General features: G+C 42.1%; 11 protein-coding genes across 32 annotated transcripts; 2 read left to right on the forward strand and 9 right to left on the reverse strand.

Annotated features, from left to right (window-relative positions):
- Nucleotides 1-835: 835 nt before the first annotated feature.
- On the reverse strand, nt 836-15342 carry taf1 (TAF1 RNA polymerase II, TATA box binding protein (TBP)-associated factor). Of its 7 annotated transcripts, none has more exons than XM_070982620.1 (41): nt 15008-15339; nt 14522-14636; nt 14246-14369; nt 14042-14158; nt 13292-13414; nt 12919-13160; nt 12395-12610; nt 12042-12284; nt 11725-11959; nt 11436-11543; nt 10796-10963; nt 10412-10539; nt 9992-10099; nt 9641-9814; nt 9359-9532; nt 8988-9092; nt 8684-8884; nt 8460-8601; nt 7900-8030; nt 7729-7809; nt 7472-7621; nt 7259-7378; nt 6896-7071; nt 6576-6808; nt 6279-6486; nt 5600-5771; nt 5227-5438; nt 5034-5142; nt 4843-4941; nt 4552-4729; nt 4364-4431; nt 4143-4265; nt 3934-4026; nt 3726-3810; nt 3533-3600; nt 3130-3246; nt 2691-2798; nt 2428-2523; nt 1855-2074; nt 1596-1767; nt 836-1442 (listed from the first exon to the last, which is right to left on the reverse strand). In XM_070982620.1, exons 2-41 carry the CDS (start codon nt 14633-14635, stop codon nt 1220-1222), a joined length of 5964 nt encoding a protein of 1987 aa, XP_070838721.1. In that variant the 5' UTR covers nt 14636; nt 15008-15339; the 3' UTR covers nt 836-1219. The 7 variants fall into 7 exon arrangements, with proteins under 7 accessions (XP_070838721.1, XP_070838723.1, XP_070838722.1 ...); XM_070982622.1 differs by having other exon boundaries at nt 837-1442; nt 5606-5771; XM_070982621.1 differs by having other exon boundaries at nt 847-1442; nt 3720-3810; nt 5606-5771.
- Nucleotides 15343-16124: 782 nt separating this feature from the next.
- On the reverse strand, nt 16125-21660 carry fam76b (family with sequence similarity 76 member B). The gene is made up of 10 exons (XM_070983549.1): nt 21121-21660; nt 19909-19973; nt 19740-19794; nt 18943-19098; nt 18670-18854; nt 18466-18516; nt 18296-18373; nt 18075-18210; nt 17864-17965; nt 16125-17267 (listed from the first exon to the last, which is right to left on the reverse strand). Exons 1-10 carry the CDS (start codon nt 21205-21207, stop codon nt 17178-17180), a joined length of 1005 nt encoding a protein of 334 aa, XP_070839650.1. The 5' UTR covers nt 21208-21660; the 3' UTR covers nt 16125-17177.
- A 1476-nt stretch (nt 21661-23136) lies between these two features.
- Nucleotides 23137-29970, reverse strand: mtmr2 (myotubularin related protein 2). Of its 4 annotated transcripts, none has more exons than XM_070983290.1 (16): nt 29693-29970; nt 28573-28678; nt 28458-28481; nt 28277-28340; nt 28055-28149; nt 27873-27977; nt 27626-27730; nt 27450-27533; nt 27080-27229; nt 26799-26987; nt 26520-26705; nt 26232-26438; nt 26043-26135; nt 25849-25962; nt 25105-25281; nt 23137-24996 (listed from the first exon to the last, which is right to left on the reverse strand). In XM_070983290.1, exons 1-16 carry the CDS (start codon nt 29770-29772, stop codon nt 24832-24834), a joined length of 1944 nt encoding a protein of 647 aa, XP_070839391.1. In that variant the 5' UTR covers nt 29773-29970; the 3' UTR covers nt 23137-24831. The 4 variants fall into 4 exon arrangements, with proteins under 4 accessions (XP_070839391.1, XP_070839390.1, XP_070839394.1 ...); XM_070983289.1 differs by having other exon boundaries at nt 28277-28343; nt 29693-29944; XM_070983293.1 differs by having other exon boundaries at nt 28573-28675; nt 29693-29898.
- Nucleotides 29971-30455: 485 nt separating this feature from the next.
- On the reverse strand, nt 30456-41842 carry cwc15 (CWC15 spliceosome associated protein homolog). Of its 5 annotated transcripts, XM_070983209.1 has the most exons (10): nt 41786-41842; nt 41469-41625; nt 36311-36348; nt 36111-36205; nt 32231-32375; nt 31984-32096; nt 31746-31846; nt 31551-31661; nt 31253-31401; nt 30456-31143 (listed from the first exon to the last, which is right to left on the reverse strand). In XM_070983209.1, the coding sequence occupies exons 5-10, from the start codon at nt 32359-32361 to the stop codon at nt 31014-31016; spliced, it is 735 nt and encodes a 244-aa protein (XP_070839310.1). In that variant the 5' UTR covers nt 32362-32375; nt 36111-36205; nt 36311-36348; nt 41469-41625; nt 41786-41842; the 3' UTR covers nt 30456-31013. The 5 variants fall into 5 exon arrangements, with proteins under 5 accessions (XP_070839310.1, XP_070839308.1, XP_070839309.1 ...); XM_070983207.1 differs by lacking the exons at nt 36111-36205; nt 36311-36348; nt 41469-41625; nt 41786-41842 and adding an exon at nt 32870-32925; XM_070983208.1 differs by lacking the exons at nt 36111-36205; nt 36311-36348; nt 41469-41625; nt 41786-41842 and adding an exon at nt 32755-32908.
- A 4651-nt stretch (nt 41843-46493) lies between these two features.
- Nucleotides 46494-51443, reverse strand: plp1b (proteolipid protein 1b). 3 transcript variants are annotated; one of them, XM_070982791.1, is made up of 7 exons: nt 51304-51443; nt 49184-49370; nt 48926-49082; nt 48524-48701; nt 48203-48276; nt 47908-47973; nt 46494-47502 (listed from the first exon to the last, which is right to left on the reverse strand). In XM_070982791.1, the coding sequence occupies exons 1-7, from the start codon at nt 51305-51307 to the stop codon at nt 47431-47433; spliced, it is 738 nt and encodes a 245-aa protein (XP_070838892.1). In that variant the 5' UTR covers nt 51308-51443; the 3' UTR covers nt 46494-47430. The 3 variants fall into 3 exon arrangements, with proteins under 3 accessions (XP_070838892.1, XP_070838891.1, XP_070838893.1); XM_070982790.1 differs by lacking the exon at nt 51304-51443 and adding an exon at nt 49750-50202; XM_070982792.1 differs by lacking the exon at nt 51304-51443 and adding an exon at nt 49781-50031.
- Nucleotides 51444-54514: 3071 nt separating this feature from the next.
- Nucleotides 54515-70837, reverse strand: LOC139344509 (neuroligin-3-like). Of its 2 annotated transcripts, XM_070982757.1 has the most exons (7): nt 70429-70691; nt 65219-65889; nt 63416-63475; nt 62424-62573; nt 61359-61544; nt 58484-59273; nt 54515-56614 (listed from the first exon to the last, which is right to left on the reverse strand). In XM_070982757.1, exons 2-7 carry the CDS (start codon nt 65697-65699, stop codon nt 55816-55818), a joined length of 2466 nt encoding a protein of 821 aa, XP_070838858.1. In that variant the 5' UTR covers nt 65700-65889; nt 70429-70691; the 3' UTR covers nt 54515-55815. The 2 variants fall into 2 exon arrangements, with proteins under 2 accessions (XP_070838858.1, XP_070838859.1); XM_070982758.1 differs by lacking the exon at nt 63416-63475 and having other exon boundaries at nt 70429-70837.
- A 4222-nt stretch (nt 70838-75059) lies between these two features.
- cchcr1 (coiled-coil alpha-helical rod protein 1) lies at nt 75060-84087 on the forward strand. Its single transcript, XM_070983077.1, has 19 exons — nt 75060-75430; nt 75767-76061; nt 76151-76318; nt 76458-76575; nt 76746-76940; nt 77248-77411; nt 77509-77623; nt 77829-77939; nt 78686-78829; nt 78914-79024; nt 79251-79357; nt 79479-79591; nt 79691-79763; nt 80721-80839; nt 80955-81143; nt 82713-82814; nt 82979-83103; nt 83184-83331; nt 83435-84087. The coding sequence occupies exons 1-19, from the start codon at nt 75361-75363 to the stop codon at nt 83563-83565; spliced, it is 2598 nt and encodes an 865-aa protein (XP_070839178.1). The 5' UTR covers nt 75060-75360; the 3' UTR covers nt 83566-84087.
- A 13075-nt stretch (nt 84088-97162) lies between these two features.
- Nucleotides 97163-178413, forward strand: gria3a (glutamate receptor, ionotropic, AMPA 3a). 5 transcript variants are annotated; one of them, XR_011603167.1, is made up of 17 exons: nt 97190-97604; nt 98015-98173; nt 111602-111841; nt 128272-128459; nt 138283-138336; nt 138629-138790; nt 139168-139335; nt 139555-139659; nt 141931-142038; nt 143995-144201; nt 145573-145946; nt 148459-148657; nt 166757-167004; nt 167727-167841; nt 174641-174755; nt 175937-176185; nt 176932-178413. XR_011603167.1 is itself a non-coding variant. In XM_070982569.1 (16 exons), exons 1-15 carry the CDS (start codon nt 97517-97519, stop codon nt 176180-176182), a joined length of 2661 nt encoding a protein of 886 aa, XP_070838670.1. In that variant the 5' UTR covers nt 97190-97516; the 3' UTR covers nt 176183-176185; nt 176932-178413. The 5 variants fall into 5 exon arrangements, 3 of the variants coding, with proteins under 3 accessions (XP_070838670.1, XP_070838669.1, XP_070838671.1); XM_070982569.1 differs by lacking the exon at nt 174641-174755; XM_070982568.1 differs by lacking the exon at nt 167727-167841.
- A 1165-nt stretch (nt 178414-179578) lies between these two features.
- On the reverse strand, nt 179579-202241 carry thoc2 (THO complex 2). The gene is made up of 39 exons (XM_070982352.1): nt 202087-202241; nt 199434-199489; nt 198338-198429; nt 197848-197899; nt 197653-197723; nt 197217-197338; nt 196968-197101; nt 196424-196584; nt 196151-196243; nt 195732-195887; nt 195029-195201; nt 194617-194812; nt 194490-194528; nt 194206-194336; nt 193049-193150; nt 191976-192060; nt 191278-191371; nt 191053-191133; nt 190837-190933; nt 190527-190644; nt 190220-190399; nt 189935-190099; nt 189429-189704; nt 189057-189198; nt 188523-188680; nt 187995-188123; nt 187753-187884; nt 187444-187628; nt 186806-186981; nt 186311-186413; nt 185756-186141; nt 185400-185458; nt 183832-183867; nt 181979-182110; nt 181656-181722; nt 181424-181569; nt 181156-181232; nt 180528-180574; nt 179579-180437 (listed from the first exon to the last, which is right to left on the reverse strand). The coding sequence occupies exons 1-38, from the start codon at nt 202149-202151 to the stop codon at nt 180547-180549; spliced, it is 4695 nt and encodes a 1564-aa protein (XP_070838453.1). The 5' UTR covers nt 202152-202241; the 3' UTR covers nt 179579-180437; nt 180528-180546.
- Nucleotides 202242-202710: 469 nt separating this feature from the next.
- stag2a (STAG2 cohesin complex component a) lies at nt 202711-217443 on the reverse strand. Of its 2 annotated transcripts, none has more exons than XM_070982567.1 (34): nt 217228-217443; nt 214642-214769; nt 214469-214547; nt 213785-213943; nt 213600-213696; nt 213426-213502; nt 213105-213309; nt 212821-212972; nt 212392-212465; nt 212006-212129; nt 211772-211870; nt 211474-211553; nt 210963-211070; nt 210657-210765; nt 210390-210507; nt 210179-210282; nt 209991-210083; nt 209798-209887; nt 209505-209708; nt 209346-209416; nt 209022-209109; nt 208792-208872; nt 208496-208588; nt 208220-208391; nt 207976-208115; nt 207793-207894; nt 207394-207542; nt 207173-207301; nt 206853-207061; nt 206152-206389; nt 205903-206013; nt 205661-205787; nt 205284-205361; nt 202711-204804 (listed from the first exon to the last, which is right to left on the reverse strand). In XM_070982567.1, exons 2-34 carry the CDS (start codon nt 214683-214685, stop codon nt 204781-204783), a joined length of 3828 nt encoding a protein of 1275 aa, XP_070838668.1. In that variant the 5' UTR covers nt 214686-214769; nt 217228-217443; the 3' UTR covers nt 202711-204780. The 2 variants fall into 2 exon arrangements, with proteins under 2 accessions (XP_070838668.1, XP_070838667.1); XM_070982566.1 differs by having other exon boundaries at nt 206152-206392; nt 217228-217419.
- Nucleotides 217444-219823: 2380 nt separating this feature from the next.
- Nucleotides 219824-221432, reverse strand: epd (ependymin). Its single transcript, XM_070982863.1, has 6 exons — nt 221292-221432; nt 221113-221144; nt 220846-220983; nt 220569-220755; nt 220407-220488; nt 219824-220278 (listed from the first exon to the last, which is right to left on the reverse strand). Exons 1-6 carry the CDS (start codon nt 221365-221367, stop codon nt 220152-220154), a joined length of 642 nt encoding a protein of 213 aa, XP_070838964.1. The 5' UTR covers nt 221368-221432; the 3' UTR covers nt 219824-220151.
- Nucleotides 221433-221915: the final 483 nt, after the last annotated feature.

Genomic DNA, 221915 nt, shown 5'->3' on the forward strand with positions numbered 1-221915 from the left:
ATGCTAATAAATTGGGGGAAACGCTTGTAGTTTTTATCTACTCGATGGTCGAGTAGATGTAACTTCTCTCACGAAGGAGCATTTCTCTTGTTCAGCCTGTCACCTGACATCCACTGTGTACACTGCTGTGGTTTTCAGCCTTTCTCTGATTCATAACACATCTATCAACAGTCAGTTTCTGTTCAGCTCTCTTTGATCTCTGATTTTTGAGCCTGAATGGGATCCTTTAATGCGCTCTACGTGCAGCACAAATGCAGCGTTTAAGGATGTCATTGAGCAAATGTTTATCATGGTGCACTGGTGAGTCATACTAGTTCAGATAATACATTTAGCATTTGGATATTGGCTAGTTACCTTTCACTTGACAAAAATACTACGTAGTCTCCCACTGTTTTGGTAACATATGTTTGGGTTTTGGACTGTTGATCAGACAGAAAAGTGCAACTTTAAGAGTTCACCTTAGGAAAAAATACAATTAATCAGTTGGCATAATACCAGGGCTTTAAAATAGGATCACCTAAATGAAATGGAGCCTTTAAAGAGATGACTTACACCTGTATTTTCCTGTGGTGACACAAGAAAATGGCCGGCATGATTTCCAACCACTGACCACAATGAAGAAAATCATATAACCCAGCCCAGTCATGTTGGACCTTGTAATCTTTTGTTTGCTGAGGCACTGTGAACCTTGTGGTTTGTGACCTCGCCTCAACACAAAGCATCTGTAATTATTCTATGTAGATAAACTCGGCTTGTCCTGAGTGATATCTTTTTCGTTTCAATGTAAGGACGTGTCTGAAGCAGACAGGAAGGAGAGATATCATGGTCTATTTTTAAAGAAAGAGTTGATTGTTAATCTTCACTATGTTTATTTTGGTGTCAATCCGTTGGGTGTAAACAACTGAGTTGCTTAACTACTTGTGAGCGCACAATATGAATGAGTGAAAAAGGACAAAACAGCTGAACACACATCTCCATGTCAAGAAACATCATAATATTCACTCAACATGTAAAAGGCAAACTTAAATTTACAATCTGCTGTGTTGTATCCTTCACTGCAGGTACAGGCAGAAGCCAGAAACATTAACCATCATTTACAGAATAAGAACAATGTACAAAACATAATCCTGAGAAATCTCTTCTTTCTCAGGTTCAAAACTGGGATTATAAACAATGTTTTCTTGATGCTGCTTATTAAAAAAAGAAAAAGAAAACTGGGCTAATTGTCAGAGTCCATGTCGCTGTCTCCTCCTATAGATCTGAACTCTTCACTCTCCTCGTCTTCACTGAGCTGGACCTGGGAGAGCACAGCTGGGCCTCTCCTCCGCGCTTCATCTTCTTCATCTTCCTCCTCCTCCTCGCTGATGCCGTAGTCTTCTCCGTTTCCCATGCTGGAGGGCTGCAGCTGACTCCGGCTCTCTGTCTCCTCGTAACTGCCGTAACTGCAACAGATGCATAAGTTACTGCTAATACGACATTTCCTGCTGCTGCTACTTCACATGAAAACTGTTCCACCGGTGCAACATGGTGAAAGTACTTCCTGAGTACTGTTGTATAATAATACTGAGTATTATTGGCTCCTCGGCCAGTTGTACCTGACGTTGCTGTCTTCCATGTGGTGCTCATCGGGCACATCCCCTTCATATGACATCATGCTCTCGTCCTGCTCCATACCCATGCGAGCCGTCTCCTGAGCTCTCCGTGGAGGTGCAGGTCGCACATCCAGCTCTCTGTCAGAGTCGCTCCCACTCTCTGACAGGTGTATGGCTGGAGGGGACAAGCAATGGCAACGTGTGAACATTTGCAGCACAACATATTCTAAATGACTGTGCTCGGTGCTGCGGGTGGACTTACAGGAGAAAGGGTTGTCGCCCTCCTCTTCGCTGGCATCATCCTCTCCGTCAGACATGAGCAGGTCCTGGTACAGCACGCTGGCTTGGGCTGGCCGGTTAGACGTCCCGTCCTCTTCTTCCTCCTCCTCCTCTTCCTCCTGGTCATGCACCCGCCTGCGAATTGGCAGCAACATCTCCTCTTCATCATCTTCGTCCTCTAGATCTCCATCTGCATCCTCTGCCTAAAAGGATAGGGTTAACAAATTACTCGCAGGTAAACAAAATTATGAAAATTACTGAAAAAAAAAACACATCTCAACTGAATCAGGCCACCCAACTACAATGTTAAATGATCATTTTAGGCCACAGTAATGGCCTGATGTGAACATTTAATCGACTGATAGGTGTGTGTGTTTTTGTCTTGTTTGTTTTTGTTGTTGTTTGTTTGTATTATTTTTATATGGACCTACTTTTGAGTCTGAAATAAAGATTGATTGATTGATATACACTAGTTACTTGCATAAATCTCTAAATTTACAGCAGTGGTGACCTCACATAAGCCTGCATAACCTTTCAGTAAATCTGGCTTTCTTACAGGAGCGGGAGTCTTGGGTTTGCCGTCATCTTCCTCCTCAAAGCCCTCAATGTCCACATCTGACTCCTCCTCTCCAGGTCTTCTAAGGTGGCGACCCTGAGGGGAAAGAGGATAAAAGTCTGAGAACAACAGAAGCAAAGAACTACTCTCAGTTTACACTGTAAAGTTATCTGTAATGTTCTAGTGTGAGAAAGGTGGCTCTGAGGATAGTTTGAGGAGGGGTGGCATGTGGTTGCAAGCCTTATTTCTGTCTCTCTCCATACCTGCCCCCCTCTCTTCTCTGGAGCAACCACTAGAGGTCCCTCAGAGAACAGGCTGCTGGTCTCTCTGGGCAGACTCCCTGAAGCCCCGCTGTCAAACAGATCAGCAGGCTGGCCAACACCACACAGAGCGGCACACACACATACGGAGAAACAGGACAGGACGGCAGGAGCGAAGGAGAAAGGTTGGATGGGAGAAATGAGACGCTAAAGTGAGGAAACTAGATTGCGGAGATGAAACGTGAAAGTCTGGAAAAGAGTTAGTGCAGAGAACGAGCAAAGAAATACAAGGGCTGGGAGCACTACAAGGTGTGGCGAGGAGACTACTGCAAGGAGGAAAGCTGAGACTACCCGGTGTGGCACGTTCCAAACAGCTGGAGGCCTAAAGCCAATTGTCAGCCTCACAAGATACCCAGGAAAGCACCTCTGGCTGCACTCCTACCTGCGGTGTGTACGGTCCAGGCGTCATTGGGTCTAGACACTCCAAGTCTGCGGCATCGAGAGCTGCTTCTTTAGCAGTAGAGATGTCCTTCTCCAACTGCGTCAAGTGCTCGTCATACTATGAGGCACAAAAACAGGCCATTACAACACTGGCTGGTGTTTTTCCCGCTCATAAAAATAGATAAAAGATGTGTCACTATATTTCAAGTTAACCCCTCTGTGTTGTCTAAGTTTACCTGCCAGTATATGCTTTTTAAACTATTCTCTGCACCAACCAGGAGGGATAGCTGCTCATTAGATGAAGGCTTGTTATAAAGTTGCGTTTTTAAAAATGCCTTCACATTGTTCCCAGCATTGTTTTGCATCTGCTCTAATAATATGCAACAGCCTCAGACTCAAAATACCTCTGCCAGCGTTTGCTTGCACACATTGACGATCTCCAGGGCTGTTTTGGTGTAAGGACTGTCTGGGCCTGTGAAAGACACACAAAGAGTATTTTTGCTTCAGACAACAGCTTTACTATAGAACTGTAGTTCTGGCAGTTTTCAAAAAGGCCATCCTCAGAGGGAATGATAACAGTGATGATAACACCTTTACCGTTGTACTTTATACTGTTGGTGTGGATGTGGCTGACGTCTGAAAGGAACGCGTCTCGGTTCTGGTATTTGTGTTTGGAGATGTTCTGTTGAACCATGAGATACAAATACACAAAGAGGCATATTTTCAGTTTAGCTTCTTTGTATTGCTGATATCTGAAATCTAAATGATTACGCCTGGTTCAAGGTTGACACCTTGTATGACTCACCTTGCGGATGCTCTCCAGATCCATGGGGTTAACAATCACCTTATAGTAATCAGGCACAAACTTCTTGTTGACAGGATGGTGAAACGGCCATGACTGCAGTGAAGGAATCAAAGAAACAGAAGCAGATCATTAACTTATTCTGCACGTGATCTTATCACTGCTCTCTAACTGACTGAGTTAAGAAAACAGAAGAAGAAAGGATGACTCACATCAGGAACCAGCATCATTTTCTGGGTCACGATGTTGTCCAGGATGAAGGAGAAGGCCACCTGATCGTCATCGTCCAGCAAGGGGTTGATGGCTTTCTCCAGCCTCACCAGCCTGTCCTCCTTCTGCACGCACACACAGACACACACAGGTTTAATGGTTTATGTGGAAATCAGCGAGAGGCATGAATATGTGAAACAAGACAAAACACATGAACTCTCACCTCCTTCAGTTTTGTATCGCACAGGTCCAGCATGGACTGTGCGACCTGTGTTATTGGATGTTTCGCACCTGTCGGCAGAAAAACAGACGTCTTAACACTTTGATGTGGGTTTAAACTGAAAGTCTAACTGATACGAGAGCAACACCTGAGTCTGTTTTCAAGAGATACACATGCTCTCATGACTTTACCATTGTAGGTGGCGCTGTTTTTGACGATAACTTCCACCGCTTCACGGAACTCCTCCCTTGACGGGTACATCCGCTTCCGTACATTCTCCCTCAGCGTCTGCAGGTCCATGGGCCGCGTGATGATCTTATAGTAGTCCTTCACGACCTTGGCATTGACGGGTGTGTGGAAGGGATATGTCTACACGGAGGAGACAGAGGGAGTAATGATAAGATAGCAGAGCAGTGAAAGAGGTGAGCGGGAACGCTGAAGCACTGTGGTGGATGAGGGAGTGTGTGCCTGACGGATCTTACGTTGGGGTGATCCCGCATGTCATTGATGATGCTCTCAAGCACAGAAGACAAGGTCACCATGGGGTCAGTGCGTCTGCGGTGGATGGCCTTGTGTGGTTTCTATGGATATTTAAAGAGAGAAAGTGTAAAAGATCGTCGAAAAGGTCTCTCAGTTCAAACTGTGCTGGAACACGCTGTACAATACTGCTTACATTGAGGTAGTCACAGTGCACAGCGCTGCCTACACGTCTCTTCTTCTTTGGTGGGAGCTGTTGCTTGGGGAACTTGAGCACTAAAGACTTTCGGCGCACCTCATCAGCACTGTAGGAAGATTAACATTGTGAGGGTGCAGCTCAGAGTATCTTTGATAATGTTAAGGGAGGAGGAACGAGGACAGTCAGCTACCTCTCGATGAGCTGTTTGCCCAGCACGATCTTGGTGCCCTCGACCTTGATCAGCTCCTCGTTGTCGTTGTGGATGACGGTCTTTTCCAGCTCCTCTTCCTGCTCCTCTGTCATGGCGACTGGGTTAGAAGGCGGGGCGTTGGTCTGATAGTACAGTGGGCAGAACTTGTTGGTCCTCATGTGTCCGATGGCTCCACACGCTCCGCACTTTAGCTAGCGAAAAGAGGCAAACATTAAGGAACATGACAAATAATTTGCCTGTGCTATATGATGATATCAATGGAAAGTATATTGGCCATAGGTTTGCATTTAACTGGGCACCAAAGAGCTGGTGAGGAAAAAGAAAGAGTATAGTATGAAATCAGCAGGCTTACTTTTACCTTGAGGTCTGGTCTCTCTTTGACCTTCTTGGCCTTCTTCTCTGGAGGACCCTTGATCTTGTCTTTCTCCTGGTTTCTCTTCAGTCTCCTCAGCTGCTCCTGAATACGCCGGCGCTCCTTCCTCATCTCCTCTCGGTGCTGCTCATCAAAGAGGGCAAACTTTCGTCTGCAGCCACAAAGATGCACATTATTGGCTGTTTAGCATTCACCGGTTCAGTTGTGATCATGACATGAATCTAATGAAGTGGCATCTCTACAAAGTAAGCTCTCTGGCTTTCTCTTTAATGAGCTCCATTCATCTCCACCACAGAGAATCCAGTGACATTAGACTGACCTGCTGCTTCGCATTAGATGCTTCACTATTAACAAGCCTGACTTTTTAGAAAGCATATTTATATAGAGAAGCACGAATTTAACATTTAACTGGATGTTTTAAAAAGTACTTTGTGTGCAGCCACATCAAAACTTATTTGCATACTAATCATAAAAGTACTGAAAGTATGATAAAAGTAGCAGAGCAGACTTTTCAAAATCATTTTTTGAACTATAACATTATCATCAAGCAACAATCACCAACAAGCTGTACAGATGCCATGGTTATAAAACAGACCGATGGGATCAAACACCCAATGTTAGACAAGACGGCTCGCTGTTTGATCAGTGACAGACTCACATGAATTCATCGTCCTTGGTGGTTCTGATCCTGGTGTAGGCGTCGATGACTGAAGCCTTGCGTACTGTCTCGCAGCGGACATATTCCTTGCCGTCCTCATCCCTGAAGGTGCGGTAGATTTTGAGTCGCCGCCCTGTGGCCGAGGAGTTTAGGCTGGTGACGGAGGACGTGTCATCGTCCTTGTGGGAGCTGGTGGATAAGGAGCTGGCTATAGAGTGAAGGGAAGCAAAGCTTACAGTTAGAGACACGCTAATGTGGATATATCCCCAGCGCACTCTGTCAGAAACACAGACTCACACAAGCCCTTCCGCCGCTCCTTGCGTCCCTTGTTGTCCCGATCGCTCTCCTCGCCCATCAGCATCCTCTGCAGTTCCTTTCTCTCCTGCTCCTCCCTCTCACGGGAAAGCTGGGAGCTGGTCTTCTTGTTCTGCAGCATGTTCTCAATGTTCTTCCCCATCTCCTCAAAGTCACTGTCCTCTGCCGAGCTGCTGTCTGTGTCTGTGGAGAGCACCTCTGTTGACTCTAACACTCTGTGGTGGAGGTGCAACAAGGAAAAGGACTCAAGGGATGTTCAGACAGAATCCTGAATAATGTATAAACCTAAGTAAGAGCCTCACTTGTTCTGCAGGTCAAAGATCCTCTGGCACTCCTCCTTGTAGCGCTCCTGGTGCTCAGCTACAGAGAAGCGAGAGCCTCTGGCAAACTTGCTCATGGGTCCCTCGCCTGAACGCGCCTGCTCTGTGGACATGGTTCTCACCACATCAATCACCTCCCAGCGTGAGAGCTTCTTGATCTAACGCACACAAACACACAAGCAATTGAACAAGCCTGAGAGATAAGGTGAAAAAACCCCACCCTCAAAGCAAATCCACGTGCCTTTCTCGCGTATGTCCCCACTAACAACGACAAAGTTCTTGCAGATGTCCCATGTCGAGTGAATAAAAGACGTGTCCTACAGGAGCACATCACTGTGGCCTTACCTCCTCCTCTGGAACACCGAACTTGCGCAGCAGCTGCTTGGCATTCTTTAGCGAGAGCCTCCTCAGGTCAGCGTCTGTCCCCGTCACTGTCTTCTTGGCAGGCTGTGGCTCTTTGTCATCCTGAAAAAGCGCACAGGACAACAAAGATTTCACTCTCTATACTTACACAAAGCAGAGCATGGGGTGGCAGACATTTGCTTTGCGTGGTCAGACCTTCTGTTGCGTGGGCTTGTTGGGCACTTTGACGTAGGAGAAACCCTCTCCGCAGCCTGTGGGGTCAGCCACACCTGTGACCTCCAACAGACATTTCCCCTTCATGGCAGAAATGAAGGCTCTTGTTGTGTTCCAAGGAGCTGTCCGCACCTAAGGTGTGTGAGACAGGATCAGCACAGTTTATATCTGAAGGTTTTTTTAGTTATCTCAGGTCTGGAACACTCTGCTTCATTATGAGGGAGCACTCGGATCAATACCTCGTCATCAATCTTCATTTGAAAGTCCTCTTCGTTCTCCTCTTCTGGAGCGAAGAAGGACTTCTCACCGTATCCAGCGTCCTAAAGGCGTAAAATAACTTGCAATGAAGCTGTGCCACAGCCCTCACTTGTCTTAACCATCTCAAGTGATTTCGAGGAAAACCCTGTTACCTTGAGTCTCTGCTCTGCCACCAGCATGCTATAATAAGCGCAGCACTGCTCTGGAGACACCATGGCCCTGATCTCCTCCTCTGTAGGCAATCTGAAGTCAGGCTTCAGCACCCACCAGTTAGAGTCCATCCCTGGCACGAAGACACCGTTAGACATGTTCTCTTACCTGCAGCCTTATTCTAGATTAAAGAATGCAGTATTATAAGCAAAAACCACAATCTCGTCCTTATCAGTTTCCATTATAGATACATGTTAGTAGAAAACCATGATTCGATGAAGTAAATGCTAAACATTGTGCCGTGTGTGCTATCCTTAGACTACATCTTACCTCTGCAGTAAAATCCACAGTAGGCATAAAAAGCTCTTTCCCTGCTCAGATTCCTGCCTGTCAGTTCAAGGCACACACGGTTGAGCTCCTGCAGCTTCAAACTGACTCTTTATAACCTCAACATTGTCCTGCTATCACACACCTGGGCTATAGATTAGTCCAACAAATGATTATGATCGCTGAATGGTGCACATACAGGGGAGCGCAGAGTAAACCACTGAGCCTGCTCTACCTGTACGTTTGAAGTCAGCGCAGAGTTTTAGTCGTTTCCTGATGCTGCTCTCCGAGTGAGAGGGGAAAGCTTTCTTTATATCCTCCATGCGGATCCTCCGGGGCCGATCCTTGCTCTTCCAGAACAAGCGGTAAATGAACACCTGCAGAATACGGACGTGACAGTTGAGCATTTGCAACAACAGCGGCACAGGTTTGTGGGAGAGCTCAGGCAGATGAACACACCTGTAGGAAGTCTCTGATGTGAGTGTTGGCTCGTTTGGAGTTTGGACCTGGAACTTCAAACAATGGGCACTCCTGACCAACTACAATAATGTCCACGATCTCTCTAATGTAGTACCCGTGTCGCGTTCGTAGAACCAAGAAATCAGTCTCTGGCATCTTGTGCAGGTAGATCGGAGCACGGAAAAGGTTGTTTTCAAACGCCTAAGAGAAAAAGACATACAATCTCAGGGTTTTCCACAACAACAGACCAGCGGTCATATTTATCTCATCTGCACACTGAATCTTTGACTGTGACATTGCTGACCTGGAGCAACTGTCCAGGATGCAAAGAACCCAGGAAAGGGGACGTGTGGCAGTACACAGTCTCTCCATATTTACAGTCAGGTGCTCCAGGATCCTTTCCAGGTTTCTGAGGAATACAGTAATAATGAGTAATACAATGTAATAATGTGTTTTAACAACTCCATCCAACAAACAAGTGACGAGCACAACATTTGGGATTTGTAAGTTTCATTAAGTTGAATCTGATGATCTTAAATTTACACCAGAATGAAAAACATTCTTCAAATTGAAATAAATGTGACAATTAAAATGACTTTAAAAAGCCTCCACTATTAGACAAACAAAAACAACAAAAGTTTAGATGATGAGTGCAAAGCAAAAGACGAGGCTCACCCTTTTGTAGTAGTTCTTGATCTTGGTGGCCATGCCGACCTGCATGATGAGAGGAGCGTATTCCTCACTGTACTCTGCCAGGATCAGATCTCCATCTTTGCCTGTCAAGTCCTGTGGGGTGCGCATGAAGAACATGTCCCCTCCTCCTGATGCCTGCCGCTCCTGCTCTCGCATCTACACACGCACGCACAAAACATCCACTCAGTACACCCCTGGTCAAAACACTACAGTGTTATGTGAATGTTAACAGAGTGATAATGCTTGTTTTGAGCAGCGCTCCACCTTGGCCTTCTTCTTTATGTGTTTGAGCAGCGGCTGGACAGCGTGGGGCCCCGGCTGAGCCAAAGCTCCAAATGAGTACTTCTTCAGAGTCGGTCGATGAAACTGGCGCAGCTTCATGGGCCCCATGTGAGTGGGGAAGAAGGGCTGCCTCAGTTCCAGAGCCGGGATGGAGTGCTGTTATGAGGACAGAAAATGTACACGATCAAATGACACGCCTTTCTAGACCTCAGCTGCATCTAATGATGGCAGGATTCTGTCACAATATTTTTTTCTGTAAATTACAATTCAAAGCATCTCCAGGACGATCATGTCCTGTCAGCTTTATCTTTACAGCATTTATTGAGTGCGTACCTGAATGATGTTGCCACCGAAGGTCCCCCTCAGGCCTTGTTGTTTAGGATAGTAGAACTCATCATTGGAGAGGTTCCAGGGGTCCTTCACTTCAGGCTGGGACATGTTCTGAGTTGAGACAAACCACATTTTTCCACTGTAAGTAATGCCAATGAAAGCTATCTATCTAGCTTTCTACATTTCAACTGGATTGTTATTGTTATTATGCTCCGCATAATCGTATTTTGGAGCCTCAGGCACATTATTTCATTTCACCACACCTGCTCCTTCATTATGCTGCCTTGATCTTCCTTATTAGAGACATATATTACCATTTTCTGTTTCAAATGGTCCACAACTCCATTGAAGATGCAGACCTTGGAATCTGTCATTTCATATAATGAAACGCACGTCTTCGCCTGCCCTGATGAGGCAGCGTACCTGCTGTGGCTCATCTTTTATCACCCCAGTCTTCCCCAGCAGGATGCGGCTCTTTTTGATTGCTGTTTCCTTCTTATTCTCCTTTGATGGGGAGTGGGAAGTCATCTCCTCCTTTTCGTTAGGAATTTCTGCAAGAAACATCGGTGTGTAGCTTGTTAGCAGACTAAAAATCAAAACATGTTTACCCTGTGCAAGTATGGCTTGCACCCGTAATATGCACCAAAATATGCAGATTCCCCACAGTCTTTGCAATGCTGGTCTACAGGCTCTGCCCTTTTTTTAGGAAGATACAGCTGTATAGTGTATTGTTTACATCACAAAATAAATGTATGCCACATAAATGACTGTGCTGCTTTTAAAAAAAGAAAAAGACATGCCCCTCACCTAGGATGATATTTTCATCATTAGGGTCCAATGTAAGAACTGGTGGTATGAGCAAGTGATCCATCTCCTGATCATCCCAGATAATGTTATCTTCCCAACGTCCGTACACTAACTCCTCATTGTCGATGGGGAAAATGGAGAACCAGGGGGAGTCTTCTTCCTGAGAGGCTGCAGTGGGACAAAACCAAATAAAGACAATACAGAAAATGAGAATTTAGCTTGAGGACATGACTCTATACCACAAGCCACATTCACGGGTACCAGTAATCGACACATGCAGTTGCTCAAACTTCATACAGATGGCAGGCTGTTATTGTTCAACGACAGTGGTTTTATGGGAGAACTGGTAGAATTGTAACAACGCTTTTTTCTCAACCTGAGGTGTGTTTATGCAAACGGAAATACACCAGTATCATGCAACTCATAACACTCACACCTAAATGTGAACAGTCTGCATTGAACTCCACTAGAGATATTAAGGAAAAATGTTCAAACTTTATGCTTAACAAGAACAATAAATAATATTGTTAAGCTTGTGCTCGCAGATTTGCATATGATAGAAGACTGGACTATTGGCCTTGGCGGAGGTCTGCGCTCAAGTGCCTTTCTAGTTTGTATTGTGACCTACAAATAAACTCACCCTGATTATCGTGGCTGTTTTTTTCCCTCTTAGAGCCAGAGATTGAAGATGCTTTGGGCATGGGTGGGGGTGTAGGTGGCACCAGCTGGGAATTACTTCTTGTCAGACCTGTAAGATTAAACAGATTATTTATTTTAGGCACATGAAATATTACAGCACGCTGCTCCACCATCATTTATCACTGTTCGCTCATACACTGCCTACGATGTCTTTCAGGTTGTGTAAACATCACCTGGGTACAGTATGCTATTTGCAAGATTTACTTCTGTATTTTTTCCTGCCGTCTCACCCTGCTGAGCATTATAAGCGTTGGCATTGCGGGTCATGCTCGAGGGCAGCCACCCCGCCAGGCTGGCTCGCTGAGTCTTGGTGCCCTTGTGTTTTACTTCCTCCCCGTTCCAGATAATATCGTCCTCCCATTGCAGCTGAGTGACCATCAGGAAGACTTCGTTCTCAAGGGCTTGTTTATCCTTATCTCCATCTTCATTAGCATCGTCTTCAGCGTCACTGTCTCGCCTCACAAACTAGAGATGTAATATGCAAGATATTAGCGACAAAATCAGTACAACTGTCATGTTATGGCTACAGATGTTAATGTCTGCATACCTCAGATGCGCTCTCAGTCATTTCTAACGGTGCGTCTTGCTTCTCAGCCTCACTGGAGTTCTTGTCTTTAAGCTTGAAGCCGTAGTTAAAGTTGCTTCCATCCTCAGAGACACCGAGCATGTCGTACCAGAGCTGGGCTGGACCATATCTCCATTCTGCTACTTTAGGTCGAGACTCTGCTTCCTTGTCTCCATCACCACAAGTTTGGGAGAACTTAGATTCTATTGGAGCCATCATGGTTATCTGGATGGTAGAGAGACACGTGTCAAGTGCCGGATGCAATGACATATGACAGATTACGACGAGCTTGCACTATGAGAGCCTACAGTAGCTCATAACACTGAAAGAGTTACCTCATCATCAGAGAGACACTGTTCCGGGGGTGGAGGGGCTGCGTGCTCAGAAATCCATCCGGACTTCTTCTCCTGGCTTTGCTCTGTGGGCTCTCCTTCTGGAGGAGGTGTCCCAGGCTGAGGGTCTCGGTGCTTCCGCTTCTTCTTCCTGCGGGCACTCCTCCAAACCGATGGCATGTTTTTTCCAGGACCAAACAGCCGCAAGAACCGAAGAACCTGGTGGACAGCGGGTGTCAGTGAACCCCTTCATTTTAAAATGATGACTAAAATAAACATTCAGCATGTGGAAGGACATGCTTCAGCTCAGGACAGTGCCTGTAAAGCCGTATGAAATCTGTTTTCATTGACAAATTCATTTAATAAACAAATTCTGTGTTTTCTACTTTTTCTGTCTTTAATTTTTCTGTTTTACTTTTAAGCACACTTTGTCATCCGAGGGGGCTTTTATTTTGAAATTCCATGATTCCATTTTTTTTCTGTGTTTTCTGCATCACAGAAATCACAGGGCCTTAATGATGCTTTACCTTTCCAGGCCTGAACTCTGGAAAGAGCTCTGTGACACCTGGCAGTGCTTTGGCAGCATCTTTCTGCATGATCCCAGCAAGAGGGAGGTTGAGCCTATCTGGGGGGCCTCCAGACCCCAAGCCCTGGCAGGGACGGTCAGTTTCTGACTCAGAGTCTGAGGAGCTGCTGAAGTCAACCTTATCACCCGTAGAGGATGGCGCAATGATGGAGGGAAGGATGATGCCATCACCCTCTTCCCCAACTGTGAGCAGAGAAAGCAACAGGAAAGACAATCACACATTATCTTCAGAAAATTTTGATCTAAAATACCTGAACCTATCCTGAATTACTATTGAGTTTAGGGACTAACTCTCTGAGTAAACACATCCTTACCGTTAGTGGTTTGAGGGGAGGGTTCCTCTTTCTTAGCTGATGTAGGAAGACTTGGTGGTGGTGGAGGAGGCATGAGCTTAGAATCAATATCCTCGCAATCTGCATCATAATCGTCCTCATCATCTAAGATTAAGGAGTTAGAAAAAATCTTTACATTAAAATAAATAACAACCTTAACCGAAATTCCAACAACAAAAGTTTAGATCAATTTTATGCATCTCTAGAAAAGAAGTACAGAGCAGAAAAAGGTAAATGCATAATTCTTAATTGAGTCTATGAGGCGAACAATATATCAAACACAAATGTGAGTCTAAAGGTCCGTTCAGAGCAAAGTTTCCCAATGAAACGGCGCAGGTCTGCAGTGTTTGAAAACCTGCCAGTTTACACTAAAGGGACTAGAGGAGACGGTGTATTGTTTCCACAGAAATGAGGTCTCTCTACTTCCAGTCTAGCTGTCTGCTTTTCAAGGCTTTTTTGTAACTGGATATAATTTTTAGCATCTTAAAATATGAATGAGGATAATGATTGTGAGTTACTTGCTACAGCTGCATTTCTAGTTTTGATGAAACGGGGAAAACATAAACGATGTGTACAAAAATTGTGTAGTTCAGTGACAAAGAGAAAAAGACTGGCAGAGTGATGATGGATATGAGTCGAGTAGAAATGGGACAGTTTGCACCGCTGCAACGTTTCATCATCGTGTCATCATGAATCTTTTGGTCTGAACTGAAGGAGCTGCAAGTTGATCACCTGTTTTCCTGCTGGGCTGCAAAGACCCCATGGCCTGACGGTACTTCTTTGTCTCATCCTCAGCGACCTCACTGATGTCAGAATAATCAACTGCATCTTCAGTGCTTTTCACCCAACCTGGATGAGGAGAGATACTGAAAATGTCACCCCATCCTGATCCTGGCTAAACTACTGCAAAGCTGCTTTATGTGTATTCATCCTAACCTTCAGCATCCACACCACCAGAGTCTCTGCTTTCCTGTTGATCATCCTCCTCATTGGCAGTGATCTCTGTAATGAGTGAGCCCAGACCCAGAGTACCCAAACCAGCCAAATGCTTTTTGGACTCCTGGGGTGAGGAAAAAGAGGTGGGAATATGACAGAAAGTTGAAATAAGCAGTGAAAACAGGAGGCTGACACAGTTCTAATAGTTAATCATAGAAAACACTGTTGTATATCATTTCCACCATAATGAATGAAAGCAATCTCTGAAACACCCACATTGTCCAGAACACTGTCATCCTCAAGCTGTCCATCTTCGTTGATATTTCCAAAGAGGAAGCCAGTTAGAGAGAAAGGGCGATCTTGGTCCTCGTCACTGTCGGAGTCCGACATCCTACATGGGTAACATTTTCAATTTAGACATTTGATTCACCTTCTTCTCCTGAGTGACCTATAACTTCAGTGGGAGACATCACTGTGACCCTTGAATGAGGTTGCATGAGCGATGCAACCATAATCAACTAACGTTACAGCCTCTTGAGATTTCGGTCAAGTTATTCATTCTCTTCTAATCGTTCAAAAAATGTGTAGGAAGAATACACTGCTGAAGTTAGCTGAAGATATGTGACAGTGAAACGCAATAAGGTTATCTGTACTGTAATAGAGCGCAGCGTTAGCTGGTTGCGTTCGCCAACATCAGCTAGCTGGCTAGCCATGTGGTGAAAACAAAGTATTAAACATGTTAGAGATGCATCTTACACTTACCTTTCGGGACCCAACTTCAGATTTTAGAAACTCGGATGTTAGCCAGTTTGCTGTATCTGCTGAAAGCTAATGTTAACTATAGCTCATTAGCAGCTAAGCCTAGCTAAGTTAGCTAGTTACCTAAACAAAATAACTTGTAACGTTAATACATTAACTGAAACATCTTTTCTACGTGTGACCGTATCAGCTGTGTGAGGTCAAAAGAAAATTCACAAATGGCATTTAATGCAGTCCTTACACACGCTGGTTCGGTAGAAACTTGTTTTTATTTACGAATATCGCGCACTACTGCACCATTACCTCAGCAAAGATAGCTGGCAGCTAGCGTAATCACCCGGATGGACACGGTGAGGCGTTCAAGCACTCCCTGTAACGTGGGAAACTCTCGAATTCGCCACAAGGAAGCGGAATATCAACACAGTAATATTTGGCAGTATATAAACATTCCTAACCGATAACATCTGCCTTTCCTCGTGAAAATTTGCAAAATTTCTGCCCATAATTATCTCAAAAAAGCCTTCCTTTCTTTCTTTCTTTCTTTCTTTCTTTCTTTCTTTCTTTCTTTCTTTCTTTCTTTCTTTCGTTTCATTGTGGCTAATATCCTCAACTGTCCTTCCTTAGTGATAAAATCAGGCAGTTCACAAGGTAGACAAAACCTTGAGATACAAAGATACAAAATATAATAAACTCTCCAGGCTATGTACATGATATACAGAGAGTATAAAATAATGAATGTGGTTATGCACTGAAAACCTCTTTCAGTCACTGCAGACTTGAGGACACAGCATGTCTGTGCTTGCTGTGACTTTTCTTATCTGTCTGAACCAAAGTATTTCAGTAAGGATGGCATTTTCTTCACACTGAACATAGAAACTCAGCAGAAACAAATTATTCCTAAGGACTGTGCTTTTATTCTTGTGAGATGCAGCTATCAATTTGTGAGCACCAGATGTGAAATATGTTTAGATTAGATTAGATTAGAACTCTAAAGTGTTTTATCCTACTTCTTTAATTAACCTCTCTAAAGAAAATACCATTCTATCATAACTGTAGAGGCAAAAACTAACAAGTTTAAAAGTGACAACAGCTAAATGCTCAATAAAAACAAACATACAGGAACAGTTTAGCCAGTTTTAATAGTTTTAAAACACTTGGTTTGGAAAAAAGTACAAAAGTGATCCTGGACTCCACAGTATGAAACCAGTCCAATAATGCAAGGTGACAGGTGTGTTCCTTTAAAAAGCATCTTCTACAGACATGTTAATTTCAACTGGCCTTACCATACACATACTTTACTCACTAAAACAGATACAAGCAATAGTTTAAATACAATGGCTGACCCCAGTAATACATTTACAAGTGATTCTTAAAAAACTAATTAAAAGGAAGGGGAGGGGGGGAGGGAGAAGTCTGACCACAATGCCAACCGGCGTATGGCAGTAACGTCATGCAGTATTGCAATCGTTCCACTAAAGAGAAACAGCAAAGCACTACAGCTGTCACACAGTGAGAAAGAGGGTGGCCGAGAGGTGTCTCTCAATCGGACAGCCTTTCAAAGCGTTCACTGGTCGATTGATGAATTGTTACTGAGAGATCTCTGCTGTCTGCTGAGCAGCAGCTCAGTGGTCACCCTTCCCATGTTTGCATACATTGTAAAGTTGCGCAGGGTCTCCACTAAGGAGAACTTGTCTTCCACAATCAATTTAGAAAAATATAACTAATTGCTATTGAAGAAAACCCCAAAACGTGGGATATTCTCTTAGTATGTCGTGAGGAAATAAAAAAAGCTAAGAAATACAGTCGAATAAATAAATTGCATGACATCCATAAAAATGAAGTGGATACACTGAGTCGACAGAATGCTATCCACATATGCACACCATGCTTTTTGTTTTGGCCCGGCAGTGTTAAAAATGAGGGCTCCATCCTCCATCCAAAGCCACGTCCTATGATCCAGTGGAAAAGTTGCCATAAAATATCTAAAATATGTTGACATTTAGAGAAAGGTTTCTTTGATTCAACAATTGACTTCCATGTACAACATGGTCTCTGGCTTTACCAATTAAGAAACGATCGATGTTGATGGCAATGAGGAAACACAGGAGGGAGACTTTCACAGTGTTACAGCAACGAAGCCGCTCTGTGTCGTAACCCGCTGGCCGGCCTATTGTTAGGGCAGCAGCAGTGAACTTCCTGTCCGGTCAAACTTTTTTCCTTTAGAGAGAGCAGCCACTTGTTTCATCAGCTCTCTGTTCTTGGCCTGTGGAAATAAACAATTCCAAATTAGATCTGAACTTTAGTGGAAGCATTTGTGCAATCACAATGCAGATTTACAATTTACCTGAAGCGACTGTGATTTTAAAGTGGCAGCAAACACACTAGCAATGATTATAATCACTTCCTGTACCATCATTCATCCGAGGCTGCGTTACATTTACAAAACAACAACCGCAATTAAAAAAAATAACGGCTGGGAGTTTGACAGGAAATGGCTCAACTCGCACATACATAGTATCCATAACAACAGGCTACAACCTTACGCAACCAGTGACTCATACATGTATCACACTGGCACATATCTGGAACACAAGGCAGATTATATGATCAGATACTGATAATATATGACTAATAACACAATATGGTTTAAGTTGTATCCCCATCAGTACATGATAACATTTGCACTCAAATCACCATTAAAATGTGATACAGTGAATACAGCGTGTGTGTCTTGAGATGTTTGAAACACCACCTGTTAGCTGTAGGATGTTTCATGGTTGTGGAAATAGAAAAAAAAAAGGAAAGAAAGACAAACAAACCACAAGAACCTTCTCACAAAAGCATCGTGTGTTTTCCTACCTGCTGCTGCTCCATGGCCTCTTTGTGCGATTTCTCCATTTGGTTCATCTTCACCCTCATGTTGGACTCCTGGTACTGAAAATCTGCTTTTAGCTCTGTGAGCTAGAGGGGAATTTAACGATCAATACATCAAACAAATGAAAGCAAACGACAGTGACTCATTAGCTTTGACTCATTGGCGCCGCAGGTCGGGCGATGCTGACAAACGTACCTTTCGGTCCTTCTCTAGAATGGTTTGATCCCTCTGCTGCAGAAGTCTCTTGAGTGACATCACTTCCTCTTTCAGCTGGCTGATGAGAATGAAATTGTCTGTTCCTCCAGAATCCATCGACTGGGTGATGGAACTACTGATGGCAGAGAGGGAAGAGCATGAGGCCGGTCCTGAGACGAATCAGTCCACATGTGGAGGAGAAAATTCAGAGCTGCACCTACCTGTCCCCGTTGGATGGCTTCATCTCCAGTTTTGGTTTCTTCTTTGGAGTCTCCTTCTGGATTGAAGACGATTTATGGCTGCAAAAAAATCAAAATGGCGATGTACAATTTGGACCTGAAACCTCAATCATCATCATATTAGTCTGTTCAAATGAGAAGGAGCAGTTTACCTCTGCTTCCACAGTCCCTGCTCCTGCTCGGGACTCAAGCTCCCACTCAGTCTGTGAAAGGTAAGTTAACCGTGAGTTGGCTGGATCCAATTTTCTACTTTTCATATCCGTAAACTGGCATAAAACACACACAGATCATTTTATTCTTCTGTCAGACATCAACAGTCTGGCTGAGTGGCACATCAGGGACAGAGGAGGACATACTTGTGATGAGAGCTGCTGTGTCTGTGTTGGTGGTGGTGGTGATGATGGTGAGGTCTGGAGTGGTGGTCTTTCTCGTTCAGGGATGAGGAGTTGGAGGAGCCGAAGCCCTTCCTCTGCTCCTTGGTCTTCTGCAGGACACGCCGGTAGGACAGGGTACAGAGCCAGCACAGCAGTTTCCCGTCCACCTGGAAGACAGGTGAGAGACAGGAGTTCACACAGCTCCCTTTAACACATTCACTGTCACATTACACTGGATGTGCGTAAAGTCCGTACCTTTCTCCTGCCCTCCTCCTTGCGGTCAAAGGCGCATTGCTGTTTGCACTGCTCACAGGTCTGTGGAGGTCCGTATTTCTTCTCTGAGTTAGTACAACGCTGGCACTTTGTCCCGATAAAAGCTGCAATGATGTTACAGTACTGGCAGGGTTTGGGCTGTAAAGACAGACAAAAGAGCCATGATGTGTGTGAAAAAGCTCCCTCTGCACCTTTTCACGTGCCCAGATTTCCTCATCATGTTCACACCTACTGCACACAAACTAGCTAATTTAAAAATTGTGTTGCCACCTAGACCAAGTGAGGCACAGGATGGAGTGTATTAACCAGGTTCATTTGCTTGTCTGAGCGGTGTGTGTTAACCTTTGTAATGTCTTCTAATTGGGATTTTCCCTCGCTCTGATGGTGTCTTTGTGGTCACTGGAAATCTGTGCTGAAGAGGAGGGGGAGAGCCCTGCAGTCTCTTCCTCTCTCTGTTGTGAGAGTTGTTGGTAGTTTTCCCCCCTTTTTTTGCTCCTTGATAATTTTTCCTGGGACTTTTGTTTTTCTCCTCATTTCGTCGTCATTTTTGGTTAATAAACTACCACCTTTTCTGCATGGATTTCTGCCTCCTGAGCCTTTCTTCAACACATTTTGGTTACTCCCCTCCAGTGTGAGACAGCCACACTCATCTGTGCAGAATTACCACCAGTCATTGCCGCACTGTGACTTTAAACAAAAGTACACTGACTATAACTTGAATCAGCTGAAGTTAAAGGTGCGTCAGGAAAAAAAAAAAACAGGAAAAACTTGTTACTCACTGTTCCAAACTGTTTGACGTTCTGGGCACATTTCTTGCAGATTGTATTGGTTTTGCTGCAAACAATAAACAGGGGTTCACATCCAAAACAAGTGACATTAAATGCAAAGAGATTCACTACAGCAGCGTGAATAAACGCTGAAATTCATCTCTGGGAGCGCGTATCTCACCTCTCCTGCTGAAACTCAGATCTGCAGTATGTGCACTTCACTATTGGATGTGCGATGCGACACTCCTGCGGTGACAAAGCAAAGGAATGCCAGTGCTCTCATGAGCGTCAGTCGGCAGACGCTGACAAATAAATTGCGCAATGGACACATTTGCAAAACAAGACTGCCTCGCATGTTGTTGTGTATATCAGCACAACCTGATGCTTACTGTGGAACACCACCTGGTCACAACATCTGTGGAAATACCAGCACATGACACCGTGCAGCACAAGTGCTTTTCTTAAATCACCCCAACACATTATCACAGTAGGGCTGTGCAGCGTGGGCTCAAACTAATGGCTGTTTTCATTGTTGATTAATCTGTTGAGCATCTTCTCTCTTTATTGATTAGTTGTGTGGTCAGTAAAATGTCAATCAGTGTTTCCCAAATGTCTTGTTTTGTCCACAACCCACAGATATTCTGTTTACGGTCATAAAAGGGGTGAAGCAACCAGATTTAAGAGGCCGGAACGAGTGATTTTCGACTTTAAAACAAAGTACTAAAAATCAACTAACCGACTATAAAAATAATTGCCACGTTATTGATTAATCTTTGCAGCTCTACATTCTATTATACTTTAAAATCCCCTCTGTAGCGTCGATCAGTTGATCCTGTCAGAGGGAAAACTCTCCTCAGCGCTGGAGGGACACTTACAGAGTGATAACACTGTCCCAAAAATATAAATACATAGAATACATGAATCAGCGCTGGCTGACAGTGAAGCGAAAAAAAGAGGTGGGAACAGAAGGCTTGTTAGAGGACCAAAGCGCCCAGACTGCCCCCCTCCCCTCCGTTAAAAGATGTCTGTTCCTCAGCTCAACACTGTTCAATTCTTCCTTTGAGGCTCTACAAGAGCAACAAGTTGGCAACTATGCACATTAACAGCATTTATTTCAGTGGCTCACTGGGGAGGCAAAGGCGTGCTATGAAGGTGTTACTGCTCTTTAATCTACAGCATGCTCGTGTGATCTGAGCTAAACGGGACTGCAGTTATTATTAGTTTATTAGCGTTTCCACGTTGGAAAGCTAAAAGCTCGTTACATAAGTCGAGCCTAACTTGCTGTAACACCGCCACATCCAGACGGCAACAACACACTTCCACACCGCTTCAGCTCGGGACTGTCTGTGTGCTGTTTGCAGCCATCCTCGATCACACACACACATTGAAATACCTTGCACAGCTGCTGGCCCTGCGACAGCTCCTCGAAGGGGTACCGCTGGTTACACTTCGTACAGGCGTACAGAGCCGACGTTGCCATTCTCGCCCAACTAATGTCACCGAGCTAGAGGAGGTTAGAGGACTCCAGCTGCAAACTGACCGGATTAACGGCGCGGTATCCTTTATAGCCGCTTGCTAATTGAGAACTAAAATACACACACACACTGTGTTGGCATCCAGCGTTAGCTAACGTAAGCTAGCTCGGCTAGGTAGGGCAACACAGAAATAGCTTAGCTGGAGGGAGAAGGCGAAGAACAATAAACTCCAAATATCGGTGATCTTTCGCTGCACGCACGTTATCCTGTCAGACTGACTTGAGGTTAATCGTTAGTCACGCGGCCATATAATCAACCCGTTCATATGGATCTGGCTATTTATATTAACTTTCCACTGTTCTCGCCAAGAAAGGTATTTTCCTGTTTTCCTTCTCTCTTTTCATATCGACGCCGTCGTCGTCATGTAACCGGAAGTGGCTGAGGGCTCCAGAAGAAGAAAGGAAACCTATCGCGACACAACGTCCATCCGCGGGATTCACATTTTGAATTGCGCGGAGCCAATCACGTGTCTGCGCCCATCCAACGCAGCTCCACATCATGAACTATTATGTTATTTACTTGCTTAGTTTTTAACTAGTTTGGTCACTAAAGTAATGAATAGAACAACTGAAAGTTTAGTCACACAAAGGCTGCGCACAAATGTTATTATTCCACCCGTTGGCTTTGTTTTGTGCCTTTTTATCTGTAATAATTGAGTAGTTAATGTCAGGTTACAGCCCTACTCTGCTAATTCTGCTAATTTTCTCCAAAAGTTTATTCCCTGTCATGATGGCACTCAATTCGCATAGGCAGCATAATAACCAATTACCAACTAATTCAGTGTTGTCAGCGGGGCTCTGGGACCTTTTCATGAGCTGTGAAAGTCACAAGTCAGTCACAAGATATAAAATATATTGTGGGCATGTATTTAAAAGGATCATTAATAAAAAGGACTGACAGGCCCTGAAACAAACAGTAAGTGAGACTCTTGGCTGTGCTGTTGAAATAACACCACATAGCTGTTAATTCTATACTTGCTGGACACTCGCACAATTGACTCATACTTTTCTTGGATGGCTTGTCTATTGTTTTTTGTAATGTATCCAGTGAGGGGGCTCCTGGTTGACATGGTTTCAGGCTTATGTAATTCTGTGCAGCACCTTCATGAAGTCTCACTGTGTTATTTAGAAACAAAAGACTTCAAAGATGAGTTTGAACCATTTGGTGTGATATCAGAAGCTCTAGTGGTAGAATGAGGGGTGCTTAAAATCCGCTTTACCACAGCTAACGGGATGGATAGAAAGATGGACCTTGTCAGTTTCTATCTCTGTGAGTACTGTGACGTCATCCATTGGTTTGTGGACTTTACAGTCTATTTGACTCTTACTGGGACCATAATGTACTGAACATCATGCTGTATTGAAGAAGTCTTGAAACTAGCAATTGAGACCACAAACTCATTAGGAAATTGTTTACGGAGTAATAATTCAAGCGAGAAGTAGGCCTTTTCTCGTAAGCTTCCATGCAATCGGACAACCAATGGAGTCGCCCCCTGCTGGCCACTAGAAAGAAGGTTAAAGGCACCTTTGCATTGGCTTTGACTTACATACATACTAACAATAATTGTGTCCATTGTCCATGTTCATTATGATGCTAGCTGTGTTTGAGACGTGGCGTAGTCAGATAAGGTCTCATGGACTCATCCTCCAGCAGTACTCAGGCAGTGATTGTTCATGTGTTTTGGGGAAGTTGCTTTGGACGCTGGCACAAATAAGCTGGTACATGCTGCATTTGCGTCTCCGATCTCACGTCTTTGTGTGACTGCTTGAAATCAGCCTCATGTCAATTATAAAAACACACCTGGGACCACAGACAGGGGTAACGTTTACACCTAAAACCCTCCTAACACAATAAAAAGAGCCCGATAGTTCAGCAAAAGTTGACTACATAGTGTCTGCACTTTTATTAATCAAACAGTTTCATAGATTTTGATAGCTGACAGTACAGTTTGACTCAGAAGATGAGCTTCTGAAAAACAACTTGTGAATCAATGAAGTGCATACAGCACTGCAGCGTCGCTTAAACCGCGTGGAAAGCCCGTCATACTTTAGTAGCTGTACATTTTAAAGTGATTCAATAAAAGCGGCAATAGAAATTAATTTTCATAAGCATGAACTAAACAAAAGTCGGGGGAACAGTAAGTCTATTAATGGGTAAAGGATATCTTAAATCCAATTCAAAGCTAGTCATCTAATATTGATGAGTTAAATGCTAACGTTTTCAGAGCCATTACAGTCTAATATTACTCTCCACCAGTCAGTCACTTCTAAATCACCTTCATGCTTGTTCATTTATGATAAAAGGCACTCTTTTTCCTCACATGCTACGGGCAAGACCACATTCATAATCAGAGTTAATTCATGTAACGTCCTTTGGGTTCTGCTACAGTTTGAAACCCTGATTGCTAAAACCAGGAAACAGAGTGGAGGGCGTCGTGTTCACACCGTGCCAGTGTGTCAAACCGTTCTGACTCCTCTAAGTTTACTGCAGAGGAAAGGATAACTAACACTGTATTTACCGTTTAACCTTGGCATTTAAAGACTGTGCACACTTTTCTTCAGTTATTCTCCCAATCAGTTACTCAGCAAGGCACGGATGTTCATTCAGACTCACTAAAAAAAAACCCATCTAAAGCAAATAATCAGTCGTTACACATTCTGCTGCTTTGAAAAGCATCTGTAAGAAAAGGTTCACACCGAAAATACTTTGAGTACGTGATTATTAACTGGGACAAATGTGCTGTTGCATATTCTGTGTGGCTTATTAATATTGCATGAGGACATCGTTAATCAATTCACGACGACACAAGAGTGTGTTTGTGAGCCATAAATACAAGTCCGGACTAGAAGCATAATAAATAACGAGAACTAGTTAGAAAAATGAAACTTACAAAACTTTACTCGCTCCGTGAGAGGAATGCTAGACACGACACGTTATGCATTCATCGAAAAGATATTTGGTCACGACAATCTAAGAGCACTGACTTGTGAGGATGTCCCACCAGCTTGTTTTTTTCTCACTACTTTTTTTTTAACTACTAGAAGAAGCTAACATTACAGCCCTTTAGCTACTCCTGAGCCATGAAGTCGGTTTAAGTACTACAGAGCTCGAAGTCTTTGTTGCATCTTATGCAGTATTGCTTTCAAATGAATATCTAACAAACAGTGTCGAGGAATGAAGCGAGTGTTCCTATAAAGTGTATAAGGCATACATATTTACCCGCGTAGTATCTTAGTGTACTTCAAAAACTATTAATGCTGACTGTAGGTGGGGCGATATGCTAACAGTACGCACTGCTCTGGTTACATGTCCTCTCAGCTGTGTATAATATGGCTGTCGTAAAGCAGTCTGTCTCAGACTGCTGCATGCAGACTCTACATGACCTGTGAGGGATGCAAATACAGTGATCTGCTTAATCAGACTTTTGGTGGTATTGTATGAACGCATCGTGCCACTCAAAGAGGCAGTTTGGTGCACAGGTCCCTCCTGACGCCAGCTGCAGCCCACTGATTACTACTGTGTGGCGCCATCTCGCAGGATTGTGCGACCGCCGTGAGGGTTGAGTAGTGTCAAACGAAGGTCTGCACCGGAGTGATGGAGCGCGTCGGAGAGCCCGCCCGTTCGGAGGAAGAGGAGGCCGAGCGATTGGTCACCTCTCGCTGTAGCTCGTCCACTCTCTTCTGGAGCTCAGCGCGCTTCGCCAGCAGCTCCTTGTAGCGTTGATGAACAGGTTCCTGGCAGAGAAAAAAAAAAAAAAACGGCGTGTAAAGCTCAACTTTAAGGCGTGAACTGAGGCATGACGGAGTGCAAACAGTTTCCTCTGACAAAACAGGTCCTCACACCTGAGGTCTCATGCGAGGATTCCAGCGGATGTAGTATCCAACCCAGAGCTCCAGGTGACGCAGGCTGACGGCAGGGAACAGCACGTGGTTGGAATAGTTCACATACAAAGGGTTGGTAAACTCCTCCAGCTGGCTGTTTATGTAAGACCACAGCGACACTGTCCTCTTAGGAATCTCCTGTCAAAAAAAGGTGTCTTGTCACGACACTGAATGTGCGACAAACCTTCGTACCAGCAGCGGTGAAGACGTACACAGATTTTCAGTAGAAATACTCTGTTACAAGTAAAAGTCCTGCATTCAAAATCTGATTGAACTAAAAGTACAAAAGTATCAGCATTAAACTCCACTTAAAGTCCCAAAAGTAGAAGTACACTTTATGCAGAATGGTCTGTTTCAGAACAATATGTATTTTATTATTAGATCAGAATTACTGATGCATTCATGTGTTCATCACTGAATGCTGGTAAAGGCGGAGCTCATTTTAATGACTTCCTATTCTGCTGGCTAGCTTGTGAATTTCCCACAGAGATCAATAAAGTGTTATCTTAAGTTTATAATAACACATCATTTATTTGTTTAAGTGTCGTGGAGTAAATGTACAAAGTCGCCAAAAATGGAAATACTCAAAGCGCCTCAAACTGTACTCCAGTACAGCGGATAGTTTCCTCACTGCATACTAGTCAGACACTTCCTGCTGAAATATTTGACTTTAAAATACCTAATTTTGCAACGGCAACTACTTACCTCCTTCAGCCTCTGCTGTTCGCTGTTGCACAAGAATGTCCCAAACAGGCAGCTGTACAGGTGGTCCAGGATGGTGACCAGGAAGTATTCGTTAAACTCAAATGCTGCAGGAAACTTGGATAAAAACAGCTCCATCAGTGTCCACGTTATTCTCAAGAGCTTTTCCACATTTTTTTTTGCCACTGATCGCTTACCTGCCGAGTCAACTGCCACACACAGTCAATGAACTGAATGAAAACAGGCGAGCGGTCTGCGTCTGTGTGGTTCTTATCGCCATGACCGATACGCTTAAAGACGTGACAGAAGAAGAGAGGACAATCAGTGGTGCGACTGGACGAGCCACCGCGCGGTTTCTGAAAACACGTGCAGGAGAATTTGTTTACCAGCTGGAAGCGGTGACCGAAGCTCAGCCACTCTTTCTCAAGCAGCACCTCGAAGCCGCGGACGGTGCGGTAGTAACCGTCCAGCATGAGCATGGCCAGGGAGGTGAGCTGGCCCGTGCGGTCCCAGCCGTCGCTGCAGTGCACCACCACAGAGGTTTTCCCAGACTCCACCTTGTCTGCGATCCGCAGGGCTCCTGCCAGGATCAGCTACAGACACACGGACAATGTCGTGTTTCTTAAGCCTCGTTCTCCAGGTTCACAATGACAGTAAAGCATCACTGTTCTCACCTTGATGTGTTCAAGCCAGTGAGTGGACTCCAAGTTGGAGAGCCAATGGGAGTCCTCGATGTTTGGGTAGACCACGTCCTTCAGCTTGCGGAGCGACTCTCTCATCACGTGGATGTTGTGGATGTCCAAGAACACCAGCTCAGCATTTTGATACGCATCCTCACTTTCATACCCGCCCCCTTTCATCTGAAGAAAATAAACCACAGCGTGGGTGGTATGACGGTTCATCCACTCACCCTGAACAAGATCATTCCCTTAAAATACGATATAAAGATAAACCTTGTTGGCAGCGGCGTTGACACTGGGCCTGGCATCGAAAATGAATAATTTGTGGGACTGAGCATTAGCATCCATGATGGCCTGGAGGTACTTCTCATCCTCTTTGCTGCGCTTCCCGTTCACTCCGACCATGGGCTGGCTGCAGCGCGTCACCGTCGCCTGGCTCTCCGGATGGATCCACGACAGCACCTGTGCAGAGAGCGACAGGACATGACTACAGGCAGCCCAAAGACAAACCAGCTGCACAGCAGAGGATGACTGGACTCAGGCTGAAGACTCACGGGTATCCTCCCCTTGGCGCGGAAGGCGGCCACTCTCTTCAGCTCTTCGTCCGGTATGTTGACCGGCACCGCCAGAGTTGATGGGTAGGTGTCGCAAACCTCGTAGTGATCGTTTACTTTTGTTATCCTCCAGCTTTCGTTGGGTATTCCCTGTAAAAACACACACGCGACAAGCATTAAGCAAGACAGCCGAACGGAGGCTCAAACGCTCTGCTCGGTGCCGGTCCTATTGAAGCCTATGGGAGATGCTTGACGAAGCGCACTCAAACCCAGCATGTCGACATCGTGTGACCTTTGATGAAGAAACGCCTCAATCGAATGAAAGAAGACACTTGAGAGAACAGCGACTGACTGTTTCAGTTTCAAATACCTGTCTCTTGTACTCCGAGAGGGCGTCGTACACCTTCCATCCGTTCTCAGGGAAGACTTGCCCATATTCAAAGGCAAAGATTTGCTGCAGAGAGCGGGAGAGACATTCATTCATTCATCAGTCAGCAGACAGAGCAGAGCGGAGCTACAGCCTCCATGTGGCAGAGAGTCACTCACCAGCCCGTTGGAAACAGGAAACGCAAATTTCATCAGCACTTCGAAAATGGACTTCCTGAGCGTGTCCTCCATTTGTTTGTGTGAAAACCGAAGATTCCGCATATCCTGCACAGAGGCGGAGCAGCAGGTCACGGTCGAGCTCAGGGGTCAACAGCAGTGAGCACAATACAAAAGTAAAGACGGCACGCTATTGTGCACTGCTTCACTGTCATCTACTGTGCATCTGCAACCTTTATATATTACTCACCTTGCAAACCAGCCCGTACGACACGTCACCGCGGCTCGACGCGCTGCCAATCTTTTCCACACGACTCACCACCCCAAGAGGCAAGTCCAGCACAAACGCTGGCTCCTAGAAATCAAATGGCACATTTACAAAAAAGAAAATGACTCCTTTGACAGATTTTTTTTTTAATTCGCTCAGCGTACCCTGTCCATGCATCTGAAGAACAGTCTGTAGTTCGTGACTGTCACTGTTCCCCTCAGAGCTCCAATGAAAGGACAGAAGTAGGTGACGTCTTGAGCTGTGGATTAAAAAAAAAAAGAAAAAAAAAAAAGACAGCAAATATTACAAACTATTTTGATGTGGAAGTAAGCCGCTCTGCTCTGCCTGCATGCTAACGCAGGCCAGCCGTTTTGATCTGAACCCACCCATGTCTTGCACCGTTTCGTTTGGAAGTAACTGTGGTTCCTCTTTGTCTGAATCTCTCAGCGCCTGCTGGAAACATGACACACATTTAAACCTGAATATGGGGCCTTTTTTGACCTGAACCATTGAAACTGGCTAAGGTGATCGTAAAGTCATAAAGATTCATGAGATGGTGTGCAGTACCTTGGCATGAGTTTTGGGTTTAACCTGAAAGGTGCAGAAAAATGCAGAGTCATGCATGAGTCATTATCATCAGTAATTAATGAAGCTGCAGGATCTCAGTGAACAGACTACTGACCCTGAGCTCAGGGGAGAGCTCCGCAGAGGTGGCCACAGAGTCAGAGGACATCGCTGAGGGCGGCTTGACCTGGGCAGACCGGTCAGAGCGAGAGGTGGAAGTACTGCTGAGAGACAACACGACAGCTGTTGAGAGGAAATACTGAGCTGGGGCAGCGTACAATATCTCTCTGTGTTAGTCGACTGAAAGCTAATCATTGACAGTTATCAAGCATGATCTGCTTCTCAAACAGGAGGATCTGCAGCTAAAGTCTAATAAGTCTAATAACTTTCTAAGTTGAATATTTGAGTTCCTGACTGTTGCTAAGGCAAAGCAAGTCACCTGAAGGCATCACCTTTGGCCCTAAGAAATTATGATGAGCACTTCTTTCATCATTTTCTGATGTGCTGTAACGAAGGTGTTTAATTTAGTGATTGAAAACATAATTAATACCTCCCTCAATAATGTTGCTGCTTTAGGGTTTTTAACTGTAGGGTGTTAGTGCCATAACAATCAATTAGTTGTCAACTGTGGAATTAACTGGCAACTATTTTGATAATTGATTAATCGGTGGGAGTAATTTTAGGATAAAAAAAGTTTACATTTTCTGATTTCAGCCTCTTAAATGTGAATGTTTCTACTTTTTTCACTCCTATATCACATTAAGATGAATATCAACAATAACATTTGAAGACGTCAACTCGGGCTTCCTCTGACATTTTATAGACCAAACAACCAATTGATTAATCGAGGAAATAACCGACAGATAATCAACACTTACTATAATCGTTCGGTTCAGCTCTGAAATACACATTACTCTGGACTCCGATAACTTATCGTGGACATTCGCTTATTTTCTTCGCATCTCAAAGTGTCAATATTTCTTCACAGCCGAAAATGACCACAGCTATTAAATTCAATGGTTCCCTCATTCACGGTCACCATCAGTGGTCGCTTCATGGCTGTTTGTTCACCGGATTACATCATCTGTGGTTTAACAATCACTTCTGAAGGGTTACGAAAGGGGCATTGGGATTAGACGTGTTATTTTAAATGGTAAAACCTAAATATTCAGCCTTCTGTTAGTTTGAAAACTTTTAGCTAGCTTAAAAAGGCGATGTGTTGTGGTGGGTTTGGCTACCTGGACAATGAATCGACACTCGGCTGTCGGGAAGAGGAGCGCTTCGAGCCCAGACTGTCGACGCTCCCGCTCTTCTCCATCTTCTCCTGCTCAAAGTGTTTGGATAAACCGCAGCGTGCGATGGAGACCCGAGTCTCCACTGAACAATGCCTTTAAATGCCCCGTCGGAGTCCTGTAAATCCCCGCACACAAAAGGAAGCTGCCATCTTTTCCCAGCAGCCTTACAATCCCCAATCCCTGTCGCAAGGAAGCGATTGTCGGTAAAGGCGCCCCCTGACGGACGCCGCTCACATCGACTCGTCGCATGATGCCTTCACTGCGTTTTGTACTTTTTGCCATTTACCATTTTGCTCTGAAACAACAGAAATGTTTCGCTGGGTAATGTTTGAGGGGGAAACTGCGGTTTGCTATGCGCCAAAAAAGTGGATCCTATCATATTTTGAATTATTCGTACACATACATTATCGTTTAAGTCTTTGCACGTTGTCTAAGTTCCATGTCCCATGATTTTAATGAATGCCACATCTCTGTAGCTCCACATTTTGCTTCTATTGCTCTACTTGCTGCTGGACTAATAAAAGAATATAATTTAAATTAATTGATAAAATCAGTTCAGTCTCTGCCAGCATAGATTTGCAACATGGAAATTTAGACTCCCGAAAACCTACCTGTGTTTTGTTTTGTCTGTCTCCATATGTTTAAAGAATCCTTGGGTCCCTTGAAATGCACTATAAATATAATTTTTGTAAGTAATCATATATTTATGTTGGAATATACAGGTATTTATTGTACTATTGCATTAGGTTATGCAGGGGGTTACATATGCACAATAGTTATTGGACAATAGGTTTACACTCTGTTTCAGTACAAAATGCCATTTAGATACTTGCCTCGCCAAATGCCCCAAATACCTTTAAATCATGTTCAGAGACGTAAAAGGATCTTTGTAATATGATCATGTAAATGCACTTCAGATGACAGCTTCCAAAACAACCCAGTCAACAGAATCCCTGTGAGCATATTTTAAAACCAAGTCTTTTTTATTGAAATTATTAATAAAAAAAAAAAACTACAGAAAAACTCAGATGTTGAATCACATTTCACAATTTCATTCAACTTTTTCCATAAGCTTTATTCAAAGGATGTCACTCATCAATGCATTTATATACAACAGTTTACGTGTTGACTGTCCAAACACTGATGCATTTGAACACAGAAAGTATTTGAATGCCATCTACCGTTCTGAGGACAGAGGGCGGAGACCAGAGAAATGAGATTTAAAACAAAAACAAAACAATAAAATGAAGACACACTCAGTCCTTCACTTTACATATTTCTCCATAAATTTCTTGTGGAACTCGGAGCGCAGCGTGTCATTGACAAAGCGTTTCTCCTTCCGTGCTTCGTCCACTCCTTTAGCGCAATTCTTGAACACAACATCATCGTCCCACCTGGAAACATATTAACAAAAGTGCTGAAGATTTGCGGAAAGTGAACAGAACTCTTTTCTTTAAATACAACACAATGTTGTGCATAAACATGTTTGTGTTTGTGAGTTACCTTCTCTTGACCCTGAATGTATTCTGACTCTGGTTCATCTGTTGTTGTTGCTGTTGTTGTTGTTGTTGTCCTGCCAAATTAATCAATGGATTGCCACTCAAAATATTCTCCATGCGAATCCTCTCCTCTTCTGCCTTTTGCTCCCGCTCCTAAGATGGGAAAAGCAACAAATTTCACTCAACACAGACACAACATTTGTGCTCTCTCAAAGGTAACTCATGTCTACATTTTCTCATTGTGCTGTCAGCCTGTTTCTTGTCAGCAGGCACAGCCACATCAGTGTGAAACGATACTTTACTTTGCGTTCTTGCTCTTCAGCCCGCTCCTTCTTGATCTTCTCCAGTTCAGCTAGAAGAGCTGCAGTGTCATCGTCATCACTGTCCTCCTCAGAGTCCTCATCCTCATCATCCTATAAACAACCAAGCGGCATTGATGAGGGAGCTCATTGAGTGCTGATCAAGTGTGAACTAAGTCTGGCAGTGCAAGCACTTACATCAGTGAGAGGGTCATCAGCATCCAGGTTGGCTGCTGGGATCTGATCCAGTCTGGGCCTCTTTGAAGATGATGATGAAGACGATGATGATGTGGTGTGCTCTGGAAAATTAGGGCTGATACATTATTTGAAGGAAATGTTTTCATGGGTATAAACTTGAGATAAAATAAGGGACGTGGTCAAAAATATAGACTAAAAGACATTTTTAATAAACATCACGTCCTGCAGAAAGACCAACCTCTTGGCCCCCTCTCTCTGGTCTTTTCACGTGCCGCCACACGCTCCCTCTCCTCCAGCTCCCTGCGGAAGTCACGGGCACGCACCTCCTCGGGGGCATCCTGGGTGGGTTGCCTGAGGATGGGAAGAAGATTTGGAGAGTAAGCACATAGTAGGAACAGTTCAGAAAGTACGATACTGGCTGGCTCAACAGCTAGCAGTGAACTCACTGACACACTGCTTTCAACCCAAAGCTCAAATCTGCTGACCTGTACTTGATCTTGGTGTGACCTGGAAGGTCTCGACTGGAGTACTGCTTGGAAAGGGCACTCAAATCACCTTCTCCTTTACCCCTCCCTCCTCTTGCCGGCTCAAACGTTGGTCTTGCAGCTGTAGTCATCTTTGATGGCTCCGCTGTGGCAAAATGGAAGGAGAACACACAACTGCTGAGACATCACCAAATTCCCAACTGAGGCATGAATTAAAATTCATCAGCGGTTCATTCGTAGAGCATTAAATGATAGAAGAACATTCAGCAACAAGCGACGGCAAGCAACAAATAAATGCGTAAATGTGGGTTTTGGCTGGTCAAATTAAAATATGTAACACGCAGGTTATTGTTATCATGCCTTTGTGAGACATACTATGTCTATTATTAGGTAAATAAGTTGTTTTCTAGTTAATGACAAAGTGCGAAACACAAGCTAGCCAGCTAGCCACAACAGCTAACAAGTTGCTAGCACGCTAACCTCGGCAAACAACGCTGTTGAGATAAAACGTTATACTGCCTCACCGGCCGACTGAGTGCCGTCAAACACGAATTAATCCGAAAGTTCTGGTTGTTGAGATGAAACTAAAACACAAATTATGGGCATTGAAGAAATTAATTATAGAGCAACAACACTTACGAGGCTGCTTCCCCACGACAAAAAAGACCAGATACAGAATGTGACCTCACTTCCTGAAACCTACGCGTCACAAAGATGCATTCAAAGACACGCGGACACGAGGGACAATTCTAAATTTATCCACGAATGGAATTTATTCATTCGTATTTGTCTAATTAATACTAAAAAATGCGTTCTCGCGATCAGGAAATAGAAGTCTTACTAAATAAATATTGTACACTTTGCATTTTTTTATGAGGTACTCTTCTTACTAGTGAGAACAAATTAAGTGTCTTCATAAGAATGTGCAGCATTGCAAGGAGGAAGATACAGATATCATCAGAAAACCTGTCTTTAATGTTATCACAACCAACTCAAAATAGATTACAATTTAAGGAGGTACTTAACTACCTATATGTCCTGTTGGTTCCCTTTCATCATAACACACAGTTAGTGTAAAGCTGGGTTTTTGATCATAGAAATATTTATTCATTTGGATGCACTGAAGTCAACAATCATGATTTGGCTTTTGTGTTGTTAGCCTAATTTTCAGGTGTTGAAGGTTATATTGTGTTTCATTTCTACATGTGCACGCTATGCAATCCAGATGCAGAAGTGGTACACAAGGGCACACAGCCAAACCAAATTGTCCACATGAATACACAGCTGTAAAGCTGTCAGCAACTCTCACCTTAAAGTTGTTGGCCCCAAGGGCAAATTTGTCTTGCAGCCAGGTGAAACACAGAACCCACCCACACACACACACACGCGCACACACACACACACACACACACACACACACACACACACACACACACACACACACACACACACACACACACACACACACTATGCTACATGCCATACTGAAGGAATATTACTAATTTTTACTGAAGACGTTTGCTGAGGTTCAAAGAGGAAAACCAATGCAGGAGGTTCTGCTGGATTCCTCACAGCATTCCAATTTTATGTGTTTGAAAGGAGTTGCTTTACGTTGTCAAGTACAAATGGTGCCTCAGGAGACAAAACCCCAGAGAAGTGATGACAATCTTCTGCTAATACACCAGCTACTGACAGAGTAACTGTGATCTTGATGTGATTTTGTAATACAGCAGAGGAGACTGGACTGTGATACTTATGGTATTAAAATGTAATTTAAAAATCAGTAATAAGTGTCCCACACACCAAACACTTGAGTTTAGTAAAATGCAAAATGAGTCGCTAAAATTACCAAACATAAAAGACTGAGGTTAAGTTTGTCGGTGTCTGTGCTTGAGTTTCACTGAAGGACATGAACACTCCACACACTTGGATGCATTTAGATGTAAACGATATTGAAATGTAGATTAAAGTCCAGCTAGTTTAAGATCAGGTCTCTCTTGATTCAAGTCATCTTCCTGACTGGAAAAGCATGTTTTTCTTCAGAGCTTAAAGTGAACCAACACTCATATGTTTCTTATGAAATACCATCAGCAAATGACCTGCAGGTTGTCACATTGTGTCCACACTTACCGTGTGGTTAGTATGTTGTACGAGGCCAAAATCAGCAGGGAAAAAGCACCACTAAGTGCTAAATTGTTGGTCTGTTGTAAATGGGGTAATTTTTAGATTAGAAAAGCAGGAAGAATTATGCATGAAAACACTATCTTGTTCATTTTGTCAGTGCTGTATGCATCACATCACTTTGACAGCCTCCATGTTGTTTTGATGCCATGCTGAAGGAATACAAAGAATTTTTACTGAAGAGGTTTGCTGAGGTTCAAAGAGGAAAACCAATGGAGGAGGTTCCGCTGGATTCCAGACAATGTCCAAATTTTATGTGTTTAAAAGGAGTTGTTTTACGTTGTCAAGTACACATGGTGCCTCAGGAGACAAAACCCCAGAGAAGCGATGACGACCTTCTGCTAATACACCAGCTACTGACAGAGTAACTGTGATCTTGATGTGATCTTGTGATACAGCAGAGGTGACTGGAATGTGGTGCTCAAGGTATTAAAATGTAATTTAAAAATCAGTAATAAGTGTCCCACTCTGCATAATCCACACACCAAACACTTGAGTTTAGTAAAATGCAAAATGACTCGCTAAAATTACCAAACATAAAAGACTGAGGTTAAGTTTGTTTGTTCTGTGCTTGAGTTTCACTGGAGGACATGAAAACTCCACTTGGATGCATTTAGATGTAAATGATATTGAAATGTAGAGTAGATTCCTCAGAGCTTAAAGTGAACCAACACTCATATGTTTCTTATAAAATACCATCAGCAAATGACCTGCAGGATGTCACACTGTGTCCACACTTACCCTGTGGTTAGTATGTTGTACAAGGCTAAGATCAGCAGGGGAAAAGCACCACTAAGTGCTAAATTGTCGGGTTGTTGAAAATGGGGTCATTTTTAGATTAGAAAAGCAGGAAAAATAAGGCATGAAAAAGCCAGATTTTTCATTTGGTTCTCAGCAAAGAGTGGTTGTGAAAATCTGGCTGGAAAACAACTCTGGAGTGTAACATGTCATACTTGTAGAAACACAAAATTACCAACTCAAACAGTGGCACCTGTCTGCCCACTCCGTGATTATCATGAAAAGCAACCCACTCACCCACCCACTCAATCGACCTGCATGGCAGCATCCAGTGGCGACACTCCAGGCGAACGGGGGGAGGACTTGGAAATGACACAGGGGTGGGGGCTCAGGCTGAAGTGCCTCTACCTGCCTGTCTGCTAGACACAGAGACTCAGACGAGGCTTGACACCACTCTGCTCTGACAGAGCTGACGCGGCTGACCAGAACAGGTGAGAACACAACATAGTGCGGGGATGCGCTTTATACTAGATCTGATTTCATGACCGCTGACTGTGCAGGGCCATTACAAAGTCAGAATTGCTTTCATTTTCTGTGCATAATGAATTTGACCTGGTTAATTGGTGCTGGCACATCTCTAGTGAGACTCATCATCGGAGATTAAAACACTGAGTGCAGGTCAAAATGTTAACAGGAGCTCAAAGAGAATACAGACAAGATGTGTGAAAGGACACTGTAAACACAATGTGGGTTACTGTTCTGAGCAGATCAGTGGATAGTGACTTTAGAGTCGATGTGGAACAACATTATCATACATTTCTGTCAGAATAACGTTTTAACATTAGATGTGGTGAGTATTGACATTGACACAAAAAAATGTCACCTCAACATTTAATTTCAATGTTGATCTACGCTCCAAAAGAACACAGCTGCCCAGAAGGAACAAATAATAAATACTTACATGTCACTTTTACATTCTGGTTGAGTTGATTCGGTGCAGAATGCAGTATTACAGGTTGTGAGGAGACGCTTGGCTATTAAACAGGTGTGAAGTCACTGGTGAGAGAGAGACAAACAGAAGACAGGCAGCAGATCGCAGCTCTATACACCAGATTATTGCTTTAATTATTGGAAGATAAAAAAAACAAAACAGGAATATACTTTAACTTTTTCATCTTGAATCTCATCAGGTTGAAGATCTGAAACAAAACCAGCATCATGTCAAAAGGTAAGTCACACTTGAATCCAATATTTCATCCTTTTAGCGGTATGCTTGGTACCCAGAAGTGACAAAAAGTTGTGTGTGTGTGTTGTAGATGTTGACAGAAACCAGGTGTTTCAAAGCATCAAGGTGAGGACATCACTGAAGAATGATCTCAGCTGGATGCAGAGAGCAAGTCAGGATGACAAAGACGACGCAAGGTATTCCCAGCAATTAAGATGCAGCCCGAAAAATGAAGTGTGACTTTAAAGCAGCTCAGTTCATCACATTCTAATGCTAATGATTCTAATGCCATCCTGCGCTCCTGCATTTCACTGATGAGCTGTGGTGTAGCACAGCATTGTTACTCTATTTTCAGGTTCTTCTTCCTGTTTCTAATTGGCCTTCATCAGAAGCACTGACTTGTTGAGAGATGTCGAAACAAACATGCTGAAATTTGCTGAAATGACTTCTTACGTCTCGCAGGACGGACCAGGATGTGGAGACGAGACCTGCCCCAGCCAGACAGAACTCATATGTCCTGTCCACAGTCAAGAAATTTGAGTGAGTTTCACACTATATTTATGGAAGATGAAAACATAAATGCCTATCTGAAATCGTTTTAAAAGCACTGTAGTAGAGGTGTTGCTACTGTAAAAACAGAACCGCAAACATATCATACAAGCTCTACTGAACACAATAATAATAGTGACAGGAAAAAAACGTCAGTCTTAGATTCATCCACTCAAATGCAGTGCCAAGGCTTTGGCCAGCAGATGTCGCCATTTTGCCTGACTCAGATGCTTCGAACCTGTGACTAATTCTCAACATAGCTGCTTCATAGTGATTGACATCTGATGAAGTCATATACGGTGAATGTGCTCTTAACAGCTGTGACTGAAGCGGATGATCTCCGAATTTGTCGCTTTTATGGATTTAATTAACATCGGACTGAAAAATGTAAAGAACAACCACATTTAAACCACATTATATCCACATTAGACCCAGTCAGTGTCCAGTGTTTACTGTGTTTTAATAGGAGGAACAATGTGGTGGCAGCTCTGCAAGTCAAACTAAAATTCTCCTTTGGCTCTGTTATGTGAATAATAATAAAAAAAGGCTTTAGGCACAAATCACCATGTGTGATATTAACATACATAAAGATGAAGCTAGCCCTGGGCAGCTCTGCTGCATCCACAAAGACCTGCAGCTCACTGCAGGCAGACCTGTGTTGTAGCTGGCTGATGAAGCGTTAATCTGAAAACAATGCTTGCTGGAGTGGTTTCCCCTCAGGGTACAACTCCTTTAACACCATTTGCCCTTAAATACCAAACGAATCCTTTCAGCTTTCTAATGAACATTAGAAAAATATGAATGCCCAATTTGAGCTGAACAAATATTTTATCAGCCTTCAGTGTTTAGTGATGTGTGTTGAACAGTAATCTCATTGTTTGGCCGAGCATAAAGTCACACTCATTTACTGTAAAATGGTATTCAGTAATTAGAAATAAAGCCTGATTCTGTTATGTACTTTATGTTTAAATAGACTCTAAAGATGTAAACTCATGAACTATTTACACAGTAATTATGATTAATACATGCAGTAGTGCTCCCTGCCTGTGTTCTGCTGCCAGTTGTACCTATTGCATTGACATTACATCACCTGACTTAGACACACACACGAGAGGCATGCACACACAAACGCACAAAACACACACACATACCTTTCAAATTATGAAGCTTATGGACACTTTTCTGCTCCAAAAAAACATTCAAAAATACATTTATTCTGTTTTTTCCCCCTGAGATCATCCTGTAGGGTTCACTCTTCAGTGTGAATGAGAAAAGACCAAATACATTCAGAATACTCAACAAAGGAATAACAGACTCAGAGCTGAATTAGCCGTCTCAAAGACATGTTATCATCTCCCTCTATCGATATAAAAGAAAAACGTTGTTTACCCCTCTGTTCTCTCTGGGTGTGTCACAGTAGGCTTGAACACCAAAAAGGAGAAATCACTTACTAACAACTTTGATGGGAAGATCTTCTTTTGAAAATCTTCGGCGTGGATACTGGACCGTATTAAATCTTGCCAGACCGCAACATCAAACTACATCTTCATAATGTAATAAACCTGGCTTTTTAGCTTTGTGAGCATGTTGAGAGCAATGAGGTAAATCTGTTCATATGTTAGCTGAATGAATACACGTTAAACTAGGAAACAGCTTGTTTGATGCATCCAGGACAGAATGAGAAAAAAAGCCTACTGCTTGCTGTCAAGGGTCAACTAAAATACAAACCAAGCACGACTTCGGCCATCAATCACACACGAGACAAATTGACAGAGATTAAGTTACAGCAGTAGTCCTCAATCTTTTTGGCTTGTGATACTCTGAAATGAAGAACTTCTACTTCTGACCACTCCTCACAGGCCACAGCCTTAATGTGGACATGATTTGTGAGCAGTTCAGCCAAAGAGTGTTTTTCCTGCCTGAGCCTGTTTCATTTGAAACATTTCTAGAGGCCTGAGGTGGTGAGCGTATCTGGTATTTCAAGTGGAAAATGCAATAAATAGAGAAATCTTAGAGAATACAGAAAATACAAACACTGCATACATTTTTCTTTTTCAAACCTCCCCAGATTGGGAACTGCTGTGCAGCATTCAAGCATTTTCACTCGACTAAATCACAATGTTGAAGTGTTAAACATCAACAGCTCCTTTCGTCAGGGGAGCTGACAAACAGAGGTCTCTGCTGGGGGGCTGGGGGAGGTGGTGCATCATACTCGAGTGGGAGTGTTCGTTCAGGTTTTGTCAAGCTATGCAGTCGACCTCTTTCCTCAAAGGTACCGATGGCTGACTGTGTTGCAATGAGTTAGGAGGAGGTTCCAGCGGCTGTGAGGTCTCCCACAGTCTGCACCTCTTGTGCTGATGTAGACAAAGAGGGTCCAGCTGCTGGGCCCATGCCGTGCGATGGCATTAAATGACCCTCGGTGATGGCAAAGTGGTTCAGGGGGTACATACCACATTTCCTAAAGCCTTCCTTCACAGTCCTGACACCCTCCTCCTCCTTCACTACCTGATACGTCCCTTTAAATACACCTGAGAACTCCTTCTTGCTGACTTCAAAGTGAGTATCAGTGGCACAACCGTCACCTAAAAGTGCCGTGAAACGCTGCTTCAGGAGGACAAAGAGCCCCGCGTCCAGTGGCTGCAGCACATGAGAGCTGTGAGGTGGAAGGCAGAGAAGGACGACGTCCTCCTTGCGAGCCGCTTCCACCACCTCAAGGTTCACAGGGGACTTGTGGCCATCGAAAATGAGCAGCAGTGGACGCTCCTTGGGTGCGTGCGGGAGGAAGTGTTTGAGGAACCATTTCTTGAAAAGGTCAGAGTTGATACAACCCGAGTCGGACCATCCGTAGAGGGCATTTGGAGGCCCTTGTGTCTTGTAACATACTCCCCCTGGATAGGCCTTTGAGTAGATAATAAACGGGGGAATGTCCTCTCCAGCTGCGCTAAAGCAAGCCAGGACGGAGATGTGGTCTCTCAGGCCTGGCGCTGGCTTATAGCCCAGACTGGCAGATTTGGGGAGGATCACCCGCTTCCTGCCCAGCTGAAAGCCCGTCTCATTGCAGTTAAAGATTTGGTGAGGCTTGTCTCTAAGCCCATGAGCATCCATGACAGTGCTGAGTAAATGAAAAAACTGATCCACTGCTTCCTTCCTCACACACACCGTCCTCCCACGGACAACATTGTCTGCTGGCTGAATGTTAATATTCTTTTCTTGACGTTTTCTAAAATTGAGCCACCAGGTCTGGCCTAGTTTAGAAAATGCCACCCTCCGATGCTGCCGCTTATAAATGGAAGAAGCAAAGGACACCAGCTGTTGCTTGGTCAGTGGGAATCCATGCTTGGAAATGTATAAAGAGAACTCCACCAACAGGTCCTCGTCGGCAGATGTTATAAGTTGAGCTGGCCCGCTTCGACTCCCTGGTGCCACACGGCCACTGACTCTGTCCCCCAGTGAAGATTTAGGGACTCCAAACTCCTTGGCAGCCTGTCTCACAGTACACCTCCCAGACTTCACCTCGATCAGTGCATGCTCCATGGCCTCCTCGGTCCATTTCTTCTTCTTCTTCCTCCCAATTTTGTCAAGATGATTTCTTGATGGCATGTTTTCTAGGATGGCACAGGAAATGCAGGCATGAATAATTAAACGGAGGCAAATATGATGAAACACAGACAGACTAAACACCCCCAGTGCTTTCCATCCTCCTTTGTCCACACTTTTGCCTCGCCAGCAATGAACCACATACAGCACATGGTGGTCTGGTCTTTTTCCTGAGTCGTAAGGGGCATTACATCACTTCCTTATTCCGAGCCAAGCCAAGGTGGCTGTCCTCTCTGTTGTTGCTTACAAGTGCAATGCTCAGAAACTGGAGCAACAGATCCAACACTCACATTCACAGCATAGATGGATGCACAAGGCTGAAGTCAGGCTCTGATTCACAAAATAAAGAGGAGTTAAAATGAAACTAGAGGGTCGATGTTTCTCAGATGAATCCATGCTGTGAAAACCAACATACAATTAACTACTGTTCATATAGCAGAAAATTATTATGATTATGATGACAGAAAAGGTGTCATTGAGCTATTATTTGTCCATCCAGAAACCAGAAACTGGCTGTGGAAAGAAAAATGGTCATATTTGGACAAATTAAACCAGATCTCTGTCACACTTGCATTTGTCTGGATGTAACACACCTGCAATGCAGACAAATCAAACCTGAATTTGATATCAACTTTAAAACAATTAGATTTCACCGTTTCTTTCCTCAAATCACATCTGACCTTTTTCACACTTTCTTCAAACTTCCCTCTTACTCTGGTCCAGGTTTACTCGTACGTTGTCTGTTTTCATAAATATAATAAGAGTTTCAAGTCTTGAACAAGATCGACATCTTTTTGCTCCTCAAATGGTATTTTCTGACTGTTGACAATTTTAAGCAGCGTAATAACAGACCATGAGCTTGAAGGTATGAGCTCCAATAGGAAGAAGTTTAGGTTACTGACAGCGGCGCCCATTCATTTACGTACTAAAATGACATTGTACTTGTACCTTCTGTCCCAGTCAAAGCTCTCCTTGTGCGCAGGGAAACCAGTTCAAACGCCCACGGACTCACTGGTCTTGGGGTGCCGTCGTACTGCTTTTTAGTGGGGGACAGACAACTCCTCCTGTGTTGGTTGTGACGCCTAGTCCCGTTACTGTTTGAAAACTAACGTTACAGTTAATGTCTTGTGCTTTTGAGGCAAAATTTGTCGCTTAAACACAAACCAAGCGTCAGTATTTACTCTACAGTCGCTGCTACATGTCTGTCGGTAGCAGTAAACTGATATTACGCGCTAGCATTTTGTCATTACCACATATTTCCTTACCTACTAGCATGACACTGCTACACCACAAGCTACTGAGAAAACAGCGGAACAAAGAGCGAGGTGACGGCGCCTTCAAAATAAAAGCCTTGATGTTCCCGTTACAAAAATAAGTGTCCAACTGTAAGGACATACTATATGTATAGAGGGGTTTAAAGGCCGAAACTAAATACATAAGTAGTTCAACAATTATGCTTAAATAAATGAATAAATAAGTAAGTATATACCCAAATGCTTAACTGTCACCATAAATAAATAAGAAAAAAAGGATAGACATTGGCTTTCGCCTCCATCATTTAACTACAGCCAACGTAACTACTATTTTCATTCTTTTCTTTTCTTTTTTTTGGGGGGGGGGGGGGGGGGGGGGGCACGTAACTACTAGGGAAGCTCAACATTTTATTAGTAACAGTATCACCGAGTGCCGCCATCTTCATCTAGGCAAAAGCAGTAGATTCAAGATGGTTGAAGTTGACAGATTTCTTAAATTACACATTGATGGAAAAATGAAGGTATAAATAAACAAATAAAATGATAAATGTGTCAATAAGTGAATCAGAAAAATATATATACAAATGAATAAGTAAATATATAAATTTGTAGATGTAAAAAATATATCCATCCATCCATTATCTATACTGCCTATCCCTTTCGGGGTTGCGGGGGGCTGGAGCCTATCCCAGCTACAATGGGCGAGAGGCGGGGTACACCCTGAACCGGTCGCCAGCCGATTGCAGGGCCACATTCAAGGACAAACAAACATTCACACTCACACTCACATCTACGGACAATTTAGAGTCATCAGTTAACCTAATGAGCATGTTTTTGGTCTGTGGGAGGAAGCCGGAGTACCCGGAGAGAACCCACGCATGCACGGGAAGAACATGCAAGCTTCACACAGAAAGGCCCCGCCTGACCCGGGGATCGAACTGGCAACCTTCTTGCTGTGAGGCACGCAAGAACATATATTTTATTTATTTGTGGCCACAATTACGCATAAATTACATAGTTATTTATTCATTAATTTGAGCATTTTATTATGTATTTATTCATTTATTTATTTAAGCATTCGAATATATAATTATTTATTTAGATATTTAGAGTTATACATCTAAAATAAATAAGTTGCATCATAATGCTCAAATGACTTGAAACTATAGCTATAAAATGTATAATAGGATTTTATATCACTCCAATATTGTTGTTGGTAAATGTTATGTTACAAGACCTGACCTAATTAGACATGGGTGTAGGGGATTTGATCTCAAAGCATTTTTCCTTTCCATAATCGATTAAAACGTTTTTTGTTTTTTTTTATCTATTGTCATACTTGATTACAACATGTGATATGAGTCACCTCTAGCTCTAGTTATTTAATTATGAATGAAAAGGTTCCCATGCTTTACTTTCAGCGTGTACAGGTGCACCAGGACCTTACAATCTATCTAAGTTAGATAGTAGATAGTAGATTAGTAAGTATCTATCAAAGTTACATCATTATCAAGGTGTTTTGCTACTATAGGCATAACTGACTTGCATCCAATTTTGTGAGCTCTCTCTTATCTATTACCAGTAATGGTAATAAGACTAAATCGACTCATGCATGCAACCGGATTACTTGTTCAAGAAAACAGCTCCATCCCCTCACTTTGATGCAATGTGTTTGGTGATATTTACATTGTTAATAAACATTATGTTGACATTTAAGGCTCTATTTGCCAGGTTTGCTTCATAAATCAATGTAGCTGGTCCTATTTTTTCACCACTCAGCTCATATGCTGGTATATGTGTAATTTATTGTGCTCATCCTCCAAAGCAGGTCAGAACATTTTTTGTGTAGGTTGTAGATGAGCCTCTTACTTTTATGAAAGAAGAAACTGAGTCATATTCTGTAACTCCCATAAGTCCTTACATCTCATCATCATCCCTTGCTGACAAGCTTTTACTCTTACATGATATTCAGCAAGAAAATATGTTTCACAAGTTACCTGTTTTAATACTGTGCATTTACATTATCCCTTGCAAGAAAAAAATGACTTTTTAGCATTGATGGAGATTTGGAGCTACAGTAGTTAAAGCTGACAAAATCTTTACCTATTTGAGAGCAAATCATTATTAATTATAAATGCAATATTTCACTGCTTTGTAGTCTGCTCTAAGGTTACACATGCCAAGGTTCTTTTCAAGGTGTGTTTTGTATTCTTACCCTGTAGATCAGCAGATTCTCCAATGAGCCCTTCTCTCCAAAACACTCAGTTAATTCCATCTGGGTATGTATGTGCTGAATTTTAATTAAAAATGAAAAGTGCAAACTATGAGCAACAACTCACTGCCCAGCTGCAAATCTACTTGTTCCAGTGTTTGCATTATTAATCTCAGTTAAGGTTCAACATTTAAACCAAATACTGAATGTTAGTGAGTGTGTGTGTGTGTGTGTGTGTGTGTGTGTGTGTGTGTACATACATACATACATACATACATACATGCATACATACATACATACACACACACATACACACACACACACATATATATATATATATATATATTCAGCTAGTTATTCCTCCTCAAAAAAAATGCTGAGCCTGAGGGGTCAACAGTAGAGACCACAGACGATACAAAATTAGTATATGAGAACATCTCTCTATTGACTGTAACTGCGAGAACTGTTTTTTTTGGTTTTTGTTTTTTTTTTTGCATAGTTGGCTCTTGGGAATAAGCAGCTTTCTTTGTTATAGGCCCCAGGCGCCCACAGAAGAACTTACTCAACTTGGAGAGGCACAACCTGAAAAATCTGTTGTCACCACAACTGCAGAAAACAAGGATGAATGTGCTGCTACAACACTTGACCAGTCAAGCATAGAACCCAGTGAGGGGGCAGCTGAGGTCTCTGCAAATGTTGATGTTGAAGAACCTATCCAAAATGGCGAGGCACAACCAGTTTCCTCACTGAAGGAAAACCCAGAGGCAGTGGCTCCTGTGGAGACATCTGAGCAGCCAGCTGCCAACACAGCAGCAGAAAACAAGGGAGAATATGCTGACACAGCAGCTGACCAGTCAAACGTAGAAAACAATGAGGTCAAGGTCTTTGCAGATGCCCATGTGGAAGGTCCAGTGGCAGACACCTCTGCTGCGGCTGGCACACAGGAGAGTAAAGACAGTGCTGAAGTCCCTGCTGCAGTTGAAGTCAAACTGAGACCTCAACACAGTGTGGAAGCATTACCTGACTTAGTGGCAGCATCTGTATGTAAATCGTCCACTCAACCTGCTGCTGACGCTGCTACACAGGGGATTTGTGAGAAAGATTCTCCAGAAGTCAAACTGAGACCTCAAGAGGAACCTTCAACCAAAACAGAGGCAGCAAATGCAGCAAATTTGGAAGATGCTGGAGTACAATCTACTGTCGAACCTGGAGAGAAGAGCTGTGAGAAATGTCCTCCAGCACAGGCTGCAGAAGACATTATTGAAGCTGTAGCTGAGGTTAATGTGGCGTCATCATCACCTGAGAGCCCTGCTGTGACTGATGCAGCAGCAGAAGAGGCTGCTCTTCAGCACAGTGTGGAAGCAGTTCCTGACTCAGTGGGAGGTAGTGTATCCGAATCGCCTACTCAGCCTGCTGCTGAAACTGCAGTCAAGTCTGGCGAGTGTAAAGTGGATTCTGCTGCTGTTGCCGAGCCAGTTTTACAGATCAGAGCTGCAGAGGAAGTTGAGTGTGAAGTCCAGCCTGCTGATAACACTGTTGTCGAGCAAAGTGTTGAGGCAACACCTGAGGACCCGGCAGGCCGCGTGGCGGAGTTGTGCATCGAGGATGCGCTTGAACCTGTAACAGCCTCAGATTGTGAAGTTGTTGCTGAGGAGACGAAACTGAACCAACAGTCTGTTCATATCAACATGTGAGTAGGCCCACCTCACATTTACTGTTTTTAATGATATTTACATATTTTCACTTGTGCAATAAAATTATTCTGTGCTGATGACAATTATTTTGTAGCCCTGAAAAGTTCCAAAAGCCCAGCGAGGAGGTAAAATCCACACAACCTCTCATTGAGACCAGGTAATGTCTCACCTATTAGACACCGTTTAGAATTTGAATGGTTCATACACAAAGCTGAACAAGTGTGATTATCTTTTCTCTCTGCTGCAGGTCTAGAGATGTTTGTTCAGTCTGTGACATAAAACTTGGAAGCGTCAAGATCAAATTGAGTGAACCTCTGATTAACTGCCACCCCGAATGTCTGAAGGTTTGTTGTGTTTTCTTCTTCACCTGTCAGAAAACACACTGTATTTCTGTAGATATATATTGAATGAGATGCTCCTGTCATTGTTTAATGGGAATATTGTGTGTGTGTTTGCAGTGCGGTGTGTGTACTAAGACCCTGGGAGATTTTCTGACCCCCATCTTTTTGCATGACCAAGAGATCCTATGCGGTTGCTGCTTTGCAAAAGCTCTGAAGACCTGAAGCCTAACTGGGACAAATATGTCATCAGAGAAGACCCAAAGCAGACTGTGATTAATGTGTTGTTTGGACTATATAAATAAGTGCCTCAACACTGGTGCCTTAAATCTATATTCTGTCTTTTGAACCAATTTCTGAAAGTTTCTACAGACACAGTATACCCTGTTGGGATTGCCAGGATTAAGAATTCTGTAATGAAAAGGTCTGGCGGCATATTATGTATTGTAGTGATTGCCCAAGATGTTTAAATGAAATACAGTCAACATGAAAGATTTTTATTGCAATGTATTATACATGGTTAAAATAAAATCACAAGTTCTTGCCTCAGATTCAAATGCTTTAATCAGCCTTAATTTCAAATGAGCACACACAACTCAACCCGGCTTAGTTAGAAGCACACTCCAGTCACCTGGAGGCGCGTTACTGAAGCATCAACACCTCAGTAAAATAAAAGCAGCTTATTTTAAGCAGTAGCCAAAGAAAAGCTCCAAAAAAAAAAAATGAATACAGGTCTTTGCCCCCCCTTACATGGTGGCATTTAAACAAAGCAAAAATGCATTATAAATGAATGCAAAGTGCATGCGTTGTAAGTGAAAGCACAAAGGGAGATGGGAGGATACACCTTACCATTGCAGAGAACTTTGGTACATTCAGCTTCACTTGCTTTAGTTTACACAATGTTGATACACAAGATGGTGATAATGACACAGCAGCAAAATCATATTCAGAACCAACGTATGCATCAGTAAACACTGAATGGAGGGCATGCAGTTATGATTTGCGAGGCGAGCTGTCATCGCTCTTAATTATTCATGGAACGTCATACGTCACAATCTGACAACAGCATCAGCACCGATGAAGCTTCACAGAAAGAACAAAATGAGAGATACAACTTGCGAGAGGAAAATGAACAACATAGTTAAGAGAATCATTGAAGGAGGAGGATTTGAGGAGGAGACCAGAGCTCGCTGCTGGGTGTGAGTGATCTTCATCTCTCTGTCTGTTGTTCATACAAAAAGGTGCTGAGAAACAGTTGTCTGTTATTGGACACGTCTAAAGAAATACTATAGCAGGTGATCCAGGTCTGGAAGTTGCTGTTTCTCAGGGGATGAACAGAAACCTAGTGTTGCACGTGTTGACTGTCCATCTCATAGCCAGAGGATGGGGTTGGCTGGGATGGACGTGTTGCTCTTAGCGGATCCCTTTCCTGCCCAGAAATCGCAAGACTGCATAGTTGTAGGTGGTGGCAATCATGTACAGAAACTGCAGAGGAAGACATTGGGATGAGGTGGGAAGAACAGAAGGGAAGATTATGAAAATACACCAAAAACACATTATCTTACGAACTTCTTTGGTAGAAAGGAGTTCCACTGAAAAATGTTCATTGTGAAGTCAGGAAAGAGATGCTGCTGCTGAATTTGTCCATGCTTTAAGCACCACAAACTAAATTCCATTCACTTGCATTGTACTGTGCTGGCAGCAATAATCTCAGAGGCAAATATCTCAAAATCTGCCTGACTGGATACAACCAAAACTACCTCTGCATGACTAAATACAGCTAAATAATTTTGCACTTTGGGAAAAGTGGTCCTTTAAATGTGTTTCAACTGGTAGTGTTCTGTGAGAAGCTTGGATGAAATCATGCAAACAGCCAAAGCAGTAGCTCACCAGTGCTAAGAGAGTGATCCCGGCACCAGCAAATGCAGCTATGTACAAGTCATAGGTGACGTAGAACTGTAAGACATATCGAACACAGGTTAATTTAATATACATTCAGGGGATTAAACCAATCCCTTGTTTGTATGTACGTGTCATTCCATTACATTGAAATGCTCACTTTCACACCCATTCATAAATAATTTAGAACAGATTTTACATTCCTTCTGCACACTGATTTTAATGTGAGGATGCTGACATGAAATACTAAACTGTGTAAGGTGGAATATTGGATTCATCTACTCACTTCGCTGGCTTTGCAAATAGATGCCAAGGTCATTCCACAAGCCTTGCCTGGCATCGCGTTCCAAGGCAGCAGACCTTAAATGAAGACATGACGTAAGTATCTCTGACCATTGCTGAATCATGATGAGTTATGACGCATTGAAGTTCCGGCTTGCATTCAGCATATCAGTAAAGAAATTAAGATAAAGGATTGTTATCTTCATCAATTCATAACTAATGCAAGAGCCTGGTTTGCATCCAGTCCCCAATGATTAATTCATTGCTGTCACACACACATTAACATTCTCATCAGGTGGACATGCGGTCAGTCATTATAACGCACCATACTGCCTGGCGTCCATGCAAATCCAGCCGTGCTGATTAATGCTGGGGGTTGTTTCAGCCAGGATGTTGATGTTGTGGCAGGTCTGCTCCATGTTGAACAGGAAGAAGACTGGGATAGCAGTGAAGGCAAACACTGCCAGCCAGATGAAGGCCAAGATGTACGTCACAATGATGAACTGTTGAAATGAAGGGTGCAGTACGTTAGGTCACAGAGATGCGGCGTAGGAGCTTAGGTGTGATAAATGTGTTGTCATTCAATCAGATATCAACCATAATTCATGATTCTGTGGAGAAATCACAGAAACAAAGAACATTTCATTGAGCCCAGGACCGACAGCAAACATTCAGCATCTTAACCTGACGTCATATTACCCCTCCCTCTATACCCCCATGCTCTCACCGTCAGGCTCAGGCAGCGCCCACATTGGGTGCTCCTGAATTCACCAAAGGTCTGCTTGACGGCGCTTGTGGTGTAGAAACCCTCAGCCAGCAGCAGGATACCATAGAGGAAGAAAAATGATGCCAGGCCATAGATCACGTACTGGAAGTATTTGATACTGGAATAGTCACAGGGGGAAGTCAGGTCAAACAGCAAAATCAGCGAATTCTTGAGAGGTCAAAAATAACAAGTCAGAGAATTTAATGAAACGTCACTCACAAGGAGGCCATGACCGCAAAGTCCTGAACGTTGCGGGCGAAGTAAGTCTCGACCAGGACTTCGGTCTGGGTCAACGCTTCGTGCCCGCAGCCACAAAATAATGCCATGCCAGCATAGCACAGCAAAGTGGCCACCAGGGATGGGTAGGGCACTGCCCCAATGCACCGGATACAGCAATCATAACAACCTGAGGGGGCATAATATATCAGCACACAGGCGGCACACACCGCACATATAACCACACAACACATCTATGCCACTGTGGGGAACTCTTTTACCCTGTTGGGGAGCTATGAAAAAGGCCTCGCTCTGTCTGCAAATCCATGTGCATACACCAAAACCCCACCAACAGGCAAGAAAGCAACAGAAAAAAAAAAAATTAGACAGCAGTGGCAAACAAGAGTTCAAGCAGCGGTTCCCAATAAAGCGTCCAAACAAAAGCAGTCGCCACTGACTTCACAACAATCTCATGCACTTCTTCCAGTGTAAGCTGCGCTGTTGAAGCAGGTAGCAAATATCCACAGTGTTAATAAATGCATTGGCAGAAATGGGATAGAGGAAAGCACCTAAGGCTTTGCAAAGCCAAGGCTGCCTGACCGGAAACATTTGCTGCTTCTGATCCTTTACTCCACAACAAGAAAGATCCCAGTGCCAACCGCTGATGCACAGTGCTGCCTACAAGGTATTGCTACAGGAAAATAAGCCTCTCTGCGCTGATTTCATCCGTATGTCAATGCTCCTCTGCTTCTACCAACATCTCACAGCTCAGCCTCTACTAACTCTGGTCCTGCCCTCTTTCCCCAGCGGTCACAGTCGTCACCAGGCGAGTGAGAGATGGTGGTGAAACCCTGGCTTCAGGGGCCTGAAGAAAGAGCTTCTCTTTGTGGCTGCAGATACAATATCCATTGTCTTTGCCGTGATCGGGGAGGAACAAAGGGCACCGATGTCAAACAAACAAAGACCATAGTGCCACAGCACACACACACAGTAGTATGTAGAGGCAGAGGGGTCACCAGGATGGTCTCAACACCACTGTGACTACTCAGACCATCCTCCATCCACAGCTGGCTGAGACTGGTACCATAGCACTGAGTGTCAATGCCAGCGGGGGCTGGGTTCAAGTGTTCAAAGAGTGGGCAGAAGCATAATGAACGAGAGAGGCAATTTGAATATCTTCACAACAACAACAACAGCCCCGCTCAAAATTTGAGTTTCGTCACTATACGTTGTGGAATCCTTTACTGCCTAAACGGTTTCTGTGTGATTAAACATTCAGATAATTTCACAAATTTGAGGATTGCAGTTGGAAGAAACAGAGGCAGTGAGTTAAACAAACTGCTACTAAAGTATAAATAGTAACAGCAGGAAGACTGCTAGAGTCCCATTAATGATAGTGTCTGCAGACACCCACGCTTCAGCTGTGCCCAGCTGCAGCAGTGGTTACAGCGATAGAGTGATACAGGCCATCATAGACTCCATTTCACTTAGGCACAAAAGGCATCAGTGCATTTACACTAGACGCCAGATAATCAATGAGGACTGGAAAGCTGTTGAAAAAAAGGTGTGAAAGTTAGCACCCATGCTGTTTGGAAGTGAGAAAAAATGGCTTGCACAAGTTGTTTTTGGGTCCACAGTTCACAATTCTCACATTCTCCCCGTGACACATGTGGGAGTATCTGACCTCTTTCACACGAGTGACCTGGCATGGCCTTGGCATGATAAGAGTCACTGCCCAACACCGCCAGCCACTTGGATTCCAGCCTGCTAATGAGGAGTTCTCTGTGTTCTGAAAAGTAAGTAATCCTGGCTGAGTCCATATGCTGCTTTCTGTCCCGTTGTCCGTAATCATCATTGCATGTTAAACTCTATCATATGGTAGCAACAAAGTGCAAAGGGTGAGTAATTGATGAATCAATAATCCACACGTGGATATCAAAATACTTTTGATAAATAAAAACACAGGATTAAAGCAGCAAATCCTGCTCACAGTGACGGCACAACATTATGTCTAAGGACAGAGAGGATATTTCTAAAGCAACATTAGTAAGTTATTGAAATCCACATTTTCAAATCACATCAATAATAGATGATAAGAGTTATTAAAAATTCTGTGCACTCACCCATGTCCAGAAAGAAGTGAGGGGGTTATTGAAGTTTTGCTGGATGGCTTTGTGACTGTGATATGAGGATATGAGAAGTTATTCCCCACCACTCCTATATGAATCTGACTCGCGCTTTTGTCTCATCAACAATAGATAGACCACATCTCCCCGAGTCACATCTTAAAGTCACAAAGTCCCATTTCAGCTGCCAGTCATTATTTATAGAGCCATGGGTTCAGGACTGGGCTGAGTGCGGCACACAAATTCTAATATGAGTTTGTTTCTTGGTATTTGATGATATTTACTGTGTTTTAGTGGTTCTGACAAATACTCATGCCTCTCTTTGATTACACTAAAATATGTGGGTAATGTAGAAGAATGAGAACGTTTGCATGCACACTTTATACAGTATATCATATGCAAAGACTAAAGATTATATCAGTTTATGCTCTTTGGCCAGTCCAAATGAATTCATATTACATTTTTTTGGGTAAATGTGCAGTTTGCAAATGAAGAAATACAATTATGCAGGGTTTTTTTTAATATGTTTTCACATCAGAGTTGTTATCTACTGTGCACATGCGTTTGGAGGGAGCATTTCATGAACTTTCAAACGTCAACATGCATGCGCTGCCTGTCTGCACACACACTTATGCTAGGTGTCAGCGAACAGATCTGAGGGTCCTCACAGCAGTACCTTCACAAACATACCGAGATAAGAGGTGCTCACAGACAAAAGAGTGAAATAAATCGGAACGCCAGTGACTGACATGGATGAAGTTGACTAACAAGGGTGACATTGACGGTCGGGTCCAGCTGCTGCCCTCCATCCCTCCCTCCCTCATGTTTGACCCAGTTGATGTCAAAGCTGTGTTCAGTACAAAGGAGCCAGTGTGGAGCAGTAGAAAACACCATGCTATCTTTTTTTTCTTGGAGAAGCCCCTCATCTTATTTTTGTTTGCCATTTTATGCCCATGACAAACTAGACATAACTGAATGTTATGCAAAGACATTAATAATCACTTCATTATATGACATTATATTGCATTAGACTTGCAACAGACTACACTTTGTGAGGTACCATCGCTTGCTAAAGGAGCTGCAGCTGCCATTTTACCAAATTGGCCAGAAAATTGTCCACATAACAATCAAAACTCAGGACATTAGAAGGACGGATTTCTGAATTAACAGCCTTGTAGCTTGATAAAATGTTTGGTTTGAGTTGTAGCCTTTTGTCTCATAAAAACGCAGAGCAAAAACGGATCAAGTCATTAATATGTAGACAGGATTAATGACATCAGTTTTGTTAAGCTGAAATGAAGAGCGGAGAGAAATGATGCCTTCGAAATCTCTGAGAAAACCATGCCAGAGAGGGAGAGAAAGAGAAAAGAGGCATTAATTAACCTCTGCACTGTCTGCGAGTGTGGAGAATGGTTGTCAGCTTAACTTGGGAGATGTGAATTAGCAACAATGTTGACAATCAAAGGACGGGATTAGGTAGGACGGCAAGTCTTAATGGCTTGTGAACTTGACATGAAGAGAGCAAATTTGTTCATTTATGAATAAACTATGTTCCACAAAAGCTGATGCAGATGGAGATCAGGGATGTGAGCAGCTCAGACGATGAATTATTGGGTAACACTTAATACGGCTGCCTAACGGCATTAGTTAATGCATGAACTGGCTTTGAACTAACACATTGCTTTCCGAGCTCTCAAGTCAGCTGCAAATGACAATAGGAAGCACGTATCATATATATTTTATATTTTACATAATCAGATGGAAAATGGGTCTTATTTCATGATCAGCACCGTGGACAGCAGTGACTACACGGTGAGTGCATTATGCTGTATATCAGTGCACTGTATGTGACTGTGCATGCAGTATAGTATATGTGCTCTATCTTTGAGTCCTTTTTATAATTGTTTGCTGTGTGATTGATACACCCGCCAATATTTACGCACCGAAAGCGGTAGTGTGCATGTGTTTATACAGGGGGCGAGGGGGCCCTGTAAAAATATTTGCACCACCTCCTATCCCTGCTATGGTAATGCGCATTATGTTATCTTGTGACAAAACGAACAAACAGGCATCAAACAAACAAACAAGCACTTGGAGGACAAAATCACGTCAGGCTCAGTCAGAAGTGAACTGAATGGCAATCACCTCCTGTGGTGAGTGCCTGAATTATTTGTTTTACTGCATGATGAAGTAAAGGGAGGACTGAGCCGCTCTCCAACAGAGTGTTTATTTGCTTGCGTGTTTGATTGTCTTTCATGATAATCTCAGCCTCTGCTGGGTTCATGTTTGAAGCCCAGGGAAACTGCCAGCAGACACCCTGTTCCAACATTTTTAAAGATTAACCGTGAAGCTGCATGAGTTAGAGGTGCAAGAAGAACATTATGGAGCGGTGGACAAAGAAGATTGTGGTGCTGCTGGATGTAGTTAAACGTAAAATTATGTGTGATGAGCAAGTACGGCAGAGACACTCAAAGAGGTTTACATGGTCAAGTCATTCTCAATACACCACGAACTACGGTTCTTTTTACTGCTTAGCAATGGCAGAAAGAGTTTTTTCAAAAGTCACATAATCTTTAACCCTTACCCTTACCTAAACCTGACCAAACTGCACTTTCTTCCCCCCAAAACCCCATTCCATCTACAAGAGTACTCCACTGCTTCATTATTGCACTCCTATAACATTGTCTGACTCATGATGGACAGTTAAATATCAAAATCAGTACAGCAGAGCCACAGACATCTTTTTTTTATTCCATGCATTCTTCTTCCTTCTCAAAACCCAGTGTCTTAATAAGCCACAAGGCCGCTTCACCAGCTACAGTCCAGTCACAAATCTGGGTGTGCTGTAGCGGACAATGTTGCCTCGAGCCTCTGGCCTCAAGTGGAGAACAGAGGAGGGCTACAGAGCTCCGGTAAGCTCACCTCTTTCTAACTCCACAACCCCAGATTTTCTTCATTTTAGGACTTGTATTCTTCAGATCAAGCTGATTTACCAGATTTTTTTTCATCCGCTCCCTTAGGAGCCATAAAATGCTTGACACAGCTTTTTTCACATATGCTGTAGTACTGCTTCAGAACTGCAAAGGGATGTGTAATTCTCATGTATTAGCGCACATGAGAGGTACACAATGGGCCTAATTTAACCCCAAAACTAGGTTAAGGTTTAGGTTTGCATTATCCATACAAAGTACGATCAATCCCAACTTTTGACAAGACTCATCTTTAGTTCCAAAAGTCTTTTAATAGTCATCTCATTTAGATTAAACAACATTATGATAGGTTCAAAGAAATCAAATCTCAAAGCTTGATGTCCATCGTGTCCATTCAGCAAAGAGCGACCCCTGGATATATCTTGGTATGCATGGGGTCCAAACCACATGGAGAAGGAGCAATAATCTGTAAGTTTCATGAAACTCCTTTTAAGATGTGAATAATTGAGTTGGTATACATACAATTACAATGTAATTACAGTTATCTTTCTGAAGACCTTACAGTATTCATAAACAAACGACAAATAATAATGCAGGTCTAAGTTTATTCTGTACAAAGAAGCCAAGCCAAAAGAACCATGAGTTGGTTTGAGTAGGAAAACACATTTTAAGCAATTCTATTTTTATAGTGAAGCAGAAGTTATATTCCTACAATGTTTTAAGCAAAATTATAGACACGTGAAATCAAAAAATAGCAAGGATACTCAAATAGACTACAATAGATTACACAATACTACATATGAAGAACTGAATGGTTAATTTCAAACAATGGCTAATTTACAGTTTTGTAGAGCACTTCTCAGTACACACACCCACGCACTCACAGCCGATCAGACCCACACACGCACACCCACACACACATGCGGGTGCTATATTTTGCACTACCAGATAGAAATATTTTGGATAAATTTTTACCACATGTGTGACAAGTAAGATTTCAATCCATTGCTGTTATGATTCCACAGTAACTTCTTATGTGAGCGAGTTAGAAGGCATTTTAAAGTAATTACAGTAAAAATACATTTTCATAATAAGCAATGTACCATGAGAAATATGTATAAAATAGCTTGATAATTATAATCATAATAATAATAATAATAGCAATAATACTGCTTTTCAGCTTTTCCCAGATCTCATCTCTGTCCACCACGAGTTGAATGTCACTTTGTTCCACGAGATCAAAATAGATATCACATAGTAAGAAAAAGCTTCCCATACAAATCCAACTGTATAAACATTATACTAAGTTCTTTCTAGGTAAAGTTCCAAAAAAGCCAAAGTGGAAAATGAAATGCACTTTTATCTTTTTGACTGCCTTTGAAAATGATTATTATAAAATGACTCTGCAGTTAGACTTCCTATCATGAGAGCAAAGGCAGGATGTTGGTGGTTGTACACCTTTGGAAAAGACAGAACGAACATATTCAATCCTATTTTACCTACACACCCTAAATACAGCTTTACATTTCCATGTTTTACGTACGTCACGGTCCCTCATCTCCTCTCGCCTCCTCCCAGGCTATACCCGTGTGGTGGAGTGGGTGCTGGGCAGGCCTGCGGAGCTGTAACCAGCAGGGAAGGTGCTGTATGGACTCATGTTGGAGAGGCCCATCAGGGAGTTGGGGATCATGGTGATGTTGTTGGGCGTCATCAGAGGGATGTCGTCAGGGGAGCGTCGCTGGCTGAGCGAGTAGTCCAAGCTGGGCGAGACGTGGAGAGGATTGTGAAGGGCCTCGCACTGGTTCCTCTGCTGGGATGACAGGGTCTCGTCGACAGTGGTGGTGTGGCTCACGTTGTTGCCCTTGCTGTCACACTGGGGACTGGGCTGCTGGGACGTGTCCTGCCGACTGCGCTTGTCCTTGCGGTAGTACAGAGCAGCGAAGGCCAGGACGTTGAGGAACAGCAGTGACGCTCCTACAGCAATGGTGACGCTGAGCTCTGTGGAGTAATCTCTCGGGTTCGGCATGATCAGAGGACCCATCTCCCTCCCCCCATCGCCATCATTGTGGGCAGTGGATAGAGGAGGCCGGCCGGTGCTGCCGGATCTCTTACCGTTGGATTGGGTGGGATCCAACGGGGTGACCTTGGTGGTGGTGGAGGAGTAATGGAACATATCATGGAGGTTGTAGAGATGGGGCACCAGGTGTTTCCAGAAGGCCACCTTGGTGGCGCGGTAGTGATCGCGGATACGAGGCTTCAGGCCAATGTGCAGGTAGAGCTGGTCATAGGGGTCGTACTTGGACCAGGCCACCTCCTCAAAGCGGTTAGCCTTGGTGTGGATGAACTTGGTGTCCTGTGGCACGGGCTTGTTAGGATCCCTACAGACACATCATAGACAGAAAACACGAGTCATCAGAAATAAATGTGATGGATGAAAGCTAAATTCGATATCACTGTTGCCCATTTGCAGCTGCTTACATTGTGCCAAATGACGATGCACACAGTTATTGATAAAATACCCTTATTCATATTGCAGCCTAATAATGATTTCAGCTACTTTGCTCAGCCCGGTAGTGTCAATGCAATGTTTCCATTTCCAATGCAATGCAACAACTTCATCAACAGTAGGTCAACACAATGCAATATCACCATCTCTCCTCAAGGGCTCAGCATTCCCTCATTCCTACACACTTAATGAGCAGCCTACAGTGACCTGTGCTGTGCTTCCTCCTACTGCTGGGGTCATCGTCCACAGAGACTCAATGCAGCTGTGCATTCAGAATCCAACTGTCACAGCTTCTAATGATAATCTAAAACACATCTATCACAGTTACCTAAAGGAAACCTACAGAGAGATGCATGGATAAATATGTTTTCTGTCTCTCTGTAGAAATTATGTAAATGCTAAACTGCCAGAAGGAAAGAGAGCTTCACAGTTCAAATGTCTAACAGCAACCTGAAGGCTTAATAGTCAGATCTATCCAGTACCTTCTATAAAGACACTGATAGCTGGTACCAGTGTATCAATACTGTACATTAGAAGCAATCATGGATTTACAGAATATACATTTCATCATTGCATCTGGTATGAAAAGGCTGGGTGGGCATCTCTAACAGTATGATGTGACAGGCATTGGTTTCTATTAATTTATAAAGCCCTTAATGGCAACTTGCCATCATATATCACTTCCTTATTACACTAGTCCACTAGTCATTACTTGCTTTTCGTGCTGCACACACTTGGAACATTTTACAGCACACATTAAAGCTTCGCACAGTTGTACCTAAAGGTCAATTTAAAACCATTAGTACAAATGACTCTGCTCTTTAATCTAACTGTTTTTAACTGTGTTCTGTTGTTGTCTGGTTTCTTGTTAATTATCTGACTGTTTATTTATTCTGTTGTAATTGCACTCTTGATACCATTGAAAATGAGGGCATGTCCTCAGTGATTCCTCGAGATTTAAATAAAGAATTAAATTTTCGGTACTGGTTATTTGTGCCACCCCTCGCAGTTAAGTTAGCAGAGGTTTATGGAGTACATCTTAACTGCTGCTTCAAATCTTCTCCTCAATACAACCTTTTTGTTAAACTGTGCTATAAACATTTATGTGAATTAAACCTTTAGGAAGTCTGCCCAAAGTGATGAAACTTTGCTATGTGCTTGAAGAGAGGTTATTCAGACGCCTAAACTAGCTCTAAAAAGACGCAGCTTTCATTAGGTGGCATGTGAGGTATATATTCTACAGTTTCATCATTTAATGTCACCATATAGTCAAGCATCCCTTTTATGAATGTGCAAAATTAAACTGTTCTTTACATGAATGGAGAGGTCACATCTATTCAAATAAAGGGGAGGCAGACCTAACTTACAGTAAGAAGTTTCTGTGCATTAATGATAAAGCTAATTTATAGACTTTTGATGTTAAGGAATTCATATTATTTGATAAAAACTGAAGCACCACTTTTGAAGTGCGAGGGAACTAACGAAGCAGATAAGGTAACTTAAGGCTGGATCCTGCAGTCCTTTAATCCGGGTGATAAAGGAAGGTTAAATATGGCACAAGTTAGAGGTTGAACATCTCAACACAAGTAAAGTTCTGCACAAGTGAGATCAGCTATGTTGTACCACAGGACAAGAAAATACTGTAAAATGGGATATTGGATGAGAGTCTAATGCAGCTACATACATGTACATAAGCCACATTCATGTTAGCCTGTACTTTGGATTGTTTGCTGTTACTCACCCGCTCTTGGCGAAGTTGGTCCAATAAGTCATAACCACAGCGCTGAGCATGATGTCATTCCTGGAGAAGTTGCAGGGGAACAGGTCAGTTGGGCCCACCATGGGGATGCCAAACACGTAAGGCACCTCATCTCCATGTGCTGAGTCTGACCACACCGGCTTCATGAGGCTCTGGCAGTGGTGGTAGAAGGCGTAGAAGTATGTAGGCGAGCCGTAGCGGGCATGTAGGTCAGCGGTCACCACTGAGGGCTCCACCCATTGGTGGTCAGTGAAGAGAGCCACCAGGGTCTTCCTCCTGGTCTCTGGGTTGTCCTTGTCAGCCCAGTCTGTGTACATGAATTTAATTGTCTCCCTCAGTGTGTCCTTCCCTTCTGGGTAGCCATACAAACTGTCCACAAAGTCTGACACAGCAAAATCAAAGTCACTGCCAGACACGCCGTCCTCCAGGTCCATCACGTTCTCCACGAAGCGCAGTCCCTCTCCCTGATTGACACCCAGCATTATATCATAATTAAGGAACTCGCCCTGCTCCATCAGGATCTCTGGATCATCCGGGATGACGTCTCCATCTATGACAGGACCGAAAGCCACGCGGTATCGGGCAGGCTGGATGTCTTGTTCCACCAGCTCTTTTGCACTCTTCTTCTGCAGGCAGGAGACCATGTCCACGGTGTCCAGCACGTTGCAGCCAACTCTCTCGGCCAGCATGCGAGTGTACTTGACCGGTTGGTAGTTAACAGCCCAGCTGGATAGTGCTGAACCACTTTGGATGATGGCTCTGTGGAACAAACCTTGGGACACAAAATTCAGGACAAAAAGACACAGAGGACAACAGAAGCCAAGAGAGCAGTGTTCAGTGCTTATTCCCACCAAATCTTTTCATTACTCCTACTTTCCAGCACAAAACTGAAGAGTATTGTGAACTGCCCCAAGCAAATACATGATTCACTCTACACCAATTGCTATTCACAATTAAATCAGTGCTTTGTTTCCACATAAAATTTCGGTAGACAAAAGCAAACAAGTCTACATGTGATGCATTTTGAATACTAGCCAGAGAGATAAAGCATTACTGGGAGTGCAAAGATAGTTGAATCGAGCCTTGCTGATGAGATGCTGCGAAGTAAAGCAGCTGGTGGAAGAAATGAACTGGTAATAGGATGTTGGCCGATTCTGTTGTTATTATAATGCTAAAAAAGGGCAAAAATACTTGCTATTCTCTGTTGATCCCCTTATTTGTTTCATGTGGAGTCATTACCATATGCAGATAGCAGTGAATACAAGTCAAATTAATGATCAATTTGCAGCATTGTTTCAGAGGAGGTGTACTTCACAGATGTACTGTATTTGTACAATTGTTAATACTGTGTGTCTAACAAGCAGCATAGCTTACATACATTACAGAGTGCTGATACAAACTGTGCGGTGGAGGGTCTTTGCAGGGAGCTGAATATGCAGTAACCCTGATCCTTCAGTGTTGATACAGTAAACACGCTGCTCTGTTGAATTGTTTATATGCAGTGCGTCACCTCTGTCTCTAGGGATTTTGTATCTACCACCTAAAAATGACAAGTGATATGTATCAACTCAAAAAAATACTCTGCTGAGGTTAAGGCATCGCAGTCTCTGGAAAAAGAGTGCGGGGACAGTGTCACTTTCTCCCTCCTTTGCTGTCATTTATTTAAGATTTTTTTAGGGCAGCAGCTAGCTAGTCTACTTCAAAGACAGCCGGAGGTCTTTGTGCATTCGCTGCAGCCAAGCGAGGGCATCAAATACAAACCTCACAAAGGACAGTTGCCGCAGCCTCCCTGGCATTGATGAAAATGCACAATTTCTTCCCTTCTTGTGATTCTGTCCAGCATCAATGGGAGGGCCAGGGGAAGATAAGAGGTTCCTTTTGGGCCACCCATATTGAAATACGCATCTTTGACTTGCAATGAGCTTTGGATAAGTGTTTACCAAATAGCACAATATCCACTGAAAAGACAAGTAGGTAACGTTGTACGTTTTTCTTTTCAGGTTCCTGTGAGAGATGTATACACTGTGTACAGCTAATTTAATTCCTATTGATTTTAATAATATTACAACTGTTGGTAGCATCAATTTGTTGTGGAAGCTGGACTAGAATGTGCCATTGTCAACTAAAGCACTGCCAATACATCTGTGGGGAAAAAAAGAATATATCAATTTTTACAGAAAATGTTTGAAGAATTTGGTCTGCTTTCCTGGTTCTGCTTCATCCTCACATGAACCTTGTTTTTGGTAAACGGTGTCTTCACTCAAGACTGCAATTCTGTATTTTCTCAACAAACGGTTTTACCCACTTTTACCCACCTGCACTCCACACAGTACAGGTGCGTAAAAGCGGACAAACAAATGTGAAGCTGGAAGACTGAAACATTGGTCTGTTTGAATGGTGAAAACTGAGGGACACAGGGGAACGTGATGAGATGGTGAAAACTTTCTAATGCCAGTGGGCTTCTTTAAGAGCTTCACATTTTAAGAGGCAAAGCTTTTAGGCTGATTAGACTGAGTAGAGGGGAACAAAAGCAATCACTTACTTAACGAATACCCCCTTTACCCTGCTCCCATATCATAACACTTCATCTCCCTGACAGACCATTTACAGCTGCACTTGAAACAAAGAACAAAAGTCCAAAATGACAAAAACCTATTGTTCAAAAGTAAGAGTGACATCTTTGAGATAAGAAATGAACATGATTGAGAAACAATGGAATCTTACATCTCAAGTTCATGGATTTTGACACTGCTTTTAAATTATGGCGTTAATTACTTTCACAACTTTGGCTTACAACTGAGAAATCTGTGTCAATCAAAGTCAGTGACAACTGAGATGGTGAAACGCTGATTCTTACCCTCTGAGTGGTGGGACAGAGTGAGCAGACTGACACAAGAAGCGCCAATTCCAGATCCGAAAACTGTGATGCGACCCGGGTCTCCTCCGAAGTAACCGATGTTCTTACTGATCCAACGGAGAGCTTGAATCTGATCCAGGAGCCCATAGTTTCCTTTTGCTGCCTGGTCACCAGTACTGAGGAAGCCTGAAGTACACAGACAGGCAGTGCTGAAGCAGAGATCTACAGTATATACATATCTCCCAGCTTTGATCTAAAGCTGTAGCCCAGCAGGGCATCTGAATGAACTGACACTGTTTCCCCTCAGGTGCACACATGCCTTTGCTCTCTCCCACAATGTCTTGACTACTTTAGTCAGCTCCTGGTAATAGTCTCCACACAGTGGCACGGCTCAGGAAGTGATCAGGGCTCTGCTCATCAAATCTGAAAACTCTCCTCGAAAGTGACTTCATAAAATTCAAAGTGCATGAATAAATACATCTTTTACTTGCGCTTCTTTACAGGAATTTCATAAAACCACACAGAGGTCACTGTTGCTCTTACAATTGAACCTATTACTTATTCCCTTGTCTAGTCTCATCTAAACAACGTAATGTTTTGAATGTTAAACAGTAAACACAGGGAAACGGAAATCTCTTGACCTTGTGAATGCTGCGTCCCTCCATACTCCATTTAAATATTTTTTTTCTTTCAAGAATGTCAAAGGCTGATAATCTTGTACAGATTAGATAAATCAATCCACAGGATGATAAATTGCGTTATCAGAATCAGTCTTAAACAGCTCATGTGCAACAAGGACAGGACATGATGCGTATTTGCATCGCCTTTCCTCTGAAGACAACATTTGCATGCAAATCATGCCATACCAAAATCTCAGTCGGCAATATTTTCGCATACTGTTTTACATTTCCCTCTCATGTCTCTGCCACTTTTTATGGGTTCATAACAGCAACACAAGTGGAAAGCAATGGCCACTGTCACAGTTTATTGTCTTGGATTAAACAGGGGCTAAACACCCCATTTGAAACCCCATTAAAAGTTACCACACGGAGACGCTGTCATCACCTAATATTCCAATTCTGTAGTTGAGCGTGACGACGACAACGTTCCCATAACTGGCCAGCACGCTGCCGTCCATCATGTTCCCAGTGCCCTCCATATAGGAGCCTCCGTGGATGTAGACCATCACAGGTCGAGCTTCAGAGTCCCTTATATCTGCAACATCAACACACACACATATGCTGAGCAAATAGAGGCGACAGTAATGAAACGGAGAATTAATGGAGCACTGTTACTAAGACTTTATATCAACAGTATGAGTCAGTGTGAGTTCAGTATGAGGTATGGGTAAAGACTGCTTAGAGAAGGTGCTTAGAAGCAGTGGTAGGCCTGTGGTTTGGAAGCTGTAATGACATTCAGAAAATGCATGGTAAATACACTCTGACAAGGGGTGTAGGAGCAAAAAGGTCAAATATAATTAACGACAGTTGAATGTATGAGCTCAACCAAGCGTACTTGTGCTCTGTACCATATCTGGAATTCTCTATATTTGAGGTGGGAAGAGAAAAATCTGACGGTTCAACATATAATATACATGCACAAGCATAAAAAAAACATGTGTCAAGTGTGCAGACTTCGACTGAGAAGCACCACGCTACACTGAGCTCTGGCTATCTTGTGGGAGCTAAAATAGAAAATTCAATGGAAATAGAAAATCTATATTTCATGTTTGGACACCAATTTGTTATATTAACTAACAGCTCTCTTTAAAAGGGACTATAAGACAGATAAGTAGATAATGCAATCTCTGGATCAATGTGCACGGCAGCAGAGATGTAGCACTTGCTGAAAGGATTGCAACAGCGCTCAATTCACGACATGAGGTGCAGGAGCAGCAAACGTATGTCATCATAAATCAGGCAACAACATTTTTCTTATTCCACTCAAAATAAAAGAACGCCCACAGTTCCTCAAGAAAGTAAAAAGATAAGATCTTCATCCAACAAACTCCAAGCTAAAAGAATCCATGCATCAAGACTTTGAGCTCTTAAAAATACCTTCAGATATATGAGTCTCAGCATGTGAGAAAGCCGCCCCCTTTTTCTTGTGTTGGCTCCCTGGGATTCACATGAGGAAAAAAAGAGGTACAAAATTCAAAATGGCATGGTTGACTGTGCCTCTTATTTGATACACGGTCCAATCAAACTGACAGAATCAGGAGAAAAAAGATCCATGAATAACAAGAAAAAAGAAGATTAGCCCATTTCCATCCACTATGTTTTCCCAATAATTGCTTTCGGACAAGATGAAAATCTCTAGAGATGTATGATATGATTACATTACGAGTTAGAGTAGTTACATATTAATAAGTGTTTGGAATGCAGTGAGTTTTGCCAAGTAAACAAAGCACGGCGTGTATATGCGCGCGCACACATGCACATACACACACTGCGCTGTTACCTTTCAATGGTTTGTTATCTGTATTGTTATATTGACCCAGCTGCCAAGGCTTTGACTGGAGTAATACATCTTTCTTGGTTCCTTTTATCTCTGTACAAAACGGATGTGTCGATTCTTCAGGTAAACTACTGCAGGATAGTTACTGAAGATAAGAGGTATATGGTTTGTTGATGAATAATTAATAAACTCTGACATGAGTAAGACATCAGGTGACAAAAATAATATCAAACAGTGGGAATTTCAGAAACACACTCTTCAGTGTGACAAAAAGGCTACTGGAGATGAGCAAAAATAAAAACAGCAAAGGTTTCATATCAGTGAAACAAATAATAAAGTCAGAATGCCTGCAGTGCATTTCAAACAGACACTGATCAAGTCTGCAGAAATAAAAATGGATAGAAGTGAAGGATTATGTTGCTTCCCTTGAAATGTGAATGCAGATTTGAAATTTAATTAACATGATTGTTTACTGGGTGAGGAGGCCTTTAGGCGGCATTCAGACCAGGAGCTCTGAAGAACGTGGGCTGCACCATTTTGGAACGCCACCTCTCCAGCAGGCTGTTTATCTGTTGTTGCTACGCTACCGTGGAAAAGTCAGTCAAAGAGTGCTGTGTTACATACAAAAGCTGAACAGGGTTCAACTTCGAATGCTGAATGTTTTGTATCACGCTGAATGCTTGTGAGGGAGGAAATATATTCTCAAAAACCATGTTTAATCACTGCATTGATGGAACCTGAATTAGAGAAGTGTGCTTGTCAACACTTAGAGAGGAGGGACCGCTCAGATACTATCAGTTGCAAAGATGGGAAGGATTCAGCGAGCGACAGACAGGAGTACACTCCTGTACCTCGCTGATTGCCCCCCACCAGACACACTGAATAAAGCAGAGATTCAGTTAAATATAAACTGTAGCTTGACAACATCTCCTAAGTGACAGCCAAATATGCTAGGCTCATCATTTTAAAAGCTGAAAATGATTGCTTAGTTTAGGTGCAGCATTACTTGAACAACACCTTACCTCAGCAATAAATGTGTATTAGTGGGACAACAAGCACATACCATGGTGCAGTTATGTTTCTTTATGCTTCTCCATGTGTATCTATACACATTCAGAGGCATCAGGGCAACACCTTCAGTAGCCACGATAACCAAAAAAAAAAAAAAAAATCAATAAGTTCCTGCTCAACAATGAGAATATGATTGTTAGTTCAAAGTGAATATGATTGCAACAGGTGAAACAATGATGACGGTGCCTTGGATGGTAAATCAGCCCTTGGCGGCAGCAATGACATGAGCAGTGCACATGCTTTCTGACTGACAGGAGGACATCGGGGCCACCATAACAAATGATGAATGAACATGGAAAGTCATTGCTGTCCATTTTACCACACCAACTCACCATCCTCTGTTGGAGCGTAGATGTTTAGGTATAAACAGTCCTCGCTCTGATCCTGAATGTATGTGGCTACTGTGTCCAGGTTATAGGTGAACCATATGGGCATCATGATCTCTGGCACGGTGTTGTGGATGTTCTGGGGGCACACAGGCATGAAGTGGGTAGCATTCTTGATACCTGACCAAGAGGAGGGCTGCTCGGGGGGCATGAAACGTTTCTCGCCCACAGGTGGAGCAGCATAGGGGACCCCCAGATACTGATCGACGGGCCTGAGCACCTCGCTTGGCACTGGAACCCTGAGGCCTCGCAGTTTCCCGAACTGGGTGGTCACTGTCGGGTAGAATTTCTGGCTTGTTGCCTTTGTGAAGGACCAGCAGGAACATAGTATCCACCAGAGAAGAGCACAGTGGGTGATGGTTACAGTCCCTTGCTGGTGTAGCAGGTGTGCAGGCAACAGATGGTCTCTAAATGTAGCCAGCCACATGGTCTGGGCGAGACAGTGCCCTTGTACAGCACAAATGCACACTGTAGTGTCCGCTCAGTCCCTCTGCACTGACCCTGTCAAACAGACATCACTCACTGCGCCTTTGGCTCCGACGGTTAGCAAATCCAAATAGAGCTCAGCCACGTATAGACCGCCCCCACTTCCGCTTTTCATCGCAGTGCACACAAATCTGAAAACAAGACGATCAGAGAGATGAGACGGGAAAACATCAGAACCATGTGAAATAATCCTACCCCTCTGTGTAACTGACTGACTGTGAAGTATCACCTTTTTATTTTCTTATTATCTTTGCTTTTATTATCTTAACTACCCATCTTAAACTCTTATTAAATGAGCTTTTTTTTCTTTTTGGTTGTTTTGGTGTGCATTAGGCTCTAAATGCATTTTTCAACATCCTACATTTTGTCAGTCGCATGCAAAGCACTTTGAATAACATTTGATTTGTTTGCGCTGTGCTACATAAATAAAGTTTGATTGATTGATTGATTCTCCCTCTACCCTGGGGCTCTAAATACACACTTTTATATAAGCTTAATATCAGCCACATCCACTCTAACACTTCGATGCTAATAACCTTTTGGGATGAACTGCCGATTTAAAGAGCAAATTTATGTTTTGACATGAACAAATCACTGAATACTGATCTCTGTGTATCAGTGGAGGAGGAGATGGGAGGAATCTGAAAAATCCATCTGCTGTGATGTTGGAGTGATGCTGCGAAAGTATCTCCAGATAAAAGGTGTTAAGCACCCCTTCTCTTAAAAGCAACACAGTGAACAGCAAAGAAAAGGCACATCTTTAATATGCACTGAAGAGAGATTAAAAAGGAGCACACTGAGGAAGGAATATCTGACTTGATTGTGATGTTTCTGTCTTTAATATATTTCAAAAACAACAAACATCTCACATCATGAATAGAGACTGTTTTGTATCTTTTTGTGTCTTACATCTAAGCAACACTGTCTGCCACATAATGGAAGCGTCTCTGAACAAACATGTCTGATGGGACCACACTAGCACCCCCCGTCCTCATAAAGCAGAGAAATTGCAGGTTAATTGAAAGGCTTGAGGAAGGCTTCTAGGCAGCGAAAGACCATTTGAGTTCAATATCAGAGGAAAAGGATCCTTTGACACTTCTTTTAGAGAATTTCATTTGTCTAGTCTAGACTAGACTGTTGGCCAGTGTTTTTTTTTTCAACTTTCCCCTGCTTTCAAATACTAATGGTTAGTCTGTGAAAAGGATGAGGGTTTTTAAGACTGTTTGCGTGATCATAAGTGCATTCAAGCACTACATCCATTTTCCAAGAAATACTCATAACTGCTTATTGACAAAACAGATGTCATGGAAACCGCAAATGAAATCATTGTCAATGTCACCATCAGCCCTTATATTGCATATATATATTATCATGTACTGGTTTCATTTTTATTAGATTTGATCTATTTTCATTTGATCTATTTGTTAGATTCATTTTACTTCATTTATCTATTTCACTATATATTGTACTTTGTATGATGTGTATTTGACAATAAACTTGATTTAATTTGATTTTTCTTATTGCTATGTGGAAAATTGATCTTGGATCTGATATAATATTGGAAATATACAGTATAATATAATATGAACTACTTGATTGCTTGATGTAAATATAATAAATATATGATGCAAACTTTCAGTTTGTATACACATGATCTGTTTTCTAACCCAACTGCAGTTACCAGTGTGTGTGTGTGTGTGTGTGTGTGTGTGTGTGTGTGTGTGTGTGTGTGTGTGTGTGTGTGTGTATTGCTCATATTGTGGGGATATAAATCTGTTAACACAGTCACATTGTGGGGACTTGCCTTCCTTATGGGGACAAAACACAAGAACCCATAATGGGAATCATTAGATTTTAGGGTGACAACTTGAGTTAAGGTTAGGGCTAGGATTAGTCAAGCAGTGGTTATGGTTGAAGTAAGTCTCCAGGAAACAAATGTAAGTCTATGTAATGTCCTCAAAAATGATGCAAATACAACTGTGTGTGTGTATGCCCATGTATTACTCACACTGTGGGGACATAAATCTGTTTACACCGTCACATTGTGGGGACTCACCTTGTGAGTACAAAACGCAAGTCCCCATTGTGTAAATTATTAAATTTTAGGGTGAAGACTGGGGTTAAGGTTAGGTTTAGGTTAAGGTTAGGGTAAGGGTTAGGGTTAGCAAAGTAGTGGTTATGGTCATGGTTAACGTAAATCTGCGAGAAATGAATGTACAACTATGTAATGTCCCCATAAGTGATGAAAACTTGTATGTATGTGTGTGTGTGTGTGTGTGTGTGTGTGTGTGTGTGTGTGTGTGTGTGTGTGTGTGTGTGTGTGTGTGTGTGATGACAAGTGACAACTAGTTATTGGTTCACCAGCGTGCACGCTTCAGTAAACAGGGGAATACACATTCACACACACAAAGTGCATACTGTATGTCAAACAAGGTATGAATGTAAGCTCACCCCAGGAGAACTACACACTCTAAACTGTGTTGTGCTTCTTCCAATTAACGACTTTGTCATCCAAAATGCATCCCGTCTAGGATAGCAGTTAGCATAATATGCTCGACATCAGGTTCTCACTGGCTCTTCAATGAACAAAGCAAAAACAGCTTGTTAACCTAATCAAATTTATTGACGAGCACTGCCTCAAGCATTGCAATGGACTGCAGCTAAACAGCTTTCTTTCAATCTGATGAACCTGTCTATTAAGACAGAGGACAATTTCTTTCTCCTAATATAGGAAACTAATTAACCATAGATGTGGTGCATTGCCTTTTCTCTTTCCCTGCAGCATTTTGTTTACACTAGCAGGAACATAAACACCAATAAAGGCTGCTCGTTCTCTCCTTCACAGGTGTGCAGGAGCACATTACCTGATATGAGCATCATCTTAGTTTGGCCAGCTTTAAAGGATGGGGCAAATCAGAGTCACACCACACATGTTCATTTGAGAAATATTGCACATGTCTGCCCTAGGCCAGCTTCGTCTCTATTAATTAACACTTATGAATGTTCCCCACAGTCAAAAAAAGACAAGGCTGTCTTCTTCCATCCCCTATCTGTTATGCGACAATGATGTACGGCTCTCAAGACATAAAAATGGAAAAGACAGGGAAGCAGATTTTTTTTTGTAGATCAGGCCACATCTTCTTGTTTGAAACTGACACTGATAATAAATCATTTGGAGGTAGAAATCCTCTCTGCTCACAAAAGCTGGTGTGAAATTGGTAGCAATTGTCAAATTAGCAGTTACGGGCTGTATAGTGGGTATCACCAATCAGACTTGGTTAGTTGTCTCAAGCTTACCAAGCAGTAAAAAAATAAGACACACGCTGGGACTGCTGTAGATCAAAGGGATAATATAAATTCTTAAAATGAGCAGCATTTCCTTTTAAATTACACATGAGTTCATGATATCAGTCTCAATAGATTTGCATTTTTATTTTTGCTATTTGAAATTGAATCAAATTTCTAATTCAAATCACTGGAACAAAGCTGAGGTAGTTCTTTTTTAAGGCGATGCACATTATACTTTCATTTTGTGTCACTGACTGTACTGCAGGTTGTCAAAGCAGCTGAACACTGCCTTCAACTGGGCTGCAGAGTATTCTTTTTCCAACTTGTGCTCTGCGATGGGACAGATGTGGATAAGAGCTTTATAGCTTACACCAAATGGGCCATGTAATAAAAGTGAGCCATCACTCAGTCAAGTTTGATACACTGCAAGTTTTTTGGGGGTAATTCAGAGTGGTAACGGGAATGGAGGGAGACATGGGTGAAATATTTCTTGACAATTAAATGCTTGCAATAAATCAACTCTGTTCAAAAATCAAAATGTCTTACAACCATTACATACTATTCTAAGGGACTATTTTGCATCAGCTCCATGTTTGTGCATCACAGAGGTGGTTTGGCTCAAAAGGCTTGGGTTTCCTGGGACCCACACACTTTAATTCCCATTTGACTGACTTGATCTCAATTACAGACCTTTTAGAATGATTGCTATAATCATGTTTCTCCCTCACCGTTACTCTACACCTACATCACTGACAGGGACACAATTCAACACCAATTCACCACTAATAAAAATCTCTGGGACAACATCTTATTGATTAGGTTTTGGTAGCCTGGGGGCCCTTGACATGAAAGCATTTGAGAAGGAGCCTGTAGTATGTCAGACAACACTGGGCTCCCAATGCCCTTGTGATTCTACTGCTGTGGATCAAAACCGTTTTAGTGGATTCCTCAAATCCCCTAATTTAGCAGTGCAATAAAGACAAACAGGGATTGATGCAGAGAAGACTACCTTATAGAGCACATGCAGGTAGCACTCCACATAATGATCGCCGCTTTATAAATTAATGCACGGATCCAGACTCACGGAGAAAACCACAGCCACAGCCCAGATAGCATCGACAAACTGCTGTAGTGTGTGAGAGCTGCCTCACGTTGTGACTGAGAAGCTTGTTTAATCTAGGTCTAGGACGGTGGTTATATTGAATAAAATGGAGAAAAAAAAATACAGCAAGACAACAAATGCTCCACCGTGGTGTATCGTTGAGCAATCGCATTGAATGAAGCAATTTCCCCAGATGTAAGTGATCAGTCTGAACAAAGATTGGTCCCACGAAAAAAAAAAGAAAAAAGAAAAAAAAAGCAGAATCATTAGGTTAACTCACCTGCTTTTACAGAGGCTGATACGCGCTCCATGTCGAGATTTCCTCCATACCATGCCCCTCCAGTGTCGCTGTAAGACAATGGGCTGTGTGTGAAATATTTCCCCGGTTTCAGTATCAAACACACGGATCTTTACTCTTATCTCCTGCTTTGCACAGTCTGTGTGCTTTGCGCATTCACGACGCCAAGGTCAGGAGCGCCAACGGTTTTAATGGAGCGCCCACCATAGAGATCTCTGTACGGCGCCCACTGCCAGCGCGTTACTAGGCAACCACCGGGATACGCCAGTGCATTAAATTCACCCTCCAACAACCGACAAAATCCCAATTTAGAAACCATTAAGTAACCACTTTAACCCCGGACAGCACGCACGTACTCACCCGCTTTGTGCTCGGGCAAAAACCCATATGTACCTTTGACCAGATAAAGAAGCGGGGCTATTCAAGAAGTGTGCGGGCCTGCATGCTGAGAAGATGTGCATTTCGAATACATTACATTTAATTGGCATAAGCCTTTTAGCAAATTGTGACTAGCATGGCAAAACGGGGTAGGATAAGAAAACGCCAGAAAAGCTGCACGCCGTCCTCCAATGTACTTTCTGATTGGCACTGTATTATATTTTTAATTTCTATCCTAATCAACTCACCTCCTTGTAGCGAAGTGTGAACTACACGAATTTACTAATCAATCCTCTGTTCTCTCATCACTAAAGCAAAATGTGTCCCCCAAGGGGAAAAAAAAAGCATTGCGATGCTCTGAAACATCAGGACCACACTTGTTTAACAAGCACACAGGGGTGCATGTTTTTTATGTGTCCATGCATCAGTCAGGCCCAACAGTGATCTGCTATGAGGCAAAAATGACAGCAGGTGGCAGGAAATTGGTCCAGGACAGGAAGCAGAAAGTTGCCTCGCTCTTTAAGAAACGTTTTGTCTGCAGGAAATCATTCCAGTGATTCTGTTGTTGCAGTTATTTCTTGGGCTTTTTCCTGTAGTTTGCTTGCAGTCTATTATGTGTTTAAGTATTATTTAAAGGAGCAATATGTAAGAAGGGTTAGGGTTAGAAAATTAACAAAATTTCTCAATAGAATGTGAAGAAATGACAGTTTTGACAATATGTCAAATTTACAACGCAAATGTGTTGCGTTGTAAAGATATCTATTGAAGTTAGCATGTTAACCAGCTAGCCATTGTGAACCCCTGAAACATCCAGTCTGCCCCCGGTCCAACAAGACTGAGGTTGTTTTCTTGCTGGCTTTGGCTTCTGTCACCCTGGGACTGGACCTGCCATAACCCCTGCTCAGGCCTCCAGAGACGGCTGCTGATTCATGGCCAACCTGCCTCTCGCTCCTCTCCCACTTAATACCTCTCCTGAAACTGTTGTGTCTCTGTCGACCCGAGGCAGAACCCAGGTAGAACTTCGGTCCCGGTCTGGCCTTGTTCACTGGGCGGCTGCTGATCCCAGGTCTGTTGCCCACTTGCCTTCCTCCATTTCTGGTACCCATTCCTGTGCCACTCCCTGACAACATTTTTCGTTGGGTCCCCCCTGACACCAGGACAGAAGACGTCCCTGGTCTACAGCTCCTGTACTAGCACCACTCCACTGGCGCTGTAAGCTTCTGGTCTGAGTAAGCTGTGAGTTAATTACTAACAGCAGCTACGGATAGCTCTTCCCTATTTGTTTGAAGTATGAATTCAGTAGGTGGCCACTTCTTACATGTTGCACCTTTAATAGGATTTGAACTCATTCTTCAGTTGCATTTTTTTCATTTAAAATAAACATATGAATCTCACACTGAAACCTGCTCCAACCACATACTAAAAATCCACTAACATATGCAGTCCAGACAGTTGCTGACAGAGCAAACATTTTTCCCACATATCCTTTTTTTCAGTGCCCAGTGGCCATAGCTGTGATGCTGTGATCTGTGCATGTATAGAGCTGACAGACTGTCTTCACAGTCCTAGAGAGAGATGCTGCCTATGATGTCTGTTTCAAGCTTGGTTACCAAAGCAAGGAAAGCCTTTTATGTTAAAAAAAAAAAAATCAACTCGTGCTTCTGCAGGAAACAATTTCTTTTCATATATAATATAATGATTATCTGTAAATGCATGGAGATACCTTTAGTTTCATAGGATAGTGCCCTCCAGGTGACCTTTGGTTTATCCAGGCCTTAACAGTTTCATTCCTGTTGCATGTGAAGAGTTCAGCAAGCACACTTTGAAAGTAAGACATTTTAATTAAAGATGCAAGTCCAAAATATTTGCAGTCATGGACAGTTTTATCCACATGAACCTTAAGTGTGGGCTGAATCAGCTTGATTAGGGACAAAGATAAAGCAGCTTCCGTTGCCACTGGTGTGCCAGGATATCCATTGTCTTTAAGTGAGCATATGAGAAATATTTTAATTTTCTGTCATGATGAAGCAGGTTCATATCTAGGACTGACATGGGCTGAGAAAGTCAAGCTGTTCTTCTCAAAAGGACTGTTGCTATGGTGCCATGAAAAAGAGACAAAAGACAAATTCAAGCAAATCTGTCAGACACCAGATTTTAATATCTGCATATATATTTGCCCTAGTCCATGTACCAAAGGCTCAGGCTGTCAGGGCTTGCATCTACCAGCCTAAGTAGTATTGCACTGTACCTTTGGGCCAGTCTATGTGGGTGGTGGGGCAGTATGTCCATACCCAATGTTGTTTGGTTGAGTGGAGCCTGACAAGACCCCCTGACTGGCCTTGTCTGAAAGGGCGACATTTCAGGTAGGCAATTTCAGGTGTCAAAGGAGTATGGTAAGGCCATGGAGAAGGACTCTCTATTGTCCTCAGAAAGGTTTCAGAAAACTGCCAGATAGGTTAGGGCGCGGGGTAGATAAATGCAGTTGTAGTCAAGTGTTGGAGGGAGAACTCTGAGGAACTTATGCCCCTGTGGTCACAAGCACTGCATAGTGACTGAAATAATAAGATTGCTCTGGGTGAGGAGGCATTTGGAAGGTGCTGGGAGTAGAACTGTTTCTTCCTCAAAATGAGGGGTACTAGGTGAGATGGTTCGGGCACAAAAAGGATTCCTCCCAGGTACATCCACCTGAGAGGAGACCCTGAGGCAAACGTAGACACAATGAAGGGATTACCTATCCCATGTGACCTGGCAATTCATCAGGATCCCCCAGGAGGAGCCGCAGGACATGGCTGAGGAGAGGGGTGTCTGTGTTATACCTTGCTGTGGCTACAGCCTGAACCCAAATCAATTTGCTACACTGAACTTTTTGGATGACAATTCACAAATGTGTCTGCCATTTTCAAAATGTTCTTTTCAGCTGGTGCTTCAAGCACTATATGCAGTGACGGTCCACCTTTATTAGGGCTTAACTATCCTTCAAAGACGACATGGAGCTGCATCTTAATTCTGCAGTCTTTTTAATAAGGGTCAGTTTTGCCTTTGTTTTCTGGATTCCCAGTGGGCCCTTCCAATCCCTGTTTCATCTGCTTTGTTCTTCACGACCTACTGCAGTGCCTGCCGAGTGCTGAGAGGATACGACATGCCCAAATAATGCACAGCTCTCCCATTGCTCTCCTCAAACGACTACTTCACTGCATTAAATATATTTTACAAGGTCCACAGTCTTTCGTGATGTTTTGGCATTACTTGCCTTTTTTGGCAATGTACCTGTATTTTCATACTTTTATTTGTCATTTATTGAGATGGGTATGCAGCCATTTCCCTGTCATTTATTTTCTTTATGTTATTGTACTGTCAAGTTATATCAATATACAGTATGTGATCCTTTATGTAAATGAGTCAAACTAAAATGTCTCTTGTTCCTTGAATACATCATAAATAGATTAGATTAGATTAGATGAAACTTTTATGAACCCCAGGGGAAAGTAGGTCAGGGCAGCTGTAGAAAAGAAGACACACTGTAGGTAAGAGCAAACAGAAATGGCTACAGATGCCAGAGGAAAATAACACACCAGTATATATCACAATATGGTGTTTATAGTGATTATAGCCCACTGAATAGTGAATTATTGCCAACAAGCAATAGATGCAGTCGAGATGAAGGTGAGTTCAGTTTATAGATTTAAAGCACAAATGCAGCGTGTGCAAAATATGCAAATGCTGAATGTAAATTATTCATGGACTGATCATTTGACACTTGGAGGTAACACATTTCTAGATGCACCTCAACTGCAAAATTATGCCGCATCAAATGATCACCAATTACCATTCAAACCTGCATATATGCGCTGTCCTGAAAGCATGCATGGTGCTCCCCTTTCTGCAGGACTGGAGATGTCATGCAGAAATGGACTGATTGTCAGACAAACCTAGTGAATTATTTTAACATGGAATATTTTGCTTTCTCCACTGTGATTTTGTCAACCAGGGTCAATTGTTCAGTGTCATTAAAACAAAAATGTTTTGTAACTAAGTACTGCCTATTTAATAGAAATTACTGTTTGTCAATCAAACTCTCACTTCCACTCTTGTGCAACCAGTATAAATGATAAGGGACACTGCAGTGTTGTTATGGTAAGTTTCAAGTGGGGCCTGAGAGGAAGAATACCCTGCGAGACATAAATCAGGGGAAAAAAATCCCACGAATTATCAGGTTCTGTCAATTTTCCCGTGATGCACTGCGATTGTAATGTTTGGCAGTTATGTCCGATACGTCGTTTGAGTTAAGTTAATAAACCTACACATGTCTGCTGGGATGTTACCGGCATTTGCACTTTAATCGACGCGTAGTTTGCGCTTCAAAGTTGACAAGTAAAGCAGCCGAAGCGTAGAGCTCCGGAAGTTACCGTTGCAACCCGTAACTAAGGCAACAACGAATGACGAGTCTCGCGGGAGAATAAACGCTAATAGAGCACCCAAACAACCTCGGACTGTGTTTTTTGTTAAGTTAATGGTTTCCAGTGATATGTGTTGAACATGGAGAGACATAACTTGGGGAACGAAAGGCTGATAGTGCCCACTGATTTCACCTCACCAGTGTTTTCCAGTAAGTTGCTTGTTCTTGCCGTAAGTTTGGTTGCCATTTAGTCGTAACTTAAAGCAAATGTTGAGTTTAAGATAATGTTAGCTAGCTAACATTAGCCTTGAATGTCACTGTATTAGTCAGTTCTAGCGTTTATTCACCAGTAACCAACAACAAAAGGAGGTTGTATTTAGCGGAGAGAAGTTGTCCCGGCTATCTTGGTAACTTTCTTGAAAGCTCAGCGGGCAAAGGCTTTAAAGTTACTTGGAAAAAGCCAGAAACATTATACTTGTATAGGGCTAGGCATGACTAGACTAGCTAACGCATCTGCATATATAAACTTAAATTTATGTTGCTTAGGGAATATCCAGAAAGACCTGGTACCCCCATCGCATTTCGCATCCGGCGTCCCGTCTGTTGAACCTAACAGAGGCGTTCAAATCTCAGGGACAACGCCCCCCATCTCCTGGCTAAACTCAGGCGTAACATCAGTACAACCAGGGGATCATGGTCCTGCCAATCCATGGCCTGCCATCAGTCAGGCCCAACAGGAAATCTTGGAGCTGAGGAAGGAAAATCGGAGGATCATGATGTTGCAAGGAGAGAGCATAAGAGGAAGGATCCCTGTGGATCACCCATCAGACCGTAGGGCAAGGTATCCCACAATATATTCTGTTCACATTATTGTCTGACATTTGGGTCGCATATTGGGAACATGAATTAGCTCCTCTTGCTCAAACACAGATGTGCAGAGAGAAGTGAGCAGTGGTCCAGATGGGAGTCAGAGTGGCGTCTAGAGGCAGAGAAGCACAAGGCAGATGCTGAGAGGTTGAAGATGCAGCTGGAGGCCCTAAAGGACACTGCTGGGAGACACAGGGAAGAGATGAGAGACAGAGACGGCACCATAAGCAGGTAGGAGATATGTTTATTTTGTTACTCAGTTGATTAATTTTACGGTTTGGCCTGACATTGTCTGCATAACTTAACATTTCTGACAATAGTGATGGATCATTTTGAGCAAGCTTAACATGGCATAACCTTTGTGTGACAGACAAAACCATGAGTTGGAAGCAATGCGAGAGGAGCTTTGTAAGGCTAAAACAGAACTCAACCAAATCAGAGAGGAGCTCACTCACAACAGTGCACAGAAGGAGAAAATAAGCTCACAGGTAATGCTATTTACTGACAAAACATTTAATTTCGACACTGGTGTTGACAAAGATCACCTCAGAAATACTGGCATCTTGTAACTTATTCTGGCAGAGTGCAGTCTGGTGTTTTTTAGTACGTGTAGTCTTCATAGTAGCTTACAGTCATCTCATCTTTTTGTTTCTTGCAGCTTGAAAGACTAAAGGGAGAGTCTGCAGAAGAAATTACCAAGCTTAGGAGAGATGTTGAGAGAAGCAAAGAGGAGGCCCGGGAGCTTGCTCTGAAGGCTGAAATGGACAGGTTACAGGCTGAGCAAGAGGCCAAACAGCAGACTCTTAGACTGTCAGAACAACTGGAAGAAATGCACAAGAAGCGGGAAGTGGAGGTGTGTGGCACAATCTCTGCAAGGAAACTGAAACCATCATAAACCTTGTACATACTGATTCAAGCAACTTCAGCTCAAAAGCCCTGTGTCCAGGAACCCATGTCAGCAGACATCTGCTGTGCTGAAGTATCTCTGAGCAGAACACTGAGCACATACAGTAACACAGTGCATTTCTGTAAATGACCCTTCACTCTGACCTCCTTCAGAAGGAAAGCAAGTGAAAAGAGAACTTCTTGGGGATCAATATATTACATCATTATTTGTATATGTCTTAAAATCTCCATTGTTTGCCCCTCTTTACTCTCAGCTGCAACAGTTGAATGCTTCCCATTGTGCAGAGTTGGGTGCAGCAAGGAAATCAAACAGCGAACTACAGAACAGACTTCAATCAATGACCTCAGAAGTGCTGCAGATAAAAAGCACTCTGATGGAGGTATCTACTGAGAGAGATGGGCTGAAAGAACATTTAAGGTGCCACATTCAATCTAAAACTGAAGAGAGCTGAACATCTATAGCACTTTGTAGTCAGATTCACTGATTTTATTGGGGGATGTGGTTTATTTTTCAGCCAAATGGGACAAGCTTTTGAGACGCAATCAGCAACACTGCACAGCCTCAGAAATTACATCGGCCAGCTTGCCCCAGAGAAAGGAGAGAAGGAACGATTAAACAACGCTGTTGAGGTGAATGCAATATAAACAGTATTGATTGCCTACAGCCTACTGTAAAGTAATTGCATGGGAAAAACTAATAATCTTGTTCTTTTCAGCAGGTTAAAGAAAGAATTGTGGAACAAATGACCGCTAAATTATGAAGTAACCTTTATATTATGATAATCCATCCCATTAATGCATGTGTATTTTTTTTCTAATATTCTTCATTTTGTAGAGGCTAAACAAAGAGAAAGCAGCTCTTCAGATGACCACAGAGCTTTTGACAGTCAGGCTTAACTCTGTGAATGAGATACTCGCCCTCCAAGAAGAGAAAATGGTCAAGGAGGTGAATGCTTATTCTTCACATAGCAATGCATGATACAGGCCTATGCTGAGAACACATGATGAGCAGTAACACCGCTACTTGCCCACTGAGCCACAGGTTTTCTCTGTAGAGCAAGCAGCTACTTGTCATTGTGTGTCATCTGCTTTAGGTTGAAATGTTTTTAAGTGTAGTGTTATGTCAAAAGTCTGAAAAAAGTATAGTCTGAAATTTGGACGCACTTCATGGATCTTGAGGATGCTGATGCAGACCACGGGGTTTAAGATTGATGAAGGAACAGCTCCAGGCAGGATGGCAAAGCCCTGCAGGAGTAATTCAGTTGACTGAACACTTCACCTGAGGTGCTCTATCCAAATGTTTTGTATATACAGTATCACTGCAGGTGACATATAAAGCATTTTCATCTTTGAAAACATTTTTCTTACTTCCTGAAGTGCATTTTGGATAGTTTGGAATAAATGTCAGCTTGCAGAAACTTGAAAGTCGCTGTAGATAGCAAATAGTCGCAGTAAACCACTTGTAATCTTCGTTTTTTTTTGGCAGAGGTTACACAGAGAGCAGAGGCTGTTTTGAAAACTCTTGTCTGATGGGGTTTTTGATATCGCTGTGGGATGAAAGGAAAAAGCACTCATCATTTTAAAAAGCTTTAGTATGCTTTTAAAAGATCAAGGCTAATTTGTGACAAATAATTACCTACTAACTCTAACCCATATGAAGCATTTACTGAAGTGTGTTTACCATACATGTAGGTCTCAACGGACCCACTTATGAAGAATGAATCTGGAGGCCTTCAAGTGTTGAAGCTCTGGAGAGAGAAAGTGTTCAAGTTATGTGTCCAGCTTCGCTCAAAGGACATCGAACTAAGAGGAGAGAAGGACAAACTTCTTTTGACAGTATGAAAACAGTTATCTGTTAATATACAGTACTATGATTTCCACTGTGTCTGAAACTGTTTAAAGTGTGGGTCTGTGTCTCAGATCCGATCCACGGAGCAGCGGCTCCAGCAGGAGCAGCACCGGGCTAGTGTGCTACAACACAGTCTAGATGACAGGATAGCTGAGCTGGATCTGGAGAGAGTGGAAAAGGAGGTTAGTACCAGAGCACTGGTATGATTTACGTGGCTGTCTGAAAATTTGATGACACACGATAAATTTGGGGCAGCTTAGCAAAGTGATAAACGCTCACACATTTGATACGGCTGCACAGAATGCTGACTATATGAAAACTTTGCTAGGTTCTAGTACAAAGACATTCTCAAAACTGAGCGTCACAGTAGATTTGTGTAAGATACTTTATTATATGGATGTGTTTTAGACATTGAAACAGGACTTGGTCCAGGCTCACAAGGAAAACTCACGGCTGAAGTCCCAGAGCCAAAAAGAAGAGGTTGAACTTAAAACCCTTACAGAAGCAGTGCACAGGTAGAACAACTTAATGTGAATTTGTTAATAAATTAGATAAAAATGGAAGCAAAAAGCGAAGTGGTTGTTTTTGTGGAGTTATCTTTTAATGCTGTGTTTTCACACATTTTGCACCTCACAGGTTCAGTCTGGCATTTGAAAGCAAGGTGACAGAAGTGGATGCAGCTCAAACAAGGCTCTGCACTTTAACTCAACGGCTAACTTTTGCTAAAGCACGAGTGGAGACAATCCAAGGTGTGATTGGAACTGAGCTCAATGTGCTGATTACAGTGCTTCAGTTTGAATTGCAAATGTCTGGTAAGGAAAACACATTACAATGTTTTAATTTTTCAGGTTTGATCATGAGGAGGGTTGCTCTGCAGAAAGTTCAGCAGGCCAGTAAACAGACAGAGCAGGCAGCCGACAGGTATGAGGTTTCACAATCACACTTCGTGTTTACATGGTGAATGTACCGAAACAGTCTATACTCAACATGGGTACAAAAAAAAGCTTTCTTTTTGTGTCTCGTTTTACTAATAATGTAATCAACCATTGCATCAGAAAGATAATAATGACAATACACATGAACCTTTCATACAAACGATGCAGCTCAAACTACTTTACAACAAAGAAATCACACCAAAAAATAAGATGGAGAATAAACTTCACTTGATGTAATATTAAAAATACGATTGAATGAGGAGGAAAATAAAAGAGAAATGCTAATTCTGCAAAAATGTCCCCATTAATGCACATGTATATTAAAATTCAAATATTTGCTTTGGAAGACTTTTTGTAATCAGGTGTCACATTATGCTTGCAGCTAACTGCCAATTATTTCTTTCAGTTAATTGATCACTTTCATTTACACCATGATGACAAATTCATCATATTTAAATGTAAAAAAATGTCAAGCTTCTCTTTTGCACTTCATGAGCTGTAAACAGCAGATGTTTTTGTACTAAGTGATAAAAAATGCATCATTATTAAATTTTCAAGTCAAGACAAATTCAGAGAATGAGTAGACTAATTCAAACAACTATTACAAGCTTAATGTGAGAAAAGACATATTGCTTTACAAAAAATGCATAAAAGCATAAATGTAGCTTTGTTTGGTTTTGATGTAGGGCTGGATGCTATGGTTGAAATCAATAATCTGATTAATAAGAAATTTCTGTTTGATATACTATCAGTCTATTGCAATATGAGGATTGTATGCATTCGGTCTTTCCCGGGTTTATTAGTCTACATACAAAAAACAGTTGCTTTCTGTCTGTTTGAATTTGCCTTGCTTTGTTATGCACTGTGCAGTTGGTTCTGTACCTCTTTTCTTGACTCTCTGCTCCTTTATTTGCTCTGCCATCTTGTCTGTGTTGCCCTGCAGCATCACAAACCTCCAGACAGAGCTTAGTCTGGTGTGTGAAGAGAGAGACAGGCTCACACAGGAACTCAAAAGAACCCCGGAGCTCATCGAGAAAACCCTGGCTGATCTGAAGGAACAGTGTGAGCACCCTTACAACTCACAACACCTCATTAAAATACATTATCTGTTTATCAGTTGGGTATCCATGCTGTGGCACTGTATGCATCTCCGTTTACCTTTCTACATCCTCTTCAGATGAAAACAAACTGAGGCAGCAGCAGCAGGAGCTGGAGCAGAGCTGGATGGAGGTCCGGCAGGCTGTGGCTGGCAGAGAGGAGGCCGACGAGAGCCTGCAGCAGATCCAGGCCCAGCTGGAGGAGAGCAAAGTCAACCTGGAGAAACTCCACTCTGAGCTGCTCAGCCAGCAGGAGCATGGCGAGCGTGGTGAGGCAGCGGCTGCGGCGTGACTGTTTTTCAACCTTGACTTATCCAAGGAAAGCAGACTGAACACTCCTGCTCTTTAGCAGAAATGCCCTTCATCACAGTCTCCACATATTCACACCTGGCCACTCCCAGCTTCACTGGAGCAGTCAGGGATTAAGTGCTCAAGAGCACCTTGGCCATAGTTGTTCAGGGAGAGTTTCTGTAATGTTTCTTTTCCCATTTGGTTCAAGGATTCAACCTGACCACCTAGGAAACATATTCGACCTGCATTAAAAGATGTGATCACAGTTTTTTAAGTCTGTCTTCAAACAATAGTCAGGTACCCTTATGAACACTGACACAGGGTTTGCATGCTATAATCATTCCTCCTGTTCATACTGGCCTTTAAAGATCCCATCTTCATACACTTTCAGTGTAAGTGATGGGGGACAAAATCCACAGTCCTGTTGTGTAAAAATGTTTTCTAAAGTTTATCCGCTTCATTAGAGTTAGCCAGATCAAGTGGATATCTTCTGAACTTAGTCTTGTTTGTATAAAATCTCCTCTTTGGATAGTGTTCTGGTTGAGCTGCACTGGAGGGAGTACAGTAGTAACTAAAAGAAAGCATTTTGCACACTATAAACATGAGGAATAATTAAAGCAAGCAAAACCTCGTCCCATGTTCATATGAACGCATCACTTAACTGATTCTTTGGCCACTTGGGAGCAGAAACAAGTTTTTAACACAACAGCAGCATGTTATCACTTTGACTGAGTTGATGTGGCAAACTTGTTAGCAAACAGTTGCCTATTTACACATCCAGCAGTTACGGCGCTAGAATTAGCATTCATTTGTAATCATGTTTGTCCAAGTCTAATACTCACTCTCTCTTAAGCTCTGATTTGGTTTCCACTAACTATTGAGGGAAATAACTGGCTCTTAAGATGCTGAATGCTTTTTTATTTTCACCAGTGTTTCTCCAACTATGTCTGGTGTTTGGTGCTGGACATGTTCTGTGTCATTGTTAGTTTAAAGCTTTCTTGTTGAAAACAGCTTCCTGCTGCGGCTGAAAACAACACCACGAGAGTGGTGAGAGTCCCCCATAACAGTAAAGGTGTGGGCCAAAAAAACAAACACTATGACCTGAAAGTCACTATAAAGCTCTGCAGAGCTGAGAGGAACTGTAAAATTGGGTGCGAACCTTCTCTGAACGTTTGTCACAATGAGCGAACCCTTTCATATACATGTCGTCCACGCTGTTGGAGTTAATTTTCTTGGAAGGTCTTACATTGCTTCACTGTATATTGCTCTGCCTTTACTGAAACAGATAAACATTTTTGCCTGTAGCTATAATTTAAAAACTAAATAAAAGTGATTTTTTTCCTCCCCTTTAGACTAATACCACCTTGCTGTATTGCAACCATTGTTGCATCATAATTGATAAATCTGGAATTGATTCGATCAGCTCCTTGTTTGTGTAGGTTGCTTAAACTCCAGTTTGTCCCTTTCAGGACAAATACAGCATTAGACTGTTTCTCATTGTGTGAGATGCTATATTGAGGAGTGGTGTATTTGTTGTTCCCCTTCAGCCCTGCAGGAGAGAGTGTCTGAGATCAAGGACCGCTGTGCCGAGAAGCTGAGAGAGATGGAGGTTCAAGTCAATACTGCCAAGAGAGAGCACACCAAAGCAGGTAGCAGGATTAGCACCATGCTACCTCAGCCCACAGCAGCTTAACACAGGGGGCTGAAGTCATATCTGTAATGCAGCCTCTGATCTAATATGATTGGAATTGTTTACACCGTACATAGCAGCATTTCCCTGTGGCTTTTGATCTGTCTGTATTGTCTCTTGCAGTTATGACTTTGCGGCAGTTTGAGAGAGAGGCGGCAAGGAAACGGGATGTGATGAGCGAACACACAAAGAGCGAAGTCCAGAGTAAACAACTGAAGGAGACAGAGAAAGACAAAAACCCACTGATGGTAAGACATTGAAACGCAAAAGACAGTTGTGTCCGTCTTCATTTCTGTTGATGGCCTCCTATGACCCAAATCTGTTCCAGGCCGCTGTCGCTGGGAGAGAGCTGATGAGTGAGTATGCAAGAGCCCACACAGTAGCTAGGCAAAACTCTGCTGCTCCCTGGGAACATCGAGAAAAACCTTCAGAGAGGAGCCGCTCTGAGGGAGCAAAAGTCCAACTACCTGCAGACGGTAAGCAGCGTCTTAACTCCATGCGTCAGACACTTATTTTAAGTCCTAACATTTATACCCAGACATGACTGATCTGACCGATGGCCTGTCTGTATCCTGTCAGAGAGACTCCTGTCTGTTTTGGAGGAGCTCCATTCCCTCAGTGCTGCAGTGGTAAACAGCTCTGAGGACTCTGCGGAGGAGGAGGGACAGAGTGACAGCGTGGGACCATCCACAGGCAGTCCACACAGCTGATACCTGACGATGATTCACCGCAGCCAGTGAACACACCTTTAATTTGTACAAAAGGTGGGCAGGCGTTATGCTTTCGGAGCCAACAAATACAGTCAGTGGAAAGAATTTTGACTGAGCCAAAGACCAGAAAACCATGCATTTCACATTGCTTCTGGGTGTATAAGAAGAATAACAGCTATCCAGTGCAAATGCTTTATGCTTACATGGAAATTCTTTCAATGATGGACAAGGTTTAGAGTTTTATGTGAACATCTGAAGTTTAATTTTTCCCGAATAATGTAGTTCCTTATTCTCTTGCTTGGACTAAATCACCTCACCAGTAAGACTGTGTTCCTCACTGTCATATCTTTTACTCATTTTAAATGATATTCCACTTTAGAATTGGTAATGTGAATAGAAGTCTGTTCTGTTAACTTTGATCCTACACGTTTATGTGATGCTTCGCTGTCAAGCAGAGAGGTTTGTCTTTGTTTTCAGTGTGACCTAATAAAGTATCTTTGCCATTCTGTGGCAGTAATTTGCAAAATATTGATGAAGCAATTCATGATGTGATGTGAATCTCAATTATAATCACAGCTAATGTTAGTAGTGAGACCAGAAGAGGAAATCATCAGGACATATCTGTCAGAAGAGTTTTGAAATAAGTTCAGTTTTTAGATCAAATGTGATTTTTCTATTAAAATCTAGATTAAAAAGAGTTTCAGGTTTATCGTGGGCCTGCTGTGATAAGGTAGGATTTTAATGTGATTGGTGCATGTGGCATGTTTCTCTTCACATAGGGACAATCGGGAAGACCCACTGTATATGATTCCATACTGAAAAGAATCAATATTTTCCATTTGAAGTTTCTTTGTAGAGGTCAATTTGAAAATGACAATGCAATCATAGAATGGATGATGATAAACATCATGATGAACCAGATAATTGTGCTATTTGTCATGTTGTCATGACTGCTAATAAATTGTGAAATAGTTGGAAGTTTCAAGCCTCTAGGTGAAAACACCTCACAGAGAACTGAGGGAGAGCAGAGTGAAAGTACTAATAAAGTCTAGACTTCCCCGCTCTATTTTCTAAGAGCATCAAAATAATTTGCAGGGACACACTCATGACTGGAGAGGTGATTCATCACGGCAAGCAGAGGATGAAATGCATCAAGTTACATTTTTTTTTTAAAGAATATTATTGGATTTTAGCAGTGCACTCCTGCAGAACAGTATGTAAAGCACAAAAACATTTTAATTTGTATAATAAGCCTCTGATACAAAAATCGATGTCACTGATGACAGTGAAGTCATTATGTATGGTCTAAACTTAAATGTATCACGATGGATCATTTTTCAGGAAAGTGCCACCAAATTTAATACTGCACCTTTGACCATCAGTCATTTTACGTCATGTGCATCACGCATGAGCATACATTCATGTCAGAAGCAGAGTCATAAGCCTGTCACCATTATGATAATAATTGTCATGATGGCAAAAGTATACTCCGGCAAGAAACAGAATGAAAAGGAGGTCCTGTGTTGTCATGTGCAGTCCAAGGCCAGCAGAGGGCGATGTTGTCAAAGGTGAGAACAGCACATGCAGCGATCTCCAGCGTTCTTTTGGCCTGTAGGTTGTAGAGTGCAGCTTCCTCACTGGAATATAATTGAAGACAGTGAAGAACAGCACGTTTTTTGTGGGTTATACAGGTGTTTCTTACCTGTAACTTTAAATAGGTCAGTGAGTGAGGGTGGATTTGAGCGTGTGTAGTGAACTGGAATTTGTCAGTCTGAACAGGAAACCTGCCCAGAGCCATTTTATCCAGTACTGTTTCTCCACTAATTGAAAACAGAATTTTGGTGAAAAACTGTGAAGATAATACAAAATTTTGCAATGTCCCCTGAATGTTATATATTCTGAATAAATGCATGTATACATCTCCATTACCTCAGCAGTGTGGAGGGAGTTGCACAGCAACCAGACAACACCGTGGTTGACTAATGAATAATTTAGCAGAGCATCCCAATCCAGACAAGATACAAAATAAATGAGGTAATAAAAAACAATCAATACGCTCCCTGCAGATTTCTATTAACAATTCAGAATTAATGGCATGTAAAATTAGTGCTTCAAACAAACAAACAAGTGCTAGGCAAATGTGTTTTTACATATCTGACTTCAAGCAGCAGCAGAGCTAAAAATACCTGGCATGTCATGAGCAAATCATTAACTGATTTTCTTGAATATCTACATTTACTACATGCAATTCTTATTGTAATCTCACCACTGGTCTTAAACCAGTTCTGTGAGGCCAGTTTCGCTCACCACTGTTTTTTTATTGATAGATTGCAAAGTACTTTTATGTGCTTGTGCATGAACCCTCGTCCCTCTGCTTCGGAGGCTGATACTGTGCTGTCAGAGTGCAGCGTGTCAAATCAGAACATCTGCTGTCATCGGCCCTGCCTGTCATCAAGTGTCTGTGTCAAGGCTCAGTCAGATTCTTCTTTTTCTGGTGTAAACAAAATGCCCAAAGCTGCAGGTTCCTTCTGCTGTTTGGATGTTGCGGAATGAATTTTACCCTTTTGCTCAATGGCTTTGGTTTCTATTCAAGAAGTGATTAATGGCCTTCTTACTGCTAAACTTTGTTTCAAATACAACCCTAGTTCCAAAAAAAGATGTGACGAAAGAAAAACAGAATGCAGTCATTTGCTCCTGAGCCCATGTAGTAATGTTCTTTATACAATCATGTGTTCACAAAGTGGTGAACCTCTCTCCATCCTTGCTGTGAACGACTGCACCTTTCCAGGATGCTCCCTTTCATCCCCAATCATGATACTATCAGCTGTTACCAATGAACCTTTACCTGTGGAATGTTCCAAACAGGTGTTTTTGGAGCATTCCACATCTTTCCCACTCTTTAGTTGCCCCTGTCCCAACTAGTTTGATACGTGTTGCTGCATCAAATTCAGAGTACAAAAATCAATGAAGATGATGAGGCCAAACATTAAATGTGTGTGCTGTTTTCATTTGAGTATATGTCAAAAAAAGATGATCACATTCAGTTTTATTTAGGGTTCACAGAGTCCCAACTTTTTTGGAGTTAGGGTTGTATTCATGACACAGTGCATAGAAAGGAATTCTTGCAAATACCTTGGGATTGGAGAAAGAGAGCTGTGCTGTCCACCACATTGAGAAATGCCTGCCAAAGGTCAGGTGCTCTTTGGAAAGCTTCTCCATCCAGATGAGCAGCTTCCTGTTGCCACAGCAGATCACTCTTTGCTGTCAGGCTTACCTGCGCTCTTCGCTTGGCACGCCATGTTTTCTGCATTGCTTGTGGGCCATAGTCAAAATCAAACTTGACACGTCTGAGGTGTTGTGAAAACTTAATCCTGAGTCTGAGAATTGTTCTGTCACACTTTGCCAAATGTCCCCGTCGTCGAGTCCTCTTGGGGCCAGTCCTCATTCAAGTTTGCTGCAGCCAGTGACTGGAATATGCTACAAAAATCCCTAAAACTGGTCAACTCTTACCACTGTATATTCTCTCAAGGACATTATAGCTGTTCCTCAGTATGCTATTTAGGGCATCCCTGTATTGTGCCTTATAATTTGGTGCACCTGATATTTAATGACATTTTTTATGTGCACTCCTGAATACTAACTTCTTGTTGTTTTTAGATAAGAGGATGACAAGATACATAAAACCATCACATCCTAAGTCCTCGGATGAAGATACCATTTTGCATCTAGATTCCAAACCGTGTCAATCCAACACGCCTCGGCTCGCGTGGCCTTGTCCACATCCTTGCAAAGCTCTTGCAGGCCGGAGGTGAGAGCAGACTTGAACCAGTGCGTGAGGTTGATGTGATCCAGCAAGTCAGGGGTGTCGACCACCAGTGCTGCATGCAGCCTGCTGGATGGTTGTGCACTGCTGTGGCAGGCCATGCTACAGGGTAGAGCAGCAGCCAACGGAGGAGCAGTGTGAGGAAAGGCAGCCAAGAAACCCTATTTATAGATGCAGGCAATGTGGGGCATTGTTTGGGGGGGTTTGCAGTGGACTGAACTGTCCAGTCTTCAAACTACAGCAACGCTTCACAATGTTTTCCTCTGGTTGGTGTAAATGAGACAGAATTTTATCATTCTTGTTATTCTTTCTGACTAAGAGCATCAACCGTATCAGGAAAGACATACAGGGGCAAATCAAGTACAAGCAGGTCTGCCTTTCTGATGTGTACAACCATTATACATTAAAATACAATACACTCCATTTTCACACAGTTCAATTTATTTTAACATGTCAGATTTAAAGAAAAAGAGCCTGAAGGCAGAAAATGTTGGAGCGTGACGTTCAACATATGGTATCTGTTCGAAAACAGCATCAGTAAACATGTCGTCGTCCATGTGCGATGAAGTCTCCACCTGTGCCAATCAGTCATCTTGTTTGGAGCTGTAATTGCACTTTCCCTTTTGGATGATCAGCGTGATTTGGAATGCAGCGGTTGAGATGTTGTCGGTGTTTGCTAGACGCGTGAGCGAATGAACAAATGTTATAATGGTGAGTTGTCACCTTTTTATTCCCACCCTGCGACAGACTAAAAGGCTCTTGGCCTGCATGCGTTTTGCTGCTCTAGAAACTGAAATCTAAAATAATGGAAAGCAGGCAAAGCAGGTGGACTCACTTTGCTATAGTCATGATTCGTCACACTTTTGCCGGGGTGCAATCATTTTCTTTTTTTCATCAACTTACAAACCTTATGCAAAGACTAATAAATGCAGAGGAACTTCGATCCACAACTTTTCTTAGATGATTACTTTCCAAAGTTTCAATCCAGGATGGATCTACTGAAAATGTGGATTGAGTTGGTGTGCAGGTCATTATTCTTGACATACATATATTGACTAATGTTTAAGTTTCAAGTTTCTTGTATTACTGCACGGCTAGGCTGGTGGAATTACTCACCGTGCAGGTGCAATGGCTGCCGTCATGCTACAGTTTCTCAAATGAACCACCAGAATCTGCTTATATCAAAAATCTTTCCAAATTGTTTTTCCCCTTGCAGACTCGCAGCACACATTGAACGTAATATCAGAGTCACGGATACCTTGTGTTCATCATCTCACTGTTAGCACTTCATGTGCTTATACATATATTGCATATATATTCGCTGAGCGACTAATATGCATTTAAAAGCCATCAGAGGTCCCCTGTTTCTTTGGGTCCTTGTGAAATGTCGACAATAAACATTTGCATTCATAAAGTACTTTGCTGTTGGGTGAGATGGCGGGTCATTTAGACTGGGATCAGCTTCTACTGGGATCACTTGCATAAGCAGAATGGAAAGAAAAACTGCAGCACTTTTCGAGCCAGATTCACAATTTGCTTTCTGAAAATTGTAATTAGATATTGAACATAACACTGAAGCGCTAAATTATCACATGGAAAATCCTGCAGAGAGAGTGTGTGTGTGCGTGTGTGTGGACTTAAGTTTACTCCACAGTTTTAGAGGTAATATGAACTATGGAGAATATCACTGGAAAGTCAGCCAAAAGGCACAAAGTCTAATGTTCATTCTGTCCTTTAAAACATCTGTTGTTGAGATCTCTTCAGGCAGATGAAGAGACAAGAAGTGAAAGAAAACAGAACATCGATAATTAAAATTGCTGGGCTAATTTGTTTTGTTCTGTAAGCGCTTTGCCTGTGGGACATTCAGTTAAAGACGTGGGAATGTTTAATCAAATTTCCATTAATATTCATCTGTGCTGCTGCTGCACCTTAGCTCCCTCTGGTTACGAACATGCTGTTCAAGACGACTTCCTAATTACCAGATTTTTAGACTTTTATTTCATCATTTCCTCCATTTGCGAGTAATCGGTTAAAAAAAAAACATCATTTTGATTCAGCTGCTGCTCTTTCTTCTGAAGACACTTTGTTTGCGAGGATTGCCATGTGACGGTTTAATTACATGCTCAGTTTAGTAATGGACAAGTGGACGTTTCCCCCCAGTGGAATAGAGTCTTTTCAATTATGTATTATCCCTTTTTTTCATCATGTCAAGGAGAAAAGAAATAGTGGTACACTGAAGCTATTCTGCCATCTGCAAACAATAAATACCTCTCAGTTTCTGACTTAAAGAAATGAGCCTAATGATTACAAAGCACAGTGATTCATGGCTCCACATAAAAACGTTGCCTCGAGCCTCCCTCCTTTCAACAGATAAGCTAATGCTTGAGCTGGTATTAGGACTCATAAGGTGGAAGATAAACTCCCCTGAACTCATTTTACAAACACTCGACCTGACAAACATCAAACCCACTCATGTTCAGTGCGTCAAAACAGGTAATATTAAACTGTACGTCACAGGAAGACACAGTCAGATCTTATAGGACATGAAGCAGAAATTGAGAATTTTAGTGATACTAAGTGAACTATCTCTCAAGGCATCTGTGCGATTACTATGGCAACAGGTTTAGAGAGTTGCCAGCAAGCTTGTGTTACAATTAGAGCTGCAACAATTAATCGATGATTTCATGTAAGACGTCAGCAAGTAAATCTGCTTTTCCTTTTTTTTTTAATTCTTTATAATCGAATTGAAGCAGAAATTAGAAGCACAAGTGACAAACACTTACTGGTTCTGGCTTCTCCAATGTGATGATTTGATGCTTTTGTTTGTCATACATCATTAATTACAGCTATGGCTACAGCATCCCTTCTAAATCCAATAAATGTCCAACACTCAACATCAGCACATAAAAGGGCCCTATAATGAATCCACATCCCTACTGGGCCCTTCATCAACGCGTCGTCCTTGATATTCCAGCACTGAGTGATTTTTGCAGCCCAAATTCAAACTCAATTTGTTGCTTTTTGTGGCAGAAATACAGTATCTGAATCAAATCCACGTTCACCTCTGAAAGCCTGTTCTTTGTAACACCAGCTGTGACTGCGTTTGAAGTTTGGCATTATGTGGCAGTATTTGTTGCAGATCTGCTGAAGCTTCGTGAAGATGCATGGAGAGTGGCTGTGATCAGAGCCTAGTAAGTCACCCCGGATTTTCAGTGGAGGTCACATCAGAGCTTTAGCTGGGTTATTCAAGGATTTTCTCATTCTTGCTCATGCCTTTGTCACATCCTGTTTAGATGACTGTGATGCACTTTCTACTTGCGTAACACAGTCATCCTTAAATCATCCTCAGTTTGTTTGAAATTCTGCCGCCAGGCTCTGAGCAGTCTCCTTACTTACACTCATATTTGTCCTGTTAGAGCCTTTTAACGCTGTCTCCCAGCACAATTCTCCTATTAATTATCTATACAGTATGTCCTTCCATGGCAGAGCTCCAACCTGTATTCTCATAAGTCTACAGTATATATATTAATACAGATTCACAGTTTGATTTTAGGTTCTAACACCTAAGAATACTTTATGAAGGCACATAAACATCATTTCCAGTATTTAACTTATCACTATATCACTGAGCCGTAATGCACACAGCTTGGTAATTATCTGCGCAGTAGATTTGCCAGGTGGCGTTCAGTTCTTCATTGGACCCATAAACACTGTCATCAAGACTGTGTCCAGTATTTAGTAAATTATGCTGCCTGAGCGAATACTTTCAAGACTGAGCCAAAATTTCATTCACTAAATCAACTATTTGCTGCAGGGTGAAATTGCACTACCGTGAACTGAATACATGACTGAGACACGACGTTTAAGTACTGAATGTTTCCACTGGAAATACATCAAGTGTGTTTCCCATAGAGTGGCTTTATGCTAGCTGCATCGCTCTGTGGGTGGCAATGTTGGTCTGTTGGTCACTGCGATGTTCACGTTTGTAGCTTTGTGTGAAATTTCTCACCAACTACTGGATGAACTGCCATGAAGCTGAAAGCACCATCCTGACAAAATTCCAGTTTATTCAATGCTCAGTTTTTGACTTAATGCCTGCAAAGCTACTAACATTCCCATCAGCCTCAGCTGTGCTTGTTAGCAAAACCAAGACGGTGAACATGGTTATTGAACATCAGCATGTTAGCACTGTCACTGTGAGCACGTTAGCATATGTCACTAAATCCAAGTTGGATAATTTAGACCGATGGAATATGGAAAGACATGAAAATAACCTCAAAGGAAGAAGTTTTTGAAAACTTGTGAACAGATTCAAAGATCTTCTGACCCATGTCCTGCTTGTAACACCTTCTACTTGCAATCATTATTAGAGCTGAGATCTAGTAGAAAAAGGAACTTAGACTCTCTAATAATTTTCACATCACATTTCCATCTTCCTGAAGGTTCTGCACTTATTACCTGTAGGTCAAATACAGAGACGTCTGCACCTGCTGTGAGGGAGTGATTACTCATAGCTAAAACCGGTGTCACAGCAAGGCACATCTACACCCTGCTTTTGCCCATTTGGCTGTTCCAAAGGAATGTGCTGCCATTCCTCTGCTCCCACCGAAACACTCTGCACTCAACACCGTAACGAACTCTCGTACTGATGAAATCACTCGTTCTGTACATTTGAAATGATCACTCTGAGGGGCATTTCTTGTGTTTGTTTCTTATGCATTTGTTGTGGGCTTAAACTTAAACCTCCATGTAACAGCATAGCATAGCAACTGCCTCTAATGGTGAGATAACCTTCAAAAGTAAAAGATGTCATGAAAACTATTTGAACGGTGAAGATGAAGCAGCCAATCGGCAGCCCATGTGCTGTAAGATGCGGCATGTTGAGCGGCTCGGAGCACTTACTGGAGCTGAAGCTCTATGTTGAGCCATAAATACAGGCATTTTAAAGGAAGCCTTCGGAGTATGAAACATGAAAGGTTTTATAGCACTCAGCATGCTCTTTTTATCCCTCGACCTTTCTGGGGAGCTTCAGACCACTTATTGCTGACCTTGGGTACCATAACACAAAGTGCAATATCATCGTTTCATTTCAAGAATTTACAAGCATTGCTTTCATTGTTTAGTTACATATTAAACCTCTCTTGGGACCCCCTGTGCCAGGCAGGCAGGCGTGTTACATACTGTCCGTGGTTCTGGTTTTGGTGCATGTATTATTAATCCCAGTTAATCCACTGCACACTATTCCCTCAGGCCGTTTCTCTGTGTATGATATTGGCTGAATGAAAGTTGCGATATTAAAGCAAAGTTTGCTGCGGTCTGATCTGCGGAGCATCCAGGAGAGCAACACGTTATCACACTTTATTAGATTGTATTTGCTGCCTCTTGATCCCTGACCAAGAATAATTAATGGCGCTAGATACATAGTTCACTGTTTGGTTTTGTTTACATCCACGCGTCTTATCTTAAATTATCCAGTGCCAGCCCTCATTTACTACGTTATCAGCCCGAGGAAAATGAGGCTGCGCATGCATGAAAGCACTTGTGCTATGCATTTTTCAATTCTCCCAGCAGGCTTTGGTCCTAATGTCATCTTAAATGTGAAAGGCAGAGCTGCGCATGTGGCTGCAAAGTTCCTCATCCAATTTCACAGGTTCCAGCTCTGAGTAATGACACCAAAACAGAGACTTTGACTAAATAAACAAGTGAAGTTCCGACCCCTAAAGCATTTATTTATATTAATAAACTGTTAAACACTAGATGTAAAAATACATACGTAGCTTTGCTTTTTTCTTGATAAATGCTTCAGAAATGTTGAGCAAACCAAGCCTGTGTCACACTGCTAAAATTAAAGCCTGTGAGAGAATACAAGCTTTTTTTAATGAAATGTATGAAAATGACACTTGCATTCTGAGAGTCTGGTGCATTTTTATTTGTTGTTTTTATATGTTAGCATCTGTTATCTGTTTGACACATACTCACGCTGAATTTTAAAGAATGATTACAACTGACTGAAAATCAGTTGCCTTTTTGATGACTTAATTACTGTGGATGGCTGATGCGTCTGATTCTAAGTGTGTGCTCTCTGTTAGCAGCGCTACGTGTAACACTGCCCGTATTTAGGCCACTCTGCTCCCTCAGGCTTACAACTTGTGTGCATAATTCTGTGGGTTATAACAAGCAATTGCTATATATAAAACAAGGTTAAGTTCACAGACACTGATAGATTGTTATTGGCAAGTTATTGAACACGTTCTCGGCTATCTGGTTGGTTTTACATTGCATTAAAACAGTGTCGATATTTGTCTGCACTGTGTCTCACCAGCTAGCAGGGGTTTGTGTTCTGCTGTCATGTTATTCATGTTAGCCTCTTGGAGCAATGTCAGATAACGCCATGCTATTTATCTCACTCACCATATGGTCCCACACTGCATAAATGCCATTTTTGCTTAAACTCCATAGGAAGTTCTGGAAAGACCTGCTGACATTTACACTCAATTGAATCTTGCTAAAGAGGTTGTGTATCAGACAGAGAGCGAGACACTCCCTGAGCAGATCTCATTTGCCACGGTGGGAAGTGGGAAACGTGCCCACGGTGTGCTGAAGAGGCAGCGCAATGGTTTCCTCAAGACTCCTCATGCTCATTGAAAAGCTGTCAGAACTTGTCGCTGAGGGAAGCTGCGTTACCCTGAAAGTCACTGTCTTCTATTGAAACCAGAGAATCAGCGTGCAGCTGTAGAGGCTGCAAAGTCACAGTGACATAAATTGTACCATCAAACCAGCTCATTAAGAGGCAGACAGGAAGGTATGATAAAAAAAAGAGGCAAATATCTCATCTTCATTCTTAACACGTATAGTGATAAATTTACTGCAGCAGCAAAGTTTCTCTCTTCACGTCACTTGACACAGAATCTTATCCCTGCTGATAAAATGTCCTTGTGTGAGACAGTCACACATTAGAGACTGCATGAAAATGATCAGGGGGTCAGGAAGGGGAGGGTATTGTCATTTGTCTTTTGGCTGGAGGGAGGGTAGTCTGATTTTTTCAGAAAAGCTAAATGCTAACGTCAGCGTGCTAACATGCTCACAATGACAATGCCATCAACCTGGCCTAATGTTTACCATGATCACCAGCTCGGTTTAGCATCTTAGCCACTCCTTTATTTTTTCATCCCTGCTTTCTTATAATATGTTTACATCAAAAAGATAACGGTTCATGAAGATGCATGCAGCCGTATGCAGAACGGAACAGTTTTCTCTCTGTATCAGGGTTTTATTAATGCGTACATTGGAGGCACACATTAGAAGTTCCATTAGGATATTGAGTTTTAAATTGGAGAATGTGATTTAGAAAGTTGAACTGATTTAACACTGTTAATGTTATTCTGACATATTATGGTGAGTGCTGAGGGTGTTCTGTGTTTTTCCTCAAGTGGAGGGTTTTAAAAGAAAACATTAATAACCCTGTGGAGGCTTTTTGCAAAGTGAAACATAAGCTTCGTGCCCCCCCCCATCACACCAATACTCTTCATGCAGTCCCTCAACACCCCTAAATGTGGTTTATTGCAGGCTGCACTTTGGGCTTTTGAATTTACCTCTTCGCACCTCTTGCATATGCATGTTTTGCAAGGATTTGATTTAAACGATCTATATTTAAGTGGACTGAAACTAATTGGATCATTCCTCAAGTGGCAGGAAAGTGATATCTACAAATGACACGCTAACAGCGGTGGACATCTGCGGAAAGGTCAAACCAACCGAGCATTATTTTCATTCATGGAATTAAACTTAATTATAGTGCAGTTGTTCTGCCTGTTGTGTCCTGTGAAAGATTAGAGTTGTATGCCAAGCATTAAATCACATCGAGATCAATAAGCACAGACTCTGTAGCCTGTTCTGCTGTGCTGGTTTTGCAGCAGTATAAATAGGAAGCTGTATATATATAAATAAATATATAATGCATGCATACACCCCTCTACAAACAAATGGTACTCCCTGATAATAATTGATATTGTATTGCACAGTTAATCTAATGGAATCGAAGAGTCATTCACAGTGAGTAAGCAATCCTGAGTGAGTAATGTGATTTAACTCTTATGTCTTGAAATAGATAAATGATTGTGGAGAATGAACTTCAGGCGGAAGAGTGGTCATCCTTAAAAAATTGATCTCAGTAACTGTATTTCAATAGCTTTAAATCACATTCCTGTACAGTACTGCAGTGTATGGCTGTTCTTTAAATTATACACTATAGTGTAATAAAAAGTGCCATTAAAGACTGAAAATCACCTGTAAACTTACTTTGTGTGACTTGGTAAAACCCGCTGTGTTTAGCACGGCTGCAGATGTACATAGAAGAAGGAAGTAGAGCTGCAGGGTTTTAAATGACAAGCGGTAAAAAAAACAAAAACAATAAGACGTTTGTGAAATTTACACCAAAATCAAGCAGAACAGCCTCAGTAGAAAATCCAGCTCTTCATCACTGGAGCATATTTGACGTTAGCTGCAGGTTTGCTGACATCGTTGAGTTTTAAGGCCAGAGATTACCTGACCATGAACTCATTAGGAGATAGATCACTGCATACCGTCACTCCATTCCTCCCACGCTAGTCTGATTGTCAGACAGAGCACTACTTCTTTGTCATGTTGATGTTGTAAGAACTGGATGGAGCATGTTAAACCACGAACAACTGAAGTCTGTACAACCTCAGATAAGTCTGCGCTGATCCTTCCCCTGCCGACTCTCTGCTGTCTGCAGCTAGTTGTGTGACAGATAATAATGATGATTACTTCAGGCGTCTCATCATATTTTGTGAGTCTAATGCACACCGTTTTTTATACCGAACAATACGACATTGTGTCTGAATGCGTAGAAGAAACTGGCCTTTTTTCCATGTGATGTGTGTTCAATTGCACATTCTCAATATGCAGAAATGTCTTTTAACCAGTGTCAGCAGAAAAAAATGAACCTATCCTTATAACTCTATGGTGAGTTAAATACACAGATTATTTGGAAAATGTGCTGCAGATGAAAAAATTCAATGCCACTGTTGTTGGTTTTTCATTTAGAGCATTAACACTGAGAACTCAAACCCTGAATACATCCGAACACACCACTTCAGCATGTTGGCCCTTAGATTTGGTCGCTGCTCCTGGACTCCCTGCATCAGCTATACTCATGGTTGCCAACAAAAATGAAATCGAAATGACTTATCGCAAGTAAGTCAATTAGGATACTAATGTTTAGCATTAGTTAGGCCACTTGGCAACCAGTGATTAAACTGTGATAAATCAGGGCATTAGCACCCACATCTACAGTCTCTGCACTCACACACCTGCAGGGGACAGCCTAAGATTATGCTGCCTGTGTGCAGGACTACTGCTGCATGGGTGCTGCTGCACATCTAAACACAACAGGGAGGGAGACAAGACATAAGAAAGAGATAGATAGATAGATAGATAGATAGATAGATAGATAGATAGATAGATAGATAGATAGATAGATAGATAGATAGATAGATAGATAGATAGATAGATAGATAGATAGATAGATGCACACTTACATGGCTTACACACACACACACACACACACACACACACACACACACACACAGCAGTATACTGTTGGTCCATACTGACTAGATGCTGGTGTGTGCTGCTCTGCCTTTGCACCACACACCAAACCCAGCAGAGGCTACACCGCCTCACACACCAACTCTGCAGTGACGTGAGGAGGAAGAGGCTGCTCTTATTATAATTCAACGTCAGACCAAGTTTGATAAACGCCCCCCTTCTCCCTCCCTCATCTCTTCTGCTCTCCTCGCGCTCCCTCTCCCTCTCTCTGGCCCATTTCAATGGTCCTTATCCACAGTAAGGAGATCCGCTTTTCCTCTCCTCCTCCTCCACCATCACCACATCTTTGAGATAACACGCTGCCTTTAGGTTTCCAGCAGCAGCAGAGGGCTGGCGCTGCAGTTGCGCTGGCACACATTCAACGTGGGTGCACACAGTGAGTGAGAGGGACCCGCCGCATCTTGTGGATTTCTTTGCGTACAAGCTCGTGTACATGGTTCTCCCTGCTGTTCCTCTGTTACATCCAGACCAGGAGTTGATTCCACTTCTCGGAGAAAAATGTGGCATCGTACAAAGGCGACGGTGCTTGTTTTATTGTATTTTTGGGGGGAGTCGCTGGCAGGGTTTCCAAATCAAATCAACATTGGTAAGTTGAATGAGATGCTTTGACTACACATTTCTCTGTTCAAACAGTCTAAATAGGACACGTAGCTGCGAGTCGCGCTGATTTGGTTATTTGCATAATTCATTACCAAGTTCACTTGTCGTAAAGACACAAGGCTGTGGGATCCTGCGCGTCTTTGTGGGCGGTTTTTGGAAAATTTGAGTTGATCCAAATTGTCCAAAATGTCAGTATCTGCAATGCATTATTTATCGAGCGCTAACACATTTGTTCACTGGCTTGCCTTGGATGATCTGTGCAATAAAGCGTAATTGTATGGCGCTGCCCTCACTCTGTACATAAGTCAAATCCTGATCACTGGACCAAAACTGTTGATGTGCGTTGGGAATGAACTCATCAGAGCGCTGTTACATGTGACATGTTGTCTCCTGTAGGTGGACTGTTCATGCGCTCTACAGTGCAGGAGCACAGCGCCTTCAGGTTTGCTGTCCAGCTGTATAACACCAACCAGAATGTGACGGAGAAACCCTTCCACCTCAATTACAATGTTGACAACCTGGAGTCCTCCAACAGTTTCTCTGTCACACACGCCTGTGAGTAGTTCTACATCATAAACCGCTCCACGCGAATTTTCTGTGCATAAGAAAAGGAGGAAAATCTCCTTTTCACTATGAAAAACATTACGCAATTATCCTTTTAAAACTGTATCCAGATGTAATGATGCAGGTTGCAGCCTAACACACACACACACACACACACACACACACACACACACACACACACACACACACACACACACACACACACACACACACAGTATGTGAAATGTTTGTTGTTCAATGGTTTCATTGGCAGGCGAATCTAAAAATTAAACACCTAATGTTTATGAGCTGAGCCACTGTTTGGATAAAATGGACCATCGCTTTAAAAAACACAGACACCTGCCAACCGTCTGGCTTTATACTCAAACTCCTCTGTCCTGCAATCTGAAATTCACCAGCTGGATGATGGAGCATGATGGCCTGTAATTGGCCAAACACAGTGATTTTGTAAACTGAGTAATTCAGTAATTCCAGAGAAGCTGATCTGCAGCAGTCCGATGACTTTGGTGGAGAATAAAGCATCGCTGCTCTGGTTGTTGTGGCGTCTGGCTGTGGCATCAGATAGAGGCCGCCAGTTAGGAAGTGTGTAGTGGCGGCGGCTCCAGGTGAAGTTGGTTGCATCATGCAGATTGTTGCATTGGATCGAGTCTTTTTTCTCAAGCTTGTAATGTAATCTTCACCTCTTCCCCTTCATCATTAAGCTTAGGTTGAATATTTGAAAGGTAAGCATTGCTTTTCTAGTTGTCATTTGGTGCCACCAGTCAAATCTAATGCAGATTAGTAGCCATACTTAGGCTGTAACCCATTCTCTGACTCAAAATATCTCATCAGGTTATATCAGCAGCATCCTGGCTTATATTCTTCCGACAACACGTTTGATGGATAAACAGCCTAATGTGTCAACTGTAACATACTGTAATCCGTGTAGTCATCTCTTCAAACATGATGGATGTGATAGGAACGGCTGTGCAGTGTGATATGGCTTCATAATTGGTCTACCAGTCACTCCTCTGCCATGTAGGCCACCAAGTTCTGTCTGGAGAATTAATTTGTTATCCTTCTTGCCACCGACTGCACTTCACACTTCACGCTCAAGCATCAGCTGCAGCTCTCCAAACTGCCGTAGAGAGTGGCAATGTAACCTAATGAAGTGAGAAAAAGGGGCAAAAAAGAAAGAAGGAAAAGCAAATTGAACACAGCTGTACCTCATATGTCTCAGGCTCGGCTATAATGAAAATACAAAATGCTGTTGAGATGATGTGGCTGTTGGTGAGTGCAGCGGGGAAGAAGCAAGGATGCATGTTTACACAAATTCACACACCCTGACGCTGCCGAGCGTAGCCTCGCACTGTCGGCTGCTGAGTGATTCCACTGGAGGGGCTGTGGGGTCAGTGCTTAGCTCAAGGGCGCTTCAGATGTTGTTCCTGAGGAAGAGATGAATATTACATGCTTGGCTTGTCCACATCAGGGATGAAGCACAACCTCTCCTACTTGGACTTGTTTTTCATTTCCAGGAGGTCAAATGCAAGCCATTATGTAAAATTACTCATCCAGCAAAAGCATTTCTTGTGACAGCGTCAATGAGCTGTTTTTACTCCAGTGTCGTCTTTGACCCGGGTTGTCTTTTGGCCACACTTAAATAATTTCATTTTGTAGGATATGAATACATGTTTCGAGTCATGTGCATTTTTTCTGCAGGGCTGTGCTTCTCATGCTACATTTTCAGACGTGTTCGCATCTCATCTTCCACCAAATCTCTGCAGGGAGCGTCCGCGCCTCATGAGGAACTCCTTAGAGTTAAGCAGGGAAAATAGAGGCCTGTTGAATTACACTTAAAGATTCAGACCATAGGCAGGGTTCACTTTGAGTAAATTTGAATCCATTGTTTTTGAAAGAGGCTTAAGGTTTTTCCTCCTAAAGGATAAGAACAGATAATCAGCAGGATTAATTTTGCGAGATAAGCTGTTGCAAGCTAAGCTAGATGCTTCCCAGTTGAAAAGGACCAGTGAGCAGCTCATTATGCAGACCAGCCAGGCCAGCTTGTGACTAAGGCACTTGCTTGAAAATGCACCAAACTCCATAATTCTTATTTTTAGTAGTCCGGATTGCATAATGCCCTGCTTGCCTGGCAGGTGTTGATGTAGCAAATGTGATGATTATGATTTGACACATTTCTATTCTGGTTAGTCATTGCTGTGCTTTCCCCACAGCTCACATTGTTAATTTTGATAATATTAGCAAGCGTTAAGATGACTATTTTAAATCTGCTTGTTTCTTGTGATCTTTGTGACGGTGTCCGAAATGTCCCCCTTTGTATGAAATGAAGGAATGAATAAAGTAGGTGTATAACTGACAGGAATTAGTCTTTGCTCAGAGCTCATTTGGATTCTGAATGGAATAAAGCAGGACAACACTGCTGTCCTCCAGCTGGGTCACTGCATAATGATTGTTACAAATCCCTGATGGCAAATGACTGTGTTATTGGCAGCGTGAATCAATAGGTGGAAGGCTGTAGTCCAGTAGTAGTGTGTGTGTGTGTGCGTGGCTCCAGTTTGTTCTCCAGTATGGAAAAATCAATTCTCACCAAGCTTTCATTTTCTCTATCTCAGTCCCTCTTCACTAATATATGGCTGTTCTCCAACTTCCCCTGGCCAGAGACACTGAATCTTCAGTTCGATGCTTGCTTTGCAGCTACGAAAGTTGAGAAACAAACAAACCTGTAAACAGCCAATGATGCATCGCGGCAAACAATTTCCAGTCATCGCAGCGTGATTGAATTGATTCCGACAAAGAGAACTTGACAGTGCTGTTGTGTTTATTATCTCACCAATTTGTGGCTGGCTGGAGTGAGGCTGCAGCGTGTATTGATGTGACACCTTGCCCCAGGCCAGGACAGATTTTGTGCATAAATGCAGAAATGGGAAGGTTATATCCATTAAGACTGAGGTCAGGGCAGGAAGAGGCAGCGGAGACAGAGAGCCGCTGGCCTGGCTGGACATTCGGGGGGGGGGGGGGGGGGGGGGGGGGGCTAAACCAAGTGGGATTATAGTTTTTGGATATGGTGACAGGGCAGACAGCTCCAACAGATCACTTCATATCTTTATTTCCAAAGCATTTGCTCCATGTATAATTGTCTGCATTTAAGATGGCACTAATTTATACTCATTTAAAACATGTAGTGTAAATTTCCGATGTTTTAGACATTTGCAAGCACATATTTACCGTAGATGTGTCTAATCTGTGGTGCCACTGTGACATGTGGAAAAACAAAGCCCAAATAAGCCATATCCTGCATTTTTTAAGACTTTCCTTTTTCACTGGATCTGCTCAGACCAGAAATTTTCCACAGATGAACTTTCATTTGACCAATTTGACTGAATCAAATGTGAATTTGACAGTGTTTCTTATAGCTACCTATCCTCCCTCTGCTATGACTCAAACCAGTGTGATGCTGCTCAGACAGAGGCTAATGTTAGAGCACTTCAGTGTGTAGGCAATGGACAGTCCCACTAATGCAGCACAGACCAGTTTAGGTTGCCAGATCTCCTCCTCCTCGTCCTCCTCCTCCTCTTCTTCTTCTTCTTCTTCTTCTTCTTCTTCTTCTTCTTCTTCTTCTTCTTCTTCTTCTTCTTCTTCTTTTGCATTCTTAAGACTGTGGTGACTACACTGACTCATAAGCTGTGTCCATATAAGGACATTATACTTTTTGCAATCCTTACGCAAATGTAGCACGTGAAAGAATTATACCTACAGCAATGGCAGTTTGAGCTAATACTATCCATTATTATTATTATTATTATTATTATTATTATTATTATTATTATTATTATTATTATTATTATTATTAAGGATTCACTGGATTATATTCTCTAATAGTGTTGTATTCAATGCATTGTTTAAAGGAATAGTTCAAAATTTAAGGAGAAACACTTATTTGCTTCTTGAGAGAGTTAGATGAGAGGATTGACACTGCTGCCATGTCTTTATGCTAAATATGAAGCTACAACAACCACAAAGACTGGAAACGGGGCAAACAGTTAACCTGGCCCTGTCCAAAGGTCCACCACCTCAGGAGCTCACTAATTAAGATGTTTTATCTTATTTATTAATGCTGGTGGGCAGGTTTTACTACCTTCAGACAGAGCCAGGCTGTTTGCAGTCTTTGTGCTAAGCTAAGCTAACAAGCTGCTGGCTGTAGGCTCTTTTTTACCGTACAGGCTTATTGATCTACTTATGTAATTCAGAGCAAGAAAGCAAGTAAATGTATTTCATAAAATATCTAACTATTCCCTCAGGTAATGCAACAGCTCACACATAGCCATCACTTCAAATGCGGCGTTTCTGCAAAAAAAAATGGCTCAAAGGAGGACGTCGTCACGAGCTGGATCATTAGATCTCGTGAGCTTTTATAAGTATTGAAATTTCTGAAGGTAAATGTCAACTTGCTCTGCATCAATTTTTCTGCAGTTACTGTGGCAAAACAAACATGCTTGAATCAAGCAAACAATATATAACAACCTCAGATCCATCATGACTATGAGAACTCATTTAAACCGACAAGTCATGAATGATGCATGAACACCACATACAAGGTTGTCAAATTGTTTGGCCCGAGGAAGAGTATTCTGCATGATAGTTTCTATCTTAATCCACACTGTTTGACTCATGAACGTGTGTCCATACAATGAGGGTTTATTTATATTTTTTAAATGGCACCAACAGAGTCACTGAGGTCACTTATAATGAGAGGACAAGCCCACGCTACGCTGTGCACGCCTGAATTCAATTGTCAATACTTGTTGAGGAACACATTCATCTTTGTTGAGATATTTGGTCAGTCTTGTGTGTGTGTGTGTGTGTGTGTGTGTGTGTGTGTGTGTGTGTGTTTCATTTGAAAGCTTTAAATGGATCCTCTTGATTTGGGAGCCCTTGAACAGAAAGAGACACTTACCCAAAAGCATGTCCTTTTATCACAATGCACTGATAAAAATATCTGAGTTACTGCTACTGCAGCCAGAGTCCTGTCAGTTTGGATGACCTGCCCCAAGTTGACAAGTACTCATTCTCAGATTTGTCATGCCGTTCTCACAGGGAAGCATAATAAAAAAAAACATAAAAGCTTTCAGACAGTCTTTGTAGTAATTTTATCTAACTAAAGAGTCACTTCACTTGCAGGCAGTGCTGTTGTCTAACTGATACTTTCACCGACACGAATGCGTGGTCTGATCCTTAGTTTAATAAGAGCTTTTCGGGTGTATCGCTGTGGGCCAAGACAAACACTCATGGGTCATCATGCAGCATAAATGCATTAGCTTCCTCTGAACAAGGGAGTACTGATGCTAAAGAAATGGCCATAACCACAACAGAGGCTTTTAAACATCAGTTGACTGCAGACATCACCGTCAGTCAAGTGCAAAATGTTTTTGGCCAAACCGCCTCCCAGCTATTGTAAGAAAGAATCGGACCTGGCTGGTTGTAATGCCGTAAAATGGCGGAATCGCGCTGAGTAGGTTCAGGGGCAAGTCACTGGAGATGTGCAGTTAGTCTTTCATCCTGTGCATCAGAATGTGCTTACATGTCAGTGCTGTAACAGAGCGACGGTGATCACTACTGACAAGCTACAGTGATGCTGCAGCAGTTTGTTGCGATCTTACACAACGTCCTTCAGCGAGACTGCCTCTGAAAAGCTCTGCTGTTATTCACTAAATGTTACCTGAGATGATCCAAGGACAGCAAGCTGTGAACTACACAGAAGAATGCGTAAGAAAACCAAAGATGCCACCGGGGCAGTGAATAATTTAGAGGAGCTGCATTCATACTGTGGATTTGGGAAGGTTGCATGAGTCAGTTGTTGAATGTAAAGGAGCCACTTCGCAAAAATCACTTCAAGTCTTTCAGTGTGTTGAATTCGCTTGAAACAAGAAGCTGCATTAGTTTATTCGTCATATTTGATTCTTCACTGTCTTTATTCAGTCTATTTTCTACCCACAGTGCGACGCTTGTGCCATGTTATTTTGCAGTAGTGAGGAGCAGAACCGATCATTATAGTTGATGGATTGTGAACAGCTTAGGAGATGTGTTTTCCAATGAATTTAATCCATAAAATGAATTCATTTTATGGTCTAAAATGGAGGATTTTGATATTGTATTGAGTCAACTGAAACTACTTTGCACACAGTCATCAAATTTTCCACTTTACTGCATTTCCTGATGTATTTTTGATGTGAATCCACATTCCAGTGTCTTCTGCAGCTTTACAACCTTTTTTCACTGAGAGTGCTGTATTCCTCTGTCTCTTGTAATAGTGGTCCTTGGATGATGTTTTTTGCAATATATGCAAAGCATGTGTAGGTGGAGTGTTAGCAGCGCTTTTACTGCGCTGCAGTGCAGTATTAAAGTGTATTCTTCCATACAAGGCTCCAGTAGCCACAGGCCCTGTCTCTGTATCGCTGCTGTAGATTTCCTTCTGTCATGTTGTTTTAGCATGTGGGCTGAATCCAGTTGTATTTCTCAGATTAGGGCTAATCCAACCAGTGTTGCCCCGCTTTCTGCGTGTAATGACTATCTGCTGGGGGTAGCCTAATGGAAGAAAATGTGTGCCTTTACAAATCTGTAATCTTTAGAGAAGAGGGAATTCCAGCCAACATGCAACCACACTGCCTGAGGAGAAACACCTACTCAGGCTTCAGTCCCTATATGCCCTCTGCTTTCCCTCTGCTTGGTCAACTGAGACGAATTGCACAACAATGCAGACTGTAACGTGGATACAAATATGAAACACTTAAATGTCATAACACACAGATCATTTCAGCCGCGTGCACTTTGCCTTCAGTCAGATTTGTATCCAAATAAACATTTACTGTGATTTTACTGTCTGGTGAAATTAAACTAGCAGGTCTTAACAAGCCTTTCAGTAGAATGACTGCAGCTTATTAAACTCAAAGCAGATGAGATGCTGTGAAGAGTCACTATTCAAAAGGTCATGCACAATTTCATGAACATGCATAATGCATGTGCCATCTTTTTTATCACCATGTTAAAGTGCTGATCTGTGAATGGCACGCCGCTATCTCAACATCTGCTGTATGCCTTGAAATTTAGTACAGACAGTCGTTGTCCCCAGAGGCTGAATCCTATGAGACTGGTGATCCCCTAACGTTCCCAGTGTCACCTGCTGGTTTGTTGTTTTAACTGGAATATCTCAACAACCAGTAGATGGATTGCCACGCAGTTTGGTTGCAAAACCAATGACATTCCCATCAGCCTCAGCTGTATTTCGTGTGATAATTAAGGGATGATACCATGCTGAAATGCTAATCTAAGATGGTTTAGCTCAAAGCACTGCTGTGTCAACCTCACAGAGCCGCTAGTGTGGCTGTAAACTCTTTGTCTTAGTTTGACATAAAACACTTTTTACATCACATGTTTCACTGTGTGTTAATTAATTTCTCTTATAAGGCCAATGCAAATAAAAAGAAGGAATAAATACTGAAACAAACATGGGGCAGACACAATGAAAGCAGCTGTATTATACAGCAGCCTTGCAATAACTATGAATATAGTGTGTTTTCATTATGTGCACCCACAGTACATACAAGGATGAAACGTCAATCTGCTGTTATTCAAATGAAGAGGCAAACTAGTGATGACATTTTTATTCCATCTGCATTAAATTCAATTCCATAGCCCACTTTATTTTATTTCCATGTTTATGTAGTGCAATGAATACGACCTGACAATAGATTGCCAGATTCATTTCACAGTTAATTTCATTTTAAGTACAGCATAGTTATGCTCTGGAGTACATCGTGAATTTTACTGCATGTCGGTGAAGTTTCCATTTTAATTTAGACAATGCTGATGGATTTTCAAACATGGAAATGAAAACAGGATGACGGATATTTACTGTCAGGTTTTTCCTTCATCGTAACTTACATTTTCTCACCAGCTTAAAAAGGCTGGAAGGCGTAAGATGTTGAAATAAAATGGAACAAAATCTATTGAATTGCAGCGTTCTTAAAGGTCAAACACTGCAATGGATACATGAGAAATTTATAGGAGGATTTTAAGGATCGGCACAGGACAGAAATCGAATCAATCACGCTCTTATTTTCTGCTTTGGAAACAGACATCAGCCGTGGTTGGAGCCATTCATTGGATAAGTTAAAATATATTTTTTGCGGATGTAAATGATTTGCTTCTCACGGTCCAAACACACGCAGATCAGAGGGCAGAAGCCACAGATTGTGGTATGCATAATAAGTGATTGTATGTGTATTCATACGACCTCGTCAGTGTCTCATTGTCTGATGCCCAGCGCACGCTGGTGCACTAAATGCTTGAGCCCATCCATAAAAGCAGAAACTGAATTATCGAGGGTGGTAACATGACGGCAACTGTGGCAACGTTTGGGAATACCTGTGAGGCACTCGAGTGTGTCCTCACTCAGCTGTCGGACGCGGTCCTGAGATATTCCCACCGCATCCCTGTACGTCCTGTCCAGCTGACACACTGAACAGCTGCTGGCAGAATGCAAAGGTACAAAGGAAACATGCTTCTGGGAATAACAAGGGAGGGATGTTGGCTGTGTGTCCTGACCCCGCAAATCATCATTCAGAAGATGGCACAGCTTAGCTGCCCAGCTCGTTTCCACGAGGAAACACTGAGTCTGCTGGGTGTCTGTCAGTCAGCACATTTACAAGATTTGTTGGCATCCTCCGTCCAGCCTAGTAATGCTGTCTCATTTGATGATCTCCTTTAACACACAAGTGCAAAGAGATCTTAATTACTTTCAGTTTTGGAATTCACGGCACTTCATTTATATCCTCCAAGTTTCTGTGACTCAACATTTGGTATCCTTTTCGATATAACCTGCAACTATTAATTCAGTATGTTTGTTTGGCGGGAATGAGGCACAAGTAGTCCAGTGAATTGGCTGAAGTTCTCATGATGGGAAAATGCACCACCTTGATTTTTAGTTCATAGTTCATCTGACAGTTGTACATCATGCAGAGGTTACATAACCTCACCTGTGACACGAGGGGTTAATGGTCAGGGTGTGCCACATAATACCTGTGCAGGACTCACCCTGACTGAGGCCTGTATGAAGACACTGACATGACATGAATTATTATGGTATAAATGTAATATTGCAGTTAATTTAATGTAGGAAACCAGCTGAGATTGAAAATAGTCTGCACAGCCCCAAATCAAGATATGTATTTTTTGTGCTGCATTAAATAGAGACTTTAATTTGTGCTACAACCCCTCCTGCTTTCATGCACTGAGGGGCTAATTTATAGCTAACATGGCTTTACTTGCTTACCTCCTTTCCAAGCTGCTCCTGACTTCTTTGGATCAACCTCAAATATCTCAACAACTACTTCATAGGTTCCCATTGCAGAGAGAGTCACAGTGCCCAATCCTAGCGATTGATACTCGCATTACTTTTCCTCCAGCACCACCGTAAGCTTGACATTTGTGACTTTTAGTGAAATGTCTCAACAACCCTTCGTCTGGCACCGTCAGATGGTGATCATTGTAAACATTACACCTGCTTAGCATCATTGTTGTGACTGCGTCGTGTTAGCATGTGTTTAGCATTTAGCTCAAAGCACCATGACTTCTAAGTACGACCTATCAGTGCCACAAGCATGACTGTAGACTCTCAGGGCAGGAAGGGCAAGAACAGACCTTACATAATATAGTTAGTGGAGTGTGTGCATGGCGTATTAACTGTGTAAGACTTTGAATAGATGTGAGTGGTCTTCATTAAGCTTAAAGGCAGAATTATCCTCAGAGAAACAGGCTTCACACTACTGTCTGCTCATTCAGTGCACCTTCTACACCCTCTGACGATATTGTAATAAAATAGTTGGTGAACATGCTCAGTGTTGGTCAACTTGGTCATGTCAGGACAACAGCTGCATGTTTGTGCTGTGTCCTCTGCCTTCTTCTCTCACTGAACATGTGACCCCGGGACGGGACAGGTATTCCCATGTGGCCAGCGAATCCTTGCTCCCCTTCAGGAAAACAAACTGAAGTCCTGCTGCTCTCTTCTCCTGTGGTATGGCTGCAGGCACTTCTCTCAGACAGCAGTAGAAAAATAACTTCACACCAGGCAGCAGCACACGCATAAACAAGTTATTTGTTATGTCACAAAAAGTAAAGTCATTGTCCTCACTGTCCCCAAGCTCAGTGTCCAATTCCCTCAAACCTCAAGGCTCTCACAGTGACTCAGTCCAAGAATGTTCACCTCCTCATCTCAGTGCGAGCCTGCCTCTATCCTTTTTCTTCATTCTCGCTCTCTTATATGCATAAATTTCAATTTTCCCACTGTGTGCATTGTTCCCGTTTCAGGGGAGGACAGCAGCCCCCTCCTCTGTTCCCCCCCAGTAATAGAGCTTTAAGAATTCACTTTGTATGCTCGGCTCCGCTGTGCACACACACACTACAGGTTCATCCCTACATCAGCGAGCGTTATGAAAGACTCTCAAAAGATTCCCCAGCTGTCTGCAGGAGAGACCCTCAAAGCTGCACAGCCCTGAGTTTCGGGAAGACGCAAGACAGTGTTGATGCTGCTGGAGCTGCTGCATCTACCTGTTAAGTTTGACGAGGTGGCGAGAGCTGAGGAGACGCACAGAGGAGGGCGAGGGAGGAAAGGGAGAAAACAACAGTAATGACAGTAATAACAGGAGGAAATAAGGACGTGGACAGAAAGTGAAGAGTCGGACCATGAATATACAGGAAAGCCAGCATTCATATTCTACTGAAATGCTTAAAGCCCGCAGTGCAAAAAATAAAAAATAGCTCCACTTCCCCTTTGTAATAAAGTAAATGATGCGTAGCGTCATTTCTGACCATGATCAGGGGAATTTACTGTAGTTGACTAGTGTTTACTGCTTCATGAGCCCAAATATATGATTTCATTAGTCCTTCAGGAGAACAGCCTGTCTGTTTCACCTTGAGAAACAAAAAACTATTGTTGCCATTTTGAGAAGAGAATTGGACGATATTGGATGAGCTGAGAAGTGTTAATTTAATGGCTGCCCTCTCTTCCTCTTGGATAAAATGAGCTGAATATTTTGTGTTTCGAAAGAAATTTGTGAATCTGTAATTTGAGGACGATCTGCGCTTCGTTGAATAATGTCATTCGCTTTAAGAGCCACTGCGAAGCATGCGGAAACATTTTTCTGGTAATGAAGAGGGTGATTTATTTAAGTGTTTATGAAAGGCCTATTGAGTCATTGAAATGAAGGTTAAAAATTGTCCCTCTGACAAAAAAACAATGGTGCAGCAGCACCTGGAAGATTCTTCGCCTTGATTACAGCATCATCCTTCACCAATAACCCAACAGATGCAGCTTTTATTTCTGTGGATGCTTGTGTTTGTTTAGTATTTAAACCAGTGTCACCCTGGCCTTTCAGCACACATCAGCAGATCTAATAAAGGAGTTAAGGCTGAGAGGAGGAATAAAATGAGTGAGGGAAAGATGACTGAACCGAGCTGTCGAGGATGTGAGGATGACTGAATGGACTTAATGAAAACTGAACACAAGCAACATTTGAAAAACATACAGCTGAACTCCAACTGAACACACGGACACATCACACAACTGTGAAATTGTTTTCATGTGTTTGCAGACGTGTGTGTGGTGGTTTTTTTTTTTTCACTTTTATAAAGTTCAATTCCTCCTAGCTGCTATTTTTCCCAAAATGTGTTAGCCAAATTTCACCTAGAAAATAGTAAGACTGTAAAACACATGCTGAAGAAATGCATGACTAATGCAGAATGTATCATGAATTCTGATAAATGGAATAGGCAACCAGCTGTTTCTTTCCACTAAAGTGTGCTTGACTTGAAACTTTTATTTGACATTTGACTGCTTCTGTGGAAAATGTAGTTCCTAGAGAACACAAACTAGTAGTAAATCTTAGGATAAACCTGAACTTTTAATTTACTAATTAAATGCAATTTGGCAAATACTTTGTTTTTGTGATTGTACAGCAAATAATTAGCAATTCAGCATTAGGATGCGACTTTATGTGAGGGCACACAAATCGACCAGCCAGTAATGAAAAAGTGGTGATGTCACAAGTCAACCAGGAAACAGACAGTTGGGTAAATAAACATTCATTAATTGATGAAAAACATGAAGTGACTAGATTTCCTCTCCGACCCCACTGCTTTGATACATCAAACTCTGTTAACAGGTCTGTTGTTTGAAGCTTTTTGTGGCTTCAGAGGGAGCTCAAGTGATGTCATTTGCCTCAAGTGATGTCACTTGAGTCTGCGTGGGTCTGAAGACTAGAAGTTTGAAAATGTGGTGGAAAGTGTGAAGGTGTGGAGTTAGAAAGAGGTGAGCTTACCTCTGTTGTGCGCTCTTTATCTCGAGGCTACATTAGCCACTGATAGCACAGCACACCCGAATCTCAGATTGAACTCTTGGTAGTTGAGTTGCATTGTGGGTAATAAAGGCACAAGGTTTTGACCAAAACTGGATAAAAAAAAATCTGGTTCTGCTGCTAAGTTTTGGTACTCCATTGTGAGTGAGACAGTGTTATGGGAGTGCAATCAGTATCTCAATGACTCTCAAAAAGAGACACCTCATTAAATCCAATCAGTTACATAAAAACATATTTAAACACTGATTAGAGATACTGAAAAGCTTTGCTGAACAGTGTTGGAATCTGCTTTGAGCAGAGGGTCAGAAATATCAGAGCAGCTCTACTTGTTTGACCACCATTTGCTTGTTATTGCTAATATTAAGGGTCATATCTCTGATCCAGTCCAGCTTGGCGTTATTAAAAAACATTTATTATGTACAAATAAAATGAAATAGTTACCACCTTGTAAGACCAACTCTCTGATGCACTGAGCGTTTATGGCTGGAGCTCATTTTCACAGGCCCGCAGATGGCAGCAGATAGGGCTTGTTATAAATCTTTTATACTGCAGCACAGCCCGGCGCTTGCACATTTGCATGCTCATGTTTCAGGGTATTTGTCCATTAAGAGCTGTGGCAAGTGCACTGATTTCCCCATTATTTCTAGTTGATTACCCAAGCAGTTGCATTTAGACCAAGGAGAAGTGAAGGGCAGCGGGCAGCAGAGCATGGCCATGGGGAACAGACATCCCACATGGCACCCATTTATTCAGATAGCCTCTGCTGCACTCAAAAGATTAATGCCATCCCGGATTTGCTCACATCTCAACCTTACATTAAAGTTTTTAACCCTACAGTGGTCATTAGTGGACTCAGCAGTTTTAGGAGTTTTTTCATTAGAAATTTTGGACCTCCACTTCGTTTGAAAGGCCAGCTCGTGCTGTTTGTCATCATCCCTCCTGACTGAAAGAACAGCTGATCCTCAATGACTGTGCTTGTCCCTGACCTGAACCTGCTCTCTGTCCCTGTCACCAGTCTGCTCCCAGTTCTCCAGAGGAGTTTACGCCATCTTTGGCTTCTACGACAGGAAGTCCATGAACACGCTGACCTCCTTCTGTGGGGCGCTGCACACCTCCTTCATTACCCCCAGCTTTCCCATCGATGCTGACGTGCAGTTTGTCATCCAGATGAGGCCCGGTTTGCGGGGAGCTGTTCTCAGTCTGCTGGCCCATTACAAGTGGGAGAAGTTTGTCTACCTTTACGACACTGACAGAGGTAAGAGCGGCCCTCTGGGAGAGGAAAACGCACACACACACACACACACACACACACACACACGCACACACACACACACACACACACACACACCAAAACACCACAAACTTTCAGTAGGAGACAGATGAGTAATGCAGAACATCTCAATGCTGGAGAAAGTGGAAGAAATAATTGCCACGCCAAGCCCTGCTCATGCAGACGTGTTATTATATAGTATATGATCAGTCTTTAATATGTAAATCCCTTATCCCCAATCCTCATTCTAAGTGGTCTGATACATTTTAATCTATGCCAGTAATGATCCTAAATTGCTTCACTATGTGGCTGAATGCGACTCACAGAGGCAGTCAATAGTGCCTTGCTTCCGACGAATGAGTCATTCACAGGTGCTGCTGATCCGCCGCCATAGTGCAACTCCAGCCGCCTGAGCCCCTAATCCGCGGCACTCTCTGATTATCATTTCGCTCTAATTGGATTATATAAAGACAGAAACACAACATACTGTAACTTCTGCATGTGCCTCATGGCCCCCCACTCCCCTCATGTAGGCCAACTATTTACAGACTTGGGCCTTTGTCGTCCTCTGAGGGTGGGCATCTGGAGAGGCTGCATTGAGGAAAAGCACAACAATCTGCCTGTGCAGCTGGCCAGCAAACGTATGCTGCACCATTTGTGATTCCATTTGCGTTTTTAAGTCGTGTTACTTCTATTTAAAAAGGACTCAGTAGATGTAGAGATTTTCTTGGTGCAGTCTCTGCTGTTAAATGTGCCAAACTGTGCATTCCAAGTATTTTTAAACTGACATGGAGCATTTCTAGGACAAGTGCACTCCTTTTTCACTTCCCCCGCCTCACTTTATATATCTCCAGTCCAGGTGGTTGTCTAAGCTACTGCTCTCTCATGAAGCTGATTCTCACAGAGCCATTTTGTGCATTTAAAGAAAAAATTCTGCGACTTTTTTGGCAGTTTGTTCAACAGATATTTTGCCCTCGAAGTAAGAGCTTCTTGGAACCCTCATAACAAACAAATAAAACAGCTACACCTCAGTTTCATTGATTTTGCCGTTTTGCTGGTCGACTGCAGAAGCTGAAAACTGATCGGCCGGCGTGGTTGACATTACGGAGTTTATAGCCTCTCCATGGCACTATCAGCTTTCGCAGAAGTACTTTGTGATGGGGCCCTTAAAGCCCTGCTTTACATTGCTGGCGCCTTTCACCTGCTGTGTCGAAGCTGACAGGCCACCGCCATCTGTAATGCTCTGCCCATTTCCACGACGTGACACAGTGTAAACACTGTAGTTTAGGATGGAGTCCCACATGCTGCACAGCTTGTGTTTGCTGAGAGGCTAGTTAGCCATCCTATTTTGGCTGCCAGTCCCAGCCCACTCCTCCCCATCAAGGCTCTGGAGCAATATAGCCAACACTCATCCGAACATCACTTTAATCTTCATTATAGGAAGAGGCCTCTGTTTAGGTCCGGGGAGGGACTTGCAGGGGGCTCTTGAGAGATTCTTGTGTGAGTGACTGTTGATAGTTTGTGGGACAATATGACAGTAATATGCTGCTGAGGCATTTTACAATGACACATGTAATGCTTGTCCCTAAACAAGACACTTGCCACATCTGAGCAGAGCCTTTTATCAGAACAAAGGCTTCTTACAGTCAGCTTGAAATTGGAAAAATCATTAGAATGAAAGAGTCGATCCCCTGCTGTACATCATGGGAAAGTGGACTCTGTCTTCCCTTTCATCACACACCATGAGAGGGATTTTTTTTATCATAGCCTGAAGGCATAGCTACCATAAAAACTGTATCTGCACAATGGGATTTTGACTGTAATAGAAAATAAATGCCCAGAGATACCACTTAATATACCCATGCATGAACTGCACATTTAATTTTCAACGTGTATTTCAAATTGGAAACGGTATCAAATAGGTGCAGCTTCACTTTCATGTTGGAAATGCCTCCCTTTGACAGCAGTATTGTAGTGATTTAAGCTGCTTTAACTGACATATCCGTAATGATTATTAATTAACGAGTGGGGCTTGTTTCCCACAGCTGCTTTTTACAGAATGGGAGTCTATTACTGTTTCATGCAGGCCACTTCTCATTAGAAGAATTGATTGTTTGGCAAACACAGAAGGGGTACAGAGGAGGGATACAGAGGGGGAAACTGAAGAAACCAGACAGATTCAAGAGAAGCACAACAAAGACAAAAACAGATTTAACGCCTTCACACACGGGTCATTAAAGACATGTTTCACCTATTTATCTTATTTAACATCACCTGTTTATCGTGAATGTGCTGCCTATGAAATGTCCTCATTAAACTTGCTAATGGCTGCTGGCAGAAAAGACCTCTTGAACCGAGAAACATCTGGGCATTACCAGCTGGCCACTGTGAGTAGGAGGCTTTTTCATATTTATCTAAGTTACTACAAATTGCATATAATACTTGCATATTTTGCAATGACTTCATACTTTATAGGACAATCTTCCTCCTTCCTCATATTGATCACAGTTTACAAAACAATCCTAATAATTAACTAATCCTGCTACAGAATTAAATTATGCAGCATTTTAGTGACAATCAAAACATCATTACAAAATACACTGAGTGTTAAATGTTTTTGGAATTATAATACTGTCGCTGATTTGAAACTAAAAGAAACCATTAAGGCAGAGTGTCGATCTCACTGTCTGCGTGCCTTCAGCTGAAGAACAAAGAACATACAAAGATTGCGCTGATGTCAAAAAAAGCTAGAAATATGAAATTAAAAAGCATGTCTACGAGGTGTAATTGTCTCAACAGATAAAATCAGTTCCTCTAATGTGTGTCTTGGGGGTGATTTTGAGAACATTGTTTCATTAAAGAAATATTAAAAAACGTTCAGTTTGTTCACCATTCGATGCTCAGGGAGGCCATTGTATTGCATTACAGTCTGCATGTGCATCCTTGTGCTCTCCTTTAGAATGACCTCGAGGTATTCTGACAGGCAGGAATGGAGAGAGCTGATGTTGTCCTTAAGTCCAGCACCTATAGTATTACATCTGAGAAGCAAAGTCAGTACTTCTGCATTTTTAGCAGTCAGTGTATTGAGGTTGTCTGGTGGATGAATTACTCATATTCTTTACCAGTACAACAGTATAAAAATACTCTTTAACAAGTGAAAGTCCTGCTTTGAAAAAGTATAAGAAAGTTCACCCCAGTCGCAGAATAAATATTGGCATTGAAGGTTTGTGCAAACCACAGATGTGTTCAAAAAACCTGGTTTTATCAATGTTTATCACAATCAAACAGTGTTATGCTGCAGTTGTCAAGTCTAGCTGTCACACCGCCACCATTCCTTCTTCCTCCTGCTGAGAACAATCAGTTCATAAGCATATACTGGTAATCTGAACTGTGTTGCTTTGATACCTATCATAGAAACCTTATGATACGTATGGTATGTGCAAATTTAACAAATCTGTGGCAGGCAGAAATGTACAATGCAAATATTTTATTCTGATGGCTGGAACGAACGATTCAAGAGCAAAATGTACTTAAAGTATCAATGCAGAAGAGTGCCCTGTCAGTGTCAATGTTATTATTACTGTTATTATTGTTGTTGTTTTATTATTCCTGCTTTATGCATGACTGCATATGCAGCATTCTAACGCCGTAGCTCGTTGAGGTGGAGCAAACTTGAGCTATTTTATACAGTGTTGAACAGTTTAAAGCAAGACTGTGTAGCTTTTAAAAGACAGTAGCGCAGAATTTTCCTCCTGCAAATGAAAAGTAAAAAAGCACACCATTGTTCAGTTCAACACACCCAGGAGTTGTTCTGTTACAGTTTACTGTTGGCTTTTGGTGGCTAATGTTAGCTCACTTTAGATGGATATGTTTTAGCATTAAAAATTATCTCACATTTTTTGCTATGTTTAGCTAAAGATGCTGAAATCTGCAGTTCACTGTATTATGTGAGCTCATTATTTGTTTTGCAAAATCTCAATTTGTAAAGTAACTAGTCCTCTAGTAAAGCACAAGTACCTCAAAATTGTATTTAAGTGAAGTACTTGAGTAAATGTACTTATGTGAGCTCTTACTGTGTAATCTAATCCTCACTATCTAATGCAGTCCTCTGATTCATGAACTCTACATAATGCAAACTAGATATTTAATTTCTTATTGTCACCATCAAAATGAAGGATGACAATCTAACAACCTTCACTGCAGCTTTTCCTGCATTCTCCTGCCCTCCTGACAAATGGGGATGGTCGGCACGGCGGACAATTTGCATTCGGTGTGCAATCACACTGCTGTGCTGCTGAATGTCTGGTTGGTTTCGTCTCCGCAAGGAAACGTCTGATTAATTGCAGGCTGCTAAAGAGCTGCACTCAGCAGTCAGGCACACAGCCTCATTAACAGAGAGTGGGAGAGAGAGAGAGCCCGAATGTCACTAAGCAGCTGTTCCACTCTGTGAACACCTCACTGCACCTTCACTCCCAGATGGACACATATCAATAGGCCTCGACCCCACCCTCTACCCCTCCACCCCCCAGGGGTAAACACTGTTTTCCTCCCAGGCTCTAATATTGGGACTCAGGCAGAGATTTACTGTATCATTCAGGCTTTTTGCTTCAGGAGAGCTGTTTTCCTCTCTGTTCTCAAGGACTCTATTAAGCCTCATAGAGAACATCGAAAGAGCAAAGGAGAACGCGGCTGGGATACATGTGTAACACAGCAGGCAAGCAGGGGCTGAAAGGTGCTTTTCTGGACTGGAGAGAGAAATGTGAGAGCACAACACTGCCTATTTAAAAAAATAAATCTCAAAGGTTACACAGGACTATGTCACATTTAATGAAGTTTCAAAATAGAGCAGTGCCTTGTTTCCTTTGTTTTCTTATGGAAAACATATTCATTGCTCCATGTCTTTGAGAATCCCCTCTGACTTGGAGGTGACTGAATTTAAGATTCTCGGTGGGAATCAGATTGCTTTTAAATTTACAGCTGAGAATAGAGTGTGTTTGGAAAGGCAGTTTACATGCTGTGAGCGTGTGTGCGCGTGTGTGCGCGCTGTGTGGTGACGTCATTGGTGAAAACCTCAGAGGGCGGTGTGCATTCAGTGAGAAGATACAGCTGAGGCGTTAGCTGTCTCTGAGTTTTTCTGCATGAACCAAACCTCCTCTGTTATCCAGCCAGACGCCCAAAATGGCACCAACTGATCCATGCACATCCACGCATGCAGAGGCAGTGCAGCTTGAAAAGAACAGCGAACAGCATGTGAGCAGCAGACTTTCTGCAGACCCCCACGCTGCAGTGCTGGGACTATTGCATCTACAAAACCATGCATGTGGATTAATAATGCACAATATCAAACATGTTCCAGAATTTACCATTCTAGCAAGTGAACGTGAACGATTTCAGATTATTTGTGAATTATAGACTTAAAGCACAGCCTCAAATGAACACAGCCACTTGTCAGGGACATTCTTACTTCCAGACAAAAAAAGACATCTTCTCCCTTGAGCAGATTGGCCAACAGGCTTGCACTGCAAAGAATGTAATACACTATTGTAGCTACAGAAAGACATTACATAATTTCAAACACTTTTTAAATCTTTGTTCTGTGCTTGAAAAGGGGAGTTGCAACTGATAGTGTGTACTGTGAGCAACTCTGCATTACCAGCTCAGTGTACGTGAGCAAAGTCATTGCACCAATCTCGAATGCACACATTGCCAAACGGGCAAGAAAGGATAGAGGATGGATCTGTATTTAGATTATTTCAGGTACAACTTTTACATAGTTTGCTCACTAGTTTGGATGAACGCGTCACAGTGCAGAGATCAGTGTTTCAGGACCTCGGACAGCTCCCTCATCCCTCATAGCTTTCTGTGCCTTCAGTGCTGTAAGCCGTATCTAATTTACCTTTTAACCATTCTTCTTCCATTCATGCTGTATTTTTATAGTGCTCTAGAGTTATCATGCAGTAACGTGACTAATAAAAGATAAACTTGAATAAAGGAGTGGAGAAATCTAACAAATGCAGATGCTTCCATACAAGGCATGAGGGGCCACTGAGTAGACGGTTTGATAAGTATGAAAATGATGTGAATCGTGCGATATTGCCTTCAAAATCTCAATTTCTCAACCAAAATAAACATTTATGGGAGACATTTGAACATTAATTAATCAGTTCTCTCCGCCACCATCAGCAAAACATCAATAAGGAAGAATAATGGTCCTTCTGGTATAGAGTAGCACCAGAGACGGTGGCTCATGGTGGCCCAGCACCTTATGAATAAACCTTACTAAACTGGAAAATCCACTGAGAAACTGTTAATGAAAACAGAGACAGCCTCATTAAAGAATTGACCAGTTATAGATTTGGTGGGAAAGGCTCTGCTGTTTGAGGAAGCTCTCAAAGAATCGGAGCAGCAGCATGGATTCTGCTAAGACAGCAGATCCTTCTTCATAATCACACACACAAGCTCATTACCTCTTAGTTAAATCAACAATACCGAAGGAGGAGGTGTGGAGGAGTGGTGGAAGGAGCTGCAGCACCAAACAATGTTGGCATTTGTGTACCAGCAGAGGCGTGTCAGGTTATAACATCTGTGCTGTTCATCTGCACGAATATGACTTGGTTATTACTAACCACACAGCTTTCAATGAGCCAATTAATATGAGGCACATATGAAATCAGCCAATACAAACCCAACTTCATTACTCTGCCAGAAGTAACGCTATTGGTAACTCAATAAAATAAGCAGACAGGACTGTCTGATTTTGGCTAATAAAGCAAGTGAAATACCCGACAAACCAAAGCACCTCATCACCAAACTATCGCTGTACAGCAGCTCCCATTTTTTAAGGTTTACAAATGGTTGACAAGCGTATTTTGTCTCACAGTTTATTGTTATATCTTCTAAGTCTTACAATCTATAGTCTCCTCATGCAGTTTAATTTGTTATCTGTACATCATAGCCCGAAGCAGCTTTCCTTTGATCATCCTGTCTTTAGAAGGCAGTATAATGAGCTGCAGCCCAGTATGAAACGCCACGAGCACTGTTTACCTCTAGAGGGCTGACAGAAAGTGAGAGGGGGAAACAACTTTTTTGCAAGCTATGTGGAGGTTCATGTGATTGTGGTGGTGTGAAATTGTTACCTGCAGTGAGACACAGGTAACTGTGTTGTGTAGGCAAGAAGAGGAAATTTAGCTCCATTCAAGCAGCTAAATGTCAGTGGACAAAAAACAGCTTTTGCCATGTTTGTGATGAAAAGCAGCCCGGGCTGACTTGCTGCATATTTGCTTAGCATTTGGAATAAAAAGCAGCCTTTCGGTAATGCTCTCACTACTATTTTTACACCAAAATTAGAGTGAATATGCAGGTTTTTTTAAAGGCGGTAAATCCTTTCCCATTGACAGTAGACGAGTTTGCCTTTCTGTTTTTCTTTCCGCTCTGTCACATTCGACATCGCAAACATGCTGGAAAGCAGAGAACAGGAGTAACTCAGTGCCAACTGAATGATGTTGGAGCGTTTCAAATTTCCTGGTTATTACAGAGCCAATGTCCGGAACTTCAGCTCATGTTTCCATCAGCGACGATCAGACCTGGAGCTGTTAAATACGCATGCAGAGCCGTTTGACCTGTGAATGAATGCTGATTTAACACGTTCCCACTTCAGACAAAAGCCAGGTGTTGGTGTGTGTAAGTGGGTTTTTTGTCCGGTGAGAAAGGACCTTCATGTGTGTTTATTGGGGAGTTAATTAATCTGAGACCTGAGACATCTTGAAATCTTGTCAATAAGCAGCCTGGAGCTCAATCAATCATATCTGCTGTATCTGTTACTCTCAATATAAAATCAATGCTTACCCTTTTCCCCCCTGCCTCTCTACTCCTAATGCCACCACAGGGTAATCATTTTAATCATTGATTATCTAATCAGAATCTTTAAACACTGCGTGTGATTCCACTTATCCTGCTCTTTTTTCAAATGTCTGTTCACTCCTGTCGGCTCAAGCCGCACATGGGGCCGAGCCTTTCGGGGGCAGGAGGTTTATTCTAGCTAAAGAAAAGATCCCCCCCCCCCCCACATATCAGCTGCTCACAGAAGAAGAAATAGCCAAATCTTCAAATGAATAGAAAAGAAAATGAAGCCGTATGTAGCCGAAGAGTGAGGGAAGGAACAGAGGAGTCAGCAAAGCCTTTGTGCCTCTTCTGCGTCAGAAACCAGCAGTTGGCACAGAGGGCCAGGCTCTGTCAGACATGCTGTCAGATGCACCGAATGTTTATTACTTCATGAATTCAGAGCCCCCTCCTCTTCTCCTTCTGTAAGATCCAGCTTGTCATGTCTAATCCGCTCTAACCTCACCACTTTACATGGCCAGATAAGAAACCAGGTGACTAATAGAGCGCCCCTCTGCTTTATAGCCACAGCTCTGTTTATGCTTCCACTCTCGTCTCTCGTTGTTGCTCGAAAGTCTCTCATCTATTTCAGGACACTTGCTTTCAGGATAACACAAGGCCATTATAACTAGTAGTCTTTTTGCATTATGAAAGAGACTGATGTGATTTGTGCTTCTATGTTTGCCCAAGAGAGAACACTACTTTTATTTTCTTAAGAGATGGGAGGGGTTTTTTTTATAGGAGACCAGAAAAAGAAGGGCAGTCACTGTGGTGCAGCTCTCACTGATGTCCAAGAACCAGTCTGCTCCATTTCTTTGCATGTGGTTCAAATACAAACATCTATACTTTCTATTCTGCGTTTCTCCAGTATCTGATTCTATGCATTTAAGCGTACATGACTTCAGAATCTGAATCATCTTAAAGTGCAACAAAAGTTCATGAATTACTTAATGGACTGCGAAGAAAACTTACATAAAAGGTGAAAGGAAACCCGAGGAAACTGCTCAACAATCTGTGAGCAACTATGCAGCTGTCATTAGATAAGAAATAATCTGTTTGATTAGCTCTGATCAGGGATTTGGCAGGAGTGGGTGGTGTGGGGGAGCAGGGTTCTCTGCAGTTCAGCTAATTTGGAACAGGGAGCTGCTATCTGCATTGGTCTGCGTTGGGCGTAGGCGTTGTTAGGCTAATTGTACTCAAAAGTGTCCTTTTACTGTCATTTGGCAGTTTTAATCCTTTTTATTTCACTGGCTCTGTAAGCATTGCCCACTGAAAACAGTCGTCTTTGTGGAGCCACATATAAGCACCGAGATTTTTGGAGATTTCTCTGAAGTGGGTTCAGTGGTTTTGTCTGACTTCCCCTCCGGTGTCGCGCTCAGCTTTGGGCATCCCATGACAACAGCACAGTTCAGATGGCTGCAAGAGGATTTTAAAGAGGTCACCTTCTCCAGAGAGGGGGAAGGACGACTGAGTCACAGTTGAGACTGCACACCACGCTCGGCCGTCATGTGAGCCGCTGTCCAAGACGCTCAAAAAGAATGACACGGCCAGGTGCCAGCAGAGCCTCGGTCCGTCTCTTTCTTCCAACTCTGTCTGTCACAGAGGAAATAAATCATCAGTAAATGCATTGTTCAACATTTGATCTAATATTTATCCTTCAGGATTCATCAGTCTAGGCCTTAGCAAACATATTTTTAAGTAATTTATTAAAGAAAAACAGCCAGTGATATAATATGCCATTTAGAAGATGCTTTGTTCCAATCTGCTATACATGACTGTGAGGAACCTACAATATTATTTTGTTCACAGTTGAATCCAATAGCCAAATAGTGCTAAGCTCTATAAAACCAATCCTCTGAGCTGCAAAGAACACCATATCAGAGGAGTACATACTGATCTCCTGGGCAGTGCTGTGTGGGCTACTAAGCTCATATATTCAAGAGAATCCCACATGCAGCCCAACTCGGCTTTGTGTTGCTTGCTCTAACAATTGCCGTCATCTTTAGGCGTTTCTCTGGGTGCATTTTGTGGACAAACTTCAAAGCAGAGTGTGCTCAACAATTTTTGTGTTTGTGCGGACTTGAGCATCAATACAGTATGGAACAAAATGTGCTTGGAAGCTTGAAAGGAAAAGATATTTGTAACATCTTTTTTGGGGGACAGCTTATATTTATTTTGCTCAGTACACTTCAGACACACTCTGCCTCTGCCTGACTGTGGTTCTTGCACTGAAACTTCCTGCTCATTTGCATGATATTAAAACGTTGTAACTATTGTCAGCATGTTGCAGGTCTGGTTCATGTCAGCACTTATCTCTTCAGGAGACAAGTTGTCCTCTGTTCTTTCTCTTTGAGAAGCAGCCACCAAAACTGATTTCAGTGGTGAGTTGATGAAAGGGCAAGCTGTCTAGTTGAGTGCTGGTGCAGAATGAGCCGCAGAGGAATCTGATGTTGCAATAACTCAAAGCTTTTTCTTCCCTTTTGTTCTCTGCCTACAGATACTTTATGAATATGTGTTTGTGTGTCTCTCTGTGTTCATCTGACTTAAGTTGCTTGCATTACTTTAAATAAATAAATGATAAATAAATGTCTTTTTATCAAAGTTATTCTTGATTTTCCAACAAATTCTTACTGCCTACTGCCTTTTAAGGCACCAACCCTTCAGCATCATTTTTTAACAAGCAGGGCTCGGCGGCCAAATTAGCAGTAATTACTATGCATTGTCTGGTTAGCAATGTTTGCTTAGATTTCAAAATAAAGCTTGCAGCAAAAGCAGCGACCTGTAGGGCTGAGTCGGCGTTCATCAGTACAAGTGACCCCTGTCATATATCACGTGATCCACTGTTAAAATAAAAGTACTGATAGCGGCTATAAAGTGACATGCTTTAAGCAAACAGCTGCATAGTTGCACACTGAGTAGACACACAGCAATTTTGGGTCTTTCTGAGAGAATCTTCAGCTTGCTAGATGTTCAGCTGAACCCACCAACTAAACTGTGGCTGACTTTGTTGTGTTTGCTGCCTGCTCACCGAGGTTGAAATGGATCGTACGTTTGCAGGCTGTGAGACTAAAACAGTGAGCTAAAAGAAGATCAAAGCCCGGCAGAGCTGCAGAGTATTTTGTAGTTGGTGCTGTGACACACATTTCTACCTTAGTTGGATATCGTTCTTGAAGCTAGATTTCCATCTTTATTTGCATGAAGTAAAACCTGACATTTAGCACCACTACACAACACTTAGGTGATGCATGGTTTGCCTGACATCAAGGCTGTTTCTGAAAAACATGTTACTTGTGTGAGGAATGAAATCATTTTTTCCGGGCTATATATAGCCTTGTGACGATAAGCTCCTGATTTTGAATATGTATTATTTTTCAGGACTGTGCTGAATAATTGACTCTGTACAATGCCCTTGATGGTCGCCCTGCCTGCTGGCTGTTGTAAAACGCACCATCTGTTTACAAAGTCAACCAAAACTCTTGGACCAGAAGACATTGTCATTTGTGCACCGGCTGATAAATCACACCAGTGTTAATATTCACCAAGAGACTCTGGATGTCCTTTGACAGTGAAATTTCACATTTGCTTCGTGGTTATTGAAGTTAGAGTACACTCAATGTCACGTTCAGATAATTCCTTCAGCTCAGGACTTTCAAACTTAGCTTTTATTTCAACATCTGTAATTGTAAGCACACTGAATGGCTTAACATCGACAAGCTCATACAAATGTTTAAATCCAAAATATCCAGCTTAGTTTAGTGACGGAAAAGGAACGAAAATAAAACTCTCATGGGAATCGTTTATAAATCCCTACAAATCCTTTTTCTTAAGCAGCTACTAACATGTCTCAAAATGTCATGCATATCCCAGCTTATGGTGTTCAGTACTATGTGTCAGAATACTGGGAGGAGAGCTGACACTCAGCTTCTGCCGTTTCATTTCCCCTCTGCCACCAGAGATATACTGTGCTGGGTTCTTGTTTTGATATCTTCCAGCTGATAAAAAAAAGACAAGAAAACATGTTTCTGCCTGTTTGACCGGATAAAGTCTGGATGATGGCAGAACTGAATTCTGATTTCAGTCTCAGGTCAGCTCAGCGGCTCCTTATCTATCATCAGACTCTTCACAATGCACTTAGACAGGACAGTCACACTAATGCCCCTTTTGAATTCCTTAACCTCCCTGAGTATCAGACATGTGGGCACACGTCTGCCTCTGTAGACTCCTGAGTGGCTAATGGGATGGCGCCCAGCGAGTGCCACTTGTCTTTAAAGGCCATACCTGATCAGAGTGCTGTCTGCCGAGCGCTGCGCTGTGAAGGTCACCGGCAGGGGAATGGAGGGTGGACATGTCAGCTGAGTCACTGTGCTCTGAATACTTAGGAGCTCTATTGGGAACATGTCAGCTCACATGTCCATTAGTAACAGTCACCAGTCGCCAGTGCTTTTTTAAAATATTTCTGATGAAATGATGCACATTAGTCAGGAGTGCAGGTCAGCGCTGCCTGACACAGACAGTGTCATCTATTTTTTTCTGTGTTATTTGGACATGAATGCAAAGGATGAGTCTAAAAGCCCTTGTAGTGGCCCCAAAATGAGGATGTTATGCTTCACATCTACTGTAGGATAGGTGTTACCATAGCAAATAGTCAGATGTATTCATCATCAAATTCAGCTGAACCCATGAAACTTTCTTCTTGGTAGATGAGAAGTATTTTTCCTTTATTGAAGAATCCAGAATCTATGCATACAAATATTGTTAATTTCAAAATTTTATCTACTGGACACAACATGTCTCCGACTGTGTACTGATGTCCAGCACACACACTTGCTTCCAAACAAACGTGGTGGTACAAAATGATGTTTGCACATCTTAAAGTCAAATTTAAAGAGAGCACAGAGAAACTTTCCTCCTTTGGTAGATAGAGGTAAAAACAGTCTTCTAGTGTCTCTGCACATACATCATTCTGCACAGTGAAGGTCAAACATCCAAGTGAAGTAACAATAAGCAAAACACACTTTTGAGGGGGGTGGAGGACTTTAAAATTCAGGTCTAATAGCAATATCAATTTAATAATTCAAGAAAGGAGGAGCTTTAATATTTAAAGGGCGTGTTCAACAGTCCAAGGGCTCGATGAGACTTTATAACACCCGTGCCTTTACAAATTATGCACGGATAACTGTGTAAACTGCCTGAACTCAGTCTAAAGTATCACTAAGCACTTTACTTTTCTGTATAACCTAATAAAGCATACATACAGGAGGTGATATAACAGCTTCAGTAGCCATGATAATAAAGTGCAGACTGGTCTGTGCTGCAGGGATGTTATGCATCACTTGACTGTGATACAGAGTGAAAAGCAGTTTTCATTTAGCCTGTGTAATGCCAGCAGAGAGGCTCCGTCGCTGACTTGTATTTACATAAACACATTTTACACCAGCTTATTCAGCACCCGTAATAATATCCATTATTTTATGGAATCATCAGTTCTATCCCCGCTCTGACAGGAGGGTAACACAGCACTGCTTTTGCTCATTTAGTCCAGTCAGCTGTGGTGTGTTGAGTGCAGTAAACCAGTTCTTGCTGTCCGTTAGTTATGACCCAATACAGCACGTAATGAGCTCCTGCCACCATGCATTTTCACCAGCACTCAACATGTTTTGTGCGCTGATCTTCAGATAATGGAAATATGCAAATTTCTAATGTAGGCTGTCATTATGTGTCGTGGGAGCTGTTATTTATTCGGCTGTTTTAGTGTTGTTAATATATTTTCTGTTTGATAAGATGTTACCTTTTCAAGGGTCACTGCACTTCCTACATGACGCATTTTTTAATGGCTGCAGTTCAGCCCAGTTTATACCTAGAACTGTCTCACAGCCTCAATATGTGCAATGAACTGGAAGTAATAAGTACGGTCACTTAAATTTTAGGGGGGCGTTAAATGGAGCCTTATTTCTTTTCTTAAAAATAAGCATTTTAATTTCAGGGTTTCAAGATATTGCAAAAATAGAAATGCTACTTGGTAAGATACAGTATGGCAAATGCACTACCATACTAAATACCATCCATCCATCCATTTTCTATGCTGCTTATACCTTTCGGGGTCGCGGGGGGCCGGAGCCTATCTCGGCTGTCAACGGGTGGGAGGCAGGGTACACCCTGGACCGGTCGCCAGCCGATCGCAGGGCACATACACACAACCATTCACACTCACACCTAGGGGCAATTTAGAGTCACCAATCAGCTCCTGATGCATGAGCATGAGCATGTTTTTGGTCTGTGGGAGAAAGCCGGAGTACCCGGAGAGAACCCATGCATGCACAGGAAGAACATGCAAACTTCACACAGAAAGGCTTGACCCGGGAATCGAACCTGCGACCTTCTTGCTGTGAGGCACGCGCACTACCTGCTGCGCCACTGTGCAGCCCCATACTAAATACTATCTATGAAATTCACCCCCAGTCTTAAAAAGCTATAGTCAGTCAGTTAGTCAGCTAAACTAAGTTAACTCAAAAAACCTTAAACAAGGCAGTTTGATGTTTGGTGTTCCAGCACAGAGCAGGAGATTGATCACTTTAAAAAGCCACATGGTCCGTGGCAATGACCCACTTCCTGTCGCTGCAGGTCAGTCAGCCAAACTGTGTTTATAGTGATCTTGTTCATATTAAGAATAATCATGATGTAGATGTACATACACACAGTGAGTTAGTAGTCAGGGAAGCCAGCTCACTGAATATATTCAAAAGAAAGCTAAAAACGTGTCTTTTCACGTTAGCATTTAACTGACTAGCTATTGATTCGTGATACAGGTCTGAAACGTTAGTGCTTTATGTTATCGATTGTGAATATTCAGTTTACCTCCTGGAATCATCTAGTGGCAATCAGCTCGTAGGACAATGTGTGTGTGCGAGCACGTCAGTGAGTTTGTCCTCACATAACAGATGTTGTGTTGAATCTGCTCCATGAAACCTTCAAATAGCTCTGCAGGAGGTTGTGGCTTCCTGGAACAATCCCAGCAATCACACAGTTCACCTTCATTTTCTTTTAAGTGCACCAAATTTACTTATGCCATCCAGTAGCTGATTAATGGCTTCTTGCTTAAAACAATAAGCTCAGTACAAACAAAACTTTATGAACAAGCAGAGTGATTGAAGGGGAATCAGTTGTTTCTGAAGGGAAATTGATAGGCTGATGGCTGCTCTTGTTCATTTTCCAGCCAAAACTCTTGTTCCAAAGGGAATGTAAAAAAAAGACGCCACAAATGACTTCACTCACCTTAACTATTTCAAACAAATATAACAAAAGCTTTCTGCTTTCTTTTGTTCTCAGCTGGAGTCAGTGTTGTCTCTTGATTTAGAAACTGCCTTTGTGGCCCATCATGACTGCTGACCACGTATCTTAACCCTCTTAGTAAACTGTCAGTGGAACTATCCAAATTCCTGCGGGTTTATCTTGGCTTTTCAGTGTCACTGCTCAGCCAGGTTACTGTTAGCTCAGCTTCTTCCTTTCATATTCCTCAGCTACCAATTCATCACACGGCACAGTGAGCTCTGCAAAGTAAACACACCACAGAGTTGCTCCAATTGTGCTTGCTGAACTGCTTCTTTAGCATTTCATCACATTTGCTGGAGTACGTGCGACACGTCTTATCGTTGTGTCTTTGCTCTTTGAGAGTTTGAAGTCCTCAGTGAGGCAGGAAAGAGATAAGTGATGCGGCCTCCTGCGACACACTGCTAAGGCAGCATGGGACACTCAGCCACTCCCCAGTTAATAGTTGGTTAATTTTACTCTGTGACCTCTCATCTTTTTAATGTGCGCCGCAGCTTTAACTTAATCTTTTGTGAGGATATCGACCTCTCTGTGGACTCTTTTTCCATCTCATCTTTTATTCCCGAATCTGCTTCGTCTGTTGAATTTCTCCTACACCGCCTCCCTAAACTTTTGCCAGGCCTCTCTGATATTAACTCTAAAATAGATTTTTGTATCTGACAGCAGAAATATATAAATATACATGCTGTAAATGTATATATTGCAAGAGCATGAGGCTCATGTTTAATTCATGTGCAGTCAGAAAAACAAGTCCCAAAGGGTGATTTTCAGCCTTTGTCTGGATTCAGATTGAAAAATCACAACTGATTAGCAACTGTTCATATTTCACTCTCTGGGGACTGTTTGAATAACACCCAAGTGGATACAGATCAGACGTATTTTATTCGGCAGAACACCTTGTTTACCTGCTGTCTGTCTCCGTTTATTTTGATAAATTACTCAAAACTATCATAGCTGCCAGTATGTTCCTCCAAGGTGATTTTATTGTCGAGATAAACACTTCAACAGTGCATTCTGGGTTTGTTAATAGTTGTGACATAAAGCTGGTTAACAGCTTTTAAACATGTCGTTAACCATTGCTGAAAGCCAGGATGCCCTTGCCACTCTTCTGTAAAGCTATTTGGATTCTCAGTGTACCATTTACCTGCTGCTGTGCTCTGAAACAACAAAGACAGTTGTGTGATGGGGCTCTTCTCCCTCTGCTCCTCCAGGTTTTGCAATCCTCCAGGCCATCATGGAGTCAGCCGTAGCCAATAACTGGCAGGTGACAGCACGCTCGGTGGGGAACATCGTGGACCCCACAGAGTACAGACGCATCATCGAGGAGATGGACCGCCGGCAGGAGAAACGCTTTCTCATTGACTGTGAGGTGAACAGGATCAACTCCATACTGGAGCAGGTATTGAGCCGACACACGCTTGTGGTTCAGCGCGCTTCGTTTGAGAAAAATAACACACTGGAAACATTTCCTTGAATACTTTCATTCAGCCTTGAGCTCTGCGTGTTCCTTTGTCTCTAAATGAGTTGAACACAATGTCTTCTCTAACTTTTTTGCCTTGTAAAGCAACTCCATTTCCACACTCAGTGAAATAAGGCACTCTCCTGGCTCGCACTGATGCCCACTTTTCATTTCTTTTTCATCATTTCCCGAAACACCTGGAGTGCGCCATGATGGCCTCAGATCTCAGCATTCTCATTTAGAAGGTGGTGTTAAAACAGGCGAGATGGGCACACTCAATTAAGGCTTGTTATTTGTTGTGTTTGGTGCGCGCACGTTGTTTGAGGTCACCTGGGCTTAATTCACGTGGAGGAATTAAACAGCCTCCTCATCCTTGTTTCCTAGGTGATCATCAGCCACAGTTTTCACACATGAGTCTTGATTCAGATTCATCGTTCGCTAATCCCTGCTGCGTGCACCGCGGCTGCACGGGAGAGAGCGCGTTATTGTCAAAAATGCAGTAAATGAGGGTTAACTGGGAATTTGTTTATTTACTCAGAAGATCATTAGTGTTCGTTTGGAGGATCAGAGGCTATGTTTCACATGTGGTCACATTTTGCCTTGAAAATGAATTTTTAAATGGACTGTCTCTGAAGATTGGTGCAGTTGAATAGATGCCTCGATTTCTCATCTGTTTTTCTTTTTGAGCCATCTACTAAACTTGCCTCAAGCAAATGGACGGACCTTTAGTCAGATAGCTGAATGCTGATAATATCTCATTCTGCGGGATGACGGATGAGTGGTGCTTATGAGCACCGTATGTGTGATTGTAAGATGAATAGCACTTGGAAGTGTGAATGCACATTTATGTCTTATGTATGCGGATGTGTCCATGTTGCATGTTGAATTTGAAGCCTCACACCCACCTGTGATGTATAAATATAATCTACAGAACTACTGAAGACGTTATGAAACTGCTGTCTTCAGTTGGTAAGAAGCTGTAGGGAAAAGGCCCTTGACATGACGTGAAATTGAAATAAAATAACTAAAAAAAATTCAGATTCTTAGGAAACTAAGACTCGTCCTGAGCTAAATCTTTAAGACCTCATTCCCAATGTTATGCTGAAGTAGCCATTTTAGTAGCCAAATTATAGTCCCCTCACAATGCTTTAAAAGGCATATGAACATTAGACTAGTTAAATACTGCTCTTGCCGGAAGAATGACAGCATTGGTCACTTCAACCAAACCCCTGTTTTTATTTTCCTGCTTACAAAAAATTGCTGTCCTCTCTTAGACTGAAAAACCTGAAGCAGTTTGATTTTGTTATGTAAGTGCTAAAAGTTCTTTGGGAGAGGTCAGGGGTCAGGGGTCAGGGGAGAGGCAGACTGAGTTTGGCTCTGTGCTGCCTGTCCAGTCTCTCACCGGCAGTCAATGCTGCTTTCCCCTAACCATGAAGCTGATCTTTCTCCTAACCTTTATGGAGTAAGCGTGCCTTAAACAGACAGTGGAGGGATTTGAAAACGCTCATGTCATTCGCTTTTGTGGTCTTTGTTTAGATATGAGGGCTTGACACAAATAAAATGCACTTAAAGGTGCGTGTTTCTTCTCAGTTTGGGTTGTTGCAGCTCCTGTAAACAGCCACAAAGAAGAGCAACGTGTTACAAAAACTGTTAAGGCCACAGATAGAGTTTGTTGTCTGTGTGTGTGAAGCGTTAATGTGGAGCACATCTTAACCTTCTGTTCTTTGCTGAGATATTTGTGTGTAAGGGCTTCTGCCCTCTACATAATGATCTTCATAATTGCTGGCCTTGCGAGTTTTACCCTGACCTTCACTGCAGATCTGTCTTCATTTCCTCTGACGCCAGGGAATATTTTTAGTGACAGCGCAGAACATTTTCATTAATTAAGGAACATTTGCTTTTTTTTCTCAGCCTTTCACGTTGGTACAGAGGGTTTCTTCAAATGCTCCCAAATTGCCTCCATGTTAGATTCAAGTTATCCAATCAGATAATGGTGGTGACTTGGTGTCACGTCGGGCCGATCCGATCCTAATCTCTTTACTGTGGTGGATTAATGTGAATGGTGGCCTCGCAGGCAGCATCTGTCAGACGAGTGTCTCTCCAGATGCTTCAGAGTGGAAAGACATGCCTGCGTCTCTCGAGAACGATTCCTTATATGAGCTGTGACATCAACACTTGCTTTAATGTAATATCAGCTCCCAGTGTAAGTAGGACACACTGTCCCATAACAGCAACAACAATGAGCCTACTATAAATAGCCTACCCTCCTAGCCTGAGGGAAGATCTCTCACAAAGGCAGGAGTGAGCAAACACAACCGAGATCACTCAGGCATCAGAAAGCAGCCGAACTGGACATGATTTATTTTTCAACCAGTCAACCTCATGAGCACTATAATCATTAAATAATAATTAAATTCTTTTTATACCTCATTCAGGCTCTTACCTCTACCCAGTACATTATAATTGGATTTATATGCACACATCAGTCATTTAGTTTGCGCTAATTATTTTTGTCATCAAGGTAGTGTCACTTGTAACAGGGATTTATTTGTTGATAAATGTGCTGAAGGTTTTTGTTCACACACACACACACACACACACACACACACACACACACACACACACACACACACACACACACACACACACACACACACACACGCACACACACACACGCACACACTGCTGCTCTTAACGCCTTTAGAAGTATCAGTCTGCTCTCATCCCTTAAGTAAAGTAAAGACGGAGCGATAAACACCTTTAAGGCTTCTCGTCAATAATAGAAGCACAGTGGATTTATAATCGCTGCCAGAGGAGCCGTCACCTCCAGCCTCCCCCTGCACAGTGGACAGACAGGGAGAAAAAGAGTCAGAGAGAGACAGTGAAAAAGACTGGAAAGGCAGAGAGCTTGTGGGAATTGAGCCATGTAGTGTGAGTCTCCCTGTCTCATACTGGGGAGGGAAATTGGAGAAGTGCTGAACACCCAGAGGTGCACTGGAATTCCACAGTAAAACAAGATGCTGAACTGGGATGAGATTACATCTGCGTGGATGTTATTTAATCCTGTGTGTGAACTCTGGATTTGTCTGTTGCTCTGTGTGCATTGACGTTAATAGCATGACATGAAAAAAATAGTTCCTGGAGCATAAATATTTTCTGTTGCCTTATTTTTGAGTCATATCTGTGAGTCACTTGGTTGTTTTGTCCCCAATAAACAGTAGATTTAAACAAACCTAAGAATTCACTGTCTTGTCAGCGGCAGTGTGAGGCTGTATTTAGATTGTGCTTTGAGCTAAATGCTAACATCAGCATGCTAACATGCTTACAGTGACAGCGCTCGCATGCTAAGCTAATCAGGTAAAATGTGCCACTTTCACCATCCTAGTTTAGTCTCTCCTTGTGCTGGCTAGTGCTAATTAGCATGTATTTGCAGGTATTTGTTGTTGTTGAAATCACCTGCTGCTAGATGAAGATGGGATCAACAAAGTCAGCAGAATCTGTCCTCCAAGGACCTTAAAGTCTGCACCAAATTTCAGTGCAATTCATGCAATAGTTGGTGAGGCATACCGCTTATAAGCACACATATATAGTGGTGCTGGAAGAAAAGTCATCAGGGTCTTATACCCTGGACAAAATCTCGTGGCGATCCATCCTATAGTTATTGAGATATTTCCCTCTTTTAGAGTTGATAAAGGTTTACCATACTGTGACTCTAATACTGAGTGAATTCAGAGACAGAATGGTGACAGCTTTGGCACAATATGTGCTTGTTGCAGTGCAGTTTGAAAATTGTTCAAACTGCAATTTGTGAAAACCCAAGATGTATCTAGAAAAGCAAACAGTTTAAAGCTGCAAAGCAATGTGTGCTGATGAGGAGGTCCTTGTATTGTTTGCTATTTCATGTTCTACCAGCATTAGCATGAGGATGCACATTCACATCATGAGCACAGAGAGGTGAGGTGATGCACTTTGGTGCAGATTGCAGAGGGTGGAAATGAGTCGTCATTGAGTGGCAGTCATTTGTGCATCAATGAAAGAGGAGAAGAAGAAAATGATGCAATTTTGAAAACACTCAAAGGTATTGCTAACCTTTTAAGATGTAGGACATACAGTCTGTGTGTCTCAGGAAATACACCACCCACATATTAGGGACCCTATATGTAAATATTACTGATGTAATTCTTGTTTTCTTTCTTTTCCAAGTTTTCCTTGCTAGTTAACCATTGAGTGCTTATATGAGACCTAAACTACAAATAAATGACAATATTAAAGAGCTGCATGAAAAGTGCATACTCTGTCCAGGTTCATCTCTAATGCCTTGCAAGTAAACCACAACAAGACAAATATGTGTGCTCAGACCTTCATTCTCTTTTTCTTTACTTCGATTATAAAGAAGAAAACATTGCTCCTGGAAAAAAAAAGCATTGACTGTAAAAGAGGTACAGTCTTTGTAGCCCAGGCATCCTAAGGAGACCCTAGAGAAGTCTGAGTTAAAAGCAACCCAAAATGAAAAACAACTTCAGACACATGCAAGCCGAAGAGTTGGCAGGCGCACAACCGCAACAAGGATAGTAAGGACACTACAACTTCACACACATTTTTTATTTTGTTGAAATTGGCATTCAATAAAAAGACTGTATGAAGTTCAGAATTGTGTTGCTGACAGCTACTGCAAGCCTGAGAGACTGGCAAAAAATGATATTTACATGCTGGTATTGTACCAAATTAATTCATGTTATCATGATTTAGATATTAATAATAATAATAATAATAATAATAATAATAATAATAATAATAATAATAATAATAATAATAATAATAATTAATAATCACACTCAGAACTAAAAAAAATAGAAAGGAGTAAGGGCATGCAACATTTTCGAGGTCTCATTTAAAGCTGTTTAAAATTTTGTATATATTGTGTATCATGTCCAGACAGACAGAAAGACAGAAGTTTCATAATGAGGCACAGCTACTTTCATTCAAAGAGCCAGCTTTGTGGTGAGGACTGGTGAACAATAGGACATTTGGAGCATCATTTGACTGATGTACAGCCATGTCCTTCCTCTGCTGTATTTCCATTTTTAATGCACCTCTTTGACAGTTTAATTCTTCCTCATTTTGCCCCGTTTGGAGTAGCGGAACAATAATTAGTTGACTGGTGAAAAGGGACAGTTATCAACCTTAGGATGCCTGTTCCAGTTCTGAGGAAGGCAGATGACAAATCACTGTAACAAAGAGAAGCCTTCATCAGTGGGAAGAGAGTCAAATCCTCTTGAAGGCACTTGGGCAGACATCCAGCTCTGCACAGGACTGTGGCTCCAGTCTGCTTAATTAGAGTCAATTCCCGCAGGAATATTTAGGCTGATCGTCCTGCAGCTCGGCCCGGCTCGGGTCTACGTCAGACAGCACAGCACAGACCTGCCCGTCCAGACGGGCAGGCAGGAGGAGCCCTGAGGATGGACAAATAAAGATAATTGAGACTGGAGACAACTGCCGTCTCTCTCTGTCTGTGTGCTGGAGTTACAGCACAAGAAGACGGCCTCATATTTCTGAAGAGGTGAACACTAATGTTTAGATGAGCTGCGTGCTGGCTTCACTTGTCTGTCAGTTACAGTAGGATTTATTTTAATGTGCTGAATGTATTGGTTTAAAAACCCGACCACAGTTTTAGTTTGGGGTCTAAAAATAGCAGTAGTTGGATATTTCGGGAAATACGCTCATTCGCTTGCTTGCCTAGAGTGAGATGAGAAGATTGATTGTAAAAATACTTTAACTTTAGAACTTAAACTTTAATGAAGCATGTTAATAGTGTATTACAATGAACATCAAAATAAGTATACTTTTCACTAGTACACTTCTTTTAAGTACTTATATCTCTTAAGTATTGCAGACTTAGCATATACATTTTTAATAGATTTAAGTAGAACTTAATGGCATCTATTTTAAAAGTACACTTTTTAAGAGTACATGTCAAACATACTTTAAATTAAGCAGAAAAGGTAAAAGTGTCCTTGAAATGACTTTTCTATGCTTAAATTAGATTTCTGTTATACTTCAGTATACTACTTGTGACCTGGGTTTATTATAAGTTTTCTTTTCTTTCAGTGTTTCTCACCAAAACACCTGCTGTCCTGTTTGTCCTTGAGAGCCGTCAGTGGTGTTGAATGTATTTCTGTCCTCATAAAAAAATTCACAAAACTGATTTTTTGAATATTTCAAAACCTGCGTTCTTTACATCCACGTTTGGCAGCTTGCATCCTTCCTCTTCCTTAGCTCAATGGCCTCATTGCTGCATTTCTTGGTGTGTTAGCGACACGCTGGTGGGAATGTGTGTCACACTGCTCACATGAGTGGAGGTCGCGCAACAGAGGGGCCTAGTCTTAAAAACACTGCTCCATAGCACTACTAGTGGTCAAAAACTCCACAGGGTACCTTTAAGTTGAAGATATTTTCATAGCAGTCATTAACTGCAGAAAACAGTTAACAGGGCATGGCACCTAGACTGTCTTTTCCATTCAGTCAGCATTAAAAATGTAGGAGCCAGTCAGTACAATCAGTGCTGCAGGTTCCCTCTCGCTTCCAGGCCGCAGGTCTTCTTTTTCCCCGAGCTGTTTGAAGAAGCTGTTTTGTGAGAAATGGATTTTGTCAGAGAGGAAGATATGAAGCCTGTGACAATGAAAGTGTCTCAGTGACGGTAGTGCCTGACCTCTTCCAGGTTCCTGGTGGTTTTCACTTACTCGCATAAAGCGATTATCCCAGGGGACCATGAAACTGGAGCATCAGGATCCTAAAAATATTTGTTATGCCCAGATGCAACTTTTCAGAGTTGCATTGCTAACGGAGGGGTGGAGCAAATCCCACAGCAAACCAAATGAAATTATCCTCTGCCAGAACATGTGCAGTGTTCAGCTACTGTGGCTCTCACAACCTTTTCAGGGGGTCTCTTTGCAGGAAGTTAATGGCAGAAAAATCTCTCCCGGCATGTGGCCTGCTTATGTTTATCCAAAAGTTTGCAGAATTTTCTGATTTGGTTTAGTTTCAGAGGGTTTACTGATCAGAATGATGTGAATGCTTCACCTCATAAAGTCTGACAGCTTTGTAGTATTTTTTAAGCTCAACCATTCAGTTGTGTAGTCTACGGTAAATGTAGTACTGCTAACAGTTTTTAGCACACACACACACACACACACACACACACACACACACACACACACACACACACACACACACACACACACACACACACACGCACACACATTTTACATTTTACCTCTAAAACTGAATATCGTCCAAGTTTGCAAAGTTTTCTGATTATAATCTGTTGTCAGTGTGACAAAAAGAATGTAATTCCATTGTGTATTTGTAAAAACTATTATATCAGTATGCTTTTGTTGACATTTTCTAGATGTTTACAATGAAAACACAATCACTAACTGGGTAAAAACCAGCATGATACTGTAGATACAGTACTGGTGATAATAATACAATTAAGCCAATTGTAAGTGCAGTAACAGTTGTGGGCATCTTCACTCTAATCACTGAGCAACTTCAGTTGTGCTGCTGCACTAAATCACAGCCGAGCACTGGATATTACATGTTTCTATTATTTCTATTTTGCCATTTGTTATATTTATTGTATTATAAGTGTTTCAAGTGTATGCCCTATGTAAAATGCTTTATTTTATGGGTTTTACATTGTTAGTGTCCAAAGCAGTGAAAAATTGCCCCCCAAAAAGTGGGTTTTATCACTTTTTTTAAAGAATTTAAATATATGATATTTAAACTGAGTTGATTAAATTAGAGAATGGAAAATAATTTTACACTCGTAAAGTTTTACTGACAGGAATGATGCAAACTGAAATTATTACATGGTCATGTCAATTAAGTAAATTGGAATTGGGTGGAAGCTTGTATTAACTTTTCACAGTTGATTGAAGTCAATTTATTTGTTTCATTCGCTGCCTTTCACAGATTGATCATGCAAATATAAACAAAATGGTAAATCTATCTGTGAAATGTATAAAATGTATGAAAGTAAATGAAACCAACAGTGAATGACTGTGAGGCAGTTTGACAGTTTTAGATGCTAACATGCATTCCCTTACATCAGGATTTTATAATAATTCTCAAATTTCAGGAATGAAATGTTTGAAATATTCGAATCATGGCTGCAGAAGCTCGTAGCATTTAACACTAAGCTGTAGTTTAATAAGTCAAGTGTTAATAAACCAAGGAAACGCACAGTAGCACCTTCTGTTGATTCTGTACTCTCCAGGCGACCCAAATAAAAGAGGAAGTCACATTATTATTTGTTTTTGTGTGCCTCGTAGTTACAGCGAGCGATAAATGTTTACATTTGATCTTTTTCCAACAGCGAAACGAGGTTTCAGTCACAAACAGCAGTTGAGGTGTCGGCTTTGGATGCTCATATAGAAGTGTGAAGCCTTGTGCTTTCTGCCTGACTGTGCTGGTGACAAAAGGGAGTTGTAGCCAGTCACTCCAGGCACTGCAGCTTCATTAAGTGTGCGCTGTGTTCTTACACTTGGGTCACTGCGGCTCCCTCTCACACGGATGAACAGCAAATGAAAAGCTTTTCAAGACAATTTGGGAGACAATAAGCAGAAAAGCTTCCAGGAATTTGTGCTTACGAAGAGAAAAACAAAGAGAGTCTGTGGTGGAAGTGGAAAATGTTGAATACAATGAAATCCTTTTGCATATCCGAGGAAGGTAATTAGATTCATTGTTGAAATTTCTCAGGGTGCACAAGCTGGTTGTTGGGCCAACCTTGGAGCATCAAGGACGGTTGCTCTCTGGAGACAATTACGAGACATGAAGGCGGGAGTAAGCGGAGGGTTTTAAAGTGCACAGGTGTGAATGAAAGCACTGAGACTGCATACAGATGAGCCGTAAGAATGAGAGGCTGGCCAATTATGATCTATGTCTTAAAGAAAAATATGGAAATAATACAAGATACATGCCACAGGGATGCATGTCCTTGTTTCAGTGTAAAATTTCTCAGCTGCATTCAAGTCCTCTATAAAATCTCTCTACCATGATATCACTGTCGCTATGGACATTTAACATTTAGATGATTTCAGTGCCTGAGTATACTTATCAAAACTGTGTAGGAGTGCAGAAAGTGAAAAGACAGGGGAAAAAAAAACAACTCTCCACCCCCACAGTGTCTTTTTGAAGCTTCCTACTCTGCGATGGAGAATCAGAACCGAGGGAGACGTGGAGAGAGAGAGAGAGAGAGAGAGAGAGAGAGTGAAAGAGTGAGAGAGGTTTGGCTGGTGAAGAGGTTGAAAGAAATCAGCGAGTGCAGCTCTCTCTGTGTCTGCTCGCTCAGACAGGTGCTGTACTACGTTTTTGGGTTTAATTAAGTCTAGTGTGTGACTGAGACAGGCGGAGCAGGAAGAGGCGGACTGTGGAGCACAGGCAGCTGCACAGAGAGAGAGAGGGAAAGGGAGGTTTGCCGGAGCCTTGACCTTATTTTACATGTTGAAGTTAATGGAAAGGAACAAGCACTGTCATCACAGTTCCCCCCCTCTGCCTGTGTGTCTCATACAAACACACACATGTACAAATGTGCTCACGCGCTCCCTCTTGCCCTTGCAAATGTCGCTCTAAAATCTCTCCTCTTTCCTTCTCCCAACTACTCCGAGTTATGAAAGTGAAGCTCTTTCTGAATCTCAGCCCTCTAAATGTTCTCAGCGCTATGAGACGTGACTCACTGTGTGTCTCCTCCTGCGACTTGTAGGTGGTGACCTCGGGAAAAAACGGCAGAGGATACCACTACATCCTCGCCAACCTGGTGAGAGCTCGCAACACGAAACAATCCAACACAACTCAGTTAAAAAAAAAAAAGAGCAAGAAAGAAAACGCCGCTCAGTGTGATGCAATGCAGTGCAAAGAAAGGCAACGCTCTCAGCGGTAGTCAAACTTCTTGATGTGTGGCGATGATAGACTCACAATTGAGTGTGGTAATTAAACAGAAGAAGAAGAAGCTAATGACGGGCAAGCTGAAGAAGTTTTTAAATGATCTTCATCTTTGCTGCTAATGATCCCTCGCTCCACTACCAGCCACTTGCGCTCTTTGCTCTCAGGGTTTTTCCAACATGAGCCTGGACAGGGTCTTTTCTGGTGGAGCCAACATCACAGGCTTCCAGATCATCAACCCAGACAGCCCCATCGTCCAGCAGTTCCTCCAGCGCTGGGAGCGCCTGGATGAAAGAGAATTTCCAGAAGCCAAAAACACTCCACTGAAGGTCAGTGAGGCATAGCTGCCGATGCTGATTTTATTTTATCTTCAAAGATGCTTTTTCTCACTCTCTCTCCATCAAGTTCTAAGCTAGAAACTCTGCTGAAACCAGAGAAAATATGTCAATCTGAATGTTTTTCATTTTCTTAAATAACTTGTCACCTGCTCGTCCTTGAATAGAGGCTGCTTTTCATACTAGTGTAATTTTTACGTCAATCATGATGCGAGGCTTTGATTTTCTTGCTTTTTACATCAGCAGCGCCGCTCTCTGTGTAAGTGCTGCTGCAGACATAATAACCTTGCTGTGATAGCGGTGCAGTGTCGCGTTGGATCTGCACGATGTCAGTGGTGCATCACAGGGCTTTCTTGTCGCCTTTGTCTCAGTACACGTCAGCGCTGACCCACGATGCCATCCTTGTGATCGCGGAGGCCTTCCGGTACCTTCGACGCCAGCGAGTGGACGTGTCTCGCAGGGGGAGCGCGGGCGACTGCCTGGCCAACCCGGCCGTGCCCTGGAGCCAAGGCATTGACATCGAGAGAGCTCTGAAAATGGTAGGACTGAGGGCGTTCGCTGTCTCTGCAAACAGCTGTGCTTTTTATTTTATTTATAGCTCAATCTTTGCTTTATCTCCCTCTGCACTTCACAAGTTACTGATTCTCACTACAATTCTCAAGTTTCTCTGTTTTTCTCCTTCTTTCTTTTTTGAGATTTCTTGACGTTTCTTGTGTGTCAAGAGCAGGTGTTATCATCCATTTGTTGGTGCCTTGCAGGTCCAAGTACAAGGTATGACAGGAAACATCCAGTTTGACACATTTGGTCGACGGTCTAATTACACAATTGATGTGTACGAGATGAAGACCGGAGGCCCCAGGAGGGTAAGTGAGCACGTAGCCTTGGAAACATCTCTCATATTTTAATTAATATGCAATGAAATATTCTGAGCACAGTTAGCATATGGTAGAGTTATCCGTCATATATGTTTTGAATCCGCTAACATAAATACGGACCGGTTTCAAGCAGCTCTGTGATGTGGATTTTACTTTCTGTTGGCATGTTGGCAGTATATGAGAAGTACAGTTGATTCTGATTTGGACAGAAGCCGCCAGTAGCCCAGTCTTGCAAAGCCAGCCCAAACTGTGTGAGCTTCTGTCCCCTCTGAGATTTAAATTTGGAAAACATTCACCAAGAGTCAGTTGAGCCCTGCAGATCAACGCTAAACCAAACTACAAACTTTTGGGGATTGGTGGTTTAGATGAGGACATGGCTGAAAATGAGGCATTACCGTCCTCCTGCACGGCCTGTTTATTGCCTCACACTCACTCACTAACAGTCAACCATTAAAAGGAACTGTTTCCGAAAGCTCTGCCATGTGTTTCCAACTTTAAAATCTGATGCTAAAACCACTGACAGCCCAGTGTGTGGTGCATCTGTCCAGGCAGGTGTCTGAAGGGTTCATACTGAAGCCTGAGTGAAGCACAGAGCTGTCAATCACTTGAAATGACATCAAGCAAAGGCCTGCGGAGTCTAGGCAGACAATAACGATCAAGGAATTATTTGTGTGCTCGCTTTGTAAGACTAGGAGTATATGATATTTTCTGTATGTGTATTGTTTCTTTAAATGTAACTTTTTAAAGTGAAGTTCAGTTTTCAGCATTTTCCTCAAGGAAATCCTCTGACACAGCCTTTAAACCACGATCACAGAAAAACTCTTCATTAAACCTCACTATACTGAAGCTGGAGGTGGGGTAGCAGCTCTTGTCAGGGAGGTTTTACAGCTTCAGTCTCAACAAGTCTTCACTTCCACCTTCCTCTATAATTTACATTTTACTTTACTTTACAGCACGGAGATCTGCTCTGTAAATTAGATGTTCTTTGTCCTCTTTTGAGAAAATCAGTGCCCAGAAGGGAAGAAATTGATATTTTTGATCAAATAGCCAATAAAAATATTTTACTTTCCACTATATTTGAATGCATCAGCCTAAGACACTGACAGAAAAGAGCTAACAGCACATTTTGTCTATAAGCATGGACTAGACTTGTTAAATGAGAGATAAACAAACATCGACTGATGAAGAAGTGCACTCGCTCAGAAAAGTCATTTAGCTAGTCAGCTTGACGGCTGTAGCACTTGTCAATGTCTGTTAGTTTAGATGCTGAACGATTATGTAATTTTCTTCAATACCGTTAACAAAACACTGTCTATCCTCTTATTAGCTTGTCAGCTGCAGTTAGCAGAACACACGTCGATCTGCCCCCTCAGAGACTAAAAGGTCATTCCTAGGAGCTTGTCCCACTGTTTTTTCTAATTTAAATTTTACGTTGATCACCAGATACTGGGGGTCTCACTGCACCCACACAATCCCTCAGTGTTCTCCGGTAATCTGCCAGGCCAAAGGCAAAAACAATACTGTCTGAAAACACGCACACGCAGACCCACAACGCTGTGGCTTGACTAGCTCCCTGACCCTGAACTCTGACAAGGTCCCCGCAAAAGCTGCCACCAAAAGGACGTGGCCCCATACTGTCCACATAGCTCAGCTCACAAGGCAACATACATCACAGCGGCCCGCACATCCAAAGTCAGTGTGAGGCAATCTGCAGTGACAACAGAGTGAGTACTGAGCATCATAGCAACCAGAAGTGGGAGATGCTGACTTCTTCTTGGCTGAAAACATCAGAGTGTAGCTGAAATAAACATAATGCAGCTTCTGGAATCATCTCAGGTTCAGTAGACACAGGCCAGTGTTTGTTTTTGTGTTAGATTATACTGTGTGTGCTATGTGTAGTATTAATAGAAAAGTAGAACAACCTACTGCACTGGCTAGATAAGGCACATTTCGAATATTAGGTTTGTCTTGCTGGTATTAATTTTGTCAGTCTTCGAAGGCTCTGTTGGTGCTGCTTTCTTGTTATGTAAGAGAACATTTGCAGAGCCCGGAATAGCTTACGCCTACTCCGCTGAAGTGTAGCCCAGGTGAAGTGAGAAGCACCACTACAGGCTTTTTATAAAATCGTACATCAGGCAAAACCAACACTGTCTCCTGCTTTACCGATAGAGCCGACCACTTTGCACGGATTTGGAGGCTCTGCTGTAAAGATGTCTCTCTGCTTCTTGTAATAACTGCCAACCTTTGTGTCATTTTCAGATCGGCTACTGGAATGAGTACGAAAAATTTGTATATATTATGGATCAGCAGGTCACCAACGAGTCCTCTTCTGTGGAAAACCGAACAATTGTGGTCACTACTATTATGGTACACTCTCAAGCAGGTTTTAAGTGTTTCACCTTAAGATTTCTGCCATTCAAGGTCAAGGTGTCCATTGTTGCAATCTGTCCTGGGAGGGTAGAATTATTTTATTTTGAGTTGCTTTCCATCCACTCACTACATGTTGAAACAGTCGATTCACAAAGAGTGTTTCAACTGTATCCGTGTGGGTGCCAAAGCATTTTGGTTTTTTTATATTACAGTGGGCTGTTGTAGTAGTGACATCACAATAACGGCTTTGGTAATGATAACTATAGAGATAGACACCATCGTATTCACATTGAGTGCATACGTAAGTAAAAATGTTTCCCTCTCATTAAGTAAAGTGTCAGTGACGCTGGGGTAAATCAGCTGTGTCTCACTGGAGACATGAAATGATCTGCGCATCAGGAGGCCATAAACAACCGAAGGCTGCAACCTTTGGCTGTTTATCCCTCTGTTCAAATTCACTTCGGCACTGAATTGTAATGTAAGTATCTCTAAAACCAGTGCTCCCAGTACATGAGGCTCAGAGTGCTAGTTAGACTAGTTGCAGACAGTGATCGCAGATTAATCATCATCAGCCATTTTTAAATGTAAGATAAGGTACGCCTTATCTTACATTTAAAACCATGGCCTCTCGCTCCTTCTGACTTTGCCTATTGTGTTTTCATCTTAGGCAAATTCAGAATGTATTGGTCACACATTCTCATCTCGGTGTCTAGAATCTCATTATCTTCATGACCAGACAGGAAATACAACACTATCCAGAGTGAGGAAGGGAGACAAGAAGAGCAGTGTCATCACATTATTTTCTCACTGCCAGGCATGCCTTTGGTTTGAATAAAGACGACTATTATTTCAGATACATCACAGCCATGTCATGTTGCTTTTCCCACATTCCATAACTTTAGATTATCATATTTGATCTCACATTTAATGAAAGGTCATCCTGTTATTATAGGGATGCAACGCTTTCATTTTGTCTCGTATAACATTGTACATGACTGCAGAATGGAAGAGAAGGTAAAGACGGACTAGTTCAAACAAAACCGGAGTCAAACTGCTGGATTCTGTGAAAGCATCACGTGAAAGTCCCCTCTGAAGATGACTTCTAATATAAGTCAAACAACCTCTGAAAAACATGTTCATGCCGTATGACAAAGTAAATCACCATTGTTGAATATCCCCCAGGTGACATTCGGTCATTTAAAGGAAGTTTGATGGCGAACATGTTTTACTTTTTCGGAGGAATTACATCAGATTTTATTGAAATACAAGGCACAGACGTGATGTGGAATAGCCAAGCAATATAATCAAGACAACAAGCAGATTATTTTATTGTCATGATGGTAACGAAAGAAAAGAAAATTGAACCATTATCCACTCGATTTGGTCATACAATGACTCTTCTGATGTGGCTCAGCCGTTGTTGCACTTAGTATTTGTTTGACGATTAAACGCCATGTGTTTGATGTCTTTTATCTCCCTGCTGTCGCTGACGTTTACTTTATGAACTGGAAAAAGTGCTCCATTCAGCTTGTCGTCCTCCTTGTGCCATGCTGATGCAAAGCACATGCAACCCCCGCCTATCGCCCATTTCCACATATTTAGATTGTGGATGAGGTTAGCATGAGGGAGTCCCGGCATCCTGCTTTGCCTCCTTTATATGTGTCAGATGCTTAACTCCCCCTGCTCGGCCCAGTTGGCCTCTTTACTCCTGCAGCGGCCCGCTTTTTTAGTCTGTCGAGTCCCCCGATAACATGCCTGTAACTGATGCTGTGTAGATCCTTTTTCCCTCTGCTCTGTTTGTCTTTTTTGATTTCCCCCCACGTCTGTTGGTGTGTCACCCCGGCATGCGTGCATGCTTCAGTACCAGTCAAGGCCTTGTGTGACCCACGAGGTCTGGCCAGTGTTAATGTGTGCTGTCTTGACAATGTACTCAAAATTATGTCTAATTAACAGGAAGCTCCATATGTGATGTACAAGAAAAACTATATGCAGATGGATGGGAATGACAGATATGAAGGCTACTGTGTCGATTTAGCTTCTGAAATTGCAAAACATGTGGGGATAAGATATAAGCTGTCAATAGTTCCGGATGGGAAGTACGGAGCCAGAGATCCAGAGACCAAGACGTGGAACGGGATGGTGGGTGAACTGGTTTATGGGGTAAGTGTCAGTCCGCCTGTGTTGCTCATAAGGGGGAAGGGGGTTAAGTGTTCGTCTCCTATCATGTAACCCTCACATTTGTTCAGATTATTGTAAAGTATAGTAAATGTCTTGAAGTACATTCATAGAGAAGAGAGGTTTTTATGAAACTCACTCAGTCCACTTTCAAACCAAACACATATGATGCAAGATTATCGTGGTTGTTACTCCGTTAGAGTGAATTGCTGCGTGCCAGGATCAACAGAGGATGAAGCTGTAAAGATGGCAGCAGCTAGTGAAGAAGCATCCATACAGTAATACCCCTGTGCAGCCATCATGTTGCAGCACATAATTCAAAGATAATGCAGATAGTCAGTCACGTGGAAAACAACCATTTAAAAAAATATGTTGTGCTTGTGGTCAAGGTGGGCTGAGTGAGTTTTGGAAATCCCTTCTTCCGCCGTGAAGTCGCAGGGAGTGGTTTTATCATGCATCTCGTGGCTCCCTCACACTCGAATTGGCTTTAACAAGATGATTTGCATCTTTTATGAGACCCCAGTTGCTGAATGAATAATGCTCAGAATCTCACACACGGCAGACTGCAGCGTAAGAAAATCTGCATGCAAACAGTGTTTCAGAGCAGGCTTCTCAGTTTGAGACCTGTAGTTTCTGCAGACTGTTTTACAGGCCGCACTGCTCTCCTGCAACTCTCTATATCAGCAGCTTCATACAGAAAGAGATGACCACCCCCACCCCCCATAACTGAAATGGCCATAATAAGGCCTCAGCTATATTTCTGCATCAACACTGAATGAGCTCCCATTTTTGGCTGAGACCTCCTCCTGACTTTATCTAAGACATGAATCCTTCGTGTTAGATATTTCCATAGTTTTAGCTACGACGCCACTCTCCCCTCAGAGTGTCTCACTGCAAGCGTTTGTCACTACAGTGAGATACTAATTGATGAGGCTGTCAGGCGTCGAAGAGGATCTGATGGAGGTGAATTTAACAAGGCGGATTCACATTTCATGGACTGCTTACATAAGCCCCTCCACCTCTGTCTTCCAACCCTCTGCTTGATTCATGGAGGAGATTTGGATCGAGACAAAGACATTAGCCAACACAAATGCTGAGTGACTCATTTTCAAATGGCAGGTTCCCCTCTCGCAGGCGTTATTAGAGGTCTGCTCTTCGGTATATTCTAAGCATTTCACCATGTCCAATCTGTTCTCCATGAATTCACTTTTAGGCTGAGTGCCTGGCCATGTATATGTCATTATAAGACTCGTTTGCGTTCATCAGTGTTTGCTTTATTAAATCAATATTTAACACTTTGGTTGGTTATTTGCTCTGTAACACTAACTCCCAGTGTGCCTGTTTCCATTTTCACAGAGAGCTGACATAGCCGTGGCTCCTCTAACTATAACGTTGGTTCGGGAAGAAGTGATAGACTTCTCTAAGCCCTTTATGAGCTTGGGCATCTCCATTATGATTAAGAAGCCTCAAAAGTCCAAACCTGGGGTGTTTTCCTTCCTGGACCCACTGGCCTATGAGATTTGGATGTGTATAGTTTTTGCCTATATCGGTGTGAGTGTGGTGCTCTTCCTGGTGAGCCGCTTCAGCCCTTATGAGTGGCATCTGGACGAGAACGATGAGGTCAAAGACCCTCAGAGCCCCCCAGACCCTCCAAACGACTTTGGGATTTTTAATAGCCTGTGGTTCTCCCTGGGTGCCTTCATGCAGCAAGGATGCGATATCTCACCAAGGTTGGTTGTTGTGTTCACTCTCCGTCACCTCTCAGTTGTCCTCGTCATCTCTCTGCATTTTATAGTCCCATATACATACATCTCCACCCCGCCATGGTGCATATAGGTTATTTTGAGCTGTAGTTTTGCTGCTGTCCACCTCACCTCATGCTTCACTTCACCTTACCTTCCTCCCCTTTCTTTCTCTGAAACCTCACTCCAATGTGCATCCATTTGTTTAGAAACTGCATGCCGGCAGTGATGCTTTGCATCCACAAAATAACTTATATCCACCATGCTGAGGGCTGTAAAATGCACAGGGGTCATTACATTTCATTCAGAGTAGCTGCTTGACTTCTTCATGACTCTTGGAGGGCTACCGTGTTTTTGCTGCATGTTCCATTTTACGGTCATCAACTTGGTGCATATAATGTGTTTTGTACGGAAAAACCATCATTAGCACCTTAACCGCATTACGAATTTTCCCAAAACAACAGCCATCCAGCCATCCCCTGTATTCATCCATCCATCTCTCTGCGCATCACCGATGTGATGTCCCTGACCTCTTCTTCAAGGATTCTTGCCTCTGTCATCCTTTCTTCTGGGACTTAAGAAGATTGTAGAGAAGAAGTTCAAGAGCAATGACAGAAAATTCAAGTTGAGGTTTCCAAAGAATTCAGATTAGACAGTGATTGGAGTGATTAAAGATGTGCTGCTGGAGAAACTTGGGTTTTTAAAGTGGGACATTTAGCTTTCTTTAAGGTTTTCTCTTTCCACAGAGAGCAACCCTTTGATTATTGGTATTCATGAAGAAGAAACATCTGATGGATAGCAATAAAATAAAAAATAAAAAAAATTGTGTCTGACGAGTGAAGACAAATGAGTGCTTCTAATTTCATAAGTTCTTCATGTAACTGTAGTTGGATGACACAGTGTGGTTTCTGAATGAGAGCTGGTGAATGATCAGTCTCTGTGGGTTCTCATGTGCTCGGCAGGATGTCGGCATGGTAAGTTGTTTGATTGAGATGGATGTTAGCTGCAGGCTTAATGTAAGCTCAGGCACCAGGTCTGTGGTTGAGCATAACTTGAGTTAATACTACTGTATGAAGAACAGAGGAAGCAGTCTGTGGAAAGCTGCCTTGGCACATAGGCCTGACACAGACCAGCAGCTTCCAGGTCACTTCAGTCAAAAGAAGCAGAAATGTATTCCTAGCAATGATGAAGTTTTTGTGACTAAAACTTTGCCTCAACTCAGGTATCATCATTGACGTTAATGTGACATCATTCTTGATAATTATCCAATTATAAACCATTTACGGATACGTTTCTTTTTTCTTTTTCTTTTTCTTTTCTTTCTTTTTTTTTTTTTTTTTTACAAAATGTGCTCAGAATAACAGCGTGTCTGAAGCTTTGATGATGGAGCCATAGGATACTGTAGGCTTTGATTGCAGCTCTGACGGACAAACTAAATATTTATGCCATGAAAGTGCCACGATAGCATAAATACATAAATAAGCGATGAAACAATATATTAGGAGAAATCCAGAGCAGTACATCTGCAATGCAGTGATGCGGCGCAAATGGATCCTCGTTTGAAATGAGAAATGTGAGTTCATCTGAGAGCAGCGCATTCACTGGAATGTGTGTGTGACTGCAGAAGTTGGAGATGGCACCAGAGAGAATAGTCAAATTTGAATATATGAACCCAGAGTTGCACTGCTAGGCAGCGATTTAAAGTCAGAGCCTTCACGCTGATGTGGAAAGTGTGAGGAATTGGTTCAGGACCAGTGAGCAGGATGGGAGTATCTGTGTGATGGAGCGGTTTGGCTCATCATAGCTTGACTTTAGCAGCAGACTCACTGTGCTTTTACTTCGGACTTGTTCTGTCCTCTCTGGTCTAAATTTGTCAGGGAACACTTTTACAACAGAGGAAGAAGATCAAGTGTCCTAGCAAATGACTCAAACACACACAATACACACACATTAGTAGTACTCAGGCTCAACTTTGAGCCAGTTAGACCCTGGAATCAACCCAAGTAACCTTGGACAGATTGCAGCGCTCATCACAGGTCTGGCATGATTCTGCAGACTGCTGGGTTTAGGCTGCTGTTGGGCTGAGCATTTTTGGCTACCTGGGATGGTTGCTCACCTGAATTAGCTCCAAAACTAAATGTGGATACAGTTATATTGAGTTAACGAGGCTTATTATTACTTTCAAAGAATTAATCAGCTGTAAATGCAGCTACATTGACTTTACGGTAGTTCATTTAAATGAAATTATGCAAGTTAGGACGGAGCACAAGGGACATTCAGATAATATTGCACTTCTCATGACTTAATGGGCTAACTGGACAATTTCTCAAAATAATGGTAAAATTCTTCAAATTAAAGAGCGAGGTCTGAGATAAACCTCTGAGCTGATGAGGTGCCAAACACAGGAGACATGGAGGAAAATGATCCTTCTTCCCCAGCCTGTGTCGATTGGAGCTCGCCGCTCTCATGCCTCTGTGTCTGCTCTGTGTCCTCCTCTCAGGTCTCTGTCGGGGCGTATCGTCGGAGGAGTGTGGTGGTTCTTCACCCTCATCATCATCTCCTCCTACACGGCTAACCTGGCCGCCTTCCTCACCGTGGAGAGGATGGTGTCTCCGATCGAGAGTGCCGAGGACCTGGCCAAGCAGACAGAGATCGCCTATGGGACGTTAGACTCAGGCTCCACTAAGGAGTTCTTTAGGGTGAGTTCTCAGCTGGCCGTCATCCATGCTGTCACTGCACTGTAGAACAAGCTAGCTCCAACACTTGTTAATGTCGGCCCAGAGCTGAAGAAGTCTCTGGAGCTTTGCAGCAGGGTTTGATTTATTACGTGCCAGGTAATAAATCGAACGAATAATCAATAATGGATTGTCTAGAATTGTATTTTTCCCTGATACAGCACTTCCAAACTACTAATACTACAGCTACACATGATTAATTCAGTACATCATGAAACAGTGATACACGGTGTTTTATATTAAAGTATTACTAAAGGAGCAAACAGATAAAAGAAAATTGTGCGCATTTGTTTTGTAAAGTGATTTAAAAGACGTTGCTTTGGGATGGATGGCCAAGACGGGCTCAATTTTTCAAGTGTCAGAGCAGAACATCCCAAAACCAAATGATGGTATTAGGATGAGGAGGGAGCGCCTGTTACCAGCCTGGTTGCAAATCCATTTTGTCCACATTAACTTTGGTTCTCTCCATCACAGTCAAGGTTTTTTTTGGGACAATTATAGTCCCTCGCCTATCAGTAGAGCCACAAACCAACCTTTGATTAGCGTCACTGCACCTTCACTAAAATGCAGATTAATTTCTGCCTCTGCTACTCGACAGTGCTGCCAAAGCAAAAGTACTCTCATCAAGAGTGCGCAGATAATAAAAAACAGAAAAGTCTTAAAAACTTGCATAATTCAGTCACTTCATGTTGGCCATTGAGAGAAGCAGGTGACAGATTGTGTGATCCTGAAGGTCTTTCAGTAAGTCAATCATTTTCAAACATATGTATCAATTTCTGAAACTCTGCCTCAGATTGTGAGCATGTATCTCTGCATTAGCCTCTGAGTGGCCGCCCACGTCAGATTTGTTCAGCGATTCATAGAGAACGAGGTGAAATGAACCGACAGTTCAGTCTGATTATCAGCCTTCTTCTGTCTATGTGCCTGAAACATGAGAAAAAGAAAAAACTTTCAAGAAGAACTACAATATGCCATTATAATTGCAATTTGTGGGCTTCTGTCACAAAACTTCAATCTCAAAGACCACGTCCCGTTCCTCGGAAATGGAAATGTCATTCACATCCAATGTCCGGCTTTCAGCTGCGTCTATTTTTAGTCCTCCTTGGTCTCTTGGTGTGATTGCTCCGAGTGAGTCTGAGACGTTTGATAAATACAAACCTCAGACTTAGATTTGGGAGAGAGAGCAGTGTGTTGGTTTCAGGCTCAGTCCACACAGAGTTTTAAAATCATATCATACAATCTCCTCGGAGATTTACAGACAGCTTGTGTAAATATGTTGAAATACAGTAAGGGTAGCGCAGCATGTTTCTGTCTGTTAGGCTCGGCTATCTGCTCCATTTTACACTCGCTGCTGGCAGCAGAGGACGGAGTCTCTCTGAGCATGATCAAATAAAAGCACGCATAGTTCCCAAGAGAAAGGGGGACAATATTTTCACCCCTGGGATGAAATATTCTTATTCTTGTTTGTGTGTGGAGAGGAATGATTTTGCAGGAGCGTGACCGAGCGGCTCCGCTCCATGTGTAATGTTTCTGTGACCCGGCTCCTTTACAACGCCGCTGGAGCAGAATGGTGTCGTCTGCTGTGCCAAGCTGAGCTGAGGTCTAAAAGCATTGAAATGGAGCAATCACCATGATCAGTGTGGAGGAGGTCATCTGTAACTGGCTGTCTCCTGCGCTGTAGTGCTTTAAAATATTACTTAAACGTATGAAAACTGATCAGACCGGATTTTATTTATCGTAGAAGATGAGAATCTGTTAATCTGCTGCATGTGGACAACAGGAAGAGACTGCAGTGGAATTCAAGGAGCTGGTAACACTGACTGACATAGATTTAGCTGATATGACATTAAGGGGGAGGATAAGCACGTGCCTGTGAGATGTGGTTTCCTCAAAAAGGACAAAATAAATGATTCTGCACTTTAATTGTGTAATAATTCACAGTAGATTTGTAGGAGATTCTCTGTTATTATGGCCGCAGGGATGGACAACAGATGTGACGTTAAAGACGACACCAAAGCTTGTTGGAGTGTTGTTTGCCGGTTTTACTTTGTTCAAATACCAAATGATGTTCACCCTCAAGATGAAAATTAGTCCATTATGCGACAAGGTGAGCAATAACTCCTCAGCAGACTTTTCTTAATAACTCAACATTATCAAAGACATGATGGAGCAAATAGGGAAGAGATTGTCAGTGATGGGCATATATATGTGCCCTAAAATACTCATTTCACACGTCTGCTGGATAGATAGATAGATAGATAGATAGATAGATAGATAGATAGATAGATAGATAGATAGATAGATAGATAGATAGATAGATAGATAGATAGATAGATAGATAGATAGATAGATAGATAGATAGATAGATAGATAGAAGAAAGAGAGAAATTCACCAAATACATCAAATTGATTATTTCTGAGACTTCCTGATGAATCATCACATTGAAAGCGGCTCCATAAGCACCAAGATAATACTTGGCAGGCTGTGATTTGTCAAAGGTGCTCCTTAGGAGATAATTGACAGGCGTGTGGTGATTTCATCCTGACTGACAAATATTCTGCTTTTCTTCCCCCAAACTGGAAATGTCAGCGCAGAGGAGCCGTTCTGAGCGACGGTCGCTGAAATGTGGTGATTCAAAGCTAATGATTAATAAGAGCTGTAAATACCCTCTACAGTGAACTTCAAAGAAGGAGCATCATATAATCCAGATCGTACAGCCTCCTCAGTGTGCATAATATATGATGACAACTAACAGGGTCACTTTTCAGACGCTCACTTTCATTCTGTTGTGGTTCTCAGAGATTTAGAGAGTTTGATCAAGTAGATGTAGACTAGAAGTAACAACTAATTAACATGATATATCTATGTTCAGTTTTTGTGCAGATTAAAACAACAAGATACGATGAGTTCGTGAGTTTGTAGAGGTGTTCATAGGCAGATTTGAACAGAGCCAGGCTATTTGTTTCCCCCTGCTTCCAGTCTTTATGCTATGCTAAGCTAATCGTCTCCTGGCTCTAGAGAGAAGAGAGAGGTAGCTCGAAGTAGTAAGAGGAAAGCTGTATGCGGTGCTGTTTGGTCACTTTCCGTTACAAAATGAAAGTGTGTTAGGGATCGTTTTCACTTTAATTACAGCGGCGCCACGCTGTTATTTAGCTACCTTATTCATTCGTTTCATCTGAACGAGAACATACAGTGAATGAGATTCGATGATGTACTTCATGCATGCTACTAAGACCTACGTGCAGATAAAAATACGATTGCACATGCTTTGTTTGTCCTGTCGTCTCTTTTTCGAGATGACAGCGTGACGGATGTGCACAGAGGGCCGTGAATCACTCTCAGCCCGTCAGTCAGCAGCCGGCAGACGAACCGGTAGCTGGAAGAATCTGAGTTTATACCAGTTTATTTCCAGAATGGATCGCAGAGGCCAGAGGATATGACCTGTTTGTCAGTTTAAAGACTGCTGCGAGCAGTTGCTATTAATTAAATTGAATTTCTGGAATAATTTGTTGGAGAAGTGTGACTCTGACAGCAGGAGGAGTTTTACAGGTATCAACTCAGGCCTAGCAACCTGCTCCTGACAAGCATGCATCTTCATCTAACCCGGAAAAGAATGGCTGTTTTCACACTCTGGTCAGGCCTGTCATCAGCTATTATTGTCATGTTAAGAGTGTTTACATGAACACTCAGCTGAACTGAAATCGTGCATATGTCAAGAATGATTCACTTACTAGCCTGAGCCCACAATCCATTACATCTCCAGTGAATTATTTACACAACACTGCTGTACACACCGCCGAGCCGACATAGTTTGTCAATTCGCTCTGATGCCTTTCTTTACTTTTACCTACCCAATGTGATGTGGGACTGACTCACACAAATGAACATACAAGATGGATTAAACCAGTCATGCAGACTTGATTCCTCTATATCAAATACTTAAGTAAATACATACATCATACATCATTTCCAGATAAAACTATCTGTGTGTGCAAATCAGAAATGTGTTCGGCTGTCAATAGATTAGAAAATGAAAATAAAATATCATATAAATCCTATAAAAGTCACGTAGATCTGATTTTCTTGAGTCCTGACGGCAGATTGCCAGAGCGATTATGAACCTGTCTGTCATGCTCCTAATCACAACCCCGACGAGGAGCCCCGTGAAGACGTGTAGAGATACGAAAAGTTTCACCCCAAAGTTTCCTCTGAGGCGCCTCCTCCCTCACAGCGCTCAGCAGAAGGTCACGTTAGCCCAGTTTAATGCAGCTTCTCTATTTCTTCCCTCTATTGTAGACAGCTGTGTACTCCAGCTCCCCGGTGGCCGGCGATCAGCCTCTCGCTGGCCATTTTTAGCAGCGTACTGAGTGTCAGAGCAGGGCTGTGCTGTGCATGTCTGTAGCTGCTCCAGCTGGCAGCTGACCGGGCCACAGAGGTGAAGACGTCAGTCTCGTAGTAAGCAGGTCAAACGTGTTAAGACGCAGTGCCACTGCAGAGGGAGTCAAACACGCTGTCAAGCAACAAATAACACAAACTACTTCAGCTGGTGTTTGGCTTATTATCATGTGGATTCATGAATATCATGACTATGCAATAATAACTGCATGATCATTCATATTTTAACACAGTTGGAACTGCTTTGGTTTATGTTAATGTGGAATATCAAATTAAAGGAAAAAATTATCACCTTTTTAAAAAATGTTTGGAAGCCATTTGGATACTGTGAGTAAAATGATGAAGACAATAAGTATGCAGCTACACAACAACAAAAAAGGATGTGCTCCATTGTAGAAGTTGTTTTGGGGGACTTGGGATTTGCAGAGATAATCAGGCATGTGGCTCGGCTCACAAAGAACAACAACAATATGAAAAGATGAACGAGCAGATATCGTGCGGTTTCTTTATCTGTGTTTTCTGTAGCTTTTGACAGAAGATGCTGAAAGTGCAGGCGGACTGATGGGATTGCAAATCTCAAAACGCATCTCTTGAGTAAAGTGAAGTTTACTTGGTGCAGAAACAGACAAAAACATGGAATGTAATTAGAACAACTTATGTAAGATAAAAAAAAAACTTTAATATTATATAATAATATTCTGTATATTCCTTTGAATAATGCTAATTACAGCTAGTTTGCATCTTCTTCAAACTTCCCCATAATAAAACACATACATTACATACATATTATGCTATATATGATATATTATATCATATATAGCATAATATTTAACCTATTCAAGAACAATAATCTCTACATAATATTTGCTTATTAAATATATCAAAATGCCAAAAAACAAAATCCGACTGAGGATGAGTAACATCTTGTCACCCTGGCATGACTTCTAAAACCTCCTCAGCTGATTGAAGACTGCAGCAGGCGGCTGGTGTAGAAAAGGAGCTTTTGGCTGCATTATTGACTTAACATGAGTGCACGCTGGTGTGGTGTAGCCATGCCAAGCATGTCGGTCAGGTGGACAGCATGGATGTGTGGAAGGGCTGATTTGATGTAACTAAAGATGAAACCATGATGATCATGACTCCAGCTGTGACCTGCTGGTGGGGGCGCAAACTGAGGAGGAGGAGGAGGTCACTTCTGTCTGTTCATATTGATACCAAACACGGTCTGCGTTTAGCTTCTGCTGAGCTGCCAGATTGTCAGACTTCAGGCTGCTGGCAAAAAGCCCACTACCTCTGCTGCACTGTTTACATGTAAAGGGTAAATCCAGCCAATCCAGCGGTCCGCTGCGCTCTGTGTGTTGAAATGTTTAAGCGTGTAGCACTTCTGACCAAGCCTCAGTCTGTGACGCTGATGTGACATCATGAGCAGGGGCGTGGCCAGGAAGTACAGCAGTTGGGTTCAGTGTGATGCTTTGAAGGTTCAGTTCAACATTTTGGAAAAATGTCCATTCACGTCCTCGCAGTGAGGTAGATGAGAAGATTGACACCACTCTCATGTCTGTGCATTAAGCATGGGGCTGGAGCAGGAAGTGCATTAGCTTAGCATAAAGACTACTTGAACTAATAAAGCACGTTAATTAGAGAGCTTTACAGGCCATGCCTCTTAAACTCATGTCTTTACGCTTCTGAAAAGAAATTTTCCTCTCTGCTGAAGAGAGAGTAGTCTAGAGGGTTTTTTTGGGGGGGAGAACAGAGGAGCTTTCAATTTTTTCTAATCCTTGATTTATATTTCATTTCATTCATCCCTTGTGAGAATTCTGGGAAAACCAAACCAAACAAAGAAATGAAAAAAGATTCTAGAACCACCAACTCAGTTTGGAGAAACAGAAGAGATGCTGGACTAATCAGTGATTTACTGTCTGAGCCCTGCTTATTCATTTTATGGCAGGAATAATTGTTGATTAGCAGCTATTTATTCCAAAAGAGAGTGTTATATTGTGTTATAGTGTTGAGATATTGGCTAGAGGGTATTGTAGTGTAGCAGAACCGGCCTTTAACTGACCCCTTCTTTCCCTCCTTTTCTGGTGATACTCAAAGGAAATGGAGGTGTAAACCCGCCAACCGATTGAATTATAGACCGCCTGGTTTACCTATAATGCAATCTGATTTCGAAGAGAGACAGGAAGTCTGGTTCAGTAAACTACTTTACTCACACACTGAAGAAAGAAAGCCAAAAGGTCAACGCCTATCTCTAAATCAGGATGTCCCACGCTATGCTAATTACTTCCCCAATAGCCCGAGGACTCCATACAACAAGACTGCCTGAAGAGACAAATAGCAGGCCTCAGAGGAATCCACAGACATCAGCAAATGCTGATGGTCGTAAACCGGACATCCCTTGAAGCAACTAGTGACTCACGTTTGTGTGTTTTCCTCAACACTCCAAGATAACCAGATTTTATGTCAAACTTAACTTTTCATGTTTTCGACTTACTGGACTCGGGGTACGCATAATATTGATGTTTTTCCCGTATCTCTGACCCGAAGTATGACCAAGTTGTGATTTTAACGGTTTTATAAAGTTGTATGAATTGTCACCACAAACTATACTGCCATCCAGAGTTTCCTAACCGTCAGATTGAATATGCTTTACTTGGTACATTTATCGATAAGTAACCGTAATCGTGATAATCATTTTTTTTTTTGACAAATATAATCTGCCTCTCTTTATTATTACCTTTATTTTTGTATTAGTTACTCATTGAGTTATTATGCCTGTTGGGATAAAATTGTACCATGGTTGTCATTTAATGTTGTCACCCAACCATAGAAAGTATCTAATGCCTGCTGTGAACAATATTGAAATACCATCGAAATTTGTCATTGGAATTATATGTGATTGACCATAGTGAGAAGCAGATGAGCCCCTCGTATGATTCTTTGATTAGTTCAGCTCCAGGAGGCGAGATTACACCGCGCGTCACAAAGAGTCTCCCGTGATTCGATGGCCTGCCTTTCGACACGCCCCGGAGCGACCTTTAAAAACTGCGTGTAGTGCGCGTTTCAGAAGAGTAAGATTTTAGAGTAGATTTTATAGTAAAGTAGATTTGTAGTAGATTTTTAGTTTTGTTTTGTTCTTTTGTTCTGTTCCTTTGTTTTCTTTCATGTCTAGTTACTCTCAGCTGAATTCCTTTCTTTGCTTTTGTCTTAAGTTTTGCACAGTCGTTTTGCTCTTAAGTTTTCGTCTTCGAGCTACTCCAAGCCATTCCGAGTAGCGTAAATAATCTTCAGAAGACGTATTCTTATAATTTGCCGTAAACTTCAAAGTTAACTTCCTTTTTAGCCAAACGTTTTGTTTTGTTTTCATTAGTGAAATTAGGCAAGTAATACTAATTTTGTAGCCTTCTTCGACCGGCCATCGAAGAGACTCTTAATTTGTACTATCAGTCTAAAATAATCCGTCACGGACTCAACCGAACCAAACCCTGCGGCCAGCTGTTGATCCTTGGTCCGGTTCACAACCATCCGGAGCCGTCCCTCATCTGTAACCGACCGCCGAACCATTTCCAGAGACGCCCCGTTCCGCACCAGTTTGTCATCTTGGAGGTCTGGGCCTTCCACTAGACCACCAAGTAGATCGAGCCGCGGACGAACACCTGGAACGTCTTCGAGCCAGTTCGGAGCAGAGCACAACGGGACGCCAGCAACCAAGTAGGCACGCTAAGTGGGTTTGAATAAGAGTTGGTCCGTGAGGTTAAGATTAGGTCAATTCGTCCAAATTCTCTCCATTAATCGTTCTTTCCCTTAACTCCGCGTTCGCGTCCCCATTACTCCTTTTAGACTGCCTCTCACTATCGCCAATTTATTTACCCTTGTGTTGCCATAAGTTTCTTGTTTGTTCTGTCATATCACCTCCCATCTTCTGTCTTATTGTTCATGGTACATTACCCATTATCCACAATTCTGCTTAATAAATGATATTTTGATTTAAGTCCTGGTTAGACGGTGTCCTTTTGAACTGAATATTTACGATCCCTGTATCCAGAATTTACACTTCAGGTTATCAGACTGGTTTACCGTTAGTTCATTCGTTAATATTTATCAGCGTTATAGCAGTTAATTTCTGCAGTCCTTCTTAGCTGAGGAAGGTGGTGCCCCGACATTTTATCAACGAATGCAACATCAAATTAAGGTAGTACACACTACATTATATAATGGTGCCCCGTGTGAGGCGGATTCAAATTGTTTTATTCAGTAATTAAGGCTTCATCGCATCACATCTGTGCTGACTTTCCACTGAGGAGCTTATGTGCGCTGTTGGACTCAACTGCGTTTGTGCGCTGTTTTGATAAACTGTGGCTTTGTGTGTGAGCATTTCAACCTGTGCAAACTATATATGTGTTCTTGTTTTAAGCGTGAATTAACTGGATCCTGATGATTTGTTTATTTTGAGCTCTGATTGAATATTGAACTGTTTGAATTACGTTGTGCATGCCGCGTCGCCGTACGCTATTAATGTTGAAAGGCCTGTTGGCACGTTATAACTGCTGCGATGTTCCAGGGTTATGATTGTGTCCTGTATTAGGTCAGTTTGGCTGCGAGTTTCCAGCAAACTTGATCGGTACAGAACCCTCGCGTCTCTGTATCAGACTAGCTATCTGATAAGGGACAACTGCTTGACAGTGGGGGAGTAGAGCGGATATCCGCCGTGACAAAGAGCGCAGACTCTTGATTTGCTTTAATAAGTTGTGACCAACGCAGGTCCCTTGTGAGAATTAAAAGAAGCGATTGCTAGTCGTTTATGCGGTGAACCGCTGATAAAAGTTGTGACCCACGCCGGTCATTTGTGAACGTTTTAAAAGAAACGATTGTTGGTTTGGTGAATTCAGTGAACCACTGATACGAGAGTGGAATCTTATTGGTTGATCGTAGTAGCGATCTGATTACAGTCCAGTGAATCTGGCTGAGCCGAAGTGCTGATCTGAGTGTTCGAAGAGAACCTGTGCTGAAAAGAGAATTGAAGGAAAAGCCACCGTGCTTATTTTGTCTTGTTGAATTTTAACTTGTACGACGCCTGTCGGGCGGCCGTAGGTCCGTTATCCAGACAATCCGTCGGAGCGGATCTTCCTTCGGTGTTAACCCGTAGCTAAGAAGCTAAAGTTAACTTGAGAGTGTGTGGAAATTGGAGAATAGACGATTGAATTCAACGTCCTGTCTGAAGTCTCTGATAGTGAAACTGTGTGTTTGAGACGGCTGCTGCTTGTTGTATCTGCCGATGCGAAGCTTGTGATCGCTGGAGCTTGACTGACGCTGGTTAGCCAGAACAGCTAGCTCCTTTCAGGGGGGTGGAGCCAAACGCGCCCACCTCCTTCGCTTGCTGCTTTTTAAGAGCAGTGACCCCCTTGTCCACTCTCTAGCGCCACCCTTGGTAATGCCAGTGTATTGAACCCTCTATCTTCTTCTACTGTGCGTAAAATAACCACAGCGCCCCTGCTGGCAATGTGAGGTTAACCCTTTAGGAGAGACAGAAACATAATACCTCCCTCTGGTGGACACTTCGGTTAACTGGGTTTGACGTGTGTCTTCCAACTTGTGTGTGCAACTCGTGATAGTCTAAACTGTATTACCCAAAGTATTATTTTCTTCTTACTTAACCTACTCTAAAAATCCAGCTACTCATTTAATCCTTTACTCTCTTATCCCTGTCAGGTTAATTGGCATTTATAGTCTGACCATTTCATTAAACTCAAAAATTTTGGAATTGTCATTCTAGCAGTGGGATTAACCAAGTCTGTACTTATCAATCAAAACCGATTATCATAATTTCATTCGCAGATTAACTCCACATTTACATTTAAGTAATTGCTAATACTCTAAATTACTCCTAAATTCAAAACAAATAAAGCATCATTTCATTTGTTTAATTGATTGGATCAAAGAATCAAATTAATTTTCTAAATTGGAATTGTAAACTGGATTGGCAATTTCTCAAATAAGGTCAGAAGTACAGCTGTATGCTTATAAGGAACACCCTAAATAAATATATTAACAATAAATAAACTTTAAAATCTACACGCTCGCGTATTTACCGACTTCAATAGTTTGTATGTATGCTAACAACATTTGAAATTTGGGTTAAGGCTTAAATAAAAACAAAAATTAAAATACATAAGAACTTAAAGATTTAAAATCATTTTACACTTGCTTCTTGAATTTAACCATTTGTCAATTTACTCGCATGCTATTGTGTTCAATTTTAATCTTGTTTCGTGAAGACACACACAAGTTTAAACCCTTTTAACCGAGTTTCTCCGTAACCTAGATAAAGCTAGATTCAAACATGGCAGACAAAGACCAGTCCGGTCCCTCCATTGAGAGGGACCGCCCTGATAGGCTGGAGCTAGCATTAATGGATCTGACCGGAGATCTGCTGCCTGGTTATTTGGATCAAATGTATAACACTGATCCAAAGGATTTAGACACTATCATGTTACAGCTGACCACTCCTGTAGTAAATGATGAAGTTAAAAGCAAAGAAAAGCCTAAAGCGCTTGGAAGCATAGCAGTAGTGATGGCTGCTCAGCTTAGGCATTCATACAAACTGCTAAGACAAGCAGAAGAGAGGATAAAGGCCTACAAGCGTGAGGTCAAGGGCCTGCACGAAAAGAATGAAACCCAGAGACAGTCCCTGCTTGAGGCAGAGGGACAAATTCAGAGGTTGACCTCTAATGAAGAGTCACAAGAAAGGGAGACTAAACGTCTGGAGTCAGAATTAGCCCAAGTGAAAGAATGTTTGGGTGAAACGAGTAAAGAAAGAGACTTGAATAAAATACTTCTCCAAGGAGCTGAGAATAAGGTGGATCACTTGGAGCACCAGATTCAACTCCAAGCTGAGTCTGCCGAATCTGACCAAAGGCACCTCCAAGACATGCATGCACGTCTGGTGCAGGCTGAGGAGCAGGCTAGTGAATCCCACCATCAGCGACAACTGATGGAAGCAAAACTGGCAAACGCCAGAAGAGAGCTTCCCCTTGAACAAAAGGGAAGACGCCGAATATCTCTTGATGATTTCCTTCCAGAAGAGAAGGGAGATACTAAGGTCCTTGGAAACACCCGACGGGATGTTTCCTCCCCACGAGTCCCACTGGAACCAGTCTATGATCCCAGGAGGCTCTCACCTAACCCTGAAAGGGGGAGCCCCAGTCAGCGTCTTAATCCAGCCACCTCTAACTATACGGCACAAGGGCCTACAGATAGAGACTTAGATAAGATCGCTCGCAACATAGCTCGGTTTGAACCAAATCTTGGTGGTTCCGATCAGACCAGCCAGTATCTCAAAGACATCGAGTTCTATCTTCGTAAGTTTCCCGGTGCTACTGTCGATGATAAAATCTATTTAATCAAGGTGACATCTAACCGAGAGGTCAGCAGATTCATTGAGAGACAGCCTGATTATGTCCGAAATGATTATGACTTGCTCTGTGAAACATTGCTGGAAGAGTTCTCTGATCCTCTTTCCCAAACGGGCTTAACGGCTGCTCTCTCAGTCAAACAAGGAAGACAAGAGTCACCCCAACAGTATTACAATCGCCTACGTCAGGCTTACTTCGGCTCCAGAAACGAGCCAGGGATGGAGGAAGATCTCAACTTCAAAACACTCTTTGTCCAAAACCTCCATCCCACCACTAGCCATCATCTTGGTGTCGCAGCTTGTCCGCGCACCTGCACTAGTCGCCACCTACGCGAACTAGCTGCAATGGGGTTTGCAAAGCAGAGACAAAGCACCCTTAAACACCCAGAACCCAGCACTATCTTGAGTCTGGGAATTGAAGCCTTGGAACTTGAAGGGACTTCTGTTGGTGAAACACAAAAATCCAACACGTTCTCTCCCCAAAATCGCCGATATGTGCGAGGTCACAAGGAACCTCCACCTCAACGGACGGAGTCTGAATATGGTTATTCTCAACCACCACAATCCGGTTTCAGACCCAACCGTTCAGTGTTTGGGGCAAATCGCCACCAGTCCAGTTTCGGGCAAAACAAATTTCCACCCACCTGGCATGGAAATTACCAAGCCCATGGCTACCGGCAAAATGGCCGACGCGAGTTTCGAAATCCTGAACAACAGGAAAACCGACCCCCAGGACACAACTCGTCCAGAGGGGAAAAGAAAGATGACAATACTGAAAGCAACCCTCACTTAGAGAGCCTTAGCAAGGAAGATCTTGAGGTCATCAAACGGTTGATTCAAAACGAACGAGTAAAAGAAAAAGCAAAAGCTGACTTGTTCACAATTTCCGTCCCTAACGCTAAACCTCCTCCTTCAGTGGATCAGACCCATCAAGCTGAGGTAGCTACAGAGCTGTACCTGAGTCCTGATGAACTTGAACCCACTCTCCCTACAAGGCAGATTGCAGGGTCAGACAAGGAAGAGACTACGCCCCCGAGCGCAGTTCTGGTGGTTCAACTCGATTCCACAGAAAGCTCTACCAACGAAAACCCTTCAGTCCTCGAAGGTGAATCACCCTGTCTCCAGTTCTTGTGTAATTTGACCCGAAAAGGGGCGGCACGAAAATTGTGTCTGTCAACTATACTTGAAGGTAGACTAAGGCAAGAAGCTCTCCTCGACACAGCGGCTGACATCACTGTAATGTCAGCAGCACTGTTCAACACACTGCAGGCTGCTGCCCGTCGATCGAACAGGGACTTGAAACTACAAGCCTGCTCCCTGAAAGTCCAACCATACGGTCCTACCAGTACCACTTTGACAAATCGGGCTTTGATACAACTAACAATCGGCCCAATGACCTGCGTTCACCCTGTGTACGTGTCTCCGCTGGACACCATTCCGCTCCTTGTCGGTAATGACCTCCTTGATCGTTTCAAACCTCTAATTGACCTTAAACACTTGAAGCTCTGGGCACAGGTCCGCGAACCTCTGCCCCTTTCTCTTCTCCAGCAAGACACGGCTCAATGCTATGCCCTTGACGCTGAACCTGAGAGTCAGAACATTCTCCCAGAACCGCCAGAGGCCACTGGGGATGATGAGACATCAGGCGTGACTCCAGATGTCACCCCAACATCACCTTGGCCACAACAAGAACTGTTGACCGAACAAAACACTTCTCTGTGTAAGTTCGATGACACTGCCACTGACAGTAAACACTGTCCAAAAGTGATCAACAACACTGATATAAGTGGTGTTCATGCTGATGACACGGTCTTGGCCCTCTGTGCTGACAAGTCAGCTATCAGCTGGCAATTCTCTGAGACAGTAGTACAAGACCACTCCAGCAGCCAGCTTGTGAAAACCACCTCCTGCCTTCCTATAGATCCTCTGCCTCAACCAATTTTGGCAGCCGATGGTATCTACTCATTGAAGGCGGAACGGCGTCACAGAAAGCTGACTCATGCCTTTGTGGTTGCCCCAAATCTGCCACATGATATCGGCAGCGATGTACTGGTCAGATTGGACACTCAGGTAGATACAGTTCACAACATCCTTTGGTCACTGCCAGGGGTTGAGGAAGAAACTTCCCCTGACACTGAAAACTTTAAACCGGACCTTTTTCCCCACCCACCCGCCCCTGATGTCCGCATTGTTACTCCACCTCTCTCTGCTGCTCTTGCTCGACCACGTCCCAGTGCTCGTAACACACCTGCTTTCTCTGACGACCTCGGATCCATCCAGACGCCATATCCTGTGCTTCATGGCCTTTTTTCTCGGGCCCTTCCGTTCTTCTTCGCCGTCCTGGGCTTTCTCGTTTATGTCTCTGATGCACTCGCTTCTGTTGCCCTCGCGGTGTACCAGAGCCACAGGGGGGTGATGCTAAGGCACGCCCATGACTCTCCACGTGCTGAACACAAAGTCTGGGATTGGCAACTGACTTTGATTCTGATGGCTATTAGAGCAATGCCACATACCACCATAGGCTTCTCTCCTTTTGAGATGACTCTACCAGTGCACCTGCTCTATCAAAAAGGTGGAGCTAACATTTCAACAGCCTACACTACGCATCAGTACATGGCTGATTGGAATGAACACTTGGAAACTACGTTTTCCTTTGCTCAGGAAAACCCGAGTGAAAGTATTGAAAGATGCAAAACCTGTTATGACCAAAAAGTATCACATGTAGAGCTCCAAGTGGGGGACAAAGTGTGGTACTACATCTTTGCTCCAGCTACTGGAGCCACCAATCAAGGTCTCGGGAGGCTAACCCATAAGCTCCTTCCCCACTGGGCAGGTCCTTATCTGATCACTGACAAACTCTCTCCAGTGGTGTACCAAATCCAGGTGAAGAAAGGCCAGAGAGAGCCTACCTTCAAGTGGGTACACCGCAACCAAATAAAACCTCACAAAACCCCCATGGGAACGAACGGGGACGCCATAGTCTCAGTTAAGAGTTAAATTACATTATATAACGTTAACTACTGGTAAGAAGGATTAAAAATTTTAAGGTACCAGTAGTATAGAAGAAATCTGAATTAGACATCCCGGTCTGAACAACTCCAAAATGTGAATTATCGGTGATACTTGCTCCGTCCTTGTAATCCAACCATTTGACTAGGAATCAAGTGGGGGACAGTTTATGCCATAACGATTTCAGTGATCCTAATTAAAAGGTACAACAGTAAATACAATCCACACGTTGCAGCAGTTACAAAAAGTTCACTATCACTCAGTCACAATTAAGTGGACACAATAAGAGACACAAACAATTTATTGGTGGTTTGTTAACAGCAGTTGGTTACCTTCGACACTCTTCTCAGCATCAGACTCTTGTCAGATAACACAGTCGGTTGAATATGGTCAATTGATCTGTAGATGTATGTCAATCTGTAAAAAGCTATATATTTTTGTTCTTCTTTTCTTCCTTTTCTGTAGTGCAGGTTGACGACGCTCACGCACAATTAGTTGACGTATTAATGTTGGGTGTGTTGTGTGACATTGGATCCTCAGTGAACAGTTTAGCTGTAAGTAGGATTCCCCCATATCCCTAGGTCACCTGTAAACTTTTAGAATCGCGTTTTTCTTCAAGTGTATCCTAAGCTCATAATGTAAAGGAGACAACATAGCCCCTGCAATCCTCGAGCTTGCATACTAACCTTAGTCTCCCCTTTATTGCATGTTTTCCCTTTTATTTTGTTACTCTTCCAAGTCGCTATAACGAGTAATTGGCTCTTAGGATACCTCAAACGGACCCAAACTCTGTTCAAATGCTGCTGTGTGCCACCTGTTCTGCTTGATCTTTCAGCGATCCGAAGTTCCCTGGACAGCGACCATCGAATCGAGTGGGGGATATGTAGCAGAACCGGCCTTTAACTGACCCCTTCTTTCCCTCCTTTTCTGGTGATACTCAAAGGAAATGGAGGTGTAAACCCGCCAACCGATTGAATTATAGACCGCCTGGTTTACCTATAATGCAATCTGATTTCGAAGAGAGACAGGAAGTCTGGTTCAGTAAACTACTTTACTCACACACTGAAGAAAGAAAGCCAAAAGGTCAACGCCTATCTCTAAATCAGGATGTCCCACGCTATGCTAATTACTTCCCCAATAGCCCGAGGACTCCATACAACAAGACTGCCTGAAGAGACAAATAGCAGGCCTCAGAGGAATCCACAGACATCAGCAAATGCTGATGGTCGTAAACCGGACATCCCTTGAAGCAACTAGTGACTCACGTTTGTGTGTTTTCCTCAACACTCCAAGATAACCAGATTTTATGTCAAACTTAACTTTTCATGTTTTCGACTTACTGGACTCGGGGTACGCATAATATTGATGTTTTTCCCGTATCTCTGACCCGAAGTATGACCAAGTTGTGATTTTAACGGTTTTATAAAGTTGTATGAATTGTCACCACAAACTATACTGCCATCCAGAGTTTCCTAACCGTCAGATTGAATATGCTTTACTTGGTACATTTATCGATAAGTAACCGTAATCGTGATAATCATTTTTTTTTTTGACAAATATAATCTGCCTCTCTTTATTATTACCTTTATTTTTGTATTAGTTACTCATTGAGTTATTATGCCTGTTGGGATAAAATTGTACCATGGTTGTCATTTAATGTTGTCACCCAACCATAGAAAGTATCTAATGCCTGCTGTGAACAATATTGAAATACCATCGAAATTTGTCATTGGAATTATATGTGATTGACCATAGTGAGAAGCAGATGAGCCCCTCGTATGATTCTTTGATTAGTTCAGCTCCAGGAGGCGAGATTACACCGCGCGTCACAAAGAGTCTCCCGTGATTCGATGGCCTGCCTTTCGACACGCCCCGGAGCGACCTTTAAAAACTGCGTGTAGTGCGCGTTTCAGAAGAGTAAGATTTTAGAGTAGATTTTATAGTAAAGTAGATTTGTAGTAGATTTTTAGTTTTGTTTTGTTCTTTTGTTCTGTTCCTTTGTTTTCTTTCATGTCTAGTTACTCTCAGCTGAATTCCTTTCTTTGCTTTTGTCTTAAGTTTTGCACAGTCGTTTTGCTCTTAAGTTTTCGTCTTCGAGCTACTCCAAGCCATTCCGAGTAGCGTAAATAATCTTCAGAAGACGTATTCTTATAATTTGCCGTAAACTTCAAAGTTAACTTCCTTTTTAGCCAAACGTTTTGTTTTGTTTTCATTAGTGAAATTAGGCAAGTAATACTAATTTTGTAGCCTTCTTCGACCGGCCATCGAAGAGACTCTTAATTTGTACTATCAGTCTAAAATAATCCGTCACGGACTCAACCGAACCAAACCCTGCGGCCAGCTGTTGATCCTTGGTCCGGTTCACAACCATCCGGAGCCGTCCCTCATCTGTAACCGACCGCCGAACCATTTCCAGAGACGCCCCGTTCCGCACCAGTTTGTCATCTTGGAGGTCTGGGCCTTCCACTAGACCACCAAGTAGATCGAGCCGCGGACGAACACCTGGAACGTCTTCGAGCCAGTTCGGAGCAGAGCACAACGGGACGCCAGCAACCAAGTAGGCACGCTAAGTGGGTTTGAATAAGAGTTGGTCCGTGAGGTTAAGATTAGGTCAATTCGTCCAAATTCTCTCCATTAATCGTTCTTTCCCTTAACTCCGCGTTCGCGTCCCCATTACTCCTTTTAGACTGCCTCTCACTATCGCCAATTTATTTACCCTTGTGTTGCCATAAGTTTCTTGTTTGTTCTGTCATATCACCTCCCATCTTCTGTCTTATTGTTCATGGTACATTACCCATTATCCACAATTCTGCTTAATAAATGATATTTTGATTTAAGTCCTGGTTAGACGGTGTCCTTTTGAACTGAATATTTACGATCCCTGTATCCAGAATTTACACTTCAGGTTATCAGACTGGTTTACCGTTAGTTCATTCGTTAATATTTATCAGCGTTATAGCAGTTAATTTCTGCAGTCCTTCTTAGCTGAGGAAGGTGGTGCCCCGACATTTTATCAACGAATGCAACATCAAATTAAGGTAGTACACACTACAGTAGTTTATATGCAGTCAAGGATAGAGTAACTGTCACACAGTCCAGCCTCACACTGACATGACAGTGATATCGATCCTTTCCCAAAATGTCAAACTTTTCCTTTTGCTCAAACCCACAGCAGCTCATTGTGAATGTTTTATGAAGTGCATAACTGAGCTGTTTCTGTCTTCTCTCTGTGTGTCCTCAAATGCAGCGCTCCAAAATAGCAGTTTATGAGAAAATGTGGTCATACATGAAATCAGCTGAGCCCTCAGTCTTTGCCAAGACAACACCCGACGGGGTTTCCCGGGTACGAAAGTCAAAGGGAAAGTTCGCCTTTCTTCTCGAGTCGACTATGAACGAGTACATAGAGCAGCGGAAGCCATGCGACACCATGAAAGTGGGCGGCAACCTCGACTCTAAGGGCTATGGTGTGGCCACACCGAAAGGCTCTGCATTAAGGTGGGTGGGATAATATAACAATATCCTCCATGTTGTTATAGTATTCCACCTACCCTGATGTCTCCTTTTGCCATTCTCTTCTTCTTCACTCCTTAATTCTTCTTTTTTTTCCAAGTGCATCAATGAATGAACAGTATTATCATTTGAATCAACACGTTCAGCCATTTTCTGTTCTGTCCTGTGTATCTGGTTTGTGTCTCTGTTACTTTCTTCTTTCTATTAAGGTTATCGGTATATCAGTCCCTCTCAGTGAATCCATCTGAATGTCGATGTGCACTGTCACCCTCCCCAACCTTGTTTGTTTTGCTCTTCCCTTCAGCCTCTCCTCCCTCCCGGTCTCTGTGGTGCCCTTTTGCATTGCTTCTAATTCAACTCTGAAATATGTCTCTTTTGCTAGTTAAACCGCTGGTCTGTCAGTTGTGATGAATGTTAAGCTGCATGCTGGATGTTCTTATTTCTAGTTCAATGACAGAATGTCCCCATCCCGCACACTTCAGTTACAAGCAATGTAACCCTCCATGCCACCTCTCTAATATTTAACATTTTCTTTGCTGTAAAAATGCTTCTTACCCTTCCACACCAGTGAAATTCTTTACCAATTTGTCCCTTCCGTGCTCCCCTTATGAACCATTGATATTTATCACTATTTTTTACTAATATTCTATATTAGATTTCTCACGGACCTGTTCATTTTCTTACAAGTTATGTTTTATCGTTTCAAGAAATGCTGTTAACCTGGCAGTGTTAAAACTGAATGAGCAAGGCCTCTTGGACAAATTGAAAAACAAATGGTGGTACGACAAGGGAGAGTGCGGCAGCGGGGGAGGTGACTCTAAGGTCAGCCTCAATGTCACCAAAGTCGGGTATCCTAGAACAGAGTAATCGGCAAGGCTGTCGTCACTGACTGTAGTCTTTTGGGCCCAAATATCTGGAGTTACAGATAAATATAAGTGATTATTTGGTTTATATCGTGCAGATGTGATCAACTGGGAACCCTTTACTTGGCTAATGGAGGAGAAAAAAGCCCAAAAATGTGAGGTAAACCAAAGTGCAGGAGTAGTCTGGAGATCTGAAAAGTGATGATTTAGTGTGTGTATTTGTGACAGAGTAGTTGTTTCTATGTTTTTGACCTGTAGTTATGAAAGACAGAATCTTTGCCTTTGTTATTTTATATCTACAGGCCAATATGAAAGCTCTGTATCTTCTTATGTGGCATTCAGCCTAATGCCAGCAGGATTAAAGCGAAGCTCTAGTCTCGATCAGTACCTCCAAGTCGAACAATGTGAGCACTCTCCAATCTGCCGCCTGGGCGTTAGGGCAGGCACGGGGAACAGCGTTGTCTTGAGGGGACTAAGCATCGCAGGCAAACGTGAGAATTCTAATGACAGAGTGACAACTAACGGTCCAAACTTTTTTGTCCAACATCCTCTCACCGAAATCCAGCGTAAGACTGACAGAAACCTTTGGTTGGTCTTGATCCAAGGCTAGTCAAAGTCTATCCATGGCCACCCTGACCTGGTAAACCCTGCAGTAGTAGAGTGTAAGATATGACCAGGGGCCCCATTTGTACGAGAGGATTTGATTTGAATCGCACATTTGTACTAAGATCGTTTTTTTCATTGTGTGCATAAAGCCGATGCACACGTATCAGTGATTGAGCGAAGATGTGTTCAGACCTTAAAGTGAGACTATGCAACTTTTGCTTAACAGCGGCCACTAGTGGCCTGATGTGGTAAGTACAGGACACCGGCACATCGCATTTTCTGTGTTACGACATCTTTTTTAATTCGCATTAAACCATTTAAATGTTTTGTCTTTGTAATAGTAGTAATAGTAGCACAAGTAGAGAAGAGTCATGAGGTCAGTGAACAATTAGCTACCATTAGCCACCATTAGCTACTGGTCATAAACTACCAAGTGAGGCTCTAGCAGCAAACTGAACACTGAAGCAGGCCTCATATTTATTGCTTATGAATAAAACCTTTCATTTGTAACAGGATGATTGTATTATTTCTTCTTCCAGAAGTCACATAGCCTCACTTTCAATGTCGTGTGAAAACAAAGAAATCAAATTACAGAAGAGCTTAGCTGATAATTATCGTAAGCCTCTCTTGCTTTTTCACACTGTGTGCATATAATCTATCCTTACTCTACTATTTCAGAGCCGTGCACATCAGGCTCAGCTCTGCAGAAGAGCTGCAACCTTTTTCCACATCGTCTGAAAAATATTGGCACGGATGAGGACTTTTTTTTTTTTTTTCAATCAAATCTGTCGTACAATCTTTCTATAAATGAGGCCCCTGATCTTGTGTTTCAGACGCCAGGGCGCAGTAACAGCCCGACTGTGGATCCATCTCTGCCTCTGCTCTTCAGCTTGCACCATGACCACAGTACACTTGGCAAATTGCGAGAGAAGAGACAAGGCAATCTTTGCTGTTATTGACTGGAGTCATCCATTCCTGAGTGAGCAGGATATGGATACTAGTGTTGGGATAACACAAAGAAGCCGTCTCCTCTCGCTGGCAATTTGCCTTGATCCCTAGAAAAAGAGTTAGAAAGAGAGTAGATGATCAGTGGGACGTGATCTGACTGCCATGTTTCTTTGTCCTTATTTCACTTTCAGAAATGCATGTGTGGGTAATTTAACAGTGAGATGGAAATATATTGTATGTAACTACCACTGAGAAAATATGACTTAACGTGAACTCAATGAAATATTATCACTGGCCAGCTTATTTTTATATCCCGTATAGTAAATTCAATAGAGATATTTTAGTGATTCTATTTCATACATACTCACTAAAACCAAGCAAAACTGGGTGATTTCAAACATGTTCATCCTTGTGGGTAATTTATAGTTTATACTGTATGATGTTTCTTTAATTTGACATCATACAGCATGTGGTTTCAGTCTTCATTTGGCCATGAGAGTCGGTGTTGTGCATGGGTCATTTTGTTTGCTCATGAGTGTGTTTAGATGCTGTTTTCTTGTTTTGCAGACAGACTGAAGGGTAAAGTTCTGATGTGGCTTAAATCAGGGAGAGCAGAGGTTAAGTTGACCCTTACACCCTGACACAAAACAGGTGCGGGGGGTGGACACAATAAAAGAAACACCTGCACGATGTATCACATCCAATACAGCCATAAATGCTCCCTGTGTGAAGCTTACAGGTCCCATAGGATGCAAAGCGATACTGCGACAACTTAAACTAGTGAAATATTTAAAAAAAACAGTAGAGGTGAATCAATACTTCTGTGACACAGTCTCAATGAAAAATAAACACTACTAATAATTAAACTGAACAAACTGCATTGCAGCAGACTGCACAGGTGTTCATGATTTTCTGTCCACCCTCTGTACTTAAACACAAAATGTGATTCAAATCTTTGATGCTGGCCACAGCCAGCCTGAGAAAAACTAAAATCATGTCTCATATTGTTTAACCACAGTAGGTTTTTAAAATGTGACTCTGAGGAGCTTTAGTGCTCAAGAGAATCAAGGCCCTTTAGACCATGACAAATTAATACTTGTCTGCTACCTGGACAACATTACATGCACGTCAGACAGGACAGAGGCTGATCTGTCGTACCCAGCATACTGCTGGCTGTGGGACAATAATGTGTGTTTGTCCTTTGTAATGTCCAGAACATGAAAAGCCCTATTTCATCATCATTGTCACTGTATGTTATAGCTTTAAGATTTACACACTGAAATAGTTAAATAAATTCAACATTCAAAAGTTTCATTTGTCACAATGTGTGCAGTGAAATGCAGGGTGGAGGGGCTGGAGTGCAGTGAGATTCATGATCAGAACAAGTAATAAGAATCACATACAGAACCAAAGGATGGAAATCCAAATATATATATATAAATAATGAATATATGTATAAATATAAACATTTTAAAATGCTTAACTGGTAAATTGGTTTGGTGTGTACGATAGCTATGTAATCGTTCAAAATATCTGAATTTATTTATTCCAAAGTGTTTTATTAAAATGCATAGTCAAAGTGTTTTATTGTCATATGCACAGCAAGAAACAAGTTTCCTAGCACAATGAAATTCTTACTTTGCTGTCCACGAGAATGCCAAGATAAAAAGATATATGAAAGCAACAATATCAAACAAAGAGCAATTTAAAGAATCAAAGATAAATAAATAAACAAAAATGAGATAAATGAACAGAATTGCAACGACTATAAACAGAAATTGGAAATGACTATATACATAATTGCAGTGACTATACACGTAGTGCAAAGTGGTGTTATGTGCAAACTAGTAGGTGTAAACAGTAAACAGTAGCATGTGCAAATTGGTAAAAGTAAACATTAAACAGTAAGTGTGCAAACTGGTAGCTGCAAACAATAAGCAGTAAAAAGTCCAAAATGGTAGAACTAAACCGTAAAAAACAGTGAAGTACACAGTGAAGAGTAAAGTGTAAGGGACTGTGCAGTTATGAATGCAGCTGAATGAAGGAGGTAGTCCACGATTAGACTCCAGTTAACTGTTAAGGAGTCTGATGGCTGCGGGAAAGAAAGAGTTCTTTAATCTGGATGTCCTGCATTTCACACTTCTGTACCTCCTGAGGGTAGAAGTGTGAACAGTCCATGCTGTGGGTGGGTGGGGTCTTTCAGGATGGAGGCAGCTCTCTTGTGGACCCTGTGGTGGTAAATGCTCTGCAGAGAGGGCAGTGGAGTCCTGGTGATCCTCTCAGCAGTTTTTACTACATACATGTACACAATACATGTGTATTTAAATGTATTTTTTGTATTATTCAGTTTTTATACAAAGGTTATGTTAACTATGAAGCACCGAAAACTGAAATGAGGCTGATAGTAAGCTGTCTTCACAGCTTTACTGTATGTGACTCACTACCCAGTATAATTTGTAGATTTTGGGCTTCATAATTGACTTGTTTGTTCTCGCTACACTGAATTTTTTTTTTTTTTGCATCCATTTCTGAAATGGTGCTGTAGAAATTCAATTAGTAGCTGCTGTGGCAGCGCATTATTGTTACTCTTGTTTCTTTGAGCTGTGTGTTACAGAAATGCAGTTCTCTCTGTAAACGTGTAAAATCAGGTGTGAGTTCACTCTGTGTGGCGCTGTGAGCTGCCATGACATCAGAGGTTTGGGACAGCTCACACAGGTTTTCTCTCTGACAGTAAATGTCAGGTGGAGTTATTCACCAGCACAGAGCACACTGCGACAGGAGACACAACAGAAATACTTAGAGCGATGATTTTATGTCTCTGGGACAAAATAATTACAATCCCAAGCTGCTTAGGAAGGGAAACATGTAGTTTTCCTTTTTCTCTCTGTTACCCCCATTGAGAGTTTTTAAAAAGTTTTTTTTTCTTTTTTTATTATTATTATTCTTATTATAATTATTATTTTGACCTCAGAAGCTCTTTGGTTTCTCTGTAAGGCTGACGGCCATTTAGCTCTGCACTATTTACATCTTTTCTGACCAAATGTAATTCAGGGTATTTCAACCACATAAAAGTCTCCAGAGTAGAACCAAACATCAAACATATCAACAGTCTGTCTCCATCATTACAATCACAGTGTATATATAGTGCCCTAGCATATATACAGTGTATGTGTATGGATGGAGTTCTGTTTTAATGTGGGTTTTCCAGATAAGGAAAAATACAGGGAAATATCTGAGAGTCTCCAAACTGTGACCGCTCACTCCAGTTTATTATTTAATAGTCCATGGCCACCACCTGGTGGACTGTCAGAGGCCTGGGCCTTTAGCTGATGACCAGCAGATTGTTGCAATTCACCATATTTTCTTGTAGAGCTGAAAAAATGCCGCGTTTTGTATAACAACAAGAGAAAAGGCAAGTCATCCTCCCCAAAACGCTGTATTTATATTTAAGTGACTAAAATACATGATTAACCTGCAGAAAACAACTGATATGAATGACACTGAATCAATTACTGTAGCCACATTTCATTCCAATGAATGTGGTACCCTTAATAATAATGACCTTTATTTGTATGACACCTGTCATACAGGAATTGCAGCTCGAACTGCTTTACAAGCGCTTCACATAGTAAAGTCAAAGTGGACATAAAAACAGGGATTAAAAAAATGAATGTGAAATAAAATGGAAAAAAACCTACTTGATACTAATAGTAAAAGGAAGCTGGGATAAGGATGAAAATAAAAATAAAGACTACGCATAATATCAGATGGAGAATAAAACCACAGAGTAATATTAATAAAATAAAGATTGAGTAATAAAGAGTGCATAGAATGTGTAAAATCTATTTAAAAGTACAGCAAAGCAGTTCAAAACACAAAGGTTTCAGGTCTGTATCAGGAAGTCACAGCTAGCTAAAGGCTAATGTAAAGAGATAAGTTTCAAAAACAATTATTATCAAAAAGTGGTTTGTAGCTGCTGGAAACGTCCTTCTTGAAGGCAGTTTTGTTTGCGCTTCATCCTCGCAGTGTTTCTAAAAAGCATCATAAGAAGAACACAGCTCAAGCATCCAAAATGCACCAGTGTCCAAATAAAACAATTACAGATGACTGTGTGCAGGATCGATTCGTGACGTGCAGCGGCCCTTTAGTCGCCAGTTCATGTTCAGATCTCTCAGTCCTTCCTGCTCTGCTGTGTGTCCGTTACAATTTGTCGTTGCATTTAAATTCATTCACCCGAGTCGTTGTTTGTCATCATAACTTTGCCTTTCATAGAGCTCTGACTGGAGAACAGGACTGCACATCGTCCACTTAACATCACGCATGTCTGGGTTTTTTTTGTTGTATAAGCAATCAGAAAACACAAGTTGTATTCTATTGGACACACGGAGAACACAGTGGTGAATACAATATATTTGGTGATGTTGGATTACAAACACTGATTTTTTTCTGATAGGAAACAAGCCTGGAAATCTGTCAGTCAAGGACACTGAGCGTAATGTCTTGCAAAACAAAAACCCCAAACTGTGACTGTCCTCATCTGGGATTTGATTCAGAAAAAGTGTCTTCATTGACTCTTACAAGCATATTCACAGAAATACCTTTAACAACAGGCCGATGAACCAAGATCACTTGATCCATAAGCTCAGAAGCAGGATCTAAATTTGCCTTCCTGCTCTCCTGATTGGCACAGATGTCCCGCCGTGTTGGACACACCGCTTTCATGATTGAAAGGGGAGGTTTTGTGAGACATTAGCCTCTAATTACTGTCAGTGAAATTGAACTGCTGTGTTTTGTCTGTTAGTCAAGAAAGGGTTCCTGTTAGATCCACCTTGCTAAACATGAAAAAAGGCTGCCCATAGCAAAAATGTGCCCTCAGCAATTACTGCCTCTGTTTTCTTTCATTCTGTTAAAGCTATGCAGCAGCTGCTTTATTCTGCAAGTTCAAATGTTTTCTCTTCTTGTGATCAGTGTGTGCCGATTACTCAAAGCGATATAGGTGGGGTCTGGCATGCTAGGGTAGTCATGGATTATGAAAGGTCATATTTATATATATATATATACTGTATATATACTGTAGTGTTGCTTGCTGTGATGTGTTGGCCAGGACCCTACTCTATCGCTTTGCACAGTATAAAGTAGTTTAAAAAGTTGAATAACATAAAATAACATAATATAATGTTATTTATGTTATTTCCCACGTGAAGAACTCCTGTAAACCTTGCAGTATTGAAACTCAGTGAACAAGGCATCTTAGACAAGCTGAAAAACAAATGGTGGTACGATAAGGGTGAATGTGGAACCAAGGACTCTGGAAGTAAGGTCAGTCGCTGCAGGTCTTTTTATACTGATTGCAAAATGCATTTTGACCCAACTGTTCATATGCAAACATCTAAAGCACACATTCTGTCAGACATATATGTGAACACCTGCTTGTCTGCCCTCAGAATAACATGTGAAAAACATTAAAAACTAAACATCCTGCACACATAGTCTAATTTCTCTACACTCCGATCATAATCCATTACATTAACATGACTCATTACATGCAGACACTTCCAGATTGTAAAATTGCAGCATGATTACACACTATTTTTTTATCCATACCATAAAATTTTGAGAAGTTGAATCATAGAATTGAAACCATTATACTGCTATTTCGTCATCCAAACCTTTATTGAAATTTAGTTTATTGGTGGTCTTCATCATTTGTATGCAAGCAGCTTTAATCAACTCCAAAACGACCAGCTAGTCAAAGGCATCCTTATTCTGACAAAGTCCAAAGTGACCTTTAAATACCATCCGAGCACCGAGTGGTCAAATGATATTTAATAGTCATGTCTCATAGATGGAGTGTCACAGTAAGGAACTTTTTATTTAATGCCTTTAATTAACGTAAAGAAGTTTACAAGCCATTTAACTGACTTTTTTGAGACATAAAAAAAGTAGCATTTGCTCCCTTTAGGACTCCAAACTGCCCCCCAGGGTAAGAATGCAAATGGTAAAACTCACATAAATTAATTTCAATATCACTGTTTGGCTTTTAATAGCAGCAAAATGGTTCAATTCGCCCTCCACAGCTTGCCACTTTGATTGTACAAATGCAGTGTGTTGAAGTTGAGCAGCTATGATAGTGAATCGAGGGTTTAATCTGTAGACCTGTACGACCACGACCGCCTTCCTCTAGCTGTGGTCTCGTAAAGAGACCATAAAGCAGGATAGATAGCAACTCTCTCTACATTCACCTTCAGAGTAGAGGATGACGAGAGGAGTTAAGACACATTTAAGATGTTCCAGTTTATCTGACTTCTAGGCTAAATTAGGCATCTGTATCTCAGAGGGTTTTGTAGACACAATTAGCAACCTCCTCAGAGTTACTGTTTAGTCATAGTGCAGCAGGATGTACGTAGGAGATTCCTGTTGGTGTGGGTGTAGATGTTGTTTGAGGTCAGCCTTAGAGTGCCACTTAAAAACGTCTTAACGGTGGTCTTTACCTCCCCCAGGACAAGACAAGTGCACTAAGCCTAAGCAACGTGGCAGGAGTCTTCTATATTCTGGTTGGAGGGCTTGGCCTGGCTATGACCGTGGCTTTGATAGAGTTCTGCTATAAGTCACGGCAAGAAACCAAAAGACTGAAGCTGGCAAAGAATGCCCAGAACTTTAAGCCGGCCCCTCCGACAAACACCCAGAATTTTGCCACGTACCGTGAAGGCTACAACGTGTACGGAACAGAGAGCGTTAAAATCTAGAGGGTACGTCCTTCATTGTTGTTTCCACATTGTGTCAGTTTGGTGATCGTGTAAGCCGTCATACAGGAAACTAGTGGAATCAGTGACTCTGTTATCAGTAACTTTATGTGAATATCTGCTTTTAAAAAAAGGAAATATTTCAGAATCAGAATTGGGATCAACTTAATTGGCCAAGTATGTGTGCACAGACTCAGGTTAAACATTGCATTTGATGGATTTGCACAAAAAAAAAACCCATACAACTCCACAAGGTAAAAAAAGACAAAAAAAAAAAAAAAAAAAAAAAAGCCGAAAAGACTGAACAATAAGCACCTCTGACTTATAAACACGAGTTGTTCTGACTCAACTCTTTCGATTTGAATTGATGAGTTGAATTAATGTTTAATGACTCAACTCGCCTTATTAGGTTTCTACAGAAACTGACTTCCCAGCATGCTTTGTTTAGTTTGATACAAACATACATGATGGAAACTTCCATCATGGCGACACAGGAAACACCAGATGATACGTCAGAGAGTGAGGAAGGAAGTCGGCAAGCCTGACTTAACGTTAATAAATAAAGAAAAAGTCATCCAGGAACATTTGTGCTCGAGTCATGACAGATTTTCAGTTTAAGTTCAGTTAACTTACCTTTCAAAGGCTGCAGGAGAACTTACGTTTTGAGGGTTGAAACCACCTAAATTGATTTGCTGCAGAGTGGTAGCAGCTGAACTCCATCCTTAACCTTTGCACGTCTCTCGGCTCTGCAGAGGTGAAGCGTGTCGATTCCCACTGGAGCGTCTGGATGGAAACAGCCACTCTGTGTGACCCCAACACCCCGAGGCTGGCATCCTGGAGGCAACAGCCTTCTTTGTCATCAGCTTGGACGCAAGTCTCCAAGTCTACAAGTGCTCGTTCTGGGTTGTGAGGCCCGTCACACTAACAGAGGGCAATGACGCAACAGGACTTTTGCTTCTGGAAACATGAGATTTGCCTCTTGTAGTGCCTTATGGAGCATTTCAGCGTCATGGCAATGCAATTAAAATTTAATTCACTTGAAAAAAAAAATCTGTGGAACTAGGGCAAAACATTGCTTCAAATGACAATTAGATGAACTGTTGCAATTTCAGCCATTTTCTATTTTGACAAAGAGCAAAAAAAGAAAAAAAAAAAGCCATGATTTGCAATCAAAACGTCCTGGAGTACTTATTATTAAGTCATTTGAATCCTTTACAGACATATTTTTGTGGTGAAATCTTAAGTTGGATAAATGTTATATTTAGTGAAGTAAAGTCATATTCTTGTTTTGCTATAAGACTATTTTCAGTTTCATAATATTTAGGACAGGCATCGATCAGTAGGGTAAAGCATCAGTTAAAGTGACATCATTGTACCCCAGTTTTTACTCCGAAAATATCAATAATATGAAACTAGTGGTCATCTGAAACGGTTTAGACGGTGTTATTTTCAAAGTCTGTTGGACGTCATATACAACTGACTCTGTATTCACTTAGATGCTTCTTTTGAAATGAGACTACATTCGTTTCAGCCGCCACTATTTTGAAACAAGAGCGTTTTTTTATTGAAATGAGGTCCGCTTTTAATCACTTAGTGCCATACTGTTGAAATCATTACTATAAATCCTTAGGGACTAGGAGAGTGACCCCTTTTTATGTGACAGCATATTCAAATGGTTTAACTGAGCTTATGGTTTACACTGTACACACGTAGAAGCTGTTCTCATGTAAATGCAGTATCTGCAGCTGTGAATCTCAACATTTTTGGTAAATGATAACACACCATAGCTTCTTTGGTTGTGATAAGCTTTCTGTGTCTATGCATTATGCAGAAGGTGAGCTGGTGAACTGTACATTGAGGAGAGAGCTACAAATGAAACATTCGTCTGTTTGTATAAGTGAACTTTTTTATAAACTGAAGGAAAAACCTACAAATGCTACAAACCATGTACGCCTACGTTTATTTAGTATATCAGACTTTCTCATCCTTTTCTCCCCGGATAAAGTGCATGTGAATTTGGTGGTAGTTTTACCAAACTGCAACTCAAAATGGACCCTGGTTTAGTTAAGAGTCCGATACCGACGTTTGACCCAGTTTGGTTTTAGTTTTTCCGGTTCATTTGTAACAGTACCTCAACCATGAGAGTTGCATGTATGGACACAGTGAACCTCTGTGGAGAGGTCATGTACAAAGGATTTTATTACATTTCCTTAATAAAAGCAGGTTTATATTCACCTTTTGGACTTTCATCCTTTTTACACGTAAAAAGAAAGACATTTATATAAACTCAGTGCGAGTGTTGAATCATTTTTACTCATCAAAACACAATGATGTCTTATAACAGCAACTTCCACAGACGTTCTGTTGGATGTAATCATATGAAGTAACATGAGTATGGAAGCCCATTTGTGCCAGAAAAAAAAAAAAAAAACTTCTGATATGACCTCTATGAGCCCCTCCCTGCATCCACAGCCTCTTATTCTAGCATCTTTGTGGGTTCTCTTCATGAGGGTCCTTTATACTCAGCCCCCTCCTCCGTCCTGTGTCCCTGACGACAGCAGATGATGAAGCTGATTCCACTTTTCTGGACATGTTGAACATCTGACGGTCACTGTGTTTTACATGTCATTGCATTTGTAATCACAATGTTCCGCACATTACCGCCTGCGCTTGAACTTCTAAATTGAATTAATTTAAAGTTGAATTCTAGATCTGAGTGGAGATACTCATATTTTTGCATGAACATGATCCTGATGGTGAATTAAAATAACACTGGAACTGAAGCTGAGCAGCCTCTGTCACATCACGGTCACTCATGTATGTTTGCCATGAAAACACCAGGTGAGAAGTGAGTGAACCATTTTCAATGTGTGATGGATGCACAAGATTTAAGCAGAGGATCTGCCCTGTGCTGACAGTGGACATCATTCCTATTAGAGACCGCAGACACCTGCTGTCCTCAGAGGAGTGTTTTTCCTTTTCTGAAAGGAGTGGTTTCATGGAAATGACTTTTTATCTATTGTTTTCTTCAATCGTCATAAATGGGTTTCCATAAACCCCTCAACTTTGTCGCCTGGACTTCAAGTTAATGACGAGAGTAGCAATAGTAAATGACCGGCCCTTTATTAGACCTACATTCATAATAAAAAGTTCCAGTCAAAGGTCTGTAGGACTCCTCACCCAACTGTAGCTGTCAGTGTTCTGGCTCAACAGGATGAACTAAATGTAAACCGAGGGACCAGTGGGAGCTCAAAGTGCTTGTTGCTACCATGAAATCTGGATCTGCAGTTGAAACAGTGAAGGAAATAAAGTCCAGTGTGTATATATGTTTATATATTATCTGTGGATGATCAGCTTCCTGTTTGTGGAGTAAGAGAGAAAGAAAGATAAAAGACATCATCAAAGTGACACACTAGGAAAACTATGGTTTATTGGTTTTTGTTTTTCTTAAAAAAAGCTTACACTCATTGAGTACAGCAGATAAAATCTCCAAAAAGTCATTTTCGAAACAGTTGTATTTGGAGTACAGAGTTTAAGATTTTTTTTTTTTTTGTTGGATTTTTTCTTTACAATTCTACATTTGAATCAAGGTCGAACTGGCATTTTTATAAATTATGTAAAAACCTGATTAACACAAAAGCACAAAAGGACTGTAAGGGACATCAAAAACAAAAGGAAAAAGAAATAACATGATTTCATGTTACTCTCTTTATTATTGTACACAATATACAAACTGGTCCTTTGTATCGTTTTCCTCACTTACGCATACTGTTTTACTCGGATTAAAAGGTAGAGATAAATAAATAAGAATTATCTAAGTATCTCAAATAGGATATGAGGTAAGTGAAAGGAAAGCATGTTAACTCCAATAAAATGGCAAAAAGCAATGCCTGTGACAACATACAAAAGGAAAGAAGGTTTTCAAGCATGAATCCATGACCAGATGTTACCAAGAGACCATTTCATACAGTGACCACTTCTCTAGAATAACAATAATAATAATGTGATTCGGGCTGCACATTGTGCCCATACTGAATAATAAAAAAAGCAACAAAAAACAAAACATGTCAGCATGTTTGCTGTATACTGAAATGGAAAAATAATGAGGTGATCTGTAAGGTGAGATGACTACAGCTAACAACACTTTGAGAGGGGACTTTACAGCAAAACAACACAGGCAGAAATGAGAGTACGAGTTAATAGCGGAGTACGAATGGAGTCGCGGATGTCTTGCAATAAAAACGCAGCTTCTTCAGTTCTGCAGCGGATCAGAGGAGAGAAGATATATGAAATACTGACCACACAGATGTAACGAGAGCGGTTTACAAAGGAGCTGAATGCGTCTTACCTTCACTCATTAGTGCACATTATCTGTGCTTGTCAGAGGATTTATGAGTATGACTGTTAAGGGAAATTAATTAACAAAATCAATTAAGAAAAGACTGAAATGTTGACTGATGTACGGTCAAAAATCTGTTTTGCTGTAGAACAGAGACTAGCCTTGAAGCATCCAGGTTGCTTCTTTTTCACTGTCCAGCTGTGGTATTAAAAGCGTGTGATCCAACACAGGAACATGATGGCAACCGTGGTTATAGGCTGACGACTGATGTACTATTTATGTTTACAAGCAGGTCACGTTGGCAGGCTTCTCAATGTAAAACGGCATCTAATGCAATTTTGAACAGTTACTGCATCTGAGTGCGTTTAGTGACAAAGAACGGTTAAAAAAATTCAGAGGCCATTCTCTCATAACAGGTAGAGGGAAACTCATTTAAATGCACCGAGCACACGCTGAACTGCACAAATGCTTAGTTTTAAAACAAGCTAATTCATCTGTCAGTGATGACCACAGAAGTGACCTTCAGCCAAGCTGGCAACCCCAAATAAATGACTCTGTAACTTTAAATATTAAAATATTCACACTAAACAGTGCAAAACACCCGGGATCACGATTTAGGTGTCACGTTTAAGGATATTGTTTTTTCTCTTCCTTCCCTCCACTGCTGTCCCTCTTCTCTTTCTTTTCAGATTTCTCTTTATCGTGTCTGGACTCCTGCAGCACAAGACCAAAAATACGTATGAGTTACAACAGATCAGTCGTGATGGAAAGAAAGCTGCGAGCAAACAGTGAAAATGCATGAAAAGGTTTTTTTTAGATGAGGTTTGATTAGGCGATGAGTTCGTGTATTCACGGTGTTGCGCTCTACAAACAGATCAGGAGAGAGTGTGACAAACCCAGCTGACCTTTTTGCCTCCAGAGGACGTTCGCTCAGGTTTCACGGACTCTGCCTTCTCTTTACTGGAAGATTTGGATCTTTTGCTCTTCTCTTTTTCGGCTAAAAGCGGAGAGTCACAGGAAGGACTTGTGCTCTTGCTGTTTTTGGAGGAATCTAGGGAGAGAAGATTCAGTTTAGCCCTTTGTTGTGCTGTACTTCCTGGGCAAGTGCGACTTCAGATTTGCCAAGAACAGACGTACTGGTTCCATTCTCGTCCTTCTTGCGTTTGGATTCTTGGCTCGTCTCGCGGTCACTGACAGCATGGTCCTAAAAGAGAAGCAGCATGACATGAGGTACGTCAACAGTGGTGACAGAAACTCCTGACTGTTGGGATTTCATTCACTGACTGACAGATGTCAGCTGAGCATTTAGCAGCTATGTTTGAAAATATGAACCTATCCCATGTTGCTACAGCCAGTCCAGCTAATACGAACACTGACAAACTTTAGAACTAGAGGTACTGCGTATGATGGAGTGACAAAACCCCATTTCCCACAGTGCCGTGGTCTCATTGAATACTGACTCTCTTCCTGTCTTTCCGATCCTTTTCTTCCTTCTTCTCTTTGGATCGGCCTTGTGTGTTGTCTGACTCTTTCTTCTCCATCTCCCTCTCTCTGCTCTTGGACCGGGCTACTGAATTGTAGTTGACGTGGTGCTGTGAAGACAATTATATATGAACAGAACAAGACAAACAAAAATGTGTTTATTTTGTCAGAGGAGCCTTTCTATTGAGTGTAAACGTCACTATGAAAGTATTAAGTTATAGTGTTGGAAATCAATGAGCCACACTGGAAACAAAACAAAGTGAAAACACCTGACTGCTGAAATGTTCTTTGTTACCCCACTTTGATCTAAACAATTACAAATATAGACTGATGATTATATTTCTATCTATTCCTGACATTTCAAGTTCAAACACTTTTGAAGCATATACATATTCAAGGAAAAGCTGGAGACTATTAATGATGCTACGACAGGCCGTTTGTAACCAGCATTGATCCGGCTGACTGACTGTGGTCAGAATTTCATTAATTACATCACTGCAGAGGCACTGCTGGTTCACAGAAACCTCACTCAGCCAAACAAAGCTGTGCATAGTTCCAGAAAGCTACTGAAGCATGAACTCATTGAAGTCCCATGTGTCCAAACTAGCATGATTTTAACAAGTAACACCAAACAAACACGCTGTGACTTAACGGTCCCATCAGTACTGGAGCGTCAGTGTGAGCTCCCAGGACTCAACACTTCAGTGTAACAGCAGAAAGTTTACAGAGAAAATAACTAAAAAATATTCTTTCAGGGAGTAGTCCATAATCTATTACAGTCTGTACAGTGGGCAACACTTTACCTTAAGTTCCCCTGTTTAGCATTTTGTAAGCATTGCATGATCATAAAAACTAGAACAGCCTACAGTGCAGTTGAAAGCATTTGCCAACAACTATAACTCCTATATACACAAATAATAAATGACAACTGAGTAAAAGTAAGCTGTAATAACATACATTTGTTTTCATAATTTAAGTTACAAGGGGGCCTCAAGTAAAATGTTACCACACAGAGGGTATACAGTGTATATTGCTTATGTGGGGATAAGTGACGCCTAACAATGAACATGGTCCAAAGCAGGCACATGCTGTTCAGTGACTGGGATGTTTTTCACAATAACAGAGAGCATTCAGTGAAACACTTTGGTCACACTGGAAGCTTTCACACAGCATCCAACTTCTACGACTTCCTTACATCAGTGAATCACAGAGATGGTGATCAACAGAAAGAAGTGCACGGTGCAGATGAGACCAACACAAACACAGACGCCTTCCATTTGTAATCGTTGCCTACGACGATAAAAGGCCACTTAATATCCTTGAATGGAACAAATCATGATGTAGTTTTTTTATTGAGAATATTAACTTCAAAGCTTAACTACTACTACTACTATACTAAAAACTGATCAAATGACTGCATAATGTGTTGCATGTGGTGACGAACCCACAGAGATTATCACATGACTGCAGTTCTACTGAGCCTCTTTTAACTCCGTATTTTGGTTTTCACATCCAGCAGATACCTCTCTCACCAACCTGCTGTTATCCAGGAAAAAAAACTTTGTCTCCCTGTCTCGAGGATGAGTAAACAAGCGATTGTTTGACATTTGCCACAACAACTTTATAAAGGTGATATGTCAGATGTGGTGGCTGATGTATTTTGACGGATTACCATCAACGTTTATAAAGGTGACACATGAATCAATCCACAGCTACTGAAAATGTAGACAGATGGAGGAAATCACAGGCATATAATGTTATTTCTTGCCAGCATCTGTACACAAAACAGACAATCCAAGAGAAAAATACGAGTAGCAGAGTCAGTTCAAACCTTGGATGTGGACTCCTTGGGTTCGTTGCTATTGTCCTGTAGGGATGAATGGAGATGACAGATGAGCTGGGAGGGGGTGGGGGTTTGGGAGGAGGTTGTCAGACAGCAGTAGAGAGTTGGAGGAAGGGGTGGGGGGTTGAGGGAGTCGGGGCTGGCCGGACCAACAGCATACGTCTCCCTTGACCTCTGACCTTCAAGGACTAAGGCTTTGACAAGGTTATTACATAGAGGAGAGTTCAAAGGCTCAACATCTGGAATGTCAATACTTAAAATAGAAAAACCCTGAGCATATATGAAATAACTGCTTGTCATATAACTACAGACATGTCTGCATTTTCAGGCAGCATAATAGAAAAGTCCTACAGCGCAGCTGGTATTCAATACATCTAAAGTGCAAGTGCTGTAAATAATGTATGTGTATGTGTGTGCCTGTGTGTGTAAGACAAATCACTCAATTCTTATGTGCTTGACTGCATCCCTACATAGGTAACTGTTGCTGTCACTTACAGTTCAGGAATGGATAAGACACAGGGAGCCTATTTCTCTGGTGGAAGGGTAAAATAAAGACCTATCACAAGCTTCCAGTGGTTTGGGCAACGCTCCAGACGATTCAGGCTTCGCCCACTCTTTCCCTCCCTCTCTCTGTTTGTAGGGGCAGGCTTATTTCCTCTGCATTTTTGGCTGATTCAAAACTGCGACATTCATTTTCTCCGTAGATCTCGGGTGCTGGTGGCTCTGATTTTCCATTGAATGCTTGCCAGGAGGTAGTACGACTGCTGATGCCGATGGCTGGTAGCTGTGGGGACAGCGCTGTAGGGGCCGGCGGGACTGACTGGACACGCATCTTGCGACGTGAAGGCTGCATGCAGGCCGTTTTAACAAACGGAGATAGTGTGGGGGGGGGGCTGATGACTCAGCCGCAGCAGAGAGGTGCTCCTACAGCAGAGGGGTTTGCTGGACACCATCCGACTGCGCTGGATCCGGGCACGATGACAGGAAAGTAAAATACTTTACATCACTTTAACCAGGGAATCTTCTCAGCTCCCAAAAACAGGGAAAATAATCTTGGGCATCATCTCAAGTAGTGAAACTGCTCTCGGTGTTGAGGAAAAAAAAAAAGAAAAAACTTTGCCATTGGAAAATGCGAAAGCTCTTGATTTGGAAAGCCATTTTTACTTGAGGTGGATATTATTTTCAAAAGCAAAAAAAAAATCCACGAAGAATATAGAAATGCTTCAAAAAAAAAAAAACTTTCTTCCCAAGGCACACTGACTGCTTTCATTAATATGAAAATAGATAAATATTTCAATATGAAAATACTCAATATACACAATATTCTCTTGACTAAGTCCTTGAGGGGTTTTCTCCCAATTCTGCAAAATAGAACGCTGATGTCCATGGAATGCTTTCCAACTCCCATGGATTAGGTTGGGATTTCCAGGTGCCATGCCTGCACATGTGTGGCAACTCTCCTTGGTGGTCTTCAGGGCTGCTGGAATGTGCAACGGCAGGGAACGCTCCGGCAGATAGAGAAGAAACGGGCACAGCCTTCCTCAAGCCATACTAACCTTAACAGACGAGGAGTGGGATGGAGAAGAGTGACTGTCGAGCTTTCGTCTTTTGTGATCTGTAAAGACAAGGACGAGGAAACGGGTGTTTAACTGGGCTGCGCCACTCAACCTTCAAGAAAAGCCTCCTTTGATACATTCATAATTGACAGACATGTCAGGCAGTGTGAGAACATTCCTGTCTCAAAACGTCCAAACTTTCTGGATCTGTCTTTGATTCAGTGTATTAAAGTTAATGTGCTGAAGCAGCAGAGCATCAAAGTTAAACACTTTTATCGACAGCGTATGCGGTCTGGCAGTGCAGTCGAGATGTTTCCATACTTTCAGTGTAACAGATAACCAGAAAAACTCCTTACCCCTCTCAGATTCGGCTGACTCTGATCTGGGAACTGGTGACTTGAGGGACCCGGCCACAGTGCTCCTGTCTCCTTTCTCCTTGCTCTTGGACTCCTTGATGGCATCGCGGTCCCTGGATGGCTCTACGGGCTCCCCGTTGCCGGCCTTGGCTTTGTCGTCTTTGCTGCTCTTCTCTTCGGCCTTCAATTTCTCCCTGTCTGCCTTGGGGGTCTTTTCCTTACCCTCGCGTACCGCCCGCTCCTCCTTCCCTGCTCTCTCATCTCTCTGCTTCTCCCGACGGTTCTCCGCCTTGGTCTCAGGAGTGCTGCCTGGTGTCTTGTCCTTTTTCTCTTTTTTCTCCTTGCCGCTCTTCTCCTTGTCGTCCCGTTCTTTAACAGCTTTGGTGCTGCAAAGAGACGAATTTTTCCTTTTCAAAATTCTTCATTCAAAAAGTTTCACAAATGCTTCTGCTGATCCTAATATACAATACACTCCCAAAACTTTCAGACCATACCAACTAGATTTTCTTAAGCTTTGTGATAATTTCGTGTCACAGAAGCTTAGGAAAGGCCTACCTGTTGAGAGCACCGTTCCCGTTGCTGGTGGTCAGTTTGGCTGCTGCACTGTTGGCTTTGTTCACTGGCTTTGTGGTCCCCTGAGATTTATCTTTGCCCCGATCTGCAACAAACCAAGTACTGTATGAGCACAGACTTTAATACTCCTCACATGCACATTAGAATACGCAGCTACCATCAGGTGTAAAACAGCAACATATACATGCTTTTGCACACTGAAGAGTTCTTTAATAAGGATCATAATGTTGAGGTTTTATGGCAATCAACCTTTTATACTTGAGCTATACTACTTCTGCTCTGATTCTGTGAAACCAAACACTTACTCAGAGAAAACAATATTGCACAGACAACAAAAGAAACATGGGGATTTGATTTTTACCAAATGTAGTTAAACAACAAATCAGAAACTGAATGATTCTAACACAGTACCATAATGTATCCAGTTTCTTATTTGTAAACTAAGAGAACTGTGTTCCTGTGTTTCTCATCACTCACCACAGTCCTCTGACGTCCCCTCCTCTGTCTTGCTCGTGCTGGTGGCGGGCTTGCCTGTGCTGCCGGGGCCGTTCTGTTGATTGGCAGGGGTGGCACTGCGCGCTGGTTGTTCCTTGTGGTGAAACTCATTCTCAGGGACCATGTGCACCTTCTGGCTTTTCAACCGACCTGAATAACTGTAAGATGCATAAAGGGTTTGCACATGGCAGAGACAAGACCTCACAAGAACTTCTGCGTGTCATACGGTGTAAGAAAAAAAAAAAAAACCCCGCACACAGAAAACAGGAGAACTAATTTAGCTCAGCGCAGCATTTCCCTGCAATTTACCCCCCTTCATACTCAGCTATGAATGAACACCAGCATTAGTGGTGATCAGTATCCACTTAAATACACGCTTCACCAAGAAAAGGATTTTCATTCAAGCTAACTGATTAACACTTGAAGCTCACACTTGTGGGTTAGTCACCTCTTGCCACTCCTAGGTGTCTAAACAAACATTAAAATGAAACATCTAGAAATTCAACTGATTACATAATGCGCACTTCTTCCAGGATCTTCCCATGTTTCCATGATGCTATCATCATATATGTCAACTGTATGCTCCACAGAGAGCTGAACAGCACACAATGCTGTGTTACCCCATTGCTAAGGCATAGAGGTCTGGCCTCTTGTCCTTCTCCTCGAGGCAGATCTTGTGGACGCGGCACTCCAGCGCTTGGCCCAGGTTCAGGACCTTGGGGTAGCAGGGCAGGATCTTGGTAAGCACGATGAGAATATTCCGGATGTGGGTATAATCTCCCGTCTCCAGGCAGTGAACCGAAGCCTGGATGGAGCAGAGGCGGAGGACACAATCACATATAGATTACACACCTTCCACAGAGCTCTGACTGCCATTATCTAGACAGAATTTTTCGAGAAGAAAAATACAATGACGAAGGGCAGCTCACTTTAGTAAGCATGTAGTGCCACTTGTGCACCACATGCCTGAAGTTTTCATAGTCGAGCTGATCTGCTTTGTTCCCTCCATCGAAACCTGTGGCTCTGAAGATGGTCAGGAAGCCGGGGTAATTGACACACTCCTATGGCCACACAATTAAGAGAGACTGATTAACTCTCAACTCACCTTACGTCAGAAATGACTACAAATAATCAAAGTAACAGGTGTAGAGAGGCGGGTAGAAGAGGACACCTTCTCATAAACTGCGCGGTCGCTGTGCCAACGGGTCACCGTCTCCAGCATGCAGCAGAGGAAGCGTCCGTAGCGGTGAGACTCGTTTTCTGTACAGCTGGCCACAGTGTAAATGATAGCAGAGAACACCTGCAGAGTGACATAATGTGGTGGATTTTCTTCAGTAACACGTTCAAACCAGAGTTGCTTGTGGAAAAATCCAAAACTTTTGCCAGACGGTACGTCAAAGCTTTGATGCTAAATATCTCAGAACTGCTCTTAATTGACTGACTTACTATCAAGCTTTAATTTGATGGCATACTCAATGGATTTTTGACACCTTTTATTGTTTAGTGTTAGTTTAATCTACTACTTCCACCACTGTTCTGCTGACTGGACCAAATTAGAGCCTTCATTAATCACATTATTAATTCTCATTCTTCTTTTTCTGACGCACTTTACAGCGTTACGAAGAATGCTGTAAGAGTGTAGTTTAATTAATCATCATCATTGCAAGTGCCTGAGCACGTCTGTATTCGAGTGGCTTACCCTGTCGTAGCACAGGAGGGTGCAGAAGTTGGGCGTCTTCTGCTGGTGGACCAGCTCGACAAAGCGAGCGCAGTACACGGCGTCGATGGAGGAGAAGATGCAGCGAGGGAAGAGACAGAGCTGCAGGAACTTTGTTATGGTCTCGTTCTTTGTGGATTCTGTCATTAAGCATTTAAAGTTGTGTTAGTAACAGAGACAGACAGAATATTTACCTCAAATACTGAGGCTGAGATCAGCTTTGTCTTCATGTCCCTCTTTACTACATTAATATGTTTGTATTGCTGTATTGTGTCTAAATGCAGTTAGAACTAAATTTCTCTTCTTGTCAAAGACATGAATGTTGTGTTCCAAACACACATGTTGTTATAAATCTGTTCTTCTATAAATTCACTTGAGTTTCTGAGATCACTCACACTCAAATGGATGAACTGTTTTCTTCCTCTCAACAAGGAAGCCACAGCATTATGGAAGACTGTGCATATGCAGTGTAAGATGCATCAATCCTGCCACTGGCATGATCATTAGGATACTTACTGGCCAACAACCAGTTGTCTTTCTCCAGTTTGAGGCGGTGGAGAACCCTTTGGACATGCTCCAGCTGCTTCTTCTCCTCCTCCTGCAGTTTTTCCTGCAGGGCGGTGCAGCGCTCCTTCTCCTTCTTTTTCTTATTCATGGGCTGTGTTGGAAGGAAACCAAAGAGACATTCATTATAATTATGCAAAACACTGACAGCTCTTATTCAATAACAGTCTTGCATCCTTTGCATTAGCTGCTTTTGATGAACTAAATGTACAGGAATTCTTCTGTTCCAGTTACGGTAAGCCATATTACACAAGTGCCTCAGTTAATTGTAAAACGTAAAAACAGTCACGAGTGACGTTAAGCAACAGCTGTGGACCAACTCACTATCTCTGGGTTCTCCTCAATGGCCTTGATCTGGACCTTGAGCTTGTTGACCTCACGCTCGTAGGCTGCATGTGGAACGGCCAGGTCATACATTGTGAGGGACCAGAAGGTGGCGTAGAACTGAGGGCGGAGGTCGTCCCAGACCCTGGCCGGATGGAGGGACACCACAGCCTCGTGCACCGGTGTCATCACCTGTTCACAGGCTGCCACATACTTGTGTACCTTCGGCTGCTGCCGGTTGCCCTTCTCTGCTTTCTTCAGCTCATCGTACTTAGACTGTGAGTAGAGAGCATAAAGGGCTTAATTTTCTCAAAAACATTTTGGTCTTTCTTGACCACAGTTTTTTCTTTGCTTGATTTGAAATTGTTCCTTTGTGATAAAATTTGAGTTATTCGCCTAGTAAAAACGTATGCCTGACCATTCTCTTCTTCATAATGACTACAATCTCTCTCCATAACAGAAATGACAAAACGCACACTGAGGCTCAAAAAGAAGAGTCCACTCACCAAAATCTGATGAGCATACATTGGCCGAGACAGGAAGAAGGCAGCATCATGTGGTGTGTGGAACTGGTTGCAAAGGATGTCAATGGAAGGAACGCGCTTGATGTAGTCCTCTGTGCTTAGGTTGGAGGCCAGAAAACCCCCAAACTGCACCAATGTGTCATGACACTGCAGGAAGAAAAATCGTTATATGAGATATGCAAACTGAGGGACGTTTCATTGTTTGCCTTACTGCTAAAAAAACAAAAACAAAGACGGATTAGATTATAATTGAAATTGGGCGCATACCTGGTCATAGAGGTGGCCAACAAGTTTGAGGTGTTTCTCTCCACCCTCTAAGAAAACCACACCGTTCCGTTGCTGGGCCATGAGTAGACACAGTGGCAAGGCCAATTCGTGGTCCAGCAGCACATCCTTCAGACGCTGTGATGATTTCTTAGTATTCCTGATTTGGCCGAAGTACCCACCCTGTCGACAGTATCACATCCATAACTGCACTGCCCTGAGCTCAGCTGCCACACTGGTCCAGGTAGTCATACAAATCTTGCTCAAGAGGCTGCATTAGGGAATAATAACTGCACTTGAGTCTACATACTTCAGCTTTGAGCTGCTCCCCTCCGGTCATGGCCTCCAACTGCTCTGAGGTCATCTCATCTGTGATCTCAATGCCAGCCATTTTCTGCACCACCTCTTTCAGGATCAACAGGTCAAAACTGTGAGGAGAGGAGGGACATATGAAGCAAAGCTCATTTCCTGAAGCATAAAAAGACGCACAAAGTGTGAATTGATTAACAAAGGTCCAGAGGCTAACCTACAGATAACAATGAATTAAAGGTCATCAGTGCTTCGACTCAACATATCCTGCAAACCAGTCATCCTCTTCTTGTTAATTGAGAGCAATTTACCTCTTCCCTGCTTTTAGCTGATTGGTGACATACTGAAGAAGGCCAGCCAGCTCAATTGGGTATTTCCTGAACACGGCTCCGCACAGACTTGCTAGACCTTGGTTTACAAGGAGAACAGGTGTATGTTAGACACTCATTACAACATCAAACACTTTCTCTCCTTTTGCATGCAAATGAATGATGTGACTGCTGTGAGGTAACCGTGAAGCCACGTACTCTGAAGCCATGAGGAGATGGTGGTGTCGTCATGCTTCATCTTCTCCTTCTCAGGATTGGCCAGAGCCTCAATGATGCAATCTGAAGACAGAGTTAAGTGGAACAGCACAGAGAAGGAGAAAGCAGCCCCCTTTACACTTACACCCCCACTGCCTCCAACAACACACTCACTCAATCACCCGCACAGGTCGGTTGCTGGCGAATAAACAGAGCAGTGTAGGATACAGGCCAAGACATCATAGTTGAGGGATGTGAGGTATTTCAAGGAGTCCACCACTGGAACGATGAGGTTGTCGTACCATTGGATCTGTGATAGCATCTGATATACAGCAGGACAGACGAGGCCATAAAACATCACCAACCATAGAGGATATACATTACACCTGACCTGAGGCCACCCAGTAAATGTGCTAAAGCCAGATCAGGGGAGTAAACTCAATTACAGAAGTGGGAGACATGACATTGGCACTTATTAAGACTACTGTTACAGTGTGTGTAGGGTATAAGGATACATCACAGCACAATACTTTGCTCATGTTGAAAGTCTTTCAAGTGTTAATTCATTTCATGCCAAAGGAGCAAGAATATTAATGTTATATTAAAATGACTGCAAAGACCACAAACCCTGCTTAGTGTATCATACCAAAGTGTACAAAGTGATTATTTTTTTTCAGTGCGGCAGGAACACAGTCCCAGTTATGTGAGTTTTTACCAAGTGGCTATTACTCTGATTCATGAATGCATGATGTGTAAGCAGAGTTGTAGGTGTAAACAATTTCCAGAGCAGACGCTCGAGGGAAAACACAACTGGTATACAGAGCGAGCAAGGTGCTACATCTTGCAAAAAGCGGGAATTAATTTCTTTGTTGGCACCATTCAAAATGAGACTGAAATAAAATTAAATAACAGCAAAAAACACTTACATAATCAAAGAGGATGGTGGGATTGCTATGGCTCAGTTTGCCAATCTGCCTTCCTGATTGTTTCACATTCTCTTTGGTCAACCGCCTGGGGGGTGGGGGTGGGGGGTGGGGGGTGGGCAGACAGGAAACAGCAGATTAAAGACACAAGACGATGCAAAGTGCGCTGTATGCAAAGACTGTCAGTTCTGAGAACTTCACAGCAGCTGGAAAATGCTCTTCCAGCTGTCAGCTTAAGATAAAAGCAGTGCCATTGATTTCTTCAACAGCAGAACAGTGTTAGAATAATTACTTGACGAGCACAACAACACAGTTTTCCAAGTCCTGCTTTTAATTCTTATGCTGTCCGTGTTAAACTGTCCTTTCAATACACCCTACCTTCAGATGGCTGGTGAAAAACAATCACTGACACATCTCTGTGTTTCTTACTATCAACTAGCCCATCCTACTGAGTGATTACAAAATTAGCAAATGTGATTACAAATTCAGAGACATAAACCTAATCGTCTTACCAGAGGGTTTTTTTTTTTTTTTGCTTTGGCTTTGTAAGTCATATATGAATATTGGGAAAATAATGGACAGGAATATCAGACGTTGACATTTAATGGAATTTGTTTCTGAAGATTACTGTCAGCAGGGTGAGCCAACAAGTGAGGTGGATGTTTCTGTGATGGAGAAGCAGCAAGACAAATAAAAGATGGCCTTAGTGTTCTGCCGGTAGTGAACCTCTGCTAATAGTGTGGTGTGTTCAAGGCTGAATTTATTTTCCACCCTCTCAAGTGATGGTAGAGTTATGTGTGATACTAGGAAAACACAGAGCAGTATGTTTCGAAAACAAAGGAATGAAAGACATCGAGAAATATCCCAGAAATGTACTTGATGGGAAACAGCTCCCCATTCATTCAAGGTTTACTTTATCTTTTCCAAGTAAAATAACATTCTGCAGATGAGAACAGGACTGAATGAGAAGAAATGAGTAGCACACAACCAACAAGGACACAAGAAGACATAGCAAAAGTCAAGCAAAGGTAGAGAGAAAGATGACTACACAGTAATGGTTCTGTAGAGTGACTTACTTCATAATGTATTTGGCCCTTTCCACAGTTTGAGCTTTGACTTTAACCAACAGCGGATGGCTGGAATAGGTCTCATTCTTCCACTGTCCATATAACCGGTACCTGAGGGAGGAAGCACAATTAAACTGTAGGTTTAGCTTCACAGCACTAAGAAACATAGAAATGATCAGCAGAAGGGAACATAAGAAAAGCAACAAGAATATACAATTAAACAGCTGTAAAAATCCACACAATTGCTCACAGTGAGCTTTGACAACACAGCTGTAATGTAAAACATGTCAGCTTACAAAGACTGGAATTCAAGACGGGGTTCCTGTGTTCCTACTACTCATTCAAAGTATCTATGATGGATAATAAATAATAAATTAAACATGCCAAAAATAAGTACTATTTGGTTAACTGGCTCTAAATTTCTGTTACGGATTACGCAGACTGGCTAGGTGGCCCACGGATAACAATATCCATATTAGCTAAGGCTAACTCAAATAATTGGTTTTGGGTTCATCGGCAAGGACATATGAAATAACTTTACTGTCACTTCAAAAGCATCACTTATTTAGGGCCCTATGATTTCCACAATGCAGAAAACTCGGTGAAGATCTGATCAAGTAATTTACTATGTGTCATATCTGGAGAAAGTGATGGCCCAAAAGCCCAAAGAGCAACCCACTGTGCAATACACTGACAAAGCAGAGCATAACCTGGGCTTATTATCCACTTTCAGTTTGTATCAAATGCTTCCTTTGACAGTGTTGACACAGCTTGGTGTACAAGACAGTGAAATACTCTCCAAAGTGCTACTGTGTTCAATAACTAAAGAAGCGATGCGTTACAGGCTGCGACAAACTAACACGGACAGCTGAAGCAAAACAAAACCTTAGGGAGTGAGGAGTGTCGCTGCTCATCAGCGGTGTGCCGAGACATTCAAACAAAAGGTCTAAAAATAAGACTATGGAATCATTCCGGAGCAGAAAAGATGGTTTGCTAAACAGAAAAGGGCATTTTAAACAATCAAGCATGGTTTGAGAGTTTTCGCTTGTGTGAGCTGCTCTTTCCTTGCCAGCTAGTAAACGCCATCCCGGAGCTCTGCCTGAGGGTTTACGATCAGACAACTCAATTAAACAGTGCCACACGCAGTGAGTGTGTGTGTATCTCACCTGTGCTGGTAGGGAAAGAGTTTGAACAGGCCCCACAGTTCCTCAGACATGCAAGCATTACACTCCATCAGCGAGAGAGAAGGGAGTAGCACCTGGTCTGCAATGCTCAGGAAACAACTCAATAGTGTATCCTGCAATGAACATGAATAAGGCTGTCACAGTAACATATACGAGATAAACTGACAGATCCATTACAGCAAAACAACAGTGCTTTTATATGTCTAAATGCTAGTATAAGGAGCAGTCATGTAGTCACAGACAAAGTCGCTCACTTTCACACTTACCATTTTGTCTTTGACATCAGCTCTGCCATCGTTTTGGTGCTGAGAAACAAGGAGACACCAAATGTGGGTCAAAATAAGATTTAGGCTGTGGTGCACATGTAGTCGTGTAACCGTTACGATTCTGTACCTCTTTCATGAAGGCCTTGCCCAGACGCACAATCTTGGCGAAGAGGATAGGGTCATGTGAGAGGTGAGGGCCCAGGTAGCCAAGCATGCTGAATGTGTCCCTGCGTAGGTCCTCAAAGCTCTCTGCAGGACGAGGGGCCCGCTTGTTCCTCAGTGGATGCAATACACGCCCCCTTGCTCCTTTTGGGAGGCCAGCCCTGTGAAGAACAGAGCAGTGTGTCAGAGCCTGCACTTTCTTCTCATTGATTTGGCTGAGTTCTTCATTTTTATTTTGTACTGAACTTGTATGCATGACAAGTTGGTATCAAGAGGAGTTGAAGAAGTCAGTTCAAACCGTGAAATAAGAGGCACTTGTGCTTGTACTGGTTTAACTATGCATAAGTGGGCAGTAAGTGAAACATTAGAGAAATCACCTTCTGTAAAGAGGCTCCACAGTCAGGTGCACAAGCTGGCAGAGTGCCAGTGCAATGGCCTTATGAGAAGAAGCATAGAAGGAAGGCATCTGGTCCATAATACTCTGGGCGTGGTGCCAGTCCCCAATTCTAAGTAGCGCTTCCAACAGACCGAGCTTCTGGTTATCAGGTGGCTGTGGGTACAGAAAAGAGCAGCAACTGAGTGTCTGTGCATTATTGACTAAACCAAGGTTCAATCACACACTGAATAAGACAATCAGAGCAGAGGAAAAAGAAAAGAGCACAGTGGTGGAATTTGTAAAATCATTTGTATCTAAATATTTATCATATTTTATCGGGTGACAATACAAGCAAATGAGGTAAATAATACTAAGTTTAAATTCACAGGTGATTAGATTTAAAGTTGGTTAGTGTAGGTGCAATTTCCCATAAATTAAATTTCCTTTACATTTTCACCTCACTAAACATTAACTGAAGTGGTATTTTCTTCATTTTACCATTACTTCCTGTCACAATTATTAATGCTGATAACAATTTGCCTTCAGGTGATGCAGAAAAGGCTTTGAAAGAAGACATTTCTGTGCCGTTTCCCTTCCAGTCCTTCTTGAAAATCCTACTTTTTTTCCCCATCCACCACTCTTAATCCTCTTCGCTCTCAATATCCAACCAGACTGACAGCTTATCTTTATAAATGCTTCCATACCTTCTCATTCTTCTCCTCCTCCTTTTCTTTATCCTTTTCTTTGTCTTCACTTTTCTCTGAGGGTAACACAACCATGACCAGCTTGCGTGCAATCTGCTTGGCCTCCGAGATGTCTCGTTTGTGTTCCTCGACAATGTTGGCATCTAGTGGCATAAGCTGGAAAGACAGAGGCAATGAAAGAACTAAGATTTCAGACTTAGGACAAATTACAGATGCTTCATATGTGATGTGGGTGAAATGATGCAGCATTTTGTATTTGACACAAAGTTCTGACATCATAATGATGTGAATACAACTGTCGCATAAATCATCATGAAGACATCACAGGATTACTTCTAGCTTAAGCTTTGCAAATCTCATATTCCCACTTTCTGACCGAGACATGTAAAATTAATTTTAAATAACGTCCTTTTCCTTACATGTACGTAGAGATCTTCTAGCTCGATCAGGTTATGGTGAAGCAGAGCAGCAGCAATGTGGTAAAGTGACTTGGGGGTTTCCTCATTGGGCTCCTGAAGAAAGACATACGAAAATAAATGAATTCATTACCACTGGAACCATCTTGGGGTTAGAGTGTGGGATTGTCTGGACCGACTGATTTCTGCCAAAATATACAAATCTCCGACATGAACATATTCAGATTTGGATTTCCCAGCTCAAGGGTCACTTTATGCTATTGGACACATTCTCACCTGGTAGAATTTGAACTTAAATCCCAGGATGTGGCAAAGGGTGAGCGGCTCGCACATGTACGACTTGATGAGAGACAGGAAGAACTCATCTTGGTCAGATCGACTCTCGTACACCTCAAGGATTATGTCCAATACACGATTAGGGTCCAAGTTGAAGCACCCTGCAGGCAGGAGAAAGCAGGAAACAGATCAGTCAGTCAGTGACCAATATTAATATCATACATGGGTAACAACTTTTAAGAAGGTGTCACAAAGGGCTTCAGAAGAAAATGAATAGTTAATTTGAAACCAGAATATACAGTAAAAAAGCTGAATGGGTAAAGGTTGTTCCAAAACTGGTGCTACTGACGCCAAAGTCCTGACTCTTGTTTCAAGTATGGTCGAGTGCCAGGATGTAAGAGCCAGGCAGGTAGCACATATGGCCCGACGCAACATGCCAAGCACATTCAACAAGACTGAGGATGTAGGATTTGTAAGACTGTAGACACAGACAGAGTAGCGCCATGTTCAATGCAATCACTTTAAGAAAAGAACTGACTGATACCTATGAGGGACTTGATGCTCTCCAGGACAAGGTGGCTCGTGATGTTGCCTGAGAGGTCTTGGCCAAGCTCAGTGATTAGTTTGGCATAGCCTTCATTCTCCTCCCGTAGCAAGTTAAACTTCTGTTGCTTGTAACTGAAGAAATAAAGTGGATACACATTATTAAGCATAATGAGTGTTCCTGGCACACTGAAATACACCTTTTCTGTTCATGTCTGTCTATCTCTACTTAACTGTGCACTCTACTTACAATAATTTCGTCTTTATTTTCACAATCTTCTGATTGAATTGAAGGGCTTGTTTTATAAGTCCAAGAGATTCAAGGGTTTCTGGATCCAGCCTCTCTTTCAGGATGGCCTCTGGAACAAAAAACTGAAATAAAAAATGTTATTAGCTAATTAATCAATTTCAGTAGTTTATTACAGACCTGGATATAAAATCAGTAATGCATCTGCGACACCAACAGACAGGGGTATACACAAACTGACCAAATTTGTGAAATTCTTAAATACCGACTACACATTTCCACATTCAGAGCAATGTCCTGTTTGAGTATATAACTGTGCTGCAACAGCAGCAGTGAAGTGATGCAAGTTTTCATATTTTGATAGTACATATCCCTGTTTAAGTACCTTTTATATTCTATTTAGATTTAAGTGCATAGGAGAAGAAATATCATGACCTACCAAACATGCTCCCACCAGCTGTGTGTAATGGTCACGTTTGTTTTTTTCTTCCAGTGCACCAGTCTCTAAATCTGTGAAAAATATTATTTAAAAACACATTATGATGGTAAAAACATGCCCATATTTGAGTTACTTTCAGTGGAGTACATCAGATACAATAACTCAATGTTCAAATAAAAAAAAAAAAGGATTTACCTAGTATACTGAAAACATCTGCTAAAATCGATGGCATGTCATCTCGGAGTTCCTGAGAGCAAAACAAAATTTAAGTGACAATGTTCAAGATGCAAGATGCAAAAACATGCTGGGACATTTGTTTATTTATCAAATGGAACTCTGTATGTTTCCCAGACTGACAATATCTTCAACACTGGAAAACAAATACATGTAATTTAGCCTTTCTGTCATACAATGACAGTAAGTCACAAGGACCAAAATTTAGAAATTAATAATAACAGAAATATATATTCTTTTAGAGTTTAAAGAAATACTGTTCCCAACAGGTGTTAGAAAAAATAAAAAGGTATTGCAATTTCTGTGCAGACCACTAACATGATGGAATGAAAACAGGCAATAAACAAGGAATAAGAGGTTTGCCTCTTTTTAAACATACAGCACAGGCACTGCTATGTGTTCATTATTTGTTTGACTCTCTAATAAAAAACATTTAAAAAGCTATTTTTACCATCATGTCCCCTAGGACGCTGGCGACAAGATCCAACTTCAAGTTCCCCTGTACAACTTGCCAGCAGAGCTCGTATAAGGCGGCCTGTATATCTGGAGGGGACAGAGACAGACAGGGGACAAAGCCTCAATTATACATGGATAGGTCTGTGTCACCTTGCACAACGAGACAATGCAATTTTCTCCCATTCATCTTTTTAAGTCTTGCCACAAATTCTGAATTGCACTGAGACACTGGGCTTTATCAGACATGCAGTACAGATCACATGTGCATCGCCAGGACTGGGACCACTAATACTTAAATGGATAATTATCACTGATGTTATGTAAAAACGACTTCTCATGCATGTTTGTGTTTTGAACATTTCAGACATTCATCAACTAAATACACTGGAGCAAACATACTGGTGTGACTGGCTATTCTCAAGTCGAAGCTTTACTGTCATATTATGAAAAAGCTATCTGCAGTGTGCCAGTATTTTTGGGAAACTGGAGAATTAAAAATGTGTTGCTTGCTAACAATTTCAAAGGCAACTAAAAATTCCAGGAAACACAGCCCAGTCGTTCGGTGGTGCTTAACACAGAAATTAACAATAATTCAAGAAGATGTTGTTTAAAGGCAAGTTATTTGATATTTACATGTGTTCATGTGTTTAGTTATGGTGACAAATATTTTGTTGTTCCCCTTCGGTATGAACAAAAACAGCATGTTGCAGATAGGAATGTGATATATATAACAGTACAATTATCAACAAACCGGTATAAAAGTATCATACACTGTGAGCTAATTTATAGATTGCAGGTATTTCCATATTATTACATCAATATGACACTTTCGTCTCATCATTTTTGCCAAAATAAACATTCAAATTGTAAACTGACTACAAAGTGTTTCTTTCAACTGACCAACATATATTTTACCAATTTTTTAATCAAACTTTGGTACATAATTTTAAAATATTTCCTTTTTTTACATAGTTCATTGACTCAAACTACCACATTTCCCATGATGGATGTGCGTCTGTGTGTATGACAGGAAAGCTTAAACACAATGACTACAGACAAAAAGACAAGTGGATAACAGAACTAAGACTTACCTCTGATCTCACTTCCATGATCTGTTTTCTCTGTAAGCTCTTTGCAGAGTTGTACGCTATGAAGTGAAGAGACAAAATTCTGGTCAGTCCAGCTACTCAAACATGACAACCTGTAAAACTGCATCAAACATATCTACAGTCACTCTAATAAAAGTTTGAACAGCTATTTAAATTAATGCAAATCCATAATTCGAATTGCCCACACACCAATAAACATCTGGATTACTTATGCTAATACTACAGTGCATCTAAAACATCCCAGACAGAATAGGAAATTAGAATAGAGTACTCCAGAAACTCCCAGGAAACCTTTTCCAATCCGGACATGTCCAGATTGATGGAACCAAAGACATAACTCAAGGCTGTCTTCATTGACTGCTAAAAGAACTTGCACAAAGGCAGACTGATCACGCAATTGGTGTCACCTCCATGTCTTCCTTTAAAACTTACATTTGAACACACCACAATACACCAGCTGACTACCTTTGTCCCCGAACCAATGTGCTTCAACAGGGTGATGGCTAGCGAAAGGGGCAGACTAGTGCTAATGATCCATGGTCAGTCAGAGATGCCCAATAGCGTCAAATTGACATAGATGTGTCAGGGCCCTAAGGTTAATATTCACAGGAGGCTGACAGGCCATTTTCACAACTCCAAGCAAAAAAGTACACAGCAATAAATCAACTTTGCACCCTGGTTTCTTCGACTGATTAATCCCATTGCTCGACTAGCATAAGTGATTGATGACAAACACAGACAGATCCAAATGTCCACAATGTCAGACAGCTTATGGAGAAAAGACAATATTTGGCCTGAAAAAAAAAAAAGTGGTTATGTAATAACAATGTGACACTTTGATTATCAGCACATGGAGACGCCTTTTCACTTGCTACCCCCTATAGAGATGTCACTGCACAGGGCGGCATCCCTGAAGTGACAGGGAGTCTGTCTGGCTTCCTGACATTGGGCGTTAAACCCAGACCATCCAACCGGCAGATTTACAACTGGGCTGCTGAAATGGCGAAAAGGACGTGGATAAAATAATCATGTATTTATCTGCTTTGTAGAAAGGGATATGTCTTATTATAAGTGTCTTATTATTTTTCCCCCAATCAAATAACATTTAATCAGCACTTTATGTGACTCCTGGATTGACTGATTTACAGCTTCATCTCAGCTCCGCACAGCAGCTGAGATTGCATTAAATATGAAATGATTTTAGTCAGCGCACAGAGGGGGATCTGAACCAGAGTCAGACACCACAGAGAGGGAATATTATGCATAATTTAAATACATGCATGTGCATTTCTCTTGATAGGAACAGTTTACTAGATGCTAATTTGTTGTAATAATCAGAAGCTGTTTTCTGTCGAAGTGCTATCAGCCTTAGACACAAGCTTCATGTCTTCATGACTAAGAGAGGAGTACTTTGAGTTGGTGCATCTCACTGCAGGCCTTACTTATATATGCAAGGCCTGCGACCAGTAACAGTAGCTAGCACTGTGGATGAGCCCATTGTGTCTCCGCCTGTATGCGATGGCTGCGCTCAAGAAAATATGAGAAAATCTTAACGCAGCGTCTCCCCTTTTCAACATGATAAAAATTAGCAAACCCCTTCTGCCCTGGGTATTGATTTCGAGATGCTAGGGAAAGCTCCTATGGTGCTTCCTAGATTAGTAGGTTTTGACATTGAGCTGATGAAGTTGATGTTTGATGGTTAACGTTAGCATCCAGTGCATGATTAAGTATGGAAATATAGTTGGCCATAACTATATAACGTTACTCTGAATTCGTGGACGGATTGATGGGTACACAAGTATCTACCGCTAGCTTAACGTTAAAAGACAAGGTACAAGTTACTGTACGTTAACGTTGCAACAACAGTCTCTTGTCCAAGAGATTTCATATTTCAGAAGAGAACATTTATCGGACAAAATTACTAAATGTCGTTGCTATTTTTCATACTGCCATGCCGAGGCAACATAACATATACCAAGTCAGCCGACATCATCGACGCTGTAGCTAACGTTACAGCTAACTTGCTATACCATCATGTCCAGACGTCGTTTCCCTCCACTTGATTACTAGTACTGTTAACGTTACACAGTGCCGGCTGTGAAGAGCTTTTCCACTAACTTTTCATCGATTGTGTTTTGGCAGACAGCATTGGCTGAATACCTGAACTTTGGCACCAAATTAACTTCAATTCAGAAGCTAGAGAGATATTTGAACTGCATGGATGCTAACTAGCCTCAGCTAGCTCTGATAGCCACCGTGTTTACAAATGAAGTAAGTGGGAACGTAAGCTAGTAAATAGCTAGCATGCAGGTAACGTTAGCTACTTAGCTAGTGTGAGTAACGACTCCACTACATAACACGGGTAAATCGACTGCACTTACATTCAGATATAAAGTAGCTTAGATGATTTGCTTATTTTTTCAAATAGCGGCGTTATTTAACGTTAGCGGGCCACTTTAAATGCTTTCTAGCTTGCTAGCGTTACCTCATAGTTAGCTCTAGCAAACACACTGGAGAGACTAGCCTCGAATAGCAACGCTAGCTACGGATATTTTTCATTAGTTAGTTTGTATCACTCAACAGCTGATGAACCACTATAACCTCTGATACTGTGATGAAGTTCGGATTAACTCACAACTCGTGTTTTCCTGATTTTTCCCAGTTCTTGATCCATTCGCTAGGGAGGATAAGTGTCGCCATCTTCCATACACACAGCCCGGATGTCTAATTCATCATGGCACACACAGGGTCAAATGTGGTGGTTAGCCGAACGTTACGTTAGCTGCTGCTAGCTCACTGTTGCGTGGAAGGACACGAGCGATTGAGGGCTTTGTTGAGTTTGAAGAGAGGCGGCGGTGTCATCGTGGAGCACACCAGAGCTCACTTTGCTCCAACTACGTTAACAACTTATTTAAGCAAACTTCGAGTGTCGCAGCTGAACGAGTTAGACTACATTTAACTACCATTAACGAACACAATAAAAACAAACAAACAAACAAACAAAAAACTTGTGTTATATCCAAACAATAGCGAATATGTGCTCGCATTTTACTGAATTATATTGTTGGACAGAAAATATTACATTTGTGAAACATGTCAGTTACGAAAACAGACAAGACAGACAAACTAAAATGAATATTAAGATAGTGTGTACAGCCATGTTCTTAAAATCATCACACAGTCGCAGTGTTTATTCTGTTCATGGTACATCTCCAGACATACATACAAATCTTAAAGGATGCAATGGGCACTTTGAAAATAGAATAAAAACACAAATTTAATATACACAAATATTTAAATATGTGTAAACATACAGATGTATGCACATTTTCAGCAGTTCAATGCAAAACAGAACAGATTCAAAATCAAATGATTGATGTAACTTTACAGGCAATTCTACAATGTATTTTTCTCATCTGCCTAACATGAACAGTTAGTATGTATGTGGTAATGTTTAAGACCGTGTGATTTGTTTCTCCAGTTTATAGTGAGATTCTGAGGAAATTAGGGATTTGTTTCTAACTACAATATGAATACACCATTTTCCATAAAATCAGAATATGCCAACCAGGCCAACACACAGAGGTAAAGAAATATTGTAACAATCCATTGAAAGGCAAACAAAACAATGTACTGTCTGTATATTTGCAAATTAGTAGGTTAACTTCAAATAGTTACATTCTATTTCTTTAACGTTTCCCTAAAATTTCAAGCAAACAGAAACTGCAAATATAAAATGAGCACCGGTTCACAATATATTACACATCTGTTATTGTATAATATACAAATCTGATACTATAATAGTGGACTAAATAATTCTAAAACTTTATAATTCAGAATAATTCTATAACTCTTATACATGAAACAGTGGTACATCAAAAAAAAAAAACCCAAAAAACAAAAAAAACCCCACTGAAATAAAATCCTCCGCATTCTTGCAAACTGGAAAACAAAACAAAACAAAGACAAACAACACATCTTTCTTAATCGTTTCTCAAACCCTTTCTTCTATAGATTGGCATTTCTGTACTATGACATATTATCAGATACTATACAGTGGAGAAAAATATCCAAGATATAGGAGAGATTACATGTTTAAGGTTGACTCAAATTGTTATGCATGACACTGTGAATGCTCCCAATATTAAAAAATAATTTCAGATGCAGCCATCACTTTGTCAAATGACTACATTTGAGCAACGCGTTACTTTTGCACCCATTTGTTAAAGAGAGATGAAAAGAAAATACAAACAGCTGGCCGTATCTATAGTAACATAATCATTGTCATTAAAAAGGATTATTTCAGCATCTATGTGAAATAACATGATTATAAACCATTAATTTACATTTGATTGTCATTACAAAATATCTATAAATCAAAGTCATCTATAAGGTATAAAAGCAGAACACATACATTTCTAAAAAATACCATCACAAAGAAATCTGAGAATGTCGTATATCATTTGTGGCAAGGCCTTTGAACAGTATGAGACGCCAGTTCACATTATACTTTAAAGTGTACACGTTTTGATATATGGCTACATGCCATGCCAAAGTCTACAGTTAAAAAGTACAGCAGGTGAACGCAATATCACTGACACCTTTACAATGTAATGCAGTCCAATTCAGTAGGACTGCAATGAACGCAGTCTTTATGAAGCTTATGATCAGTTTCTGTTTACATTGCGTCAGAGGGGCATTGATTGATGCCTATGATAATTTCTAAAACATATGGCTGTAAAATGATCATAGAGTTGAATTAACACCTCCGTGACAAAGTGCAGTGTCATTATAGTGTTCAACAACAACTGAACGCTACAAGCATCATAAAGGTAGTCATGTTTTGCAGGGCAATTATATTTCTATCCGCTGGCGTTCATGAAATTGTGTTCACCCCACCTGTATATTGGCCGTTATGTATTTACATCAGACAATTTTTGTCTACTGAATGAAAAAGATTAAAGGTATATATTAATAATTTGAATTTCAGTCTGTTATTGTCCCCTCACCATGCAACTGCCACATAATGTTGCGTAATGTACTGTCTCACCTCAGTGAAAAAGCTAAAATCGAGTTGTTTTTATATTAACTGAACAAAAGCAGACGAATCTCTGTTGCTGTGTGACAAAAGTCCGGTGTGTGAAAATATCAGAATAAAATTCAAATTCAAGCTCTCCCTCTAAATTTTAACAAAGTGTCGAAGAGGCAAACGTTGGTGTCTCGCAAACCACTTATAGAAGTCCATTTTTCTCCATTCTGATTTCCAAAAAGAACAGTCATCCATCGTATTTCCCAAGGATTTCTGATAACACATTCACCTTGATCCACTTTAGAACATTGACACGTTGAGAACCTAAAGACAAAAAATAGGAAAAAAATTATAATTTAGAAATCCAAACTTAAAAACAGGAAAAACCATCTTCTGGCACAATTTTAGATGAGTAGGATATTTTTAATTTTAAACAGTACAGTCTGAAGTACACTATCACAAAAGAATATGGGTGAACAGTGATTTTATAGGAATTAAATTTATGGTAATTTCAATACTTTTTTGCTATTAAGGTACTCAAAGGATTGCTTTACATTAATGCTTGAACTTGTAATATCCAACTGTATGAATAACAAACCATATTCATAATTATCCATTAAATGAGTCATGATCACAAGAAAACTGAGTTAGCTCATGATAACAGGCCTAAAAATCAAGAGCAATCATGGCCACCCACAGCCTCTGTACAATACCAAATATCACATTTACATATTAGAATAAATGAATAAAAAGCAGAAGAAGCAAATAAGTACATCGTGTTATAAGAAGTGGAAAATCCTTACTGAATCATCCATGATGGAAGATGGATCAAAGTAGTCCGGCTTTAGTTCTGTTCTTTCTCTGCGATTCTTTGATGCCGGCTGAAAAATAAAAGCTTAATCAGAATGATGCACCACAAAACGTAATGGAAATAAGAGACAGAAAGGCTATCTATACAATACTTTAACTGTGGCAATCAAATGCTAACAATTACACTAAAGGACACATATTTCCCTGAGGAGTATGTAAGAGACTGAATAATAATCCAATTAATAATAAACTGTTTGCTAACAAGTCTGTCATATCAACCTAAAGGCGCTGATGTGTCGATGTAGTGTTCCAAAAGTGTTATCTCTGCCCCCAAGTGGCCAGAAAATCAGTTATTGCAGGTTTAAATTACCAGATCAATGTCCATTGTGTCAAAATCCATGCCCTCATTGATGTCCTCCAAGCGGTCCTCTGATGACATCATCACATCCTCCACTATTGGCTCCTCATCATCCTCCATGAGTCCAGAGCCTCGACGACTGAGGAGCACATATAGATACTTCTCACATACTGTCCATTGGCTATAATTGTTAAATTCCCCAGCTTTCTTCCACAATTCAAACCCATTTAATGTACTCTGAAGTAGAACCTCACATTGCTTGCTGCATGTGATTCCTCATCTTGGCATAGTGCATGCTAACCCGCTCTTGCTGCTGGCGAGCTTCAGCTTGTTGCCTCTGGGTCAACATCCAAGTAACCTGGGTACTGTGGGACAGTGTTCAGCATTTAACATGTTGGCCATAGTTTAACAAAAGTAGCAGAAGATGCTGGAAACAGAAACGTTTTGCAAATATTTACGTCACAGTAAGGTACAGAAATAGGTATGACGAAACGTTTTCCTACTTGTAATCAATGGTAGCCTGGTGGTGATGGTGCGGCTGCTGCTGGGGAGGCACAGGCTGATGAGGATGTTGCTCCGTTGGCATGGTGTATGTGGCCGTGTAGCTGTCTTCCGGCCTCATCTTCTTTGGATCCCTCAGCACGGTGGAGGTGAGGTGAGGCGAATGCATCATCACTGGCGTCTGCATGTTCTGCTCACGGTTCACCCAAACCGCATCAGTGCTGCTGCAGCTGTTCTCTTCTGCTACAGAAAACAAATGTATTATGTGACAGAATGCTTTGTATCGACAGAGGAGGTGCCTCAGAGAATCAATGCATCCTGTCAGTGTACTCCATTGGGATAGCAACACCTCCTGCAGTTTGAGGGGTACATCCGCCTGCTCCAGTAACAAGGGTCATGAAGGTGTCTCTACCTCTACCACTGAATGAAAGCTACTCCGAATCACTCTAATTCTCCATGTTTGTTACGACACGCACACTTTTCAACAGTCAAATCAAATTCCTCCCAACGTTACGTCATGCCTGCCTCTGTATTTAACTCAGAAATACATCACAATACGAAAGCTAGATACTCCCAAAATGATGTTTCATCTGGACTTTAAAGACGAAAGAAAAAACAAAAAACACCACAGCACTAGATATTAATATTCAATTCATATAGCACACAAAGTAAATCAAGGTATAATGATGTCAGAATTGCTTACCTTCAGGCAGTTTCCTTTTGCTAGCTGTGGCCGGCTTGGACTTCTTACTCCTGACGGTGGACCCTCGACTGCTGATCCCACTGATGACAGACATGGTGTCGTCGTCCCCTCCAACCTGCAGGGAGTTCCTGTATGAGATGAGGGGCAGCCAGCAGTCCTCTCGCTGTAGGGCCATCTGAAACGTCATGAATCGCTCCAGATACATGTGACTGCGGGAGTGTCAGAATGACAGCAGTTAGAGACGTTTTCAGAGCTCCTCGTCACACTCTACGCTCACCACAAACGTAAATCACGGCACAGGTCTTGTGGCTCAAACTTACACTGTTCTCTTGTCCTGCCGAATGAGTTTGCTGGAGAACTCGCTCAGAACGTCCAAAAAGGCCAGGTTGAGAGGTGGACTCCCCTCCCCTTGTGGACTTGGTTCCTTAAAAGCAAACTCAATTCCATCCCTAAAACAAACAGAGGGAAATTAAATGACTTTGCTCATTAAAACACACGTCACTGTAAGAACGAGTTGCATACAAAGAGTCTGGTTACTTACTTATGTAACATGGCAATAGCCTCCCTGGTCTTCATCTGATCCAAGCCAAAAGTCAACGAGAAGCGCCGGGCGAGCTCTTTTATGCCACAGAAGGCTGACGACGAGCGGTCGACATTGAAGCCAAGTTCAGACAACATGTCATTGAATAACTACAAAAGGAAACAGCAGAAACACACGTTTTCCACATTTTTTTTACCCGTGGAGTCACAGACTCAGGTCTCATACACTAAATGCATTTATGATCTGTTCTTAACTCAAATATTAATACTTATTTTTCTTAGAATTCAGTCTAAAGAAGACCACCATCTTATTCTGTGTACATGACACAGTGATACTTCAGAGATTAACGTGAACGTCAGTACATTTTCTTCAAGTCTCCACCTGAGCAAAGAATCTTACCATTTGCAGGCTCAATATGAGCGTCTTTGCACACTGAACTTTGTCGATTTGTCTTGTTTTACTCATCGTTTCCTTGATGATATCTCCATAGTCATTGTAAAACTAGAGAGAAAGAGAATGAAAACTGTTAACAGAGTACGAGGAACTCCTCATGACTGATTTTAAAAAGGGGTTTGGACCTACCCTCATGTACTGTTTAAATATATCTGCTCCAGTGTTCATTTCCACAACATTGTAAATGATTAATTTGCAATAAGCAGCTAGAAGATTTCTTCGCTTGTGCAGAGCCTCAATTTTACTGGCTTCATCATCCTGCTGTCCATCTGAAAAATACAAAATAAGACAAATATTACAACAACAAACCATTAACAGCCTCCTCCTTCAAATTTTAGTGTTGTTAATTAACCCGGTGGTGCTTGACGCTGACCTGTGCTGCCGTCATCATCCTGTTCAATGAACACTTGATCCAGAATGAAGTTGAGCAGCTCTGCCTGCAAAGAGGAGTCTGGCGTATAGACCAGAGGCTCCAGCTGTTCCCGGCCTGAAGACATAATTTGGTGACTGAAGATCAATAGCAGATCACATAGAGTGGTGAAGGCCTGGAATGAACACAGCACTTTAGTATTAATGAAATACTGACCACCCAAAGTTTCAGTGGCACTGAACATTGATGGATAAATGAAGAGTACTATCATAAACCCACCTGTTCTTTCACTGCTGTGTTGATGCTGTTTAGGTAACGCTGACACATTAAGCAGAAAGCTCTCATTTGCTTTCTCAAGGTCACCACATCACCCTGAAAGGAGCACATAGATCTATTCATTTGTCATGATGGCAAACAGAACAGAGTGGAGGAAGACGACTGTGATACTGTAGTGCCTATTTGACAAAGGTGTGCATAGAAACGTTTTGCTTATCTAACAGATGCCTTACCCACACCTTTCCTTACACACTCATCCAAGCATCCAAAAAAATGTGCCATGACCGATCTATAAATACCTTTAACGAACTGCCATCTGAAACCTTCGCTAGGTGCCACAGGATGATGTAATGTGTGCACTGCATTGCATGAATCACAATCTGGGGGGGGGAGGAGGCAAGCACATCAGATGAGCCTTTATGTTCCATACAGTCTGCACATTTACACGCTCCTAAGTCGCTGTGTTTGCTTTAGTTTTCGGGGACATTTCTGACAAAGTTAGAAAAGACTCTGCTCTTAGGGCCGATACCTGTTCAGGCATATCCCCATTCTGCAGGCCTGTGTTGAGTAGCCTGTAGTTACTGGTGAAGAGATCCCACTTAGAAAGGTCATGTGCACTGGAAGCAGAAAGAACGCAAGTGATAAATAAATAAATAAATAAATAAATAAATAAATAAATAAATAAATAAATAAATAAATATATCACAGCATAATGAATGCAGATGTCATTATTCACATCTTACCTCACCAAAACTCACATCAATGCCAAATAGTTCAACTGGAAACGGTATTACTGTTTTGAACAAGTAGAAACCAACTGAAATCATAAGCACAAGTGTGTTGACTGCTTTACTTATGGAAAGCGCTGATCTTCTTGAGCGTTGACAGAACCTGGTAGGCATCATCCTCATCTGGTTCTTCACCCTGACAAGAAGACATCAAATGCATGAAATCCTCAGCATTCACCCACGCTGTCAAACAGTCCACAGAGAGAAAATCTTCCAGCTCCCACCTCTTGCAGAAAGTCTTCCAGCAGTCTATTGAACTTGTCCACCAGCTCATCCAGAAGCTGGGAGCGGGCAATGTCCACGCGGTTGAAGATGGTGAACTCTTCGTTGCAGAGATAGTGGTAGGTGGTAGAGCAGGCCTCCAGGACCTCAGTGTCTGTGTGCTTATCCTGGACCTCCCAGATTTGCCGCAACAAGGCGTCTAAATGCTAAGTGAAAGCACATAACATTGTTTCACCAACACTGCATGCGATTTACAAGTTGCATCAACCAAGCACCAGTATAAAAAATGACAAACCTTTTCTAAACGGCCGGTTGTGTAGATGTCAAGATCAAAGTACTTCGGTATTTGTAGCAAATTTGTCACCTTATCAATATCAACGCAGTACTGTGACAAGGAAAGAGGAGTTAGGTTGAACGGTTAGGAAATAAACCTATTGCCCAAATATACAAGTCAACTCGGACAGTTGTTGGCTGCAGTGCAGAATCACCTTGGCCAGTAACAGAGGTAATGCCACTGCAAACATCTCTGTGATACGTGTCCGATCATCCAGCTGCGTTTTCTTCTCCTTTGCAGTCAGGACCTTTTCCAAACACAAAAACCCAACCATGTTAACAACATGAAAGCATTAAAGAAAGTGAATCCTCTCCATGTCGAGCACAAGGATCAGATGCTCACCCTCTTCCCTGTGCCTCTGCCTACTGGTGGGTGGCACTCACACGCCTGCCGAATGGCACAGAGCATAATCTCGACCAGAGCCGTCTCCTGGCGATCGGTCAGGGCTAAAAATTACAAGCACAGAAGAGGAGCAATCATAGGAATTGAAGAGTACAAAGAAATAAAATGATGCCTTCTGAGCCAGTAATTGTCTGAAAGAGTGGACCCTCACCTTCCTCTCCTGGCATGGGCTCATCCAGCAGCAGGCTGATCATAGACTCCCAGTCCTTCAACAGCTCTGACGCACACTCCCACAAGCTATCCACCAAGTAGGCCCCGTGTTCATGGAGCTGTAAAACATTGAAAAGGTTAAATGTTCCTGAATCAAATGAAAGTATACTGACACAAAGTAACAGACTTCTAGATAAACACTCTGGACTTTTTTATTACAGTGAGCACAGGGTTAGCATCCAGAAGTGAGACACACAGGCCCGGTTACCTCGCTCTCCAAGAAGAAGAAGACAGTAGTCTTGATAAGGCTGCCATTGAGGCTCTGCCTGCCCCTCCTGGGTAATCCCTCCTCCTCAGGGACTTGATGGCTGAAGAGCCTTCAAACAGCAAAACACAAAAGGCTGTTAAAGCTGCCCGGTGAAGGCACACACACATAGAGACCAGGTGTAAACCCATGTGAACCCAAGCTGACCACTACCAGCCTCTTCTGCAACACTTCTGCCACTTCAATCATGATATGACACAAATGTGTTGGAATTAAGGGAAGTGTGAAAAGGTGCCATAAAACACTTACTTCTTGAAGAGAAATTCTCCTGCTGAAACAGCGATGGGTCGATGTGCTGAGTAAACCAGATGATATACACTCTCACAGTCCTCTGCTGTCAGAACCTCGTCACTACTCCTGTTAGATGAGATGCATACATTCATAGCGATAAGTTAAATGCATCTGTGGTTGACAAAAACAATGAGCATTTAGAATTGGACTGATTGTGTGAAATGGTTTGTTTACATAGTTCTCAGAGCAGCTGGATATGTAAAGTACGGATATAAAATCTAATGAAAAATGTTTATATTCTGCCCATTTTAGACCCAATAACCATCAGCTATAAACAAAAATGATGAAATCTGTGAGCGCTAATGGACAGAGACATGTCTTCACTGTGAGTTAGCTTGCCATCATATATTAAATGTAACTCTGTTGGGAGGTTTTCTGTGTTTATCATGTTAACTTTAATGAGTGTGATGTTCCTACAATAACATAATGTGGCTTCATAAAATAAGTTCAAATGCAGAATGTTACTCACTGTAAGACAAGAGTCAGTAGTTTAATGGCTTGCACTGCAACATCATATTCCTTATCCAGAGTCATGGACACAATGCGGTCCTGTCAATGAAAGTAACTTCAATACAGTATCTCAGCTAGACAATCTCCATAACATCAGCTGTCTTCTCATGCGTGGGTCTAATGAGATTTAAATTATGTTATTGCTCTATACTTACTGGCATATACAGACAAGTGAAACGCCTGTAAGCTTAAGTACATTTCAATGATGTACAGCGAGCCTCTAGCTAGTACTGTGAGTGATGCAGCTGCTGGCTCACCTTGAAGCGACTTGTGAAGAGCTCCAGCCGTGCGCCGAGCTCTCTGTTGTAGAACAGGCCTTGCAGGGAGGTCAGGCACTTCAGCCGCACCTCACCTTGCTAGAATCATGGTAGAAATACATCAAACATTCACCACATTTGAACTGAAAGCTCGTGCGTCAGCCTAGCACACGTTCTGCTAAACTGACAACTTAGCTAAAATAACCATTGTGATGTGGAACCAACAGAACTAACCTTGTCATGCATTGTCCAGCCAACATACTTCAGGTAACTGTCATTGAGGAAGGCGTCGCTGTACAGCTTCATCCACACTCCGATTTCTTCAATACAAATAGCTCGGATTTCAGCGATGGCATCACTGGCAAACGCAAGAGAATTGATTCACGTGAGCCTGTGACACACCCGTGTGTAAACACAACCTTTCAGAGCTGTCTCAAAGTACAATCATAGCGACTCATATTGGTGTTGACATTGCTTCCACACTAGAGGGCGCCAAACAGCTAAGAATGAACACAGGATGGTCCCTGCTGGTTGCGATATGACGAGTGTGATTAGAGGCACACCAGTGAAATCTCACAGTCAACATACAGTATGTGTAAGTCAATAGAGGATTCACATACCGATATCTGTGAACAAACACTCCTTTGAAAATGGCATTCATCATGTTTTCAATCTCATCTTGATTTTCTTGAAGCTGAAAGATAAACACACAGCGATACTTTTGAAATCATTTGCATGAAAACAGAATTCCCTTCTTCTGTTACGTTAAACCCTCATACACAAAATATTCAAGACATTTTGCAGGAAGAACCCCGTTTGATGTAATTTCAGTCACATGAAAGGGTATGATGGCATATTTGCTTTTCTTATTTTCAACTAATTTCGCCCAACAATGTGTTTGTCAGCCCCAAGACAACGGGTTCCTTCTGGCAGGCAGGCAGGCAAAACTTAAGTAACACAAATTCATATTGGTGGTTTTGATGTTTTCATGGGACTTGTTGACATCAAGAAAAAAATTGAACATCAATCTTTCCTACTGTTCTTCTCACCTCTTTCCGCTTCTGTAAGAGAAGCTCCAACCTATCGTTGGCCCTTTTTGCGACCACCTTGTTCCTCTCTGCCTCATACTGTCTCTGTGTGTTGTCCATATTGATGCTCAGGTTCAGAGCCACGTTCACCAAGGCCGTCATCAACTTCATGGCTGGCAAAGATGACACAGTTCAGACACACGCCTGAAGGAATAACGGCTTCCGGACAATAACAGCATGAGTGCGCAGGCACGGATGCAAACAAGCAGGATACCAAAAGGAGAAACGTGCTCATTAAAACTGACCTGCTAGTGTGCTTGTGTGTCTAAATGCCCTGACCTGTGAGTCAGACAGGCCGGTGAGCAGGGAGATGAGCGTGTCCATCATATACTCGTCATAGATGATGCTGTACTGACACTGACGCACCAGAACCGCGATGAAGTCACAGAAGCTTATCCTGAATTTCTTCCACTGTGGTCCTGACAGAGTTAAGGGATAGTCACCGCTGTCCTGTTGGAGAGCGATGAGTGATCAGATTCAGGCCAGGAGGGTCACACTTGTTTCATACTGTTAGATTCGTCTTTCATTTTAAATATATGGGGAAGAAATCAAACAGGCAACATTACCTCATCGAACTCCTCTGTCATTTTTCGGATGATTTCAGAGTTCTGCATATGTCTGAACATCTCTCCACTCACAGCGCCTATGAGAAGGATCACACAGTGGCAGCAAAGTTGACTGCGTTCATTTGCTTTCAGGCACCCAGCCTGCAACTCATGCTCACGCTGTCAGATAATTACCTTTACAGCCGGAGCACTGAATGAAGAAGTTGATTAAGTCCAACAGAGCAATGTCCCGGTCGTGTTTGTATGCCTCTATCCAGTCATCAACAATAGACTGGAAAATCAAACATCATCATTAAGGTGAGACAAGAAGAAGCTACGAAACACGACATCATCTCTTCACCACACTGGAGTGTACCCACCTGTGTGGCACTCTTCCCTGATTTAACCACCTCGAACAGGGTCATGTTCTCCATCCCGTTCTCCTGGTGATGGCCATTCACCCACCCAACACCGGGACCCCTCCCTGCTCCCCCACCTTTTGCCGTGTCTCCATGCGCCTTCTTCCCTTTCCTGACTGGCTGTTGGGGAGAAATGTGTTAAATGGAAGATGAAAGTGTGTTTGCATGACTCTTAAATGTGCATGGAGGCTGAACAGCTTATCAGGCTGCTTTGAAATAAAGTGCACATGAAATGGGATTTCGTATTGTGATGTTTTTGTTTCTGAGTGAAACAGGAGAGGCAGGTGGGACGTAAGAAATTGGATTTTGATATAAGAATACAAAGATTTTTTGTGTTTTGAGCATGTATTGTTCAGGTGCACATTATGACCGGGGATGTGATCTACAAGCATTTTTCATTTTGTCTCCACTTTAAAAAATGTGTCACAGTGAGGGACTGAATCAAATTACAGACATTTGAGGCAGGTAGTGATGCAGCATTGACTGATTTCCTGATGAAAGCAGCAGCTGCATAATATCACACCGTTTCCACTCTGTGAAGTTCCTGGTCCAGGGTGTTTCGCTGCCTTCCGCCCTCGCTGCGACCCTGATTAAACGCGGGTATGGAAAGTGAATAAATGAAGATATAAGGTGTAAAAAACATACCAGGTCTTTTCCTGTCTTTGAATTTTTGCCATCAGGATCCTCAAGGTCAGTATCCGAAGACAAGTGAGACTCTGCCTCTCTGTGCATAACACATAAAGTCATTACAAGTGCAGTCCAGACTTAACAAACAACGTATTAGCTCTGAGGGAAAACAGAACGGTGTCCATGCTTACTGAGGACATTGAAACTCTGGGTGCAAGTCCTGCGCTGCTATCATTTCTTTAACATTTTCTGGATCTGCTGGAGTACGTGGCTTCTACTGCCCTGGAGCCCAAGTGAAAGGGTGTCTGCTCAGCTTCTCCTGGAAAATAAGACAAATCAGAGGAGTTAGTCGATGAATGACAACAGCGACACTGGCTGCAGTGACTCACAAACAAATCACAGAATGCTTTAAACCCTCACTCCATCATTAACTACCCTGATAACAACGCGCTACAAGTCACTTCAGACTCTGTGTGCCATAATAGAGAAGCAACACACTGCGAGGGTTGTTGTGAGGTACTGATCACTGGAAGCAACCGAGAGCAGGAAAGAAGTGTTGCACACTCTCCGTGTGCATTGTTCTTTCATTGTGATAAAGTCTCAGCACTCGGGCCTTCTCCAAGACAAACAATCACAGTAAAACCCAGGCACTGGTATGCTAAATACACCACACCCTTGGAACACATCTGCTGGTGATTAGAGGTGAGAAACATCATCAAGAGTTCTTCAATAGAGAAACGTTACAGAAAACACTTCAGGTCGTAATCTATATTTAATCCATGAGGCGACAGAGTTCTCAGACAGTGAATCCATCAGCGGACAGTAAAACATCTAAACTTCATCCTCTTGGGGAGGGTGATGCCTTCTCTCTACCATTCTTCCTTATAAAACATTAACAAAGCCTGAAAAAGCACAGGGGGACATAATTCAATTTGTCATTCTTATTGGTATTATGGTATTGTACATGCTGGCTCACTGTCATGCTGTCATGACTTACTGGGACACTTGAGTAACGCCGTTTTTCGCTACTTTGTCAAAATATCTGTAATTAAAAAAGGCCTGAAGACTGAAAACGATGTGTGTGAACTGCGTCATCAGCATTGCATCGATATGTGACTAAAACACAAACACAGTCACTGCACTGACTCACTTCCATAACATCGCACGCTTTGTACATTTTTGTCATCCTTTGGATGGCACAGCTCTTTGGTCTAGTACTACCTGATGCTGATGTAACTGATCGATTACTTGATGACATTTGTGATGACGTGTCTTTTTTTGATGGCTGAATAATAGTTTGTCATTCATTGAATGAAGATAAAAATGCTCTACTTAATGCATTACATAGAATGAATTTCTGTACTATTTTCTGCATGTTTTACTTCATTTCATGTCGCTGTTAGTTAATCAGTGTGGGTTTATTGACTGCTGCTGGCAGAGAAGGAGCACTCTGAAGACCTCCGTCTGGTAACAACTTCGGAAAGCATCAGTAACTGTAAAATACACAAATGTGACACGTTGCTAAATCATCTGTAGGGCTGCCACTAATGCATCAATTATTTTCTTGATCAACTGCTTAGTTGTTTGATCACTAAAATGTCAGAAAATGGTGAAAAATGTCTCAAAGCCCAAGATGACATCCTTAAATGTCTTGTTTTGCCTTAAAAAAAAAAAAAAGAAAAAAAAAAGACACAAACTGTTTAATCATTACCAAAACAGTTGGTGATTAATTGAATAGTTGACAACTAATTGATTAATCGTTGGAGCTCTAGTTTAATCACAACATAAATAAATGCAGAATATACAGTAATATGTCTTTTGTCTTTTACACTGAGGCGTGTGTGTTTGGGATAACCTGTACTTTCCACTCGTGGATGCATTTATGAAGCTTTTACACAGCGGCATGAAAAGTGCCACTGATCCAGGTTTATGTTCGTTGTTAGAATGACATAAATCTGATTTTTATACAGTTCAAAAAAGCGGATAAAGATCGATTGTATGCAGATATTCCCAAAGAGGGGAAACCTGTGGGGGCGTGTTTAGACAACACTCGCACTAGCGGATCATCTCACGCTGCATCATAAACATGAGATCTGACTTCAGGGAGCAGAACCGGGGCTGTACGCTGGTGTCAACGCTCGTTACTTTCTTGGATAAGTAATGTAGCTGGTATTCTCCTGAGTATTTAAGGCAGGTTGTTGTGATTGTAAACTCTTAAGTCACTTCGACTCTAAAGCGAGTTGATCCCGAAACTACCCTGACACGCGCAGTTGTATACTTCCGAACTACAAAGTGCAGATGTTTGTGCCTCCTGTCCGCACTCGTCTCTTCCTGACGTACCGTCTTTGCTACGACGGCAAAGCAGCCTCTGGCTAATGCGAGCTAATCGCACTGGCGTATATGTTAGCTGAGACATTATTTTGTTAGCAACTTTTAGACACCTTCATTGACTGCTTTACTCGTGCTGAGCTACGAAGGACAGGTTTAGGGCTCATTTTGTGAATGTGATATATTATCAACATCAGATCAGTTGCTAGTTTAGCTAGCACAGCCGTTAGCCGTAGCTGGCTAACGAGTGCACGAGCTGCTTCGCACCAGCTGGAAGGTTAGGTCGCCATCAGTAATCACCTTAATTCTAATTTATTCTGATATAAGTCGTGTTTCTGTGTCACTCTCTCATGTGAATACTAATGCGAAGTGCCCAGCCATATACCCAATATAGCAGCATCAATGACAAACTCCCTGGATGTTAAGCTATCCGCCATTTTACAACTTACCTCGTTTTAAATCAAAGAGGGACTGAAACCAAATAATCCAAAGGTTGCGGACTTTAGAAAGAGAATGTTTCCGTTAATTTCCTGCACAAACTGTCATTTTCCAAATCTCAGAAATAATCGTTTTATTTGCTAGCTAACGTTAGGAAGCTCCTTGGTGGCTAACATAGCAAGGCACAGTTTTTTTTCGTTGTTGTGCACGCAGCACACACACCACCTGTCGGTGGCTCCACGAACTGCAGGGAAGCGGGGTCACATCATGTGTGTCAGTGGTCTCAACGCGTCTGACTCCTGCTGTGCGATCACCGCTTGACTGACAGTCACCTTACACACCGCTGGAGGAATCAACGCACGTCCTTTAGACCCCAAGTTTAATGAATCCGAGTCAGTTCATCCGCATGTCTCTGCAAGTGGACATATGCTTTAATTACCTTGATTGATGATTGATGATTTGTATCATAAATGTGTTTTTGTATAGCATGAACATACAACAACATACAACATCACCTTGTTTGGTTCATTGTGTACTCCTATGAAGTATTACAGTAAATGTGGATAAATTAGCACAATGCAAACAAAAGTGTACTTAAAACATTATTTTGGTACCTACCATCAATGTATGATAATAAAATACATGCTAAATTACATCTTAATGACTTGATAATGTGAGAAATAGCTGAAAGTCTGGCTCATCATTTTACAGTATCTATTCCAAGAATATGCATTATGTGTCCTATTTGGACTTATCACACACACAGATGTGTGTACGCCAAGCAGCCCGCAAAGATCAGAGAATAAGTCAAATGACCACACATGAAACAGTAAATAACATGGAAACAAAAGCAAAATTGTCATCAAAAAGAAATAAAAGCAAACAAAAAGTTCCCAAAGTGGCAAAAACAAAATAGCAACCATGTGAAATTCATCAGTTGTTGTTTTTTTTTTTTCCAGTGACTTTTTGAGAGAAAATTTATGCATCTCACTCAGAAAAGCTGACCAGACAACCGAGCAGTGCTCCAGCTGTGAAACAAGTGACCGAACAACATAGGTCAGAACAGAAGCTGGAGCATTTCCTTGAAACAGCAATGCCCTTTTCCATCCTGGAGACAACGGTCAGACCAGACCCAGGCAGTAAATAACACCCAGTAGTTTGGTTTTAGTGACCTGCTCAACTGAGGATTCTGTCTTCGGGTAAAGGTTTGACTTAAGACTCTGAACTGTTATGAGGCAGCAGAACAGCTGGAACCAGATGCAGACGCAGATGAGGTGCTTGTAGAAATCTTACAGACTGAACCTGAACCTACCCAGATAGCCTGGGTGAGGTAGCAAACACTGTAATCGTCTTATTATCTCTGGGTTTCATATATCTTGTCCCAATAATTTACATTAGAACTGCCTCTATTGCTGTGGATAATATTTATTGCTGATGTAACAGAATGGATGATATGAAACAGGATTTCATACAGGTGTATAATCAAGAGCATAATAAATCATCATATCATCAATCATAAATAATGTAACAAAATATTGTAGAGAGAAAAAGAAAAAAGTAATAATTAAAAATAATATAAGGAAAAGGTATATAACATAAGGTAATATAATACAAAACCACATATATATCATACAATGCATGACAATACAATACAGCTATATCATAATAATCATGATAATGACCCCCATAATAATAATTAATTGTTTATAACAATTTATATAGGGATGGCCATGGCAATGGGGGATCCGGTCGGACCCGGGCACCGAGGAGGCAAGCGAGTGGCCCCCCACCAGGCCCAAAGCAGCGTGACTGGGGACCCCAGTGGGAGACAGGCGGAGCGGGCAGTGAAGGGACCCCCCCCTTATCCCCCTCCCTTTGTATTTATTTATTTATTTATTTATTTTCTTTAATTAATTTAAGTTTAATTTTACATCGTTTTTATTTTATTTCAGTTTTTAGGCGATCTTGCCTCGGGCCGCCCCCAGACCCAAAGGTGGTTGCTGGCCTGTGGCCGATCTAGCCTGTTGTGCCCTGTCCTGTCTTGGACAACTCCCAGACCCTCAGGAGAGAGTTTGCCTGCTAGGGATTGGCATTGTTGACTCCCCCCCCCCCCCCCCCCCCCCTTTTTTTTAATAGAATTTATTCTTTTGAGAGATGGAGTGAGGTAGGAGGTCAAGAGCATAATATAAATAGCACTACAAATAATGCCAGTACTTGTACACCTCCGAAGAAAACAATTACAAAAATAACCATTTTGAAAGTCTGTGTTATTGCCACAGAAAACTGGGGTCTTTGTTTTTCACTCACTTGAGGACAATGAACATGATAGTTCCCTGATCCTATCTCGACGTCTGTTTTTTATTGCTACATTTTGGTGGTTTAGTTCTCGATGGTATGCTATCACAACCGCCTCGATGCTGCTCTGAGCATATGGTACATCACAGACTGGCCTTCAGACCGGAGAAGTCTTATCAGGACAACTCGGTATTGATACAACTAATACATTCATGCTGGTATTTGTCATAATCACCATGATATGTAGACATAGATTCAGAAACAGTTGCACAAAGTCAAATCATCTTGGCTGAAAAAACTTCTCTTCACGCCTTTGACAGCTTTGACATTTTATTGTTCCATTAATCATATCTTACAGGTTTTGTAAGCAGTACCAACTTGAAAAGCCACCGTTAGTAGTTATGAATAGTTCTATAATCCATGTCGTATCTCTTTCCCTTTCATCAGAATGTATGTATACAGTGTGATCCATTCAAAGCCATATCTTCATAGGGGAGTGGAAGATGTGATGGAGACAGATGTGATGTAGTGCAGTGTCACAGGAAAAACTCGAGTCACACGTGAAAAGGAGAGAAAAGTCTAAAGTCGTGGCAGGCCACACTCGGATAGGGGTTTGATTTTCTGCTGGTGAGGGTTTCGTCTACATGAACTCATTGAGGAAACTATTTAAGGTCCCTTCAGGTGTCTCCTCCACAGGCTGCCCCAGACAAAAGGAAGGCACCACAAGGAGATCAGGATCCTTGATCTCGAGTTCAATGTCCAGTTGGCTGCGAGAGAGTGATAGAAAATGACATCGATGTTCATTATAGCCTGTGCTGCCAACAGATACTAGAAAGCGGCATAAGCATACCTGGAATGTTAATTGTCTAATGTATTCAGCAAAAAAATGACCAACCTGAATAACAATGATGTGGACTCAGTGAAGTAGAATGTGCTGATGGGCAGACATCCCATGGTTACGGACATGGAGTAGTGGCCTGAAAAAGCGGAGGATGGAGAACACTTAAGTCATAATGAACGTCACCAGAGCTTTACAACTTTAAAGCGCCTTTCTCACCTTTCGAGCCTGGCATTGATCCTGTCCACAAGTTCACTTTTAGCCCCTCCCCTTCGATGGATGGACTTCCCGTGGTCACCGTACTATAAAAATTTGCATCGTCGGGAATATCTAGAGGGTGCAGGTTGCACTGCAATGTTTTTTTCACGCAGCTCTGGTTTTTGCTGTCAATCTCATAGAATATCCCCTGCCAGGCACAGATACACACTCAGATGTTGAGGCGCAAAACAGCATCAAGTGAGCGGTGCCATTTTTTGGAAAGAGAGAATTTCTTTACCTCATCGAAGAACATCAGCAGATCCAAACCTAGTGACGTGTTGAAGGGGGAGCTATCGTTTGATCTGAACCGCAGTTTCTTGCCCATTGAATCATAAGTGAATGCACCACATGCTTTCACGTCACCTTTTAGGGTCATCTGGATTCATTCAGCAACATGCATTCAGATGGAAAGAGATAGGCTTTAATGCTATATTTTAAAATGCTGTAAAAAAAGTAGTGGTAGAATATTGAAAATCTTGGAGGAACAGACTTTAAAAAAACTCACCACAGCCATGACTCCTGTCATATTGGGTGGATCTGAAAGACAGCAATGTCATTTAGAAGTAATATAACTTTGGATGTTTGCTGACACGTCTGTAGCGATCATGAAAGCTACGTAACGCACAGACAACTCAAAATCAAACAACAAAAAGAGCCAAAAAAGACAAAACTGTAGATTCTTACGACAAGGCTGGTGGTGATCTGCATAGGTGGTGGCGGTCAAGCACATGAAGACGAAGAGTGTAACAGCTGCGTACATTTTCCTGGTCCAGAGAGAGTCACAAAATCACGTTTGAGATGGCAAAAACAAGCCAAAGTGCATCTAGTGTTCAGTGAAGTTACTCCTGCTTTTATAGGGATAAAGAGCGATTCACTCAACAAGTGTTGCATAAAAAAAGAGCAGGGATGCTGTGCTTCAAACATCAAGCTGTCTAAACAAATGAGCCCCTATCTCAGCTGGTGGTGACCCAGTGAAAGAGTTTTCAAGGCGATCTTTTCTTTGGACATTATGCAGCTGTCCTCAGATGTCTCTGAGCAATGTTTGTCCCTGCCTGTCCCCATGCTCTCAAAGCACCTTTCAGACTGTCTTATGGAATGATGATGGGGGGCAATCAAGGCTCACGTACAGTGATGATATGGTTAAGATATGTGGTCGGACACGGATGCAGCCTGTGACTGTCAGAAAGTGACACCTTTCTGTGGACAGTGGCGTTCTGTTCCATAATGACAGTGGGCCAACTTTTCATGTGCCCTGAGGTCCCACAAGACACTTCCTCTTTACTCAAAGCTAGTTGTAGGTGGTATGTA

This window comes from Chaetodon trifascialis, chromosome 16, assembly GCF_039877785.1.
Source record: "Chaetodon trifascialis isolate fChaTrf1 chromosome 16, fChaTrf1.hap1, whole genome shotgun sequence".
NCBI classification, from domain to species: Eukaryota; Metazoa; Chordata; class Actinopteri; order Chaetodontiformes; family Chaetodontidae; genus Chaetodon; species Chaetodon trifascialis.

Excerpts from the sequence above, each read along its gene's own strand:
- gria3a (XM_070982569.1), top strand. The coding sequence starts at position 97,517 with ATGTGGCATCGTACAAAGGCGACGGTGCTTGTTTTATTGTATTTTTGG. Across the intron at positions 111,842-128,271 it reads CCTTTACGACACTGACAGAG|GTTTTGCAATCCTCCAGGCC; the intron begins GTAAGAGCGGCC and ends CTGCTCCTCCAG. Across the intron at positions 144,202-145,572 it reads TGGGTGAACTGGTTTATGGG|AGAGCTGACATAGCCGTGGC; the intron begins GTAAGTGTCAGT and ends CCATTTTCACAG.
- cchcr1 (XM_070983077.1), top strand. The coding sequence starts at position 75,361 with ATGGAGAGACATAACTTGGGGAACGAAAGGCTGATAGTGCCCACTGAT. Across the intron at positions 76,941-77,247 it reads ACAAGAAGCGGGAAGTGGAG|CTGCAACAGTTGAATGCTTC; the intron begins GTGTGTGGCACA and ends CTTTACTCTCAG. Across the intron at positions 78,830-78,913 it reads AGGACAAACTTCTTTTGACA|ATCCGATCCACGGAGCAGCG; the intron begins GTATGAAAACAG and ends TCTGTGTCTCAG.
- plp1b (XM_070982790.1), bottom strand. The coding sequence starts at position 49,789 with ATGTTTCCGGTCAGGCAGCCTTGGCTTTGCAAAGCCTTAG. Across the intron at positions 49,083-49,183 it reads TTTGCGGTCATGGCCTCCTT|TATCAAATACTTCCAGTACG; the intron begins GTGAGTGACGTT and ends TGACTATTCCAG. Across the intron at positions 48,277-48,523 it reads CATGGACGCCAGGCAGTATG|GTCTGCTGCCTTGGAACGCG; the intron begins GTGCGTTATAAT and ends TCTTCATTTAAG.
- fam76b (XM_070983549.1), bottom strand. The coding sequence starts at position 21,207 with ATGGCAACGTCGGCTCTGTACGCCTGTACGAAGTGTAACCAGCGGTAC. Across the intron at positions 18,211-18,295 it reads AAGCCATCCAACGGGGACAG|TAGTTCCATCACCCAGTCGA; the intron begins GTAGGTGCAGCT and ends CTCTGCCATCAG. Across the intron at positions 17,966-18,074 it reads TTCTAGAGAAGGACCGAAAG|CTCACAGAGCTAAAAGCAGA; the intron begins GTACGTTTGTCA and ends ATTCCCCTCTAG.
- cwc15 (XM_070983206.1), bottom strand. The coding sequence starts at position 40,523 with ATGCCATCAAGAAATCATCTTGACAAAATTGGGAGGAAGAAGAAGAAG.
- stag2a (XM_070982566.1), bottom strand. The coding sequence starts at position 214,685 with ATGATAGCAGCGCAGGACTTGCACCCAGAGTTTCAATGTCCTCA. Across the intron at positions 214,548-214,641 it reads CCAGAGTTTCAATGTCCTCA|AGAGGCAGAGTCTCACTTGT; the intron begins GTAAGCATGGAC and ends TGTTATGCACAG. Across the intron at positions 213,503-213,599 it reads TCAGTGCTCCGGCTGTAAAG|GCGCTGTGAGTGGAGAGATG; the intron begins GTAATTATCTGA and ends TCCTTCTCATAG.
- mtmr2 (XM_070983289.1), bottom strand. The coding sequence starts at position 29,772 with ATGGAGAAGAGCGGGAGCGTCGACAGTCTGGGCTCGAAGCGCTCCTCT. Across the intron at positions 28,482-28,572 it reads AGCTCTCCCCTGAGCTCAGG|GTTAAACCCAAAACTCATGC; the intron begins GTCAGTAGTCTG and ends TGCACCTTTCAG. Across the intron at positions 26,988-27,079 it reads GCGCCAAGGGGAGGATACCC|GTGCTGTCGTGGATCCATCC; the intron begins GTGAGTCTTCAG and ends CTCTCTGCACAG.
- thoc2 (XM_070982352.1), bottom strand. The coding sequence starts at position 202,151 with ATGGCGACACTTATCCTCCCTAGCGAATGGATCAAGAACTGGGAAAAA. Across the intron at positions 195,202-195,731 it reads AGGAGGAGAAGAATGAGAAG|CCACCTGATAACCAGAAGCT; the intron begins GTATGGAAGCAT and ends CTGTACCCACAG. Across the intron at positions 191,372-191,975 it reads CCACCATCCTCTTTGATTAT|ATGCTATCACAGATCCAATG; the intron begins GTAAGTGTTTTT and ends GCTGTATATCAG.
- taf1 (XM_070982619.1), bottom strand. The coding sequence starts at position 14,635 with ATGTCGGACTCCGACAGTGACGAGGACCAAGATCGCCCTTTCTCTCTA. Across the intron at positions 14,370-14,521 it reads ATGACAGTGTTCTGGACAAT|GAGTCCAAAAAGCATTTGGC; the intron begins GTGGGTGTTTCA and ends TCCTCACCCCAG. Across the intron at positions 10,100-10,411 it reads TAAAAGATGAGCCACAGCAG|AACATGTCCCAGCCTGAAGT; the intron begins GTACGCTGCCTC and ends GTCTCAACTCAG.
- epd (XM_070982863.1), bottom strand. The coding sequence starts at position 221,367 with ATGTACGCAGCTGTTACACTCTTCGTCTTCATGTGCTTGACCGCCACC. Across the intron at positions 220,984-221,112 it reads TGACAGGAGTCATGGCTGTG|ATGACCCTAAAAGGTGACGT; the intron begins GTGAGTTTTTTT and ends GAATGAATCCAG. Across the intron at positions 220,489-220,568 it reads ATCAATGCCAGGCTCGAAAG|GCCACTACTCCATGTCCGTA; the intron begins GTGAGAAAGGCG and ends CCGCTTTTTCAG.
- LOC139344509 (XM_070982757.1), bottom strand. The coding sequence starts at position 65,699 with ATGTGGCTGGCTACATTTAGAGACCATCTGTTGCCTGCACACCTGCTA. Across the intron at positions 63,476-65,218 it reads CTACGCTCCAACAGAGGATG|GGAGCCAACACAAGAAAAAG; the intron begins GTGAGTTGGTGT and ends TGTGAATCCCAG. Across the intron at positions 56,615-58,483 it reads ACCAACTTCGCCAAGAGCGG|GGATCCTAACAAGCCCGTGC; the intron begins GTGAGTAACAGC and ends ATGTGTCTGTAG.